This window comes from Acomys minous (genome assembly GCF_964271855.1).
Source record: "Acomys minous genome assembly, chromosome: 2".
Lineage (NCBI taxonomy): Eukaryota > Metazoa > Chordata > Mammalia > Rodentia > Muridae > Acomys > Acomys minous.
Window position 1 is genome coordinate 53,170,253 of NC_140484.1, and position 277,763 is coordinate 53,448,015.

At 49.8% G+C, this 277,763-nt stretch overlaps 14 protein-coding genes and 1 long non-coding RNA gene across 32 annotated transcripts; 6 read left to right on the top strand and 9 right to left on the bottom strand.

Annotated features, from left to right (window-relative positions):
* The first annotated feature begins 1,168 nt into the window (after positions 1 to 1,168).
* LOC311592069 (cytochrome c oxidase subunit NDUFA4-like) lies at positions 1,169 to 1,541 on the top strand. The gene has a single exon (XM_084772024.1). The coding sequence runs from the start codon at positions 1,206 to 1,208 to the stop codon at positions 1,452 to 1,454; it is 249 nt and encodes an 82-aa protein (XP_084628150.1). The 5' UTR covers positions 1,169 to 1,205; the 3' UTR covers positions 1,455 to 1,541.
* Positions 1,542 to 11,364: 9,823 nt separating this feature from the next.
* On the top strand, positions 11,365 to 16,797 carry NDUFV1 (NADH:ubiquinone oxidoreductase core subunit V1). Its single transcript, XM_084800696.1, has 10 exons — positions 11,365 to 11,557; positions 12,476 to 12,558; positions 12,637 to 12,807; positions 14,060 to 14,243; positions 14,511 to 14,700; positions 15,440 to 15,652; positions 15,809 to 15,975; positions 16,179 to 16,260; positions 16,391 to 16,536; positions 16,640 to 16,797. Exons 1-10 carry the CDS (start codon positions 11,486 to 11,488, stop codon positions 16,724 to 16,726), a joined length of 1,395 nt encoding a protein of 464 aa, XP_084656822.1. The 5' UTR covers positions 11,365 to 11,485; the 3' UTR covers positions 16,727 to 16,797.
* A 327-nt stretch (positions 16,798 to 17,124) lies between these two features.
* Positions 17,125 to 22,327, bottom strand: LOC311592563 (double C2-like domain-containing protein gamma). 2 transcript variants are annotated; one of them, XM_084773119.1, is made up of 12 exons: positions 22,172 to 22,327; positions 21,241 to 21,330; positions 20,800 to 21,103; positions 20,572 to 20,651; positions 20,429 to 20,500; positions 20,169 to 20,278; positions 19,953 to 20,088; positions 19,779 to 19,832; positions 18,187 to 18,344; positions 18,014 to 18,095; positions 17,613 to 17,709; positions 17,125 to 17,541 (listed from the first exon to the last, which is right to left on the bottom strand). In XM_084773119.1, the coding sequence occupies exons 3-12, from the start codon at positions 21,041 to 21,043 to the stop codon at positions 17,411 to 17,413; spliced, it is 1,164 nt and encodes a 387-aa protein (XP_084629245.1). In that variant the 5' UTR covers positions 21,044 to 21,103; positions 21,241 to 21,330; positions 22,172 to 22,327; the 3' UTR covers positions 17,125 to 17,410. The 2 variants fall into 2 exon arrangements, with proteins under 2 accessions (XP_084629245.1, XP_084629244.1); XM_084773118.1 differs by lacking the exon at positions 22,172 to 22,327 and having other exon boundaries at positions 21,241 to 21,892.
* An 86-nt stretch (positions 22,328 to 22,413) lies between these two features.
* On the bottom strand, positions 22,414 to 24,131 carry NUDT8 (nudix hydrolase 8). Of its 2 annotated transcripts, XM_084773120.1 has the most exons (4): positions 23,669 to 24,126; positions 23,178 to 23,310; positions 22,811 to 22,888; positions 22,414 to 22,723 (listed from the first exon to the last, which is right to left on the bottom strand). In XM_084773120.1, exons 1-4 carry the CDS (start codon positions 23,860 to 23,862, stop codon positions 22,496 to 22,498), a joined length of 633 nt encoding a protein of 210 aa, XP_084629246.1. In that variant the 5' UTR covers positions 23,863 to 24,126; the 3' UTR covers positions 22,414 to 22,495. The 2 variants fall into 2 exon arrangements, with proteins under 2 accessions (XP_084629246.1, XP_084629247.1); XM_084773121.1 differs by lacking the exon at positions 22,811 to 22,888 and having other exon boundaries at positions 23,669 to 24,131.
* Positions 24,132 to 24,613: 482 nt separating this feature from the next.
* On the bottom strand, positions 24,614 to 32,918 carry TBX10 (T-box transcription factor 10). 2 transcript variants are annotated; one of them, XM_084756928.1, is made up of 8 exons: positions 32,616 to 32,918; positions 28,706 to 28,847; positions 27,950 to 28,051; positions 27,493 to 27,664; positions 26,568 to 26,723; positions 26,261 to 26,328; positions 25,958 to 26,052; positions 24,614 to 25,550 (listed from the first exon to the last, which is right to left on the bottom strand). In XM_084756928.1, exons 1-8 carry the CDS (start codon positions 32,620 to 32,622, stop codon positions 25,261 to 25,263), a joined length of 1,032 nt encoding a protein of 343 aa, XP_084613054.1. In that variant the 5' UTR covers positions 32,623 to 32,918; the 3' UTR covers positions 24,614 to 25,260. The 2 variants fall into 2 exon arrangements, with proteins under 2 accessions (XP_084613054.1, XP_084613053.1); XM_084756927.1 differs by having other exon boundaries at positions 28,706 to 28,973.
* A 2,219-nt stretch (positions 32,919 to 35,137) lies between these two features.
* Positions 35,138 to 38,864, bottom strand: ACY3 (aminoacylase 3). 3 transcript variants are annotated; one of them, XM_084772627.1, is made up of 7 exons: positions 38,724 to 38,864; positions 37,773 to 38,140; positions 37,142 to 37,337; positions 36,802 to 36,895; positions 36,520 to 36,627; positions 36,307 to 36,416; positions 35,138 to 35,504 (listed from the first exon to the last, which is right to left on the bottom strand). In XM_084772627.1, exons 2-7 carry the CDS (start codon positions 38,006 to 38,008, stop codon positions 35,289 to 35,291), a joined length of 960 nt encoding a protein of 319 aa, XP_084628753.1. In that variant the 5' UTR covers positions 38,009 to 38,140; positions 38,724 to 38,864; the 3' UTR covers positions 35,138 to 35,288. The 3 variants fall into 3 exon arrangements, with proteins under 3 accessions (XP_084628753.1, XP_084628754.1, XP_084628752.1); XM_084772628.1 differs by having other exon boundaries at positions 37,773 to 38,072; positions 38,724 to 38,857; XM_084772626.1 differs by lacking the exon at positions 38,724 to 38,864 and adding an exon at positions 38,520 to 38,688 and having other exon boundaries at positions 37,773 to 38,072.
* Positions 38,865 to 44,176: 5,312 nt separating this feature from the next.
* On the bottom strand, positions 44,177 to 52,348 carry LOC311592346 (aldehyde dehydrogenase family 3 member B2-like). The gene is given in 11 exon segments (XM_084772625.1): positions 44,177 to 44,695; positions 44,697 to 44,742; positions 44,995 to 45,094; positions 45,585 to 45,751; positions 46,122 to 46,508; positions 46,803 to 46,884; positions 46,995 to 47,080; positions 47,198 to 47,318; positions 47,542 to 47,652; positions 48,033 to 48,195; positions 52,051 to 52,348. Coding segments are annotated over 11 exon segments (1,416 nt in total). The 5' UTR covers positions 52,089 to 52,348; the 3' UTR covers positions 44,177 to 44,580.
* A 3,422-nt stretch (positions 52,349 to 55,770) lies between these two features.
* Positions 55,771 to 67,460, bottom strand: LOC311592345 (aldehyde dehydrogenase family 3 member B3). 2 transcript variants are annotated; one of them, XM_084772623.1, is made up of 10 exons: positions 67,298 to 67,460; positions 61,834 to 61,996; positions 61,222 to 61,332; positions 60,858 to 60,978; positions 60,650 to 60,735; positions 60,458 to 60,539; positions 59,769 to 60,155; positions 59,225 to 59,391; positions 57,606 to 57,705; positions 55,771 to 56,349 (listed from the first exon to the last, which is right to left on the bottom strand). In XM_084772623.1, the coding sequence occupies exons 1-10, from the start codon at positions 67,333 to 67,335 to the stop codon at positions 56,165 to 56,167; spliced, it is 1,440 nt and encodes a 479-aa protein (XP_084628749.1). In that variant the 5' UTR covers positions 67,336 to 67,460; the 3' UTR covers positions 55,771 to 56,164. The 2 variants fall into 2 exon arrangements, with proteins under 2 accessions (XP_084628749.1, XP_084628750.1); XM_084772624.1 differs by lacking the exon at positions 55,771 to 56,349 and adding an exon at positions 56,586 to 56,688.
* A 13,796-nt stretch (positions 67,461 to 81,256) lies between these two features.
* On the bottom strand, positions 81,257 to 91,303 carry UNC93B1 (unc-93 homolog B1, TLR signaling regulator; the record flags this gene model as incomplete). 4 transcript variants are annotated; one of them, XM_084750798.1, is made up of 11 exons in its annotated part: positions 91,144 to 91,303; positions 90,623 to 90,764; positions 90,094 to 90,247; positions 87,299 to 87,460; positions 86,981 to 87,113; positions 86,573 to 86,666; positions 86,213 to 86,337; positions 85,309 to 85,491; positions 84,724 to 84,997; positions 83,328 to 83,446; positions 81,257 to 81,952 (listed from the first exon to the last, which is right to left on the bottom strand). In XM_084750798.1, the coding sequence occupies exons 1-11, from the start codon at positions 91,237 to 91,239 to the stop codon at positions 81,638 to 81,640; spliced, it is 1,797 nt and encodes a 598-aa protein (XP_084606924.1). In that variant the 5' UTR covers positions 91,240 to 91,303. The 4 variants fall into 4 exon arrangements, with proteins under 4 accessions (XP_084606924.1, XP_084606925.1, XP_084606926.1 ...); XM_084750799.1 differs by lacking the exon at positions 91,144 to 91,303 and adding an exon at positions 90,924 to 91,106; XM_084750800.1 differs by lacking the exon at positions 90,623 to 90,764 and having other exon boundaries at positions 91,144 to 91,237.
* ALDH3B1 (aldehyde dehydrogenase 3 family member B1) lies at positions 90,254 to 116,435 on the top strand. Its single transcript, XM_084750866.1, has 10 exons — positions 90,254 to 90,367; positions 104,655 to 104,817; positions 107,496 to 107,606; positions 107,687 to 107,807; positions 108,009 to 108,094; positions 108,858 to 108,939; positions 110,668 to 111,054; positions 111,427 to 111,593; positions 114,794 to 114,893; positions 115,853 to 116,435. Exons 1-10 carry the CDS (start codon positions 90,309 to 90,311, stop codon positions 116,041 to 116,043), a joined length of 1,467 nt encoding a protein of 488 aa, XP_084606992.1. The 5' UTR covers positions 90,254 to 90,308; the 3' UTR covers positions 116,044 to 116,435.
* Positions 116,436 to 117,118: 683 nt separating this feature from the next.
* On the top strand, positions 117,119 to 120,982 carry NDUFS8 (NADH:ubiquinone oxidoreductase core subunit S8). Of its 3 annotated transcripts, none has more exons than XM_084773123.1 (7): positions 117,119 to 117,251; positions 118,190 to 118,247; positions 118,345 to 118,395; positions 118,833 to 118,922; positions 119,009 to 119,181; positions 120,568 to 120,696; positions 120,774 to 120,982. In XM_084773123.1, the coding sequence occupies exons 2-7, from the start codon at positions 118,190 to 118,192 to the stop codon at positions 120,903 to 120,905; spliced, it is 633 nt and encodes a 210-aa protein (XP_084629249.1). In that variant the 5' UTR covers positions 117,119 to 117,251; the 3' UTR covers positions 120,906 to 120,982. The 3 variants fall into 3 exon arrangements, with proteins under 3 accessions (XP_084629249.1, XP_084629250.1, XP_084629251.1); XM_084773124.1 differs by lacking the exon at positions 117,119 to 117,251 and adding an exon at positions 117,276 to 117,497; XM_084773125.1 differs by lacking the exon at positions 117,119 to 117,251 and adding an exon at positions 117,683 to 117,824.
* A 1,559-nt stretch (positions 120,983 to 122,541) lies between these two features.
* TCIRG1 (T cell immune regulator 1, ATPase H+ transporting V0 subunit a3) lies at positions 122,542 to 135,452 on the top strand. Of its 3 annotated transcripts, XM_084750618.1 has the most exons (20): positions 122,542 to 122,656; positions 124,906 to 125,026; positions 125,342 to 125,420; positions 125,917 to 126,140; positions 126,228 to 126,316; positions 126,492 to 126,618; positions 126,704 to 126,786; positions 126,950 to 127,043; positions 127,143 to 127,355; positions 127,756 to 127,900; positions 131,859 to 131,998; positions 132,115 to 132,272; positions 132,348 to 132,438; positions 133,300 to 133,418; positions 133,495 to 133,708; positions 134,333 to 134,461; positions 134,590 to 134,700; positions 134,775 to 134,892; positions 135,056 to 135,233; positions 135,311 to 135,452. In XM_084750618.1, the coding sequence occupies exons 2-20, from the start codon at positions 124,910 to 124,912 to the stop codon at positions 135,387 to 135,389; spliced, it is 2,508 nt and encodes an 835-aa protein (XP_084606744.1). In that variant the 5' UTR covers positions 122,542 to 122,656; positions 124,906 to 124,909; the 3' UTR covers positions 135,390 to 135,452. The 3 variants fall into 3 exon arrangements, with proteins under 3 accessions (XP_084606744.1, XP_084606746.1, XP_084606745.1); XM_084750620.1 differs by lacking the exons at positions 122,542 to 122,656; positions 125,917 to 126,140 and having other exon boundaries at positions 124,905 to 125,030; XM_084750619.1 differs by lacking the exons at positions 122,542 to 122,656; positions 125,917 to 126,140.
* A 1,497-nt stretch (positions 135,453 to 136,949) lies between these two features.
* CHKA (choline kinase alpha) lies at positions 136,950 to 188,347 on the bottom strand. Of its 3 annotated transcripts, XM_084750833.1 has the most exons (13): positions 187,709 to 188,347; positions 171,437 to 171,548; positions 159,290 to 159,319; positions 158,271 to 158,324; positions 151,014 to 151,127; positions 146,636 to 146,769; positions 146,148 to 146,252; positions 145,256 to 145,314; positions 142,259 to 142,346; positions 141,487 to 141,595; positions 139,154 to 139,260; positions 138,590 to 138,671; positions 136,950 to 137,937 (listed from the first exon to the last, which is right to left on the bottom strand). In XM_084750833.1, the coding sequence occupies exons 1-13, from the start codon at positions 188,044 to 188,046 to the stop codon at positions 137,878 to 137,880; spliced, it is 1,392 nt and encodes a 463-aa protein (XP_084606959.1). In that variant the 5' UTR covers positions 188,047 to 188,347; the 3' UTR covers positions 136,950 to 137,877. The 3 variants fall into 3 exon arrangements, with proteins under 3 accessions (XP_084606959.1, XP_084606957.1, XP_084606958.1); XM_084750831.1 differs by lacking the exon at positions 159,290 to 159,319 and having other exon boundaries at positions 187,709 to 188,345; XM_084750832.1 differs by lacking the exons at positions 158,271 to 158,324; positions 159,290 to 159,319 and having other exon boundaries at positions 187,709 to 188,345.
* On the top strand, positions 158,331 to 163,697 carry LOC311579943. 2 transcript variants are annotated; one of them, XR_014773298.1, is made up of 2 exons: positions 158,331 to 162,010; positions 162,281 to 163,697. It is a non-coding gene; the product is annotated as an uncharacterized lncRNA (long non-coding RNA). The 2 variants fall into 2 exon arrangements; XR_014773299.1 differs by having other exon boundaries at positions 162,300 to 163,697.
* A 28,580-nt stretch (positions 188,348 to 216,927) lies between the features above and the next one.
* KMT5B (lysine methyltransferase 5B) lies at positions 216,928 to 268,080 on the bottom strand. 2 transcript variants are annotated; one of them, XM_084750747.1, is made up of 11 exons: positions 267,513 to 268,080; positions 247,110 to 247,342; positions 238,231 to 238,378; positions 233,775 to 233,843; positions 232,347 to 232,512; positions 231,668 to 231,777; positions 230,062 to 230,228; positions 229,803 to 229,822; positions 229,584 to 229,720; positions 227,548 to 227,744; positions 216,928 to 221,066 (listed from the first exon to the last, which is right to left on the bottom strand). In XM_084750747.1, the coding sequence occupies exons 2-11, from the start codon at positions 247,264 to 247,266 to the stop codon at positions 219,589 to 219,591; spliced, it is 2,649 nt and encodes an 882-aa protein (XP_084606873.1). In that variant the 5' UTR covers positions 247,267 to 247,342; positions 267,513 to 268,080; the 3' UTR covers positions 216,928 to 219,588. The 2 variants fall into 2 exon arrangements, with proteins under 2 accessions (XP_084606873.1, XP_084606874.1); XM_084750748.1 differs by lacking the exons at positions 233,775 to 233,843; positions 238,231 to 238,378; positions 247,110 to 247,342; positions 267,513 to 268,080 and having other exon boundaries at positions 232,412 to 232,514.
* Between the last annotated feature and the right edge of the window lie 9,683 nt (positions 268,081 to 277,763).

The following is a 277,763-nucleotide window of genomic DNA, read 5'->3' on the forward strand; positions in this document are numbered from 1 at the left end:
TTGTGGACCTGACTAGCTGTAGTTCCTTGGACCAACTCTGCTCTGCCTTGTCAGGATACCCAGCAGTCCAGTCCAATAACGAACACCAAACAGCAATACAAATCCACAGAAGTGGCGTGATCCAGCTTCGCCAAATCAGCCTGCGTCAGCGGAAGCAGCCAAAAGGCGCCAGGGTACCACAAGAAGTTCTCTGTGAACTTAGGTTTTGGGCTTGACAGTGGGTGCCGTCGCCCAGTGAGCCATCTCAGCAGCCCTGTACTATTCTGTTTGAGACACTGTTTGTCTATGTATCTCACGCTGGGAAGACTCTTAATAAAGATGAGGCAGCAGATGTTTAGAAAATTATGATTTTTAAAAAATCACAGTCTCAGAGGCTGGAGGGGTGCCTCAGTGGTTGAGTGCACAGGCTGCTCTTGCAGAGGACTAGGGTTCAATTCCCGGCACCCTCGTAGTGGCTCAGAACCATCTCTAACTTCAGTCCCAAGGGATCTGGTGCCCTCTTCTGGCCTCCACGGGCACGAGGCATGTGTGTGAGGTGCACAGACATACATACATGCTAGACACCCACACACAGAAAACTAAAACAAAATGAATTCCCTATCCGTTAGGATCACTGCCTACCTCTCTCAGCTACTTTAGCTGTCTGGTTAGGTGGCTCTCTGAAAGGCAGGTACCCCATAATTCCGTGTTGTCATTTTAAGACTCGCCTGACCGTAGCTGGAGCTGTGCCTCAGTGGTGGAGCTGTGCATAGGAGCCACCATAGAGGGACTGGGGCGCTGATCAGCGGTAAAGGGCTTGCATGGCATGTACCAGGCCCTGGGTTCCACCTGCAGGGTTGAAAGGGACCATCTTGACCGTTCTCGGCTCTTTGTTGCTCCTCACATTTTACTATCACAGTCTCAGTTCTGTGGGAAGCGCTGGAGAGCTTTGGGCCAGAGTTTGCCAAGCCACATCTTTGTGCTACTAGTCATCCCGCCAGTCAAAGTCCCGAGCAACCGAAGTACTTGCTGACCCCAGGGGTCATGGACCACATCATGCGAGGAAAAAAAAAAAGCCACAAATACCAGCCAGGGACTCATGACCCAGTGCAGCAACCGAGGCCTCTCCTCCTGGATTTAAGATTTTGTGAAGAGGCAGAAGTGGTTTGGTTTGTGTCCTGCGCCTGTTGTCCTGTCTCCGAGGATGTTAGGCCTCTGCTGCAAACATGTTCCTCCACATCCTCGGACAAGCCAAGAAGCATCCCAGCTTGATCCCTCTCTATGTATTGGTTGGAGGAGGAGGTACTGGAATGGTGCTCTATGTGATGCGCTTGGCATTGTTCAATCCAGATGTCAGCTGGGCCAGGAAGAAGAACCCAGAGCCTTGGGACAAACTGGGTCCCAATGACCAATACAAGTTCTACTCAGTGAACATTGACTGCAGCAAACTGAAGAAAGAAGGTCCTGACTTCTAAACCATGAAGTTCACCATAAAGCGGCTTATAATGAAGGTCTTTCAGAAAGCCATCTGCACAATTTTCCACTCAACCAGGAAATACTTCTCCTCTAAATGCATGAAATCAGTGTTTTGGGGTTTTTTTTTTTCAGTTTATTTACATTGATGAATAAATCTCTGAAACTTGATATGTGTCACTATTTTGGGGGGGGCTTTTTTAAGACAGGGTTTCTCTATGTATCCCTGGCTGTCCTGGACTCACTTTGTAGACCAGGTTGGCCTTGAACTCACAGGGATCCACCTGCCTCTGCCTCCCAAGTGCTGGGGATTAAAGGCATGCGCCACCACACCCAGCTTATGTGTCATTATTTATTTTAAAGATTTATTTATTATTATGTATATAGTGTTCTGCCTGCACGTACAGCTGCAGGCCAGAAGAGGGCATCAGATCACATTATAGATGTTTGTGAGCCACCATGTGGTTGCTGGGAATTGAACTCAGGACCTTTGGAAGAGCAGGCAGTGCTCTTAACCTCTGAGCCATCTCTCCAGCCATCACTATTTTTTTTATTTAAGTAATTTATTCAGATTACATCTCAATTGTTATCCCCTCACTTGTATCTTCCCATTCCCCCCTCCCTCCCTCCCTCTTTTACCCTATTCCCCTCCTCTACATCTGTGGCAGAAGGGGACTCCCCCCACCACACACACACCATATGATAACAGCCTATCAGGTCTCATCCTGGTAGCCTGCTCACCCTTCCTTTGAGTGCCACCAGGCCTCCCCACACCAAGGGGAAGTGGTCAGATGGAGGGCACCAGAGTTCATGTCAGAGTCAGTCCCCGGTCTTCACACAGCTGTGGAGAATGTGCTGTCCATTGGCTAGATCAGAATAGGGATGGATGGAAATCCATATGGGACTTTATAACTAGAATATAGGAAATAAAATACTAGGATTTAAAGAAAAAAAAAAAGATTTTGCTATGAGGGTAAAGTGCCTTTGGGAGGTCCACAGTGACCTCAGGAGGAAGTGCAGGGGAAGCTGAGCAGCTCAGCCTGTGTCTGGCCACAAAGACCCAGCAGGATCTTTTCCTGTCTTCGAGCTCAATGGTCCTCAACCTTCCTAATGTCGTGACCCTTTAATACAGTTCCTCATGGTGTGGTGACCCCCAACCAGAAATTTTTCATTGCTAATTCATAGCTGTAATATTGCTACTGTTGTGAATTGTAACATAAACACCTGGTATGCAGGCTATCTGATATTCCACGCCTGTGCAAGGGTTGATCGAGTCCCTAAAGGGGTCTCAACCCACAGGCTGAGAACTGCTGATTTACAAACTGAGGCAATTCAAAACTTGGATCCTTTGGAGTGGAGTGATTAGGTTCCCATTTCTCACAGTTCCCAAGGGGTACATAGACACCTCCTGCATCTGTCACCCCACACAGCCATCAAGGACACTGGTCAAAAAAAGGGACTAGAGCTTAGTGTAGGAGGACAAAGAGAGAGTGGGCAGGGTGTTAGGGACAACTCAGGATTGGCAGAGGGGACACTGCAGCTAGTCAGCCCAGACCTGCTGGCTGTCTGAACTCAGGCCAGCTGTGAGGACATGGCAGAAGCAGCAGCTGGAGTGAGCTGTACCTCTGACCTGTGACCTGTGACCTGTGACTTGTGACCCATCTCAGCTAAGACCTCAGGGGCTCCCTCCACCTGAGAAAACTGCAGATGATGTCCACTATGACCAGCAGGACAGAAGACAAACAGGGATGGGGACAGTGGGAGGACGCCCAGCCAGGTGCATGCTGGTGCCTGGGACCTGGTGCTGGCTCTCTGCCCACTTCCCTCCTGGAGAGAGGTGTGTTTCAGCTGCACAAAGAACTCTGACATCTGTGCCCATCTGTGCTCTAGTTCATACTATCTAGACTGGAAGTTATGACTAAGTTATGACTTAGCCAGAGCCAAGTGTAATCCCAGAATTTAAGAGGCAGAGGCAGGTATATCTCTATGAGTTCGAGGCCAGCCTGGTCTATGTAATGAGTTCCAGGACATAGTAATACCTTGTCCCAAACCAACCAACCAAGCAACCAAAGAAACAAGCAAAACAACAAAAACTCAAACCAACAACCAACCAACCAAACAAACAAAAGTAACAGCTAGGTGTAGGGAGGTATTCCAGTAATCCCAGCACCCCGAAGGCAGGAAATCATCCTGGGCTACATAGCAAGTTGAGGGCCAGCCTGGGCCCTATGAAACCCTATCACAAAACAGCAAACAGGTCCATATATGCACTGCATGCCAGCTCCTGTGGTAAAACTTTTACAAATGAAAACACGTAATGAATACAACCACACTCGGGCACAGAGAGGTCAAAGAACTTGCTCAAAGCCTAGCTAGGTGGAGGTCAACAGAAGATCTGAGGATTAAACCTGACTGAATTCGGATTCTGCTCTCCGAAGCCGCTTGCAGTGGCAGCGGGGGCCACTTAGGTGACAATAGTTTACATGACTGAAAAATGATTTGGGTAAGGAAGGACCGATTAAGAAGGGAAGTTACTATGGTCTCGGATGCTGGCCACCAAACACCCTTCAGGATAAATCCGTGCTCCTGGAAGTTTCCTAAACATGATCAAGACCCCTCTACCAAGGGGCAGACAGAGTTCAGTTGGCAGGGAGCCTGCCTAACATGCATGAAGCCCTGGGTTCAGTCCCCAGCTCTGCATAAAGTCAGGTCCTGTGGCACATGCCTGGAAACCCAGCAGCCGGGAGATAAAGACGGAAGTCCAAAACCTTCCTTGGTTCTGTAGCTGAGTTTGCGGCCAGGCTAGTCTGCACTGAGCCTGCCTCAGAAACTGAAGGCTTCAACAAGCTTTGTTGTTACTGGTTGTCACAACAATATCAGATTAAAAAGCATTTGGCTCCAGGATGGTGAGCAAGGAGTTTAGTTTCTTCTGTTAAATTCTAAATTTTTTTGGATTATTGAACTCATATGTAAAGTGGAGTTTTTTGGGGTTTTTTGTTTTTTTGTTTTTTTGTTTTTTTAATCACCAGGAAAACAGAGTGCAGAAAAACAAACAGGATTGTGCCAATTAAGTCAGGGTGGTGAAAACACACCTTTTCTCGATTTTTCTTTTTGCAATTTTTGTTTTGAGTCAGAGTTTCATGCAACACAGACCAGCTTCAAACTTGCTACGACATAGCCAAGGCTGATCTTGAACTCCTGATCTTCTTGCATCCACCTCTGCCTTTTGAGTGCAGGGATGAAAGGTGTGAGCCAGGCATGGTGGCGGTGGCGCACGCCTTTAATCCCAGCACTCAGGAGGCAGAGGCAGGCAGATTGTTGTGAGTTCAAGGCCAGCCTGGTCTACAAAGAGAGTTCCAGGACAGCCAGAGCTACACAGAGAAACCCTGTCTTGGAAAGAAGAAGAAGGAGGAGGAGGAGGAGGAGGAGGAGGAGGAGGAGGAGGAGGAGGAGGAAGAAGAAGAAGAAGAAGAAGAAGAAGAAGAAGAAGAAAAGGTGTGAACAACTGGGATTGGTTTATATAGCACTGGAATACATACAATGAAAAAAAGTTATATTTTTAATTTTTGAAATATAAAATTGGTTATGGTATAAAATAAGCATGTCCATTAAAGAAAAGAGAACTTCCACTCGGGCAGGCCCTCATCTCACTGGGCCCAGGATAACGGCTAATCTAGATAGTTAATTGTTGGCTTCGATCTTTTACAAACCTACTTTATTTGGGTTCTTTAATGCCTATACCTCCCTTCCAACCCACCTACCCAAGATAAGAGAAAAGAGAGGTTAATGGGGACAGGAGAAGCAGACCTTTTTAGGCTCAGTTCTTTGGGTGGCTTCCAGCAGATTGGTAAAACAGCAAACCAGAAAATCAGCAAAAGCAATCGCAACCGCAGCAGCTGGAACCAGAACCTTAAAGTGTTCTCTGGAGCTTTTTGAAGTGGAGCGATGGACAGTCAACTGATGTGAAGCAATGCAAAAACCAAAAACCAGGCCTCTGGTTTGGGGCTAATATATATCTCCTTTCAGAGTCCATACCAGAGTTGTTTATTAGCTGGCAAAGACCATGCCCCCACAGGAGGTAGTTTCCCTTTTTAGCAGGAAAACATCACATGCCCTCATGTCTCATACCTGGGATCAAAACAAAAACATGTTTACATCCACTACAGTTGGTCCTGGTGGATGAAGAAAGTTTCCTGGGGATGGTGACATCCACGGGCTTCCTCAAGAGGAGAAATAGGAAGAAAGGGGCCAAAGGGGCTAGCAGATCCCTGTGTGCAAGCTGTGCATACAGGCCTATTGGAGCTTAGAACACTGGACCTGGAGACCTTGCGTTTAGTCCTGAGTCAGTGAGGAGTCATGAAGAATTTCTGGTGGGGGGTGGTGGGGGTGGTGGGGGTGGTGGGGGGGTGGGGGGGTGGGGGGGTGGGGGGGTGGGGGGGGGTGGGGGGGTGGGGGGCGGGTAGACAGGCCTGGGGTTTATGATATTTCTGCTGGCTCTACATTTGCATAGAGTGAATGGCAGTGGCTAAGAAGCAGGATGGGGGTCCTTAGGGGACTTGAAAAATTCCAGGTGGCAGACAAAGAGCCATGGCTATGAGGGAGGGCGTGCGGACATGGAAGCAGGAGCTGGAAGGGACAGCGGGTGTGAAGCATGTGGAACGGCAGGCATCCCTCATGCTTTCTGGTGTCCAGTCAGAAGCCAGATACACAGACAATGACACAGCAGCGTAGCTGGTCTTTGCTACTTCGTGGGTTCTTCTTTTCCCACCTTTTATCCCCACCCCCACCCCGTTTCATGCTCTATCAGTAGATAGGAGAGAAAGAGGGATCAAGGGGAGAGAGAGCCCTGAATCTAATTTCTTTCCTTTTGTTTCTTCTTTGAGCAGGACTACTAGCGAATGGCAACCAACGTCTCTGAACGACCAACAACCACCGACCTTCTGCTCAGGGCATTCAAATTTATGTACCCTCTGAGAAGTTCCCAGAGTTCCAAACCTCACACGACTTCAGAAATTATCTGCAGCTTGCCAAACAATGCTTCTGCTGGAGCACGAGGCAAATCATAGTGAGCTGCTGCAGACAGTCCAAAGCAGCCCCATATCCCTATAACTGGGATTAAAATGAAAGCATGTTCTTATACTATTCCTGTGGGGATTTTTGGTTTTGTTTAGTTTGGTTTTTGGTTTTTCAAGACAAGGTTTCTCTGTATAGCCTTGGCTGTCCTAGACTTGTTCTGTAGACCAGGCTGGCCTCGAACTCACAAAGATCTACCTGCCTCTGCCTCTGGAGTGTTGGGATTAAAGGCGTGCATCACCACCCCTGGCTGTGTTTTTAAAGAAACCAAAATTCCAGAATTCTCACTACACAGGGAGGAAGAGGTTGAGAAATAAGTGAGCACCAGGCCTTGGACACTTCAGAGGAAACTGCTGAGGAAATGACACCAGAGTGGACCTTTAACAAGATTTTTTTTTCATTCCAGGGGTGGTGGCGCGTGCCTTTAATCCCAGCACTCGGGAGGCAGAGGCAGGCAGATCTCTGTGAGATTGAGGCCAGCCTGGTCTACAAAGCGAGTCCAGGACAGCTAAGTCTGCACAGGAAAACCTTGTGTAAAAAAAAAAATGTTTTTTTCTAGGTTAACTTGACCTCAGTCCTCCTGCCTTAGTCTGCCAAGTGTTGGAATTATAGGTGTGAGCCTGCACAATCAGCTCATAAACCTCTGTGTCTCCTTGTTCTTGCTCCTTCTCTCTGTGACAAACACACACCTCTCTACTAGGCTCAAAGGTGGGGCCTTAAGCATGCTAGGCAAGCTAAGTGACATCTCTGGCTGCCTCCTTTAAAACAAAAAAATTTTTTGAGAAAGGGTCTCTTTTATATTTTAAAATTAAGGCAGTAAGATATAAGGTAAGACAAGGTAATAAGGTACCAGATGCCGGATATTATGTTGTAGGGGAATTTATTAAATGAGCATGGGAGGAGAGGGAAAAAGGGAAGGGTACCGAGAGAGAGAGAGAGAGAGAGAGAGAGAGAGAGAGAGAGAGAGAGGCAAGGTAGGACTGTCCTTTTACATAGCCCTGGGCGGGGCCCCGCCCCTGTGGCAGGTAAGCAATGACATCTAGGTAGGTGGACTGAAGAACTCTTAACATCCTACCTTTTCCTGTAGTTAGATAATGATAGATAAAAGTACCAGATATTATGGTATATGGGGCTTTATTAAATAAGCATGGGGGGAGAAAGAAATGGAGGAGACAGAGAAAGAGACAGAGACAGGAAGAGTGAGAAGATGAGAGAGAGGTTAGAGAGAGAGAGGGTGTAGAGAGAGAGAGAGAGAAGAGAGAGAGAGACCATGTGGACAGTCTGTCCTTTTATACGTCCCTGGGCAGGGTCACGCCCCCTGTGGCAGATAAACAATGACATCATAGCTAGGCGGGCTGAAGAACTCTAACAGTCTCGCCTTGTATTCCTGGCTGGGCTGGAGTTCACTACATACATAAGGATAGTTTTGAATGTGTAGCAACCCTGCCTCTGCCTCAGACCTCCTTCTTTACTTGAGGAGCCTGGCAAGCAGGTGAACTGGCAGCTGTACCATGGCTGAGTGGGCCCACTTGGCACCATAGCTACACTGTCTGCCTCTGCAAAAGGAGCTCCTTACCCCTATGCCCTGTGTGTGTGTGGGGGTGCTTAAAGGGTTAACATCCGCTAAGCACTTGGCACTGAGCGTGGGCCCTGTCCTTCATTCTACGTTTCCATCACTTCCATGGCCAGCACCTTGTCCCTGGCACCCCTGCCACTTCGCCCTGTGGCCTGAGTACTCATGATGAGATGGGGGAGGTTGTTGGGGAATACTCTGGCTCCATTTTGCTCCTCCTCCACCCCCCTTATGCCCCAAAATGATCCACAGGCTTAAGTCTGAGCCCCGGATTAGCTATGTAATCCCTAGCTCTACCCAGGCATCTCTTCTCTACCCAGGAAAGAGGGTGGGGGTGGGGCTGGGACTGCCCTGCCATTCTGTGAAATTTTAGCAGGATGTGTGTAGTCCCTGTACAGCAATCGAGGCAGCCTGTCACTCCCTACTCTTTACATATTAAAAATAAAGAAAGAAAAAAAGAAAGAAAGAAAGAAAGAAAAGTAAAGAAGCAATAAAAAGTCAAGTGGTGCAGGGCTGAGGCTCCTGAGCTCCTCAGCTCACCTAGGGATACCCTCCCCTGGGAGCTGCAAAGCCTCTGCCGAGGGGACCATCTCTCAGAGCTGTGTGGGTCCTGCCTGGGATACTTTTCCTCAGAGCTGTAATACCTTCATTGGGGATAACTTCTCCCTCAGAATGGTGTGGTCCCTGGGCTTTCGGGAAGGCTGACACTGTGGATGTTCTTGCTTGCCTCTTTGGGAGCACTGCTGGCTGGAGGCCTGTCAGTAGTGCCAAGCACTCTGGGGAGGGAAGCAGGGATTTGAGTGCAGGGAAGTATTTCAGGGAAGAAATACTCCAGAGGCTCATTTTCACCCCATGGACCTAACACCATCTCGGGCCACTGTCCTACTTTGCTGTCTATTTCAGTGAGAAGCGCCAGGAAAGGCTTCCATTTCCATGTCACAGCCCATCACTGAGGGGAGCGAGCTGACTCAAGGTGGATCCTGGAACAGAAATGAGGGAGGAGCATTACTTACCCGCCTGCTTTCCACCGCGTGCTCAGCTCAGCTTTCTTCTCCTTCTTCCTCTTCCTCTTCCTCCTCCTGTTTTTAAAAAAGAATTGTTTATTTATTATTATGTATGAAATAGCTCTGCTTGCATGTACACCTGCACATCAGAAGAGGACATTAGATCACATTATAGATGGTTGTGAGCCACCATGTGGTTGCTGGGAATTGAACTCAGGTTCTCTAGAGCAGACAGTGATGTTAACCTCTGAGCCATCTCTCCAACCCACTCAGCTTTCTCCTCCTCCTCCTCTTCCTCCTCCTTCTTAAGATTTATTTATTTATTATGTATACACACTCAGCTCTCTTCTTAATACAATGCAGGACTACCTGCCAGGGATGGCTTTACCCACAGGAGGCTGGACCGACCAGTCCGGCTGGTCAGTTATTGGGGGGCCGAGGAGGGTCGCAACCTGTGGATAAAAAAATGGGCACGAGAGAGGCAGGGCTCAGGGAAACCGTAGCTTGTCAAGAGCTGTTTATTGAAGGTAAGGGCAGGCTTTTTAAAACCTGCTTTAGGGAGGGTGGGGGTAAGCGAGGAGGGTAATGGAAAAGTACAGAATCTTCTGGGGTTGAGCCTCGGGAACATCTGCAGGGGGAGGGGTTTTCCTAGTTGAGGCAAAGCAGGATGTCTCTGTGGTTATCTCAGGATCGGATCGCTCTCTTCTCAGGGCTAAGCCGGATGCCTTGCGTGCCTAGTGAGTGGCCAAGCAGGATGTTTGCTGCAGATGCTGAATGGGTGGGGGTCGGCCACAGGCCGTTTGGTCCCTGGCACTGGACCTTCCCACATCAATCATTAATCAAGAAAATGCCCCCATAGACTTGCCAACATGTGATTTAATGGATACTATCCCTTAGTTAAGGGTCCCTCTTTCCAGATGCCTCTAATTGGTGTCAAGTTGACAAAAAAAAAAAATCTAACCTGCACACACTTTGGGGAGTGTGTGAGTGAACAGGCCTGCATTGGTTTCTTACATACTACACTTCTAAGTCAGACATAGTGTTACACACCTGGAACATACTTTGTAGACCAGGCTGGCCTCAAACTCACAGTGATCCACCTGCCTCTCCCTCCCGAGTGCTGGGATTAAAGGCATGTGCCACCACTGTCTGGCTTAAAATTTTTTTATTAATATTTTAGATTTTTTTATGTGTATGAGTGTTTTACCACATGTAGGTATGTGCACCTCATGGATGTCTAATGCTCTCAGAGGTTAGAAGATGGTGTCACATCTCCTGGAACTGGAGTTACAGATGGTTGTGAGCCACCCTGGGTGCTGGGAACCAACCTGAATCCTCTGCAAGAACAGCAAGTCCTTTTACCTGAGCCACCTCTCTGCTGGGTTTCAGATCACACCAAAGTGGACCTGGCCTCCCAGCTCCTGCCAGCATTCCTTGGTCCCTACTTGCTGAAGGGCATGGCTGGCATACCCTCACACCCTGCCCTCTACCCTGAACTTTTCAGCCTAAAGCCTCTCACTCTCTCTCTCTCTCTCTCTCCCTCCCTGTCTCTCTCTCTCTCTCTCTCTCTCTCTCTCTCTCTCTCTCTCTCCTCTCTCTCTCTCTCTCTCTCTCTCTCTCTCTCTCTCTCTCTCTCTCTCTCTCTCTCTCGTTTTTCAAGACAGGGTTTCTCTGTGTATCCCTGGCTGTCCTGGAACTCACTCTGTAGACCAGGCTGGCCTCGAACTCACAGAGATCTGCCTGCCTCTGCCTCTGCTTGGATTAAAAGCATGAGCCACCACTGCCTGACAATGAGACTCTATCTTAAAAGAAAAACAAACAACATTTCTGGTTTTTAGTCCCAAAAGCTGAGTATAATAAGCATTGAGTATGATCAAGAGCCCAAGTGACCAAGTGCCATGACTGGAAGTGAGATCAAGTGCCAAAGGCTGGGTCAGCATTATTACACCAGAACAGGACGATCTGATTCTGAATTAGCCCAACTAAATCTCTCCCCAGCGTCCATTCGTGCATATAGCTGGTGCCCACTAAACGCACAGCCCGTAGAAAGCGGAATGCTTGGGATCCAGCAGAGGGCGACACGCAAGTCTTGTTTATTTCTAAAAGGAAACTGGTCTCCAAGAAAGGAGAGGCTGAGCCAGACGAACTACATTTCCCAGAAGGCCCAGCACTAGAGTAAATGTCCGGTCTCTGTGCCCACCTCTCCCCGTCTAGTGGGCGGGGCCGAGGGCGGAACATAAAGGCGTCCGGGTGCCTGGGCGGGCAGCAGGCTGCGGGTCATGTGACGCGCTTCCTGCGCGCCCTCGGTGCCTTTCTGTCGCGCCGGTCTCACGGCTCCGAATTGTGAAGGTGACAGCGGGAGGTGACCCGCCTGGCTTCCGCGATGCTGGCGGCACGGCATCTTCTCGGCGGGTCGCTTCCTGTACGGGTATCTGTGCGTTTCAACAGCGGCACGGTGAGGCCCGTTTTGGCTCAGGCCTGAGATGTCCGCCCTTGTGTGCGGCCCTTGGGGTTGTGGTTCCCTCTGCAGAGTCCTCCGGGTTGCCTCCGGGTTGCCGCCCGGCTTAAATAAAAGCGGACGGTCCCAACTCAGGACACACGCTCTCCAGTCCATCTTCTGTTTTTTGACGGCCTCGTCCTAGCCTGAGGGTTTGCAGGGTTTGAAGCCTTGCTGGGGTATCAGGGCCATTGCCCCATTTGAAAATGCAGAAAACAGCTTTGGGGAAGCATTCCCCCGCCAGTGGTCTATTTCTTGTAGTGGCCTGGAAGCACATTTGTGGTTTTTTTTGTTTGTCTGTTTGCTTTATTAGAGATAAGGGATCACTATATAGTTTAGTGGCGATCCTCCTATCGCAGCATCCTGGGGGTTCCTGGAACCACAGGCATCCACCTGTGGAAAAGTGCTTTTAAGGAGGTAGGAGTGGCTGTCAGGCCACTTTTTACGAAGTCATGAACCATTCCAGCCCACAGCTCTTCACTTTATCTCGGGAGACCCCACGTCCCTTTTGTATCTCAGCCCCAGCGAAGCAATTCTCTTCCATCAAGGAATACATACAAGCAGTTACAAGCTCCTCCTCTACCCAGGTTTTGCTCTAGTTCAAGAGCCAGACAAACGAATGCTGGGCTTGGGGAAGCAGTGTTGGTGCAACAGCCGAAGTGTGACACGGGCTCAGCAGGAGCCATCTGCTTTCAGCTTTGTGACCTTCCTTTTAGCTTAAGGGTTCAGTTTCCTCCTTTGTTAAATGGCGGAGACCATCCCTGTATCAGTATTGTTACCGGGACGAATTGGGATGAGGCGTGGAATGTTTAGCCCAGTAACTTCCAAACATGGTCCCCAAGCTCTTCTGGGTCTCCTGACCTTCCGTCTCCCCAGACAGCACCCAAGAAAACCTCATTTGGCTCGCTGAAGGATGAAGACCGAATCTTCACCAACCTTTATGGCCGCCATGACTGGAGGTGAGACAGTGCCCTTAGGCTGCTGGGTCCCAGAGCAGGCAGGGTCTTCTCCTTCACCTCCTCTCCTCCGCTGTCCAGGCTGAAAGGTGCTCAGAGTCGGGGCGACTGGTACAAGACAAAGGAGATCCTGCTGAAGGGGCCTGACTGGATCCTGGGTGAGATCAAGACGTCTGGTTTACGGGGTCGTGGAGGTGCTGGCTTCCCCACTGGCCTCAAGTGGAGCTTCATGAATAAGCCCTCGGATGGCAGGTTCGTGGCGAGTACCCTGAGGTGTGGTTACAGGACAGACGAGATGCTGCAGAAGCACTGGATTTTGGGGCGGATTCTGGGAAACTTAACAGGCTGTAAGAGCATAGTCAGAACTTAAGCCTCTCTGTCAGTAGAGACTCAAGATGTTACAATCCGTACAAGATTTTGATTGAGGCGGGCCCTTATTATTCAAATCCCAACTTTGCCTTTTAGTTATTTTGTGCCTGAGTAGGATACGCAGGAATGGAGAAGATAAAGTTGGTTCAGCTTTTGACCTGCAACTTCAGTTGACACTTAGAATGCAAATCCTAAAAGTTAAGCCACTAGGCTGGCATAATGGCGCAGCAGGTAAGGGAGCCTGGTGACCTGAGGTCATCTCCAGGGCCCACGTGGAAGAAAGACAGAACTGACTCCTACAAGTTCTTCCCTGAACTTCACACGTGTTAGGGCACATGTTGCCTCCACCAGTAAATAAATGTAATTAAAAAAATTTTTTTTCGAGACAAAAGTTTCTCTGTGTAACCCTGACTGTTCTGGAACTCTCTGTAGACCAGGATGGCCTTGAACTCAGAGATCTGCCTGCCTCTGCCTCCTGAGTGCTGGGATTAAAAATATGCACCACCACTGCCTGGCCAATTTTTTTTGTTTGTTTGTTTGTTTGTTTGTTTTTCGAGACAGGGTCTCTGTGTGTTAGCCTTGGCTGTCCTGGCCTCGCTTTTTAGACCAGGCTGGCCTCGAACAGCAATCCACCTGCCTCTGCCTCCCAAGTGCTGAGATTAAAGGCATGCGCCTTTTTTTTTTTTTTTTGGAGTTTCGAGACAGGGTCTCTCTGTGTAGCCCTGGCTGTCCTGGACTCCGTTTGTAGACCAGGCTGGCCTTGAACTCACAGAGATCCACCTGTCTCTGCCTCTGCCTCCTGAGGGCTGGGATTAAAGGCGTGTGCCACCACGCCCGGCTTTTTTTTTTTTAAGTCAGCCACTCTACCTCCAGTTGGTCCTCATGACTAAGAACTGCATTGACTCTGAAGGGAAAGCACGGGGAGGGATGTTGGAATCTAGAGATGTTGGAGCGTACCTGGTCAAATACGGAATAGGCAGCGAGTGTCCTGACCCTGGGGATGAGGCAAAGAGAGCCCCAGGCAGGGCAGAGAGGACCTGGGTGTTGAGGTTCTCTGGGTGCACAAGGATTGGAGTTGGGTTAAGAGCTGGGCCCGGGTGGGTCTGTAGCCTGACTGATGTGCAGGCCCCCACAGGCCCAAGTATCTGGTGGTGAATGCTGACGAGGGGGAGCCAGGCACCTGCAAGGACCGGGAGATCATGCGCCATGACCCTCACAAGCTGGTGGAGGGCTGCCTGGTGGGAGGCCGAGCCATGGGGGCCCGAGCTGCCTATATCTACATCCGAGGGGAATTCTACAACGAGGCCTCCAACCTGCAGGTGAGTGTGCTGGCTGTGCGTGTGCACCTTACATGCTCCCTTTCCCAGCACAGCCATTCTTAGATGGCAGCACCAGTCTCTGGTCTAGAAAAATGGGGAAGGGGGGCCCTCCTGCATCCATCAACAACAGGACCTGGCCCCAGAGTTCTTCCTGTGTGCTCCAGAGATCAACTTAGGGAGTCCTTCCAGGGTTCCATGGGCCCTGGATTGGAGGCTGCTCTTGGGGTACGGTGGGTGGGGCTGGGGAGCTCACCCCTTGTCCCACAGGTAGCTATCCGAGAGGCCTACGAAGCAGGCCTGATCGGCAAGAATGCCTGTGGCTCCGACTACGATTTTGATGTGTTCGTGGTGCGCGGGGCTGGGGCCTACATCTGTGGAGAGGAGACGGCGCTCATTGAGTCCATCGAGGGCAAGCAGGGGAAGCCACGCCTGAAGCCGCCCTTCCCAGCAGACGTGGGTAAGACCCTGCCGGGCCCTGCATGAGGCTTCCCCTGAGCTCTGCTCTGTGGGATCCTGGATCTGACCAGGTGCCCTCTGGGTGGTTCTTACAGTATTTCTCCGTGCCTTTTGGAGGGGAGGACAGATTGATGGGGGAAGGCATTAATAACAGTCTCTGTTGGTGTCACCTTCAGCTCTCGGTGGCATCAGACACCCATGTCCCCTCGGGTGGTGTACTTTCTTTCTGTCCTGGGAGCTAGGGTATGGTGGTGATCAGGAAGTAAGCTTCCCGGAGTCTGGGGTGCACTGTGGGCCTAGAGTGATGAGACAAGAGGAGGAGCTGCCACAGGAGCAAAATGTCCTACTGCCAGGAAACATGTCCCACACGCCTCTAACCCCAGCACTCGGGAGGCAGAGGCAGGCACCTCTGAGTTCGAGGCCAGCCTGGTCTGCAGAGTGAGTTCTAGGACAGTCAGAGTTACACAGAGAAACCCTGTCTCAAAAAACAAAACATATGGCCTGGTGTGGTGACACACGCCTTTAATCCCAGCACTCGGGAGGCAGAGGCAGGTGAATCGCTGTGCGTTCCAGGCCAGCCTGGTCTACAAAGTGAGTCCAGGACAGCCAAGGCTACACAGAGAAACCATATCTCAAAAAACCAAATAAATAAATAAATAAAATTTAAATAAAATTAAAAGCCAAAACAAAACATGCTTCCTTTCCTGGGACGCCACCAGTCTCTTGTCATTTCCTTGAAGGAGTGTTTGGATGCCCTACAACTGTGGCCAACGTGGAAACAGTGGCTGTGTCCCCCACCATCTGCCGTCGTGGGGGCACCTGGTTTGCTGGCTTTGGCCGAGAACGCAACTCAGGTACCAAACTGTTCAACATCTCTGGCCACGTCAACCACCCTTGCACTGTGGAGGAAGAGATGTCTGTGCCGCTGAAAGAGCTGATTGAGAAGCACGCTGGTAAGCCTGGGCCAGCCAGGATAGGCAGCGTGCTGTGAGGGCATGGGGGAGCCTCGGACTGGGCTAGACCAGGTGCAGGTGCTGGCATGGGTCCTATCTTAAGCCTAGCAGGTGTGCCAGGCTTAGCCATGACAGTCCTTTTGGGAATTGTCACAGGTGGTGTCACAGGTGGCTGGGACAACCTCCTTGCTGTGATTCCTGGTGGCTCTTCCACGCCACTGATCCCCAAATCTGTGTGTGAGACAGTGCTGATGGACTTCGATGCACTGGTGCAGGCCCAGACAGGCCTGGGCACGGCTGCCGTGATTGTCATGGATCGCTCGGTAATGGCCTTCGTGCCCACAAACCTCCTGCCAGCCTGGTGTTATCCCCTCCCTGGGCCGCTCGAAAATTCTCTTACTAGCTCATGGCTTCCAATTCCTACAGCCTGAGATCCCTGTACAGTGGGAGTGTGGGCTAGAACACTGGGACCCAGGTCACGGTGTTGCAGGTGGCTAAGGTGCCTCCGCTGTTCCTTCCCTCCTAGACTGACATTGTGAAAGCCATCGCTCGCCTCATTGAGTTCTACAAGCATGAGAGCTGTGGCCAGTGTACCCCATGCCGTGAGGGTGAGCTTCCTGGGAAGGCTGGGGTCCAGTTGCTGGGCTGTTCCTAACCTTCCCCATGAGACCTGCACCGCTTCAGTGTTGCCCTCTCCCTGGTGGCACACCTCAGGCCACTCTTGCTGCTCTGCTGTAGGAGTCGACTGGATGAACAAGGTGATGGCCCGCTTTGTGAGGGGCGATGCCCGGCCAGCTGAGATCGACTCCCTCTGGGAGATCAGCAAGCAGATAGAAGGCCACACCATTTGTGCTCTGGGCGATGGGGCCGCTTGGCCAGTACAGGTACACATTGCCCTGCTGTGTGACACTAAGGTGGGTGGCATTGAGAGCCCAGAGCTTTGGGAATTTAGAATTCTGGTTCATTCAGTGCCTCTCTCCTCCCCAGGGTCTGATCCGGCACTTCCGGCCAGAGCTGGAGGATCGGATGCAACGGTTTGCCCAGCAGCACCAGACCTGGCAGGCAGCCTCCTAGCCCGTCCCCAGCCTGCTGATTTCACATCCCTTTGGGAAGCTGGACAATAAACAAGTGCTGCCCACTCTCCAGTCCCAGCTTGTCTTGGACTCTTCTTCTCTCCTACTCTCCCTACCCATGGGTGGGGAGATACTGGGCAAGGGAAGGCTAAGCTTGGCCCACTTTTATGTCTGGGGTACGAGGGGATCAAACTCAGGGCTTTGTGCATGCCAGGTAGGCATGCTGCCACTGAGCTATACCCCAGTCCTGAACTTGACCAGTGGTTCTCAACCTGTGGGTTGCTACCCTTTTGTGTATATGTGTGTGTGTGGTCACATATCAGATCTTTGCCCTAAGATTCCTAACATCAAGAACATTACAGTTACAAAGTAGCAATGAAATGATTTTATGGTTGGGGGTCATCACAACATAAGGAAGACTGAGAAATACTGCCCTAAGGGTTGGGAGACAGGAAATAGGGGCCTGGTCTGCCCTGTGAGGTGAGGGGCTAGAAGCAGCAGACATTCCTAGGCAAAGGACAATCCTGGCTGGCAGAAGCACATGTTTATTTTGCTTTGTGTTCTGGGGTAGCGTGACTGAAAGGAGACAAGAGTGAGCAAAGCAGATGGGGCCAACCCAGAGCTCTTTCTAGATGGAGCAGACATCTTGGCCCCTGAATAGGTTGCAAGCAGGGCCTTGTGCTGGCTACTCGCCGAGTTGGGGGGGCACACTGTCCAGCAGGTGCCACAGTTCCAGCCGGCGGTCACAGCGGCCGAGGCACTCACGCCAGTGGCGCAGGCGTTCCCCACTGGCTCTTCCACTCAGCTGCACCCCACCTGCCGAGGGATGGATCCGTAGCCAGCAGAGGCTCATGAGGTCCCCTCCAGCACCCCGTGTTCCTGCTTACCTATGAAGTCATCAGCCGTGCCCAGGTCATAGTCCCACACAGACACCAGCAGTGCCTTCTGGGCCAGCTCCTCCCGATGACCTGCGTAAAAGAATTCCTGTAATGAAAGGGACAGGAAAGAGGTGAGCTCTCCGCAGCTTAAACAGGCTCAGGCCGGGCGTGGTGGCGCAGCCTTTAATCCCAGCGCTCGGGAGGCAGAGGCAGGTAGATGGCTGTGAGTTCAAGGCCAGCTTGGTCTACAAAGCTAGTCCAGGACAGCCAAGGCTATGCAGAGAAACCCTGTCTCGAAAAACAAACAAACAAAAAAAGAAAAAAGAAAAAAGAAAAGAAACAGGCTCAGGTAGAGCCTAGTTTGCTAAGACAAGACTGTACTTGACTGGGGTCTCCCAGCCGTGACCCACCTCATTGAACTCGGGGTTCAGGGTCTTCCTCCGAACACTGGTCTTATATTTGGATTTCTTCCCAGAACTTGGATGCAGGAAACTGGATGGACAGATGGGCAGGTTAGGCGTGGCCCCGCAGAGCCGAGGACCCTCTCTCACCCTTCACGCCCACCTGCCTGTTTTCTACGCACAGGCGGACAAAGGGGTCCGAGTAGCCATTGGCATCCATGGGAGCAAGGTGGGCACAGCGCAGCACACCCACCAGCAGGCCACCGCGCTCGGAGCTGTAGCACAGGGACAGTAGGATGCGCCCACGTTCCTCTCCAGACACCTCTGCCTCTACCTCTTCCTGCAGGTGCAAGCTGTGGTCAGACCCTGTGCAGTCTGAAGTGTCATCCCCCCGCCCCCCCCCCCCCTCAGGGACCAGGTCCCAGTGTGAGAGCACAAATGACTAGAGAGAAACCAGGCTGTCATGCTTATTTCCCCAGATAGCCATGTTCCTAGTTCCCAGTGATGAGATCTTATAGTGAGGCTCAGAGATCTGTACCCTCCAAAGGCCAAGAAAGGTAAGGAGCTTGCTGCTCAGGTCAGGTCAGGTCAGGTCAGGTAAGGGAGCTGATGGGGAGCGTCACAGCCATGCCAGGGGCTTTCTAACTGGCTGGCCCCATGCAATGGAAGTAGCTCTGGGAGACTGACATCAGGGAGGGACAGCCCACCTCCACGCCTACTGCCCGGCAGAGTGTGTTATAAATGTCCTTTGCCATGCTCTTAGACACTGGAGCCCCCAAGCAAGCCTGGGAAAGCATGCCTTCTCCCCCACCTTTGGGAGACTCAAACATTCTAATCGTTGGCGGTGCTCAGTACCACAGGAGTGCTCTGCCTGCAGTACGTGCCAAGGCACAATTGCACATGGATTCTAGGATTGGTCAGGACCTTTTTAGGTTTGATGGTCACTGTCTCACAGGTTTGGGCTTAGCTAATCAGACGCTGCAGAAACTTGGGTCTCCACTAGGGGGCAGGGCATCTACGCTGCTGCCAGGAGCAGTTGGAGGGCCTGCCTCCTAGCCTTGTAGGTGTCCTTCCTGCCGGGCGATGGGCTTCTGGGCAGGATCTCAGGTGAGGTTGAATAAGTACGGAAGTCATCTTCACTGCCTCCTGAGAGGCAGACACTAGTGGCAGACAAGCAATCTGGAAGCTTCTTTCTACTCCGCACCCCCCCTCCTCCTCCTGCCTCTGGCTACAAGCACCACCTTTCAGACTCTGACTCTAGAGTGCTGGTCTCTACCTACCGATCTGCCTACCTATCAGCTGAGGACTCCGCAGGCCCTTCCTAGTGTTCCTCATCTCCAGGCTGCCCTAGCAAAAGGCTCACCATCGCCCTGCCCAGCCACTTCCGGACCCTAGCAGATCTTTTTTTTGTTGTTTTTTAATTAATGAATTAATTACTTTTTATTGTGTGTACATTGGTGTTTTGCCTGCATGTATGTCCGTGTTGAGGGTGTCAGATCTTGGAATTACAGACAGTTGTGAGCTGCCATGTGGGTGCTGGGAATTGAACCGGGTCCTTTGGAAGAGCAGTCAGTGCTCTTAACTGCTGAGCCATCTCTCTAGCCCCAACCCTAGCAGATCTTGAGGACTCACGGAATTTATGAGAGAGATGGATACAAATTCCACGAAGCCCTTAAGGGCCTGGAGCCCTGCCTAGCTCACCCCTGATCCCAGCCTGGGTAGTCTAGGCCCCTCTGGCTCTATCTGGCTCAGTCAAGCTTTCCTGCCCACCCACCTCCTCATACAGAGACATGCCACGGGCTGCGTCCAGGCTCTTGGGCCTCTTGGTCTGAAAAAGCAGAGAACTTGGTCACGTCAGTAGATATTGTCCAGTTCCCTTCCCCAACTCTCCTCACCACATGGCTCCTGGTCCTATAGACCCAACCTGAGCTTCAGCTGCTCCACTTACCAGCCTCCGCTTCTCCAGGCAGATGTCAAAGCTCCGGGCTCGGTTCGGCACCAGCTTCCTCAGGGGCACCCGTAGCTCCCCTAAGGGTGGTGCTCGCCTCCGGCGCCGCAGCCGGGAGTCCTCACACACGCAGAGCCTGGTGGCCATCCAGGTCAGTCCTGGTTGTACAAGCCCCACCCTCTGTCTCCCTACTGGTGCCCTAAGCTGGGTCCTCACCTCAGGGTCTTCCGTCCAGCATCCTGACGAGTAAAGCCATGATAGGTGAGTGTCTCTTCCCAGACAGGTCCCCTCGTGCCTCGAACAGTGCGGGTCCGAAGCTGGCTGGCCTGGGACCAGGCAGGCAGGTCAGGCACCCTCCTGGCCTCCTGCCCTGCTTCTTGGATCCTAGCAACTGCGATTTGGATTTTGGGGTAGGGGTGAAGGTGGATTAGTGGGTATCCTAAACTGTCCCTGCTATCTGAGGATCTTATCCTCACCTTGCTGGCCCCTGGCAGCAAGTTAGCTTTGATGTAGGTGTCCATAGAGCCTGAGGCTGATGGCTTGAGGCCCTGGAAAGAGAAAGTGGATGTAGAGAGGTCTGTGGCTTGTCCCATCCCAGAAACTCTGCCTCCATCCTCACCTTCGCACGATGGGCCGTGCAGTGCAGGGCGCTGTTGTCCTCATCAAAGAGTAGTGTGAACTCCAGGGTGCCTAGGGCAGCTAAGGTGGCAGGTGCCAGGCACGGTCACCCTTCTCTTGCACCCCCTTGTCCCACATGGCACAGTGCCCCTTGCCTGGCCTCTGCCATGGGCGCTAGAGACCCTGACCCCGTCCTAGAGAGCGTCCCCTCATTGTGTCCTCTACTCACTGCTGTCATCTGAGTCTCCTTCTGGCTCTGAGTTGGGTTGTAGCTGCGGTGCAGAGTGGATGGCTGGGGCCAGCACTGCCTGTGGGTCCGAGGGGCGCAGCACCGGCTCCAGGAAGGGGCAGAAGTGTGGAAAGTAGTCAGAAATGAGGTGGATGGGCCGGATGGGGCCAGGGCTCACATCGATGGCCATATGTTCCTGCATGCTCACCCGCTGCCGCCCACTGGCTGGCCCTGCACACGCCATGGTGGCTCAGACATAGAGACTCGGAGAAACTCCCACCTCCTGAGGTCAACGGGCACACACCTGGCCACCAAGATGGAATAAAGAGGCGTCACCAAGGCTGCCCCTAGGACAGACCAAGGGGTCCTAAGACTAAAAGGGTGGGGTTGGGGGCTGCACCTGAAGGGTCAAGGCTGAAGTCAGCCCTCTGGGATCCTTACCTCTGAGAGATGTGTCACACTGCTTTGCTGCTGCTGCTGCTGCTGCTGCTGCTGCTTCTGGGTGTATGCCTAGGGTGATGGAGCCTGAGACTGAGGTGACACATTGGAGCAAAGTGTGTGACTAAGCAAGGAGGGGCTCAGGAGCCCACGCCTCCCAAGGGCCCTTCCCTAGCACTGGGGGCCCAGCCTTGTCTCCTGCCTCTGCCCCTCTCGTCACACTGTTACATGGAGCTATTTTTACCACCATCATGTGGCCCTGCTGCTGGGTGAGGAGGATGCAGGGCCAGAGGTGATGAAAGGGGTGTGTTGAGGGGGTGGGGTAGGCAGGGAGGAAAAAGGTGAGAAGGGTAGGAGGAATGTGGGGGGACGGAGAGAAAAGTGGAGGGGATGGGGACTGCGGAGGTGTGAAGGGACTGGGGTGGCGCTTCTACAGAAGTGGGTACAGCGGCTGGGAGGGCCCTACATTTTAGTCCCCTTGAGGAAACCAGTTGATGATGCCACACTCCTGCCCTGTCCCCTAGCTGGGAATACAATCCAAGTAGTCATGTCTCTTTGCCTCCCGTATGGTGGCCCCCTCTGTGTGGTGGAGCTGGCATATCACCCCATCTCCATATGGCTCCTTTCCTGCCCTTCCTGGGCAGCGCCTTCTATGTGGGCTGGCCTTCACCCTGGCCATGGTCACTTGGAGGCATTCGCAGCAGGGGACCTTCCTGACAATAGCTGCCCAGCATCCCTTCCCCTTCTGTTCCCAATAGCTTATTGATTTATGAGACAAAGTCTCACTGTGTAACCCAAGTACAAGCTGGCCTTGAATTCTTCATTTTGTCGTCTCTGCCTCTGGAGTGCAGGATTACAGGGATGTACCACATACTTGGTTTCTTTCGCTTTTTAAACATTTACTCTGTATATGTATATGCATATGTAAACATACATGTCCTGACCAGAGGACAGCTTGCAGGAGTTGGTTCTCTCCTTCTGCCACGTGGGTCTCATGCCTTTACTCCCCAGCCCCTATCTTGGTTTGTTTGTTTTAAAACAGGGTCTTTGATTGGCATGGTAGCCCACACTGGCTGGCCAGCAGCCCCAAGAGGTCCACCTATCTGTTACCCCAGTGCTAGAATGTCAGGTGCCGCCACGCGCTGTTCTTCCCTTTCCACACAGAAGATGCCAGAGTAGAGTTGCGAAAGGCTCTTTTAATCAGTTCTGGAGTAACCTGGCCAAATGAAGGCAGAGGCACTAAAAGGCTAAGCAGGTCTCAACCCCTAGGCAGTTTGGGGGCGGCCAGGCAGGGCTGGTAGATGCCAGGGGCCAGCAGCTTCAAGGTGAACTCAGTGATGACAGCTGTGATGCCCCAGATGCGGTGTGGTCCATGCAAGAAGACAGGCAGTGTGTAGCGGAAGTGACCGCCCTGGCAGAAATGGGTATATCCATGATTCTGTGTCTGCAGTAAGTGGGCCAGAGACAACTCAAATACCTTATCCACCTGTGGACAAGAGACAGAGCGGGTGGGTGAAGGGCTGCCTCTGAACCCCCTGGTAGGACAGGCCGGCTCCCAGTACTCCCCTTTCACCTCCGCAGGGTTGGGTCTGAGGCTCTGCAGATCCAGTGGGCCCACGTTGGCAAGCACGGGGACTATGGTTGCCTTCCCCTGCGGTGGGAGGAGGGTGGGCAGTCAGGAGGAGCAAATCTGAGAGGCAGACACTGCTCAGCCATCAGTGGCCTTGGGTAGTCATGGGCAAGCCCTCCCCCTCTCCTGACTCACGGGTCTAAAGTGTTTAGAACCCCCTTCCTACCCTAAAATCTCCCACTTGTCACTCAGGCCCAGATCAATGCAGCCTACCCTGCAAACCTTCCCGGACCCTTGTCCCAAACTGATTAGGGCTGGCTCACCCCTTCACTTGGGGTACAGTGAGTGTGAGAGGGCGACGGTGGCTCACCCGGTCATACACGGGCTGCAGGACACCCCACACGTGCTCCTTGGGCACCTCTAGGCCCAGCTCTTCCTGGGTCTCCCGAAGAGCCGTATGTATTACATCTTGGTCGTTAGGATCACACTTACCACCTGGGAAACTGAACGGGCAGAGGGAGTCATGGGACCGCGGGCCCTCAGGAGGCAATTTACCTCCTTGTGCCCCTAGGGTAAGGGGGGGGGGGGCTAAGGCACTGGAGATGATGCAGGCTAGGGCACGAGGGTCTGGCAGCGGGGTAAGATTATACTGGGGCTCAGACACCCATGGTCTGCCTATGGTGTCCCAGCGGTGCAGTTATTGACCCTGGAGTGTCCTCAATTTCTGCTGAGGGCGAAACCACAGAAGGGGGAGCCCCGGGCCGGCCCTCTCTCTCGAGTAAGGGGCAGAGTCCTGTTTGTGAAGGGGAAAATTCAGAGGCTATGCGGGCTGCAGGTAGTGCGCCGGCACGGCCGGCGTACCTGACTTCCCCCTTGTGCTTCCGGACCAGGCGGCTAGAGCGCAGCGTGTAGAGCAGCGCCGGGACGCCCCGCACCAGGCACAGCGGCACGAGCACTGCGGCCGCCGCGGGCCGCGAGCGTAGCCGGGTAGTGTTCTCCGCTAGCAGCTGCCGGCAGCGCTGCTCGCCCTCGGCCGACAGGCAGTCAAGCAGCATGTCCCAGACGACTGGGACAAAGAGGACGCAGGCCTGGGAGGGAGGGGACGCCACAGCGCGCAGGCTCCGACGCAGGACCGGGGCCTAAGAGGGAGCGGGAAGGGGGCGCTGCGGGGGGGCCCAGGGGGCGGGGCTTTCCGGAGCCGGGTAACGGAGGCCGGCGGGACGGGACCGGCACGGGTGGAGAGCCTCGGAGGCCGACCGGACAGTGGCCGCGGGGGTAGAACCTCAGGGGTGTTTATAGCGCGGCCTGCAGAGGTCAAGCTTCGGAGGCCGTCGGGGCGGGGCATACCGGGGCAGAGCTTAAGGCGGAGTTTGTTGCTATTGGGGGCGGGGCATCTGGGGCGGGGCTTGCTAGGGGTGGGCAGAAGCGGTTTTGTGCGTCTGGAGCAGAGAGCCACCTGAGGGAAAGACCTGGTTTAGAGCTGATGGGAGGTGGGCCAGCTTGATTTGCGTTTCCTTCCGAGGGGCGTGACTTCCCCATCAGTCTGGCCCAGTGGGCTTGGTCTTTGTGTTTCCGGAACGCTTGGGTGACCTGGATTAAGTGGGTCTTGACTTCAGGTTCGGGAGTTGGGATGTCTGGCTGCTGAAGATCTTCTGGGCTCCTTGTCTCTCACCCCTGTGGGTGTCCGTGCTTTTCAGAAAGTCTCACAAGAAGAGCTCCAGGTTGAGCAGAGTCAGAGTCCTCCGGTCCCGGTCCCCGGCCCCCCCCCCCCCCCCCCGGGGCATCCACTCCAAAAGAACGCCTCATCCCACCAGACTCCAGCCCCTATCTACTTGGACTTTTCCCTCCGGCTTCAATCGGCTCTCCAAGTGTACTCTCATCCCTAACCCTGACCTGTATGAGACCTAGCTACCTATCATATTAAACACCCCTCGTTAACCCCTAGCCCTCAGGACCAGCCTTGGAACATAGCGTTTAAATGGATGACGCGTGTCAGCTACACTTTGCAGTGTGACTGTGAACTGAAATCTCACTGAGCCGGTTACGCCCTTATATGTGTTCACAAAATAGGGAACAGACCAGGTTAGCACAGCCTTGCTGGTGACATCATTGTCTTCCTGGGTCCAGTTTTTGGATGCCTACAAAGGTGATGGGGACCGGCTGATCTGGGAGTTCCTGTGGACAGAAGTGCTCCGACTCCTAGTGTCAAGCGGTTTAATGTGGGGGATGGACGATTGAAACAGGATTTAGAGGCGGCACCTTCCAGGCAGGGGGCAGGCAGGACTCAGGGCTTTTGGGTAGGAAGTAGGAAGCCTGATTCCAAGGCTGGCAGGCCTCAGACTGGCGCTGAGGCAGGAGCCACAGCCTCCAGGGCTTCCAGTTGTACTGATCTCCCTAGAGGAGGGTAGGAGTGGCGGGGCACGGGGTTCAAGGGTTTGGGCTGCACTCCGCCATCACTGGGAGTCCTGGCTGGGCCCCAAGCACAAGGCAGAGGAGCGCAGGAGCCCCAGCCCAGCTGGAAGGGTTGGGTCTTGCTGATCTCCGTCAGTGCTGATGTTGGGGAGAGGGTAAGGTGCCAGGCGAGCCCTTGGGATGCCAGCATGGCTTGGGGCTCCAGGATACAGGTTCTGGTAAGGGACGGGCCTGTAGGTGGCAGAGGCCAGCAGGACCTCAGGAGCAGGCAGCAGCTGATGGTGAGACTGAGTAGGGGGTCTGGAGTTGGAAGCTGAGGCCTTGCTGGAGTCTGCGGGAGATAGTGGTTTGAGTGGCCAGCAGATTTCCCCTCACATCCCCAGTCCTGACACCAAGGCCTGCCTTGTCTGTCTTGTCCCTGGCTGCTCCTCTTGGCCCACTTCAGTGTCTGTCCTTGTTATCTTCATCTTTTCTGCCTGGACTTTTCTTCCACACCTTCTCTATTCAACTGACTGCTAGTCCCAAGCTGAGCTTCCAGCCTCCAGTGCCCAGCTCGAAATCTACCACCTCCAGGAAACGCAACAGGCACCCCTGTGCTCCATGCCCTGGCCCTGCCCTGGTCTCTCTGTTTGGGCCTTCCTGCCCAGGTGGGGGTCGGGGTGGGGATGTTGCTGATCATGGGGAAGCCCCCTCCTGGAGGCCTATGTGCCTGCCCTTGTGTTTGGGCTGTGTCCTCACCTTTCTCTCGTTCTGCAGAGCCCTTAAGCAGGCAAGGACCGAGGCTGCTACGACTCCGGGCTGGGAGGCTGAGCAGTGGCCGTGGGGTCACAGGCCTGAAGATAGGGTAAGCAGGAATGGGGTCAGAGGCCAAGGGAGCTGTCCCCCTCCCCCCTAGACATTATGGGGGTTAGATAGCGGGCACAGGGGCAAAGCAGGAGACGTGACCATGAAACGGGTCAGGAGTGAAAGCCTTAGGAATGCCTGGGATGGAGCCAGGGCCCGCGCTGGGTTTAGAGCAAGAAGGCAGGAGTGAGACGGTACCATGAGTCTGGGTCAGTCTCTCTGAAGCCTTTGGCAAAGGGATTGCTGGCAATTTTCAGCTGTGTGATCTACAGAGAGAAGGTATAGTTATGGGCTGGCCTCCAGCCATTGGACCTTAGGGGAAGTCCATACCTAGCTACCCTGTCCCCTGGGAACTCCCAATCAGCAGGACCACCCCCCCCCCCTTGGCCCAGGACCTCCAGAGCCAGCAGGAAGGCTGATGCCCAGGGGGTCAGGAAGAACCTCCAGCCTCAGTTTTCACCCCTCGGAGATGGGCTGGTCCTCGTAGAGCTCTGGTCTGACCCACCCGGTGGTTCTGATAAGCTGTCACAGCTGTGAACTGTGTCTCCGTGAAGACGAAGGACTTGAAGTTTTCCTGGGCATAGCGGGCGCTGTCCTTTCGCGGGTCCACGAAGACCACGTGGAAACGGGGCTGATACCGATGCATGGAGTTGAGGATGATCTGCAGGAGGGTGGAGGCCAAGTGCAGGGGTGGAGCTGGTGCAGCCACCCTCCCGGGGCCCCAGACTCTTCTACCATGGTCCCAACCTGTGTCTTTATCTTCAGAGCTGCCCAGAATCTGACCACCTTTCCCACCCATCACCTTGTGGCCAGCCGTGGTCATCTTTCCCCCGATCTCTTGTCTGGCCTCCCTGTCTCCCAGCCTTCTCCTCCTGCCCACTCTCCACACAGCGGCTGTGGCAGCATACACACACTAGCTCTAAAGTCCTCTGTAGCTCCCACTCATAGAAAGGAGAAGCCCAGGCTCCCACCTCAGGCACCTGGGCCTGTGTGACAGCCGACCGGCCACCCGCCGCCTCCTCACCTCAGCCCCACCAGAATCTCCCTCTTGCCTTCCCTCCTTCTCTCCCTGCTCCCTCTCGTCCCTTGATACTCGATTTGTTCAAATACCACTCCAGCACTGCCAGCTCTAGCTCCAGGCTTTTTCTTTCTTTCTTTTTCTTTCTTCCTTTTTTTTGGGGGGTGGGTGGGTTTCAAGACAGGGTTTCTCTGTATAACAGCTCTGGTTGTCCTGGACCCACTTTGTAGACCAGGCTGGCCTCGAACTCACAACGATCCGCCTGCTTCTGCCTCCCGAGTGCTGGGATCAAAGGTGTGCGCCACCACCACCTGGCTTGCTCCAGGCTTTATCACAATCACAGTCCGCCCTTCCCCCCCCACTGCGACTGGCTCAGCCCCTCCCCACGATGGCCAAGTGGCTTGTGCCTCACGTGGCCATTGTCATCCATCAGGTTGTTGGTCAGCTTGAGTTTGTCAAAGGACACGATCTGCCGCATCCACTGGGCACCCTTGGCTGGCGAGTCAGGGTGGAAGTGCACTCTGCCAGGTGTGGCGGGGTCGGCCTTGCCCGCCACCAGCCAGGCAGAGCTGTGGAAGGCATACCTGGAGGAGTAGAGTGAGGAGTCAAGGGCTGTCCCCACCCTGCTCAGTGCCAAGTCAACAGTAGTGAGGAGGCTGATTCTCACCCTGTCACGATCAGTCGGCCTGCTGGGCAACCTTCGTTTTTTAACTAATTGTGTATGTGTGTGCACACCTCAGCTTGCCTCGGGCTAGCCCATTCCCTCTGTCCTCATTGGCATGGACTCAGAAGGGCTCCACCTCACCCTGTCTGCCCTTGGGGTTCCAGTTCTTGTTCTCAGCACCCTTACTTCCCTGCTGGGCCCAGACCTGTATCTCTTGTCATCCAGTGGGATGAAGTCCATGAGCAGCGCATAGTCAGCCAGTGTGTCCATGCCTAAGATCTTCACCTGGAAGGTTGGGAACATCCGCCTGTGGGAGGGAGGTGCTCAGCCTGGTGGTAGCCCCCACCCCCGTCCAGCCCCCTGCTGCCCATGCCCACACCTGCCCATGCCCACACCTGCCCATGCCCACACCTGCCCATGCCCACACCTGCCCATGCCCACACCTGCCCACACCTGCCCATGCCCACACCTGCCCACACCTACACCTGCCCATGCCCACACCTGCCCATGCCCACACCTGCCCACACCTACACCTGCCCATGCCCACACCTGCCCATGCCCACACCTGCCCACACCTACACCTGCCCATGCCCACACCTGCCCAAGCTCACCCCTGCCCGCTTTGGTGACAGTCATCTCTGTACCCCCACTGTCCATGCCCACCCCTGCCTGCTTTGGTGACAGTCATCTCTGTGCCCCCCACCTCCTGCCCAGCCCCCACTGTTCATGCCCACTCCTGTCCATGCCCATACCTGCCTGCTTTGGTGACAGCCATCTCTTTGTCCCCCACCTCCCGTCCAGCCCTCACTGTCCATGCCCACCCCTGTCATGCCCACCCCTGCCTGCTTTGGTGACAGTCATCTCTGTACCCCCACTGTCCAGGCCCACACCTGTCCACTTTGATGACAGTCATCTCCATGACCCCCACCTCCTGCCCAGCCCCCACTGTCCATGCCCACACCTGCCCGCTTTGGTGACTATCATCTCCGTGCCCAGCTGGTTGAATTCTTCCCACAGTGGCTTCATCTCTAGCTGCACCATCACACTGGACACACGTGGGTTCTTGGGGCCCTGCCCAGTGGACTCTGCCGTGGCTTGGGCTTCTGTGGACATGGTACAGGAACCTGAGGGGAACGGCATCCCCAGCCGGGACTCCCAGCTGCCACTGGTCACAGGCTGGGGGTAGGTCTCTGAGGGAGCAAGTACTCCTAGGCCAGCAGACAGGAAGACTGTGGAGAGAGGATGAAGCCCTGAGCCCTGGCCTTGCCTGCCTGCCTCACTGTCCAGTCAGCGTCATCTGTCAGGCAGTGTCTGTGTGCCTCTTCCTCTGGAAGGCCTCGCTGCCTGCCAGGCTTCTGTTTCCAGTATTGTCAGCCAACATCCACCGCCCCAAATTTAGTTACATTGAACTTGTCTTTTCCCTCTCTCTCTCTCTCTCTCTCTCTCTCTCTCTCCTCTCTCTCTCTCTCTCTCTCTCTCTCTGTCTCTCTCTCTCTCTCTCTCATTCCTTCCTGAGACAAGGTCTCTTGTAGCCCAGGCTAGCCTCAAACTCATGTAGCAGAAGATATCCTTGAACTTCTGATCCCCTTGCCTCCACTTCCCCGGGCCTAGGGTTACAGGCATGTGTCACCCCAACTGTTTGGGTGGGAGTGTTGAGGCATGGTGGTACTTGGTAGCCAAGGCTGGCCACAAGCTAGAGGGAATCCTCCTGCCTCTGATTTTCTTTCTTTCTTTTTTTAAAAATATTATTTATTTATTTATATTTTTCGAGACAGAGTTTCTCTGCGTAACAGAGCCCTGGCTGTCCTAGGCTCGCTTTGTAGACCAGGCTGGCCTAACTCACAGAGATCTACCTGCCTCTGCTTCCTGAGTGCTGGAATTAAAGGCGTGCACCACCACACCCGTCTCTGCCTCTGCTGGCCTCGAACTCACAGCGATCCACCTGCCTCTGCCTCCCAAGTGCTGGGGTTAAAGGCGTGTGCACCACCACACCTGGCACTCTGCCTCTGCTTTTCAAGTGCTGGGATTACAGCCGCTGTACCTAATCTAAGTCTTCCCTCAGTGATCTTGAAGGGTAGAGACAAGGCCGTGGCCAAGTTGTTTCCCCATCTGATAGGGCAGACACACGCATTGCTGAGAACACAGTGTGGCAAACGGAGGCTCTTCATAGGTGACAGGTTTACAGATGGTGTGCAAGTGAGGTGGCAGGAAGTACAGCAGGGGGCTAGCAAAGCTTTGTGCAGCCCCAGCAGCCTAGTGCTGTTTAGGGGGAAGGAGTTCGAAGGTAGATCCCTCAGGTCATCCAAATTCCCTCCCCCAGGTCCTGAAGCCTCAGCTGAGTCTCCAGAAAACCCTTTCAGTTGTGGCTAGAGTACGCATGATGCAAACTTTGCCGTGTTAACCATGTGTAAGCGTACAGCTCATAGCTGTTCAGTCATGGCTATGTACGCCCCCTTCTCTCTCTCTCCCCATGTTATGGACAGTCTCAGCCACAATGTGTAACACAAGCCTTGGCCAAAAGCTTGTAAACTCCCCAGCCTCCCGTTTAAAATAATGATGTTGGGCTATGAGGTGGCTCAGCAGGTAAAGGAACCTACTGCCAAGTCTGAGTACCTGAGTTCAAGTCCCAGGACCGACATGGTGGAAGGAGAGAACGGACTAGTTTGCTTTCTGTTCTGTGATAAACACCATGACTGAAAACACCTTGGGGAAGAAAGGGTTAATTTGGCTGCCTAGGCTCAGTCCACCATTGAGAGGAGTCAGGGCAGGAACTCAAGCAGGAGCCTGGAGGCAGGAAGTGAAGCAGGGCCATGGAAGAACACTGCTCACTGGCTTGCTCCCCATGGCTTGTTGAGCTTGCTTTCTTACAGGACCCAGGACCACCTGCCCAGGGCGTGGCACCTCCCGCCAGTGGGCCACACCTTCCACTTCAGTCATCAATCAGACGGTGTCCTGTAGACGGGCCCCCAGGCCAATCTAATGCAAGCAGTTCCTCAGGTGAGGTTCCCGATTCTGAAATGAAGTTGACAGACAGCCAGCACACAACCAAATAAATAAATATTAACAAAATAATGGCCCGAGGCTGGTAGGTAGGTACCAATCAGTTGGTAGATTGCTTGCCTGGTGTCCACAAAATGCTGGCTTCGGTCCCCAGCACACACAGCATGGTGGTACATGTCTATAATGCCAGCACCTGAGAGGGAGAGGCAGGAGGATCAGAAGTTCAAAGCTCTTCTCAGCTACATAGGGGACTGAGGCCAGACTGGGCTACGGGAGACACTGGTGAGAGAGGGAGAGAGAGACAGAGACAGAGAGAGACAGAGAGAGACAGAGAGACAGAGAGACAGAGAAACAGAGACAGAGAGAGAGACAGAGACAGACAGACAGAGAGAGAGAAACACAGAGAGAGAGAATTTAACAAACAAAGGAAATGGATAAGACTGATTCAAAACTATAGAACAATGGTTCTAGCCTCACTGAGACCTCAGGCTAGTAATCAAGATGGCTGTTGGGACAAGAAAAGAATCTAGACTTGAGGAGTGTGGGTGAAATCACGGAGACATTGGAATCCTAGGGCTCATGGGAATTTAAAACTGTGCCACCTTGCGGAAATCAGAGGTTACTTACAAACTAAGCTCGGAATCACCACAGTGTGCTCGGGGAAACACTGCTTCAATAGCCAAAAGGCAGAAGCAATCAAGTGTCCACGGACAGATGAACACATAAATAAAACATGGCCTACAATGGAATACTATTCACCCTTCAAAGGAAAGGACTTTCTGGTGCAGTGAGGAGGGACTGTGAGGGCATTCTGCTCCACGAGATAGGCCCCAAGCACAAGGCCAGTCTGTCTCATTCTGCTTACACAAGGTAAAACATCTACAGAAGCACAGAAAGTTCAGTGGTGCTCGCCAGGGCCCAGGAGGAGAGCTGTCCAGCGGGGACAAGAGTCTCAGCTTTATAAGATGTAAAAAGATGTAAGTGGACTGTGTTAAGAAGTACACATCCATGAATGTCCTAATGCCACAAGCTATATGCCTAAACATTGTTTTTACAGTTTTATATTATGTATACTCGCCACAATTTAAGGTTTTTGCTGGGCATATAGCTCAGCAATAGAAGGCTTGCCTAGCATGTGTGGGGATTTGTTTTTGATGTCCAGCACTGGATTTTAAGGAATGTTATTTTGAGCCAGATGTGGTGGTACACACCTGTGCTCCCAACGCTTGGAAACTGAAGTCCCTCTTAGCTACAATACTGATTTAAGGTCAGCCTGAGCTACCTGAGACCCCTGTCACAATACAAAAACAAGCCATGGAGAACATTCCAGTAAGGGGCCGAGGATGTGAAGACCCACAGAATTCATTGTGGCCAGGAATTAGGAGACAAATCTCCGTTCCCAACAGTGCTCCCAGGTAAGCGCAGAGCAAAGGTGAAGAGACAGGTGGGAGGGCTGGTGAGGTGACTCAGCAGGTTAAATGGATGCTGTGAAAGCCAGACAACCTGAGTTTCACTTCCAGAGCCAAGATGCAAGGAGAGAACCAACTCCATAAAAATTGTCCTCTGACCCCCACATTTTCCATGGCTACCCTATCTCCACCATGCAGACTGTGCAGGAAAAGACAGATGACTGACTAGAGGTGTCATGTCTAACATGACATCAGGTAGTCATTGCCACTGGACTGCTTACAGAGCATGTGATGACAGGGTGTGTGTGCCATGTCTTCTGCAGTCCTGACTGCCCCCTGACCCACGAGATCCCGGTTGGAGACCTTTGGGAAAGATCGGCAGGATCTGAGGCATAGGGAGCCTTCCCATCCGGTTTCCCAACCCACTTGTGTGGCCACCTCTGTAGCCTGACCCATACCTACCTGCCATGGGGACAGCTGGATCTCAGCTCAAGCCTGCCCGCAGCCTCGCCAGTGAGGGACACTGGGTTGGCTCCTGTGCTCGGCAACACACCTCACTCTCAAGCGTGCACCCGTCCCCGGTTCTCAGCACTCCTGTCCTTGCTTGTCCTCTGTCCACATCTCTGGCCAAGGCTTTTCCTCCTGAGCTGGGCACTTGGTCTGGACGTTCTAAAAGCCGGGCTCTGGGATGTTCAGGGGGCGTCTCCGAACAACCTCTGGCTGTAGTGTCTGGAGCTGGGCCACTGGCTGGGTTTAGCGCTGGGGGCAGGCTCATGCGGAAGGGGGCAGGTGGGAAGGTTGTGACGTCGCAAAGCTCCCCCTCTCCTCTCCCTTCTCCAGCTAAGATTCGTCCCCCCCCCCCCAGCTATTCCTGATCAATGGGCCACAGTGCAGGTGGGGGTGGAGCGTCATCTTGAGGACAGCTTGGTGTCCTCAGGGGCTAGGCTCTGGCTAGATGGAAGGGCTGATGGGAAGCCAGCAGGAGAGGCAGCAAATGAGGGTTAAGTGCAGAGGTGATGCCCTTTTCTCCTAGCCTAAGACCCAGCCTACTGATACTGTTCCCACAAGCCTACATCTTGTCCCTATAAGGGACAAAGCAGGAAACCCAAGAGGCAGGGAGAGCTCCAGACTGGGTGGTAATATATTTAAATCCTCCTGCCAGTCCCGAGGCCTCAGTTTCCCGACTTCAGTGAACAATCTTTCTCCCAGCCTCAGCTGGAGAGCAGGGGCTGTGCCCTTGTGTGATGCCCACCTGTCATCTCCGTTAGGGTAGACGAAGGCAGGCTGAGCACCCGTCCCTTCTACCCACTGGTCCCTCCCCAGCCTTGCCAGGCACCTCCTCCAAGCCAGCTTCCCCATCTGTCCTGAGGGAAACCTAGTCACTGCCCAAAGGTGGGGCACCCCTTGACTAGTGGCCTTTACTAAGTGGCCCACAGAAGTTCAGCTGACCAGGCCACCTCTGCTCATGCTGGGGGGAGTATCCAGGCTTCTTCAGTCTAGTGCTAGGAAGTTAGGTTCATAGAGACCATGGTCTCAGCCGGGGCAAACTTCCAGATGGAGGGGTGTTTTTCTCAGAGTGCGATGCTTGGGGCACAGGCTAGATAACCCCGCCCCTCCCTACCATTGATTCAGTGCACATCAGTCCCCAGTTTCAGCCTGAAGCTGGACACACACCAGCCTTAGTGGCTCTTCCTCTGCCCAGATCCTCAGAAGTGGCCAGCCCACATTCTGTTGGGTCTTGATAGGTAGGTGTGTGTGTGTGTGTGTGTGTGTGTGTGTGTGTGTGTGTGTGTGTCGCACACACCTGCCCTTGATACATGAAATAGGAAATACACACATTAGCATAGACATACTAACTCACACTCATGAACTCAAAGGCTCGCCCATGACAGAACAACAGACGGCTTCTGTGTGTGTGTAGTCTCTCCACACAGCCCGGCACACATGCACACTGTGCAAGGCGAGTCATCCTACACCCCTCCCTAACTGGCCTGCCTTCCTGCCCGAGGCTCCTGCTGGCCCCCACTGCCCTCTCATCCATCTTGCCTGCCAGCTGGTCCCTGGCGCACCCATATCTTTCACACCTTCTCATCTCACAGCTCAATACCAGGCGGCGGCATGGCAGCCGTGGCCGCAGGGAGACGAATGGGCCAGGAAGCCTGCAGAGGCCCAGAGAGCCAGGCTTTGGGAGGACAGAGCTCTGGGCCCCAGGATCCTGACCTTTCCTGGGTTTGCAATGCTGTGCCTGCTCAGCAGGGCACCTGGGTGAGGACTGAGGTGACACCACTAGAACTTTGCACTGGTTCACTCCCTTCATGCGTGTGTGTGTGTGTGTGTGTGTGTGTGTGTGTGTGTGTGTGTGGTGTGGGGGTGGGGGTTGCAGGTAGTAGAGAAGGTGGTGGTGGTGAAGGGACCTTGGCTTCTCTCTTGTCCTTCTGCCCCAACCCAGGTCATCTCCTCCCAGTGCCCTTGCAGCTAGGCACTTGTCCAGGGTGCACCCCGTTTGTATCCTGACCCCCCCAAGTCACCCGGAAATTAGTATCTGGGCCACATAACCAGCTACAAATAGATTACCCCAAAAGAAGACTTGTAGGCCTAGGACTCCTGAGAACATATACATGTTCCGAGGACACTTGGGTAGGCACACACCTGGGCAAGCACAGCTGGGTACACTTACATGAGCACATGTCTGTAGGGGGCTGGGGATCCCCCACTGTGCTCCTGGAAGTCCCTGTCCAAATCATCCCCCATATATAAGATCTCTCTCTCTGCTCTCAGGACGTGTGGCCAAATGTGGGAACAGAGAAGGGTACCACTGGCCCCAGGTCCAAGGTGACGCTGGCTGGCTGGCCCTTCCCCCAGTTTCCCCTTCAGTATGCCCACACGTTCAGTTCCGTGCGTGATCCTGTGGGCCTCTCTCCCCTCCTCCAACCGACCTTCATAATCAGAGAGAGGCAACGCTAGGCGAAGAGCAGGAACCAGAGTTTCGGGGGCACATCCCATTTTATATCATGAGACCGACTGTCTGGCAGGGACACAGTGCCCAGAGCGGGCCAGGGGACTCTGGGCTCGGAACTGTGCCTTGGTACCATTGTTCAGAGAGGGGAGACTGAGGCCAGGCAGGTATGACTTGGGCTACGGAGCCGCGGGAGAGCTGGGGGTCAGCCCCGGCAGGGCAGGCATCGAGACCCGGGACTTCTCAGACTTCAGGAAAGCCACACGCTTCTCGTAGTACGCAGCCTCATTGATGAAGACGGGGTACACAGTGGAGCCCCCCTCGTACAGAACGTCCTCTCCGCTGAACAGCTTGAAGATGGGGTCACCAGGCTTCAGCGGCTCAAAGTCATGGTCCTGGGACAGAAGAGCCAGGGCCAAGGTTGCTTGGGGTCATGACCTCTGTCTCCCTTCCCTTCCATCCTACCCCCCCCGCCACCCCCCCACCCCACCCCCCACCCCGCCAGGGAGGGAGTAACCTCAGCCTTGCCAAGAAGCACTCTTAGAGACCGGGTTAGTTCTGAGAAATGCGTCATCATCGGGTGGTTATGTTAATACAGGAGCATCATGGACGTGTACTATGCAAATTAAGATGGCTAAGGCATCATCAGGAAATACTCTCTCACCAGAATCGTTGCTGTATAGCCTCTTCTTGACCAAATATAGAACATGCTTACACTTTTAAAAGTAAAATCCCTAAAATAACTGTTCTTACATAGCATTTGCAAAGCATATGGGCAGCTCTGGCTTAGGTGTCATATATTATGAGCTCGGAAAATACGAAAACGGCTGCAGAAAAAGGCCGCAGGACTGCACCAGAGACTGCTTAACAGCGACCCCGTGTAGACAGTCAGCTCATAGCCATGGGGCTGCTCACAAATCCATGGAAAAAGATTGTTTGCGTCTCTACGCAGAGGTCCTGTCCCTTCCCTTCTGCTTCTCCAGTCAAAGGAGAACAGCATCCAACGAGGAGCCTCCCTCGCCCGAGTGTGAAGATTTCAGCGACTCCAAAAGCTAGGCCCAAGGGGGCTGTAGGTGCAAGTGTGGACTGGACCAGCCTCCTGTCCAGCTCAGGATTCTGAGGTACTGTATGCTCATGCTCGGTGCGACACGCTCAGGGTACACCCCATTCTGTCCACGCCCTCCCCCCAACACCGACCTGCAGCTGAGGGTGCACAGTGCCAACCAGGCTGCCATCAGAGGAGCGTGGGAAGTCCACACTGCCAGCGCACCTGTAGATGTCCATCTCAAAGGCGGGGAAGGCCGTGCCTGTGTAGAGGCGAGGTGTGAGTGCCTGTCTGTTCCTCTGGTTTCTAGGAGCCAGATGTCTCCCCAGACCTCAGTTTCCCTGCAAAGCTGCTGGAGGTCTCACCTTGGTTGAAGAGCTCGACGAAGTCCAGAATGGATGCTACCAGAGCTCTCATCTGGGTGAGCACGTCAGCCCGCAGCACGCCCTGAGGTTGTGGGCCCATTTCCAGACCTGGGGACCAGGAAGGGACATGTCAGGCAGGTGCCCCAGGCCTAGACACCTATAGGAGAAGTCCCGTCTCTCTGGGTCCTGATTCCACCTCTGAGTGGCTGTTCTACCCCGTCCAAATCCGCCTCTCCATGTGGACTTCGCCCCTCCTGCCCCGCCTCCCGCTCCCCAGCTCACAGATTCCGTTCTTGGACACGGAGTCCATGCTATAGGTTTCTGTCCCAGCTGGGTCGTACAGCAAGAAGCGACAGGGCAGCCCTGGGTTCTGTAGCTGTGGGGTGAGATGGGCCAGTCAGGACCCAGGTCTTCTTGAGAGGGGAAACTGAGGCACCGAGGCTGGGGAGAGCCACGTATAGGAAGCGCAGGGCTCATCCACCCTGCCCTGCATTCCTTCCTCCCTTGGTTGGAAGGTTCCAGAGAGCCTGGAATAACTGCGAGAGGAAGGCCCCTGGGAACAGGGTCCAGGTAGAGGTGGCCCCCTTCCCTGCCCTCCCTCTCCCTGCCCTCTGGGGACCACCTGTAGGTAGTGGCACAGGTACAAGTTGAAGGAAATACAGGAGGCTTCAGAGATGAGGCAGACCCCAATGTTAGCTGTGGTGTTGTGCAGGTCGAGGATAAAGTCAAAAGCCCGGTCTGTGCCTTTGGGACCCAGGAGCTGGTTCAACTCTTGGGCTCTTGTCACCTCATATGGATCATTGGGGGTGGCTGTGGAACTGTGGGGGAAGATGTGGGGGACATCAGTCTCCACCATCTCAATTAGTCTCCTTTTCCTTGAGTAACTTCTCACCCTTGAGAGGGGGTGAGATGCCACCTCCGACAGGAAGCCTTCCCTGAGTACTCTTGGCCAGGTCAGATGATTCATGGAGCCCCCACCCTCAACCCCGCTTTTCCTCTGTGTCCCCAGTAACCTGAGGCTCACGTATTGCTCCTATTCCCCGTGTGTGTCTCACTCCAGCTGGTAAGAGTCTGGTGATGGACCCAGCCTGCAATCAGGACAAACTTCCTGGAAGAGGTGACACTGCTCTGGATCTCTCTAAACTAGACAGTCATTGAGCAAAGGCAGAGGTGCCTTGCTAGTCACAGAGGCAGGTCTGTGGGGGATGTTAGTACCTGGCTGTGAACCAGCCAACCTGGCCAAGGCTACTTACCCAAGAATGGTGAGGGTGAAAGAACGGTTAAGATCCTGGTCCACGTAGCGGCGACAGGCAGCTGTGGCTGCTGGGTTGGCTAGGATTGGCACAGCTGAGAAGCTGGCTCTCCGCAGCTCCTCTGGGGCTTGCAGCCAGTGCTGGGCCAGGTAGATGCCACACATCTCATTTCCATGGGTGCCCCCAGTCACAGCCACACGGTGCAGGGGCTTCCGGGGCACAGGCAGGACGCTCATCCCAATGTGGGGAAGGAGTCCACAAGAGACGCGAAGCCAGACAGGAGGGTGAGTTCCCCAGGCCCTGAAGATTTGGAGGCAGGGGGCTGCTCGAGAAGCAGTAGCTGGGTGGTGGTGTAGGCTGTGTCCCACCTGTACCGGGAAGCCTAGCTCAAGAACACCCGCAGCCAAATTTTTGTCCCACTTGGAACCTCAGTCCCTGGTTCTAGAATATTCTTTGAGGGTGGGTGTGGCTCTCCCACCCCACTTTTGTCTCCGAGGAGACACTTCCCTGATGCTCGCTTTCTTTCTTTTCTTTTTTTTTCTCCCCCCCCCCCCAGGCAAGGTTTCTCTGTGTAGCCTTGGCTGGTCCTAGACTTGCTCTGTAGACCAGGCTGGCCTCGAACTCACAGTGATCCTCCTTCCTCTGCCTCCGGAATCCTGGGATTAAATGTGTGAGCCACCACGCCCAGCTACCCCTGATGCTTTTAGGAGGAAGTTTCTTTCACCTAAACTGAGAAGAGGGACTCACACATTCAGAATGCAGATTGGTTCCACCCCCACAGCGCCGTCACCACAGGAGACCCACATACACATTTTATAGATGGCAAAGCTGATGCCAAGCTTTCCAGGGAGAGAAGACTGTTGCCTCTTAGCTGTGCAGCAAGAGTCTGGGTTGCAGACCACCTATGTCCCCTCCTCTGAACTGCCCGGAAGCCTCGGAGAGGACACTTACCTGCTAGTACGAGTCTGGCTTTCCCTAGGCCACAGGCCTGACGCATCCAGCTCGTGGCTGTATTTACAGGCCTGCAGGCCCCAGGCAGGAAGTTGTTTGTGCCAAGTTGAAGGGTAGCTGGGCTGAGAGCCATGCTGCCAAAGTTCTCGGAAGTTTGCCGGGCCCCACCCCCACTCCCTCAGCCCCACCCACCACAGCCTAATGGGTCCAAGTCACTAGAGCAGTTTCCTATCCTTGTCTGTCCCAGACATGAGGGTAAGTCGCAGAGGCTTTGTTTGACAAAGCTCCAGAGACCTCCAACTGTCCAGCCTGATCACTAGACATCCAGAGCAGCTGCTGACGCTTTGCCTGACAAAGTTCCAAAGATCTCCGGCTGATCATCACTGCCCCTAAATATTATGTATGGTTCAGGTGTAATGGTTTTTAGAAATCTGCTATTTCTCCTAAAACTGTTTTTTTTCTGTTTATTTCTCAGCCCTAAGGAAATTCATAGAGGGAAAACTTTTTCCCATGAGAATGTTGAAAGAAGGCATCTGGCAAAAGGCTTGGGACAATGATAAAGCTTTATTATTATTATTATTATTATTATTATTATTATTATTATTATTATTATATTTATTTAGGTTTTTTGAGACAGGGTTTCTCTGTGTAGCCTTGGCTGTGCTGGAGTTGCTTTGTAGCCCAGCCTGGCCTCAAACTCACAGCAATCTGCCTACCTCTGCCTCTAGAGTGCTGGGATTAAAGGCATGTGCCACCATACCTGGCAACAATGATAGAGTTTTCTGCTCTGACTGTGAGCACCCAAGCAGAAACTGCATGAAAGAAAGTTAAGATCTTGACATAGCAGTCCCTGAATAGATTACTGTTACCTAGAGAAATGTTTCCATAGAATCTGCTTTGCGAGCACTTGAAGGCGGACTTGGAAAATCATACTTTACAGATATTTTACAGTAGAGGACCCCTTGGCAGTTAGTCTAGGCTTGGATAGCACAGCTGTTGGTCTGGGACTGGAAGTGGGTCAAGTGTTTTCTTTAGAGAACATTTTGCTCAAGCTATGTTGCTATAACCATCTTGTAAACACATTGGCTTTAGTCCAGGGAAATTTATGATTAAACTTTCCTGTGGATTATTAAAAAGATAACGAGCAGGTTATGCTGACCATTGCTTAAAAATTGATTGATTCAAGGGTCCACCTCTCTTTTCTCCTCTTCCTGAGGAGTGGCACTTGTCCTCTGCTTCCCCCCGTCTGGAATGGGGACAGTTCCACTACCTGCCTCTGAGGACTCCTGCTGGAAGCTGCACTTAGCCTTGGAAAATTAATTACAGAAATTCCGACCTGGAACAGTGACCCCCAGGCCTCAGAAAGGACAAGGTCTGCCTGGGGGTCCGTCCAGATCCATCCAGTGCTTTCCTTGAGGCTACTAACGGCAGACAGCAGTGAGTAGTGACTTGGTTTTGGCCACACCAGCCCTGTACTTTGGGGGCCACCAGAAAAGGGGTCCTTTTTGCTCGGTCACCTTCCCTCTGTGTCCCCCCCCCCTCTGTCTCTGCAGCGGTGGCCTGTGGGATTCATCTCTTATAGCTCACGGAGGCTTCAAATGAAATTGCAAATGTTTTGCCTGGTCTCTGTGGTGGTCTTCAAGGGCACTGTAGCTGAACCGGCTTTGTTTGCTCTGTTTTGGGAAACAACCCTCAGATCCAGGTTATGGATGTGGAAACTGAGGCTCAGCAGAGGAGCTAAGGGTGCACTGAACACAGGGTCCTGGAAGACAGGCTGTGAGCCTTTCCTCTCCTGCTGCCTGAGGAAGGGCAAAGGAAAAGTTCTGGTCCCCTGATCCAGGGCTGGTCCTCGCACTGAGCTCAGCTGTCCCCTGGCAGAAGCCAAGCTGTTCAGAGGTCGCTGAGGAAAGAGGCGAGGTAGAGGCAGTGAGCCATGCAGCCCACTTAACTGTCCGATGAACTATGTCCGTGGAACCATCTGCACCTGGGCCCTGAGTCAGACCGTGTCCCAGGTTGTCCTCATGTGCTGGAGGAGCAAGACTGTTCCTGCTGTAGGTCCAAGTCTACCAGACAATTTGGGACTTCTGGGTGGCTCCCTCCCTCCTCCCGCCCTCTGAGCTAACCTTCCTCAAAGCCACTTAGATCACACTCTAGCCTGAGCCTGCCCTCCTACCCTCCCTGACCTCGTGGCTCTGGAGAGTCAGTGTGGGGACAGTGGGGCACTGTGGCTTACCTTTGTTCTCACCAGGGCAGCTATCCTTTGGCAGAGAGCTGGAGGCAGTGAAGTGTGTTCCTCAGCACCCTTTCTGTTGTCTAGGGCCTCCGCTGAGGGAGGGCAGGGGCCTTCATAAGGCCTATGCAGAGGGCCCACAATTCCTGGGAGCTGTAGGTGGTGGTGGTGGGGGGGGCTGTTTGTGGGGTGGGGGTCGGGCGGGGGGGTTGAGTCTGCTTCCTAGCCCTGCTCTGCTCCAGCCCAAAGCCTTGCTGTTCACTCTGAAGGCCACCCACCTGCTGGGTCCTGCTGGGCCTCTAAGTAGGAACTGTTTGGCAACTTGGCCGTTTGGGGGTGGGGTGACAGGTTCAAGGCCTTTCCTAACCAGGAGCTGCAGAGCTCCCCGCTATGGCTGGGGCAGTGGTGAGCAATGCCTCACTTCCTCACTGGGACTAGCTTCTCTTGTTTCTGTGGGTTTCTAGAGTGGAAGTGAGTCTGGGAGCTGACGTGGAAGCACAATCCTAGCGTGTTCTCTGTTCTCTCTCTCTCTCTCTCTCTCTCTCTCTCTCTCTCTCTCTCTCTCTCTCTCTCTCTGTGTGTGTGTGTGTGTGTGTGTGTGTGTGTGTGTCTGTGTGTCTGTGTGTCTGTGTGTGTGTGTGTCTGTGTCTGTCTGTGTCTGTCTGTCTCCAGACACAGCTGTGGACAGAGGCTAGGGCAGGTCCAGGGAGTTATTCTCCTGAGCCCCGCTGACAAGCTGTGTGACCTAGAGAAAGGTGGTGCCTTTCCTAGGCCCTGGAACCTGCACAGGGAAATGAGGGTGAGGCAGCTCTGAGCCTGAGACAGCTGTGGGAAGCAGGGTGCAAGAACACTCCAAAGTGAGTAACGGCTAGAGCCCAAGCCAACACCTCTCTAGTTAGAGAAACTGAGGCCCAGAAGGACCAAGCTATCCTCACCCCCAAGTTGTAAATCTTTTTTTGTTTTGTTTTGTTTTTTGCTTTTTTTCAAGACAGTATTTCTCTGTGTTAGCCTTGGCTGGCCTGGACTCAGTTTGTAGATTGTAGACCAGGCTGTCCTCTGACTCACAGCGATCCACCTGCCTCTGCCTCCCAAGTGCTGGGATTAAAGGCTAGCGCTACCACGCCCGGCATCCAAGTTGTAAATCTTGATCCAAGAGGGTCTTGTGGCCTGGAGTCCATACCTGAGGATCATGGACCCAGTGGTTTTGGAGGCCCCAGCCTGACCCTCCCACTCTCCTGACCAGGCTGTGGATCCCTTTGTCACTGGTCAGCTCCTCTGGCCTGCCTGTCACATCTTGATCAAGGTCTGAAGGCCTTGTTCCCTGTGCCTAGTCTGCTGAGCCCTTAGGGAAGTGACACTGGCCACTTTCCTACCAGCGTCTCCAGACTCCTGCCTGTCTGTCCTTGACAATCGAAGTCTCATCTTTCTTCCAGTGACTCCCAAGGTGACATCAGGGGACTCAGCAGGGTGTGTCATGGAGCCCCGCCTCTAGCTTCCTTCTGGGATGGCCCCTCACAGGGCTCGTGGCATCTGCCTGGAGTTTTCCCCCAAGGGCTAGGGGGTGACAGATGGCTTTGTCTTGTCTCTGAAAGAGCTTTGGACACTGTGTGGAAGCTTGCCCTGGCGAGTGAGCCAGGGAAAGAAGAACTTGTCAGGCTGTGCCAGGGACCGGCCCAGAGACCGCATAGTCTCCACCTGAGAAGGAGGGAGGGAAGAGGTCAGAGAGGGCCTGGGAAGACAGAGAAGGTGTGTGGAGGGGAATGGAGCCAGCACTGCAGCCAAGAAAAGAGAGGGCTCAGCTTGGGTAAAAGGTTCAATAATTAGAAGTTTATATTTTGAGCCTTGCTGAGTTATCCTTCCCCGTCCAAATCCAGGACAGCAGGTTAGGACAGCAGCACAGCGCTGGAGCGGGTGCTGATGGGACTGGCCACACCAGAGAAGGTGGTGGCGAGGCACAGCATGCATCAGGACCCCATGTCTGGAGTGTAAATAGGCTCTGGGAGGCCACATCTGGTTGTAAGAAGGACGCAGGTAGGGGCATATATCCGCATGAGACCATAGCAAGGGGCCTCTTACCCTGTATGGCCTGGGCTGGTTAGTTCTTTGACATCTTGACATAAACTAAAGTCATTTGGACTGAGGGGACCTCAATTGAGAAATTGTCTCCATCAGTTTGGCCTGTAGGAAAGTCTGTGGGTCCTCTTCTTGACTAACAAGTGACACAGGGAAGGCCCAGTGCACTGTGGGTACTGCAACCCTTGGGCAGGTGGTCCAGGGATGTGTAAGGAATCAGGCTAAGCAAGCCACGGGGAGCAAGCCAGTAAGCAGTGTTCCTTCATGGTGTTTACTTCAGTTCCTGTTGTCAAATTCCTGTCTTGAGTTCCTGTCCTGACTTCTTTAGTGATGGATTTGCAGAGGTCTATAAACCCTTCCCTCCCAAGTAGCTCTGGTCACTGGATCGTTATCACAGCCTCAGAAAGCAGGACGCTATCTCTCAAGCTGTTGCAGCCTCAGCTCCTGTCAGGCAGTGCCAAGTCTCACCTGACAACACCGTGGCAGAGGGCAGAGCTGTTTCTGGGACAGTGCCTGTGGACCACAGAGAGTTCTTAATGTCCTACAAAGAGATTTTCCATGCCTCGCTTCCCCAGTGTGGCCAGTGAAGCATCCTGCTCAAGCATCTGTTCGTTAGAAAGTCAACACAAGAGGACAGAAGCAAGCTCTGGCTGCCTGCCATGTCCCTAGTACCCAGCCAGAGCTGGCCCTGCCTGGCACCTGAGTTGAATTAATAAGTCACATAGGGGAGGGCCTAGGGGACAGGGAAGGAACAAAGTCACCCCTCAGCTGCCTCCTCTCTCCCTCCCCCCAACTAGCCTTGCACACTTTGAGAAGTGTGTGGGCATCCCTCAAGCCCAGATCCTGGTTGCAAGAACTAGTGATAGTGGCCTAGCCACAGGGCTCCTGGTCAGTCCACAAGTGGCTTCGCTTCCAGGTCTATCCACGACCGTGGGCCCAGCACCTACAGCTAGATTTCACCGTGACGACACGGGAGCCTACCGTCCTACGAACCGAACTGTACTCTGGTCATGTCTGCTGTGTCATGGGGGAATGGAACCTTCTGAAGCCATGAACCCTGAATGAATTCTTCCTCCTGGAACTTGGCTCTGTCAGGTCACTTGACAGAAGCTACAGACAGGTAGCTAAAGACCACACTTCAGACAGATCCCACCGATTAATCTGGTCTTGATTCAAGATCACGTCACTTCAGGTGGGACAGAGCCACCCTCCAGCTGTGGACGGAGCTGTGAGCACCTGCTCTGTCTTCTGGGAGCCTGACTATGATCTGACAAAGTCTTCCTCAGTCACCAGAGCTGCCCAACCTTGGGGAGGGGCTTCTCTGTCAGCTGACTTATCTCAGCAGAGGGTCAGGAGGCTGCAGGGGGCGCTGTGCTATGGGAAGGGACTGGACCAGCCTCCCCCCCATGCCCCCCCCCCCCCCCCCCCCGTCAAGTCCTAGTTCCAGAAGTGAGGTGTTCCTAGGCTGGGCTGGACACCACTGAGGACTTGGAGGCAGCTGAAAGTTCAGGTAGTTCTAGGCGGGGCAGCAGAAGGGAGGAGTTGGGGTGGTGTTCACAGGATGGTGCAGCTCTGGGAGCCCAGGGCCCAGCTTATCAGTTGCTGGTTCCAGGGACCATAAGGCGGGTAGCGGAGGTCATTAAGCTTTTCCATCCCAGGGCTGCTCAGAGGTGTCAAAGGTGAACTTGCCGTGGTACCTGCCCATCCCGCTGTTGCCTGCAAGGACACAGAGAGCGAGAGTGTGAGGACAGCAGCTGTGCAGCCGTCTTTGCCAGCCTAGATAGCAGCCACCTGCTAGGACCAGAAGCCTCAAGCTTTCAAGGGAGCTCAGAGAAAGGCAGGGCAACCAACTAACTGTTTACAGATAAAGTAACTGAGGCCATAAGAGGCTCAGAGCCTAGAACCAGGTGGGGTAGCCAAGAACTTTCTGGGGTCCGGGCTGGATTGGGGAGGGGTTCAGGAACTCACCCACTCCCCCCAGGGGCAAGGCTGGTAGGGTCAGGTAGAGGAAGCCGTCATTGCCTCCAAAACCACCACTGCTGGTGCGTTCCAACATCTGGTTCACCACCTGAAAGAAGTGGAAATGAGCAGAGCCTTCTGCAGTGCCTCTCCCAGCATCTCCTTGCATGGAACAGTCCCTTGTTTTAAGCATCCACTAGGGGGCACATCCTGTACAGTCTATGCCCATAACCAAGACACTGGAGAAGTTATAACTTTATGAGAAAGCGTGAATCCATACTGCAACCAGCCAGGCTCTGCCTATATGGTCCTGGTCAGTGTTGTCCTTCAATCCCAGAGGAGCTTGGCATATGAGGAATTTTTCGGGGCTCAGAAGGGGGAGGGTCTTCCCTAGTTCTTCCAGCAAGTGGAGGCTGCTTGAGCCAGGACAGATAGCTGGCCAGCTGTATACCTGATACCTGGGGTCCCGTCTTCAGGTTTCTTTATGCAGTATTCCGTGGAACCAGTCTGGCTGGTAAAACTTGCAGCATCAGTTTAAAGCCCCAAGCAGGAGGTGTGGTCAATCTGTCCCCTTTGTACCCTTCTCCTGCCAGACCCACCTGGCTGCAGTTGGAAAAGGCATACAACGCCAGTGGCGTCTCCCGCTTGTTAATGAAGTCAATGGCCTCATCCAGGCTCTTCACGGTCACCAGGGGCAGGATGGGCCCGAAGATCTCCTCCTGCATCACAGGCTCTGTCTCCTGCACGTCTACCAGCACGGTGGGTGCTATGGACAAAGGGAGAGCAGCCTCGCTTGTGGTCAGGGCTCAGATGGGAACAAAGCTCTCAAGATCCGACCTCTCAGGACTCCGAGGACTGAGTGAGTGTCCAGGATCCTGATCTCATGGGGCAATGCAAACGAAATGGAAGCTTAAGCCCATAAAATTGGGGGTCTCAGCTCAGTAAGTCAAAAGCTGCGGGGCCTAAGGCTGGAATTGAGGAGCCAGAGTTGTGGCACCAGAATTCACTAAACCAAACAGAATCACTAATCCAAGGATTCCTATTGAAGGCCACAGTCGGGTCCGGCATGGCCCTCCTTGGTACGGGAAGGTGTCAGCCCAGGTGGGCCGTGTCCTGTGATGAGGCAGGGGACTCACCAATGTAACGCTCCCCCTCGTCGCTCTGGCCACCCACGGCCACGCGGCCACAGCCCAGCAATCCCTGCAGACGCTTGAAATGTTTCTGGTTGATGATTCTGCCCAGGTTGGGGGAGGTCTGTGGGTTGTCTCCATAGAAACGCGTGATGGCATTCTGCAGGGCAGGCACCAGCCTCTCCTGCATCTCCTGGCTACACAGGACATAATCGGGGGCCACACAGGTCTGGCCAGCGTTGAAGTAGCGGAACCAGGCCACACGGTTGGCCACGGTCTGGGGGTCGCAGTTGTCATCCACATAGCAGGGGTTCTTGCCCCCTAGCTCCAGGGTGACGGGCGTCAGGTGTTTGGCAGCAGCGGCCATGACGATCTTCCCCACCTGAGGGCTCCCTGAGGTCAAGAGCCACATTCCTCATCTGGTCAACTGGTCTGGCATGAACTTTGGCCTCCTCTCCCCACAGAAACCTTCTCAGCCCAAGTTCTGGGTCGCTCCACCTGCCTCCTAAAGTCTGCCTCCATCCTGACCACCCAGAGGCCACTCTCCAAGATTCTCACCCTCAGGGACACCTCCACCTCTTGATTTGTCCCCTACCCTGGCCTATGGCCTTATCCCCCAATGCCTCCACAGGCATTCCCTGCTGTCCCCCATCCCCAGGATCCTGGCCAGGGCGACCTTCACCTTACCTGTGAAGAAGATATAGTCAAATTTGTGTTTCAGCAGCTGCCCGGTCTCCTCAGGCCCACCCAGCAGCACAGCAAAGCAGCTCTGCAAGGCAGGACAGAGCTCAGGAGGCAGACCCAGGGCAGCGGGACCTCTCCCCTGGCCGGGACAGCGGTGTGGGGATGCCAGGTGCTGCCAGGCCCAGCCATGCCCACCTGGTCCAGATACTGGGGCAGCAGCTCCGCCAGCACCTTCTCTGTGTTCTTGCTTATTTCTGAGGGCTTCAGCACCACGCAGTTACCTGCAGGAGCCAATGAGGAAGCAGAGGCGGGATGCTGGTGCCTGTACCCTCCAGGGAACTCTGGATGCCCTTTTTGGGAAGGACCCTCAGGCTAGGAGGGTGCAAACCCCAACTCACCTGCCGCGATGGCCCCCACTAGGGGAGTGATCATCAAGTTCAAAGGGTAGTTCCAGGGCGCGATGATGAGCACCAGGCCGAAGGGCTCCTTCCGGATGAAGGCTGAGCTCATCTTGGTGAGCTAGGATGCAGGATACAGTCAGCGCCTAGTGAGCAACAGGCCCTGCCCCCACCGCACCATGCACACACATGTGGGTCCTCACCTCTCTGGGTGATGGGGTCTCCAAATGAGAAGACTGGCTTACTTTGGTCTCAAGTGCAAGAAGGGGCCTGCGACAGGTTGCCCCGTGCCCTGCCACCCCACTGCCACCCTCACCCACCCTCACGCAGCCAACGGGGCTCACCAAGTTGGTGGACACAGTCTCATCCTTCATCCAGGTCTGCAGGTTCCTGAGGGCCAGGTCCACCTCATTCTGGCACAGGATGATCTCACTCATGTCTGACTCGAAGGCTGACTGTGAGGTGGGGAGATGGGGTTCAAGGCCGGGCTGGGGTCTACCATGTGGATAGGGCACGAGGCAGTTCCCTTGAGCGTGTGTATGTAAACACAGCGTTAAGGGCAGCGTGGAGGTATAATTCTGGGCTGCCACTGCTTGGCCTTGAGACTTTGGGAAAACAACTTAACACCGAGTGCCTCAGTTTCCCTACTTGTGACTTAAGAACAGCTATCACCCTGGCCTCTCAGGGATGTTCCATGTGTTCTTAAATTTATATTGCATTCTGTGCATAGATCAAGGGTTAAATACACCTGGAGGTTCGCTCCTTCTCAGGTGTACAAGGTCTCACAGAGGCCCAGCTGTGCCATCTAGATGTCTCTAGTGTCCCCAAACAGTACCTTGCCCACGTCCTTTGCCAAGGCATCCTGCAGCAGCTGCTTGTTGTCCTGCAAGAAGCGGCCCAGGCCCTGCAGCTGCGTCATCCGGAACTTAGCAGGCCGAGTCCGACCTGCACTGAAGGCCTCCCGCAGCCTCTGCAGTGTGTTCTCAGAGGGCTCTGTCCTACAGGATGGGGAAGTGTTCAGTGGTAGCTTGTGCCCACTCAACCTTTGGGGAGAGTTTCAGAAGCCCCAGGGCTTGAGGCACCCCCCCCCATCCACACTAGCCACACCCTACTTTCCCATCCTCTCCAAGTCACTACTCCCCCCCCCCAGCCTTGAGTCTCATAGCCTTCCCGTGTGCACATGCGTGTTATTGTATATTTCAAGATTTTTGTTATATGACTCTTTTTCATTGTTTGAAATAAGCAATTTCATAGCTTTTTTTCTTTTACATTTTATTTATTATTGGGTGTGGAGAGAGGGGGCGGGCTGAGCAGATTTACTAGGCCCCTCCCTGCCAGAGTAAGTAGAGGTAAGCAGAGCAGGAGGCACCCTGAGGGAAGACATTCTGACCAACTGAACTGCCTGGGAAGGACACTGCAGTCTAGTGAGCCACCCGAAGGCTGTGCAGTGTACTCTGGGGTTCCCAAGGGTTTGTTTGTTTGTTTTTGTTGTAGTTTGGGTTTTTTGTTTGTTTGTTTGATTGATTGATTGATTGATTTGTTGGTTGGTTGATTTTTTTGGTCTTTCAATACAAGGTTTCTTGCTGGGCATGGTGGCGCACGCCTTGAATCCCAGCACTTGGGAGGCAGAGGCAGAGACAGGCAGATGGAACTCATTGAGTTTGAAGCCAGGCTGGTCTACAAAGCCAGTCCAGGACAGCCAGGGTTACACAGAGAAGCCCTGTCTCAAACAAACAAACAAACAAACAAACAAACAAGAGTCAAAATCCAAAAGCCACTGCAGGCTCTCAGGGGCTTGCCCACATGAGGATTGTGGGGTGACAGAAGACTATGGACACATACTTCTCCCCATGACAGTGTGCTGATTTCCCAGCTAAGGCCTACTCACTCAGGCCCCTCTCCCCCTCCCCATTCAGGTCCCCTCCCCCTCCCCATTCAGGTCCCCTCCCCCTCCCCATTCAGGTCCCCTCCCCCTACTCACTCAGGCCCCTCTCCCCCTCCCCATTCAGGTCCCCTCCCCCTCCCCATTAAGGTCCCCTCCCTCTCCCCATTCAGGTCCCCTCCCCCTCCTCATTCAGGTCCCCTCCCCCTCCTCATTCAGGTCCCCTCCCCCTCCTCATTCAGGTCCCCTCCCCCTCCTCATTCAGGTCCCCTCCCCCTCCCACTCAGGACCCCTCCCCCTCCTCATTCAGGTCCCCTCCCCCTCCTCATTCAGGTCCCCTCCCCCTCCCCATTCAGGCCCCCCTCCTCCTCCTCATTCAGGCCCCCCTCCCCCTCCTCATTCAGGCCCCCCTCCCCCTCCTCATTCAGGTCCCCTCCCCCTCCTCATTCAGGTCCCCTCCCCCTCCTCATTCAGGTCCCCTCCCCCTCCTCATTCAGGCCCCCCTCCCCCTCCTCATTCAGGTCCCCTCCCCCTCCTCATTCAGGTCCCCTCCCCCTCCTCATTCAGGCCCCCTCCCCCTCCTCATTCAGGTCCCCTCCCCCTCCTCATTCAGGTCCCCTCCCCCTCCTCATTCAGGTCCCCTCCCCCTCCTCATTCAGGTCCCCTCCCCCTCCTCATTCAGGTCCCCTCCCCCTCCTCATTCAGGTCCCCTCCCCCTCCTCATTCAGGTCCCCTCCCCCTCCTCATTCAGGTCCCCTCCCCCTCCTCATTCAGGTCCCCTCCCCCTCCTCATTCAGGCCCCCCTCCCCCTCCTCATTCAGGTCCCCTCCCCCTCCTCATTCAGGTCCCCTCCCCCTCCTCATTCAGGTCCCCTCCCCCTCCTCATTCAGGTCCCCTCCCCCTCCTCATTCAGGCCCCCCTCCCCCTCCTCATTCAGGTCCCCTCCCCCTCCTCATTCAGGTCCCCTCCCCCTCCTCATTCAGGTCCCCTCCCCCTCCTCATTCAGGTCCCCTCCCCCTCCTCATTCAGGCCCCCCTCCCCCTCCTCATTCAGGTCCCCTCCCCCTCCTCATTCAGGTCCCCTCCCCCTCCTCATTCAGGCCCCCTCCCCCTCCTCATTCAGGCCCCCCTCCCCCTCCTCATTCAGGTCCCCTCCCCCTCCTCATTCAGGTCCCCTCCCCCTCCTCATTCAGGTCCCCTCCCCCTCCTCATTCAGGTCCCCTCCCCCTCCTCATTCAGGTCCCCTCCCCCTCCTCATTCAGGCCCCCCTCCCCCTCCTCATTCAGGTCCCCTCCCCCTCCTCATTCAGGCCCCCTCCCCCTCCTCATTCAGGCCCCCTCCCCCTCCTCATTCAGGTCCCCCTCCCCCTCCTCACTCAGGTCCCCTCCCCCTCCTCATTCAGGTCCCCTCCCCCTCCTCACTCAGGTCCCCTCCCCCTCCTCATTCAGGTCCCCTCCCCCTCCTCATTCAGGTCCCCCTCCCCTGGGCCTGCAGGAGGAGGCAGCTCACAGCAGTGTTGCTGAGGACTGTCCCTGAGCAGACTCACCTCCTCTCAGGGCTGGATGGGGACCCAGGCCCTCCTTCCTTAAGGCCAGGCCTGAGGAGCCCTCACCTAGACTCCTTCCCAGGAAGACACAGTGCCATTCCCTGCAGGGACTCCTGAAGGCTCTGGTCCCAGCTGGGGCTACCCAGGGGTTCCCTACTCCCTGGACAGCTGGAACCATTGGCCTAGACTTCAAGCCCTAGAGAGCTTTCCAGGTCCCTAGCTGAGAGCTCCTTCTGGGGTATCAGTGTCACCTGGCCTTAGCAGTGCTCCCTGCCTGGGCTCCAGAAGCTCCTGGTCACGTTGGCCTTGCTCTAACACTGCCCATCCTTCCTCCTGCCTTCATGGGGCTGAAGCTGGGATGTACTAAGGCCCCCGGGGCTCCCCACTGTGGGGCAGCCTGCTTCACTCAGCCTGGTTATAATCTATAGGATTACTGTTGCTGACTGACATGTCAGTTACATGGCAGGGGACTGTAATTATACAGGGCCAGCACCCCACAGGCATCTCCAGAGCCAGCATCCTGGCTGTGACTGCAGTGAAGACACAGGGACACTGTGCATTGTGGGTGTGGGGCAGCAGGCCTCGAACTCACAGAGATCTGCCTCCCTGACTGCTGGGATTAAAGGCCTGTGCCACCACGCCCTGCTGTGGCCTGGTACCTCATTCCGTTCATGCAGTGCCGGGGATCAAACAGGCAAGCGCTCTACCATCCCCAGCCCCGTTGCTTTCTTTTTCTTGGCAATAACTCATACTGGGCATTCCAGACTGTGTCTGAATTCTAGAGAGCTGAGGTCGCAGGCATGGGCCACTGTGCCCCATTGGTAATGTGGCTCTTTCAACGTAAAACTGGGTCGGGTATGGTGACGCATGCCTTTATCCCCAGCACTCCAGAGGCAGACGCAAGTGGATCTCTGTGAGTTCAAAACCAGCCTGGTCTACATAGTGAATTCCAGGACAGCCAGGGCTACACAGTGAGACCCTGTCTCAAAAACAAACAAACAAACAAACAAACCCCTTAGCTCCGGCCTTGCCTCCCAAGAAGTCCCCTCCTTTCTGACACCCTGGTCACAGCTCTGGTGTCCCTTGCCAGGTTTCCATCTGTTTATATGGCTGACACCTTCAGCAGCCTGGGGCTCCTCCAGACAGGATGGGGTTTATCCCCAGTCCTGGGGGTCCTGGGTGCTTCCTACCTGTCACAGGAATGTGAGGCTCAGAAGGCCAAAGCAAAAGACCAGGTACCTCAGCCCTCAGCCCCTGGTCCTGTTGTCACCATACCATCCTAGGCTCGTTGACGATCTCTCTTTCTCGCCTCACAGCCCTGCCCTTCACCTATGAATCTATATCCCATTTCCATCACAACAGTCCCCCGGCCCAGGGCCTTTTGTAGTGAGGCCCCTTTGTCCCCAGTACCAGTGACCCTACCTACCCCTGTGAGGGCTCCGAGCCTGTGTCCGCAGCAGACATGCTGGTTCCTGACGCACAGCTCCTCTCTGAGCAGGCTCCTTCTCCCCTGCTGCTCCTTCTAGGTGGGACCTCAGTGGGGCACTGCCTAGGTCCTACCTGGCAGCACAGGGTCTGGTGTTGGAGCTCTAACAGATGGCGGGTGGGGCAGCTGCCTCCTAAATCCCACACCCTCCCTGCTGGGCACAGCTATGGAAACCGGAATGGCAGGCTGGGCAGGCTTCTCTGTGGGTCTGCGTGTTCTGAAGATGAGGACAGGAACTTAACTAGTGAGGAGAAAAGTCATGGGAATGGGAGGTGAACGAACGCAACGCTCACCGGTCCCGACAGCAATACCACCTCCTCCAGGAAGCCTCCGGGGCCTAAGTCATCTCCACCCTCACACTCATGCATAATCAGGGTGTTCCTGTCCAGAGGAGAAATTGGCAGGACTTTTATTTCTACTCTCCTGTAACCAAATGACACATATGGGGCAGAAGAACGGGGCTCTGGCAGTTGTAGCAGGGACTCTACAGGCAGGGGAAGTTGCTCCAAAGGCGGGGAATGTCACTCAGGTCTTTATTTCCTATTTACTGTGAGATCCCAGTCAAGTTACATAACTTCTCTGTGTCTGGGCGTTTTGCCTGCATGTAAGTCTGTGCACCACGTTGCATGGCTGATAACCACAGAGACCAGATGAAGGCATCAGATCCCAGGAACAGGAGTCATAGATACTATGGCATGGCATGTAAGTGCTGGGAACCAAACCCTGGTCCTCTGGAAAAGCAGCCAGCAATGTTAACTGAGCCATTCTCCCCAGCCCCTTAGTATCAAGATTTTTGAGAGTTTCTCCTGGGCATGAGAGGACGCGGTCCCAGCTTCCTACACAGGTCAATGTTTCTGGGGCTGCGGAGCTGGTGGCTCCCAGTGTTTCTGTGAACATTCACCCAGTACTTCCCAGGGCCCCTGACACTGTCTCTCACTGGTGACCAAACCCTGTCCCCTACTCATCCTTGACTCAGACATCAAACACACCCCCAGTTCAGGGTTGCAGAAAGGGCCTCTCTGCCTGCAGGTGTCTGGCATAACCTTTCCTTGTGGCTGGAGCTGGGCCAATGGGAGCCACAGCACACTACAAACCTCTGGCCCCTGAATCTTTGCTAGTTTCAGAGCTCAATGCCCATGTGGCCCCAGGAAAGGACTCAGGATGGTGACTCAGGGGTGGCCTTGCCTGAGAGCAGCAGGGGGTCCCAGAGATGGCTTCTCACCCCAGTTCAGAGGCTATGTGGTGTGTAGGCTACAGGCTGTGTGAAGCCTAACTCGGTAGAGATGCCTCTTAAAGAAAACTAAAGCACAGAGAAACCTGCACAGCTGTGATCCTGACAGCAGTGGGCAGAGTGTGAAATCAGATCATCAGGGTGGGTCCTGTGCCCCTCTCTGTCCTGTGCAGGGCTGTGGGACAATGAGCCAAAGTAGCCGAGAGCTCTGAGCTGTCTTCTCTCACAACACTGAAGACAGACATCCACAACCAAGCTGAGTGTGGTGGCTCACACCGGTAGTCCAGTCCTCACACCTGAGGCAGGAGGATTGCCATGAGTTTGAGGCCAGCCTGGTCTACACAACGAGTTCTAGTTTAGTCAGAGCTATAGAGCAAAATCTGTCTCAGAATTAGAAGAAAAGAAGAAAAAGAAGAGGAAGAAGAGGAAGAGGAGGAAGAGGAGGAAGAGGAAGAGGAGGAAGAGGAGGAGGAGAAGAGCTGCGCAGTTGACTTCGAGGCACCGGTTTCTTTGCAGGGCCGGGTGAGAGTCTCCCAGCTTCAGGTAACTGCCAGCAACCCTTGACCCATAGTCTCATCACTCCGACCTTGTCTCTGTCTTCACACGACCTCTGTCTCAGAACACATCTACTGCCGTCATCCCCCAGCCCTACCCGTCCCCGCCCGTCACAGTGCTGGGAATGGAACCCAGAGCCTCCAGCTCGCTCAGCAAGTGCTCTACTCTGAGCCCCAGTCACCTGCCTCTCTCTCTCTCTTTAATTTTTTTTTTTTTTTGAGACAGGGTTTCTCTGGGTAATCTTGACTGTCCTAGACTCACTTTGTAGACCAGGCTGGCCTCAAACTCACATTGATCTGCCTGCCTCTGCCTCCCGAGTGCTGGGGTTAAAGGCGTGCGCCACCACCACCCAGCCGACCTGCCTCTCTTATAAGGACTTATGTGACTCATGCTGTTACCTACTTGGATGACCTTCTTGCCAAGATCCTTAACTTCATCAGACTTGGAAAGACCTTTTTTAAACACAGAGTCCTTCTACGTGGTGGTGGTGGCGCACACCTGTAACCCCAGCACTCAGGGAGGCAGAGGCAGAGAATTTTTGTGAGGTTGAGGCTAGCCTGGTCTACATAAGTGAGTCCAGGAAAGCCAGGATTACACAGTGAAACCTTGTCTCAAAAACATAATAAAATAATAATAATAATAATAATAATACAGGGTCCTGTAGTGGATGTACCCATGTGTTTGTTTTGATCCTAAGTGTGAGCTAGGTATTGGATGTAAACATGTTTTTTTGTTTTGATCCCAAGAGTGGGATGGGGAACACACTTGTGAGAGATCAGGTGATGTTTATCCACTAGAAGACGAACCACCTGGCGTGGGGGCTGGGTTTTTGCCAGCTGAAACACATCTTAGTCCAGGCTCTGAGAGGAGGCATATATATGAGCCCAAAATGAGAGGCGAGGGCTTTTTGGGTCTTGGTATTGTTTGGCTGTTCATCGATCCACTTCAAGATGCTCCTAGAGAGAACCGCACCAGGGAACGCTTCGGGGCTCTGGGTTCCGGCTGCTGTTCTAGGTTCCAGCAGCAACTTTGGTGGAATTGCTGGTCTGCTGAAATCCTGCCGACTACACCAGGGGAATCACTCCCAGGAACTGAGTCGAAGTGATCTACTTCTCCTGTTCCCATAAACCTCTTTTCTCTCCTGTCTAGGGCAGGTGGGTTGGAAGGGAGGTACAAGCATTAAAGAACCTCAAATAAAGTAGGTTTGGATAAGGTCAAGCCTACAGGGTCCCTTTCACAGGTCCCAGGAGTTAGTAGGTGTTGCTTTCAGGGACCACTATCTCCCTCCCACAGAGAGCAAAGGCCACTCCTTTATCACCCCTGGGGAACATTGGGTCACAGCTTTGTCTCATGGCTCATCTAATCATTCCTCTGTCTTCTCTCAGGACACATCACCCCCCTCCTCCCACAACTTTCTCTTTCAGCAATCCTGGCCTTTCACATGCTTGGCAGATGCTCTACAACTGAACTGCACCCCCAACCTCTTTCTCCCCCTCCCCTGCTTCTCTCTCTCTCTCTCTCTCCTTTGAGACAGGGTTTCTCTGTGTAGCCCTGGCTGTCCTAGACTCACTTTGTAGAGCAGGCTGGCCTCGAACTCACAGCGATCCACCTACCTCTGCCTCCCAAGTGCTGGGATTAAAGGCATGCGCCACCACGCCTGGCCCTCTGCTTCTTATGAGGACATTTATGACTCAACTTAGCACTGTGTGAATGACCCTCTTACCAAGGCCCTTAACTTGTTCAGATATTGAGGTGGACTGACCTCTCTGATCGAGAGCAACAAGAGAATCCTTCCCCCTGTAACTTGCCTCTGTCAGGTCACTTGACAGAAGCTACAGACAGGTAACTAAAGACCACACTTCAGACAGATCCCACCGATTAATCTGGTCTTGATTCAAGATCACATCACTTCAGGTGGGACAGAGCCACCCTCCAGCTGAGGACGGAGCTGTGACTTCTGGGAGCCTGACTATGATCTGACAAAGTCCTCCTCAGTCACCAGAGCTGCCCAACCTTGGGGAGGGGCTTCTTTGTCAGCTGACTTATCTCAGCAGAGGGTCAGGAGGCTGCAGGGGGCGCTGTGCTATGGGAAGGGACTGGACCAGCCCCCCCACCCCCCCATCAAGTCCTGCAGGTCTGTTCAGAAAATGTTCCAGAAGTGAGGTGTTCACAGGCTGGGCTGGATACCACTGAGGACTTGGAGGCAGCTGAAGAAAGTTCAGGTAGTTCTGGGTGCGGCAGCGAGAGGGGAGGAGTCCAGGGTGGTGTTCACAGGATGGTGCAGCTCTGGGAGCCCATGGCCCATCTCAGAAGCTGCTGTTTACAGGCACTATAGGGTGGGTAGCGGAGGTCGTTAAGCTTTTCCATCCCAGGGCAGCTCAGCAGACAGGCACGCTGGTTGGAAAAGGTGTCAAAGGAGAACTTGCCGTGGTACCTGCCCATTCCGCTCCATCCTGTGGGCAGCACAGAGCACAGGGTCAAGCCTTCAGTGGACAGCTAAGGAGATATCACATAGACCTGGCTCTGACAGCCTCTGTTTCCCCATTCGTCCAGTGGGCTACATAAAGCATGCGGGTAAAAGGCTGAGCCCTCAGTTTGCCCTGGTACCAGCTTTCCAGGTGCTGGTAGAGGACAGACAGACAGTGGCTAGTGGATTATATTCTGAAGCCAGGCTGCGGGGGTGGAATTGAGGAGGGGTGAATCCCAGCTTTGCCCTGAATAGCTGTGCCACCTTGTGGAAGTGACTTTGCCTCAGTCTTCTCTTCTGTGACAGTGGCACCCTCCTCCTAGGGCTGTGGTAAAAAAATAAGTGGCTCTTCAGACTCAGAGAGTTCCCAGTGTGTAGGAAAGGAAAAGGACCCAGCCTGGGATGTCCAGGGGGAACAGCTGGGGTGACATAGTGGGCCGTGCAGCCGGGGTATCTGGAGTGAAAGAGGCTAGCAGGTTGTGGAGCCAGTCAGATAAACAGCATGAGTGAGGGCCCAATGGAGTCAGGCTTAGGGACAATGAGAGCCTTGGTGGGTGACATGTTAGGACCAAGCTCAGTCAGTGGCTGCCACAGCATACAGAACTGAGGGGAAAAGAAGGGAGTGCATCCTCTAAGACAGACCAGGAGGGGTCAGGGCCATCTGTCACTCATTCCACTACTGAGAACCCCCAGGTAGAAGGAATGGGATATCCTTTCAGCAATGAATTAGCTCAGAGGGAAAAGGGCTGTCCGAGGTCACATATGGCTGTGGAGCTTGAGGCTTCACACCCCAGGCCTCCTGGAAATGGAGGGGCCCAGGGATGGGCTCCCAGGGACATGGGAAGGCTGAAGGGGCAAGTGTACAGCCCCATCACTGAGTGAAAACATCCACGCCCATGTGGGGGATGGGTGGCTGGGGACACGCCTTGCTTGACAAAAGTCAAGGCGCTTAGTGGCTGGCAGCCAGGGGTGTGTTTTCTGAAAATCCACAAAATGGCCTCTTTGTTCCTCATTGGCACATGCACGTGCCAGCACACCTGGAAGTTTCCACCACAGACTGTGGGGAGGGGGGAGGGAGAGGGGCAGGCTAGAAGGGACACTGTCGGTGGAGAGGGGCTTCCTCGCCTCCCCCCTGCACGGGGCATGGAGAGTAGCTGCGCGTTCTGCAGTTAGTGTAGCGGGATGGGCATGCAGTCCTGGATGGGCTCAGGAGGGCGCAGAGCTCTCTCTGGTGCCACCTACCCACTCCGCCAAAAGGAAGGCTGGACAGGGTCATGTTCATGAAGCCGTCGTTCCCGCAGAAGCTCCCGCTGCTGGTCCGGGCCAGCACCTGCTTGACCACCTAGGAGAGAAAGAGGAACTTTTTTTTTTTTTGGTTTTTCAAGACAGGGTTTCTATGTGTAGTCTTGGCTGGCTGTCCTGGGCTCCATTTGTAGACCAGGCTGGCCTTGAACTCAGAGAGATCCACCTGCCTCTGGCTTCCCAAATGCTGGGATTAAAGGTGTGCTACCACACCCGGCTTGAAAGAGGAGCTTCTAAAGCAGACCTGGATGTCCCTTGTTTCAGTAAGGGCCTGAGGTCCAAGCTGGGTCTGGTAGGGACAGACTCCTGGACCCCTACACTGGGGACATGTTCCCTGCGTATCTGCCTATGTGTGGCCCTGGTAGGGTGTTGGGCCATAATCCCAAGGAGGAGGCATGAGGCTAGAGATAGGCAGACCAGAGGCGTAGTGAGGTACCAGGTGGTCATGGAGGTTTCCCAGGGCGGGGACATGAGGTGGCTGCTGAGTTTTATTATAACAGTTCTTCGGGAGAGAAGGAAGAGAGAGGTGAGTGGCTTTGTGGGACAAGCTAGGGCCGCTGAGGTCAGGTTTGGGTTTAGCAGGGTTCAAAGTCATTCTCAACTTTATAGGGACCTCAACGCCAATCTAGTCTGCAAGAGCCTGCCTCACAAAACAAAGCAACTCGCATGCACATGCGTGTCCACACACACATGAATATGTCCATTCCGTCTTGATAAATGGTTTGGGGAGCCGGGCGTGGTGGCACACGCCTTTAATCCCAGCACTCGGGAGGCAGAGGCAGGCGGATTGCTGTGAGTTCGAGGCCAGCCTGGTCTACAAAGTCTAGGACAGTCAAGGCTACACAGAGAAACCCTGTCTCGAAAAACAAAAAAACAAAACAAAACAAAACAAAAGTTTTGGGTTGGAAACTGCACACTTTTGTGAGGAACCAAGAAAGAAACTGTGGATGTTGCAGAGCCGGCTGAGTCCTAGTGAGATAGGAAGCACAGGCCGCACAGATTGGGGGCGCCCTATCCCCCCCTCCCCCGCCGCGCAGTTAATGGCGATGCCCAAGGTCATTTCCTGATTCTGACCTATGTCGGGGCCCTTGATGGGGGTAACTGAATGTAAGATACGGGGAAATCTACAGCCTTTGTGGCTTATCCATGAACGTATTTTCAAATAAGTGTATTTACAAAAGCACTGTTGAGGGCCTGGGGATGTCACTTGGTGCTTGGTTAGCATGCTTGAGGCTTTCATTTGATTCCTAGGAGCACCTGAAACCAGTTGCGCCATGTACTTCTGTCACCCCAGAAGTATGGGCGTGAAGGCAGGAGATGCAGGAGTTCGAAGCCACCTCAGCTATAGAATGAGCATGAGGCCTGAGTTGCATGAGACTAACAAAAAAACATAAAACCAAGCCAGCCAGGTGTGTGGTCTGGCTAGGATGTGGGAGGGGACCTCAGTGCCTTCAGGGAGGGAGGACAAAAGCAGCCTAAGAAGCCACCATCCCTGAAATTCTGTCTCTCCAGAGGGCCCCTGAGCTCTCCCATAGCTCATTTCTGGAGACTATACCCACCTGGGCGTTGTTGGAATAGGCGTACAGCTCCAGCGGCTTCTCCCGCTTGTTAATGAAGTCAATGGCCTCATCCAGGCTCCTCACGGTCACCAGGGGCAGGATGGGCCCGAAGATCTCCTCCTGCATCACAGGCTCTGTCTCCTGCACGTCCACTAACACTGTGGGGGCTGCAATACACGAGGTAACACAGCCTCACCCATACATGGAGAGAGAGCCCGGCTTCAGGACAGGGTATCTCAGAGTCTGACTTCTGAGGACTCCACACCGTCTCGGATTCTGCCCTTAAGCCATATGGGACAATAGAGGGTAGGGCAGGAATTTAAGCCACAATCTGGACACCTAGCTTGGTGGTTTTGAGCTGTGGAACAGCTGTTTGTCATGGAGGAGTCGCAGACCTCAAGAAGCAGTGTTGGGGGCTCCTAGCCACCGGAAGCTAGAATTCACTGTAAGCTTAGACTTGAGGTCCAGGGTGGGCCCCGCCCCTCAAGTGTAAAAGGGTGTCAGCCCAGGTGGGCCGTGTCCTGTGATGAGGCAGGGGACTCACCAATGTAGCGCTCCCCCTCGTTGCTCTGGCCACCCACGGCCACGCGGCCACAGCCCAGCAATCCCTGCAGACGCTTGAAATGTTTCTGGTTGATGATTCTGCCCAGGTTGGGGGAGGTCTGTGGGTTGTCTCCATAGAAACGCGTGATGGCATTCTGCAGGGCAGGCACCAGCCTCTCCTGCATCTCCTGGCTACACAGGACATAATCAGGGGCCACACAGGTCTGGCCAGCGTTGAAGTAGCGGAACCAGGCCACACGGTTGGCCACGGTCTGGGGGTCGCAGTTGTCATCCACATAGCAGGGGTTCTTGCCCCCCAGCTCCAGGGTGACGGGCGTCAGGTGTTTGGCAGCAGCGGCCATGACGATCTTCCCCACCCGAGGGCTCCCTGAGGACATGGTCAAGAGCCACATTCCTCACCTGGTCAACTGGTCTGGCATGAACTTTGGCCTCCTCTTTTCATAGAGGCCTGTCTCAGCCCAAGTTCTGGGCCGCTCCTCCTACCTCCTAAAGTCTGCCTCCATCCTGACCACCCAGAGGCCACTCTCCAAGATTCTCACCCTCAGGGACACCTCCACCTCTTGATTTGTCCCCTACCCTGGCCTATGGCCTTATCCCCCCAATGCCTCCACAGGCATTCCCTGCTGTCCCCCATCCCCAGGATCCTGGCCAGGGCGACCTTCACCTTACCTGTGAAGAAGATATAGTCAAATTTGTGTTTCAGCAGCTGCCCGGTCTCCTCAGGCCCACCCAGCATCACAGCAAAGCAGCTCTGCAAGGCAGGACAGAGCTCAGGAGGCAGACCCAGGGCAGCGGGACCTCCTCCCTGGCCGGGACAGCGGTGTGGGGATGCCAGGTGCTGCCAGGCCCAGCCATGCCCACCTGGTCCAGATACTGGGGCAGCAGCTCCGCCAGCACCTTCTCTGTGTTCTTGCTTATTTCTGAGGGCTTCAGCACCACGCAGTTCCCTGCAGGAGCCAATGAGGAAGCAGAGGCGGGATGCTGGTGCCTGTACCCTCCAGGGAACTCTGGATGCCCTTTTTGGAAGGACCCTCAGGCTAGGAGGGCAGGGGTCCAAACCCCAACTCACCTGCCGCGATGGCCCCCACTAGGGGAGTGATCATCAAGTTCAAAGGGTAGTTCCAGGGCGCGATGATGAGCACCAGGCCGAAGGGCTCCTTCCGGATGAAGGCTGAGCTCATCTTGGTGAGCTAGGATGCAGGATACAGTCAGCGCCTAATGAGCAACAGGCCCTGCCCCCACCGCACCATGCACACACATGTGGGTCCTCACCTCTCTGGGTGATGGGGTCTCCAAATGAGAAGACCGGTCTCAAGAGCAAGAAGGGGCCTGGGACAGGTTGCCCCGTGCCCTCCCACCCCACTGCCACCCTCACCCACCCTCACCCACCCTCACCCACCCTCACCCACCCTCACGCAGCCAACGGGGCTCACCAAGTTGGTGGACACAGTCTCATCCTTCATCCAGGTCTGCAGGTTCCTGAGGGCCAGGTCCACCTCATTCTGGCACAGGATGATCTCACTCATGTCTGACTCGAAGGCTGACTGTGAGGTGGGGAGATGGGGTTCAAGGCCGGGCTGGGGTCTACCATGTGGATAGGGCACGAGGCAGTTCCCTTGAGCGTGTGTATGTAAACACAGCGTAAGGGCAGCGTGGAGGTCCCATGGGGAATAATTCTGGGCTGCCACTGCTTTGTCTTATATCTTCAGGCAAGTGCCTTAATCCAAGTGTTTCAGTTTTCCTACTTGTGACCTGAGAGCAGCCGTCAAGCTGGCTCTCGGGGACTGTGTGGGGGTGGGGTGTCAGGTGTGTGTGTGTGTGTGTGTGTGTGTGTGTGTGTGTGTGTGTGTGTTCCCAAGTTAACACTGCACTCTGAATACAAGGCAGAGAGTAAATTTGGAGGATACAGTTTGCACACACAGTCACATTGCAGTGTCACTCTCCTTAGGGACAGATCTCAGAAAGGATGTGGGTAGCCTGGGAGGGATAACACAGCACCTCTGCGTCTCCGAGGATATGTACCCCACCCCCGCAGCCCCCAGCACCTTGCTCAGGTCCCCAGCTAGGGCGTCGTGCAGCTGTTTGGTATTGTCCTGTAGGAAGCGGCCCAAGCTCTGCAGCTGTTCAGCCCTGAATCTGGCCAGCTTTGTCTTCCCTGTGTTGAAGGACTCCTTCAGCCTCCGCAGCTTTTCCTCGAAAGGGTCCGCTCTGCAATATGGGGCCGTTAACTGGGTGCCATCCGCTGAAGCTCATGGTCTCCCATGGGAATCTTTTCTGCTCAGTGGTCCCACGGGCCAGGCCCTGCAACGGTGCTGAGTGCTTCCGAACTGTGGGGCATGTGGAGCTTGGGTTTTTGCCTTTTGTTTGGGGTTTCGTTTTTGTTGTTCATTTGTGGGTTGGCTAGACTTTTGAGACATGTCGTTCATGCTGGTCTCCGAAGTATTCTATAGCTTGAGGTGACCTGTGAATTCCTGATCGCCTTGCCTCTACCTCTCACAGAGCTAGGAGTATATGTATGAGCCAGCTCGCAAGGCCGAATGTCATTTTACCTCTGTTGCTGTGTGTCCATGTGTCTTTATGTGTCAGAACAAGGGTGTGTATCCTGACTGAGTCTGTGGATCAGTGTGTCTGTGTGTATCGGCGTATATCGGCGTGTGCGTGCGCGCGTGCCTGTGCCCTTGTTTTTTGTGATGGTCTGAATGAATTCAGGTGTGTGCTTTGCATCTGTGTGGACAGGAGCTGTCTGTGCTGTGACCTGCTCGTAACCCTTCGCAGGAGCAGGGAACAGCCGCCCGCTGCACGCCTTTGGGGCCCTGTTCCCTTCAGCATCTCTATCGTCCCCTGGGCCTCCCTCAGCGGTCATCACCTTCTTCAGTGAAACACAGACACACACCCTTGTGAGCAGCACCCCCTGTGGACAGAGTTCATCTATTGCCAGCATACTCTTGAAGCAGTACTTCCCGTGAACAGGGCTCCTGTCAGAACAGCGCCCCACAGCGGACAGCTACAAAACAGCGCCCTCTGGAGCAGAGCTCCCAATGGGACAGCTGACCAGCTGAAGCCTCAGTCTCTCCTCATCCTTACAATGGGGTAAAAGTATCTGGCAGGATTAACATCACTACCTCCAGTCATATGACCTCTCAGGACAGCGTCCCCTGTGCTTAGACCTCTCAGCATAGGCCCCCACCTCCAAGTGGATAGAGTTTTTAGGACAACAGCCCAGTGGATAGAGCTCCCAGAACAGCGCCGCCTGTGGACAGAAGTCTCACTACAATGCCCCCTGTAGACGGCTCTCAAGACAGTGCCCCCCATGTGGACAGAGGTCTCAGAACAGTGTCCCCTTTGCATAAAGCTCACAGTACAATGTCCCCTTGTGAACTGAACTCTTGGGGGAGCACCCCCTGTGGACAGAACTTTCAGGACAGTGTCCCTGTGGGACATCAGACAGAAAGGCAGAGCCTATTCCTATGGTAGATGCAGGCAGATCTCTGAGTTCGAGGACAGCCTGGTCTACAAAGTGAATTTAGGAGAGCCAGGGCAGCACAGAGAAACTGTGTCGCAAAAACAAGGACAAAGAACAAGAGGCAAAATCCAGCAGCCACTGCAGGCTCTCAGGGGCTGTCCCAGCTGAGGCATACTCATTCAGGTCCCCTCCCCCTCCTCATTCAGGCCCCCTCCCCCTCCTCATTCAGGTCCCCTCCCCCTCCTCATTCAGGTCCCCTTCCCCTCCTCATTCAGGTCCCCCTCCCCCTCCTCATTCAGGTCCCCTTCCCCTCCTCATTCAGGTCCCCTCCCCCTCCTCATTCAGGTCCCCTCCCCTTCCTCATTCAGGTCCCCTCCCCCTCCTCATTCAGGTCCCCTCCCCTTCCTCATTCAGGTCCCCCTCCCCCTCCTCATTCAGGTCCCCTCCCCCTCCTCATTCAGGCCCCCTCCCCCTCCTCATTCAGGTCCCCTCCCCCTCCTCATTCAGGTCCCCTCCCCCTCCTCATTCAGGTCCCCTCCCCCTCCTCATTCAGGCCCCCTCCCCCTCCTCATTCAGGCCCCCTCCCCCTCCTCATTCAGGTCCCCTCCCCCTCCTCATTCAGGTCCCCTCCCCCTCCTCATTCAGGCCCCCTCCCCCTCCTCATTCAGGTCCCCTCCCCCTCCTCATTCAGGTCCCCTCCCCCTCCTCATTCAGGCCCCCTCCCCCTCCTCATTCAGGCCCCCTCCCCCTCCTCATTCAGGTCCCCTCCCCCTCCTCATTCAGGCCCCCTCCCCCTCCTCATTCAGGTCCCCTCCCCCTCCTCATTCAGGTCCCCTTCCCCTCCTCATTCAGGTCCCCCTCCCCCTCCTCATTCAGGTCCCCTTCCCCTCCTCATTCAGGTCCCCTCCCCCTCCTCATTCAGGTCCCCTCCCCTTCCTCATTCAGGTCCCCTCCCCCTCCTCATTCAGGTCCCCTCCCCTTCCTCATTCAGGTCCCCCTCCCCCTCCTCATTCAGGTCCCCTCCCCCTCCTCATTCAGGCCCCCTCCCCCTCCTCATTCAGGTCCCCTCCCCCTCCTCATTCAGGTCCCCTCCCCCTCCTCATTCAGGTCCCCCTCCCCCTCCTCATTCAGGTCCCCCTCCCCCTCCTCATTCAGGTCCCCTCCCCTGGGCCTGCAGGAGGAGGCAGCTCACAGCAGTGTTGCTGAGGACTGTCCCTGAGCAGACTCACCTCCTCTCAGGGCAGGATGGGGACCCAGGCCCTCCTTCCTTAAGGCCAGGCCTGAGGAGCCCTCACCTAGACTCCTTCCCAGGAAGACACAGTGCCATTCCCTGCAGGGACTCCTGAAGGCTCTGGTCCCAGCTGGGACTACCCGGGGGTTCCCCACTCCCTGGACAGCTGGAACCATTGGCCTAGACTCCAAGCCCTAGAGCTTTCCAGGTCCCTAGCTGAGAGCTCCTTCTGGGGTGTCAATGTCACCCGGCCTCAGCAGTGCTCCCTGCCTGGGCTCCAGAAGCTCCTGGTCACGTTGGCCTTGCTCTAACACTGCCCATCCTTCCTCCTGCCTTCATGGGGCTGAAGCTGGGATGTACTAAGGCCCCCGGGGCTCCCCACTGTGGGGCAGCCTGCTTCACTCAGCCTGGTTATAATCTATAGGATTACTGTTGCTGACTGACATGTCAGCTACATGGCAGGGGACTGTAATTATACAGGGCCAGCACCCCACAGGCATCTCCAGAGCCGGCATCCTGGCTGTGACTGCAGTGAAAACACAGGGACACTGCACATTGTGGGTGTGGGGCAGCAGGTGCAAAGGCCTTGTGGTGCAGGTTTTGAGAAATAGAGTGTAGCAGGTCCAGTTGTGTTGATGGGACCAGCTACATGGGGAGCTGGGATGGATTCTGTGAGCCTCAAATACAACATGGAACAAAGCTGGAAGGAAGAGTGATGATTACTCTTCCTGAGTAGGGTACAGTGCCTGTCCGATACTGTTACCCGCCTTGGAAGGGTGAGGAGACTGAGGCCCGGGGAAGCCAGCTGATTTGTCCTACTCACAGTGTCTGCTAAACAATGGGCCTTTGTGGACCCCAGAGGCCTCTTCTCTCACTAACATTATGATCATGTTTCAACATGTAGTCCATGAAGTGTGTGTGTTGAATGTGTATGTACAGGCGCAGGTATACATGTGTGTGTGAAGGCTACAGGCTAACACAGCTTTCTCCAGTGGTCCTCTTTATTTACAGTGAAAGCATCTCTCACTGCCCCAGAGCTCACTGATTTGGCAAAGCAAGCTGGTTAGGCTGGCCCAGGGATCCCTGACTTCTGAGCACTGGGCTAACACATGGGGTGCTACACCTATTAGGCTTTTTCTTGAGTATAGCAGATCTGAACTCCTGCTTCCATACTTGTGTGGCAAGGCATTTACCCAGAGTCATCTCTACAGCCATGTGTGTGGTGTGGACACATGTCTACCTGGTTCTGTAGAAGAATGTTAAGTCAGAACATGGCTGTTCTGGCAAGAGATCACCTCTAAGGTTTATTTGTTTATTTTATGTATATGAGTGCTCTATCTGCATGTACACCTGCATGTCAGAAGAGGGCCATCTATACTCAAGACCTCTAGAAGAACAGACAGTGCTCTTAACCACTGAGCCATCTCTTCAGCCCCAAGAGATCACATCTAAAGACCATCTACGTCTACAGGATCTGGCTGAAATACAAGCCTCTAATCCAGAAGCCAGGAAAACAGATCTGAGTTCAAGGCCAGCCTGGTACAGAGCAAGTATCAAGTAAAGAAAAGCTTACATCCAGGCGTGGTGGTACATGCCTTCAATCCCAAACAGAAGTAAAGTTTGGAGAAGGAAGCACCCATGTCTGAAAGTGATGCCTAACTGAGCGGCAGAAAAGAAGATTTGACAGACTAGAATATGCACAACTCTCATGGGAAGAGCGAGGAAGGGGAGGTTTTACCAGGACAGTAATACAGAGATGGTTGCAGAGAGCGAGAGAGAACTCAGGTGAAGATGGAATGAGCCAGAAAATAAGAAGCCAGAAGATTAGATTGCTGAGTTAGTTTGAAGCCAAGGCAGATTAAATAAATCAGCTGGAGGCTGGATATGGTGGCACACTCCTTAAATTCCAGCAGGAGGCAGAGGCAAGCTGGTTGCTGTGAGTTCGAGGCCAGCCTGGTCTACAAAGTGAGTCCAGGACAGCCAAGGCTACACAGAGAAACCCTGTCTCAAAAAATCAAAAGGAACAAAAAAATCAGCTGGGAGAGGAATTTGAGCCAGAACAGCTGAGTTGAACTAGCCAGCCCAGAGCTCAGAACAGATAAGGGTGAGCTTATTAAGCAGTAAGTCTCAGAGGCTAAAAACATTCTAGGCCTAGGTTAGATTGTATGGAGGGTAGAAGTTTCCAGGACCAGGCCTAGACCAGCAGAAAGAGGCAGAAAGCCTCCCAGACAACAATAGAGCCAGGAGAATAAAAGTTTCTTTTACAAGGTACTGTCTATGTAACCTTAAACTTGCAGCAACCCTCCTGTTTCTGCTCCTAAGTGCTAAGACCGTGCCTTTTATCAACACCTTTCTGTAGCTTCAAGATTTTCTACAATAAGAATGTAATATTGAAGCCAGGCGTGGTAGCACACACCTTTAATCTCAGCACTCAGGAGGCAGAAGCAGGTGGATTGCTGTGAGTTCCAGGCCAGCCTGGTTTACAGACCTAGTCCAGGACAGGCAAGGCTACACAGAGAAATCATGTGCAGTTTGAGGCCAGCCTGGTCTGCAACTGAGTCAAGGATAGCGAAGGCTACACGGAGAAACCCTATCTCAAAACAAAAACAAGAATGAGACAGTTCTGGAACCACAGGAACACCCACACCCACACACACTTCTGCTGCGAGCCCCGGTCCACCTGTCACTCTGCAGTCCCAGGCAACTTGGTGGTCTCAACCCCCGGGCTCCTGGGCCTTCCTCTCTCCTGTGACCCCCACATCCCATTTCCATCAGCCACTGCCCCGAGTCTATGGCCCTGAGTAGGTTCACCTACCCCTGCTCCGGTTCTGGATTTTTGCCTTTGGTGGACATTCTGGCTCCAGCCGTGCGGCGCCTCTCCTACCCGGAAGGCTCCTGCCTCTGCCTCTGCCAATCCCTCTATGAGCCCCTAGACTCCACTCCTACACCCACTCCTGACAGCACAGTGAATCTGCCCTGGTGGGGCAGCTGCTTTTAAACTCCACGCCCTTCCTCTACCTCTTCCCTGGCTCCACCAAGGGGAACTGGAATGACAGGATGGGCAAGCTGCTCTGTGGGCTTCCAAGACATGGAGGGGCAGGCGGGAAGCTAGCTGAAAGGGTAAAAGGACCCCCTGCCCCCACCCCGCAGGGGTCCCAGGACTAACCTTACCAGAGCTATACCAACAGTGCCACCTCCTCCAGGAAGCCCTCACAGGCTAAGTCACCATCTACACCCTCACAGACTTGCACAGCCAGGGTGTCCCTGACTGGATAACAGAGGGACTTTCATTTCCATTTTTCTATGACCAAATGGCACACATGGGGCAGAAGAAGGGGCCCTGACAGTTGTAGAGGAGACCCAGTAGGTGGGGGCGGGGGTACCCCAGGGTGGATGTCACTCATAACTTTATTTCCTATATTCTGCGTGATGCCAAATTGAGTTACTTAACCTCCCTGAGTGTAATTGTGATTGTTTTTGAGAGTCTCTCCTCGGGATGAGAAGATGCCAGCTTCTTACACAAGTCAGTGTTTCTGGGGCTGCGGAGCTGGTGGCTCCCAGTACCTCCCAGGGTTTGAGAGTCCCTGACACTGTCCCTCACTGGTGGCCAGACCCTGTCCCCTACTCATCCCTGACTCAGACATCAAACACACCCCCAGTTCAGGGTTGCAGAGAGAGCCTCTCTACCTGCAGGTGTCTGGTATAACCTTCCCTTGTGGCTGGAGCTGGGCCAATGGGAGCCACAGCACACTACAAACCTCTGGCCCCTGAATCTTTGCTAGTTTCAGAGCTCAATGCCCATGTGGCCCCAGGAAGGGACTCAGGATGGTGACTCAGGGGTGGCCTTGCCTGAGAGCAGCAGGAGGTCCCAGAGATGGCTTCTCACCCCAGTTCAGAAGCTATGTGGTGTGTAGGCTACAGGCTGTGTGAAGCCTAACTCGGTAGAGATGCCTCTTAAAGAAAATTAAAGCAGAGAGAAACCTGCACAGCTGTGATCCTGACAGCAGTGGGCAGAGTGTGAAATCAGATCATCAGGGTGGGTCCTGTGCCCCTCTCTGTCCTGTGCAGGGCTGTGGGACAATGAGCCAAAGTGGCCGAGAGCTCTGAGCTGTCTTCTCTCACAACACTGAAGACAGATATCCACAACCAAGCTGAGTGTGGTGGCTCACACCGGTAGTCCAGTCCTCACACCTGAGGCAGGAGGATTGCCATGAGTTTGAGGCCGGCCTGGTCTACACAATGAGTTCTAGTTTAGTCAGAGCTATAGAGCAAAATCTGTCTCAGAATTAGAAGAAAAGAAGAGGAAGAAGAAAAAGAAGAGGAAGAGGAAGAGGAGGAAGAGGAAGAAGAGGAAGAGGAGGAGGAGAAGAGCTGCGGCAGTTGACTTGCGACCAGTTCCTTTGCAGGGCCAGGTGAGAGTCTCCCAGCTTCAGGTAACTGCCAGCAACCCTTGACTCATAGTCTCATCACTCCGACCTTGTCTGTGTCTTCACATGACCTCTGTCTCAGAACACATCTACTGCCGTCATCACCCAGCCCTACCCGTCCCCGCCCGTCACAGTGCTGGGAATGGAACCCAGAGCCTCCAGCTCGCTCAGCAAGTGCTCTACTCTGAGCCCCAGTCACCTGCCTCTCTCTTATAAGGACTTATGTGACTTAGGCTGTCACCCACCTGGATGGCCCTCTTACCAAGATCCTTAACTTTGTCAGACTTGGAAAGAAAGACCTTTTTAAATACAGAGTCCCGCCAGGCGGTGGTGGCGCACACCTGTAATCCCAGCACTCAGGAGGCAGGGGCAGGCGGATCTCAGTGAGTTTGAGGCTAGCCTGGTCTACAAAGCGAGTCCAGGAAAGCCAGGATTACACAGTGAAACCCTGTCTCCAAAAAAAACCCAACAACAACAACAAATAAATAAATAAATGAATCAATAGATAAATGAATACAGGGTCCCTTTCACAGGTCCCAGTTATTAGTAGGTGTTGTTTTCAGGGACTACTATCTCCCTCCCACGGAGAGCGAACACCACTGCTTTATCACCCCTGGGAAACATTGGGTCACAGCTCTCGGAAAACATACTCGGACGCCCATAGACTGGGTAAGCTGCTTCACCCTGCCTTGACACGCCCACGCCCAGAGGAGGCAAACAGCAGACTGGGAGAGAGGCAGAGAACCAGTCAGGTGAGAAGAGTTGCCCCAGGCCATCAATAAAACACAGCGAAAGGCCAGGGCTTAGTGGCACAAGCCTTTAATCTCAGCACTCTGGGCGCAGAGGCAGGCGGAGGATTGCTATGAGTTCGAGGCCAGCCTGATCTACAAAGTGAGTCTAGGACAGCCAAGGCTACACAGAGAAACCCTGTCTCAAGAAAAAACAACAACAACAACAACAACAAACAAACAAACAAACAAACCACACACAGCAAACAGCCAGGAATATCTTGTCGGCTAGATCGGGGGGTTAGAAATGGACACAGACCACAACCAAAGCCATGGGGACTTCAAACAGGGTCACTATCGGAGTTTCAGTGGCCTTGGATGGGCTGGTCCTGGAGAAGCACAGCTGTAATCCTAGGCTATCCTGGGCTACATGACTTTATCTAACTGAAAGAAGAGTGCAGGGCAAAGGACAGGGAGAAATGGGGGCTGATCAGGTGTCTGCTGAGACTACAGATAGACTGAAAGTTGCTTCTTAGCTCTCAGGTTTTGTGCCCTGGGAGGTTGGGACCCTGAGTCCTGTCTGGATAGAGAGGTCAGCAAGTAGTGCCCAGTGAGACCCAGAGCAGATGCTCAAAGTATGAGTGAGGGGCTCAGGGACAAGGTCAGCAGCAGGGCCTTCAACCTGTCTTGGCCAATGGCATCTTATGGGGAATGAATATAGAAAATGGGCAGCCATGGTAGGCAGTGCGGTGCACACTTTAATCCCAGCTCTCAGGAGGGAGAGGCAGGTGAATCATTGTGAGTTCAGGGCTAGCCTGGTCTATAGAAAGAGCTCCAGGATAGCCAGGACTACTCAAAAAAAACCTTGTCATGAAAAGCCAATAAGAAGAAAGGGAGAGAGAGGGGCAGCCAGGGATCCCACAAGACAAGTGTGGTCAAACTGGACAGATCTGGACATACTCATGTCAATGAGGACAAACAGGCTAGATAGAGCTGGAGGTTGACACTTGGAGTAAGTCAAGGGGACACCTGGCTAGGCTGGCCCTTGGTGGCAGGCATGTTCTGACCCAGCAGGTTCCTGCAGTTGGAAAGCTGTGGTCTCAGAAGGCTCCAGGGTGTGATCCTTGCCCTGTCATGTGCAGGGGTAACAGCTGGGCCAGCTGCTCAACCGGGCCTCATAGTATCCTAGTTGTGAAACCATGATTATCTCTACCTGTTGCAAAATATCCCTTGAAGTCACCTCACACCATGGGGAGAACCACAACCTCCGTGGTTCTGCCATGGACAGTGGCTGGTACCCCGTAGGAGGAGGTAGGGTGTTCCCAGGCACTACAGAGACAAGTTGAGGAAGGCATTACTGCGGAGGATGGATGGGGAGGTGAGCTCCTCCGGGGGCTTCTACACGGAGTGACCAACTACCAAATGGGGTTAGCATGTTAACATGGGTGAGCAGTCAGCCGTGACACTCCAGTGAGATCTGACACGTAGCTGTGAGCTAAATGGTGTCTCCCAAGTTTATACATCGAAGCCCCTAAGCCCCAATGTGACAGTGTTTGGGGGCGACCCCTTGCAGGGATGGTTAGATTAGATCACAAAAATAGGGCTGTCAGGATCTGATGGATTCCCTCGTAAGAGGAGGAACAGAACAGGCTGGGGAGACGGCTCTGTTGATAAAGTGCCGGGCCTGTAAGCTGGAGGATGGGTTCCTGCATCAGAATCCATGTGGGAAAACTAGGTGTGATTTTGCATACTTGTAATCCCAGAGCCCAGGTGGGGCACAGACGGAAGGATCCCTAGGGGCCACTGACCAGCCTGCCTTGTTGAATTCCAGTCTGGTGAGAGTCCCTTGTGTCACAAGTTAGACAGCTCCTGAAGAACGACAGCTGAGATTATCCCCTGGCCTCAGTGCACGCGAACACATGGTGGCGCACACACGTACACAAAAGGAAAGGAAGGAAGAGGAAAAGAGGAAGAGTCACTAGAGGACTTGCTGGCGTTGTCCCTATCTTCCTGGGGACGGGCAGGACACAGTGGAGGGTGTTCACCAGCCAGGAAGCTGGTGCTCACCTGGAATAGCCCGGCTGTTCCCCAAAACCGTGAGAAAAATGTCTGCACACAGATCCAGCAGTGTTTTTGCTGAGCCTTGGGACATGTGAGGCCTGAGAGAGAGAGAGGGTGTCCCACGCCTGAGGGAGGAGAGGGCGTGGAGAAGCTACCGAGTGTCCAGGTCAGGGAGCCTCCTTCGGGGAGAGAAAAACAGCTGTGCCCAGACCTCCTGGTGTCCTGTCCAGGACTCAGTAGGTTGATTGTGGGACCCTTTGGCTTCTTACACCTTGGAATTCCCAGAGGGGGGCCCCTGATACTGTAAGACCCCCTCCCCTGTGCACCCGACATAGCAAGCATAACAGCAGTAACGCTATCTTGCAAGGCAAGACTAGAATAATAGGTTCCCGGGATAAGATAAGGCCTGGGGCTCAGAGGAGAAAGACAAAAGCGTGCTTGTCCTTGTCAAACAAGATATTTATGGTCGGCCATCTGGCCCAGAAAATGGGCAAACTCCCCTGTTCCCATCCGATGGCCGGGCCATAACCTCGCTTCATGTCAAACAAGATATTTATGGACGACCACCTGGCCCAGAGAACGGATAAACTCCCCTGTTCCCAGAGCCCATCTAATGACCGGGCTATAACCTCGCCTCATTTAAATTTACCAATCAGAGCCCTGTAACTATGCTTCTCGCTTCTGTAACCGCGCTTCCCGCCAAACTCCCTATAAAGGACCCCCTAAAGACTCGCTCGGCGCGCCAGCCTCTCCGGAGACTGAAACGCCCGGGTACCCGTCCCCTTATTAATAAAGCCTCTTGCGTGTTGCAACCGAAGCCTTGGTCTCACTGGTTCTTGGTGGGGGTCTCCACATTAAGACCGCCGTGTCGGGGGTCTTACAATACCTGCATTTTCCACCAGGCTCCTGGGTGATCTTGCGCTCTGGATAGACTTTCAAAGCGCCACTATAAACTGTGTCTATGTGCGCACGCCTCTCATCTCAGCATTTTTGGGGGGAGGCAGGGGAAGACATTTGAATCAGGAGTTCAAGGTCATCCTTTGCTACATAGTGAAGTCCAGACCAGCCTGGGTTATATGAGACCATGTCTTCAAACAAACAAACACACACACACACACACACACACAAACAAGCAAAATAGTTATTGTTCCAATCAGGTGGCCTTTCTAAGGATCCAGTGACAGATCTCAGACTTCCTTCTCAGCTACCATTTCAACTCCCCCCCCCCCCCAGAAAGCCCAGTGCCTCAGTCTCTCCCTTTGTTGTGTTTTAAATATAAAATGTCAGCCAGGTGCGATGGCACACGCCTGTAATCCCAGCACTCAGGAGGCAGAGGCAGGTGGATCTCTGTGAGTTCGAGGCCAGCCTGGTCTACAAAGCGAGTCCAGGACAGCCAAGGCTATACAGAAAAACCTTATCTTGAAAAAACAAAAACAGGGGCTGAAGAGATGGCTCCGTGGTTAAGAGCACAGACTGCTCTTCCAGAGGTCCTGAGTTCAATTCCCAGCAACCATATGGTGGCTCACAACCATCTATAATGTGATCTGATGCATACTGTATACAAAATAAATAAGTCTTTAAAAAAAAAAAGAAAAAGAAAAAACAAAAACAAACAAATATAAAATGTCCTCTATAAGTTCATGTTGAAATAAGGCTGCTTGGTCACGTTATATTGTGCAGACCAGCTTTTCAGCGCGCCGTGCTAGAAGACTCCTTGTTACAAACACTTTCTTACTCCATTTCAAGGGTGGAGGCTGTTCCCGCTCACCAGAGTGGCCCCACAAATACCACCAATTTCCCAGCACTACCCATACAGAACCTAGGCTGATAAATGATTTATTGCACTGAAGTAGGAATAGTATTGCCCCATACATTTGTCAGGGTAAATTTAAACTGTTGTGGCACATGACATGATAAAATCATTTCAGTCAAAACACGGCCAAGAACTTACCAGACAAACTAGACCAAGGAAAGGGCAGAACTCCCTTGCCTGCGCCCCATAAAGTGGTAGACATGGAACACAACAGCCATGGGACAGCCCCACCAACTCGTCATCTGACACTCAGGTTATGTAGCAAGAGTGACCACACAGAACACCCAGCTGCCTCTGGGGCTTCAGCTTGGCTCCGTCCTGTGTTGACGAAGCCCACTCAATGGCCACGTGCTGTCCATCTGGTTGACCTTGGAGCTGGCCCTGCCAGTCCTGCTCTGGGCTTCTGACTCTGATGCAGGCTACATCTTTGCTCTCCTTTTCCCGGGATCCCTCTCTCTCCTAGCCCCACCTATCTCCTGCCCTGCCCAGGTGGGATGGCTTTTTATTAAGCAAAAGGTAGGTCAGACAGCAAGCAGTAATTTGTATCAAAATACGTCAGACCATCTCCCAACATCTCCCCTTTTCTGTCTAAATTAAAAAGGCCATTTTTAAAAATACACAGTAAGTACAATTATGAAAAATTATAAAAACCAACAGGTAAGACTTACACACATAATTTTTAATCAAAATGTATTTGGCAAACTTGTAGAAAATATTATCTATTTTATCTTGGTAAATCTAAAGTTTCGAACCCAAATCAACATCTATTAAAGCTCAAATCTATCAACCTAAAAGTTTTTATCTAGACTTAAAAGTATCTTTTTAATTTTTAAACAACTAAGCTTAATTTTAAAATGAACTATCTGGTTTTTCGCCCCATCAGAGACTTAAGAAGGAATACATTTAGCTACCTGAGTAAAAGGTGAGCAGCTTCCAAATGAAAAAACGGCAGAGGCAGTTTACTGCCTGAACAGACATACCCAAAACTCTCTATAACATTGGAGCATTATCTTTAGCCCTTTGGCTCAGTATATCTGACAGAAATCTTTGTGAGGCAGGAACCATTGAGGACTTGCTTACCCTGTCTTGCCAGAGTTGCCTGTTGCCTGTTGCCACTGACTCTGCCTGTATCCAAGCTTGTCTATTTTAGGCAGAATTCTGTCTTTGGGAGAAACGAGAACATTTTTGTCCGTTTTCTCACCCTCAAAGTCATTTCCACAAGGAGGTTCTTCAATGCTCATTATTTTCTTTAGGGAGGCTGGACTTAACCTGTCTTATTGTCAAAGAATCTTTAAAATAATAAAAATATTTTTAAATGTCATATTCTGTAGGCCTCTGAGGTTTTTGAAGATCTTATCTAACTATTTTATCATATCTATCTATAGAATCATCTGTTAAACCTAGTGTTAGACTCCAATCGCTGGAGTCTATCCCTGGAAGTCCGATTGAGAGCCAGAGTTCAGAGTTGATGCAAAAGCAAAGGAATTTTATTGGGCCGAGAGTCGGGGTCCATCAAACTCCAGGGAGATGGAAAGACCCTGTTCCATAATGGTGGAGGGTTTAAATACCCTTACAGAGGGGTGGAGAGATGGCTCAGTGGTTAAGAGCACTGCCTGCTCTTCCAAAGGACCTGGGTTCAATTCCCAGCACCCACATAGCAGCTCACAACTGTCTGTAACTCCAAGATCTGACACCCTCACACCAACACACAAAAATTAAAATTAAATAAAAATATTTTTTTAAAAAGAAGTCTTTTTTTTGGGGTTTTGTTGTTGTTGTTTTGAAACAGGGTTTTTCTGTGTAGCCTTGGCTTTCCTGCACTCGCTTTGTAGACCAGGCTGGCCTTGCTCTCAGCGATCCACCTGCCTCTGCCTCCTGAGTGCTGGGATTAAAGGCGTCGTGTGCCACCACGCCCAGCAAGAAGTCATTTTTTTTTTAAATAAAAAAAAAAATACCCTTACAGAAGTAAAACTTAGTACAAACATGATTGGTTAGTTGACCTTTAAAATTATTGGTTACTAGTTATTTTATGCTTGAGGGGGCAAGAGCTCCACTTGGGACATCATGTGTTGTCAGGTGCTTGGGACAGGTATGAAGGTGTGGTTTTTCTCAGAAAGAATAGAACAGCCTTGAGGCCATCTTGGAAAGCACCAAGTGGCCAGGGTTGAAAAACAACTTTTCTGTCTCTTCATTAGCATGTATATTCCTATACTTGACAAGACCATGAATTGATCAACAGTTGACTTGTATTACTTAACTATCTTAAACAGTTTACAATAACATTATCAGACTATTGGAAGTAAACTATGCATTAATTGAGGTGTATGTATACAATACTTCATACTAGAGTAGAAATATAATGTGTGCCGAACAACACCAAATTTGAATTCCGTTTCAACGTATCAAAAAAATTTTTTAAGGTTTTTTTTTTTTTTTTTTTTTTGGTTTTTCAAGACAGGGTTTCTCTGTGTAGCCTTGGCTGTCCTGGACTCATTTTGTAGACCAGGCTGGCCTCGAACTCAGTGATCCACCTGCCTCTGCCTCCCGAGTGCTGGGACTAAAGGTGTGCGCCACCACGCCCCACTAAGTTTTTTTTAAAGATTTATTTATTACATATACAGTGTTCTGCCTGCATGTACACCTGCAGGCCAGAAGAGGGCACCAGATCTCATTATAGATAGTTGTGAGCCACCATGGGGTTGCGGGGAATTGAACTCAGGACCTCTGGAAGAGCAGCCAGTGCTCTTAACCGCTGAGCCATCTCTCCAGCCCCCCAATGTATCAAAATTTAACCTACTTTGTATCAATATACAAAATTCTATATCAATGAATCAAAATTAACCCTATTTGTACCAATTAAGGCCTCAAGTTGAGTAGATTCAATAATCTACCTTTTGTTCTGTCATCCCTACAAATTATCTATAAGCCCAGCTAACAATCAACCAAGACACAGACACTTGTTATATTTTAAAATAGCCTTAGTTTACCTGGGGCAGGGCAGACATCAATCCTCTAAACTACCTCCCATAGTGGGGCAGGCATGGGATCCAGGCCCCAATCCCATGCCATCTGCTTCTAATAACTTCTATCAAGTTACCTCCCATCCATAATCCCAAATACTTGCTAACGTTCTTCATCTGGGCCGGATTCTCCACCCACACAGGCCATGTGCTTCTCCTCCAGCTAACCCATGGCGGCCTTCCTCTCTTCCCTTCAGGTCTCTCTCCTTTCTCGTCTTGGTGGTCCTTTCTTCTTCCTTTTCCCAGGATCCCTCTCTCTCCTAGCCCCACCTATCGCCTGCCCTGCCCAGGTGGGATGGCTTTTTATTAGGCAAAAGGTGGGTCAGACGGCAATCAGTGATTAACATCAAAATACGTCAGACCATCCCCCAACAACTCACTGCGGGTGCTGGCTGGTTTCGCCAGCTGGACACAAGCTAGAGGTAGCCGGAAGGAGGGAAACTCAGTGGAGGAAATGCCTACAGAAGATTCAGCTCTAAGGCATTTTCTCAGTTAGCGGTTGGTGTGGTGGAGGGTCCCATTCATTGTGGGTGGGGCCATCTTGGACTCTATAAGATAGCAGGCTGAGCAAGCCTTGGGGAGCAAGCCAGGAAGCAAACCCTCCATGGCCTCTGCGTCGTCAGCTCCTGCCTCTGGGTTCCTGCCCTGCTTGAGTTCCTGTCCTGACTTCATTTGATGTTGAACAGTGGTCTGGAAGTGTACGGAGAATAAACCCTTCCCTCCCAGCAACAGCTACCCTAACTAAAGTGCTTTGCCCAGGTTTTGAGATCCCCCAGAAAGAACCAGAAGACTCGAAGCCGCTGTAAACACAGAGGACTATTTAATAATTCAGCCCAAGCTGGTTCGCGCCTGACCCCAAATCAAAGGTCTTGGGAAGTGACCCAGACCCTGACCTGGGAATGTTTTTATAAGTTCCTCACCCCACCCCACCCCCGCAGGGCCCCCTAAGCAGGGGGGTCCTAATTAACATAAGGGGGTCTAATGTCCAAAAAAGGCACCAAGACCACTCATAGCTTAATTTAATTGTCTTTGTTCTCTTTGTTCGCCATTTGCTCAGAGAAGTGTCTGTTTCTTAGTAATCCCATCTTGGGGGTATTGGGGGGGCGGGTCAGTTGTTATCAGATAACACTATCTCTGGTTGCAGCTGTGAGCTTGAATCAATTTCTCTCTCTCTCTCTCTCTCTCTCTCTCTCTCTCTCTCTCTCTCTCTCTCCTACCTTTTAAGCTTGTTTCTTCAAAGAACTTTGTGAACCTTAGACAGGCCATTTGTAGTGCCATCTGGCATTAGCTCAGGAGGGAATGCTCTCCCCCGGCTCGGCTCTTTCTCTCAACAGTACTAGGTAAACCAGGCTGGTCTCAGTTTCCCAGAGATCATCCTGTTTCTACTGTAAGTGCAGAGATTAAAGTCGCTCATCACCATATCCAGCATCCTCTCATGCTATCAGTAAGTTAGTTTGCATTCCTTCCAGCCCACTTGTAAATGCTGCTGTAGCCTCTTGAACACTTATTAATTCACAGACTCATGAATATACGTCTATGTAGGTACAGTTGCTATGTGCTGTGTGATATGAATTAATGTTAGCAATTAAGACTGGAGTAGCATCTGCATTTGCCTCAGTCAGGCTACCAAGGTAGGCAGGATTGTCTTGGAGGCTGCCATCATTAAGACTGCTGAACTGTGTGAATTTATGCTTGTGCAATCAATTCTGACCCAATTGAAAGACACAAATGTGGGACTGGAGCGATGGCTCAGCAGTTAAGAGCGCTACCTGCTTTCCCAGAGAACCTGGGCTCAATTTGCTGCACCCATATGGCAGCTGTCTGTAGCTCCAGGGGATCTGACGCCCTCACACAGACGTACATGGAGGCAAAACACCAATGCATATAAAATAAGATAATTAAAAAAAAAAAGAAGGACACAAATGTGTTCATCTGTGTTTTTATCATAGGGCAGCCATAAAACTCATGTATCTGAACACCTGGTGGCCCTGCACTTGGGGACAGACTTGGAGGCTTGAACCCCTCTCCCTGACCCGCCCACTGTTCCCTGAGCTTCCTGATGGTGTGATCAGTCAGCTTCATGCTCCGCCACCATGATCTCCTTACCTGTTGCCATGTCGCTCACCATGGTGAATTGTGCCCCACATGAACTATAAGCCCAAAACAAGCCCTTTCTCCCTCCAGTGGTCTCTGTCAGGATATTTTATCACAGCAACAGAGAAAAAGCTAATATATCATTTATATAAGGTGGAGAGAAAAGAAAACAAGGCTCTAATCTCCTGACGTTACTGAGTCCTTATGAAATCAGGAGAGGTTGCTGGACGTGGTGGTGCACGCCTTTAATCCCAGCACTTAGGAGGCAGAGGCAGGGGGATCTCTGTGAGTTCAAGGCCAGCCTGGTCTACAAAGCAATTCTAGGACAGCCAGAGAGACCCTGTCTCAAAAAACAAAAACAAAACAACAGCATCAACAACAACAAAACCAAGTAAGAAAGAAAGAAACCAGGAGAAGTTCTTCTAGAAGCTTTAAAGCATCATTCCTGGTGAGAGAGGCCTGTAGTGTAGAGAAGGTCATCAAGGTCTGTGCCTTTGTCTCCAGACTACAGACCCAACAAAATGCAGCTGAGATGTGGAAACGTGTGATGTAAGATGGTGGCTGAGGGTCTGAGGTCTCTGGGCAGACAGTAGGAAGAGCTGTGACATAAGAAGCAATTTATTATCTTGGCCAGGCAGACAGCACGCACCTTTATTCCCAGCACCTGGGAGGCAGAGGCAGGTGGATCTCTGAATGTGAGGCCAGCCTGGTCTACATAGTGAGTTCCAAGACAGGTAGAGCTGCTCTGGATCAAAAAAATAAAAATAAAAAATAAAAAATGAAGAAGGGGGCTGGAACAATGGCTCAGAGGTTAAGAGCACTGTCTGTTCTTCCGAAGGCCCTGAGTTCAATTCCTAGCAACCACATGGTGGCTCACAACCATCTGTAATGAGATCTGGTGCCCTCTTCTGGTAGGCACATGTACATGCAGGCAGAACATTGTATACATAATAAATAAATCTTTTTTAAAAAAAAATACCTTGACAGCCGGATGCGGTGGCACACGCACTTGGGAGGCAGAGGCTGGTGGATTGCTGTGAGTTTGAGGCCAGCCTGATCTATAAAGTAAGTCCAAAACAGCCAAGGTTACACAGAGAAACCCTGTTTCCAAAAAAAAAAAATGCCTTGACATACATCTTTTAAAAATAAATAAATACATCTTTTTAAAAATAAATCTTAAACAAATATTTAAAAATAGCACTAAATAATCATAGATATGCTCTCCAGCTTTGCCAGTTAGTGGCACTGGCCTTACCTGAGTAGACCTTTCTCACTTTCTCCCTCTCTTTCTTTCTTTCATTTTTGTGACAGTCTCACTAGGTAGCCCAGGCTGACCTCTCCCAAATGCTGTGATTCCAGGTGGCCGTCGTAGCTCTATGGGTTAGCTTTGCTGTGTCAGTGTATGTGTAGTCATTCTCCTAGAACCCTGCCACCAGGATGTCACAACACCTGCCTCCACCGAGTGTTCTTGTGTGCTGTTTGTTTTGGGTGTTTGTTTTGGGACAGAGTGCGAGTCAGCTTTAAACTTGTTTCCTGGGTGACTAGATGTGGCTTCAGGCTCGGCATGCAACACAGACTGGCCTCAAACCCTGGCAATCCTCCATCTGCCTACCTCAGCTTCCCCAGGAATGGGAGACCACACCCACACCGAACTCACCGAGCACAGGCCTGTTGCCAAGTTTGCCTTGCAACAAGTGTGACTGTTTCTGGTCTGCTTGTTACCAAGTGTGTACAAGGCACACTGCTTTCCCCAAACCATAGAAAATGTAACAGTATCCTGCTGTGCCTCTCAGAGCTCCCTCCAGGACCATGGGATGTCTGAGGGTCTAACGATTCTCCTATGCAGACACATCCCACAAAGAAAAGACCTAGGCTCCAATGGTCACAGAGCCGGGCTCCAAGGATGGCTAGAGGATAGTGGAGATGGAGGGGAAGAGAGATGGAGGCCTGTGGCATGGAGGGAGGACCCTGGAGAGCTTGGTGTGGAGCTCTGAGATAGGGACAGGGGTGTGGTCTTCAGCCCAGGGCCAGGAGTCTTTAAGGAGAGGAAAAGGCCCAGCCCTAGCAGAGAGCCTGCCAGAACACGGCTGGGACAGCCACTCAGGGCTCTTCACAATGGGTCTCAGTCTCCTTTGATGGAGTGAGTGATGGAGGTGAAGAAAGGCTGTGGACAGAGCCAGGGGATCTGGCTCCCTCTGTGCTTCTGGGTACCCTAAGTGAGGCTGTCAAAAAAAAAGGGCAGTGACCAGGTTCATCCATGGTGAGTAAATAAAGGCAGTCCCTGAGCACCATGGGCAGATACACTTGAGGAGTAAAAAGGCTGGGGTGGGTGATGGATGGGCTGGCACAGGCCACATGGAGGGAGAGTGACCTCTAGCACCTGTCCTGTTCTCTAAGCTCAGGAGAGACTCTGTCCTCTGCTGAGGTCTCTGCAAACCATTTCTGTGACCCTACCTCCTGGGTGGGTGGGGTGCAGCCAATAGGCTGTACTTCCTGGAGAAGACATGGGTCTTGGTGGGCTTTGAGGGGATGCTTCCTCTGAGGTAACCGAGCCCTCTCCACAACCAGCCAAGGATTCTGCTCTGTGGGGAGAAACCTGAATGGGTTGACAGAAACACAACCTAGACCCTCTCCAGAAAAGGTAAAACTCTTTATTATTATTTTTTTTTTAAAAAGTCCCCCTGCTCTGAGGTGGGGGAGCCCCTGGGCAAGAAATAGAAACTGCAGTCAAAAGCTGTCGTAAGACAGAGCGTGACCTGAGGTGTGGCGTGCAGGAGGGGATCGCACTGATTTCGGCAGAGGCATACCCCTTGAGTAGGAACAGGGGTCCTGGAGGGGGACCCTCATCTCCCTGGAGGAAGTTCCAGGTGACCCCAGCCTCTGAGAGGGGAAAAAATATCCTTCTGGCAGATGGCACATGACTCAGGAGGGATCTTCAACCTGAGACACAGTAAACTGAGGCTGGGAAGCTGGAAAGTTGAGTCTGAGGGTCAGGCTGGCCACCCTGGTCCCTTACTGCTCCTCGGGCCCATCACCACCCAGAGCCTGCTCATAGGGACAGGGCCTGCGGCAGGGGCCAGCTGGCTCCTCACCCTGGGACCCCGGCTGTGCGTCTTCCTCCTCCGCACAGTCCCTCTGGCCCTGCTCGGCCTCCGCCTCACTCTCATCCGAGTTGTCCTCCTCCAGGTAGCGGTAGCCACGCACTTTGTGCTGTGGCTTCGGAATGCGCGGCTGTCTCGGGACCAGTCCCTGCTGCAACTTCTGCTCCATCCACAGGTATGAGGTTGCTGCTGCCACCAGGGTCACCAGCAACACTGCTAGCTTGACCTGGGATCAAGGGAAAGGAGAGACGCCGTGCTCCTTCTTCTGGGGCCTTCCTCCTCCTCTACCAGGAGCCTCCTGGCTCTCCCTTCTGCAGTCCCCTCACCCAGGCCGATTCTGAGGACAAGGCTCAAATCCCCACACTGACTTGGAAGTCCCTATATTTCCAGCAGGACTCAGTTTCACAACCAAAATGGGGCCCAATCCCTTTGTCTCAGAGAAAACACGAAAGTCTAAAAGCAGGTCTGGCTCCCCCGGACCATAGTTGAATTATTCCCTGGCCCGATAGGACACAGGTGTGCATAGAGGCACACGCCTATAATCCCATCACTTGGGAAGGGGGGAGGGCTAGTCTAAGAGTTCAAGGTTAGCTGGGGCTACATTTTAAGACTATGTCTGGGGGGTGGAGATACACACACACACACACACACACACACACACAAATACAGGCCAGGCAGTGGTGGCGCACGCCTTTAATCCCAGCACTCGGGAGGCAGAGGCAGGAGGATCTCTGTGAGTTCAAAGCCAGCCTGGTCTACAAAGCAAGTCCAGGACAGTCAAGGCTACACAGAGAAACTTTGTCTCGAAAAACAAAAACAAAACCAAAACAACAACAAAAAACCCACAAAGAAAACAAACAAAACAAAACCCCAAACAAACACATTTCTATTTGCATTCCGATTCCTTGTTATTTCAATTCATTTCATTTTCTAAAAATTGTTGCACAAAGCTGAGCCTGTTAGTGCACTCCCATCATCTCGGCCCACAGAAGGCTGAGGTTGATCTTGGATATCTTTGAGACCATGACCCAAAGACGGACAAAGGGAACAAAAACATATGACAAAGACCCGCTAAAATGACGTGCTGGGCTTGGGAGTAGACCAAGAGTTTAAGGTACAGTTGATGGGTAGTGAGAATGGCCCTGAGGCCCATCTCCAGCACAGTGGGAAACAAAACAAAAGCTGGGCGTGGTGGCACACGCCTCTAATCCCAGCACTCGGGAGGCAGAGGCAGGTGGATCTCTGTGAGTTCGAGGCCAGCCTGGACTACATAGTAAATTCCAGAGCAGCCAGAGCCACATAGTGTGACCGTGTCTCAAAACAACATAAAAACAGAGGAGCTCATTCCTACAGAGCCCCTGGGTGTCCAGAAGTCTAGAAACAGATGGTCAAACAACCCACAGTTCAGCTGGGTGTGCCCACAGGGACCAAGGCTAGCAGGTGAAGCAGTAAGTGGGGTGATAGGCTAGGGTTTACCCTATGGACTAAGTGGTCCTTGGCTAAGTGTCTGGCCTTTGGAAAGTGGTGCCTTTTAGGAGGCTGTAAAATCAGGGTCTGTTAGCCAGTGAGGCAGGGGACACCCGAACCCCACCCATCCTCACCTTCATGGGTAAGCTGGAGCCCAGGTACACAACGAAGATGGCCACGGCCTGCCACCAGTGATAGATAGTGAAGATGAAGTCCTGCCTCTCTTTGTCCTCATATAGGATGCCCAGGAGTGCTGCAGGCAGAAAGGGCAAGACTGGTAAGGAAGGAGTACCACCGGAGCTGTGTGCCGAGCCTTGCCTGGCCCCTAGTGGAGATTTTGGTTACTACACTGTCAAGACGCGCCTAGAGGTGCGAGATCCCCCTTCACCGAGCCCTGCCTTTGACCACGCCCCCACACGCCCAAGCAATGTCCCAAGCGTTCAGTTGCTGTTTCTCGAGAGAACTCCTTTCAGCAAACAACTTTCCACAAGTCAAGCCTAGAATGAAGTGGGAGGGGGCTATTTTCCTGAGGGATCGTCACGAGGTGGTAGAGAAACAGCGCTGGGCAGACAGGGAAATGAGATGCCAGTGCTCAGGATCAGGGTGGGGGGTGGGAGGGTACTCAGGGATCAAACTACTTACTATAAGGTTGAAGCCAGCCTGAGCTATATAGTGAGCTATGTACCTACCCTGGGCTACAGTGTAAGGTTCTGTCTTAAAAAATATTGAGTGGGCTGGAGAGATGGCTCGGTGGTAACACTGTCTGCTCTTCCAAAGGACCAGGGTTCAATTCCCAGCACCCACATGGCAGTTCACAACTGTCTGTAATTCCAGTTCCAAGGGATCTGATACCCCCACACCAATGCACAATATATATATATATATATATATATATATATATATATATTTGAAGAAGAAGGAAATGTTTGAGTGTAGTGGTACATGCCTTTAATTCTAGCACTAGGGAGGCAGAAACACGTAAATTTCTATGGGTTCAAGGCCAGTCTGGGACCTATATGATGAATCCCAGGCCAGCTGAGGCTATATAGTGAGACCCTGAGAAAAAGAAACAGAAAAGAAAGAGTCCAGTTCTGTACCTACACCTTGGAGTACAGACAAGCACCTGCCACTCTTCCCCTCCCTGGGCCCTGGATTCCAGGATCTGCTTCCTGTGGCATGGAAATTATGCCAACATAATCCTTGACTGTTGGTGTGTCTCCACACCGAGCCCTCGCACACCCTGTGTGTCCACAAGATTTCGCACGTATTCCCCTCAGTGTGATGCCCACTGAGCATCACAGAACTCCTACATCCTTCCAGAATGTCCATGGGACGTCCCCGACCATCTCTACACTGTCCACAGAATTCTTTCCACCCCAGGTTATGCCAAGCAATCTCCACCTACCTCTACTATGTCCACAGAACGCCAGGGCAGATCCCCATAGGATGTTTACAGCCCTTGAACCACCTAGAGGTGGCCACTGCCTGCCCGCCACCCCCAGACATGCCAGTTCCTAAGGCTGTACTCACTGCTAAGTCCGGTCTTGTTGAGGGCACTGCCCACACCCCAGAGGGCAGCCACGAAGTAAAGGATCCAGCTGTGCTGGAGGACCCGAGGCGCCGGGGCCCAGAAAAAGAGGCTAAGAGTGAGCAGCAGGTGCAGCCCTGCCCCAGCCACGAGGGGCACAGAGCGAGGCAGCCACAGTCCCAGCAGCCCCAGGACCGAGGCCGCTGAGGCACCCAGGCTGTAAGCTATGAGCAGGTAGGCCAGCCGCTCCAGCCCCACGGAGCACACGCCGTAGCCCTAAGGAGAAGAGCAAGAGGAAGACGATTGGTCCAGGCCCTTCCCATCCCAGAAGCCAGTTTAGGCCACCCCTTGTCCTCTTATGGATCTCCTGGTGCTAACTCCCTTTAAGGCTGGTAGAAAGGGCGGAAGCATCGCCATTCTAACTACAGAAAGTGGAAAGCGATTTGTTCAGGGTGAAGGCAATGGGGATGAGAGATGCAAGAGAAAGAGGGAATGGGATAATCCAGGTTACACTTGTACCATACTTAGGCACGTATATGCTGTGCAACTGAAATTCAAGTTTAGCAAGACGTCTTGTCTGTACTTACCAGGGCGAAACCAGTGCAGGCAAAGAGCACCTCAAAGCCGCTATAGATAAAGAAGGGCACCAAGTGGCGTAAGCGGAAGTCACGCACATGTTTGAAGGGCAGCTGGAAGATGTTGCCCCAGCCCACGCTACGCAGATCGATCTCCTCCGTGGGTCGGTAAGCGGCTCCACACAGGCCCAGCACCTGCAGACGGGAGCTGTGAAGGGACCATCAGCCAGGCATCCCGCCCTGGACACACCCACAGGTCTCAGCCCGAGACACCCCACACACACCCACACGCCCACAATCCGATGCCACTGGGAAGGCAGAGGCAGGAGGTTATCATTGTGTTCTAGGACAGCCTGGTCTACATAGTACCAGGACAGCCAGGGCTACAAAGAGAGATCCTGTCTCAAAAACCAAAACAAAAGGGAAAAGAAGAAAGAAAGAAAAGGGCTGTAGTCCCGAGGCCCCGCCCCCAAACATACCTACAAGCCTCATCTGAATTTGCGGCACCCCCTCAAGGCTTCAGCCCAAGGCTCCACCCAGACACACCCAGAGGCCCCGCCCCGCTTTTCCGCACGCCCTTAGCCCTGCCTAAAGCCTAAAGCCTAAAGCCACACAAGCCACACCTCCCTGCTCGGGTCCTGCCCTCAGTCCTGAGTGACATTTGCCAGCCCACGATCCTGGGTGGTGTTCCTAGTCCCCTCAAAGATCACAACCATCGCTACAAGACGGGCGCCCCCTCTGTCCTTTTTCCTCTGGATCCCAACTCAGCCTCGGTCTATGGGGAACCAGAATTCAGTCCTGATTCTTTACTGAAGCCCCTGGCTTGCTACCCGGACCAAGCCCACATACAAGCAAGCGCTTACAGGTAGAGAACCCCTCGCTCCCACCACCTCCTCACCACCAACCCGAGCCTCACCAGCAGCATGGCCAAGAAGGCCACCGCCATGAGCACGCTCTCTACAACAATGAGGTTTCGGCTGCGAGGTAGGGTCCGTAGAACCGTCTTGTTGAAGCCAGTCAGGATGCCATAGCTCTTAGTGCCTAGGAAGGTGGTGGAGACACAATCAGGGTATACAGCAGCCAGGCCACAGTGGAAGTGGGATGTAGGGACAGGGAAAGATTCTCCCAGCAATCTCCTTTGGAATGGCGTTTTGTGAAGGGGGCACCATCCACCTCCCACCTCCACGCACCACGCAGCCCTGAAAGCTGAAAAGGAGAGGCTTTCTGAAGAGGGAAGCAGGCTTTGGAGGTCCTGCCCCTCCCCCCCAGGACTGACCGCAGCTCTTCACGTTGAACAGTGTGTGGTTCAGGTCATACAGGTAGTTGTCAAGGAAGTAAATCATGGGCAGCTGGGCGCATGCGAAGCTCAACTGTGGGCCGGAGGGCAGTTGGGATCAGAGCCCAGGGACAGAACCAAACAGGAGGTAAGATCTAGGGAGGGAGGGGACTGGACATGGCCTCTGGTGGGGGGTGCAGCAGCTCTCCCATCCCCTAGGGACAGCCCAGTAGCGGTGATGGGGTGCTCGCGGCAGAACTGCCTCCTGATCACAGTGGACAGGGAGGAGGTCTCCATCTCCACAGGGAAGTAAGGTTTGGCTCGGGAGGGCTGGACTAGGCTGTAATGTGTGGAATCTAGAATACCCCGCCAGCCCCCGCCTCCCCCGGGGTTTCCTGTAGCACTCACATGGAAGAAGCTATAGAAGATCGCCTGGAAAACCAAGAGATAGGGTGCATGGGAGCCGCGTGGAGGTCGCTGCTGAGGCCCCTGCTCGTCCTGCTCCTTATAGTGGGAGTATTCGTAGTACTTCTGGGACATCCTGCAGTACAGAGCGTGAGGGCTTTTCCCCACCCTGCCTTCCACCACACTTGTCCTTCCTGCAACCATAGCTATCGGCTAGCCTGTTTCAGTGGGGGAAACTGAGGCCCAGCAGAGTAAAAGGCTAGCCTGGGGGTCCCCAGCTACCAGTTCTCCAGCATCCAGTCCATTGCCCGCCAGGCTTACCTGGTGATATAGTTGCCCATGGAGGCCCAGAGAGGCACTATGGCCATGCCAAGAGCCACAGCAGAGGGCACCAGCGTGTAGTAGCGTTCCCAATAGTTGGTAGAGACAAAGAGGGCATAGATGCCCACAGCTAAGAACATCATCCACTTGGTACCAAAAAACCTGTACAGAGGGAGAGACATTGGTACTGAGGGCTGGGGATTGCTGTGGCCTGAAACCCTCAGGGCCTCAGGTCCTAGTCCCTAAGGCTGTGGGAAGTCAGGGGACTTCCTTGGCCTGGGAGTCAGGGGCGCAACGATGCAGTCAGAGAGATGCAGACTGGCAGAGTGGCCTGTGCTCACAGCAGCGGCATGGCCCAGGCGTCTCACAGTCATTGTAGGGATACACAACAAGAGGACAGGCCAGGGAAGAGCACTCATGCAGTAAAGCACTTGCTGAACAGGCATGGGGACCTGTGTTTGACCCCCAGCACCACTGTGAAATGCCAGGTACACTGGCACGCACTTGTAATCCCAGCACGGGGAAGTGGGGGCAGCAGATCACTGGGACTCACTGGCCAGCCAGCCCAGTCTAAGTGACAAGCCTTGGGACCTAGTGAGAGAGCCTGTCTCAAAAAAAACAAAAAACAAAAACAAAACAAGATGGACCTCTACATATGCCTACACACACACACACACACACACACACACACACACATTAAATAAATAAATATGATTTTTAAAAAAAGGTAAGGGCAGGAGAGATGTCTCAGATTAAGAGCACTAGAGCACTGGCTGTCCTTCCAAAGGACCCAGTCCAATTCCCAGGACCCACATGGTGGCTCACAACTGGCTGTAACTCCAGTTTCAAAGGATCCAACACCTCTTCAGGCCTCCAGGAGCACTAAGCATACACACGGCCTGGGATATATGAGATCCTATTTATAAGTAAATAAAGTCAATATATGACAGACGCTTTAGCATTAGTGCTATAGCCCGGTGGTAAAGCACTTGCCTGGAATGTATAATGTCCTGGGCTCGATCGCCAACAGTTGAAAAGGAAAACGAACAAAGAGGCATGCACAGCTAGTGGGTATGAAGGCTACACGGCCCTTTGACAAAGTGGCATGGCGATTTGCTGGGAGACAAGCATATGGCTTTCAGCCAGGTCTCTAACCTGCTGACTACCACCTTCCCCTCTGTCGAAGCTGAAAGACTGCTTCATGCCTAAGGTAAGAGCGGCCATCCTGGCTGTACGATGGAAGAAAAGAAGGGCTCACTGCTAAGTGTCAAGAGGTATAAAGCTGGCCAGCCTGATAACACGTCAGTAGTCCCAGCACTCAGGAGGCTGAACCAGCAGAATTCTGAGAGTCAGCTGGCGCTACTGGGTAAGACTCTGTGTGCAGGCTAGTTCACACACACACACACACACACACACACAAAAAAAAAAAAAAAAAAAAAAACAAAACAAAAAAAAACAAAACTAGAATCATTTGGGAAGAAGGAATCTCCATTGAAAAAAATGCCCCCAACAGATGAGCCTGTAAAGAAGCCTATGATGCATGTTCTAGATTGCCTCTTGATGTGGGAGGGCTCAGCTCACTTAGGTGAGGTCAGCCCTGGGCTGGTGGTCCTGGGTTCTATAAGAAAGCTGGCTCAGCAAGCCACGGGAGCAAGCCAGTAAGCAGCACCCTTCCGTGGCCTCTGCATCAGCTCCTGTTTCTCCATCTTCCCGCCTGGTTGAGCTCCTGCCCTGACGTCCCTGGATGAGGGACCACAAGCTATAACGCGAGACAAACCCTTCCTCCCCAAGCTGCGTTTGCTCACTGCTTCATCACAGCAACAGAAATCCTAAGACCCCTGTCTCCAAACAAACAAGCAAAGAGCCATAAAAACCTTTCAGAGTCCTTAAGCCTAGGGAAGGCACTGTGGAGAATTTATCTAGGAAACAGCTTTGGTTTGGTTTGGTTTTCGAGACAGACATGGTTTCACTGTGTAGTCTTGCCTATCCTGGAACTCTACAGACAAGAGATCTCTCACGGAGATGGGCCTGCCTCTGCCTCCCGAGTGCTGGGACTAAAGGTGTATGCCACCACACTTGTTGAGGAGACAGCTCTTACTTAACTTCAAAAAGAAGGCAGGGAAGCCTGGATGGTGTGCACATCTGTAATCCCTACGCTTGGGAGTCAATGGCAGGAGGAGCATCACAAGCTTGAGGCTAGCCTGGTCTACATAGTGAGTGTCAGGCCAGCCAGAGCTACGTATTGAAACTTTGTCTTAAAAAAAAAAAAAAAAGGAACTAGAACCCGTTCACCCTATGTACCCATTCAGGAGTCTCAGCAGGCCATGGGGGATTTGTGCAGCCGCCAGGAGGTCGGACCATAAATGCACTGGAGCTTCGTGAAGACTCCAAATTGAGCCTCTGCCTAGCTAAAGCCCTTTCTGTGAGAACTGCCTTTCAACACAGTCATGGCTCACTGGGCTGAGGACCTGTGCTGTGCTGGGAACTTCACAGCTCCAGCCCAGGAAGTCACAATGTGCCTGGTAGAAGGATGTCACCAAGCTAGAGCCTGCACGAAACCGAATGTGCAGCGGGGCGGGCAGGCGGGGAGGGGGCTGGGGGCTAGGGGGGGGGGGTAGCTCTCGGTTCCTCTTCTAGTAGGGATTTCCCCTTTTCCTTCTCACTCTCCCAGGCAAGCAAGGCCTCTCTGCAGTTCCAGGTCCCCTCCCTCCAAAACACCAGGGCAGCCTCATGGTTCAGCAGCCTCTGCACCGGAGAAAGTCGGGGGAGGGTGGTGGGGACGGCAGCTTTGGCACCTGATGAGCACAGGTGTGTAGAGCAGGGCAGCGATGGGGGTCACGTTGATACCCATCAGCATCTTGCTGTCGATGTCCGGCAGCCCCATGTTGCCGTACTTCACCTCCCTGTAGGTCTCGTCATAGTGCAGGATCAGTTGCATCTGCAGAAGGCCTGGGGACAGGGGGCATCGTGGAGGGCTCTAAGCAACCCAGCTCAAAGCAACCGGAGGCCCATGTGGCAAGGCTGGCAGGGCGCCGAGTCACCTATGCGACCCTTTCCTCTGCTCATCAGGTAGGGAGGAAAAATTACTATTCCCACCCACCCGCCTAGTCGCTGGCCTGCAGGACACCCTCGTCCCCCCAGCCCCACCCCCTAAGCGTCCTCTCTGTCCTAAGCGCACTCCATGGCTACAGCAGCTCTGACCCGGGAAGTGAAAGGGGAAGGAGGCCAGCTGGCCGCAAGGTTTCTCTTTCCCAGCTCGGGAGTGGAAGGGGGGGAGGGAATGGGGGTGGCGGAGAGACAGCAGGGTTCGTAAGTCCGCCCTACCCAGGTAGACGCCGTAAGTGAGCGTGCCTCCCGCGCTGGCCGCCAGCACGTTCTTGATCACGCCGAGGCGCTTGCGGCGGTAGTAGCGCCGCTCCTCCTCCTCCTCGTTGTAGTTGGGGTACGCGCCCACCAGCTCGTCCAGCTGCGAGCAGATCACTAATCACACCCTGACGCCCCGGTCCTCCTGCCCCCACTTCGCCTCCCAGGAGTCTGGGTTCCCCACCCAGGGTCCTAGTCCCTATCCCAGGGTTCGCGCACCCTATCCCGGGTGTCTACCATCGTAGGGGCCCGATCCCCTTACCCAGAGTCCAGGCCCCTCTTCTCAAGATCCGTGTTCCCCACGCCCGGCTCCAGTTTTCCCTTATCCGGAGGTGTGTCCCCACTCTGAGGCCCCGTCCCCCGTCTGGAGTCTCCATCCCTCATTCCAGGATCTGCGGCTCCCATGCCAGGGTCGCTTCCCCTCCCAGGTGCCCTGAGAGGCAATGGGACCGGTGTCCCATTGTATTTCCCGCCCTGCTCACCGGAGCCTCTGGCCCATCGGGAACTCCGAGCCGGTCTTCATCCCCTTGAGGGCCTGCGGTCCCTGCCACAGGGTAGAGCGGCGGCTCCGCCTCCATGGCCAGACAGACACCTAGTGCTACCAGCGCTGTTCTGGACAGCGGCAGGTTGGGACTTCCTTCATCAGAGACCGCCCCGTCCAGTAGGCCCCACCCCGTGGACTGCCTCCTTACAGAAGTAGTGTGTGTGTGGGGTGTGTGTGTGTGTGTGTGTGTGTGTGTGTGTGTGTGTGTGTGTGTATGATGTGTAGGTGTAGTGTGATGTGTATGGTGCATGTGGTGCAGTGTGTGTAGTTTTTGTGATTGTGTACGTGTATATATGTGTGTGTGGTTTATGTATGAGTCGTGGGGGGGTATATGTATGTGTGCGCAGTGTGTAGTATGTGGGTTTTGTGTATATATGTGTGTGTTTATGTGTGTGGTGTGTAATGTGTAGTGTATGTAGTATGTATGTGTGTTGTGTGTGCATGTGTTATGTGTGTATGGTGTGTGTAGTGTGTGTGTGGTGTAGTATGTAGTGTGTGGTTTGTATGGGTTGTTTTTTTGTGTGTATGTGTGTGTATAGTGTATATGTGTGGCATATGTATGTGTACGTGTGTGATATGTGTACTGTGGTGTGTGTGTGGTGTGTGTGTGTGATATGTGTACTGTGGTGTGTGTGTGTGTGTGTGTGTGTGTGTGTGTGTGTGTGTGTGTGTGTGTATGCTGCTGCAATTGGTATGCATCTTGGAACCCAGCCTCGGGAGATACTAGTTCCAGTCTTAAGTCAGCCACTGCATGGCTTTGTGACATAAACCAATTCAAGGCTGGGCGGTGGTGGCACACACCTTTAGCACTTGGGAACCAGAGACAGACAGCTCTCTGTGAGTTTGAAGCCAGCCTAGTATATAGAGTGAGTTCCAGGTCAGCCAGGATTACACAGAGAAACCCTGTCTCAAAAGACAAAAGACAAAAATAAATAATAAAAAGAGACCAATTCCATCTCTTCATCCCTCCGTTTACTCGCACATAAAACATAGACACTTTCTGTCTTGAAGGTGGCACATGACTTTAATCCCAGCACTTGGGAGACAGAGGCAGGTGGATCTCTGTGAGTTCGAGGCCAGCCTGGTCTACAAAGCAAGTCCAGGACAGTTAAGGCTACACAGAGAAACCCTATCCCACAAACAAAAACAAACAAACAAACACACACACACACACTTTACAGGACTCCCTGGGATGGAGTCTTTTTTGTAGCCCTCAACTATCAGAACATGAAGCCATCCTGGTCAGAGATATGAAACCGCTGTTTCCGATCTGGTTTCTGTGACTTTATTGTCTTCAAAGCTGGCTGCTTGTCAAGTACCCCTCACGGAGAATATCACTAAGTATATAACTAAAAACAAACAGGTGAGTGGATAGGGGCAGAAGCATGGGGACAGGCTGAATTTGCAAAGGCTTCAGGTTTTTGAGTGGCAGGATTTTCTCCAGGTGACAGAGGGCACTGCTCTGAACCAAGGACAAAGGTGGGTTCCTGCAGCTTGGTGCCTACAGCTCTATGGAAGGAGCAAGAGTCGGGGTGGGGATGTAGCTCAGTTGGTCAGGTGCTCCCTACCATGAGCAGAGCTCTGGGTCAGTCCCCAGCACTAGGTAACTGGCTGTGGCTGTGAGTACCAACAAACCCAAGATAGAAGAAGTGGGAAAAAGCCGGGCGTGGTGGTGCACGCTTTTAATCCTAGCACTCGGGAGTCAGAGGCAGGTGGATCTCTGTGAGTTCGAGGCCAGCCTGGTCTACAAAGCAAGTCCAGGACAGTTAAGGCTACACAGAGAAACCCTATCCCACAAACAAAAACAAACAAACAAACACACACACACACACACTTTACAGGACTCCCTGGGATGGAGTCTTTTTTGTAGCCCTCAACTATCAGAACATGAAGCCATCCTGGTCAGAGATATGAAACCGCTGTTTCCGATCTGGTTTCTGTGACTTTATTGTCTTCAAAGCTGGCTGCTTGTCAAGTACCCCTCACGGAGAATATCACTAAGTATATAACTAAAAACAAACAGGTGAGTGGATAGGGGCAGAAGCATGGGGACAGGCTGAATTTGCAAAGGCTTCAGGTTTTTGAGTGGCAGGATTTTCTCCAGGTGACAGAGGGCACTGCTCTGAACCAAGGACAAAGGTGGGTTCCTGCAGCTTGGTGCCTACAGCTCTATGGAAGGAGCAAGAGTCGGGGTGGGGATGTAGCTCAGTTGGTCAGGTGCTCCCTACCATGAGCAGAGCTCTGGGTCAGTCCCCAGCACTAGGTAACTGGCTGTGGCTGTGAGTACCAACAAACCCAAGATAGAAGAAGTGGGAAAAAGCCGGGCGTGGTGGTGCACGCTTTTAATCCTAGCACTCGGGAGTCAGAGGCAGGTGGATCTCTCTGAGTTCGAAGCCAGCCTGGTCTACAAAGAAAGTCCAGGACAGCCAGCCAGGACTACAAGAGAAACCCTGTCTTGAAAAAAACAAAAAACAAAAACAGGCAAACAAACACAAAACAAAACAAAACAAAAAGCAGCAGAAGAAGTGGAAAAAAGAGAATCAGGGTTAAAGGTCATCCTGCTACATCTTGAGTTTGAAATCAGAATTGATTACAATATGAGACACTGTCTTTAAAAGAAGGAAGAAGAAGAAGAAGAAGAAGAAGAAGAAGAAGAAGAAGAAGAAGAAGAAGAAGAAGAAGAAGAAGGAGTAGTGCCAGAGGTGTGGGACATGGAGGACACAGGACAGTGGGCACACAGTGGGCACACAGTGGGCACACAGTGGGCACACAGTGGGCACACAGTGGGCACACAGTGGGCACACAGTGGGCACTAGGAAGCCTGGAGCTGAGTGGCTGCAGCCAGAGTGGACACCAGTGCGATAATGAAGTCCATGTGGTGGCCATGGTGAGCCTCGGGGTGAGTGATCACAGTGCTGGGAATGGCGTGGACTTTGACACACCAAGAGGATGCAGTCCTATAGAATTAAGAGTGCAAGTGTGAGGTAGAGTGAAAACATAGCAGCTGAGATGGATGTGTATTGCAGGGAGTAGGCTCAGAGGGCAGGGAGTGGAAAAGGCAGTGTGTGTGTGTGTGTGTGTGTGTGTGTGTGTTTGCACTTGGTGTATAGTGTGTGTGTATGTATGTGTGTGTTTGCACTTGGTGTATAGTGTGTGTGTGTGTGTGTGTGTGTGTGTGTGTGTGTGTGTGTGTGTGTGTCCTCAGTCATATTGGCAGAGGTCCCTGTGTGCCAGGGAAGAGGCCAGGACCATGTTGCTAAAATCTGTGTCCTCCTCTTAGTCAGCCACTGATTTAAGGATGGAAATGAGACATGGCTCAGCCAGTGGAGATGCTTCCTGCCAAATCTGAGTTCAATCCTGGAGCACCAAAGAGTACAAGAGAATGACTTCTATGGGTCATCTCCTGACCTCCACAACATGATGTGGCACTCATACACTCGAGCACACACATGCACGCACACACACACACACACACACACACACACACACACACACACCACTCTACACATGTACACACACATACACACATGCATACATGCCACACATGTACACACACATACCACTATACACATTAACACACACTCCATACCATACACATGTACGTGCATGTGTGTGCACACACACACACTCAGGTGGATTGTGAAACATCTGTCAGAGAGCTTTAGGCTGATAGAGGTCGTCTAAGTGGGTGCCCAGTGTGACCTGCAGAACAGAGAACTTGGCAATTCTGTCCCTGCCACCTCTAGTCAGGCCATGACAGCTTGAGGTGACACCCCAGTACTGGCATCATCAGTACTATACCCCACATGCTTTCCAATGCCTTCTCTACAATAACATTTCATGTTTTTGTTTTTGTTTTTGTTTTGCGGGGGGGATTTCAAGACAGAGTTTCTCTGTGTAGCCCTGGTTGTCCTGGAACGCAATCTGTAGAGCAAGCAGGCTGGCCTCGAACTCACAGAGATCCACTTGCCTCTGCCTCCCGAGTGCGCCACGATGCCCAGCCCATTTTATGTTTTTAAATTCTCTTTATGACAGTAATTGATGTCCCTCACAGGAAGAAAAAGAGAAAGTGGACTGTGGCAGCTCAGACCCATAAGCCCAGCACTCAGGAGGCTGACACAGAGGCACAGGCTCCAAATATGAGTCCAGCCTGGGCTACAAAATGAGATCTTGTCTCAAAAACCCCAGCCTCACAGGTGGTGCTGATGTTCAGGCCAGTCCCAAACCAAATGACTCAAGGGCCACCCAGTTCCTCCTAGCAAGTGGCCAGGAAACAAAGCTGCCGCTGTCTACACATGGTCCAAGGAGAGAGGACCTCCCTGAGGGAGGAGGACTCCACACATTCAGAAAATGCCGTGGGTGGGGGTAGGCTGAGGTAGTGTGAATCTCCATGTGTCTTCACCAGGCTGGAGGCTGATTGGCTGCCTCTCTCTGGGCCTGCAGTCTCAGCTGGATGCCTGGGTATAGTGTGAGGACTGTGGCCTACCAGCTTTACTGAGGGCAAGTGACTGGCAATCCCTGCTCACTGATGCCAAGGGGTCTTGGCACTTAGCGAGTGCCAAGAGCACCCCACTTACACCTCTTTTTTTGTGCCTGGTGTTGAGGACAAAGCTCAAGGCACCACTTCCTCAGAAGGGCAGGCAAGAGGCCAGCTCCACACAGCCATCTCCTGCTGTGTTCCAGGAGTCTTAACAGGCTCTTTCCAGAGGGATGTTGCTCTATGCTTCCTGAGCCTGCAACGCAGGTAGGTGACAGGTGAGGCCAGAGACCCCATCAGGGCTACGTGACCTGGTAGGTCTTATTTGCAGATGAGGGGCTCTCAGGCTCAGACTGCATTCCTCAGCCCATCTGTACCTGTCTCCCTTCCCCCAGGGGACCGCCATAAGGACAGTGAGGGCTTCTGGCCTGTCTCCAGCTTTGGAAGTCCCCACTGCATGGCGTGGTCTCCAAGGCACCACCTACTCTGGGCTCCTTTTGACAAGGACATGAATTCCAGGCCCCATTCCCAGGAGGGGACGAGGAACAAGGAAAGGACGAGGGGGCACACTGCCCCCCAGGTTCCCTTCCGGGGGAGCACTCTAGTTTGTCTTCTGCTGTGATCAAACAGCTTAGCGGAGGGAAGGGGTTTATTCGGCTCATAATCCCAGGGAAGTCACTGAGGGAAGTCAAGGCAGGACGAAGGCAAGGACTTGAGGGTCTGACCAAGGTACTCACATCACAGCCAAAGGCCAGCAGGAACAAATCGTGAGGACGCTGCTCACTTGGCTCACGTGTGCGCAGGCTCATGCTCAGCCAGCTTTTTTTTCTTTTTGTTTGTTTGTTTTCTGAGACAGGGTTTCTATGTGTAGCCTTGACTGTCCTAGACTCACGTTGTAGACCAGGCTGGCCTCGAACCCACAGCGATTCTCTTGCCTCTGCCTCCCAAGTGCTGGGATTAAGGGCATGTGCCACCATGTCTGGCTCAGCCAGCTTTCTTTGTTTTGTTTTGTTTTGTTTTCCAAGACAGGACAGCTTTCTTATATAGCCTAGGACCACCTGTCCAGAGAATGCTGCCTCCCACAACAGGCTGGCCCTCCTATGCCAATTAACAGTCAAGGCAGCCCTCCACAGCCACAGGTGAGTGTGGCCTAGGCATTTCTCCTCTCAAGTGACTCTAAGCTGTACCGTGCTGACAATGATTTGACTACATCCCAGGCCCCTGGACCACCTTAGGTGCCTTGCCCTAGAAATTTGGACTTCCTGTGGGGCTCATTGGAGGCCGTTCCTGAGTTGAGACAAATATAACCCCTGAACTCTTAGGGAAGTCCCTGACAGCCTGCTCTCAGAGGCTCTCGGAATCCCCTAACACCTCTCCTTCTTATTAGGATCTCTCCCAGATGAGCCCCTTATTTGCTGTGTGGCTCCAGACCAGTGGCTGACCCTCTCTGGGCCTGATTTCTGGCAGAGAGCTACAAGCTCAGCCTTACATGACAGCCGCTCTGCCTGTGCGTCTGTCTGGCTCAGTTCCAGACACTAGCACAGCAGAGCTGTCACATGCTGATCCACGTGACAAGCGGCGGCTGGGGGCTCCATCCCACGCGGAAGACAAGGCCCTCAGTGGCCCCTCAGCCCTACACATACCCCAACTAGCTGAATCCTGCAGGTCTGTCAGCAGGGCGTGGGCCTGAAGGCCTCTCTTGCCCTCCCAGGTAGGCTGGGGAGCTGGGTGAGGTGGCGAAGAGCGTCTCCCAAGTGCAAGGTCGGCGCAGAGGCCCTGGCCAGCAAGCCTCCAGGCTGGCCCAGGGCACCTGCGGGGAAAGACACTGAGCAGTGGCCCAGGGCAAAGATACAAAGGCCGTCTCTCTCATGTAATCCAATCGCCAGCCTGTCTGCCCCCTGTAGCTGCTCCGGATCATCCCTCTTTGTTTCAGCTCCCACAGGTGCCCCTGGAATGGAGCCAGACTCAGCTCTGCACCTGCAGAGGAGCAGGACCCCAGGGGCCACCTCAGCCACACACGACATCATGATGGCTGTCCTGAGGGTGGCAGGCAGAGGGGATGTCTTTGGGGAGACAGCACATTGACAGTTGTAGCTCTACCACGCACATGCTATGTGGCCAAGGCTTGTCCCCGCACAGGGCTCAATTTTTCTCATTGTAAAACGTGAGGTTTGGGGGTGACAGGTCTGTGGGTGGGCTGCAGCAGGAGGTAGACAAAGGGTCATAGGCCGGCAGAAGCCTGGGACACAGCCGGCAGAAGGCCTTGTCTTGAGACTCTTTCTGGACCCTGCGTCTGACCTCTTTTTTTTTTTTTAAACAGATGAGGAAACTGAGGCTCAGAGTAGGTAAGGCTGGGTGGCGGTGCACAGCTTGTCTCTGGGTCCCACCTTCACACCGAAATACCGAGGCTCTCCTCCTAGGGCTGCAAACACTCCCACCTCAGCCTCCCACCCGCCCGCCCGTCCACTTTCCCCCACTCTATGCTCAGAACTGCTGTGTGACTCTGGACTGAACTGGGTCGCCCTTCACTGGGCCCTGCCTCCTGTTCTGTGGTCTGAGAGAATTATCTCTAGGCCTCTATGAGGTAGATGTTGTGGTAAATTTGCAGCTTGCAGCTTCCACCTGGCCTGGAGCCAAGGTCAGGCACTAGGCCAAGGCGGCCCCGCCCCAGGGGCAGGCGCTGTCGGACCTTGCATAAAGGCAGGGTGCCAGGCGGAGCCGGGACAGCCAGGAAGAAAGGCAGCTTGGTGAGGCCTCAGGTACCGTATCCCGGGGAGATGGGAGTGGAGCTGTTACTGATCTGTCCCGGCTACTCTGGGGTGCTGGGCTCCCTAACTTATCTGGCAACTGGCGGCTTCACACAGAGGCAGCCTGTGTCTTCTAGGCTCCATCTGCCTGCAGCCTGAGGAGAAAAAGGGAGGAATAGACTGAGGGGGAGGGTGGAGAAACTCGGAGTGCAGGGCCCAGCTGGCCTGCGAGTCTGCACTGGGCTCCCCAGACCTTTCTCCTCCTTGGGGACCCAACATCCTATGAGGGGGGTTGAGGGACATGGCTGCCACAGGAGAGAACATGGCCTCTGAGCCTTGAAGATCCATTCAGGCACTAGCCGTCTCCAAGGCACTAACTACCAGGCTGCCAGAGGACAGTCCAAGGATCATAAGAAAGACTCTTCCTCAGCAATAGACTTTGTCAGAGCCCAGTGAAAGAGAGCCAGGCACCCGCCATGCCTGGGGAGGGATCTTGTGGTTCCAATGACTTCATACTCTGGCCAACTTATCTAGGGGGAGGGCAGGCAGGCTCAGCCCCCGGGCCTAGAAGTGTCTTATCTCAGCTCCCTGGGACCCATGGAAGGGAGAAGCTGCTACCCAGAGCTCTGGATAATCTCCTGGAACCCAGGGCCAAAGCCACACATAGGCCATACATAGGCCACACATAAACCACACATAGACCACACATTGCCCACACATAGGCCACACATAGGCCACACATTGGCCACACATAGACCACACATAGACCACACATTGCCCACACATAGGCCACACATTGGCCACACATAGACCACACATAGACCACACATTGCCCACACATTGCCCACACATAGGCCACACATTGGCCACACATAGACCACACATAGACCACACATTGCCCACACATAGGCCACACATAGGCCACACATAGACCACACATAGACCACGCATTGGCCACACATAGGCCACACATTGGCCACACATAGGCCACACATAACCCATACATAGGAGGTTAGAGCAGGAGCTCCTTCAGGTTCAGGGCCTGGGGGGCCATATGCTCCCATCTCTGGCAGTCCTGAGTGAAGTCTCCATGGCCTGAGACCACACCTTCACTCCCTGTCACCCAGATCCCAACCCTCCTACATCTCTGGTTGACACCCTTGCCTGTCCTGGCCCCCATGCTGGATTAAGGTTGCCTTGGGCCCTCATCCTGGAGCTGTCCTCTTCCAGTCCGCCAGGTACCGTCCACCACTCCCTGGAGCCCTCATGGCTAAGTGCTTCTGGGGGCTGGGCCTGGACCAAGCCTTTCTAAACCTCTGCCTTTGAGTTATCCAGCAGCAAGCACATATAGGTGCCACCGAGAACTGACTCATTTTACCAATTAAAAAAAAAGTGAGCCGAAGAGCCCAAGAGACCCCCCACCTCAGGCCCTCTAGCCAGTAAATGAGCTGCTGGGACTTGTGCCCTGGTCACTGAGCCCTTCATCATGGGGGCCTTGTGGTGTAGATGAAGAAACTGAGGAAGGAAGGATGACTGGGCAGAGCGTTCCTCCGCAGGAACCTTGTGGGGCAGGAAGAGAGCAGGCATGCTTCGAAGGAACAGTCCATCAGCTGAACCCTTCCAAGGGTGCAGGGCAGGGCCTTTGCATGGCAGCTAATCCCCTGGGCAGTGGAGTGCTGGGCTGACTGCTCACTCCTTCGCCATTTTCTCCAGTTTTCAGGATCACCTTGCAGTCCTGGGCCTCCACAGCAAGCGCCTGTGCTGGCTCCACCCCCACCCCTGTCTACCACAGTAGGACCTGTTTGTTGGTTGGGGCAGAGTCTCCCATAGCCCAGGCTGTTCTCAAGTTCACTATGTAGCGATGACCTTGAACTCTTTGACCTTGAACTACTTCTGCTTCCCAAAGAGTGAAATTCAGTCCTTCACACAGACTACATCTCTAGTCCCTAGTCAATATTTGTATTTTTTTGTATGCTTTTACAAAACATTTGTTCATAGCTGGGTGAGAGGCAGAGGCAGGTGGATCTCTGAGTTTGAGACCAGCCTGGTCTACAGAGTAAGTTCCAAGACAGCCAGTGCTACACAGAGAAACCCTGTTTCAAACAAAACAACAACAAAATGTTTGTTGATGTGAGGGTGGCGCATGTGGAGGTCAGAGGACAGTGTGTTGGTCCTCCCCTTCCTCCCTCATGTGGGCTCCAGAGAGCAAACTCGGCGGTCAGGCTTAGGCAGCAAGCGCCTTTAGCCTCTATGCCATCTTGCCAGCCCATGATTTTGTTTTCTTGACTAGGGTTTCATGTAGCCTTGGTTCATATAGAATTTGCTAGAACTCATAGAATTCCTCTTGCCTCTGCCTCTCTTCTGTGGAGATTACAGGTGATGCCCACCATGTCAGACTGATGGCTGCATTTAGACGGATTCCTCAGGCCCACAGTCCTACTTGGACCCCAGGGAAACACAAATGACATAGCAACTCCCACCCTACCCTTCAGGGAGAGCCCAGCCCTGGCTCTAAGCAGCTGGGCCAAGGGCTTGGACGGAACAGCCTGGTGAGGATCAGTAGGAATGGCAGAATTGGGGAGGGAGACCCCAAAGGGCTAGCTCATGGCTACTTGATGGCTCACTGGGCTTTTCTCTTCCCTGGGTGGGCAAGGATTGCCCTTCCGGTCCTGACTCTGCAGCTCACAAGTGTTGCTTTTTCCCAAGGACCGTCTGTTGCTCAGGACCCGCTGTTCTCTTACACCAGGAATGGGGAGTGTGAAGCAGGCGGCGTTCTGTGCCTCAGGACCGAGGTTTTTCCAATGTGAAGGAGCTGCGTGTCCTCAGGCTAGCTCCTGCCCTCTCTGTGCCCTGGTCTTCCTTTCCTTCCGTGGAGTGAAGAACAGTCCCCTTGCTGTTGTAGTGTTTGACTGACCCAGGGAGGGATGACTACGGGGGGTGGGGCGTGGGGGGTGGGGGATGGGCACAGCCCTATGGAGTTACGCAGGAATCCCCAGCTGTGTGCCCAAGATGGCTTCCCAGTTCCTCTGTGATGTCTTAGTCTAAGCCTCCTGATCCCAGGTGGCAGATAGCCTTGGCTCTTCGGCATGTTCAGGTCCAGCCTGGGCTCCCTAGCCCCTGGTAGGAGCACCCTTAGGTTTCAGTCTACAGTGACCAACCCCCAGGGGGCATCGTGGGCCAGGTGGGTAGTCCTGCAGGAGAGATGTACATCCTGCGGCCATGGCCAGTTGGCACTAGCGTTGCTAGGAGCACTTCTAGAATGTTCTGCACAGACCCCACCCACAGAGCTCCCTGCCCACAGTGTTTGGTAACATGCTTGACATTTTTGTGGGCTCTGAAGAGCCTCCAGTGAGCAGAGCACTGGGGAGGAAGTGACTGTTGGTGGTGTCGTGGTTTTTTTTTTTGTTAGTTTGTTTGCTTTCTTTTCTCATTATGCGTGTCCTGGGTTCACGGTGTGGGGTTGCATATGTGTGCGTATGGAGGCCTGAGGTTGATGTTGGGAGCCTTTCTCTGCAGCTTTGAGAGAGAGTCTCTCAGGCAGACGCAGGGCTTGCCAATATGAGCTGTCTCATTAGCCAGCTTGCTCCAGAAATCCTGTCTCTTCTTTCGCCTGGACTTATAGGAGCTCACGTGCCCACTAGCATTTACTTAGATCTGGAAACCTGAACTCTGGTCTTCTTGCTTACACAGCAAGAGCTTTAAATACAGAGCGTCTCCCCAACTCTCTCTGCTCATGGCCACTGGCCTCCCCTGTGTTTCCTGGGAACAGCGACAAGCAGTTTGTACGGTAGTCTGTCTGTGCTGAGATCTTCCAGCAGACTGGAGCTTCATCTCCTGTAATGGCAGGGAAACTGAGGCAGGGCAGAGAGGCTTTGCCCAGGCTCTTGTAGTCCTGGCTGTCCTGGACCTGCTTTGTAGATGAGGTTGGCCTGGAACTCACAGAGATCCGCCCGCCTCTGCCTCCCAAGTGCTGGGATTAAAGGTGTGAGCCACCACACTCGGCTCCCAGGGGTCTCACATCAGGTAGAGCCCCAGAGACACACTGGTAACGCTATGGGGACAGAGGTGGTGCTGGCCTCCAATCTCAGTTTGTCTTGCTGGAACAGGAGGCCTGATGTGGGGGCGGGGCAGGGCAGGGGGTCAGCACTGGCCCCTCAGCATAAGATCTAGGGTTGTTTATGGCTCCAGATCACCGATCTCTACATACCTGGAGGTTCCAAAGGCCTCCAGGTAGCTAAGTGATAGTAGCACAGCACCGATGCCCATGCAGGGCCCAGAAGCAGACAGTAAGGCCCCCATCTTCACAAAACTTGTCAGCTAAGGCGGGTCTAGTGTTGTGTGCCCATAAACCCAGCACCATGATTAAAAACAAAAGAAAACAAAACAAAAACAAAAACAAAAAAACAGATAAAAGCAGGAGGAAGCCGGGCTTGGTAGTGCACACCTTTAATCCCAGCACTTGGGAAGCAGAGGCAGGCAGATCACTGTGAGTTCAAGGCCAGCCTGGTCTACAAAGGGAGTCCAGGACAGCTAAGGCTACACAGAGAAACCCTGTCTCGAAACCTGCCCCCCACCCCAAAAAAAAAAGGCAGGAGGACGGGAGTTCAAGGCTGTCTCAGCTACATAGATACATAGAGAGTTTAAGGGCAGCTTGTCTCTCATTCAAACAAAACAGAACAAAACAAAACATCCAGGGCTAGTGAGATGACTCAGCACATAAAGTCCCTGCCACACAAGCGTGAGGGCCCACAGGAGTGCCACTGGGTGAGACAGCTGCCTGGAACTCCATAGCCGGAAGGTGGAGACGGTGGCTCCCCCAGAGCAAGCTGTCTAGCTGCACTTTAAAACTTTATTTTTATTATGTGTATGTGTGAGCGCGGTTTCCTGCCCAGACTAGAGGTGTCAGATCCCCTGGAGCTGGAGTTACAGGTGGATGTGAGCAGCCTGATGTGGGTACTGGAAGAGCAGCCACGTACTCTCAGCTGCTCAGTCATCTCTCCAGCCCCAGGACTGGTCTTATCTGTGAACTCTGGGTTCAGCTGAGAGATGCTGACTCGATTAGGTGGAGAAGGATTGAGGAACACTAGCACCGGCCTTGGGCCTCCACACGCATGGACACGGGAACACACAGACACACATGCATGCGCGTCACACAGAGGCACGTGCAAACAAAAGCTAAAAAGCACAAACACAACAAACAACAACAACAAAAAGTCCCCATCCCTCCAGCAACTATCTTTCTGTTCCTGGGAAGTTTGGTACCCTCAGTCCCAAGAAGAGCTAAATAGGCAAAGTGGGGTTGGCCTCCTGGTCCCGTCCCCCCCCCCCCCCCCGCCACCCGTGAGAGGGGACAATAAAAGGATGCAGGCAGAGGGTAACTAAGCATCCATCCTATGCTGACACTCTGTACAGTGCCAAGCAGACCTGCGGGGCTATTGGGAGTAGATAGGGCAGGAGTGGAGTGGTTCACTGAGAGCTGAAGCCAGATTGGGAATGAGGAAAGTGTCCCCAACGGGTCCTTGATACCAGGCCAAGGAGTGAATGCGTCACAGGGCTCCTTGATGAGGCTCATGTAAACAGGCATGGGCCCAGGGGAGTAGCAGGCCTGGCCCTGTCTGCCAGTCCTGGTTGGTGACTGCCCGTCACCTCTCCTGGCTCTTGTCCCCAGCCATCACCTTCTCCTGTGTTCCAGCTGGCATCACGGCTGAGGTGGGCTGGAGGGCCTCCGGGAAGCTCGCAAGAGTGTCACAAAGGTCTAGAAAACCCTCTGCCCAAGATCCCCCAAGGTCTCTGAGCTGCCACAAGCCAGCTTGGCTCCTCTTGGGCAGCGCCTCTGAACCGTGGTAGCTGTGGTGGTATCCCTCTCTGTACCCAGTTCCTGCCCACTCTACCCAGGCCAGGAGGGTGCAGGGTAGCCCCTGGGAGGGCACTAGAACAGGAGGGGCCTTGGGTCAGAGCTAATCCTCACTGAAGAAGCAGAACCTGTCCCCAGCTTGTCCCTGTCCTGTAGTCTCCTATAAGTCCGCCTGGCGGAAGGAGACACGCCTCTTGCCTTTGGCCATGTCCCATAAGGACAGAGTCTCAAAGGCCACTCTTGTCGCCAATGGGATTCTCCAAGGGAGATAGACCCCAGGATGACTCTCTGAACCATTGGGAGTGGGCAGGGGAGTGTCACAAAGGTGAGGGCAGCCCCAGCCACCTGATTCACACAGCACTGTCCTGCAGGATGGACACATTTGAAGACAAGCTGCGGCAGCTGCGGGAGGCCTTCAACACTGGACGGACGCGTCCCGCTGAGTTCCGGGCTGCACAGCTGCAAGGCCTGGGCCACTTCCTGCGTGACAACAAACAGCAGCTGCAGGAGGCGCTGGCGCAGGACCTACGCAAGGTGGCGTGGAACAGGGACAGTGGGGTAGGGGGGTGTGTGCCCCTGGGGTCAGCAAGGGTGGTACAGCTGGGACAGGGGTCATAGCTCAGCGACACCCTCCAGGGAGAGGAGTTAAAAGCTCAGGGGCCCCAAGCTCCTTTTGTGAGTCACAGCTGCTGTTGCCCCCTCCCCCCTCCATCTGTCGGTATGTGCTTGGTACTGGTACCAGGCTAGACTCTGGGGACACGGAGAGAGCAAAATAAAGTCCCTGTGTCTACAGAGATGACTTTGCAGGGGCTGTGGCGGTGACAAAATGACAGCAAACCCATCCTATGCATCCTGCCTGGTAACAGCACGTGAGGTGCAGACATTCCACTGTTACGTCAGCAGGGCCCAGACCATGATGCTGTTTGTTTATTTGTTTGTTTTTAATTTATTTATTCTTGGTTTTTCGAGATAGGGTTCCTCTGTGTAACAGCTCTGGCTGTCCTGGAACTTGCTCTATAGACCAGGCTGGCCTCAAACTTACAGAGATCCCCCTGCCTCTGCCTCCCGAGTGCTGGGATTAAAGACTTGTGCCACGGTCACCCGGCTGGATGCTGGTTTTTATGTGTGTGGGGGGGGATGTCAAAGAGGGCTTTTCTTTTCTTCCTCCTTTCTTTTTTTTATTTTGTGGGTTTGTGTGTGTGTGTGTGTGTGTGTGTGTGTGTGTGTGTGTGTTGTTTTGGTTTTGGTTTTGAGACAAGGTTTCTCTGTGTAGCCCTGACTATCCTGGACTTACTTTGTAGATCAAGCTGGCCTTGAACTCACCTGCCTCTGCTTTCCCAGTGCTGGGATTAAAGGCGCACACCACCATGCCCAGCTCAAAGAAAGCTTTTCTAAGAAAAGGGGGGAGGGGAGGGCCAGAACAGAGACAGGAAGGAAGACGAGGAAAGAGCTGCATGGACACTGGAGGAAGAAAACCAGCAGCATGTGCAAAGGTCCTGAGGCAGGAGAGTTTGGAGTGTCAGTAACTGAGGAGCTGCAGAAGCCAGAGTGGTTGCAGGGAGTGAGAGAGACAGAGAGATGGAAGAGAAGGCCTGAGGAAGTGGGCCACGCCCCCGAGGACTCCGGTCTCACTGTGGACCTCATAGTCTCCGTACCACGGAGGCTCTGGGGTTCCCTCCCAGTTCCAGCAGCAGCCACGGTGGGTCCCCAGTCCTGGGATTGTCCCAGTGAGTCCCTCTTCCCTTTATCCCCTATTGCTGTCCTAGAGACTGCCCCCCCCCCTCACACACACACAGCCAGTCTGGTGGCTCTACAGGGACGGACTCTGCAGCCCCGCCCAGCACCCAGGAGACCCGACTTTTCCCCTTCAGCTCAGGTTCCATCTCTGCTTTCTCATCCTCACCTTACAAAGGATGCAGCAGCCCAGAAAATTCAGTCAGGTGCCTCCCTCTCATCCATTCAGCTGACTCACTGTCCCCACCCTTGGCAGGCAGGAGGCATCTGCCCAGCGCTGTGGCCATTCTCTCATGGACCCTCAGCACTCCTCCTGCTGGGCACTCACAGCCACTTAGCCCCAGAGAGGGGCTCAGAGGAGGCAGTTTCTTGCCCAAAGACACACAGCCAGGAAAAGCAGGGTCTGAGGAGGGGCCTCACTGTAAGTGCCCTGCTCTCCGGAGGTCACTGTGCCCACTGGGTGCAAACTGACTTCTAAGCCCACTCAAACCTCCCTAGGGACCATGGGAGCCACCAGGCTTGCTGTGAGCTGTGCATGACAAAGCTCAGCTACTAGGAGACACGGTGCCTTGGGGTTGCACAGGATGCCCGCCTGGCTTTGGATGGAATATCCCCTTTCATGGTCTGAACCGCTGCCACTCCAGGCCTTTATCTTCTGCCACCAGGGGCACTTGGTAGTGTCCCTCTGGGCTGTGCCCCACTCTCTGTACTCCGTGCTGTGCAGAAGCAGAGCAAGCCGGCCAGCCACGGGGCCTCTGCACCTGCTAGGATCTCGTCCCACCGCATCAGCCAGGAGAGCTCAGCGGCCACAACTGAGCCCACCCCTAGCATCCCTGGCCCTCTAGCCTGGGTCCCCCCTACAGTTCAGGGCAGAGCGCACAGCTTGCAGAAGTCAGGATCATGGCTCTATTTATTTATTTATTTTTGAGATAGGTTCTCATGTAGCCCAAGCTGGCTCCAAGTGTATTAAGAAGCCGAGGATGACCTTGAATTCTTGATCCTCCTGCTCCTGCCTCCTTGGTGCTAGGTGTATGACATTGTGCTAGGTGTATGTCATCGTGCCCCGTTTATATGGTGCTGCGGATGGAACCCAGGGCTCTGTGTATGCTAGACAAGCTCCCTACCAGTTGTGTCACATCCCTGGCCCCAGGTCCCATTGATTTTGTCTTTTTACTCCTGCCCTGGGCACTTGGTAGCGTCTCCTCAGACTGTTGGAAATAAGATCATTGACTGAAGAGAATCGTGCCTCGTGTCCCACTCTCTGTGCACTGTGCTACGCAGAAGCAGAGCAAGCCGGCCAGCCACAGGGCCTCTGCACCTGCCCAGGGCTCCCAGGAGTGGGTGAATGAATGAATGGGTGGATGAAAGGATAAAGAGGTGCAGGACCTTTGGGAAGGAAGCTCCCACCCCACACTCCAGCTATTTGCTGCTCTTGGGGCCCCCAGGACTCAGCCCTTAACCCTCGTTCCTTTCTGTAGTCAGCCTTTGAGTCGGAGGTGTCTGAGATTGCCATCAGCCAGGCTGAGGTGGACCTGGCCCTCAGGAACCTGCGGTCTTGGATGAAGGATGAGAAAGTGCCCAAGAACCTGGTAGGTTGGGGGAGGGGTGGCAGCTGAGCTTTGGTCCCTAGTGTGGCTCCACGGAGCCTTACTGCACTCCTCTGGCCCAGGCCACCCAGCTGGACTCAGCCTTCATCCGGAAGGAGCCCTTCGGCCTGGTGCTCATCATCGTGCCCTGGAATTACCCTTTGAACCTGACACTGGTGCCACTGGTGGGGGCCATCGCTGCAGGTGAGGAGACCTTCCCTCGGCTCCTCACTCACTGGGGAGCTCAGGGCTTCATAGGAGCCCAGAAAAGGAAGAGCTGGCATCCTGTTCACTGGCCAGGGCCTACTCATCATTTCTATGTGATTTCTCATGTGAGGGTGGGTGTGGCCAGCATATACCTTGCATGGCTACCCTCTCCTAGCATTCCCTCTGTGCTGACCGCAGGGAACTGTGTGGTACTCAAGCCCTCAGAGACCAGCAAGGCCACTGAGAAGATCCTGGCTGAGGTTCTGCCCCGCTATCTGGACCAGGTAAGCAGGGACAGTTGAGGCCTAGGGCTGGGCAGGGGACACATCCAGCCTCAGAAGGGCCTGTAGTGTGAGGGAGTGTGTATGACAGTGTGTGTGCTTGTTCATGTGTGTGTGTGCACATCACACATATGTTTGTGTGTACGTGGAGGCCACAGGTAAACGTCTGGTGGTGTTCCTCTGGAGATGTTCACTGTTTTTTTGAGACAAGGTCTCTCACTGGCTCCTGAGGTTGGAAGAACTTGGCTTGACTAGTAAGCGAGTGAGCCTCTGCGGTGTCTTTCTCCATTGCCCCAGCGCCGGGATTACGAGTGCCTGCCCCCACACCTGGCCTTTCAGTGGGTGTTCGGGACCGAACTCAGATCCTCATGCTCACACAGCAAGCACTTTACCTACTCTCTCTCCAGCTCTTGTCTCTATTGCTTTGGGCAGGGCTTCAAAACTCATAGTGATCCTCCTGCCTCAGCCTCCTGAGTGCTGAGTTAAAGGAAGGCGTTTCTGTGCTTGCCTAGGGGGACCTCTCCTGAGTTACATGGCCTTGGCTACCTTACTTCCTCTCACCCCCGTCTCCTTTCTAGGATTTAGCTAGCTGGCCCTAGCTTCACTGTGGCTCTAGCTCTGCAGTGCTCAGCCATCCCCTGACCCGGGAAGCTCTCAAGGATCGTCCGAGCCTGGGTGAAGCAAAGTGGGTGGGCTCCAGGCAGGGTGGGCCACCTCTGCCCTGGGAAGCTGGGTCTGAGGACCTTTTTCTCCCCCCCCCCCACAGAGCTGCTTTGCCGTGGTGCTGGGGGGGCCTCAGGAAACCGAGCAGTTGCTGGAACACAGGTTCGACTACATCTTCTTCACAGGTGAGGTTTGGGGGTGGCTCCATCTCCAGAGCCGTAGAGAGAAGGACAGAACCCCATGTCCGCATCCACCTGCCACCTCCCTCACCTCAACCTCACAAGTCAAAAGCCTGCCCAGGCCCAGCTTCTAGTGTGTAAGGCCCTGACAGCCGACCCCATGGCCTTCCTTCACCCTTGACAGGTAAAAGGCTGGATCTAGGGTTGCCCAGCAGGCCAGGTTAGGACTTGCACCAAGCTCTTAGTGAGACTAGCTCCCAGAGGTCACCTGCCATTATATTAGCATGTCCCAGGTCCCAGATGTCTGTTTCGAGGGACCAGGATGAAGTTTCTGGAAGATATAAAAGGTGGAGGAGGTCGTGGGCAGGGCTTCCGGGGCCAGAGCCTAAGCTGGCTGGTTTGTGACTCGCCTGTGGTTACAACAGGGCAGAGGCGGGCTTCGGCACTTTCTCTAGACTTTGCTCCAAGCCTAGGAAGAGCCGGGCTGGGGACAGGAAAGGCTGCTGGAGCGAAGGTAGATTGGTCTTCCCCTGCGGAGAAAAGCCTTTGGTACAGCCTCATAAGTAGGGCAAGGCACAAGGCAGGGAGTGTCACCTCTACACCCTCAGCCCTGGTGGCCCTTAGGTTTGGGTCCCCAGGGCCAGGTGCAGAGGCAAAGCAAGGTCCAAGGCCAGCTTCCAAGTTAGGTTGCAACGAACCCGCCTGAGATCTCCCTGCAAGGTCCCATAACTGATCCAGCCTTGCTCGTCTGCACAGCACAGGTCTGCCCAGAACCAGCAGTCCTTTCCAGCACATGGTCCTTAGTGTTCATCCAGCCCTCCTCCCTCAGTCACGACATCTTTGCTGAGTACAAAGACTGCATGCCGGAGGCTGTCTGTACAGGAGTCTTATCTATTTGAGGTGCTGAGAACCAAACTCAAAGCTTCACACATGCTGGCCAGATGCTCTCCACAGAGAGGAGCTCTCAGCCCTGCGTGTCACTGTTGCTCTTGTTTGGGTTTGGCTTGTTTCTCCCTAACAAGGCCTCACGTAATCCTGGCTGGCCTCGAATTCACCGCACAGCTGAGGGTGACCTTGTACTCCTGATACTGTTACCTCTGAGTACAGGGATTACAGGAGTGTACCACCATGGCTGCCTCAGCCACTGTTTGAGATAGGATCTCATACTCTGGCCCACACTGGCATTGAACTTGGAGTGATCTTCTACTTGTTTCCTGAGCACTGAGATCACAGGCAAGTGTCCCTGTCCCCAAAGTGTCTCTGCAAAGTTTGAAACTGAGGAGAGCAGACAGTAAACAAGGAATGGAAAAAATAACAACAAAGAAGCATTGTGGTGTGGCCCGGAAGGTTTGGGACAGCCTGGAGGACCAACAGAAGAGGGAAGGAGAGGGCTGGGGAGGGGCCTGTGGACTAGGACGTCAGGGAGGGAGCATCTGAGGTGGAGAGGAGGGACCTGAGCATCAGTCAGGCTGAACTGGCTCTGGCCTTAGAGGACAAGGCAGAAGATGTCAGAGCTCCTGGAAGATGGAGAGGCGGGTTGGTCCTACGGTGGATCAGGGAGTAAGCTGCAAGGCGGGCCAGAGATAGAAGCAGCAAGGGGGTCATAGAGTCCAACTTACTGCTCTAGTGCAGAAGAAACTCCTCCTTTGGAGCCCCCGTTCAGGGACCCAGGTTGAGCCCATCCACCCAGGCAATTGACTCATGGCCCACCCCAGGCCCTTTCCATGTCCCCAGGGAATGCTTATGTAGGCAAGATCGTCATGGCCGCTGCTGCCAAACACCTGACGCCCATCACCCTGGAGCTGGGGGGCAAGAACCCCTGCTATGTGGATGACAACTGCGACCCTCAGACCGTGGCCAACCGTGTGGCCTGGTTCCGCTACTTCAACGCTGGCCAGACCTGTGTGGCCCCCGATTATGTACTGTGTAGCCAGGAGATGCAGGAGAGGCTGGTGCCTGCCCTGCAGAATGCCATCACGCGTTTCTATGGAGACAACCCACAGACCTCCCCCAGCCTGGGCAGAATCATCAACCAGAAACATTTCAAGCGTCTGCAGGGATTGCTGGGCTGTGGCCGCGTGGCCATCGGTGGCCAGAGCGATGAGAGTGACCTGTACATTGGTGAGTCCCCCGCTAGCCTGAGCTGAGACCTTTCCACGCTGGACAGCAGGTCTCAGCCTATGTCTGAATCCCCTCCGTAACTCTGGAGGCTGGCCTGAGCACACAGCTCCGGGTGCCTAGCGTCACAGCATCATTATCACTGTGGCTCCTCAAACTCAGGACCCGCTGAGCTGTGACCCCACTCCAGAGGTTCAGAGTCAGAGTGTGGCTTAAGCTTCTGTTGTTCTGTGAGACTCCAGACCCCAAGCCTGAAATCCTAGGAAGTCAGCCCTTGGCTTCCCTGTGTGAGGAGCAGGCTCTGTCCTTATTGGAGGCCCTCTCCCTGGACATGTCTTCCCTATGGGTGAGGCTGTGCTACCTCCTGTATTGCAGCCCCCACAGTGTTAGTGGACGTGCAGGAGACAGAGCCTGTGATGCAGGAGGAGATCTTCGGGCCCATCCTGCCCCTGGTGACCGTGAGGAGCCTGGATGAAGCCATTGAATTCATGAACCGGCGGGAGAAGCCGCTTGCGCTGTACGCCTTCTCTAAGAGAAGCCAGGTGGGATTGAGTACCGGAAGTGGGCTGTGGGAGGGGTGGCGACAGAGAGGGCACAGTCTCTCAGGGTAGTTACAGGACGTTAGGCATGCAGGTCTCCCGGCTTTGTCCCTGTCCTCTCTCCCAAAACTCAAACCCTACCTCAGCCAAACTTACTTGGATGCCATCACACCTGGCCAAACTAATTTTTGAGATAAGGCCTCATGTAGCCTAGGCTAGCCTTAAACTATGTAGTCGAGGATGATCTGAATCTGATCTTCCTGACTCCACCTCCCAAGTGTCAGAGTTCTAAGCATACGCCATGACACCTGTTATATTTCTGGGGAACCAAACCCAAGGCTTTTTGCACACTGGACAAAACCTACCAAACTAGGCCAGAGACACGGCTCAGCACTAAAGAGTACTAGTTGCTCTTGCACAGCACCCACCTAGTGGGTCATCAACCTTCCAAAACTCCAGTTCCAGCGGATCTGACGACCTCCTCTCACTTCCTCAGGCACCGAGCACATACATGGTATACATACATACAGGCAGGCAAAGTATAAACATACAATAAATACATCATTAAAGATTAAAAACAAAGAAACAACAACAAACCAAACAAGTAAGGGGATAGGTGAAGTAGCTCAGCCGGTAAAGATGCCACAAGGCCGGATGACCTGAATCCAGTCTCCAAGAATCCTATGGTGAAAGAACATACTCCACAAGTTTTTCTCCAAAGTCTTCACGTGAGCTGTGACTAGTATAAACACACACACACACACACACACACACAGAGTAAAAAAAAAAAAAACCCAGCCAGACACCTTTAATCTCATCACTTGAGAGGCAGAGGCAGACAGATTTCTGTGAGTTCAAGGCCAGCCTGGTCTACAAAGTGAGTCCAGGACAGCCAGGGCTACACAGAGAAACCTTGTCTCAAAACACACACACACACACACACACTTACATACCCAGCTGTTACCATTTTTTAAATAAAATATTTTATTCTAGAGTAACTTCAGATATACAAAAAGCCACAAAGGCAGTAGACTTCCTGTGAACTCCACACCCAGTTCCCCCACGAAGGACCCTGACACCTGCCAAAACCAGGAAAGTCCAGCAGGCACTGATATAACTGCCCCTCCATCCTGCATGAACTCAGCCTTAGCCTGGAGTGCAGCCAGGTCTCTACAACACCCTGTTTCCTGGTTTCTCACAACTATGTATCAGGGGATGGGATTTCTAGAGAGAAAGCCTCTGGGGCACCACAGAGCCACATGTATCTAGGAAGTTAAAGCTTACTTGAGCAAGACCATGTGTGCTAGAAGGCTCAGCTGAGAGCTGTTCTATCCTGTCTGGAGCATCTGAGCACGCCTTGATGCTGGCCCCCGAGGGAGGCAGTGTGCTGGGACTCTCTCCATGGAGCGGGCAGCTACTATGTTACTGCAGAGACGTTCTAGAGCCCAGGAGAACAGACTGTTTAGGGTGGGCTCTTGTGCATGGTTTTGGCTTAACATTTTTTTATTACATTTGCATATATTTGTGTGTACATGTAGAGACTGGAAACAGCTTGAAGCAGTCGGCTCTCTCCTTCTACCTTATGGATCCTGGGCATCAATCTTAGGTCATCGGTCTTGGTGACAAGTGCCTTTACCTACTGAAACACAGCACTGGCCCAAGCTTTAAAAAATTTTTTTGCCGGGCGTGGTGGCAGAGCTATATAGAGCGTGGTGGACAGCCAGGGCTATACAGAGAGACCCTGTCTCGAAAAAAAAAAATTATTCTTACACTTATTTACTGTGTGTGTGCCTTCGGCTTTACATGTCATGGCGTTTGTGTGGTGGTCAGAGGACAATCTGAGGACATCAGCGCTCTCCTTTCAGCGTGTGTATTCAGGGATGAAATCAAGTTGTCAGGCTTGGCAGCAAGCACCTTCACCTACTGAGCCTGCTAGCTCATCAGCCCCCACCCCATTTTTTTTTCTCAAGACAGGGTTTCTCTGAGCAGCCCTGGCTGTCCTGGAACTTATTATGGAGACCAGGCTGGCCTTGAACTCACAGTGATCCACCTGCCTCTGCCTCCGGAGTGCTGCCACCACATCTGGCTTCATCAGCTTTTTTTTTTTTCTGAGACAGGGTCTCAAATAGCTCAGGCTAGCCTCCAACTCCTACGTAGCTGAGGATGATCTTAAACCCCTGGGCCTCCAGCTCCACTGGTGTGATTACTTAAGTCACACACCACTGTACCCAACACAGTGTCTGACTATACAAGTCCTGGCTCTGTGGCCACTCCTTCCCTTGTTCTACACAAGTGAGGAACTGTCTCAGACTTGTCTTTGAATTCGGCCATTCCACTGCGGAACCTTTAGAAAACACAACACAGCCCTTTTGGCAGTGAAGGCCAACTGCCCCTCACTCTCCTGGACCCAGCCCTGGTTGGAAGCCAGGCTGTCTCATCCTCTCGTGTGACTCTTGTTCTATTTATTTATTTATTTATTTATGTTCAGGTGCATTGGTGTTTTGTATGTGTGAGGGTGTCCAATCCCCTAGAACCGGAGTTATAGACAGCTGTGATCTGCCATGTGGGTGCTAGAAAATGAATTCAGGTCCTCTGAAAGAGCAGCTAGTACTCTTAACCACTGAGCTACCTCTCCAGGCCCGTGGCTCTTGTTCCCGGCAGACTCGGGCTGAGGCAACACTGCACCCTGGTGGGATTGATCCACTTCACCAGCTGAGGCCCAACTCAGTGCTCTCATCAGAGGGCCAAGTGGTAGCATTAAATCAAGTGAGGCAAACCCATCTCCTTTCCCTTCAGCTTTTCAGGAACCTGCAAACGGGAGAGAAACCCTTCAGGAAGTCAGGCAAGGCTGAGCTCAAGCTGCTAAGCCCCAGCCTGACCTTCGTGGCCCAAACTCGCTCTACAAAGCTCCCCCTATCCCTAACTGTCTCACGTATACTAAGACTCAGCAGCCACCTCATCCCCCTCCCCTGGGGAAGCCTCCTTGACTAAAACTTGGGACCTCACTATGCCTCTACTCTGCCTGCCCCTAAGTGATGCCAGGTCTCATGACTTCTCCTTGGGCTTGTGTCCCCAACACCCTGCCAGGGACACATACAGGCAGACATATAGAGAATATGTCTGTGAGTCTGTCCCATTAGGCCCATCTTGGACCTCAGGCCCTTACTGAAACAAGGTACATCCAGGTGTGCTTTCTCTCCCAGGTGGTCAAGCAGGTGCTGGCCCGGACCAGCAGCGGAGGCTTCTGTGGGAACGACGGCTTCATGCACATGACCCTGGCCAGCCTTCCTTTTGGAGGAGTGGGTAGGTGGCACCAGAGAGAGCTCTGCACCCTCTGTGTCCATCCAGCTACACTAATTGCAGAACACGCAGCCACTCTCAATGCCCCGTGCAGGGGTAGCACCAAATGATGCTCCTTCAACCTTTCCAGGTCCCTGCAAAGCCAGCTCTGGCGATGCCCCACCCCATACACACCTGCAGCCCTCACAGCTGTATCCCAGCAAGAGCCACATGCATGTGACCCAGGCAGCCACTTCTCCTTTAGGCCCTACTTCCTCACTGAAAGTGCCCCTGTCCTTCCACCTGCTCATACTCAGCACCAGAGTGAGTGACAGCATCACCCTGGTCTTCGAAGGATCCCTGCTCCCATGCCTCCCTCTTAGTCTGTTGGCAGCTACTGAGCCTGGCCCTGCCGTGTTACCCACCTCCAAGGCTGAGTTGTCCCCAAGCCTAAGACCTGCCCCACCTCTTCCCCACCCACACCCTATCTGGCTGACTCCACCTTCCTCTGGTTTCACTCATTTCAACAAGGCAGCTTCATTACTCCCAACGCCATCCAGGCCATGTCCCCTGGACTTTCTGGGCTGAGTCCCTGTTCCTTCCTAGACAGCAGGAACTACACAGGTTTGAAGATATCTGCCACAAACTTAAGAGAGGGTGCCACTCTCACAGAGGAGACGCCTGAGGCACTCACTTGCCCAAAGGGACATGCCTGTTCAGGCCAGGGCTGGGATTCAACTTTGGGCAGCCTGGTCCCAGAATGCACGCCCTTGACCTCTGTTTGCCTGTCCTGCACGATACCTGGTAAACTGGTCTGGGGCAGGCTCGGTGTTCGCCCTTCTAGCCATAACGTCTTGTGATTAGCCCAATCAACAGCCAGGGAGACAGAGGGTCAGATAGCCCGGCTGTCAGAGCCAAGTCTATGGGATGTCCCCTCAACTGGCTCTTAAAGAGCTAAGCCTCATTTTCCATGCCGCTCACAGGAACCAGCGGGATGGGCAGGTACCACGGCAAGTTCTCCTTCGATACCTTTTCCAACCAGCGTGCCTGCCTGCTGCGAAGCCCCGGGATGGAGAAAATCAATGACTTACGCTACCCGCCCTACTCCAGGCGCAACCTCAGGGTGCTGCTGGTGGCCATGGAGGAAAGAAGCTGCAGCTGCACGCTGCTCTGAGCAGGGGTGCGGGCGCCACAGGAACCCTCCCAGGAACACATCTGCCGGGGGCCCAGGCCACAGTGCACCCTGCTCAGCCTTTCTTGGTGCAGGCCTCCTCCCTCCTGTGGTTTCCCTTTTTGGACCTGTGACTGTTCTGAACGGGATAGGCCGAGTGTAGGGGTGTGGGAAGGGGAGCAGTGACCCATCTGTCCCCTCCAGCGCTAGCCATGCGATCAGGGAGAAAACAGCACTTCTGGAGAGTGTGGCAGGAAAGCAGTGATATCTGGAACAGGCCACATTGTGTGACCAGGCATGTCTGGGGCCTCTGAGCTTCGGTTTTGTATCTGCACGACAGAGATGAATTAACAGGCTATGGTCACAGGGGGTATTAAACTAGGAGGGCTGACCCCAAGCTACGGGTGGCTTGTCTTTTTTGGCGTGGAGGTGCTGCCTCCGTGGTAAGCCCAAGACCCGCCCCCCCACCCCCCCCACCCCCCACCCCCCGGCCGCCCAGCTACTCCTCTCCCCTCAGCTCTGCACATGATATTCCCATCATGCCTCATCAGTCTACTCAAGGGTGAAACCCTGCAACCAGTGGAGCCTCATGCTTCCAGCCACTCAACTGCTAAAAGCCAAATTTTTGACATCCATTCTCCATGCCCGGCCAGGTCTTTGACTAAATCAGCATGTTCTTCCTGGCCTGCCAGACTCCTCACCGCCAGCTTAGACACCACTTCCTAAAGGAAGCCTTCCCTGACCACTTCAGACATGGCTCCCTAGCCCCAGGGCAGACTTAACGGAAGTCCTGCTACCTGAGCAGTTAAGAGGCCCAGATGCACTAACGCACAAAACAGCAGCCTCCACCTTTACAGTAATGAAACGAAGCCCACAGCTCCGCCCCGCCCCGCCCACTGAGCTGTCTCAGCGTCCCAAACCGCACCCAGGAAGTCCCGCCTTCAGCAGCTCGGAAGTCTCGCGTAGGACCATCTCCGATACAAAATGGCAGCTCCCTACATAACTTCAAGCGCCTGTTCCTATCAGCCAATCAGAGAAAAATATAATTCTGGACCCGCCTCCCGCAACACTACATACCAATCAGAACACAGAAAGAAAGGGCACCGCGGAAAAAGGCGTGCGTAGCTTGCCCAATGGCAGCCTCCCGAAGTTAGGCTCCGCCTTCTGGCTGACCCGCACCTGAGCCAGGGAAGGAGCCGCTGCGCTTCAAGGTGGGTATCCAGGGAAAGGCGCCCAAGACAGGGCTTGGGTGGCGCGACGACCGGGTCGAACGGGGTGTCACCGCTGACCTCGTGAAGTCTTGGGATCCATCGGGTCGGCTCGAGACCCTCGGCCTCTGTGTCCGTCCTGCGACCTGCAGGCCGAGACGCTCGCATCCTCAGGCGCATGCGCTGCCTCGCCGGATGCCTTCTGCATTCATAGGGTCAGAGGTCAAGGGGAAGGTCTGAGAGAAAGTGGTAGGTTGGGCTCCAGGATCGCCTGGGGTCACTGGTCAAGAATTGGCAGACCCGCTAGAGGTCAAAGGTCATAGGAGGGGCTCTTTGGAGCGTTGGTGATGTGCCAGGCTCTTGGCCAGCACCCTAATTTTCGGGACAATTCCCCACCCCACCCCACCCCACACACACACACACAGACTATATCAGAAGTTAAGCCTGAGGCCAGGGCACATCACTTGCCCAAGGTCATCATTTGCCCGGGCTGAGGAGAGAGCCAGGAGATCCTTGTGTTGGGGAGAGGAACTTGCCCGCGAGGATTATTTTTAAACCTCTAAGGGTTTTCTGCAGGTGACTTCTGGGTTCCTGGCCTGTCCGACACTGCTGGGTAACTTTGGGACAGTCACTCATCCTGGCAGGATGACAGGGCTTGTGACATGAAGTCTGGCTTGGAGTTAACTCAATAACACTGTGGTTGGTGGTCGGGGTGTTTTGGGGTGAACCGAGGATGAATAAGAGAGGGGGAAATGGATTAAATAGGCTGCGCAGGAGCTGCAGTAGAAGGAACTTGGGGTGCCCAGGGACTGAGTCAGTAGAGTGGGGTCAGCTTGAGGGTTGGGGTGCTGGTCTCAGTGGGCTGGTGTGTGAGTAGGGACATGAGATGGGGGTCCCCAGGGGGCCAGTTTTAGACCCTTCACTTTCCCTCTATGTTCCAGATGTACCGCCTGCCCTCATCCGTGCTGCCACGGGCCGTGGCCCAGGCCATGCGCACAGGTAGGACCGGCCTTTCCTGGGTGGTGTGTGTGTGTGGGGGGGGCGAAGCTTCCTGCTCTGAAGTCACAGCGGCAGAGTGTCACCTCTCTCCTTGCAGGACATCTTAATGGCCAAAGCCTCCATAGCAGCGCAGTGACAGCAACCTACAGTGAGTACCAGATGGCGTCTTGACTTGAGCTGTCCTGGTCGTGGTTACACCGGAGGCCAGGGAGGTTGCTTTGCTGGGGGAATCTCTGTGAGCTTTAGTTTCCACTCTCAAGACGAAGGTCGTGCTCAAGAGCGAGTGTGACTCCCAGGCATTGAAGGAGGGAGGCGTGTGAGGAGGAGGAGGAGCTGCTAGGTCCTGCGCCCCTTTATCAGGACCCACGAGGGGGACCCAAGGACCCTCACTGCCTGAACTTGAAAAGCTTTGCTTGGGGGTGATTTGGGTTACCTGGGCAGAAGGAGAACCAGCGAGGCGTCCCAAGGCTGCAGGCCGCCTTCCCTGTGCCCTTACTAAGAGCCCGCCTGCTCCTCCTAGGGCTTAGAGTTAGGCCTCAGTTCCCAGAGCCGGCTTCCTTATCCAACCGCCATGCCTTCCTATAGAGTACGTGAATGTATCTGAGTTTGAGATGGACATGAAGTCCGTGACTGACCGTGCAGCTCGGACCCTGCTGTGGACGGAACTCTTCCGAGGTGGGTGCCAGTGGGGAGGGGCGGAAGTTTGGTATGGACGTGCTAGGGAGGAGAACAGCCCCTAACCAGCTCTGTGTTATTCACAGGACTGGGCATGACCCTGAGCTACCTCTTTCGGGAACCTGCCACCATCAACTACCCATTTGAGAAAGGCCCACTGAGTCCACGCTTCCGTGGGGAGCACGCGCTGCGCCGCTACCCATCCGGGGAGGAGCGCTGCATCGCTTGCAAGCTCTGTGAGGCTGTCTGTCCTGCACAGGTGAGTCTGGCCCTCTAACTGCTGGGCCCGAAATCCAACCCCTGCCTTCCTATACGCCCCCAGGGAAGTCTCTTTCTTTTCCATGTAGCACCAGCTGGCCTGGAACTCGCTGTGTAGACGAGGCTAGCCTTGCACTCACAGAAACCTGCATGCTTCTGCCTCTGGAATGCTAAGATAAAAGCACGTGCTGCCACACACCTGACAAAAGTGCTTTCCTCGCTTGATCTAACCCTGACCCTTTGAGTAGGACAGTGAGTCCTTGATGTCCAAGTGCTGAGTCAGGAAGCTGGGGGGGGGGGGGAGTGGTGCGCAGTCTCCATCCTAAGCAGGCCGTGTGGTACACCCATATTCCAACCTAGGAGTCAGTAGATCATGTGGCAGTCTTGTCTGTGTGCGCGTCCTGCAGTGAAGACTTGCAGCCAGGGAGCCTGGGTTTTGATTGTGCTGGTGGGCGCTGCGTGGAATGCCTGCCTGCAGTTGGGCTGTTTGTGGAAACAGGAAGAGGCAGTGTCGCTTTGCTGTTCCCAGCAGGATCCCCAGCAGCTTCAGACTTAAGATGTACCCAGTGACACTACCTAGCTGTGTAGACCAGGCTGGTCTTGAACTCATGTGCATGCCCACCACCCAGCCCCGGGAGAGATTTTATTCCCACTTTTATAAACACAAAAAGATGTGCCTCAGACAGGTGTGGTGCTACACACCTTTATTCCCAATACTTGGGAGGCAGAGGCAGGCAGCTCTCCATGAGTTCAAGGCCAGCCTGGTATGCAGAGGCAGTTCCTGGTCTACAGCGTAGCCAGAGCTACACAGAGAAACCCTGCTCAAAACAAAACAAAACCCAACAAAAAGATGTGACTCTACTGTGAGTTCTGAGCATGGCACTAGGGAGTGTCAATTTCCTAAAGGTCCTCCTGACCTGTACTTCCCAGGCTGTGCCTTCTTGCTCTTGGCTGGCATACAGCTTTCCTCCAGAGACAAACTTAAGGATATACTTTCAAATTTGGTCTGTGTCCCTCCTTACTGTGTGACTTCGGAGAGTCCTTCAACCTTTCTGAGTCTTAGTTTTCTCCAACAAATGGGGATTGTTAGGTTGTTCAGTATGACATGACAGTCACTGGGCACTTACTATCCCAGGGACCCTCTTATGGCCACAGCTTTTCAGAGAGCAAAATAGATCATAGCCTTTTCCTTGTGAGACAGAAGGGTCACCTGGGCAAGTGCTGAGCAAAAACCCAGCCGAGGCTAATGGGGCCATGTTGAGTGGTGGCCCCTCTGGCGGGCTGAGGAAGTGGGCATCCACACAGACGCCCAGGGGCCAGACGGAGCTGTGAAGGGCAGACCCAGGACCGGGAGGTGTCTGCCAGTGACCTGTGGCCACTCCCTCAGGCCATCACCATCGAGGCTGAGCCAAGAGCTGACGGCAGCCGTCGGACTACACGCTATGACATCGACATGACCAAGTGTATCTACTGTGGCTTCTGCCAGGAGGCCTGCCCTGTTGATGCCATTGTAGAGGTGAGTGGGTCCCGGCGAGGCGGCTGGCACAGGCTCCCGGGAAGGGTCTGCCCTGCTGACCGTCCACGCTCTTGCAGGGCCCTAACTTTGAGTTCTCCACTGAGACGCATGAGGAGTTGCTGTACAACAAGGAGAAGCTACTCAACAATGGCGACAAGTGGGAGGCCGAGATCGCTGCCAACATCCAAGCCGACTACCTGTACCGGTGACCTGGCCACTGTTGGCCCTGGCCACCTGCCTCAGCCTTGTGATCCCTGTGGCCCATAAAGAAACTATGATCCCACAACTGCCTGTTGCGTTGTTCCATTTCTAGGGCAGAGCCCACCCCATGCAGCCAGGGCCCTCTGGCTTCCTCGGGCCAGAGCAGGTGTGCATGGAGCTCTGGCCTGGTCCCCTCAGTGGGTTCCAGTGCCCACTTAAGGTCTAGCAGAGCCAGACCCCCGTCATCCTCTGCAGTTCACAGGCCGGCCACAGTACCCAGAGCCATGTTACACTGGGCTTCTTCCCACAGCATGGCAGTGCAGCTCACCACTGGCCTGTTGTCCCCATGGTGTTGGGTGTCTGAGAGGCGGGGCCCAGATCTTCTGTCTACTCAAAGCTCCGTGGTTCACACTTACTTGGACTTGGAGCCTTCCCAGGCGTCAGGCCAGAGTCAGGAGCCCCAGGAGGAGCTGGGTAGAGCACTCAGTGAGTGGTATTCCTATCCTGAGAACGCACAGAAAAGCTCAGTGTGGTCACATGGCGGTTACCCGTTGCTGGGGACAGTCAGTGGACCTCAGAGGGCTCACTGGCCAGCCAGTCTCATCAAAATGGCGAGTTTCAGGTTCATCGAGAGACCATCTCAAAAGACTAAGGCAGTGGGCAGCTGAGAAAAGACAGCCCACTGTCAACCTCAGGCTTCTGCGTGTGAGTGCACGGGGAGTGCCTGCACACGCGCACACACACCTCAGGAAGGCCAGGGTGTCCTTTGGGGAACAGGAAACTTACTATGGGGTGACAGTCACGAGGGAATGACCTAGGTCCTGCTGCCTCTGAGCTGGCCTCGCCTCTTGCTACACACATCCCGTTTCCCCAGTAAGTTCCCCACTGCTGTGTGGCCCCTCAGCTTCCCAGTTGGCAGCCCAGCCAGGCTGTGCCATTCTCACTCATGAGGCTGGCTGCTGGCTTGGTTCTCATGGTCTAAGGTACACTTCTACCTCAGCAGCCATGACAGCTTTCTGGCCCTGGCTGTTCCCCTGCACTGAAGAGCACTCACTGGCCTGTGCCCTCAAGTGCGCTTGTGTGAGGGTCCTTCTCACACAAGTCAGAGCAGCCCTGTGTGTTTTCTGAGGGTGCCCACCTTGACTGACTCAGTTTCCAGGCTGCCCTAGGCTTCCATTCTATAGTGCACACACACACACCAAGGCCCTTGTTTACTGAATGAGGTCCAAGGATCACCAGAACTGAGGGGCCCCTTGCTCCACTGGTCCCCAGTGGTACAGTCTAGCCTGTCCAAAGTACAGGCAGCTGAATGGTCCTGAATCCCATGGGACTCGGGAGGGAGGGCCAGGTGCTCCTGGAAAGCCTTCAGGCCCCTGGGAGTCAAGTTCCTCAGCCTGTCTGCCCCAGCCTTCCTGGGACAGCCTGAGCTGCGTGAGGCGGGGTGGCAAAATCTTGGACAACAGCGCAGCAGCCTCCTATGTACTAGGCTGGGGAAGATGAAGGTGGCCCATCTCCAAGGTCTTATCCCTCTCCCGTTGTCCGTTATCTCCCGATTCTGGGACACCCAGAACCATCTTAGCTGCCGCCCTCCCCGCCTCACCACTCCTCCCCGCCGGCCCAAACTCGGCGGGGGCGGGACGGGGCGGAGAGTGGGCGTGTCGGCGCAGGCCACGCCCGACCCTGCCTTTCGGAGCTCGAGCAAGTTTCGCCGCCAGGCGGGCTCAGATCCTAAGTCCGAGCTGAGCGAGAGCCCACCTGGGTGAGTGTCCTGGTAGGCTGCAGAGCCTCAGCCCTGCCCATCACCCGCTTCCTCTGAGGGGCAGGGGTCCGTGGTCCCCGACCGACTCCGGGTGGAAGCGGCTCTGAGACCACGCGCCCGTGTCAGGCCTTCTGGGGTGCAGGCAGGCCTCGAGGAGAGCTAGGAGGATGGCTTGCTAGCTCCAGGCAACTTTGGGGCCCACCTCACCAAGCCTGAGCCCAGGGGCCCGGCAAGCTTGGAGGGAGGGACCCATTGTACAGACGAGGAAACGGAGGCCATCCAACTAGGAAGTGGCGTGCTCGAGGCGGATTTCTGCCCCTCTCCTCATTCCGACATCCTCCAAAGGGTGTGGGGGGGGGCTGGAAGAAGAGGGAAGGAAGGACCAAGAAAGAGGGTGCAGGAGTGAGGCAGAACCTCGGGGAGTGGGGGAGGGAGGTAAGGCTAGAACACAAGCGGTATGTGTGGGAATTGCTGTGAGATATCCTGAGACAGGACCTATTAACAAAATCACAGTGACTGGTGTGGGTGTCAGCAGGGGGCATGAGTGTATTTTCATTTGTCTTATATCTACTTTTTTTTTGGTTTTGGTTTTGGTTTTGGTTTTTCGAGACCGGGTCTCTCTGTGTTAGCCTTGGCTGTCCTGGACTCACTTTGTAGACCAGGCTGGCCTCGAACTCACAGCGATCCGCCCGCCTCTGCCTCCCGAGTGCTGGGATTAAAGGCGTGCGCCACCACGCCCGGCTTCATTTGTCTTATATCTAAATGGCTGTGGTCTCCTGGCTGGGGCAGCCAGATGTTGGTGATGGTGCTGGGACTGGCCAGGACATGCCAGGTCAGAGCAGTGTCCCTCCTATGGTCTGGGACAGACCCCTCTCTGCTTTGATCCCAGCTGGCCATGTGACCTTAGACTCGACCTGACTCAACCCAAGTTGACCTACCTATAAACTAAGGCTGGGTGCTGGTGGTGTGGGTCTTAATCCCAGCTCGAGGGAGGCAGAGACAGTCGAGTCTAGGCCAAGGCTACACCTCCTTACTCACATCTTATGGGTTTTGTTTTTTTGTTTTTTGTTTTGTTTTTGTTGTTGTTGTTTTGTTTTTTGGTTGTTGTTGTTGTTGTTGTTTTTGTTTTTTGTTGGTTTTTTTTTTTTTTGGCCACCGTTCTTATTCAATCAAAGAGGAAATACAGGCACAGAGAGGGCAAGTGACTTATCCAGTGTCACACAGCGGATCACAGTCTGAGCAGGACTCTAGAGACTTGGTCCCTGGCCCTCTGCTCTGTGACCAGAGCCATGCCTTGGGGTGATGGCACCCAGCCCTTCATACCCACCCTTGCCTGTGCAGGGCCTGGCTCTAACGAAAGCCTCTAATTCTTTCCTTTCTCAGGCAGGGGAACAAGCAGACTGTGGTTTCCTCTTAAGAAAACCAGGCCTCAGGAGGAAGTGGCCTGTGGGACAGGCCCAGACAACTGGGCCCATTAGCATCTGAAGTTCTCCTCAGTGACATGCCCTCACTTGTGTCTCCTAGGGCCCAACAACGTTTAAGGGAACTGTGTCCCACCAGGACCCTGGTCCTAAGAGTAATAGCTACAGATCTGACAGGGGCCTAGGGAGAGTGTTGGCTTTGACATCTGCACTACAGCCCTCTCTAGAGCCATCAGGAAGAATCTGTGCCTGCTGGAGTTGGAGCAAGGCCACTAGGCCTTCCCGCCTGTTTCATAGTTTCACTTTCACTAGGTTCAACACCAGCCCCACAGGCAGTGCTGGCAAGCCAGCGAGCCAAAGGCAACCCCCAGCCAATCCTCCTTTTCAGGTTTTTCACCCCAGGCACCTAGAGGACATTCCACCTCCCACCCCTCTGATAGTGTAGGAGAACAGGCTAGACAGCTCCGCGGCACTTGGTGTCAGTGTCACAGCCTTAGCACTGGAGCCTATGGTCCCAGGAATAAACTGCCTCTCAAGTGAGGGCAGGCATAGAAGTGTGCTGTGCGGCAAAACAATGGGCAGAGCCCGTGTTTCTGGGAGCTCCTAGGCTAGCCTGGGCCACAGAGATATAGAAGGCTAGCTTAGAGACAGCCCACAGTAGGCTGTGGTGGGTCACTGGCCTGTTTTGTACTCTGTCACGCGGTTGGCTTTTTGTTGACCTCGCTACCCTTTTCTGGGCCTCAGTTTTCCCACCTGCTCAGTGAATGGGAGCAGGCGTGTGTACCTGCCTGGAGCTGGCTCCTGACCAACCTTTTTGCCTGCCCTAAGGGTCATGGGGTCCATGTTCCGGAGTGAAGAGGTGGCCTTGGTCCAGCTCCTGCTCCCCACAGCGGCTGCCTACACCTGTGTGAGCCAGCTAGGCGAGCTGGGCATCGTGGAGTTCAGAGACGTGAGTGAGTGGGGTGGGACAGAGTCCCGGGTGAGTGACCCACATCCGGAAGGGCCCTTGTGGTGACCGCTGTTGCCCTGCAGGAGCGTCCCAGCTCTTCCTTCCAGCACGGCGGCTCTTCCCGTGCCTACTCATGCCCTCCCTGGCATGGGGGAGGGGGAAGCTAAGTCTGCTCCAGCCAGTCATCTTCTGACTAATTGGGCACCCAGCAACTTTTTGGAGGAGGCACCTCAGGCCTGGACCCCAGAGCCGTTACCTCCTGGTCCCCTCCCCCACCCCCACCAGAGACTCTAACCCTCTGTGTGTCCCCCACAGCTCAACGCCTCTGTGAGTGCCTTCCAGAGACGCTTTGTGGTGGATGTCCGGCGCTGTGAGGAGCTGGAGAAGACCTTCAGTAAGTTGGACCCAGACCCACACATCCCAGCCTGGCTTCCCAGAGGGAGCGCTGGGCAAGCTCAGGCTGAAAGGAAGTGCCCCAGGTACTCAGGTGGAAGGCAGGGAAGGGAGGTACAGGCAGAGCTACTGGGTCCGCAGGATGTCCTTGGCTCTGGGTGGGTGGAGCAGAGAGCCTAAGGCTTGGAGTGTGATCTACCACTCAGAGCTCAGGGTCCTGTGGACATCAGGAAACCAGAGGCATGGGCTGGGATAGGCAGAAGCTGGCGTCCAGGGTTAGTAATCCCCTTCTTAGGCCAGAGATGAGGGCAGAACAGTGGGAGCAGAGCTTCCGGGACAGCAAGTTTGCCTGGGATTTGCGGGGAGTTCAGACTAAGTGGACTAGTAATGGCATTTGATGTGCATTTGGGCTCTCTCTGCATGCCTGCAGCCCTTAGCTGGCATAGCTGTATGTGGCTTCCCCTGAGCCCCCCTCCCCCGCCCCTTTCTATGTCTAGCCTTCCTGCGGGAAGAAGTGCACCGGGCTGGCCTGACACTGCCCCCACCCGAGGGGACATTGCCAGCACCACCTCCCCGAGACCTGCTGCGCATCCAGGAGGAGACTGACCGCCTGGCCCAGGAACTTCGGGATGTTCGAGGCAACCAGCAGGCGCTGCGAGCCCAGCTGCACCAGCTCCAGCTCAACTCAGCTGTGCTGGGGCAGAGCCACGGCCCCACCCCGGTCAGTCCCAGCCAAGGCATGGCCGGGGCAGGAGACAGATATGCCAAACCCAACCTAGGCTGGGCTCACCACGTCTCTCCTACCCAGATGGCAGCTGCCCACGCTGAGGGACCCTCCTCTGAGAGAACACCCCTGCTTCCAGCCACTGGGGGGCCACATGCAGACCTGAAGGTCAAGTGAGTGGGGGCAGTACGTCTTTTCTTAGCAGCCTTAATGCATTGGACAGAGAAGGGGACCGGATGGCCTCTGAATCCCTGTATGTGGGGGGGGGGGGGCCAGGTCTCCCACGGGTGCTTCCTGCTGAGGTGGGTGGAGTGGGAGGCTGCAGCCCCCCTCCAGCCCTGTTGGCAGTTTCGTGGCAGGTGCCATCGAGCCCTACAAGGCTGCTGCCCTGGAGCGCCTGCTCTGGAGAGCCTGCAGAGGCTTCCTCATTGCCAGCTTTAGGGAGACCGAGGGGCAGCTGAAGGACCCAGTGACGGTGAGCTGGCAGGGGACAGGGCTTGGTGGGGGGCGGTTTGGGAGGAGCCAGGGAGGCAGGGACTAATTGAATTTGGCTTTCTCAGGGTGAGCCTGTGACTTGGATGACCTTTGTCATCTCCTACTGGGGTGAGCAGATCGGACAGAAGATTCGAAAGATCACAGACTGGTGAGCACGGTCACTCATCCTCTGCAGGTGTCCAGCCTCCAGTGGCCACTTCAGGCTCCCAGATAGATATTGCTGGCTCTGTGCGCCCCAGGCCCCTGCTAACGCCTTCACCAGATTTGCCCTTCCCCCAGCTCTGACCCTCAACACCCATTCTTTCCCGTAGCTTCCACTGTCATGTCTTCCCGTATCTAGAACAGGAGGAAGCGCGGCTTGGGGCCTTGCACCAGCTACAGCAGCAGAGCCAGGAGCTTCAAGAGGTGAGAGCCCACATGACCACACACACACACACACACACACACACACACACACACACACGCTAGCTCAAAGGTCCTTCTGATGACCTTTTTTGGCTTCAGGTCCTGGGGGAAACTGAAAGGTTCCTGAGCCAGGTGTTGGGCCGGGTGCAGCAGCTGCTGCCCCCAGGGCAGGTGCAGATCCGAAAGATGAAGGCTGTGTACTTGGCCCTCAACCAGTGCAGTGTGAGCTCCACACACAAGTGCCTCATCGCAGAGGTCTGGTGTGCTACTCGGGACCTGCCCACCCTACAACAGGCGCTGCAGGATGGCTCAGTGAGTGCACAGGCTGCCAGAGGCCTGCTCCCTGCCTGCCTTCCCTATTGCTTTCTGTCTCACCTCAAGCTTCCGGGGACCTCATCTGTGCCCTGGGATTGGGGGTGGGTACCATTTCTAGAAGCCTCTCCCTCCAGGACATTACCTAGATGGTAACCTTCCCTCCTTTGACCTCCCAGTTTCACCAAGCCACATGAAGCAATTATAAAGTTGAACTTCCAGGGCCGTGGCTATGTTCCCTGAGCCTGTTAGGAGCCTCAGGCCCCTTTACCAGTGGGTACAGTGGTAGTGCACATGGGGACATTGAAGCACAGGCCTGATAGTGCAGGGCTGGGCCTGGGAGGGGCCCCAGGGTTTTTGACAGCCCCAACATCAGCTTCTGTCTCTCTGCCCACCCCAGAGTGAGGCAGGAGTGAGTGCTGTTGCTCACCGCATCCCCTGCCGGGACATGCCACCAACCCTCATCAGGACCAACCGCTTCACCGCCAGCTTCCAGGGCATTGTGGATGCCTATGGTGTGGGACGCTACCAGGAGGTCAACCCTGGTGAGAGCCACGGCACCCTCAGTGGGGGCCAGCCCTCCTATTCTCTGTTGGGGTGCGGATAGGAGCTGGGCCCACCCCGTCCTTTTGCAGCAGAGGCATACTCCCCAATTTGATCTCTCTAGGAAGGCTCCCGGGTGCCCTAGTCGCGGTTAAGACTTTACACTTGTCTCTCCTGTTAAATCCACAGGGAGCCCTAGGGAGCAGTCCAGGAAACAGATTTGGGAGTGGGTTAAAGTTCAGCTTGATTGCTTTGATAAGTTTCTTAGCTTCAGTGGGTCATGGTTTCATGGTCTGTAAAATGAGAATACTAGCTCAACCTCAAAGAGGGCTGAGGAAGGCTGGTGGCTATCAGAGTGGCCCCTGGACCAGGCCGGTGCAGGCCTATAATCCTAGCAGGAGGCAGGAGCTGGACACAGGACAATGGAGGATGCAGAGCTATCCTCAGCTCCATAGGAAGGTCAAGGCTCAGTGGGTAAGGGCTTGCGGTAAGTGTGAGGACCTGAGGCTGAGTGCAGGTGTGCACGTGCGTAATCCCAGGCCTCCCGTGGTGAGACGGAAGCCCCGGCGGGCAGGAGAAGCCTCAGAAGTGGGCTGGCTAGCCTGAAATGTCTGTCCAGGCTGGTGCTCTTGGAGAGAACCCAAAAAGGGATGGAGCTGTGAGGAGAAGCAGGCAGAGAGGGGTGCCCTCCCCCCAGCCACCTAGTGCAGGCTTGGCTTCCAGCATGGTTGCTGCGACGCACCCTCTCTGGGGAGGAGCCTTCATCATAGGTGAGAGGCAGGATCAGTCTGGCGCTGTGTAGACACAGGCCACAGGGTCCCAGGCTTTCTCTGCCTCAGAATCCTGGGCTTGGTCTGGGGGCTTGCCAGGGCAGGTAAAGTAGTCATGATGGTGGCTGCCCCCTTGGCCAGCCTTCAAAGCAGGGGCCTCAGGGAAGGGGGTTATTTGCTAGAACCATTGCAGTAAAGCACTGTGGGTGTGCAGAAGGTGGCAGAGATGGCTGGGCGCGGTGCAGATGCTGGAGTCGGAAGCAGAAGGAGCAGGGTCCAAGGCCAGCCTTGGCTACATGGTGAAAGGACCTGTATCAGCTCAGGACACCCCAAGCCCAAGTTCTCCACACAAAGGAGAGATTTATTTGCCCCAAAGAGACAGAGGGCAGGGAATAAGACACAAGATGGGAGATAGAGGACTACGGGGGGGGGGGGGGGCAGAAGGGAGGGAGAGGGGGAAGAAGTATTTGGTGAGGGGCAGCAACAAAGGGCCGTCTCTGGATAGAAAGGAGCAAATGGCAGTTTTTTTGTTTTTTTTTGTTTTTGTTTTTTTTTTGTTTTTGTTTTTCGAGACAGGGTTTCTCTGTGTAGCCTTGGCTGTCCTGGACTCACTTTGTAGACCAGGCTGGCCTCGAACTCACAGCGATCCGCCTGCCTCTGCCTCCCGAGTGCTGGGATTAAAGGCGTGGGCCACCATGCCTGGCTGCAAATGGCAGTTTATAAAAGGGGAAACCCTGTGTTAGGATGAGGTGTTTAATTTTAATTGGATGTATCAATTAGGTGAGGCAAAGGGGGCTTTTGATTGCTGGACTTCAATACTTTGATAGCTGAACCTATCAGTGGTCAGTCTCAGGAGGAGGAGGTAGCCAAATAAAGGAATAGACCTTGGTGGCCAGCTCTAGGAATGTGATCTAACAGTGTTTAGCAAGGCAGAGGGAATGGGCTGAAGAGTAAGGCCTACCAGAGCCATGTTTGCCATGCTCAGGCTGGCTCAAGTCTAGCCTGGGCTACTAGATGCTGTCTAAACATGGCAAACTAGCAGAGGTTAAGGTGTCAGCTGTGCGAGAAAATCTGTTCTGAGTCTTTCTCCTGGGCTGTGGACAGCTGTCATGGCCATGTGGTCTTCTCCCTTCTCTGTGTGCAAAATAAATGCCCCCCCTTTTCTGTATAAAGACACTGAACACAGGGTTAAAGTCCACTCTCTATGGGGCCGAGCAGTGCAGCTCCTGGAGGGGCCACAGTCACCCCATAAGATTAAGTGGCCATCTTGGCCTCCTGGAGCTTGCGGAGTGCCCACCAGGACCCACCATGTCATTTGTGAAGCTTTTGTTTCTTCCCCGCTTCCTTTTGGGTTTTCTTTTTTCTTTTTTTTTTTGGGGGGGGCATTGTTTTTTTGTTTTGTTTTGTTTTTTGTTGTTGTCGTTGTTGCTGTTTTTAGATGGGTCTCATTTATCGTAGGCTGGTCTCAAACTCTGGCTAAGGATGACCTTGAACTTCTGATCTTCCTTTGAGCTCCACCTCCCAGGTCCTGGGATCACAGGAGTAGACCATCAGGCCTGTCTATGCAGTGCTAGGGGAGGGGTGTGCCCACGGCTCCATGCATGCTAGCTAACTCCCTGCTAACTGAGCTAAATCTCCAGCTCCTTTTTTGCTTGTGTTTTGTTTTTTTTTTTTTTTTGAGATAGGCTTTCTCTGTATAGAACTTGCTTTGTAGATCAGGCTGGCCTCGAACTCACAGAGCTCTTCTGTCTGCCTCTGCCTCCCTTGTGCTGGGATTAAAGGCCTGTGCCACCCTGCCATGTAGGCATACTCTGTCTGCATGTACGCCTACATTCCAGAAGAGGGCACCAGATTTCTTTACAGATGATAGTGAGCCACCATGTGCTTGCTGGGAATTGAACTCAGGACCTCTGGAAGAGCAAACTGTTCTCTTAGCGGCTGAACCATCTTTCCAGCCCTGTTTTGCATTTTGAGACAGGGATTTTTTAGGTCTTGGCCTTTTGAGACAGGGTTTGTCTGTGTGCCCCTGCCTGTCCTGGAACTCACTGTAGAGATCAGGCTAGCCCCAGACTCAGTTATCCACCTGCCTCTGGCTCCCAAGTGCTGGGACTAAAGGTGTGCGCCACCACACCTGGCTTGAGACAGGGTCTTGCACTGCGGCTCAGGTTGGCCTTGAGCTCGTGGCAATCCTGCTTTGGCTTCCTGAGTACTAGAATTACAGGTTGAGCCATCGCGTCCAGCTTATAGATGTTAAAACAATCAGGGCCAGAGAGATGGTTACTGAGTAAAGGCTTGCCAATAAGTCTTGACAATCTGAGGTCAGTTTCCAGGATCCACAAAGGAGAAGTGATGCCTACAAGTTATCTTCTGACCTCCACACATGCATGCCTTCCCCACAATAAGTTAGCATAGGAACAAATGTTATTAAAAAACAAAAACAAAAACAAAAAACCAGGGGCCAGAGAGATGGCTCAGCAGTTAAAAGTCCTGCCTGTTCTTCCAGAGGTCCTGAGTTCAATTCCCAGCACCCACATGGTGGCTCACAATCATCTGTAATAGGATCTGATGCCCTTTTCTGGTGTGCACAAAGACAGCGTACTCATATAAATAAATCTGAATTTAAAAAGATGCTTTAAAAAAGTCCATGTAAGATCTCCAAAGCCCAAGTACATTCAGCAGTGCATGGCTGGAATTCCAATGGGGGTGGAGCCGGGCAGCTCCTTCTTGGTGAAGTTCCAGGCTTCTGGGGGATGGCACCCACTGTTCTCTGACCCATAGGCACACGCACACACAGAGCAATAGCAGGCAGGAGGATCGCTTCAGGAGTTCAAGACCATCCTGGACAACTCAGCAGCAGCTCTATCTTAAGTAACTGACAGTACCTAGAACTGCTAAACCTATGTCCACAGCCTGTCACCTGCCAGGCCTGCCCACAACACTCATTTGTAATAACCCTGTGAGGTGGCAGTGATACCTGCATCTTACAGGTGGAGAAACAGGTGCAGGGAGCTTAAGTAGCAAGGCCAAGATGGTACAGATTGACAGCTGCGGGCTCTGGAATGTCAGCAAGTGGTCCCTGCTTCACAGATGCTCTCTTGGCTGGTCCTGGAGGGGCGGGGCGAGGTCAGACAAGGAAGCAGATACCCAGCCCCCAGGAGCACCTGCCTGACTGTGTCCTGTCTGCCTACAGCTCCCTACACCATCATCACATTCCCCTTTCTCTTTGCTGTGATGTTCGGTGACGTTGGTCACGGACTGCTCATGTTTCTCTTTGCCCTGGCCATGGTCCTCGCTGAGGACCGGCCAGCTGTGAAGGCCGCGCAGAACGAGGTACGAACCACCAAACACCTGGCAGGGGTAGGGCCTAGGGCCCCAGGGTTGAACAGCCTCTCATCACACCATCCTGCCCCCCCCTGCACCCTCCCCCGCCCCCCCCCCCCCTCCAGATCTGGCAGACCTTCTTTGGGGGTCGTTATCTGCTCCTGCTCATGGGTCTGTTCTCCATCTACACTGGCTTCATCTACAATGAGTGCTTCAGCCGTGCCGCCACCATTTTCCCCTCAGGCTGGAGCGTGGCTGCCATGGCCAACCAGTCAGGCTGGAGGTAGTACTTACATCCTTACTCACCCAGAGCCCCTGGTCCACTGTGCAGCTCTGATGTTACCTGTTATCACTGCAGTGACAAGTACCTGTCCCAGCACCCCGTGCTCACCCTGAACCCCAACATCACTGGTGTCTTCCTGGGCCCTTATCCCTTTGGCATTGACCCGGTAAGTAGGCCACACTGGTGCGTATGAATGATGGAGGCAGTGTGTATGGGGGGGTGGTGCTGGCTAGGGCCCCAGAGCTCCCGCTGTTCATTATCCTCCCTTGGCAATTGGCACTGAGCACTTTCTGGGTGCCAGGCCCTGTGCTAGAGCCAGTGTGAAGCTTGGCACACAAGCAGAGAGGCCTACAAAAGATAGTATCCAGACTGAGTGTAGTGGTACGCACTACACCCAAGTAATTCAAACACGTGGGAGGTGGGAGGCGGGAGGTGGGAGGATCAGAGTTCAAATTCATCCTCAGCTGCATTTGAGTTCAAGGCTTACCTGGGTTATATAAAACCCCGTCTCAAAACAAACCAACCAGCTGGGTGGTGATGGTGGTGGCGGCGGCGGCACACGCCTTTAATCCCAGCACTCCGGAGGCAGAGGCATGTGGATCTCTGTGAGTTCAAGGTCAGCCTGGTCTACAAAAGGAGTCTAGGACAGCCAAGGCTGTACTGAAAAGCCAACCAACCAAGCAATCAACCAAAACCCAGAACAGAATAGCAGCTCAGTATGTGTGAAGTGCCTGGTCCATGTGAGTCCTATAGACATCTCTTAGCATCACCATATTACACAGGTGAGGAGAGTGAAGCCTAGGCTCGGGTGTCTGAAGTACCCTGCTGGCAAGAACCAGCCATGGTCACCTGACCTTACCTGCGAGAGCAGCTGCTCACTTCGTTCTGCTGTCCCTTAGAACTAGTGACTAGGGTGTTGTGATTGGGTTTGTCAGGGAGCAAGAAGGTGCTAAGAGAGACGGAGGGTAGGGTACTGGCAAAACAGACCGTGGTGTCGCTAAAGCGCTCACCTCTCCCACCAACCCAGATCTGGAGCCTGGCCACCAACCACCTGAGCTTCCTCAACTCCTTCAAGATGAAGATGTCTGTCATCCTCGGTGTCACCCACATGGCTTTTGGGGTGTTCCTCAGCATCTTCAACCACCTGTGAGCCCAGGGCTGCCAATGGGTGGGGGCAGCGTCCTCATGGAGCCAGAGTGCTCTGACCTGTCTGTTCCCACAGGCACTTTGGCCAGGCGCACCGGCTTCTGCTGGAGACCCTGCCTGAGCTCATCTTCCTGCTGGGCCTCTTCGGCTACCTTGTCTTCCTCATTGTCTACAAGTGGCTCCAGGCCTGGGCTGCCAGCCCCTCCTCAGCCCCTAGTATCCTCATCCACTTTATCAATATGTTCCTCTTCTCGCAGAGTCCTACCAACCCTTCGCTCTTCCACAGGCAGGTAGGCCAGAACGCGGCTCAGACCCTTTCCCTGGGGACCCTCCTCTTCAGTCACTGAGCCACCAGAGAAATGGGTTGTGGGCCAGGATCCCTGCAGAGGCAATGGATTAAAGCTTGGAGCAGAGAGGGGTCCCACAGCAGGTGTTGGGAACCTGAAGTCCTTTTTTTTTTTTTTTTTTGGTTTTTCAAGACAGGGTTTCTCTGTGTAGCCTTGGCTGTCCTGGACTCGCTTTGTAGACCAGGCTGGCCTCGAACTCACAGCTATACGCCTGCCTCTGTCTCCCGAGTGCTGGGATTAAAGGCGTGCGCCACCACGCCCGGCTCCTTTTTTTTTTTTTTTAATTATGAATACAATGTTCTGCCTGCTTGTACACCTGCAAGTCAGAAGAGGGCACCAGATCTCATTATAGATGGTTGTGAGCCACCATGTGGTTGCTGGGAATCGAACTCAGAACCTTCGGAAGAACAGCCAGTGCTCTTAACTTCTGAGCCCCAGAAGTCCTTTCTTAGAGGACCTTGATAGTGTCCCCTGGGAAGGGACTGCAGCTCTATATGATCAATATGACCACATCAAGTGACTCATTACGTGCACTGTGCATGGTTGCCTTGCCCTCCTTGCCCACAGGAAGCGGTACAGTATGTGCTGGTGGTCCTGGCTTTGGCTACAGTTCCTGTCCTGCTGCTGGGCACGCCCTTGTATCTGCTGCGTAAGCAGCGCCGCAGAAACACTCTGAGAAGACCAGCAGGCCCACAGGTAAGGAGGACTACAGGAAGGGAGGGCTGCATGGGAGGTGACCCTTGCTTCCCGGCAGGCTCCATGCTGCTGGGTGGGTGGCAAAGGCTGCTCCCTGGGCTGGAGCTGTTGATGCTACCTGTTTTCAGGGTAAGGACAGTGACAAGCTTCTGGCCTCCCATGATGCTTCCACCTCGGAGAACAGCTGGAGTCCTGATGAGGAGAAGGCTGGGAGCCCCGGGGATGACGAGGAAGCTGAGGTAGGTGGTGCAGTACTTTCTTGAGGGAGGGCTGTCAGGCCTGGCTGTGGTCTCATGACCTCTTAACCATGCAGTTCGTCCCCTCTGAGATCTTCATGCACCAGGCCATCCACACCATCGAATTCTGCCTGGGCTGCATCTCGAACACAGCCTCCTACTTGCGTCTCTGGGCCCTGAGCCTGGCCCATGCTCGTGAGTGATCTTTCCCTCAGGGGCCTCAGTATCTTACCCTGTCAAACACAGAGGTGACCCACCAGCTCTAGGGGCAAAGAGGGTTCAAGGGTGCTGGGGGGTGGGGGTAGTCTGACAGTCATTCTTCCACCCTTGGCTTCACTGGCCCCTTGTTTGTGTGCAGAACTGTCTGAGGTCCTGTGGGCCATGGTGATGCGCATAGGCCTGGGCATGAGCCGAGACATTGGCGTGGCAGCTGTGGTGCTGGTCCCTGTGTTTGCTGCCTTTGCTGTGATGACTGTGGCTATCTTGCTAGTGATGGAGGGGCTCTCAGCCTTCCTGCATGCCCTGCGGTTACACTGGTGAGCACCCCGGTGGTGAGCCTGGGCATGGACAGAATGTGTGTAGTTCCTCTCACCAGCCCCTTTCTCGCACCCAGGGTGGAATTCCAGAACAAGTTCTATTCAGGTACCGGCTACAGGCTCAGTCCCTTCACCTTCATTGTGGACAATGAATAGCACCCACAGCGACCCCTGCCACTCTAAAGCAGGAAAGGAATAAACAGCTGGCTGGCCCAGGAACTCTGCATTGGTCCTTTCTGGGGTACCAGGGCTGGGTTGACACTATAGTGGTCAGAGCTATGGGTTTGGATATGCCGTCGACTTAGATCACCCTTCAGCAGAGGGTGGGAGGCAGTGGTCTAGGATCTAAGCCTTTAGAAGTTGCTGTTGAGAACCCATAAACACATCTGTAGACTCCAGGGATGAGGCCTAGCTCTAGGGCCAAGAAGGGACACCCTAGTTGGATGGCAGTGGATTCCAACCAGGTGGGAGGAGTGAACCTCCCATTTTTGGAGGTGTGCAAACTGGCTTTGACTTCAGGTCCTCTTCCCTCCATGCTTGGTTGAGGTTGGAGCAGCCTCTTCCATCCCTCTAGCTGGAATACACAGCCAGCGCATGTCAGAGACCCAAGTTTTCCAGCCAGGTTATAAAGCACTTCTTGCAGCTGAAGGCCTGAACAACAAAGGCTGCTTTGAGGCCAGAGCTATTCTGGGCACAGCGAGCCACAGTGGCCCCGGCCAAGCTGCTGGGAGGTGTGGACTCTGAATGCAGGGTTGGGAATGCTAGGGTCTTTCGGGTAGTTTCACATGCTTGGCCGACTAAGTAAAGGCAAACAACAGAGCAGGACAGATGAGTGTGGAGGGTCCCCAGGAGACTTTAGCAGATCTGCCCTAGCTGACACTTGCCTGCCTGGACTGGCTCCAGTTGCTATGGGAATGGCATTCAGTAGCACCAACCAGCACTGTCCTGGCCAAGATGGATCTGATCCCAGCTCATTTGAGCAGGAAATAACTAAGCAGGGCAGTTAGAACTGGAAAGGCTCACCAGGACCGTGAAGGACTTTCCTGTGAAGAACAGGAAACAGCAGGCAGGGGAGGCAGGAATCTGGGAAAGGTATTGTAGAAGACTGGGCTGGAGAGATGGCTCAGTGGTTCCGAGCCTGTACTGCTCTTGCAGAGGAGCTGGGTTTGGTTCCCAGCACCTGCACTGAGCAGCCTGTGATTCCAGGTGCGGGGCATTTGGCCTCCTGGGGTGTTCTTGTCCATGTACCTCTCCCAGCCACAAAATTAAAAATAATGAAAAGCAGGAGGAGCCATCAAGCAGACAGTGAAGGAGCCTGTTATCTGAGGATCATTAGGCCAGCTCAGAGTCAGCTGGAGTGAGGCCATTGTGAGAAAGGGCCAGAACAGGCAGCCATCGTCACTTTCATCCTATGCTTCAGCACAGAGATACCATGTAAAACACGCAGTGTTCTTGCTGAAGCTTCCTTGGTCAGAGCAACATGAACAGCTGCAGCTCCCACTGCTGCTGTCTGGGCCTCACACCTGGGGAAGCAACAGAGTGAGGCATGTCAAGAAGGGTGGCAAATCCCAGGCACCTTTGCTCTCTGGAGCCATGGAGACCAGTGGACGTGGTGTCGCAGAGAATGAGGTGTGCCAAGGAGGATACCCACCCCGGCACTAGTCACATGGCTTTCCCATGTGTGTGCTGATGGAAAGCAAGGTGATAGCCTAAGGATGGGTTTCAAGTTGTTTATTTATCTGTATAATACAGTCGATGGTAGCAGAAATATGTGCACAAAACAATTCAGAATTCAGAGTAAAAAAAGAAAAATCTAAGTTTATTCCATTGGGTATTTAATGTACATGGATTTCACAGCTCTAGTCTACCTGTACCCCAGCACCCCACATACAGCTGCTGTCTCCCAGTGACATCAGGTGGGAAGCAGCTTTGCAGGGCCCTGGGCAGAAGCCCAAGTTCCAGGCCAGGCAGAGGGAAGGCAAGAAGGGGTGAGGAAGCTGGCTCCACTGCTCCTCTCCAGGGAAGTTGGAGCTGTAAAGCACACCCAAGTAGGAGACACTGCAGTTATGTGGCCAGCCATTGATGCTGGCTGCAGCTACTGTATGCAGATGCACACCACAGTCAAGTGTATCCTGCTCCTCCAGGAACAGCTGCCTGCCCATCCACAGACCCCTCGATAGGCTCAACCTGCTGAGCCATTTCACAGTATGTCTGCTCACTCACCCTTCAGAAGTGTCTGTAACACAGTCACCTACAAAGCCTGTCACAGATGTGTTGCAGCACATTAATGTCCTAAATCAGCACTTGGAGTACCACATGGCACTGCTCTATCCGGCTGAGGCAGTAATGGCTGAAAGCTGTAGCCATGCAGCCAAAAGGCCTCCAGGTTAGGCGGGTTCTGAGCTATTGCACTATCATACTATATTTCTGCTTCCAATCATGGTTCAGAGTCCTAGTGAGAGCGTAAACAAAGATGAAAGAAATGTTACTCCACTTTAATATAGTCTGTAGTATCATAAACATCGGTGCTCAGTAGTGAGACGTCCAGGCCTTCTGCCCAGGGCAGTGGTCACAGCAGCACTCCACCAAGGGCCTGATGCAGCAGCCTCCTGTAGTCCAGTGGTGACGAGTGGAGTCAGCCCCTTCACACTCCAAGCTTCCTCTTCTGGTCAAAGTAGGCGTCAAACCTGGCTTGGGCATATTCCTGGGAGAGAGCAAACACAAGCAGCTCACTATGTAGCCAGGCTGAGCTGACCTGGAGAATGCTACTGTGGCACACCATGCCAGCAAAGCCCACATCTGTATCCCTGGTGCCATCCTTGCTTTGAGATCTGTTCTATCTTACAGTATCATCTGATCAAATCAGACTTTAAAACTTGCTTGAAATATCCCAATTTCCTGTCTTTGCCTGATGACATAATTATCAAACCTTCTACCTATCGTAGAGTGGGTGGGACCCATCACAAAAAAAAGAGTCTATGTCAAGGACAAGGAAAGCTAGTGTCAGAGCCTGGCTCACAACAATGGTGCCAGCCTCTAACCTGAAGCTGGGTATTATAGACTTGGAGTATGGAGTGGTAACATGCCTTATAGCAGGGAGGTGACACCTTTCAGTGTCCCTTGTGTTAAAATGGGCTGCAGTGGAGCTGACTGACAAAAGTCTAGAGTTCTTTCTGCCTCACACAGACCCCACTAGCATGTGGCTAAAGGTGACCAGCAGCACTTACGGCCCTGGGGTGAGGCAACTGTAACATCAAGAAGGGCTTCCAGAGAAACTGCCCCAGTGCCACCAGGTCACCAAATGCCCAAACCAATGGGTCACACACCACAGCTTCCTTGCAGTTGAGGAAACATACCATGTACCCGAATTCAATGGATGAAATCTTGGCCTGTACAATTGACCAAAGTCCCCAGAAGAAATGGGAGGCAAGGGCAAATCTGTAACCACAGAAATGAGAAGCACATCAGCCATGTGAGGTCAGTCAGAGAACTACAGACATCATCGTGTACCCCAGCCATGTTACCAGTATCTTTCTCAGGCAGTAAGTGCTGCCTTGGTCCTTTTATGGGACTGTGTGTGAAAGGACTGGACTCTCCCTGTCTCTGGCCCGTCATGGGAATACTTGTGTGAATACAACCAGCTGCCTGGCAGGGCACATAAGACACTGGGTAGCTATGCTCTGCTTTGAGAGTATACAGAACCACCAGCTGGCAACAGCTCTTGAAAACCTGCCCTATGCACTGGGCAGGAAGCTGCTCCCTAAGCAGGAGGCTTTCTGCAGCTCCTGCTTAAGTTCAGATAATAGCAGGTGAGTGGCAGAGCATGTCATCACCTCCAGCCTCTCCGTGCAAAGAGAAGCACCACACAACACTGGCCAGCAGCTGGTTACACTCGCCAACACGAGCAAGGAAAAGCTTACCTGTTGACTTCAAGCAGCATGTCTTCTTTTGTAGCACACTGCTCTTCACTGCTGAGGCTTTCAAAATCATTTTGGAATGTAGTCAAGTAACTGGAAATAAAATGGAGCTTAAAAAAGAATTAACTGTGTTAGGATGGATGACTGTTAAAAGCAAACCCTGCCAACAGCTGCATGCCTGTCACACATGCTGCCAATGCCTCTGTGACACCAGAATGGTGTCTGACTCTGACGTTAATGATATCTATCCCTTAGCTTCCTTCAAGTGGGCTGAACACAAGGGTCTCCATGAACATCACAAAATAACACAGTTCAAGGGAACTAGAGAGAGTAGCCCTGGCTTCTCTTGGAAAGGACCCAGATCTGGTTCCCAGCACCCACAAGGTGGCTTACAACCTTCTCAAACTCTAGTCCCAGGGTATCCAATGCCCTCTTTGGTCTCTGCAGGCACTCTATGCATGTAGTGAACAGAATTCATGTAGACAAAACACCTTTTCACATAAAAATTCAAAACAAGAACTCCAGAAGGCCACACACTTTATTTATACAGCATTCTGCCCCCATGTGCATGGATGCCAGAAGAGGGCACCAGATCACATTATAGATGGTTGTGAGCCACCATGTGGTTGCTGGGAATTGAACTCAGGACCTTTGGAAGAACACACAGTGCTCTTAACCTGAACCATCTCTCTGGCCCCGAGGGCCACACACTTTAAAGTACCTACAATGAATTAAAGAGAAAAAAAAAAAGGGGGGGGGGGGCGGGCGCCAGGCGTGATGGCACACACCTTTAATCCCAGCACTTGCGAGGCAGAGGAAGACGGATCCCCGAGAGTTCCAGGCCATCCTGGTCTACAAAACGAGTTCAGGGCAGCCAAGGCTACACAGAGAAACCTTGTCTTAAAAAAAAAAAAAAAAAGCACAGCTGGGCGTGGTGGTGCACATATTTAGTCCCAGGCAAACCCTGTCTCAAAAAAACAAAAACAAAACAAAACAAAAAGAGAGAGAGAGAGAGAGAAAAAAAAAGAAAAAAGAAAGAAGAAGAAGAAGAAGAAGAAGAAGAAGAAGAAGAAGAAGAAGAAGAAGAAGAAGAAGAAGAAGAAGAAGAAGAAGAAGAAGAAAAGCAGCACTGGGCCAGGCATGGTGGCACACACCTGTAATCCCAGTTCTCGGAAGGCAGAGGCTGGTGGACTTTGAGGCCAGCCTGGTCTACAAAGTAAGTGCAGAACAGCCAAGGATACACAAAGAAACCCTATCTCAAAAAAAAAAAACCAAACAAACAAAAAACCATTCTATTACTCAGAGGTAGTGAATGACAGAGCCCTACAAAGAGAGTGTTTGACAGAGCCCCACACTCATTTATTTGAGGATCAAATCCAAGGCTCTGTATATGTTGGTCAAACTTTCTCCTACTGAGAGAGACATCCCACATCCCTGGCATCATTTCAAAGGGGAGAGAGAGAGAGAGAGAGAGAGAGAGAGAGAGAGAGAACACTAACTAACTAGTCCTTAAGCTTGCACACTGCTGTACAGTTTCAGTGCTGTCTTTTACCACCACAGTCTGCCTCAGCTGACCCCCCCTCTCAGCTATTCCAACAGATCTGAACCCTGGTGCCATTCACTCCATGGGTCCAATTTCTCTTCCACCAAGCCTAGACCCAGTGCCCTCACCTGTGCCCTGCTCTTCACTCCAAGCAGACCACCTACTGCTATGCCTCCTGCTCCTCACATAAGCTGGCTGCCTTTGGACACATTCAAGCTTATCCCTGACAGCCTTAAACTGTGACCAGAAGAGAGTGATGACACTTCCTGGCACCTTAGCAATCTCCCATTTGAAAGGCCAGCCTTGAAATGGAGTCTGCTTCCTGAAACTTCTTCATGGGCTCATGGCTCCACAAGGCCTCAAAAGATGCACCCTGACTCTGCAGCCGTCGCTTGCTCACACCTGTCCTCACAGGCAGCGTCTGAGCCACCGTCCTGCAGCTGTGAAATGCTGTCCTGCTCACTCCCTGCTTTCACTTAGGTAGTGTTTCACTTTCACTCAGGAGGCAGAAGCAGGTGGATTTCTGAGTTCAAGGGCAGCCTCGTCAACATAGGTGGTTCAGGATAGCAAGGGCTACACAGAAAAACTATGTCTCACAAACAATACAAAATTTAAAAAAAAAGTGAAAAAGGAGCAGCATGTAAGCTGAGTGGTGGCTGTGAGTTTCAGGACAGTCAGGGCTACACATTGAAACCCTGTCTCAAAACCAAAAACAAACCAAAGCATGCCATTCTAACAGTGTACAGCTAGCTTACACATAAAGCTGACTTATCAGTACAAATGAGACTCCTACCTGCTGTTTCCGGGTAGGATACTTCTGAAAGTTTGCTCTGAAGAAAGGGTACTTTTCATAGGTATAATCATACATCCACTCACAGAAATGGTTTCCAATGTCAAATCCCCTGAGAGAGAGGATAACGGAGGCAAAGAGTGAGGCACACTGCAGGAGCTGCAGGCTCCCCGAGCAGAAAGGACAAAAGCCGAATGGGGGGCTGGGGAGATGGCTCACTGCTCAAGAGCACATGCTGCTCCTGCAACGGACCCCTGCGAGGGAGCTCACAATTGCCTCATAACTTCAGTTCCAAGGGATCTGATAGGCTCTTTTGGCCCCTGATGTGCCCTCAGCACTAGATGCACATACATACACATAAAACATATACTAAAAGCTGAATGAACCTTAAGTGGGATTCTCTGGTCCCCAAGTTAGGCTTCTGGAGCAGACAAGAGTATGGCATCTTTTATGTCATAGAAAGCCATTTAGGTTGCCATCAGAACCATAGCAAACTGAGGCGGGGAAAGGTGCTACCTGAATACTACTTGGGCACTTGAGCACAGTGCTTCATGTCAGGAGAACCATCTTGGCAGCTCAGAGGAAGAGCCAGACTGCTTTTGAGTGCTTGCTCCAACTGCATGGTAAGGCCTATACTGACCTGTATGGGGCAAATACCTTCTTTTCTGGTGGTGGTGGGTACTTTTTCCTAAGTCGTTTACACCTGTAATTGCTTTATATTACAATAATATGAAGTACTATACTCTGAAATCAGCATTTGACTGCAACACATTACCTGTAATTGTAACTGCTGTATTCAAAGTCAATGAGCATCAGCTTCTGCTTTTCAGAATTCTCCCGGCCTTCCAACAATAAGATATTACCTACAAAAGGATTGGGTGACAAGACGTTTTATAACACAAGGCTCCAATCTTTGGGCAGCAGAGTTGATTCTAGCCCTGAATGATTTCAGATTTGATCCAAAAGTCATCACAGGGGCAGATAAAAGTTTTGTCATGGCAGTCTGGCAGGGAGACTCCAGGACCAGCTGTTCCCAGTCCCTGCCCTCCTAGGCAGTCTGAACACTACAGAACATAACCAAATCTCAACTACTGTCTGGGGAAGTACTTTCCAAAAACTTTACATAGTGTGCACCTGAGTGCATTTGGTCTCCTTACCTCAATCTCCTGGAGCCTTGGGACTGGGCTACTGTTATCAGCTGGCCAATTAAGGCCCAAGTGGCTTGTCCCTGCATGCCGTTCCAACCCAAGAAGTCCACAGACAATGGCCCTTTGACATTTCCTCTAGCATTGAATATAGGCAAGTGGGTGATTGCCAGACCTAGAACCCTACATTAATATGTTCAGAAGCTCAAGAGTCGGTGGGAGGGCCTGGAGCTCCATCCTTTGTTCAACTCGGTCCATTCTCCCTCTCCCAGGGTTTCTAATGGAGGTAGTTACTATGCTTTGCAGCATACTCCTGTTGCTTCCAATGACAATGAAAAAAAACGAGAGCAGGAGTGAGACACCCAAAAGTATACAATAAAATAAATGCAAGCCATCATTTCTATCCTTTCTACAGTTGGCCATCACTCAGACAACTGATCTGGTCCAGAGCCCTCTGGTGATGATATGCACACTTCATTACCATAGAACCAGAAGGCTATGGTGAACAGGCAAAGCTGCTGCTGAAATTTCTATACTTTGTCCTAGTTGGCAAGCAATAATCAGCTAATCAGAAAAGTTCTTTGACTCCAATTAAGGGCTGATTGATGAGAAGTCTTCATAAGAAACCAATCTAGGCTGGGCACACCTTTAATCCCAGCACCCCAGCATGCGGGAGGCAGAGGCAGATGGATCTCTGTGAGTTCGAGGTTAGTCTGGTCTACAAAAAGAGTTCCAGGACAGGACATCCAGGGCTATTCAGAGAAACCCTGTCTCAAAATACCAAAAAAAAAAAAAAAAAAAAAAAAAAAAAAAACAACAACAACAACAAAAAAAAAACCAAACTAAACAAAAAAACCTCTACTAACCTAGAGCTAAAAATGTAGAGGTATGGGCTGGGCGTGGTATCGCACACCTTTAATCCCAGCAGGCAGGCGGATCGCTGTGAATTCAAAGCCAGCCTGGTCTACAAAGTGAGTCTAAGGCAGCCAAGGCTACATAGAGAGACCTTGTCTTGAAAAACAAAACCAAAAACAAAACAATAACAAAAACAAAACAAACAAACAAACACACACACACAAAACCAACCAACCAACAAACAAAAAAAGTAGAGGTATAATTCCTTAAGTTCAAGATCTGAGAGCCAGCTTGGGCAACAGAACAAAATGCTACCTTGAAAACAGAATAGTTGAACTGTGGTGGTTTTAATATCTTTAATTCCAACACTTGGGAGGCAGAAGCAGATGAATCTCTGAGTTTGCTGACATCCAGGGCTACATAGTATAAGACTCTACTGTTGGGGGATGGTTTGGTTGCTGCCCAAATAAGCAGGCTCACATACCCCAAAATGTTTGTAACCTTGCCTAAGAACTTATTCCTGGGACTGAAAAGATGGCTCAGAGGTTAAGAGCACTGGCTGCTCTTCCAGGTCTTGAGTTCAATTCCCAGCAACCACATGGTGGCTCACAACTATCCATAATGAGATCTGGTGCCCTCTTCTGGTGTTCTGGCATGCAGGCTCAGAAGCGGGAAGAATGCTGTATAATTAATAAACAAATCTTTAAAAAAACAAAAAAAAAACCCACTCCTGTTTGATCAATAAAAAGCCAACACACCTGGGCAGGGCAAATGGAATAGATGTGGCTAAAGTTCCTGGGCTTTTTGGGAGAGAGACCAGAAAAGGAGAAAGGAAACGAGACGAGACGAGATGAGATGAAGAGGGGAAAGGAGGCCACTCCACAGGTTAGGTGGGGGAGAAACACATGGCCAGAGTGGATGAGCATTAGCAAGTATTTGGGACTGTGGATGGGAGGTAGTTCCATAGAAATTATTAGAAGCAGATGGCATGGGATTGGGACAGGGTATGGGATGCCTGCCCCAATATAGAAGTCAGTTTAGGGGATTATTATCGGCCCTGCCCCAGATGAATCAAGGCTATTTTAAAATATAACAGGTGTCTGTATTTCATTATTGCTAATGGATTAGAAAATACCGCCATAATAATAATAATTATAGGGCTAGGCTGGGCGTGGTGGTGCGTGCCTTTAATCCCAGCACTTGGGAGGCAGAAGCTGGCAGATCACTGTGAGTAGCCAGCCTGGTCTACAAAGTGAGTCCAGGCCAGCCAAGGCTACACAGAGAAACTCTTTCTAGAAAAACACATACACTAAATAAATAAATAAATAAATAAATAAATAAATAAATAAATAAAAAATACAACTAGACGAGTAAAAAACAGTAAAATTCAGTGACAGCAGCAACATACTTTACTGTAATTTTTCTTAAGTAAAGCAGTCTGAGTGTGTAGTGCTGTGTGTGCATATTTTGTGGGAAGGTGGTTTGAGGGAGTTGCACAGCGCTCACATGATCTGGATCTTCTGCTCTTGAGGCTAATCAAGTAGCAATATCTACCATAGGAGTTACATATCAATAGGTACATGTGGCTTCACCCCAATTTCCAGTTTAGAGACAATCTTTTCAGATCTTTCTAATGTATAGATTTTAATATTATAAACATAATGAACATACTCTCGTTTTTTGAGAACTTGCTTTTCTAACCATAATGCAGATGTTTCCCGTGAAGGTGTTTAGTATAAAGTTCATCTTTAGCATGGCATGGCAATCCTTACCTTCTTGACAGTCATTATGACAAAATACAACTGGAGATCTAGTGTACTGCAGCAATGATCTGGAAAAGGAAAGCCTCACTGTTACCTATGTAATTCAGTAAACACAGGCATGCTCTCGTGTGGCCAACGCAGAGCCTGCCTGCATCCTAACACAGTGTACTCATTCATATTCAGAAAACCATGTGTCTCTGCACAGAACCTACTCAGCCTCCCCACACTGCAAGCTCTTCCCCTCTGCACTACTGCACTGGCCATGCTGTCCTGGCATGCACAACTGCTCCTCGGGAGCCTGCTCCTGACTAGAAATGATGACCCTGGAGTGGTTTCCTTTGCGGCACGTATCAGAACTAGACAAGTGCTTTCTGTCATTAAAGGTCTTGGCACTATTTCCAACTGGCACAGCACACATGCCTGCACCCAGCCTCACCAGAAACCAATCTCGCGGTGCTTAGGTTTAGCCCACCATCTCCCTGGCCCACTATCTCCACCCACCACTCCTGCTCTTGGTAAAACCTCACTTGACCATCTCACAAAGTGGAGTTCTAGGACAGCCAGCAATATAAAGAGAAATCCTAAGCTGGGCGTGGTGGCGCACGCCTTTAATCCCAGCACTCGGGAGGCAGAGGCAGGTGGATCGCTGTGAGTTCGAGGCCAGCCTGGTCTACAAAGTGAGTCCAGGACAGCCAAGGCTACACAGAGAAACCCTGTCTCAAAAAACCATAAAAAAAAACCAAAAACAAAAAAAAAAGAGAAATCCTGCCTCAGGAGGAGAAAAGACAGACTCCCAGTTTCAAACCATCCTGTTCACCAGGACTTGCTATGGAGAGACTATTTACTCAGTAGATGAGGAGCTTACTACACCTCAGGGCAGGGGACAACAAGCTACACTCACCTCAGATTCTCAAGCTCCAGAGGCAGGTTGTAAGTGAGGATCTTCTGCAGTTGCTGAACTCTGGCCTCCCCGATGAATTTAAGTCTTAGCACTTGATTCAGGTATCTGCCACAGGAAGGACAAAGACCAGTGCTAAGCTTAACAGGTATATTCTCAGCTCTCTCTCAAGCACCCAACTCCAGCCAATCCCAGTCCCAAGGAAGCCCTGTAGTCTCCAGGAAAGAGGGAGGGAATGGTTGGACCTATAATACTGAGGGAAGCTGGCTTTCCACCCACCCACCTGATAGCAATTTTGCAAACAAGTCTTCATTCTTGGTCCAGGAATTGATTGATCATGCAAGAAAGACTTATTCATGAGACATACATCACAAGTGAAGGCACGCACACCAATGAACCAAAGGGCCTCTGACCACCCTGGCAGATGAACGGAAGCACCCACTTCTGTTACTGCCAAAGACACCAGGGTAAGAGGGATGGAGAACACTTACTTTTCCATTGTTCCAAAAAGCCATTTTGGTTCCTTATTGAATGGCATTTTCATACCATGAAATGTGGCCATTTTTTCAGCTATTTCTGCAGAAATATCTGGTAAATGTAACTCTTCAGTGTCCAGTCGCCGGCTCTGGAATGGAAAAGGGATTCAGGAACTGTTATTTACACATGCGATTTGACAATTGTTTGCTTTTTTTTAGTTTTGTGTGCATTGATGTTTTGCCTCCGTGTCTGTGGGAGAGTGCTAGATCTCCTGTAACTGGAGCTATAGACAGTTATGAGCTGCCTGCCATTTTGGTGCTGGGAACTGAACCCTGCTCCTCTGGAAGAGTGCTCAGTGTTCGTAACAGCTGAGCCATCTCTCCAGCTCCACATTCTGACAATGTATTAAGACCCTACTCAACCAGTGAAAAATTTTTCCTAAGCCAGGCACATGCCTTTAAATCCAGTAACAGCAGGCAATCTGTAAGTTCAAGGTAGACCCTGTGTTCCAAAAAGTAAAGACACAGCATCCCCACAGGTAATGATCCATAGTACTTGTACATGTGTACATTGAGAGGGGTGTACAGGGAGAAACAGATCTATTTCCTTAAGGACCCAAGGAAGCCCCTCCTTTAATGAACTAGAAACACCACTCATGTGACATGTGATTGCATGTCTTCAACTACAGTGGTGTCTTCACTTGTCAAAACAGCCTGTCTTTAGGAGTTCCCAGCTCAACACCTTCCTATCAGAGAGCCCTAGGTTCAAAACGGCTGCCAACTGCTCCTGCTGTGTCCTTAGCATGAGGGTTGGCACGGAGTAGGCATCAGTGCAACACACTAGGCAAAAAGGTGGACATGGAGGCCAAATCCCAGCCAGCAGACACTATGCTATCCCCATCCCCAGTGTAGCCTGAGGCCTGGATCATCCCATCCTGACAGCCCTTCACAGAGTGTGTAAGGAATCCTGAGGTCTGGGAAATCCCCTTGGCTACTCCTCACAAGCTACACCCCGCAGGACTCATGGTGAGGTTTCCCTAAAGGTACAAAGCAGCAGGCACAGGGCAGGATGGAGTTCTGCCAGTCAGAAATCCTGCTCAAATTCTTGCTTCAAAGATATTCAGGCTCTTCCTCAATGCTGGAATACTCTCCACAGCATTCTCAACAAGCTATGCTGTTACACGGACAGGGAATCACCTTCCACTAACCAGATACTCAGGACTTCTTTCTGCAGACAGCTCACTCAGCTTTCAAAAATGCCGGTATAGATACATAACACTTAGCAAAGGGAGTATGTTCCTTACGCCACTGCACCATACAGTGTACTTTACAAAGCTAGGTAGTTTAAGCCTATCATACACCTAAACCATGTGCTTTAATCTTTTGCTCCTAAGGCCTCAAGGAAGAAAATAGCAGAAGATTAAATCAAGCACAATGAAAATGATGCAACCAAGAGACTTGGGGCTACTACTGTGAAGCTGCCACCAGACTGACACAAAACACAACACATTCATTACAGGAAACTTTGCTTTCTCTAAGACAGCATCTCACTGTCTAGCCTGGAACTTACTATCCTACTTTTGCTTCCTGAGTGCTGGGATTAAAGACCTGCAATACTATGCCCAGCCTTCTTGCTTGTTTTTAGACAGGGCCTCAACTGTGTACCCCAGGATGGCCACAGATTTAAGGGGATCCTTTTGTCTCAGCCTGTTAGGATCACAGGTGTGAGCCATCAGTCTGGCTTAACAATTTTTTTCCCATGTAGAAAGAATACTCAGCTGGGGGTGGTGGCATGTGCACTGCTGTGAGTTCAAGGCCAGCCTGGTCTACAAAGCAAGTCCAGGACAGCCAAGGCTTCACAGAGAAACTTTGTCTCAACAAACAATCAAACAACAACAAAACACACAAAAGAACACACTCATAATATAATAAAAAGTACAGCATGTAAGTATATAAGCAAGGAACCCAGTCATTTATTATCAAGTATTATGTACTATATAACCATACATGCTATATATTTTTGCTTTTGGTGAGATACATGATTTTTTAATTTTGATGACTATGCCTATATAGGAAAGAAAGAGGCTAAGATATAAACTATAAAACACATAGGCTCTCCTCCCTCCCCCCCTCTCTCTAACAGGGTCTCATGTAGCCCAGGTCCTCTGCTACAACTTACCAAGTGCCAGCATTAAGGTGTAGACCATGGCTGTCTACCTATCTAATTTATTTATTAACAGAGCCTTATCTAGCTTGAGACTTCCTATATAGATCTATATATCTCCAATTCAGAGATCTGACTGCCACTACCCACCAGGTGCTGGGATTAAAGGAGTGCTCCAGCTTACCCTGCATGTCCTGAGGAATTCCTGATGTTGCCGGGTTCAGAGCAAGGGCTTTACTCTAGTGCAATGATTTGAGTCCCAAGAGTTCTCTGTATCCTTTTGTGTCTATGGATAACTGTGGTCCTTGGAACTGACTTATATGGTTGGTCAAGCTGATCCATGTTTCACAATCACCTCTCCATTTGGAGACTCAACTAAAGATATCTGGGGCTCGAGAGGTTGTTCAGGTTAAGAGCACTGGCTGTTCTTCGTATCGTGAGTTCAACTCCCAGCAACCACATGGTGGCTCATAGCCATCTATAATGAGATCTGGTGCCCTCTTTTGGCCTGCTGGCTCACACACAGGCAGAATACTGTATAAATAATAAATAAAATATTTTAAAAATTCCCATCTGAGTTGAGCAGTGATGATATGCACCTTCAATCCCAGCACTTTGGGAGGAAGAGGAAGGCACCAGCTGGAACCATTGCTAATCATGGACAGACGGTGCCCCAAAAATACAAACATATGACTAGCAATCATAGAAATGCACATTAAAACATCTTAGAGTTGCAGGGATGGTACAGTGGTTAGAGCAGCCCCTTGAAGAGGAATGGGGCTCAGTTCACAGGACCTACCTGACAGCTCCCAGCCATCTATAAACTCCAGGTCAGGAGAGCCAACTCTCTTCTGACCTGGGGGCATGCACATGTTATGCATACATATATGCAGGCAGACAAAGCACTCATACACATAAAAATCAATTTTTTTTAACACTTAGAAATTTCATCTTGCCCCAATAAGAATACACAGCATCAAAAAACAAACCCAGGACCAGGCGGTGGTGGCGCGTGCCTGTAATCACAGCACTTGGGAGGCAGAGGCAGAGGCAGGTGGACCTCCGTGAGTTAGAAGCCAGCCTGGACCACAGAGGGAGTTCTAGGACAGCCAGAATTGTTATACAGAGAAACCCTGTTCCTCCCCCCCTCCCCAAAAAGAAACAAACCTAGCTGGGCGTGGTGATGCACGCCTTTAATCCCAGCACTCAGGGAGTCAGAGATAGGTGGATTGCTATGAGTTCCAGGACTACCTGGTCTATAAAGTGAGTCAGGACAGCCAGGGCTACTCAGAGAAACCCTCCCAAAACAGAACGAAACAAAACAAATAGCAACAAAAAAGCAAGCAAACAAACAAACAAACAAAATAACAGTGGGAAACAGAAACAAGAGGGAAGATGATGAAAACAAGAAGAAATAAGGGGCTGCAGCATGAATGCTGCCCCAAAAGCTGAGAATAAAGTAAAGGGGGAAATGTGTGGCTACAGAATGGTGAGGGTGAGTGTGTGTGTACATGCACCTATTTGTTGTTGTTGTTAAAGGTTTATTTTTATGTGTGCAGTTGTTTTGCCTACATGTCTGTACCACATGCATGCCTGGTGTCCACAGAGGCCAGAAGAGAAAGTCAGATCTCTTGGAATGGAGTTACAGACAGTTGTAAGCTGCCATGTGGGTGCTGGAAATTAAACCTGGGTTCTCTGGAAGAGCAGCCAGTGACCTTAACTGCTGGGCCATCTCTCCAGCCTCTCGCATATAATTTTAATTTGTATTACTGTATCTATGTATGACAGAAAGGTTGCTACATACTTTTAGTGCTAGGCACACTAGGTACGCATTCTACCATTTCAGCTACATTTTTTGTCTTACTTTACTTATGACCCCCTTTATTTACACGATTCACATTAATTTTTTTAAAGTCCTATTTGCTTTATTTTCTGTGTATGAGTGTTTTATCTGCATGTGCAGCTGTGTACCATGTGCATGTCCTGGTGCCCACAGAGCTCAGAAGAGGGCATCGGATGGCCTAGAACTTTAATTACAGATGGCTGTGAGGCAGTATTAAGAACTGAGCCTGGATTTTCACAACAACAACAACAACAACAACAACAACTACTCGGTGGCTGAGGATCTCCCATTTAACATTCCCCACATAGTGCTTCAAATGACAAGATTTCAGTCTTTTGCGACAATGGAAGCTAATCCATCTCCTGTTGTGGGTCCCATAATCTTACCGGGATAAACTGCTCCAGTCGGCCTTGGGGAAAGATGCCATAGAGTTTTGGCCCAAGTGACCTCTCTGCAAGAATGGCAAACATGACACTCTCCAGAACCATCGCCTCGGCCCCCTAGAACAGACAGCAACAGATCAGTTGTTAGAGTACTCTCCTAGGCAGGCGGTGCTTCCTGAGGAACAGGCTCCTCTAGGCTACTCTTTGGCATGAGCAAAGATTCTCTCTCCTGCCCACCCCCTTCCCTTTCTTCCCCAACCACAACACACACACACACACACACACACACACACACACACCTTGTACAGGATTCTAGTTCACAGAATTATACTATATAAGTGATGTCTAAAATTCAATTTAGGTTACTAGTTCCAAAAATACAAATTTCTCTCCAAAAACAAAAATATCTATAGCCCAATATATTACATATTAATACTCTGTAGAAAATGCAAAAAAAGACAAACAAAAAATTGGTACCCTACCAAAAAAGTTGTGGCAACACTTTTTGTTTTTGAGAAGTCTCAGTAGCCCAGGCTGGCCATGAATTGTGTGACAGGTAATTCTCTTGTCTCTGCTGAGAATACAGGTATGTGCCACAATGTTCACTTTATTTGGTATAGGGGACTCAACCTAGGGCTTCTAGTAAACGTTGCAAGAACTCTACACCAATTGGGACTAAATCCCCAGCCCCAATCTGTACAGTCCCAAGTGCCTGTGGTTATCCCTAGGTTGCTGTCGTGCTAACTGCATCTTAGGGAGACATTAGTGGACTATCCAACTGGCTGTCCTGGACTTGCTTTGTAAACCAGGCTGGCCTCGAACTCACAGAGATCTGCCTACTGGGATTAAAGGTGTGAGTCATCACGCCCAGTAACCTTTTTTTTTTTTGCAGGGGGGGGGGGTTGGGGGGGTTGGGGGGGGTTTGAGACAGGGTCTCTCTGTGTTAGCCATGGCTGTCCTGGACTCGCTTTGTAGACCAGGCTGGCCTCGAACTCACAGCGATCCACCTGCCTCTGCCTCCCGAGTGCTGGGATTAAAGGCATGCGCCACCATACCTGGGCTTTTGGTTTTTTTTGTTTTGTTTTTGTTGTTGTTTTTTAATTGAGACAGCGTCTCAGTAGGTAGCCCTGCATGCTATGAACCCACAGGAGGAACCTAGCCAACATGTCAGTGAGCTTGAATGCTCCAAAGGCCTCCTGCCTAGTCTGTGGGTACCAGGTTTTGAGTTTCAATTCTTGTCTCTACTCATTTCTCTATATGGCCATTATGCTCTTCTTTAGATTTATTTAGTGTGTATGAGTGTTGGTATAATTATATGCGCACGGTGTGTGTGCTTGGTGCCTGAGGAAGTCAGAAGGCATTGGATCCCTTGGAAGAGGAGTTTTGGATGGTTTGAGCCACTGTGTGGATACCAGGAACCAGACCTGGGTCCTCGGCAAGACCAACAAGCGCTCTTTGCCACTAAGACATAGCTCTAGCCTCCTCCCACCATTTTCTATCTTTAATTCTAATAACTCATAGCTCTATAATAACTATGCCTTCAAAACCCATCCTTTTTTCCCAGTTCATATTCATTCCTCGGTCCCACTGAAAACAGCGAGTTAGCGCATGTGTTGTCATCTGTGAAGAGTAGCAGGCGGAAGGGGCCCTGACTCTTTCACAGAGGAACTCTCATTTATTGTCTTAAGTCCTAGCTCAGATTCCATCTCAAATTTCAAAAACTATTTTCTATGTGCAGGCAGTTACATGCCAAAGGGGGCATGTGGAGTCAGTGGACACCTCTTGGGAGTCAGTTCTCCTGCTGCCTTATATGGGGTCTGGAGATCAAACTCAGATGGCCAGACTTGCATGTTAGAGCCTCTATCTATGAGTGTTTGGCCCCAATCCCACATCAATAGGTAGGTGTGTGTGTGTGTGTGTGTGTGTGTGTGAGAGAGAGAGAGAGAGAGAGAGAGAGAGAGAGAGAGAGAGAGAGAGAGAGAGAGAGAGAGAGAGAGACTCCTTCCCTCTTATTCCCAGCTTTCAGGTGATTTTGATCACCCTTTAGTTTTTTTGTTTGTTTTGTTTTGTTTGGACAGGGCTTTCTCTGTGTAACAGCTGTGGTGTCCTGAACTCACTCTCTAGTCTAGGCTGGCCTTGAACTAACTCATGGAGATCCACCTGCCTCGGTCTCACGAGTGCTGGGATTACAGGTGTGGGCCACCACACCCAGCTGTTTAAGACAAAGTCTTACTTGTAGCCCAGGCTGGCCTGGAACTCACTGTGTGCTGGGATTAGAGGCAGATGCCACCACGCCCAGCTTTTGTTTTGTTTCCCACTGTGCTGGAGATGGGCCTCAGGCCCATTCTCACTACCCATCAACTGTACCTTAAGCTCTTGGTCTGCTCCCAACCCCAGCACGTCATTTTAGTAGGTCCTTGTCATACGTTTTTGGTTGGGTTTTTTGTTTTGTTTTTCAAGGCAGGGTCTCTCTATGTTAGCTTTGGCTGTCCTAGACTCACTGTAGACCAGGCTGGCCTCAAACTCACAGAGATCCGCCTGCCTCTGCCTCCCAAGTGCTGAGATTAAAGGCTTGTGCCACCACATCCGGCTGGACTTTTGGTTAGTTTTTAAGACAAAATTTTTGCATTATGGTCCAGGCTACTCCTAAATCTGAATCCCTCTGGACCCCTGCATTGGCTTCCCCAGTGCTGGATTGCAGGCCTCATGTTTGCTTTGAAGTTCAGTAAGTTCATCAGCACCTGTCCATGTGCATGGCAACACCGTCACTGGGACCTGGGTCAATACTCTATCTAGACTGCTGCAGAGTCCAGAGAGACATGGTTCCCAGCACAGACATAAGCATTTCTATGCCCCTGATGCTCTCCCTGGTAGCTATGAGAAGCAAGTGAGCAGTGGCAGAACAAACAGGCTTGGTCCTTAGCCTACCCATCCATGCCATCATCTGGTTCAGTCCCAGACGAGTGCAACTTTTGTACAGAAACAAATACCTCAACCATTTATTATTTCAGAAATAAAAACTCATTCATTCATCCATTCAAAACACAGAATGCTTGGTATATATCTAGCACTGTGATAAATATCAGGGAACTAAAGAGTAAGCCCCATTAGGCGCCATTTGTGTAAAACTCACATAGAAAAACAGGAAGTAACTGTAAAAAGCTGTTTGCATGACATAACATGGCTGTTGCACTCATGAGTTCACAGCAGCTGTGATTTTCTACATTAAGACCTGCACAATACCAATGAGTCAACATTGGGGGGGGGGGGGTACACAGTGGTTACAGAGTAGCACTTCCAGCTAAGTGGTTATTAGCAGTTATTGGTGGTTAATGGTTTCCGGGAAAGGGAGAGTCAATTTTTCCCAAGTATGATGTAGCTCTGGCTGGTGCCCATGTTCTAATGGATGGCTCACATCCATGTGCATGCTGGAGGCACTAACTGGACTGGACTCTATGAGTTTGTTTTCTTTTTTAATGACATGTTGGTTGGGGTCTGAAGAAATGGAAGGGACTAAAGGGTTAATATGATCAAGATACATTATCTAGGGAGTGGAGAGATGGCTCCAAGGTTAAGAGCACTTGCTGCTATCGCAGAGGATGTCGGTTTGATTCCCAGCACCCATGATGACTTACAATCATACTTAACTCCAGTTTCAGGAGATTCAACACACTCTTTTGACATGCCCATGCAAACAAATCACCCATAGACATAAATAATTTTTAAAGTGTTTTTTAAAATTTATTTATTATGTATGCAGTATTCTGCTTGCATGGACACCTGCACACCAGAAGAGGGCACCAGATCTCATCATAGATGGTCTGAGCCACAATGTGGTTGCTAGGAATTGAACTCAGGACCTTTGGAAGAAGTCAGTGTTCTTAACCTCTGAGACCTCTCTCCAGCCCCCAAAAGAAGTTTTATTTTTTAAGATACATTATATATGTGCATGAGTGCTGAGCCCACTGAAGAGTTGCCAAGAACAAGGCCCACCCTCCCGACCTGAAGAAATGTATGGACAAGAAGTTCTCATTGAAGTTAAATGGTGGCAGCCATGGACAAGGAACACTGCAGGGCTCTGACCCCTTCATGAAGCTGGTGATTGATGAGTGTGTGGAGCTGGCAGCGACTGGGCAACAGAATAACACTGGAGGGTGTCATGTGAGGAAAGAGCAGGCAGCATCATGTCAGAAGCCTTGGAAAGAGTCTAAACAATGTTCAACAGAGGCGCCCATAGCCCTCCCCAAAGAGCCTGTGTGACTGTGATGAGAACTCGGTCATATACATTTTCATATGAAACTTTCTGCTAAATAATCTTTTGTGATACTAAAGAAAAATTTTATAAAGGAACAAAAAATACTTCCTAAAATTAGTATTTACCCAACAATACAACCATATATTAAACACATCAACACTCTCACAATTTTACAATGATCCCTGATAGTTTTTTTTCTACTCCATTTCATTTAGAAAGCAAACTGGGTATAATATGCACACCCTAGATTAAGAGTCTAGACAACATAGTGAAACTTTTAAAAAAAAGTATTTATTATGTATGCAGTATTCTGCTTGCAGGCCAGAAGAGGGCACCAGATCACATTATAGATGGTTGTGAGCCACCATGTGGTTGCTGGGAATTGAACGCAGGACCTTTGGAATTAGTCAGTGTTCTTAACCTCTCAGACTTCTCTCCAGGCCCCAAAACTTTGTTTTTTTAAAAATCCAAAAAACCAAAAGCTCTAACATTTCACATAACCTACTAATTGCAAACAAGTGATTCAAATCTGCCATGGAAGAAAGAGAACCAGGGAGAAGAGGAGGCAAAATAGCTGCCTTTGTAGAAGGAGCTACAGATGCTACTGAGGTTCTAAACTGGAGGAAAACAAAGTAGCCACTGCACTTGGCAATGTACAAATTGTTGGTGATAAAAACATGAGCTTCAGTGGAGTGACAGGGACAAGTATTAGATAGGAAACAATGACAGAAGAGATCCCTAGATAGGTGAAGCAAACAAATTTGGACTTTTCATTTTATCCATTATGGTTCACTTCTGGACAGCCAAGGCTACACAGAGAAACTGTCTCAAAAAACAAAAGAACCAAACCAAAACAACAACCAAACAAAAGAGAAATAGAAATTTTATCAGGAACAGTAGCAGAGACGGAATTGAGGTGGAAATGCCCGGCTCCCTGGAGAAGGAATGGAGGATGATGACAATAAGCCGAGACGTTAAATCCAAAGAGGAAAAGGTAGGCATGCTGAATGCAAGAGAAAAGGTTCCCTGCACAGGGATAGCAGATGGAAAAGACACACAAAGAACAGGGCCGGGAGCAGATGTCAGATGGGAAGCCAAAGAATGAGTTCTGTACTGCATGCCTAGGGTGGGGAAAGGGAAGCTGGAAGAGAAAGCAGAAACCTGAAATAGACTTTAGAATCCAAAAGCAAACTAAGAGTAATTCAGCAGGCTGCCGGGCCGTCAGCACTACTACAGTGCAGCACCAGCTCTCAACTGTGTTATTTCTCTAGAGTTCAGCAGCTCAGGGCTGTGGGGTCCAGCATAATGAAGGCAAGTATGGAGGTGGCTAGGTTCAACCCTGTAGGGGTTAAAGGTAAGCATGGAAGGGCCAAGTGGAAGACAGAATGTATGGAGGGGAAGGCCTTAGAAGCAAGCACAGTTGGTCCATACATGAGGACGGATGGAAAACAAGGAGGTGACAATGCCTGGACTACAGATCTCCAAGAAACCAAAGGAAGCTAGGAGGTTAGCGGATGTGGACTGCTGAAACTACAAATGACAAAGAGGGTTCCTACTACCTTCTGGAGGCAGTCAGGGCGCAGGTATGGGGAGGCTATCAGAAGGAATGATCGGAAATGTTCAAGAGGGATGCAGTATAGAACAGAGTATCTGGGCCACAAAGTGATGACAGGAGCTGGAAGGGACTCCAACAGGTTTTATAGATCCCTGGCATAATGCGTGCAAGAAGCAGATAGCCCAAAGACCACGGTGAAGCGTGTGGGCAGGGATTTCTGTTGGCAAATGTTTGGCTGCAATACAGGAGGAGAAGCAGGAAGACAACAACCCCCACCTGTGAGTGGCTGGGTTGAAAATGTCCTTGCCTACAAGAGGCATGAAAGAAGATCTTAAGGGGAAGGCAAGGCTCTGGAGCAATAGTCAGAAGAGAAGGACAATTATTACTTTTGCATTTATGTATGCATGTTTTATAAGTATGTGCATGCACATGTAGAGGTCAGAGGACAACTTGTGAGTTTGTTCTTTCCTTCCACCACGTGGGTTCTGGCGATAAAACACAGGTGGCGAGACTTGATAACAAGTACCTTTACCTGCTAAGTCATCTCACCAAGCAGGTGAGGTGTTAAAGAAACATATTGAGAAATGGAAACCGACTCTTCTTCCACACCTGTGTGCACACCAACTCCAAAGATCACAGGTAAAGTCAGATTCCTTGTGAAGCTGGCCCTGAGAAGGAAGGGGAGGGGCTGCTGGGATTGGTTGTCTTTGAGGATGGTAGTGAAACCCAAGGGAGGAACATACAAGAGTGTCAAGCAGGATACTTCTGGGTCAGGAGGCTCTGCTACAGTGATGCAGAGAACGCAAGAAACGTGACAGAGAAAGCAAGAAACACCAGCTCCCAGTTCAGAGGCTTCTGGGGTGGTCAGCTGGCCATGTCACATTGGCCATGCTGTGTACACCAGCACCCTTCCCTATAAGCCTGAGGTACTAGAGAATGCGCACAAGGTGCCTACCCTCCACTGCTCATTTCACATCTAGCGTCTCAAGTTCCCTTGAATGCATATATCTCAGTGTAGTTATCCCAGTTCCATAATCTGTGAAGAAGCCTTTCCAACCTGGCTACCAAAGCCACGATAAGCACTGCCACTTCCTCAAGGGGAAGAGTGCCAGTGAAACAAGCAGGCAGTGATCTGCTTCCTGATGATGGTGAGACACTGCCGGAGAAGCCAGGTACCTCCACAGGAGTATCAGAGATTATTTCCTGAGCCTGTATCTCTCAGTATCTCAAACACTGCTTAGAAATTGCCACCACAGACAAATTAACTCCTCAGGAGTTAGGAAGCCCCTTACGGCTCAGGCTCAGTGAGCTGGTCTAGAGCTCTTCTTCTGAGAAAGATCAAAGACCAGAAGTTTCCAAGGGCAGATCAGGCCTGCCAAACCACAATGCAGTGAGGCTGGGCACCACCAATTTACAGCTCATGCAGATGAGAAGGGACTCAGTTACTTACTTGAAATTCATTTTCATTCTGAGCTTGTTCGGATCCCTCTTTATTACAGGACCTCTATGAATGAGAAAAAGCAAACACTTCCGGTGAGATGGAGCACACTGAGCAGACACTAACTTTGCAACCACAGAACAGGTGTTCACAAAACACCTCAGCTCTTTAACAGGGCTTTTGGCCCCCCAGGTGACCGGCGTAGTCTAAAGGCACCCGCAGTCTCCAGCACTTGTGCCAACACCTTCAAAGTGCTTCATCTTTTTACAGGGAAAGGGATGTGCTGCTTGAGACTAAATAGCTGTGCCTCTTGTGGCTGTCCCCCATGTACCTTTCACAATTTCATTGTTAGAGGAAAGTCACTAGAGAGTGCTCTCTTCCAATCGGGCCGTCTAAAGCTCTGCCTGAATTAGCTATGTGGTTCTCTCAAGCGAACCTGCAAAACAGGAATGTCAACAGGCCTGTGGAGGGCTGCAGGCAGCAGAGAATGTGGACAAAGAGGAAAGCACTAAGCAGGTGGGAAAGCTAGGGTGAGCTCCGCACACCTGCCACTTGCCCAGACTAGCCTTTCGCTCCAACCAGTCGAAGTTCAAAATCAACTGTTCCTCTAGCCAACAGAGGGCCGCATTTAACAAAGCTTCAGGGTCAGCTGATAACTGATGTATTAGGAGCTACTTTTACATTACTTTCCTCAATGAAATTGCAAATTACTGGCAACCACTCTTCTAACGGTAACACCCTGGGTCATCGACTGGCATTAAGAGCTGGGCTACTTCTTACAGGTCACTTATTTCCAAGCCACCCCCACCCCAAGTGCTTTAAAACCAAAATACTGGCTTAGTAAAGGGAAGGGAAAAATAAAATCAGAAATTTAAGGGTTGTGTCAAAATTGTACACTCAGCTGCCTTCAAAACTGAATCTTACAATTACATCAGGTTTACTTGAGCCAAACAGAAAGGAATCCTGTAAAGGAAACCTCCATAAAAGACTTTTAAGCTAACAAATTCTTGAACATCCCATAAAAAACATACCTTGCCATTCCACAGCTTTATCAAAAACACCTGTACCAAGGGTGGAAAGTGTGGACAGGAAAAAAAAATGCCACGTTAAGCAACACCGGCTACTCTAGCAGCATTCAAAACACCTTGTGATTTAAAGCAACCGCTCTCACCATCATATACCAAATAACATTCCAACATATCTTAATGTGTTTGGTATAGAAAAGTGCATTTAACTTACTTCTCTATAAAAGCAGACAAAATAAACATCCATGTTCATAAAGCTATCTGCAAAAAGTCTCCTAACACTTGTACTTACACATATGCAATAGTAAACATAACATGCGGGTGAGTACATCTGAAACAGGGCAGTCATTACAAACAGGGTGTGATATTTTCTTTTGTGTAGTCTGTATTTCTCTGATGAAAATCTAGATGTTACAGGTTAAATCCCGTTACAATAATGGTACAAAAGCATCATATAATAATAACCCAGCCCTTTGCTGACAGTGTGTCAACTTGAGGTGAGAGTGACTCAGGTGTCAGAAAGCTTTACTGTGCCTTCTGCCCAGAGCACTCTGCTGCTGGTGCCATTGTTTTGGACTCTACACAGCAGTCTATCTCAAGGGGTCTACGGGTTTTTAATCAATGAAGGGCTTCACTTTTTACTGTTTGTGTTCCTCCAATGCACAAAGAAATTTCCTGGTGTTTTTTTGCTGTGGCTGGTGTGGGCAAGCAAGCACTGCACTGTGTTGCACATGGCAAACATGCTCAAGAAGTCACCTAGTGCCTCAGAACTGACTAGCTGCTCACGATTCAGGATGGGAGAACTGGTTGCATAAGAATCAGGAGACCAGGGCTGGAGAGATGGCTCAGCAGTTAAGAGCACTGGCTGTTCTTCCAGAGGTCCTGAGTTCAATTCCCAGCAACCACATGGTAGCTCACAACCTGTAATGGGATTTGATGCCCTCTTCTGTCATACATGCAAGTAGAACACTCATACAAATAAATATTTAAAAAAAAAAAAAAAAAAAAAAAAAGGAATCCAAATGGGGCTAAATGTCTCTTTAAAGGTCTTTGTGCTTTTTTTTTTTTCCCCTTCAAGGAAGGTTACTAACAAAACAAGTTCTATGGTCTGATAATTCATACTAACTCTGTAGAAAGTAATTAACTTGCACATCCTACGAAATTTGCTGTAACGGGATTTGACCTGTACAAACCCTCAATGACTACGGTTATTCCTATGCTACTGCTAGAACTGTAACTTAGGGAATAGTTAACAGGGTGTTAGCTAACAGAAGTCCTTTCCCTGTCTAATGGTGCTCTCCAAAGCAAGTCATTTTACCTAAAAACAAACTGCCTGGTCCAAGGACCACTCTTTTTTAACATATTGCTACAAGAGGTGGGCATAAATTCCATTGCTTCTTTTCCAACATTCACCCGCCCCATCCCGTTCCAAATGGAACCTATGATTTATCATGAGAGCACCATCGCAAAGGCAAGATGGACTTCTGCAGTCCCATATTCTGTTTCCTCAGTACAGAATGAGTTTGTACCCAGGAGAAAAAACAGGAAATCTCAAAGCAGAAAGACAGATGGCCATGAACTCATTTACAGTCAAACACACCTCCTAAGGTGCACCAAGCAGACACCTACTCTGTGTGAGAATCTCAAAGACTGTCAAGAATCAGGAAGCAAATTAGGATTTTAGATTCTGTACTAATTTACTTTAGCAGCACAATTTTATTTAAGGCAGGTGCTAAAATACACTTTATGAACATTTAGCACAACTTTATATTTTCCTCCAACTAACATGAAAATTAAAATTATCTTTCAAGTTAAAACACTAACTTAAAATTTAGTATTAGGTATTTTATTATCTATGTGTGTATGCTGGACGCCAGAAAACAATCTTTCTTTGGAACTGAGTCTCTCCTTCCACTGTGGGTTCCAGAGATTCAACACAGGCTATCCGGCTGGCATGGCAAATGCTTTTATTCATTGACCCTATTTAATATCTATACTTATGGTTTTAAATGTTTTATTATTATTCTGCTCTTGTTTTTAATGATGCAAATAAATGTGCTTGGGTGTGGACTTGAACTATTGAGGCTAGAAGGTGTTGGATTCTCCTGGAATTATATTTGACTGTGAGCCATCATGTGAGTGCTAGGAACTGAACCTGGGTTCTTTGTACACACAGTAAGTGGTCTTATCTACTGAGCCATCTCTCCTGTCCCTGCATAGATTTTTTTAAATTGACTTACTTTTAAATTTAGAATATAAAGCCAGGAGTGGTGGCGCACGCCTTTAATCCCAGCACTCGGGAGGCAGAGGCAGGCAGATTGCTGTGAGTTCGAGGCCAGCCTGGACTACAAAATGAGTCCAGGACAGCCAAGGCTACACAGAGAAACCCTGTCTCGAAAAACTAAAAAATAAATAAATAAATTAATTAATTAATTAATTAAGAATATAAATTCTGCCTACTAAGATAAGAAAAGAGAGGACTTCCATTTTCACTTCATGTCTCTCTACTACTTAGAAGCTACTTGTAAACAAGTACCACACTTGATGCCAGGCTTCAAATGTTTTTTGTTTGTTTGTTTGTTTCCCCCTAACACAAATCAAATTAAGGCTTTATGGGCTTGGTTTACTTTCTTTTAATGAGATTTATTGTATGAACATGGAGAGAAGGGAGAAGAGTTACCCCAGAGAGAAACAGAGAGACAAAAGAAAGAGGGAAGAGAGGGAGAGGTAAGAAGAGAGGGAAGAGAGGGAGAGGGAGGAAGAGAGGGAGAGGGAGGAAGAGAGGGAAGAGAGGGAGAGGGAGGAAGAGAGGGAGAGGGAGGAAGAGAGGGAAGAGAGGGAGAGGGAGGAAGAGAGGGAGAGGGAGGAAGAGAGGGAAGAGAGGGAGAGGGAGGAAGAGAGGGAAGAGAGGGAGAGGGAGGAAGAGAGGGAGAGGGAGGAAGAGAGGGAAGAGAGGGAGAGGGAGGAAGAGAGGGAGAGGGAGGAAGAGAGGGAGAGGGAGGAAGAGAGGGAAGAGAGGGAGAGGGAGGAAGAGAGGGAGGAAGAGAGGGAAGAGAGAGAGGTAGAAGAGAAGGAAGAGCTATTTTGGGTTTTTACTAGTTTGTTTTTTCAGACAGGGTTTCTCTGTGTATCCCTAGCTAACCTGGATTCAGTTTGTAGACCAGGCTGGCCTCTCACCGAGATCCACCTGCCTTTGCCTCCCTAAGTGCTAGGATTACAGGGCATGCATGATTGTACCCAGCTTGTTTGTTTGTTTTGCCAAGCAAACAAATTTAAGAAAAAGTGATGAAGAACTCTTAGAGAACAGGAGCGTTCCCAGGGAGAAATTAAGATTTTTCTTTGTTTGTGTGCTTGTTCCCCCCCCCCCCCAGGGCTGAGCATGCTTTGCAAATTCTCTTCCAGGCTGGCCTGGAACTCAAGAGATCCACCTCCTCTGCCTCCGGAGTACTGGGATTAAAGGTGTGCGCCACCACACCTGGTTCATATATTTTTTGTTTTGTTTTAAATTTTATTTATTTTATATACAAGTGCTCTATCTGCATGTACACTTGCAGAGTACATCAAGTAAAGATGGTTGTGAGCCACCTATGTGTGGTTGCTGGGAATTAAACTCAGGACCTCTTGAAAGAGCAGACAATACTCTTAACTGCTGAGCCATCTCTCTAGCCCCTTGGTTTTATATTTTAAATCAGATTATGAAAGTAATAAATTACGGAGTACTGATCTTCAGAAGATTCTATTCCAGGGCCTTGGTAAGAAAATGGAAAAATGTTCGGTAGTTCATGCCTATAATCCTAGCACCCAGGCAGATCTCAAGTTCCTGAGTTCAAGGCCTACCTGGACTACATAGTGAGTTCCAGGTCAGCCAGCGCTACACAGTGAGCTGACTACAAACACACAAAGGGGTATAGAACAGCTAAGACAATGTTGGAGCATAGGGTGAGAGACCATTTGATTAAATTTGCTACTGTTCAACTTTAGGTTTAAAAGCCTACTTTAGGGTTGGAGCTCAGTGGCAGAACCTTCATGTAGCACAGGTGAGGCCTTTGGCTCAATCCCTAGCACTCACATACACACATTGGTATCTACTTTTAGTTACCTATTGTTCCATATTAGACAAGTTTCTGTCTCTAAGCTCACTGAATTTTTATTTTTAAATGTATTTATTTATTATGCATACAGTGTTCTGCTTGCATATACTCCTGCAGGCCAGGAGCAAGAGCAGACAATAAAGAGGGCACCAGATCTCACTATAGATGGTTGTGAGCCACCATGTGGTTACTGGAAATTGAACTCAGGACCTTTGGAAGAGCAGCCAGCGCTCTTAACCTCTGAACCATCTCTCCAGCCCCTTAGCCAGTTCTTAATAAAAGACTCCTCAAATAGTTAATGAGAAAAATGGGTTTGACTGAACTCTAACAACAGAGGCTCATCTGTGAGGTCAAACCCAGTATCACATTGGTGTGTCCGGAGTCTAGGCAAAGGAGGGTTTGTGGAGAAGACTAAATTAGTGAAAGACATAGAGAAGGTGATGTGAAGTGACAGATAGGTCTTTGGAACAATTACAGTGTCTTCCTTTTTAAATTGTGTGTGTGTGTCTATGTATGGGTACAGGCACACATGTAAAGGCGTTCACAGGGCCAGGTGTTGGAGGCCTTGGAGCTGGAGTTACAGACAGTTATGAGCAGCCAAGTGCTCTTAACCATTGAGCCACGTCTCCAGACCCCACTGCCTCTTAAACAACCTCTCTATAAAATATAAACTGTAGCCTTTTTAAATGGCCTGGGACCTATGAAGAGTTAAGAAAGAATAACTGACAAGCGGTGGTGGTATATGCCTTTAATCCCAGCACTTGGGAGGCAGAGGCAGGCAGATCTCTGGGTTCATCTCTGAGCTCGAAGCCAGCCTGGTTCCAGGACAGCCAGCCAGGGCTATGTAGAAAATCCTGTCTTGAAAAAACTAAAAAAAGGGAGGAAGAAAGGAAGGGAGGGCGGGAGGAAGGAAGGAAAGAAGGCATGCAGGAAGGCTGACAGACAGATCTGACTAAACAGTCTGTTCAGTTTGGGGAAAAACGCCAACAGCCCATGCAGGAATAAGCAGAAACTGAGCATCCCAGGGTCTGTAGTCTATAGGATCCCAGGAGACAAGAGAGGAACTGTGTCCTGCTAAGTGCCAGAAGCCTTGATACTGTTTGGCTCTGGAGTGGCTTAGGCTTCACTGCTGTGTAGCCCAGGCCTACATTTGAACTTGAAGACTTGTAGGCTCCGCCCAGCTGGCCAAGCACTCTAAATTCTAGGTGACTCAGTTGTTGTTGTTGTTTGGGGTTTTTTGTTTTGTTTGTTTTTGAGAGATGATCTTAATATGTTCCTAGCTGGTCTGGAACTCAGATCTTCCTGCCACTTGTCTCCTGAATGCTAAGATTAAAGGCCTATACCATTGTGTCTAGCAAGAGACATTTTAACATGAAAGGCAGCATATGTTGTGTGTGACCCCTAGCTGCCGCAATCCTGCTCCGTCCCTGCTACTAATGAATGCTATTGTTCCATCTCAGGCGAGGCTAGAAAAACAAAAACAAACACAAACTAGGAAGACAAAAAATTGAGGCTCTCAAAAAGCCATGAGATTCAACTAACGTGTTTTTACTCTTATTTGTTATTGCTGTGTACATGTAGGTGCTCACAATCCATGGCCGCCCTGTGCAGAGGACATTTCACCAAGCTAGCTAGGGGACGCTTTTACCCACTGATCTGCTTGCTGGCCCTCAATGTTTTGTATCATATGTACTTCTCAGTATTACTATGGGCCATAGCCTTCTCCTCCTTGTTTCAATGGTGGAAAAATTTTTTTAATTGTTTGTTGTTTTTTCCAGCACTGTGAAAATACTTTACATACGGAACAGGTTACAAACTCTCAATGCAATGGTTTAAAGTGCAGATTATATAATTACCTTGTGGAACCTAAACAAGTCATTTCTATGACTATATCTTATTATCATCTAGTCCAGCTTCCTGGACATTGGTTATCTTTAATATGGGTTATTTAGAGAATGTGGGTAGCAGATTAGAGCCTCTGAGAGGCCTTGGGAACATGCACCAATAACTGACCTAAGACTTCTTGCATTTTCCAAGATTGCAAGAAACTTTTTCCCAAGAGTGTCTCCCTTTCTGGTCTGGCATACTGAAGGTTTCACACGGGAACTGGCACCCAGCGCTGAGGGTGAAAAAGAGAGTCTATGCCTAATTTTTGCCCTACCTCTCAATAGGTATGTGTGCATGACGTGCTGGCGTTGAAGGAAGAAACTGAGTACTTCAACTGCATTCTCAAAATGAAGCCACAAATTTTGAAGTTTAATCAATGTTTGTCATTTTCTACTGAGGAAACAGAAGATAGGGGTCTGGTTTGCCTTGGACCAAAAAAAAAAAAAAAGCAAAAAGAAAAGATATTTCAATATATAACATTCTGAAATTGTAATCACTGCACCTCTTTAAACACAGCACAAATTGTAGCTGGTGCTACTTAACAAGCATTACAATTTTCTTTTTAAAAAGCATTTCTTGAATCCAAAAACTAAAGAAAGAAATGAAAGCTGTAGAGAATGCTCCAACTTCAGAGATCTCATACTATACCGTGAATCGTGTCTGTCACCTGGAAACCAGAGTGCTCCAGGCACGATCGCATGGACAAGCCTGCAGCAGAGAACACATGCACACAGCTAAAGTGGTACATTACCCCCCACACCCTTCACTCCCCCAACACATTCCTTCCCAGAGAGGGGTGGGCTGTGGCCACGTCATCATTCCAGAGACCAGATCTGCATTGGCTTTGTGCTAAAATCCCAATCATTTACAACCAGCAAGACAAAACCACTTTGAATAGGCCAAAATTAGACACATCAGTCTATGGTTTGTTTAGTTACCAAAAGGCACCAAAGCAGGTATTAAAGGACAATGGATAGTGATTTGGCAACAACATCTGGAGAGCATTAACTAAGAAATGCTAGGCAGGCCCAAAGGGTGGGTGCCCATGATGGGAGGTGCCCACATGGGAGTGTTTCACTTCTGAGAAGGAGGTTCCAGCTGCCTCAGAAACAGATGTAATTATCCTGTTCTCAAAGCACAGGGATCTTTGTAAAGCAAAGTTAGCCAAACAACTTGAACTCATAATGACATTAATGTGACAAGGAAAAGATGGTAGTTCCCAGGCCTCAATGCCAGGGCCTGGCTCTGCACCAGGCAAATCAGTTTTAAGTCACTGCACTAAACATGACCTGAGTCTCTCACAGAAATATTCATGGCAACTGATTACTCAGCACCCAGTAGTTCTACACTGATTATTTACAAGCTTTTCTTTATTTCACTGTAATTTAATTTTTAAGCTGTAGTTAAGAGAAAACATTTTGTTTCATCTGAACTCAAAAGCGACAGTGTTCCAAATAGTAATCTTTGGATTAATGATACATATCTGCGTTGTGCCTTGATACCTTTAATTATATTATAGTTAGTATTCAAACAAGCAGTAATATTAGCCTTCTGTTATTCAAAACCAAAATAAAACATTTTTTTTTCAGGCAGTACTCGAAGGAGGTCTTTATAGACACTCATGTCTGGGCTATCCACAGTGGGGAGACCAGTCTCACTGCTCATGCAAAGGACCTGGCCTAATAGTTACAGTTCTGACACAGGCAGGCCAAGCCCTCCTCTGAGCCTTCTGCCACATGGACAATACATACTGACATTTGTGTCTTCCACACTTCATGAGAAGTAATTAACTGGTTCTTTGTAATCAGCTAAGCCTGCTACTTTGCTAAGATGCTGCAGAGCTCATGCTCCTTCCCAGTACCAGAAAGAAAACCCACGACTTCCGTTGATATCTGACTCTAGAGTCTAAGCTCTCATCTAATAATTATATAGCCAAAGTGGAAAAGGCTGAACTGTTTGCTTTTCAAATGTTCTACTAAGCTACTTTAGTTCAGTTATTTTATACTTGAGCTTGGCTTTCATTACCTATCCACTTATTAAAAACAGACTCTTCATTAAGATGGAAGCAAGATTATGTAAAAGCCACTACATCCTGCTGCCATGTTGAAAACAGCCCAGTATGCTCATGTTTCACAAGTTTGCTACAAATACTGCACAGTGTGCTCTTGGTCTCATCTTGTGCTCATATTTTCAGATGAAACTTTCCTTACCCTTTTAAACACAGGACTTTTACATAAGCCCCTAAAACCAACACAGATCCTAACAGAACCTGCAGACACAGTTGGGAAGTTTGCTTATGTCTCATCTAATAGAGGATGAGGGGAAGAGGAAGAGACAATGTCTGGGGGACACGAACTGTGGCCTTAACCCAGTCAGTGGTTACCTTGCTTTTCTGGTACAAACCCTTAACTGCACCAAAGAGCAGTCACTTCACTGCCACTATAGAAATAAAGTACATTAGCATCTCAAAATACCAGGAGAAGTGAAAAGACTAAGAAGCAGCTAGTTATTTTTAACCAAACCATTTTTCAAATAGTCATTGATCAAAGAATGGACTTAAGAAATATTTCCACTTAGTATCTGATTATCAGAAGAAAGTCAAAACGCTTTAAACAAGTATGGGGAAAGGGAAAGGAAGGACATATTAAATTAAATCAGTCCTACAACTAAGCAAAACATTGGAAAAAATCTGAAAAATAAGTAAGTCTATCAATATGTGTGGTAGTCTTCAACTAACATTCTTTAAGGAAAGAGGAAGGTGTGATCCCTTCAAGGCATAGCACTTACATAGCTGACCGGGGAGATACTTCATTTGTGTCTGGATAAACATACAAAAGATGTGGGCTACCATAAAAAGAAGAAAAACAGAAATTTTGAATTCTATTATTATTTACATTTTCCTTTAGTGCAGAGGTTTACTAAAGCAATGGGATTTATTATTTACTAAAGTAATGACACTCCAATTTCTCAGCTCCATAAGAGAATGACAGTTTACTATTAATTTTGGTAATGCTGTTATTGTGATAACAACAAAGCCCTAACCATAGACCTTAAAGAATTCCTTCCATGATAGCTAAACTCATTCCAAAAAGCCATAATTTAAAATTCCAGATGAGAAAAACAAAAACAAAAATTTTAAACTGTGCTGAAAATGTCTGTGAAGAATTAAAACCCATGGTACAGCAGTGTCACAGTGCTTTGGAAGCTCAACTTCACTCTTCTGGGCTTGGCTATCACCTGTGTGTTCCTCAGTTTCTTTTCTACTGTTTCTCCCACTACAGCCATTTTTCAGCATGCCCAAATTTGATTTCTCTCATTATGTTCTCAGTATCACAACAGCAATATCCCTGCTAGACCCTATAGAGTCTGAGACACACACCTGCACCCCCAACAAAAAAAATGTAATTTGAAGCTGTAAGTTCATGGCTTTACTACTTAAGCTTCAATGGAAAAACTGCACTTAAGCTAATTATATGAAAATAAAAATTCCCATCTATGGCCCAGCGGTGGTGGTGCACGCCTTTAATCCCAGCACTTGGGAGGTAGAGGCAGGTGGATTCCTGTGAGTTTGGGGCCAACCTGGTCTACAAAGCCAAGTCCAGGACAGCCAAGGCTGAGAAACCTTGTCTTGAAGGAAAAACAAAAAACAGGGGCTGGAGAGATGGCTCAGAGGTTAAGAGCACTGGCTGTTCTTCCAAAGGTCCTGAGTTCAATTCCCAGCAACCACATGGTAGCTCACAACCACCTATGATGTGATCTGGTGCCTTCTTCCGGCCTGCAGGCACACATGCAGGCAGAATACTATATATATAATAAATAAATATATATAGAAAAACAAAACAAACAAAAATTCCCATCTATGAAACAAATGAATAATTTTTTTTCCATCAAAAAGTGCTTTATTGTCTATTTCATCAAATGTGAGACTATTTGGAATGTGCTTATTTGCACATAAGGGCTTTTCTACTGAGAGGTTGGCAAGCATAGCCTCTATCTCCTTTAGGGGATATGGCTTCAGGAATGGAAGATGATTTCACATTTTCCTAATTAAAATAAAATTAAAATTAAAATAACTGGATAAGTGTTCCTCTCTCCAAATTTGAATTGTCTGATTGTAAGATATATTCTAGTCTACTAGATGGTAAGAGTTAATTCTCTCTTAAACAGCTTTAACTATTCTGCTTTTTAAACTTTTTTATTACATTTAATTTACTGTCTGTGTATTGTTGCATATGTGCTAAAACACAGAGGTCAGAGGACAATTTCCAGGACTTGGTTCTCTCAGGCCTATAATCCCATTATTCAGGAGGCCAAGATAAGAGCACTGCTGTGAGTTTGGGGCTAGCCTGCTTCGGCTACAGTGTGGATAGAATGTCTCAAAAAAGAAAATGAATGTTTTACTGTAACACATGGAAGAATATACTGTGAGCACTTAAAATGCTTCTACTGGGGCTAAAGAGATGACTCAGTGGTTGCTTTTCCAGAGAACTTGGGTTCAATTCCTAGCACCCATGACAGCTCACAACATGCCTAAAAACTCCAGTTTCAGAGGATCTGCTCCCCTCTTTGCTCTCCTTGGACACTCACCACACACATGCAGGCAATGTGCTCATACACATAAAATAATATTTAAAAAGAAGAAAAAAGGAAATTGCTTCTACTTAAGCTTTGTGTAGAAATGACAGATTTGTTACTCAGATTATAGTCTTCAAAAAGTACTGCTTAAATAGAAAACGCTAAAGCAGATCAAGAGTGGAACACCTTAGACTTTGACACTCAAAGGGAAAACAATTAAGACTGATTCATTAAATGTGCCTAAAGACACTTATTATTTCAAAAATTTGCCTTAAAATCTTACTTTGGGACTAGAGAGATGACTAGTGATTGAGAGCACCTGTGATCTTCTAGAGAACCAGAGTTCGATTCCCAACACCTCCATGGTAGGTAGCTCACCTGCATGTCTATAACTCCAGACCCAGGGGATCTGGTGTCCTCCTCTGACCTCCAAGGGAACCAGGCATACATGTGATGCACAGACACATGCATGCAGAACATCCATACATATAAAATAGATTTAAAGACAAGGGGGAAACAAACAAACAAACAAACAAACAAAAACAAGACTGCAGTTTGGCAGCAGGCCTTGTTGTTTCTGCCTGTACTCACAGAATTCAGGAAGCAGAAACAGGAGGATCAAGTCTAAAGCCAGTCTGGATTAATATAGAGGCTAGAGTGAAATCTGGCCTAAAGAATCTAAAATAGGGGCTGGAGAAATGGTTCAGTGGTTAAGAGCACCATCTGCTCTTTCAGAGGTCCTGAGTTCAATTCCCAGCAACCACATAGTGGCTCACAGCCATCTATAATGAAATCTGACTCTCTCTTCTGCAGATAAAGCACTCATAAACAATAAATAAATAAATCTTTTTTTAAATCCAAAATAAACAAACTACAAAGATTATGAATCTAACAAAATTCAGAGCTTTAAAGAACTCTCAGAGAAATATTAACAAATTCACCCATTCACCTGCACTCAGGTTACACTTTGTCAATTATAGCCTTCTTTAAAACTCTCAACTCAAGCAGCATGTTAATGCACACACTTTCAGGAAGAGCAGCTGCTCTTGCAAAGGACCTGAGTGAAATTCCCAGCACCTACACAGTAGCTCACAACCTTTTCTAACTCCAGTCCTAGGGGATCTGATGCCCTTTTCTGGCCTCCACAGGCAGGGCATGCACATAGTACACAAACACAAGCAGGAAAACAATCATAAAATTAAAATTTTCAAATAAAAAATTTTAAATAGAAATTTTTAAGTAAACTACAAATTTCAAATAAAAACTGTACACACAGAATAAAATATTGCTGATTAGTCTAAAATACCTTCTCCATGTTAGAGTTCATCACTTAAGAATGAGCTGCCAAGTTCAATGTAGACATTACTATCAAGTCAGGCAAACCTTATACTTCTCTCGATTTCTGGTTTACTATTTAATATTAGATTAAAAACAACAAGTAACAGATTGTAAACAATAAGCCAAGTGTGCAGCCCAATTAAATAAAAGCAGTAAGTATCTTTAGTACATGTCTATAGTATTTAAGATCTCTTTGCAGGTATTTTATGAAAGAGTGAAAATGTCAGTGACCCACCCCCTCCCAGGTGAACCCTGAACTCACCATCTTTAAAATCGCCCCATACAGCCGCAAGAGCACTTTCCGAGGCTCATCGCCAACACTGGCTATGGAGTCTGGCAAGGAACACTGGAACAGCATGTTACTGAGACCACCCCTGTAAGAAAATACACAGAAGGAAAAGCTCAGTCATTCTTCCTGGGTGAATACAGACAAACTATCAGATGATTTAACTGTGCTTATCTGAGTATTGGTGTGTTCTCTCTGGGTATTTTACAACGCTGACCATGAACTCCCATTTTCCAACAAATTCCACAAGTCCAATCACCCTCATGGACCGTAAAAGTGTGAAAGAGCAAGGAAGAAAATCCTCAGCATTAAGAATGGCAATGTTGCCGGGCGTGGTGGTGCACGCCTATAATCCCAGCACTTGGGAGGTAGAGGCAGGCGATCGCTGTGAGTTCGAGGCCAGCCTGGTATACAAAGCGGGTCCAGGACAGCCAAGGCTACACAGAGAAGCCCTGTCTCGAAAAACAAAAAACAAAAAACAAAAAAACAAAAAAACAAAAAAACAAAAGAATGGTAATGTTCCACGTCCCCTGGATGGGGAGACCTGGTGGCACGCAGAGGAAGGACATCAGGCTACCCAGAAGAGACTTGATGACCTATGAGCACATACAGGGGGAGGAAGTCCCCCTCAGTCACAGTCAAAGGGGAGGGGAGTAAGGGGAAAATGGGAGGGAGGGAAGAATGGGAGGATACAAGGGAGGAGATAACCATTGAGATGTAATATGAATAAATTAATTTTTTAAAAAGCTGGGAAATATAAAAAATAAATAAATAAATAAAAAATGAAGAGCCGGGCGTGGTGGCGCATGCCTTTAATCCCAGCACTAGGGAGGCAGAGGCAGGTGGATCGCTGTGAGTTCGAGGCCAGCCTGTTCTACAAAGTGAATCCAGGACAGCCAAGGCTAACACAAAGAGACCCTGTCTCGAAAAACCAGAAAGCAAGAAAGCAAGAAAGAAAGGCAACGTTAGCCAGGCAGTGGTGGTATACGCCTTTAATCCCAGCACTCAGGAGGCAGAGGCAGGTGGATCGCTGTGAGTTCGAGGCAGCCTAGTCTACAAAGCCAGTCCAGGACAGCCAAGTCTACATAGAGAGACCCTGTCTCGGAAAAAAATAAAAAAAACAAAACAAACAAACAAACCAAAAAATAAATATATAAATAAAAGCAAGTCCAGAATAGTCAAGGCTAAACAGAGAAACCCTGTCTTGAAAAAAAAAAAAAGAAAGAAAGAAAGAAAAAAGAATGGCAATGTTCAGATGCCTCCCTGAAAACCAGTATTTTTGACCTACTAGTTCTATTATATTATCTTGATCATTATCAAAATCTTGGGACAATTTTTTTTCCTCCATAGTAGGGTACTTGCCACTGAGCATATGTGGAAGTCAGAAGACAACCTGACAACACGTAGCTCTCTCCTTCTATGATATGGGTCTTAGGGAATCACTCATGTTAACAGGCTCATAGGTAAGTGACCTTGCCTACTGAGTGTTCCCTGCTCTTGGGAAAATCTTAAGACTTCTCCAGGGCTTTTCAACTTGGTGTGTGATTCTACAACCTATCTATTTTATGATAAGGTTATTATAAATCCTGAAACCATTTTAACTAAATTTTTTTTAATTATTTGTTTATTATATATACAGTGCTCATCAGATCATATTATATATGGTTGTGAGCCACCATGTGGTTGCTGGGAATTGAACTCAGGATCTCTGGAAGAGCAGTAGGTGCTCTTAACCACTGAGCCATCTCTCCAGCCCCACCATTTTAATAACTAAATCTTTAAAAACAAAAACAAAGCCATGTGTGGTGGCGCATGCCTTTAATCCCAGCACTCAGGAGGCAGAGGCAGGAGGGATCTCTATGAGTTGGAGGCCAGCCTGGTCTACAAAGCAAGTCCAGGACAGCCAAGACTACACAGAGAAACCCTGCCTCGGAAGAAAAACAAAAACAAAAAACAAAAAAACAAAAAACAAAAACGGGCTGGAGAGATGGCTTAGAGGTCCTGAGTTCAATTCCCAGCAACGACATCATGGCTCACAACCATCTATAATGAGATTTGGGGCCCTCTTTCAGTGTACATGCAGGCAAAACACTATGTATGATAAATAAATAAATAAATCTTTATTTAAAAACAAAACCAAACAAAAAACCCTTCTAGCAGGGCTGAAGAGATGGCTCAGATGTTAAGATGCCTGCTCTCCCAAAGGTCTTGAGTTTAATTCCCAACAACCACATGGTGGCTTACAACCATTTATAATGAGATCTGGTGCCCTCTTCTGGCATGTAGGAGTAATGCAGGCAGAACACTCTATACATAATAAATAAATAAATCTTAAAAAACAAAACCTAACAAAAACCTAACAGTGCACTGTGGCGCACACCTGCAATCCCAGCATGGATCCCAGGCAGATCTGTGTGAGTTTGAGACCAGCCTGGTCTACAAAGCCCAGGCTGTCTCAGAAACAAAACAAAAAACCAAACAAAAGTCTAAGTACTCCTATACACTATACAACTGTACTCAGTATGGGCTTTTGTCTGGTGGTTTGGTTAGGTTTCTGATGACAGGGTTTCATGTATGCCAGGCTGGTCTCAAGCTCACTTCACTATGTAGCCAAGGTTGGCTCCGAACTCCTGATCCTCCTGCTAAGACAACTCCCATCTCCCAAAACCCCAGGGATTATAGGCAGTGGGCGCACGTCTGGCTGAAGTTTTTCAACAGGCTGCTAAAAAACAATCCTCAATGTCTAGGAATGACATCAAGAGTATAGTTTTACTCCCAGATGACAAGGCTGTTAGTTACTGTTCTTGTTTAAAAGCCCAGAAAGAGCTGGGCATGGTGGCGCACACCTTTAATCCCTGCACTCGGGAGGCAGCGGCAGGCAGATCGCTGAGAGTTCGAGGCCAGCCTGGTCTACAGAGTGAGTTCCAGGACAGCCAAGGCTACGCAGAGAAACCCTGCCTTGAAAAACAAAACAAAACAAAAGGCCCAAAAAGAAGTCAGCAGGAAGAAGAGGAGGAACAAGCGGCTTTCCTCTTCCTAAACTACACGTGGGTAGTTCCTCCCTCTGCGGGCCTATCGCAATTTTCAGCCATAAGTAGCCACAGCCAACAGGGGCTTCAGACTATGAAGCAGAAGGCAAGGCCTCATCTTTCTTCCAGTCACATACTCTCCAGAGCTTAGTCAAGTAAACGCCAGCACAAACAGATGAGCTACTGTTCTAAATTGTGGGACTTGACTCCAAGTTTGTCTCCATATTCCCGCAGGAGGCAGGCATGCTAGCATGGCCAGACAAGCCTACAACTCACACATCCTTGGTCTGCTGTGTTACCTGGGGTCTTGCTTGTCCAACAGGAAGCAATGAATAAGCTGTCTGTTACAGTTTGATGTCAGTCAAACGAATGAAACAGGGTGATACACCAGTGGCCTAAGAACTATAAAAAACTAACCAGGAAAAAACAGCAACAACAACACAATGACCAACGAGTCAATCCTATGACTGGTACTATTTATCAAGGACTTCAAGGACTTGAAAGAATTTGAAGCCACGCCAGGCGTGGCAGCACACCCCTTTAATCCCAGCACACAGGAGGCAGAGGCAAGCAGATCACTGGGAGTTTGAGGCTAGCCTGGTCTACAAAGTGAGTCCAGGACAGCCAAGGCAACCCAGAGGAACCCTGTCTCAAAAAAAAAAAAAAAAAAAAAAAAAAAAAAAAAAAAAAAAAAAAAAAAAGAATTTGAAGCCACAAACTTATCATCTTGTATAGCATTTTATAATAAACATGAGTTACAATTCAGCATAGCAAACACAAAATACTCAAGCTAAAAACAGAAACAACACAACCACCAGAGGAGACAGCAAACAGCAGAGGCAGGTACATCTGAGTTCTAGGTCAGCCAAGGGTAATGAGACATAATAATTTGAGCTAGATAGATTTGTAGCTACTGGGGTTTTGTTTGTTTGTTTTGTTTTGTTGGGTACCATCCCCAGCACCAAAAATATAAAATTTGAAATCTGAACATATGGGGCTGGAGGAATGGCTCAGCTGTTAAGAGCACTGACTGTTCTTCCAAAAGACCTGGGTTCAATTCCCAGCGCCCACATGGCAGCTCACAACTGTCTGTAACTCCAGGATCCATCCACCGTCACACATACAGACAAAACACCAGTAAAATAAAAATGCATGCTAATGACTCAAGGACTTTGCTGACTTGGAGTCATTGTCAACATAAAATATCACTGTAGCTTTTGGGGGAAAGGGATAAGATACACAGAAATTCATTGAAATGCTTTTAATTCTTATAATAATCTTGCTTTTTCCTACTTCATACTTTCTCTTTAAAAATACAGGGCATGGTGGCACTGCCTTTAGTCCCAGTGTTAGGTCTTCAGGTGGTACATATATCCAGAAATAAGCTTATGCTGGACTACGGGAAAATTTCTAGTGGTTAGATTCTAGTGCCAACATTCCTCCAGAACCTGTGAAACAGGTTCCTGTTCCCCAAAAGAAATCATTTCCCTTGCCTCTGGCAGAACCCACATAAAAGCCAGAAAGGTAATTAATACTTAACTGTAACCCCAGTGTGCCTCTGTCAAGATGTGGGGCAGAGACAGGAGAATGCCCAGAATGGGCCAGCTAGCCTAGTATATGCAGTGAAAAAAACCTTGCCTCAAACAAAGGCAATACGTGCTATGGAATATGCCTGCCATAGGTGGGGGTGGGGAGACTGGTTAAAGTGTTTATATGGCTCTCCACTGAGTGGTTACATAGCAAACCCCATGCTGGCCTCCAGGCTCCTTCAGTCCCCACTCACAAGCACCTGGTATGCATTTCAAAGTGGAAGCCAGCAACCTGGCCCTTCTCATGTCCTCCCCACTCTAAGACTCCCTCCACCTCAGGGCTTCCTTCCTCCTTGTACTCATCCTCCTTATAACCGTCCATTTGTTCAACCTGTGTGCTTTTCACTCCTCACTAAGATAGCCTTGACCATATCCAGTCTGCTTTTTTGTTTCGCTCTCTCTGCTGGCCAGGCTCTCCTGGCCAGGCGTGGTGGCACACACCTTTAATCCTAGCACACACCTTTAATCCTAGCACTCTGGAGGTAGAGGCAGGCGGATCCCTGTGAGTTCAAGGCCAGCCTGGTCTATGAAGCGAGTCTAGGACAGTCAAGGCTAACACAAACAAACCCTGTCTCCAAAAAATTAAAAACAAAAAACAAAAAACCCTAGGGGCTGGAAAGATGGCTCAGAGGTTAAGAACACTGGCTGCTCTTCCAGGTCTTGAGTTCAATTCTCAGCAACCACATGGTGGCTCACAACTATCTACAATGAGATCTGGTGCCATCTTCTGGTTTGCAGGTGTACATGCAGGCTGAGCACTGTATACATAACGAATTACTTTTTTAAAAATCTTCTCCCTAATTATAGAAAGGCCATGTTGGCAGTTTCTTTACTGACCCCCTTGCATATAGCCAGCACTCAGGAAGTTGAGGCAGGTAGGTATCTTTGAGTTCCAGGCCAGCCAGGTCTCTCCCACCCACCACCCACCCACACACACACAGGAGACACTGGGAACTAGGCTCTTTCCTCCAGTCACACAGTATTTGATACACTCTGGATATTTCTCAAGACTTTTGGTCCAGATCTCTCTCTTTCTCTTTGAGTTCGAGGCCAGCCTACAAAGCAACTCCAGGACAGCCAAGGATACACAGAGAAACCCTGTCTCAAAAAAACCAAAAAAAGAAAAATAAAAAAGAAAATGAAAAACCAAATGTTACCAGGTGTGGCAGTGCAGGCACGCCTTTAATCCCAGCACTTGGGGGGCAGAGGCAGGCAGATCTCTGTGTATTCCAGGCCAGCCTGGTCTACAAAGGAAGTTCTAGGACAGTGAAACCCTGTCTTGAAAAGAAAAAAAAAAACCAAAAAACAAAAAACAAAAAACAAAATGTTGCCAGGCATGGGACCTAGGACTTTAATTCCAGCACTCAAAGAGGCAGCACTCAGGAGGCAGAGGCCTGCCTACATCAAGCTCCAGGATGGCTATATAAGTGAGTCCCTGGTTTTTCATTTATCTAAGTCTATAAGGACTAAGTGCACTCTCCTGGCTTCTCCCAGCATTCCACTTTAAAGAACTAGAGTTGCAGCTGGGCAGTGGTAGCACATGTCTTGAATCTAAGCAGTCAAGAGGCAGAGGCAGGCAGATCTCTGAGTCCATCCTAGTCTATAAAGCAAGTCCCGGGACAGCCAGAAAACCTACCACAAAAACAAAAACATGAAAAAGAAACCCAGGAGTTGGCTTGCTTGTTTCCTTCTCTCGACTTGTCCTTCTCAAGACTTCAGGAAAGTTGAGCAAGATGACGCAAGCCTGTAATCCCAGCACAGGTAGGCGGATCACTGTGAGTTCAAGGCCAGCCAGGTCTACAAAGTGAGTCCAGGACAGCCAGGGCTATTAAACAGAGAAACCCTGTCTCAGGGAGGAAAAAAGAATAAGAAAATACCTCAGGTGCCAGGTGATGGTGGCACACGCCTTTAATCCCAGCACTTGGGAGGCAGAGGCAGGCAGATTACTGTGAGTTGAAGACCAACCTGGTCTACAAAGTGAGTCCAGGACAGTCAAGGCTACACAGAGAAACCCTGTCTTGAAAAACAAAAAGAAAAGACTTCAGGAGAGAAGGAGAAAAGTCAGCCTGCAACCTGCAGAAGGTAAAGACGTGTCTTCTGATAACCGCCCCCCCCCCCCAAGACAGGGTCTCTCTGTGTATAGCTTTGACTGTCCTGGACTCACCTTGTAGACCAGGCTGGCCTCCAACGCACAGCGATCCACCTGCCTCTGCATCTGCAGTATTGGGATTAAAAGCATGAGCCACCACACCCGGCTGCCTTCTGATTTCAAAGGCAATGAATGTCAGCTTACCAAGAGGACTACACAGTTATCTAGGAGACCTAGAAGTGGGGCCTGATTCCCCACCACCACAGCAACAAACCCCCCAGCTGAAACATGGAAAAACAAAAAACCCCAAGATGGTCATGTCCTTGGCATCTTTAAACAAATACTGTCCTTCTGTCTCACCTTCAGGGTGAGACACCACAGCATTGGTCTTAAATCATTGCTCCCTCTACAGCAAGCATTCTGTAGGAACAGGATGTCTGTCACCTTTGTGCCAAAGGACAGAAAAGTCAAACACAGCCAGCTTCTCAAACCTTGGCAGCCTATTCACCCTCCTGACCAACCACTGGACACTCTCAGGTCAGGCTGGCTATGAAAACTTCTTTTTGAGTTTGGCTGAAAGTTCACATAGATGGATATGTGTCTTCAACATATAAAAGGAAGTCAAATCTGAAGTAACACTGGCATCAAACTTTCACAATCCTAAGAGTAAACCCATGACTTATTTAGTCTATATGACCTAATATATGATCTACATTACAAGACTGTGGGAAAGATTAAGCTTTGTCACAGGTGGAAGCAATCTTGGCGGGCTTTACCCTTGGGGCACACCATGAATACCTTGTGAGAGACTGTTTGGAGCCTTCCTGGGCTTGGAATTCAGGAAGCCTACCTGGGAACCCCACCGTGGCTATTGTTTTCCTAATTGACCCTCGAAGGGAGGAGGAGACCGCCCTTTGCATGTGACTGGGAAGAGGGTGAGAGAAAAACAACAGGTTGAGAGAAGGCGAGAGAAGAGCGTGGAGAGAGAGGAAGGGACCGGACCAGCTCGTGGGACTGAGACACCTAAGGACTCGTCCTGCCGAACGGATTCCAGGAGGTTTTAATCTTCTGTCCCTTTAACCTTTTTTTTCCTTCTTGTATATGCTAGTTGGGTTGTATAATAAAGTTTAATTGTTAATAAACAGAGCCAAGACAAGACCCTTGAGCTCCTGGAAGTTGACATGCATGTGATGATAACTATGCATTTTTTGGGCAAGTGGCACAAGACTTTAATCCTAGCACTTGGGAGGCAGAGGCAGGAGGATCTCTTGTGAGCTCAAGGCCAGCCAGGTCTATACAGTGAGTTATAGACCAGCCAGGGACTTAGAGTGAAACCCTTTACCAAGAAAAAACAACAACAACAACCCTAACAAAGCAATACTAAACAAACGACTAATTAGAAAAGTCTCAAATGGGTTTACAGCCAGGAATAACAGTATTCAGTTAAAATCCTGGTCCTTGGGAGAGGATAAAGGAGAAAGACTGCAAATGTAAAGCCAGTCTGACCTGTTAGAAGTCTCAAAACAAAATTTGCAAAAATTGTGTGGTGCCACATCCCTTTAATCCCAGCACTTTGGAGGCAGAGGCTGGTTGATCTCTATGTGTTTGCGTCTAGTCTAGTCTATATAGTAAGTTTTTGGCCAGTCAAGCCTACACAGAGAAGACAGACTAACTCCGGGCAACACCCAGCCTACCTCAAAGAAGATGAGCATCAAGGAACCTCCTTATGGAGATGGCCTCAAATGTAGCAAACCAGCCACTGGGCAAAATGTCCTCATTTCTACCACAGACAGAATTCTGCCTTAAAAGGGCCAAACTCTGACAAGACAGGGTAATTACGTCCTCAATAGTTCCTGCCTCAAAAATGTCTGTCAGATATATTGGGCCAGAAGGTTGAAGATTATACAGTGATCCGCCTGCCTCTACCTCCCAAGTGCTGGGAATAAAGGTGTCTGCTACCACGCCCAGCTTAAGATGTTTTTAGGTCTAGATAGATGTTTTACTTAAGCTGATAGAGATGAGATATGATAGATATTGATTTATACTCAGGATTTTTTGTTTTTTGAGACAGGGTCTCTCTGTGTACAGCCTGGACTCACACGCTGTACAGCCACGCTGGCCTCAAACTCACAGTGAGGTGGTTGCACACATAGGTGCAGCTGGCTTGTCCTTGGGCTAGAGAGTATTTGTGGTGTCTACCAGCTAGGGGCAAATTAAAAAATGAGTGATGTTGAGAAAGGCAAGAAGATTTTTGTTCAAAAGTGCACCCAGTGCCACACTGTGGAAAAGGGAGACAAGCTTAGAATGGACCAGATCTCCATGGACTGTTTGGGCGGAAGATAGGTGAGGCCACTGGATTCTCCTCACAGACGCCAACAAGAACAAAGGTAAGGTGGGGGGGGGGGCTGTTGTTAAACCACAGCACAGAGTGCAGGCTTATCTGGATGTGTACACTTAACCACTGCATCCCTTTCTGTTTAGGCATCACCTGGGGAGAAGGTACCCTGATGGAGTATTTGGAGAATCCCAAAAAGTACATCCCTGGAACAAAAATGATCTTCGCTGGAATTAAGAAGAAGGGAGAGAGGGAAGACTAATGTCTCATCTTAAAAAGGCTACCAATGAGTAATTTCACTGCCTTATTTATTACAAAACAATTGACTCATGGCTTTTACTGTATACCATAACTTAATTCATACCCCCAAATTCAGATCATGAGTGGCTAACAATGTTTTTGTTGAACAGTGGATATAATCTTTTTAAAAATAACAATCCAGTTGCATACATACTATCACTGTTCTCCCTTCAAGACTAGACTTAATTAGTAATGCTCTACTTTCCACAAAGATGGGGCATCACCTCAAACCTATTAAGTAGTTTTATACTTGCATTTATATAACTGGGCATATGAATATGTGTAAACACTGGGAAAATTCTTATTACCGTCTCAGAAAAAAGGTTCACCTATGTTTAAGTTTGTGTTCACTGGCCTGTTACAGGCAGTGGCTAAACGGCAGGAAGCAACTGTTTTTCGTTTTTTTGTTTTTTTTTAAAGACTTATTTATTATGTATATAGTGCTCTGCCTGCAAATACACCTGCAGGCCAGAAGAGAGCTTTAGATCACATTATAAATGGTTGTGAGCCACCATGTGGCTACTGGGAATTGAACTCAGGACCTCTGGAAGAGCAGAATGCTCTTAACCGCTGAGCCATCTCTCCAGCCCCTGAAGCAACTACTCTTAAGGATGCCGATTTAATTACAATTCCCTATGTCAAGGACACTGCCTTTTACCACTAAAAGACACTTATGCAGTTTGTGTATGATATCAAATAAAGAGTATTTAACACGTTTAGAAAAAAAAACCTCAAAGTGATCCACTTGCCTCTGCTTCCTGAGTACATTCAGAATTTTATTTTTTGTTTTTTTGAGACAGGGTTTCTCTAGTAGTCTTGGCTGTCTGGATTCTTTTTGTAGACCAGGCTGGCCTTGAACTCACAGTGATCTGTCTGCATCTGCCTCCCAAGTGCTGGGATTAAAGGCATGTGCCACCACCGCCCAGCCCACATTCAGAATTTAAGACTCACCAAGAAAGGAAAGATGTTTTCTTCAAGACTGCCAAATACAAATAGCCAAAACACTATGAATGTAACATATATATAATTCCTGATAGTTTCGTGGTTCTTCTTGCTGTAGTTTACTGCATATATGTGTAATCATATAAATGTATATGTAAAAGCAAAATTTAATAAGAAAATGGTAAAATAGAAAAGTCTATATAGAGAAATCTGTCAAAAACAATTCATGGAGATAGATAGATCCCTCTCTTTGCAGTTTTTATGTATTTTTCCTTCCCTCAAACTGGAAGAACAACATATTCTCTAGCCTGGCTCAATTCTCAACTTTCCTATCTCTATTCAGAATAAAAGTTCCCTTCTGCTAGGCAGTGGTGGTGCACATGCCTTTAATCCCAACACTCGGGAGGCAGATGCAGGTAGATCTCTGAGTTCAAGGCCAGCCTGTTCTACAAAGTGAGTCCAGGACAGCCAAGGCTACACAGGGAAACCTTGTCCCGAAAAACAAAAACAAAACCAAACAAAAAAAGTTCCCTTATAATTCACCTACTTCAGTTGACAGTAGTGTCCTTGTCCCACTTACCCAGGCTCAAAATCATCTCTATTTCCAAAGTAACCCTCTTGCTACCTCCCGAACTCTCCCCTCGAGCATCTTAGCATGAGTCCTCCCCTGCTGCCCCTGTAGTGAACTCCCCTTAGCCTCTCTCCCTCCCCCTAAGACAAACTGACTCCTAAAATATCAACTTCAGGCCACTGTCCTTAGTATCCCCCAAAGCAGCCTACCACCTGGGCTGGGGGAAATGGCTCAATTGGTAAAGTGCTTGCTGTACTAGCATAAGGACCTGAGTTCTGATCCTCAGCACTCATGTACATATAAAACAGCAGTGTGCACATATAATCCCTGGGGAGGTGGAGACAGGACCCCTTGGGCTTGCTGACTAGCTAGTCTAGGCAGATTAGTGAGCTCCATGTTCATTAAAAGACCTTTAAAAAGTAGGGTGTGGAGCTGGAGAGATGACATAGTGGTTAAGAGCTCTTCAACAGGACGTGGGTTCAATTCCCAGCACCTACATGGCAGCTTACAACTGTCTGTAACTCCAGTTCCAGAGGATCTGACACCCTCACACAGATATATACAGACAAAAACACCAATGCATATAAAAGAAAAATTAATAAATCTTTTTTTTTAAGGGTGGAAGAAAGCTGGGCATGGTGGCACATGCCTTTAATCCCAGCACTGGGGAGGCAGAGGCAGGCGAATCTACAAATTGAGTCCGGGATAGCCAAGGCTAAACAGAGAAATCTTGTCTCAGGCATTTAAAAAAGTGTTCTCTCTCCTCTCCCTCTGTATACATGTGTATGCTTGTGTGTGTGTGTGTGTGTGTGTGTGTGTGAGCGCGCGTGCGCGCACACACTCATACACTTTTCTATCTCTCCCCATAAGAGGGTTTGCCCTGGCCCTGGCCCCAGCCCTGTTAGAACTGCTTCCAATAAACCCGCATTTATATACTTTGGGAAAAAAAAAAAAAGTGAGCCGGGCATGGTGGCGCACGCCTTTAATCCCAGCACTCGGGAGGCAGAGGCAGGCGGATCGCTGTGAGTTCGAGGCCAGCCTGGACTACAAAAGCGAGTCTAGGTCAGCCAAGGCTACACAGAGAAACCCTGTCTCGAAAAACAAAACAAAACAAAACAAAAGTGGAAAGTGATTAAAGACAATGCAAGATATTGACTTCTGTGCCCTACATAGACACATGCACATTGATTTTAAAAACTAAACCAAAGGGCTGGAGAGATGGTCCGTGGTTAAGAGCACTAGCTGCTCTTCCAAAGGTCCTGAGTTCAATTCTCAGCAACCACATGGTGGCTCACAACCATCTATAATGTGATCTGATGCCCTCTTCTGGCATACAGGAAGAATACTGTATACATACATAATAAATCTTAAAGAAAAGAAAAGTAGCCAGGTGTGGTGGTGTATGCCTTTAATAATCCCAGCACTTGGGAGGCAGAGGCAGGCAGATCTCTGTGAGTTCGAGGCCAGCCTGGTCTACAAAGCAAGTCCAGGATGGCCAAGACTGCACAGAGAGACCATGTTGCGAACCCCCCCCAACAAAAAATAATAATAATTAAAATTTTTTAATCTGTAATATTCAGATTTCCAGTTTCCAGTATGATAAACAGGAGCCCTCAATGAAAAACAAAACAAAAAACTCTTCTTAGATTTATCAGTGAAGTGAGGTTACAGGCAGGCTGCTCCCAAAAGGTAGACAGGATGGAAGAAGAAAAGAAACCCAAACAGCACCTAGTACAGGACAGGAAACCTCTTAACTGACAAAGTGTGAACAACTCACAGCTTAAAACTTCAGGGATGTAAAGCTATGCAAGCATGAACCAATAACCCCAACACTCGGGGGCCTGGGCTACACAGCAAGCAAGCAGAGGGAGGAGAGGCACTTCAGCCCTGCTCTAGTCACTGCCCTGCCCGCGACAACTTAGAGATGTTCAAAACTATTTGTTAACCCTTTAAAAAAAAAAAAAGGTTTATTTATTTACTATGTATAGTGTTCTGTCTGCACATACACAGGCACGCCAGAAGAGGTCGTCAGACCACATTATAGATGGTTATAAGCTACCATATGGTTGCTGGGAATTGAACTCAGGACCTTTGGAAGGTTCTTAACCTCTGAGCCATCTCTCCAGCCCCCTCAAAACTATTTTTAAAGAGGAAGTCTTGAGAGAGTGATGAGTTGGGTTAACAGCACCTACTGTTCTTGCAGAGGATACCAGTTCAGTTTTCAGCACCACAGTAGGTAGCTCACAACTCCTGGTAACTCCAGCTCCAGAGGATCCAACAATCTTTCTTGACTCTGTGGGCTTCTGCAAGCAAGCACATTGGTGTACGTACATACACCACTAAAAATATACCTTCACTGGGCAGTCAAGTGCTCCCAGCACTCAGGAGACAGAAGCAGATGTATCTCTGAGGCCAAGGCCAGAAGAAAATGGGCTTGTTGCGATCACGGTCAGTAACAGCCTCTTGACTCCCATGTCTGAATTCCATGGCAGGAGCATGACCCTACTGGAGGTCCACAAGCAAGGCAGCTCTGCCAAGCCTGAGCTAGAGTGAGGTTCTGCCCACCACATCCCCAATAACAACAATAAAAAAGACTGAAAAGCAAGCAAGCCAACTTGAGCAGAAGTTAGAGGCCACCCTTCAATGAGACCATACATATCCTAAAAACAGGAAACCCTCTCTAGGAATCAGTCTTACTGAAATTAGAAACGAGCCCACAGCCGGTTAAATACATGTCAAGGTCTGTAGCTCTTAAGTCCTGGGGAACAAATATAGATGGGGGAGGGGTTCTTTCTAGTTCTCCTTGAAGGAGGAATTTTAGAAGCAGTCGTCAGGGGAAGAGCTGCCAAGCAGAGGGTAGGAGCAAAGAAAGGCCTGGTACTGAAACACAAAGATCATTCATAAGCACTGGGCCGGCCCAAAGGCTCAGCCGCTGTAGCTGGGGGAAGGGGCAATTTTAAGAGTAACAGAACAGCCCTTCTCAAAGGGAGACTGGAACCCAAGTTTAGACCTTGCAAACAAGTTTAGGTCTTATTTCCTAGCTACAAAAGCCACAGAAGCAACAGATGACATTTGAGAAACACCTGGCAACAGGATAGAGAACTAGATAGATAGAGGGTAGAAAAAATGGCTTAGATCCCCTGGAGCCTCCTGTTACCATGTGACTAAGCAAAGACAGGTAGTTCTGGGCTTAGAGACCACAGTAGTGAGAGACTTCTGGCGAATAGGGTTAAAAATACAGTTGGAACTAAGAGCGTGACTGCTGTTACAGCAAAGACAGAGGTACATTCTGAAGTGGGGCGGAACCAAAAGGCTAAGGCGGGCACAGGCTGAATGGGCTGAGTTGAAGCAATGTGACGAATAAACCGGACCCAGCAAAAGCTACACCCAGGCCACTAACTCAAAACTAGTGCGTAGCTGGTCTTAGCTACTTTGTGAGCTCCCCATTTTACCCCCTACCACTAGATAGAGAAAGAAGGATAGAGGGAAGAGAGAGATTTGTGAATCTAATTTCTTTCTTCCTTGAGCACAACTACTAACCACAACCAATCCCATGAATGACCAACATCCAACAACCCCACCTATAGGGCTCTATTGTTTATACACCCTCTGAAAAATTCCTAGAATACCAAAGGTCACACACTCCCAGAAACTCTGCAGCAGGCAAAACCACGCCTCTGCTAGAACAGAAGTGAAACCATAGTCAGCAGCTGCAGGCAGTCTGAAGCAGCCCCATATCCCACACCAGGGATCAAAATGAAAACATATTCTTTTAGTATTTCTGTGGGTTTTTTGGGTTTGTTTTGTTTTGAGATAAGGTTTCTCTGTGTAGCCTTGGCTGTTCTCGGGACTCCCTTTGTAGATCAACTCACAGCAATCCACCTGCCTCTGCCTCCCAAGCGCAGGGATTAAACATGTTCACCACCATGACCAGTTTATTTCTATGTTTTTTTTGTTTTTGTTTTTCGAGACAGGGTTTCTCTGTGTTGCCTTGGCTGTCCTGGACTCAGTTTGTAGAGTAGGCTGGCCTTGAACTCACAGAGATCCGCCTGCCTCTGCCTCCCAAATGCTGGGATTAAAGGCATGCGCCATCATGCCCAGCTTCAAACGGGTTTTTAAAGGTCAAACAAAAGGACCAATACTCAATGCCAAGCACTTGTGGAAAAAATGGCATGGTATTAAGTCTGAATATATAAAAACCGATATTTTTCTAATCTAAGATGAAATATATTTAAACCTAAAAGGAGTGAGAAACATCAGGCATAGTGGCACACCTTTGATTCCAACACTGGGGAGGCAGAGCACCAGATCTCTGTGAGTCTGAGACCAGCCTGGTCTACAAAGTGAGTTACAGGACACCCAGAGGTACATAGTGAGGGTGTGGGGGAGAGGAAGGGGGATGGAGTGAGGAACCAGGCCTAGTGGGGCACATCTGTGATCCAGCAAGTTGGGAGGCAAGATCATCACTGGCTCAAGACCAGGTTCTAATACCTAGGAAGTTCATGACCACTCTGCCTACGAGAGACTCATCTTTCTTTTGTTTTGTTTTGTTTTGCTTTGTTTTTGAGAGAGGGTTTCTATGTGTTATCTTGGTTGTCCTGGACTCACTTTGTAGACCAAGCTGGCCTTGAACTCACAGCGATCCACCTGCCTCTGCTGGGATTAAAGGCATGTGCCACCATGCACGGCAGAGGCTCGTCTTCCAAAGGAGGAGGAATTCTTTCTACTTCATGCTTATTTTTGGAGCCACACCTCCAGGCGCTGGCCAGTAACACAGGTACACGAAGACTAAAGAGCCTCAGAAAGAGAAAAGCGAATGGCTGCCACCTTCCATCAACACACGCGGATCATGGCTTCTCTCCTTCTCTCTCTCTTGGAGACAAGGCGTCTCATCTCACCATTGCACCTCTGGCTGTCCTGAAGCCAATTATGTAGGCTAAACTCGCCTGGAACTCACAGAGACCCGCCTGCCTCTGCCTCCTGAGTGCCAAAGGGGTAGTATTTCTGGTGGGGGAGGGCGTTGTGATCAAATTACAGACAACAAGGAAAAGTAACCCGGCGACTTATTCCCCCCCCCATTTCTTTTCTAAAGCCCAGCCACAGCATCCCTTTTTAATTCAAGGCCCTCGTAGGGAAGCGACTTCCTAGACACGTCCATTTTGAGCTTTAGTACAGAACGTACTTGTATGACTGCACAGTATTGTTCTCCCGCAAGGGACGGGAGGCATCCCAGCCAGCACACATTTTCCGAAAGCACGCCCGCAGGCGGCCTGCCGCGCGCTCCCGGCGCAGTAGTGCTCCGGACTCCCGGCGCCTCGGCGCTCACCTCTATCCCAGCCGCCGCCCCGCCCCCCCTCCACCCCGCCCTCCCGCGCGGCGCCGCAGCCACCGACCTGATGACACTGATGTGGAACTGATCCTCGCGAAGGCCCCTCCAGGCTCCCGGGAGGAACTCCTTGCACCACAGGTAGGCCCTGCGCCGCGTCCGGGGCTCCGGTTGTTCGTCCGCTAGCGGCGGCGATGCCGGCGGAGGCAGCGGCAGGGGCGGCGGCGGCGGAGGGGGCAGCGCGAGAGGTTGGGACCGGCCACCGAGGTGCTTGGGCTCCAGCTCGCCTGCGGCGTCGCGCTGCTGCCCCACGCCTGGCGCCGGGGCAGCATTACCACCGCAGTTCAGCAGCAGCCCGAGCGGCGACGGCTCGGCCTCGCCCCCGGTGCAGAACTTGGTTTTCATGCTGGACAAGCGGCCGAGAAGGCGCGGGCGGCCACAGCGCGAGAGGACGCCGCTCAGGGTCCAGCTGGATGCCCGCCTCTGGGGGGCCGGGCGCGGGGGAATGGCTCGCCGGCTTCTCTGACCTGGCCGGGCGGCGGTTGTGGGAGCGCGAGGGGAGGCGGCGGAGACGGGAGAGGAGGCAGCAATGGACTCCAGGCAGCGGTGACGAGAGGAGAGCGCGGGAGGCTGACGGCGGGCGACTGCTCGAGTGGGCCGCGGCGCTCGCTCCTTTACAGCGCCGCACGCGGAGCGCCCAGCGTCACCGCCCGCCCCCGCGCTCGCCGCTGATTGGACGCCACGGCGCATCACAACCGCCACCGCCCTCGCCACGCCGCTTTCCCATTGGCTGCGGCGCCGCTCCTCCCCGCCTCAGGCGGTGAGCCCACGGTGAGGGTGGGGCGGGCGCACCAGGGGCGGGGCCTTGTTGTAAGGGTCCTGGGGGTCCCGGAAAGACCAGCCATCTCGGCTGCGGGCGCTCACAAGGCGGCGCTTTCGTGGACTCAGGCCTCTCAGGGCATGAGAGGGGAGGCCTCTGCAGCTTTGGCGGACCCTAGAGTAGACCTTGAGAGGGAAACTTTCCTTAGAAGCCCCCGCTCCTGAAAGCGTTGACTTCAAAGGCCCCGGGGGGCTTTGCAGGGGCTGGGAGGAAATTGGTGTCTAGAGGCTGGCTGCTCTTTTCGCGTGACCTTGGGGCAAGGCAGCTCCAGAAGAAGCTCCGTGGGTGTGTTTTTACAACATTTCCCAAGCTCTGTTCGAGAAGCATCCACACCAGATACAACTCCCGGCCAGAGGCATTGCTTTCCGCGGTTCCAATATCAAGAGACTGGGTCAAGGCCACACGCCACGCTTGCCAGCTGCCTGCACTCTCTCCTCCCGGAGAACCCTCCCTGTTCGAGTTTACAGCCTCAGTTTCCCTGTCCGTGGTGCTGAGGATGTCAGGCAGAGTCACCTGATGTCTTCCCAGCAGCCTGGCCTCTGCAGCTGCCGGGATTTCTGGCCAAAGGTGCTTGCTTCGCGATTCCTGCCTTTGTGGACCCCCCTCCCCCTCTTCTCCAGGCTGTCAGTCGCGTGACCATGACTAATATACCTTTGCCCTAGGGCATGGAAGGGGGCCAAGGTCCCTTCGACGTATGCCCACACGTTGCCTGCCTAATACATTTTTTCTTTTTGAGACAGGGTTTCTCTGTGTAGCCCTGGCTACCCTGGACTCTCTTTGTAGACCAGGCTGGCCTCGAACTCGCAGAGATCCTCCTGCCTTTGCCTCCTGAGTGCTGGGCCTTGCCTAATTCTTTGGTCTCATCATTCAGTCCTTCCAGGAAGTAATTGGGGTACAGAGAATATAAAACTACGGGTCTGTGTTCAGGGCATAATTGTGAAGAAAGATTACCCCAGTTGCCAAAGACATAGGAAATCCAGACCCAGCATGCAGAAAATGGCTTCTTTGTGTGGGTTCACAGCCTGCTGGAATAAAAAACTCCTCAAAAAGAGTGAGTGCTTATCTAAACATACTCTCTCGGAAAAATGATCGTATTGAACAAAAGACTCTGGAGCTGGTGCCATGTGCCTTTAATCCCAGCACTTGAGAGGCAGAGGCAGGCAGATATGTCTGTGAGTTCAAGACCAGCCTGGTCTGTACAGAGTTCCAGGTCAGCCAGAGTTACATAGTGAGACCTGCCTACGGGGAGGGGGGGTGGGGGGAGGGAATGCAAATGCAAATGAAAGGAGACTTAGGCAGGATCCTGTCGAGCTCGTCCTGGAGATGAACTCAAGAGAAGTTGGAGGAGGAGGGGAAAAAAAGGAGACCTGCCTGGCCTGGCTTGGGGTGGGAGTTCCACTGGATGCTAGAAAAGCTAAGAAAATCAAGGTCTGCATTCAAGAAGGCCTTTAGATAAGGGAGCCAAGGACTTTGAAAGCCAGCCCATGTGGAGGTGGAGCCTTGTCGCTGGCCGCCCAGGTGACTGGCCCTTTGTCCTCATACCAGTCCCCATAATCTCAGAGGAATGTGGGAAAGCTGGCTGAGGAGAAGCTGCCCCAGAAACGAGAGAGCTCTGTAATTTGAAGTAACTTTCTCTCTAGCCTCTGTTGGTTTACACTACATGAAGCCACAGGGCGCCTTCCTGGGAGCACAGCATTACTGCACAGGCAGTAAGACGGTCCCCCAGTAACAGGATTGGAAAGGTTCCAGGTACCCAAAAGCTCAAAAAGGAAGTGAACTTGGGGTGTGAGATAGATAGGAGGGCTGTGGCCTTCATGGGGCTGAGATGACACAGGCTAGACACCAGCACAATTCCAGGCTACTGAAAGCATCTTTCCCCCTCTAGGAACTTAAGTCCTTGGTGCCAATATAAGGAAAATCAGTGGACAGTTCTCAGTAGTCAAAGAATAACAATGCTGTAAGGTCATTTTTGTGGCACAGGCCTGGAATTCCAGCACATGGGAAGCAGAGGCAGTGTTCAAGGACAGCTCATGACCTTGAGGCCTGAGCGGGATGGGCTTGTGCACTGTGTATTCAGATGATAATTCCTGTATTCAGAGATCTGGTCACAGGATGTGGGCTTTGTCATTTCTATGAAGAATCTCCTGTCTCAATGTTGTGTAAAAATTGTTCTCCATCATCTCTGATTGGTTAATAAAGAGCTGATCAGCCTATAGCTGGGCAAGAAAGGACAGGAGGCGGGACTTCTGTTCCCAGTCAGAAGGTCTCAGGAGGAAGACAAGAAGACAGAGCAGAGGGAGAGGTGTGGTGGCCATGAGGAGTTCACCATGAGGACAGACAGATGGAGCGGAAGCAGCCACTGCTAGACTGAGGTGGCAAGCAGCATGGGTCACACGGCTGGGAAGTAGCCAGGGTTAGAATCAGGTTATAATAGATCAATATCTGCCCAGCTATAGTGCTTAAAGCTTATTAATAAATGTAATAGGTCTCTGTGTCATTATTTGGGCTCTGGATCAGAAAATAGGGGAAAACCCTACGATGTATACTATTTTTCTACAGAGACCAGCCTGGGTAAAGTGAGACCATGTGTCAAAACAAACAAAAAGAAGGGCTGTGTAATTTACATATAGTCTGTCTGGAAGTGATGACATGGGTAGGCATGTCACTCTAAAGCTTGGTAGACTGAGGATGATTCTCTCTAGTGTGAGGCCAGTCTGGCCCACATACAAAATCTAGCCAGAATAAAGCTGTCTGGAACACACACACACATGGTGGAGGAAACTTAATGACATGTATGAAATTGTCTTAATGGAACTTGTCACTTTGATGACTAGCTTTAGAAATTAAGAAAGAGAGCTGGGCGTGTAGCGCACACCTTTAATCCCAGCACTCGGGAGGCAGAGGCAGGTGGGGCAGTGTGAGTTGGAGGCCAGCCTGGTCTACAGTGCTGAGTCCAGGACAGCCAAGGCTACACAGAGAAACCTTGTCTCGAAAAACAAACAAAAGAAAAAGAAAGAAACTAAGAAAGAGGCCAGCTAATGGTGGTACATGTCTTTAATCCCAATACTCAGAAAGAAGAGGCAGACAAATTTGAGTGCAAGGGCTGCTTGGTCTACAAAGCGAGTTCCAGGATGGTCAGCGCTACTCAAAGAACACCTGTCTCTTGCCAGGGGTAGTGTTGAACGCCTTTAATCCCACCATTCGGGAAGCAGAGGCAGGCAGATCTCTGTGGGTTCCAGGCCAGCCTAGTCTACAAAGTGAGTCGAGGACAGCCAAGGCTACACACAGAGAAACCCAGTCTCAGGAAAAATAAATAGAGATGATGCTGGAGAGATGCCTCAGTGGCAAAAGCATGCTTACTCTTGTAGAGGAGGTTCAATTCCCAGTTCCCAAATGACAGTTTACAACAAGCGTCTTTAACTCAGTTCTAGGAGATCTGGTGCCGCCTTCTGCTCTCTGAAGGCACCAGACATAAACCAAATACACTTACTACGTGGCAAAGCACTCATACACAGAAAATAAAAATGAATTCAAGCCGGGCGTGGTGATGCACGCCTCTAACCCCAGCACTCAGGAGGCAGAGGCAGGTGGATCTCTAAATTCCAGCCCAGTCTGGTGTACAAAGTGAGTCCAGGACAGCCAAAGATACCCTGAAAAACCCCCGTCTCAAAAAAACAAAAAAAGTCAAGGGCTAGAGAAATGTCTCAGTGGTTAAGAGTGCTGGCTGCTCTTCCAAAGGTCCTGGGTTCAAGTCCCAGTGCCCACATGGCAGTTCACAACTATCTGTAACTCCAGTTCCAAGGAGTTTCAGTTCCAACACCTAATACAGACATACATGCAGGCCAAACACCAGTGCACATGAAATTAAAAATAAATTATTGAAAAAAATAAGTGAATAAATTCAAAAGTAAAAACATTTTTAAGCCAGTTGGAGGTGGCACAGACCTACTATGCCAGTACTAGGTAAGCAGAGGCAGGTGGATCTCTGTAAGTTTGAGACCAGCTTGGTATACCGTGAGAATACCAGGACATCTAGGACTACACAGAGAAGCCTTGTTTCAAAAACATTTTTTTAATTATTCAATTAAAGAAAAACACAACTCTGCAATTCCGCTTTGAAATCTGTATTTACTAGACCAAGGAATTAAGCTCAGAATAGTTAATTATTTCTCAGGGCTTGGAGATTGCTCTGTAGGTAAAATGCTTGTTGAAAAAGAATGAAGACAGGAGTTCCACCCCAAAAATATACATTAAAAAGAAAAAGAAACAAAACAAAACAGCCAGGTGGTAATGGTTCACATCTTTAATCCCATCACTCTGGAGACAAAAGCAGGCAGAACTCTGTGAGTTCAGGGACAGCCTGGTCGACAAAGTGAGTCTAGGACAGCCAGAGCTACACAGAAAAACCCTGTCTCAAAAAAAAAAAATGGCTGGAGAGATGGCTCAGTGGTTAAGAGCACTATCTGCTCTTCCAGAGGTCCTGAGTTCAATTCCCAGCAACCATCTGTAATGTGATCTAATGCCCTCTTCCTCTGGCATATATGCAAATAGAGCACTCATATACAGTAAATATATAAAATATTTTTTAAAAAAAAGTCGGTCAGTGGTGGCACAGGACTTTAATCCAAGGAGGACAAGTCTGGAGGCAGATGCAGGCCGGTCAAGAAAGAGTTCCAGAATAGCCAGGGCTATGTAGAGAGGCCCTGCCTCAAAAGACAAACAATAAAAACAATAATAATTTAAAAACAAGGGGCTGAAGAGATGGCTCAGAGGGTAAGAGTACTGACTGCTCTTCCAAAGGTCATGAGTTCAATTCCCAGCAACCACATGTTGGCTCACAACCATCTGTAACAAAATCTGTACACATAATAAACAAATAAATCTTAAAAAAAAAAAAAAGACACATAGCTTAAAAAAAAAAAAAACAAAGTTACTGTCTCAAAAAACAAAAACAAAAAACAAAGTTACCTCCAAGACAGCCAGGAGTCTGTTACACAGAGAAACCTTGTCTTGAAAACACACAAAAACCCACAACCAGCAAGAACAACAAACAACAGTTACCAGAAGCCAGGAGCACTATCATGCGGCTGTAATCCCTGGCACTTAGGAGGTGGAGGCAGAAAGGTCATGGATTCAAGGCCAACCGTGGTACTATCAAGTCTGAGGTCATCCTGGGCTACATAGGATGTCACAAAACCACAGACACAGGGGTGAGCAGGGTGGCTCAACAGCCAGCAACTGTACTGCCTCCAAGCCTAAAACCTGAGTCCCACCCCCTAGGGTGCACATGGTGGAAGGGAAGTTCAATCCCAACAGGTTGTCCCCTGACCCGCATAAACACACCATGGCACACACATGCCTCTCCCACAGTAAACAAGTACACATACATATTTAGTTAAAAGGGAGAAGTTCTCAGCCGGGCGTGGTGGCGCACGCCTTTAATCCCAGCACTCGGGAGGCAGAGGCAGGTGGATCGCTGTGAGTTCGAGGCCAGCCTGGTCTACAAAGTGAGTCCAGGACAGCCAAGGCTACACAGAGAAACCCTGTCTCGAAAAACCAAAAAAAAAAAAAAAAAAAAAGGAGAAGTTCTCAAATGGAAACTTTCCCATGCATAAAATAGCCCATTGCCACATCAGCCGTAATTGACAAGAAGCGGAAAGAACCTAAGAGCCCAGCTCATACAGGGACTAGACCGTTCAAGGGTGTTAAGCTCTGTAGGAACAAGGCAGAGGCCCGCTTTGCACCCATTTCTGTAGCTTCTCTGGACCCACCACTGGGCTTGGCAGGGTAGGCACAAGGAAGCAGAACCCTAATCTAGATGGGCAAACCGCACACCCGGCCCCTTCTCCTCGTCCAAGCTTGCTGTGGATCATCTTGGCTTCCCACCAGACTGGAGCCGCTGAGAAAGCAAAGGCGCCCTAATGTTTGTCAACACGTGCTAAATGAATATAGCAGTGAATTTGTTTGTCTGCGCCTCAGTTTCCTCAGCTGTGAAATGGGTGACTAGATCCCCTAGGTACTCGGGGTGATCCCAGAGGACTGAGGAGAGGGACACCTGCCAAACGCGTGGTGTACAGGAAACAGCTATTCTGTGGCCTACCTCGTGCTGCTTGCTGGTGCAGCCTCCACCTAAGGCCAGTGTTCCAAGATGAATAATGAATACACTTGTAGCATCTGTGGCCAAGGGAGACAATGTGTAAGAAGAGAAGTGGACAGTGTGCAGCACAGCGTGCTGTCTGCTTGCCGCCGTGTCCATGTCTGCTCACAAGTGACCAGGGCTTGGCAAAAGCTGCACTACACAGGCTCTGGTTCTGAGAAGTGGTTGGTCAAACTACGCAACCTTTTCTTTTAGGACAAAAGGACCAAAGAAGTGTTTGCAGGACCACAATGGGTCCTGAATTCTAAAGACTGTGTAGAAAGTGGTTGATGGGCCTGGCGGGGATGCATCTCTGTGCCGTCTCTCACAGTTCTGTGGCTGCTGCTTTGTCCCACGCTGAGGGACAGACAGGAGTTCTTGCTGTCTTTGGGAAGACCAGAACGCTTTCGAACACACGGAGTCTGCCCAAGGGCCTTTCCTCCACCAGCAGCTCCACCTGCAAGGCCTATTCCCCAAGAAGGATTTCAGGGGGGTGGGACTATGTCTCAGAGTTAGTGTTTGCCTAGTCCAGCAGTCATAGGCCCGGTGTTCGATTCCTAGCACAGCGCCACCCACCACACACCAAGAGGAAGAAGAAGAACAAGAAGGAGGAGGAGGAGGAGATGGAGGATAGGCAGAGGTAATGGCTCCGTCAGCAAAGTGGTACCCGTGAGGAGAACTTACTTTGGATCAATAGAACCCATTTAAAAGGCTAGGTACAAGGCAAACCAGTAGACAGTTCCAGCCAGTGCTGCAAAGATGGAAGGGAAGATGCCTGGGCCTTGCAACCCAGCCAGCCTAGGTAAATTGGTAAGCTCCCCTGTTCACCAACAGCCCGTATCTGAAAAAGATAAAGTGGAAAGTGACTGAGGTAGACAGCCAATGCTGTTCTCTGGTCTACACACACACACACACACACACACACACACACACACACACACACACACACACACCTTTCCTCAAAGAAAACCAGAAAGGGTCTCTGGGAGTCTGCCTCTAGCAACAGTTTTGTTCCCCAACAAGGGAAAGTTGAGTCTATTTGGCACTTGTCTCCCAGACCACAAATGCATCTCCTTGAGGAGTGAAACTTGCCCAAGGCCAGCAGATCCTAGCGCCCCACCAGGACTCCTTCAAGGACCCTTGTCTTTCTATCCTGCGTTTCTGGCCCAGGAAGCCATAGAGACTTGGCACAGGGGATTCCCCAGAGGGTCAGAGGCCTGGCCAGGCTACCAGGTTCACACAAGACCAGGCAGCACTCCAGTACTGAGCCCTCAAATATTGATGAGAACACAGAGAGGCCAACAGGCTGGAACACCATATGCTCAGGATTGGGTTACAGCGGCAGCCAACAGAATGACAGGAAGCAGGACTCTTTGCTGGGCGTTCAGGTTGCACACCAGTGGCTCCTGAGGCTTTCTGAGCCCAACTATGATTTTATTTGTCATCTTTTTGCCATACACACACACACACACACACACACACACACACACACACACACACACACACACAGAGCTGGGTCTAAGGGCCAAAGAGCTCAGAGAATGCAGGTGACAGATGCCCAGAAGTCTAGTGGATGGGACAGACACTCCTCTTACACCTCATTTGCACGGATCACAAGCTTAGTGTTTTATAGTTAAATCTGTCATTGGAGGCCATATTCCCATGAGCTGTGTGGCTTCTGACAAGGAAGCCTGTCCACCAGGCCTCTCCTTGCCTGGGATTCCCTGGCAATTCCTTGCTGATGGGTGGATAAGACCCTCCGTCTTGCAACCGTGCTGCAGCTTGTGTCTACTGACTGTTAGGGTTACAAGCATGGTATTCTCAGTCACATGTTCTCAGTGCCAGGTGGGAAACATTTGTTCCTACTTTGTAGGCTATTGGAAACATACCCTGAAAGGACTGGGGTGGGGTGGGGGGGTACAAGCAAAGCTACACAGAGAAACCTTGTCTCGAAAAACCAAAAAAAAAAAAAAAAACCTGGGGCATTCTAGAAGAGATTAAACTAAGCGAATCAAACCTCCTTTGTTTCATTTTATTTTGATACAATGTCTCCTGTATCCTGGGCTGCTCTTGTATTCATTACACAGCCATGGCTGACCTTTGACCCCTAGTCCTCCTTCATCCTTCATCTTGCAGGCATGAGCTGAGTGGTGGTGACTGGCGCAGGCCTTTAATCCCAGCACGGGGGAGGCAGAGGCAGGCGGATCTCTCAGCTCAAGGCCAGCCTGATCTACAGAGTGAGTTCCAGGACAGCCAGGACTGCACAGAGAAACCTTCCACAGAGGTGGAGACTGTGTGTTGTGATGTGGTAGTCTTGAAGTTTTACAGGATGGAAAAGGGAAAACTGGAGGATGGAAGGTTCCATCTAGAGATCTTCGTTTTTATATACTGTTTAAGTTTTTGTTTGTTTGTTTCGTTGGTTGGTTGGTTGGTTGGTTTTGGAGACAGGGTTTCCCTGTGTAGCTTTGGCTGTTCTGGACTCACTTTGTAGACCAGGCTGGCCTCAAACTCACAGAGATCCACCTGCCTATACCTTCCAGAGTGCTGGGATTACAGGCATGCGCCGCAGTGCCCGGCTTACATTTGAGTCTGGGGTCTTCCTTTTTAGCAATGTTCAAACCCTTACACAGTCAGCCATGATCCCTACCGATCCTTCAGCCTGGTAGCCTTGAGATGGCCCTCCCACTGCAGAAGGGCCCCCTGTACAGATAGGTAAGCTGAGGCTTAGGGTAAGCAGGAGGCAGTGATTGCTTACCCAGGATGCCATGGCCCAACCTAGATACATGTCCTTTCTCTGTAACAGGGCTAGACAGTGCAGAAGTTCCTCTGTCTTATATTTTTTTGTTTTTGTTTTTTGTTTTTTGTTTTTTTCCGAGACAGGGTCTCTCTGTGTATCCTTGACTGTCCTGGACTCACTTTGTAGTCCAGGCTGGCCGCAAACTCACAGAGATCCGCCTGCCTCTGCCTCCCCAGCGCTGGGATTAAAGGCGTGAGCCACCACACCCACCACGCCCGGCATCCACCTTATATTCTTGCTAAGGCCATTTTATGTTTAACTAGAATTTTATCTCCTTGATGGAGAATCCCATGGAAAATTACCCAACTGAATTCCAGGAACCCAAGATCAGGCTGGCCTAGCTAACTTATATGCACTTCTATTAGAACTGCCTGTATGTGGGGAACCCCCTCCAGTTACCAAGATGCCAGGAAGTGGTTTTTACCTTCAAAAACTCTGTGCTCTGGACACTGGCTCTAGCTACAACTGGGTCCCTGAAGACTTAGGTGTAGTACTAGCCAGCCTGAAAAAAGACTTTGAATTGGCTATAGATTGTGTCTGTCTCTAGTGAACTACCCTGTAACATGCCAAGGACACTTGTCATCGTTAGTTTGGATGTGGAGAGACTTTTAACTGACCCAAGTCCTGTCCTCAAAAACTACTAGAGACATACAAGGAAGCAGGCAAAAGAGTCAGCAGTGCCATTCCCCCGACACTGTGTGATCTTGGCCAGTCCCCAGGCGTCTTTGACAATAGGACAGAAAGGGGAGGATGGGCACAGGAAATGGGGGAAGGGAAGAGGAGGCGATTTTGGAAAATGTGCCTGGTTTGGGACTAACATCCCCACCCCCCAGCCTCCTAGCTTCTACCGCCCCCCACCCCTCCACCCCCATTTTCATGGTCAGGGCTAAATTCCAAAGCCAGCTGGATGGCGGGGAGAAGGAATCCGGTCCAACTGGATTGCAGACTTCCTGCCTGCCATGGAAACCTGCGGATGCTGTGGGCGTGGCTCCAGCTGTGTGCGGAATCTCGGTGAAGGGTAGAGTCAAATCCAGTAGTTTGGGGAGCCATCTGGGGGCGGGACTAACAACACAGCGTTTTCTGTTAGAGCGTACGTTCACAGTGCTAAAGAGGTCAGCAGCCCCGGATGGAACCGGAGCGAAGGGGTGTCTGCCCACCAGCAGCTTGTTAGAGTCTAGGAGGTGTATCTCTGTAGTAGAGTGCTTGTCTAGTGCTAGTGCGCGCATGTGATCCCGAGTTTGATACCAAGTACCAGTGAGTGTGGGGAAGGGAGGACCTAAGGGAAGAGTTGTTGGTCCTGAAGGGCTCACCTCACGGAAGGGTACCAGCCCACTATCTCAATGGACTAGCAGATACAGGTGGCGGGTACATCTTCAGGACCAAGAGCTGTTAGGCTTTCCCTAAATCTTCCCCTTCCTAGGCGGCCTAGGCAACTACAAGATGAAGAAGAGAATGAGCATCCTGGAGTCACCTCATGGAGGAGAGGTACCCGGCCAGCAGCACCTGCAGAGAGGATTCTGGGTGAGCCAAAGCAGACTGAAGAAGTCTGTGGCATTCAGACCTGGGGCTCCTTGTGACAATGGTCCGTCCACCGACACAGGATTCTTTCCTCTGTCACAGCCTCCTGGCAAATCTGACCCATGGTGAGCTGGCTCCTTTTTCCTCTGTCTTCTCAACTGTTGAGGAGAGGAGACAGAAATGGACCAGGCCCTGTGTGCACAGCAGGGAGAAGTCCTTATTTGTCTGCCCAAGAATGCTAAAAGGAGCCCCTGGGTCCAAATCTCCTGCTATGGGAGCACCCTCCCTGGAAGCTTTAAGCAAAGATGCGGTTGAAACTCTGCTCCGGACACCACTGGTCACTTTTGGTGTACAGCTTTGGACTTGGGTGAAAATTAGTTTATGTGAGTTAATCCATCTGGGCCTGTCAGTCACCTAGCTAGGAAACCACACCTCAGGAAGGCTGAGCCCCCCTGAAGCAATGCTAAGGAAATGTTAAGAATAACCCTGTAGTAAGGTCATGGGCTGCCGCTTCCCAGAAGCCTCACCGTCCTGCCTTTTCTTCCTTCTAGTCTCTTCTCAAAGTCTAAGCGTGCTTCTCCCTATGCTTTGAGCTTCCTCATTCCACCCCCAACCCACATCCCCAGTCACGTGGTTGCTTATGAACAGCATGATTTACTCTCTTCCTCTTTGCCATCTTCTTCCGCCATGCAGCTGCCAAGAGCCACAGCTTGCCTGCCTGCCCCGGTATTTCTCTCTCAAACACTAGTAAACTTCTCCGTGACTGTCTGCCCAAGGCCATTTCTAAATTTTTTTTTTTTGTCAGTAAGACTGAGAATCCAAAAGAGAACCCTTGAGAATGTGCTACAGGCAGTTAAAACTAGTTAGAGTTGGCTGTTTTGTTTGTGGGTCAGGGCCTCACCGTGTAACTCCAGCTGGCCGTTGACTCACAGAGCCCCACGTGTGCCGCGACGCCTGGCACTGGTTTTACCTAGTTTTCATAATGGGAAACTAGGTGTGCTTCCTACACTAGCCTTGTTGCTACACACGATGTTTTAGTCAGCTTGCTGTCACGGGACAAAATACCAGAGATTTAAACCTTTCAAGGAGGAGCAGTAGGTCCTGAGGGGAAAGCACCCACACCTATAGGCGCTACATCTTGCCCTAGCCTTTTTCTCTGCTTCCCAGTTGCCATGGTATAAACAGCTCTGTGCCTCCTTTCCCAAACTACTGAACCCCCTGAAACCATGAAGCACTTTTTTTTCTTTTTTCTTTTTACTTTATTATTATTATTATTTTGTTTTTTTGAGACAGAGCTTCACCATGTAGCCTTGGCTGTCCTGGACTCGCTTTGTAGGCCAGGCTGGCCTCGAACTCACAGCAATCCTCCTGCTTCTGCCTCCCAAGTGCTGGGATTAAAAGTGTGTGCCACCACTGCCCGGCTAAAAACCACTTTTCAAGTTAAAAAGGAAACACGAGCTTCTTCTTCCTCGGGAAAACACCAAATGGCGGATGATGCAGGTGCAGTGGGAGGAGCCGGGGCCCAGGATTAGAGGGACAAGGAGGCTTCTGCAGAGGATGCAGGTGGCAGTGGTCAAGGACAAGGTAAAGCCAAAGACAAGGAGTGGGTCCCGTCCCGTCACCAAGCTAGGCCACCTGCTTAAGGACATGGAGATCAAGTCTTTGGAGGAGCCCTACCTGTTCTCCCTGCCCATTAAGGAATCTGAGATATTGACTTTTTCCTGGGAGCATCCCTAAGGTTCTCAAGATCATGCCAGTAGAGCAGACACGGGCTGGCCAGCAGACCAGGTCCAAGGCTTTTGTCGATGTTGAGGACTACAACAGTCATGTTGGTCATGGTGTCAGGTGCCCCAAGGAGGTGGCCTCTGCTGACCAAGGGGTCATCATCTTGGCCAAGCTTTCTATCTTGGCAAGCCATACACTGTTCCATGCAAGGTGACAGGCCGCTGTGGCTCTGTTTTGGTGTATCTCATCCCTGTCCCCAGAGGCACTGGCATTGTCTCTGCTACTGTGCCCAAGAAGCTACTGATGATGGCCAGCATTGATGACTGCTACGCATCAGCTAGGGGCTGCACTGCCACTCTGGGCAACTTTGTCAAAGCCACTTTTGATGCCAACTCCAAGACCTACAGCTACCTGAGACCCGACCTCTGAAAAGAAACTGTGTTCACCAAACCTTCTTAGCAGGAATTCACTGAGCATCTTGGGAAAACCCACACCAGAGTCTCTGTTTAGAGGACCCAGGCTCCAGCTGTGGCTACCACATAGACGTTTTTATACCCCCCCCCCAAAAAAAAGTGAATTAACTTTGTTTAAAAAAAAAAAGCTGGGCGGTGGAGGTGCATGATTAAGGCAGGCAAATTGCTGTGATTGCTGTGAGTTAGAGGCCGGCCTGGTCTACAAAGTGAGTCCAGGAGAGCCAAGGTTACATAGAGAAACCTGTCTCAAAAAAAAAAAAAAATCGAGGCTCCGCATGACGGTGCACTCCTTTCATTCTTGCACTTAGGAAGCAGGAACAGGTGGAAATCGGTGAGTTCCAGGTCAGCCCAGGCTATGTGAGATCCAGTCTCACAACCCAAACCAAACCTAAACCAGCAAAGATCCAGGCTCTTCAGAGACACTGCTCTGAGCATTGTGCTGGGAACAGCTGCCATCCAAACCACAGCAGCAGGAATGTGGACCGCCACATCTGTGGCACCAGGAAGAGCTTCCCTTCCTCTAGGTCCTGATTCCATCAGGAATAGAGGGAACAGGGAACAGGTCTCTGTTGCCGTTAGAGTTTGGTGGTGAACTGTCTCCCAGAGGGTACGTGCAGAGCCTTTGGTCTCCACCTCTGGCACAGTCTTGCAAAGTGGGGGAAGTAGGCGGTGAGGGCTGTGTGGAGGAAGTAGGCCGCTGGGGTTGTCGTCCTTAGGGGCTTTATCTTGCCCTGCCCTTCTGTCCGTCCCAAACCCCGGGAGCTCTCTCCCTCTCTCTTCTGTCTCTCTCTCCTCCCTGGCTCCCATAAAGTGAGAGACTGTGTCCCCAACACCCTTCTGTCTTCAGAAACAACAGAGCTGAGGAAAACGGAAGTCTCTGAAACCGTGAGCCAAATAAGCCTTCCCTCCTTTGCCTGGCTCTTTGGTTTAGTTGAAATGACCAAACTCTGACTAGTACAGGCCCTTTCTCTCCCCCAGCCAGCACAGTGGAGAATTCCACACCACAGAAAGGGCATGAGAAGTGGGGCAGCCAAACAAAACAGTTGAGGCTCCTAGCCAGAGCTTTGTGGTCATTTGACCATCAGAGCAGGGCTGTGTGCTGACCAGTCAGTAGGCACTGGGCCCTGTGCTCAGCTCGCCGTACACATTAAGCACCAATCCTCACTTTGCCCTTCGGGAAGGGCAGGTTGTCATGCCAATTTTTCAAATCAGCTGACAGATACAGAAGAATTTGGCCACCTGTCCAGGACACCAAGGGTCAGAGATGGGGTACAGCATGTCGTAGTACACAAGGAGACACTCACATGCCAGGTTGACGGAGGACACTTTATAGACCTTGTAGAGCCAGGCACTTTCGCAGCTGTCTCTGTGGCTGCCTGGTGTTGTAGGGCCCGGAAGCAGTGAACCACATTTCCTAGTACCGTCTGCAATACTGTTCTGGTTATAGGCTGTTCACCACAGGCGCTTGCCTAATCTCTGGAAGGCTGGGGACAGGTGATGGTGGGGGCAGGTGGGGGACTTTCCAGATGTGACACTGTACCTATGACCTCTGGCAGGGTAGATCTTCCTGTAGGTCATAGCCCTAAATGATCAGAGGTCTTTTGAAAGATTCTGGGTTTAGGGTTCAAGTGGACACTGAGAAGGATTGTCCTTTAAAAAAAATTAAGTCCCAGCAACCACATGGTGGCTCACAACCATCTATAATGTGATCTGATGCCCTTTTCTGCAGATAAAGCACTCATATATAATAAATAAAATAAACAAATCTTAAAAAAAAAAAAGAAAGAAAGAAAAGGCCATAAAAAAGGTGGGTGTGGTGGCACACGCCTTTAATCCCAGCGCTCATGAGGCAGAAGCAGGTGGATCTCTGTGAGTTTGAGGCCAGCCTGAACTACAAAGTGAGTCCAGGACAGCAAGGTCTGTTACAAACAGAAACCCCATCTCGAAAAACAAGAAGCAAACAAAACAGAAAACATTAAGAAAAAAATCAGGTTTTTATTTATTTTTATTTTCTACCTGCATGTTTGTATGGACGATGTAGCACAAGAGTGCCTGGTGTCTGCGAGGCCGGGAGGAGGGTGTCAGAGCTCCTGGACCTGGAGACACAGGTGATTGTGAGCCACCACGTAGGTGCAGGGAGTTGAACACAGGTTTTCTGTAAGAGCAGCCAGTGTTCTTAACCAGGGAGTCAACCCCGCCCCCAGCCCTGAATTGTCCTTCTTATTAGATCTGTATCATAACTAGTAATAAATATTAACATCGGGGCTGGAGAGATGGCTCAGTGTTAAGAGCACTGTCTCCTCTTCCAAAGGACCCAGGATCATTCCCAGCACCCACATGGCAGCTCACAACTGTCTGTAATTCCAGTTCCAAGACATCTGACACCCTTACCCCCACACCAATGCACATAAAATAAAATTAAATAAATTATTATTATTTTTTTTAAAGCCAGGCGTGGTGGCACACGCCTTTAATCCCAGCACTCAGGAGGCAGAGACAGGTGAATCGCTGTGAGTTCGAGGCCAGCCTGGTCTACAAAGCAAGTCCAGGACAGCCAAGGCTAACACCCTGTCTCAAAAAACCAATAAATAAATAAATAAATAAATAAATAAATAAATAAATATTAACATCATAGGCAGGCAGGCAGCAGCATGGCAGGTGAGGTGCAGAGGGACGAAGTCTGTGTGGCAGACCATGTGGCTCCCTTCTTCAGGGCTCCAGAGAAATAGGGGAAGGCAAGGAGGTTGAAAAGTTTCCTTTTTGGCCCACAGTTGGCTGTTGCTAGGGTAACCAGGGGCATTCCTTGAAGAATGTCAGAGGACAGCTTAAACCAAGGATCCATGGGCCAGGAAGAGAAAAACTTCTTTAGCCCTGAATCCTACATTACTGTCAATGGTACCAAGTGTTATCATGGTTCAACTCAAATGGAGGGGCTTTACAAATGCCACCTTGGTTCCTGGCTCTGTTGAACGCCCCCCTCCTTCTATGAGGGAATGTCAATGTGCCCCCGCCTGTGCACCTCACCCATGCCTTGCCAGGGCCATAGCCCACAGCTGACAAAGCTTTGGGACAGGGCAGTGCCTGGCTCTGAGCAACACAGCCAGCCAGTATCCAGCCTGGCCTATGGCTGATCTTGAGCTTCTGAGTCCCATCCCTGGGGCTGGCTGCGAATCCAGAGGAAGGGGTTCCTCGGTGGTGGTGTTCAAGGCACGATGCCAAGAAACCAAAGACTGGATCGGAGATAACCCTGCTGCCTCAGAACCCCCACTAAAATCCCATGACTTGACTGCATCTGATTAGCCCATCCTGGTCATCTGCTCAGCCCCGTGCCAGTCATGGTGCCTAACAAATGCCTTCCCCATGCCAACTGGCCAGCCCAGGTGTAAAGCCAAATACACGGCAAGGCCCCTCTGCCTCAAACCGCACCGAGGAGAATGATGAGGTGTTTTTTTCCAGAGAAGGGGAGTGGAGCCCTGGAGGCAGGACCCCAAAGGGAAGTCAGGGTGGAAGCCACACACCCTTCCTCAACCTGATCATTGTGGTCACCCTGTTCTTTAGCATCTCTGGAGCTGAGTCCAAGAGACAGAAAGAAGTGTTGTCCTCCTGAGAAACTTCCCTGGCCGCCTGTCTCTCCTGCCTCGACCAGCAAAGCAGATGCCAGACACAGTGCTGAAAATTGTCTCATTAATTCAGAAGCAGACACAGCTGAAGACACCGAGGTGTGCAAAAGCAAAACTGACAGCCCAGGACTGGCTGCAGCTCCTCGGTGTATCAGGCCAGTGCCTGAGGGCTTGGATGCAGTCCACAGCACTAAAATGGAGTAAGATAATACCCATTACAGGCCGGAGCCTGGGTAGATGGCTCAGTTAGATAAAGTGCTTACCAAACAAGTATGAGGCCTTCTGTTCAGATCTCTAGAATCCCATAAAAAGCTGGGTGTGTTGTTGCATCCCGCAGGTTTACAATGTCAGCATGGGGGAGGGGAGAGGTGGGTTAATCCCAGGAGGTCACAAGACATCTGGCCCCACTGAATGCGGGAGCTCCAGGTTCAGTGAGAGATCATGCCTCAACATGTAAGGTGGAGGGACTGGAGACCCGGAGCAATGGTTAAGAGCATTTGTTCTCAGTTCGGTTCCCACATGGTACCTCACAGCCATACGTAACTCCAGTTCCAAGGAATCTGAGGACCTTTTTTTTTTTTTGGTTTTTTGAGACAGGGTTTCTCTGTGTACCCTTGGCTGACTGTCCTGGACTCACTTTGTAGACCAGGCTGGCCTCGAACTCACAGAGATCCGCCTGCCTCTGCCTCCTGAGTGCTGGGACTAAAGGTGTGCGCCACCACGCCCGGCAAATCTGAGGACCTTGTCTGGCCTCTTAGCACCGTACACACACGGTGCACAAACACACATGTAGGTAAGATGTCCATACAAATAAAAATAAATAAATAAATCGTAGAAAAAGCTAAAAAGCCCAGGTGTGGTGGTGGCACATGCCTTTAATCCCAGTACTTGGGAGGCAGAGGCAAGTGGATCCGTTCGAGGTCAGCATGGTCTACAAAGCGAGCCTAGGACAGCCAAGGATATACAGAGAAACCCTGTCTCGAAAAACCAAAAGAGAAAAAGCTAAAAAGATAGAGAGTGACGGAAGAAGACACCAAGGATCAACCAGTGTGCTCAGATCCACACACCTCTGCTCAGGAGTACCCACCGACACCCGCCGACAGCCTCGGCAAAGTGTGGCTTTACAGTCAGAAGCCGGGATGGTGAGAAACCAGTCCTTGGCAGTTCCTGAGGCCAAGTCCAAAGTCAGACTGTGTAACTGGGTTCCCATCGTCGGTCCAGCAGACACAGAGGCCTTCAGAAGTCATGTGGCAACCCCATTCTGCACCCCCATTGCATCCTAGTTACCTAGTAACCTAGTTACCCCAGGCCCATGACCTGGTGCCTGCCGCGCTCCCTGCAGCTTGGCCGATGCAGAACCATGCTCCCAGCTTCTGCTTCAGGGAGACGATCCAGGCTAAGGGTAGAGAGCAGGTTCTCCTCCGACAGCGCTGCCCCAGCTTGCTGCATGCCCTCCCTCCCTTGCCCTCAGTCAAGGTTCCCTCTCTCCATTTATTGGTTATAAACAGAGGCAGGCCCAGAAGGTTCCCTATACTTGGATGATGCTGGGTTGGAAGCTGTGAATGTCCCACGAGAGGGGCATCTTTATGTCTGCCGAGAGGTGGGTAAGCAGAGGCCAGGGTATCCCACATCGTCCTGCTGTGCCCTCTCAGGCCCCAGGCCTGTGCCAGTGGCAGGGTGACATGAGAAGGTTACACCCAGGGTCCAGCACAGAGCAAACTGCAGGCCCCTTTCAGCCTCTCCTTTGCTGGGATTCACTAGGCTGCAAGGAGTTCTGGGTCCAGACCTCACCCAGTATGGCTTTCTGCGCCACTGCTTTCCCAGGACAGAGAGGCAATGGCAGATGCAGAGCTCTTAACCTCAGGTCTTTCTAAACCCTGCGAGGCTCTGGTGCTGAGACACAGCGGGGGTAGCTGGGATTTCCTTCTTCAGTGAACGTACCTTGACCCAAGCTTACCAACCTGGGTAGGCTTCCCTAGGCCCAGTCTAAGCCAAGCGCAAAGGACTCTGTGCATCTTGTGATATCAGAACTGAGTGGAGAGCCAGGCAGTGGTGGCTCATGCCTTTAATCCTAGCCCTCGAGGCCAGCCTAGTCTATAAAATGAGTCCAGGACAACCAAGGCTACACAGAGAAATCCTGTCTCGAAAAACTAAAACAAAACAAAACAAAAAAAAGAGGTCTGAGGTGTGGGAAGACATGGTTCAGAAATGATACTGTGGCCAGGTGGTGGTGGCACACGCCTTTAATCCCAACACCAGGGAGGCAGAGGCAGGTAGATCCCTGTGAGTTCGAGGCCAGCCTGGTCTACAGTGTGAGTCCAGGACAGCCAAAGCTATACAGAGAAACCCTGTCTCGAAAAAACAAACAAACAAACAAATAAAACCAGAAATAATACTGTGAAAGTCCACGTCAGAGAAAAAAAGCTCTTTGTGACTGGGTGGCCTCAGGGCTGTGTTTCACGCTTACCTCCACCTGCACCACACTTCAACCCCCAACCTGTCAGGGTCGTACAGAGCTCCTTGGACCTCGGGCCTGCCCCAGGCCTCTCAAGTACCTACAGCCTTGTAGGCTGAGTGACTGGGTCTTGTCCCATTTGGGAGCTCAGGTTCCTTCTTCTAGGATTAAAGAGAAGGAGCCCACAAGAAGCCCTGTGAGCTCTGAGCCACATGTTCTACAAGGCAAGGGCTGGCTCATGTCCCTGTCACCACCACAAAGTCCTTGCTGCAGCTCCAGGGGCTACAGGGAGTTGAATATTAACTCTTCGGGTGGGTGGCCCCAGGTAAGCAAACATAGCTGTCACATGTCAACAGCGGCTTCCTCCTGCTGACCTGGCCACTTGCCTGGTACTGCCTGCCGCGCTGGCATAGGGTGGGGGTGGGGGGGTGCGGTCAGTCTGCCAGATAGGAAAGAAAAAGTACTGCCTGGGTCCAAGCCCAGCCACTTCCGTCCCCCTTGGCGAGCCGCTCACCTGGCCCTCACTGCTCTCACCTACTGTGATGGCTAGGAGAGGGTAGAGTCAGGGGCTAGAGAGGCTTCTAGGTTCAGCCCTTCACCCAAAGTGGCCTCCTGAGTCACTTTACCCTGGGTCAGGCAGTGGCAGAACCAAGTTCCCTTGGCTGGTGGCCCTGAGGCTGGAGCTAGATTCTCTGTGAAACCAAAGAATAGGTACAGGAATTAGGTCACAGGAAATCCCAAAGGCTGTGTGACCGCTTAGCCTGTCTGTGGCTGAAAAGGCCAAACGCGGGCATTTGATCCTCTGGAACTGAAGTCCTAGGAGGTTCCAGATGGTCTCTGGACTCTGTAAGACACTTAAGCAATTTTTAAAAACATTCTATATACAGTGATCACTATTTCTTTTTTTGCTTGTTTTGTTTCATTTTGTTTTTTAAGACAAGGTTTCTCTGTTTAGCCATGGCTGTCCTGGACTCGCTTTGTAGACTACGCTGGCCTCAAACTCACAGCGATCCACCTGCCTCTGCCTCCCAAGTGCTGGGATTAAAGGCGTGCGCCACCACACCCAGCTAAGATATGAACCATTTTATTAAGCCGTATGTGGATTTTGGGGATCCAGACTCAGGCCCCAATTCTTGCTAGGCAAGTGTGTTATCCCCTGAGCCATCTCTACAGCCCTTCTGTTTTATGTCACCTCAGTGAGTGGGCTTTGCCATCACAGGCCTCTCACAGGCAGTGTTAGCAACTCTTGGAAAGGCATGTGCCTCTAGGATGCCTGACGAGGCTTCTCGCCTTCAGTCTGTCACCCTACCCAGTCTCCCTCCACAGGGCCCCAGGTTGGGCTCCACCTGCTGACCTTCTCTCCTGAACACAGTTAATCCTTATCTCAGGGACTTTGCACACGTCTCCTGCACCTCTGTGCTGGCCCTGGGCTGCTGGTGTTCCAGGGGGTGGCAGATAAAGAAGGGTCCCACCTCTTAGGGCAGCTGCAGCTGTGGCCTCCCAAGAGATGCCAAAGGCACCCAGTGTGCTCCCTCCCACTTTTCAGGTTTCTCAGTGTGTTTCACTGATGGGCGTGGGTCACTCTGCTTATCTGTGTGCTGACCTTTCGACAAGCTGCCCCTGGCCCCATTTGAGCTGGTGGAAGGCAAGTGGAAAGCAGTGATTGTTTTTCTTTTTTTGTTTGTTTGTTTATTTAATGTATATGAGTGCTCTATCTGCATCTACACCTGCGCACCGGAAGAGGGCTTTAGAAGGTATAGATGGTTGTGAGCTACCATGTGGTTGCTGGGAATTGAACTCAGGACCTCTGGAAGAACAGTCAGTGCTCTTAACCGCTGAGCCAACTCACCAGCCCCTTGTTTTTGGTTTTCCGAGACAGGGTTTCTCTGTGTAGCCTTGGCTGACCTGGACTCACTCTGTAGACCAGGCTGGCTTTGAATTCACAGTGATCCGCCTGCCTCTGCCTCCCGAGTGCTGGGATTAAAGGAGTGGGCCACCACCACGCACGGCTGATTCTTTTCTTTTGAAATCATTTTTATTTTGAAATTCACTTACAAAGTAGCAAGTTTTCATGTGTCTGTGTGTCGCCTTCATAAAACTTGGTTTTGGTTCGTTCTCAGCTGTCCTCACAAGACCTGTCCCTGCTTTGCCCAATGTATGCTTCTCCTGTTTCCCCTTTACTACAGGTGGTTGAGGCCTGCGCAGGATGCCTCTAGGTTCTCGACCTCTTGTCTGAGAATGAAATGAGGCACTGGGAGATGGCTCATTGCTTAAAACGCTCGCCTCTTAAAGAACCCACAGAATGCCAGGTGAGAAGGTGGAGCCAGGGAACACCCCACCCCCACTTCATATGTTGTGTAGTGTAGCAGTTTCCTCAGAGATCAAACCCTCCATCTGAAAAGGAAGCTCCTTAAGACAGTTTGTTCTAGCCGGGCGTGGTGGCGCACGCCTTTAATCCCCGCACTCGGGAGGCAGAGGCAGGCGGATCGCTGTGAGTTGGAGGCCAGCCTGGTCTACAAAGCGAGTCCAGGACAGCCAAGGCTACACAGAGAAACCCTGTCTCAAAAAACCAAAAAAAAAAAAAAAAAAAAAGACAGTTTGTTCTAAAGGGAGAGGGAGTATTCCATCCTTAGCAAAGCTCTTTAAGCTCAGGAGGTAAATATCTTAAAAGCTTCAGGCACTTGGGAGGCAGAGGCAGGCTCATTGCTGTGAGTTCGAGGCCAGCCTGGTTTACAAAGCGAGTCCAGGACAGTCATGGCTACACAGAGAAACCCTGTCTCAAAAAAACCAAAGGTGGGGGGGGAGACCTTCAGAAAAGCTGACATGGAAGTGTCCACCTTTAATCTCAGTACTCCAGAGGTAGAGGCAGGCAGTTTTCTGTGAGTTCAAGGCTAGCCTGGTTTATTTACAAAGTTCCAGGCCAGCCAAAGCGGCATAGTGAGACCATGTCTCAAAACAGCAATTAAACAACAACCAACCAACTTCAGGAAGTCCCTGAAACTGATCAGCCCCTCCGGGCACTTCCCAGGCAGTGAGGACTGCTGAGACACACTCTCAGACTAGCCTAGCTACCTGGGAGAGACCCAGCCACCCGGAGTGGGTGCTTGCTCTCCAAACTGTTGAGCTGCCTGCGGGCTGTGCAGTGAGCTGCAGGTTTTGTGCCTTCATGAGCTGTCACCCATGCTGGGGTACACTCTGCTGATAGAGCTGTCTTTGAGGCATTTCTGCTCCTCTAGGTAACCCCTCACCCATACTCCTTTGAATAACCCCAATAAAGCTACTGGTTTACCAGGGTGGACTTGATTGTATCCTTACTTTGGTCCTGTTGTCAGTTCCCTGTCTGGGGTGAATAAATATTTTGCTCACATCTTCTCAGGAATGATGACACATGACATCAGACTAGCTAAATATGTGAGCCCTGGATTTGATTGAGAGCCTCTGACTAAGTTGATAAGGCGGAAGAGCAGTGAAGGGTGGTTCCTCACATCAACCTCAGGTCTACATGCTATGCCCAAATTTTGAGAGACTCCCGGAACAGACCACCCAAGAGCCAAATCCAAATGCAGTGGTGAGGAAGTCTGTGCACTGACACAGCAGATGCTGTGAAGTGGCCTCAAGTCTCAATTGAGAGGGATTTGTATAGATTTTGGACAATGAAATGGCTTTTTTGTTTGTTTTTGGTTTTGTTTTTTTTTTTGAGACAGGGTCTCTCTGTGTTAGCCTTGGCTGTCCTGGACTTGCTTTGTAGACTAGGCTGGCCTTGAACTCACAGCGATCCACCTGCCCCTGCCTCCCGAGTGCTGGATTAAAGGCGTGCGCCACCATGCCTGGCTGACAAAGAAATGGCTTTTACGGTATATGAGTGGATGATATTTGGGCTGAAAAGCTGCAGGTAGGGAGTTACAAGCCTTGGCATTTCATAGTTGAATAATAGGTGTAGGGGCAAGTTGGTCTATAGAAAAAAACTGGTTGAAGCAGTCATGGAGGCATTAGGAACTTTGGCCTGGCTTCTCCTAATTGGTTGTTGCTATGTGCCAGACCACCTGCTGGTCAGCTTGACCAGCAGAGAGTATATTTGGACTTTCCCAAGGTGAGCTGATTGTATTGCTAGGGAATATTTTTCTGTTTAGACTAGTTTGTGGTTTTTTGGAATCTAGGTTCAGCCCTTGGCCAGATTTAACACAAAATGGAGTTTCTTTTTCAAAATGGAGTTTGTTTGGTCCTTACATACACACATAAAACTGGAAAAAGAAGAAAATAGAAGCCTGTACTGGGTGAGTGGTAGTGGCGCACGCCTTTAATCCTAGCACTCTGGAAGCAGAGACAGGCAGATCTCTGTGAGTTCCAGGACAGCCAGAGCTGTTAAACAGAAACCCTGTCTTAAAAACCAAAAAACAAAACAAAACAAAAACAAAAACAAAAAAACAAAAAAAAAAGAAAGAAAGAAAAAAAAAAGCCTGCACTGTTTGCAAAGTCATGTGGAAACTTGACTTAAGCTATAGAAGATGCCAGAACTTATTGTGAAGGAACAGTGACCACGTGAGTAAAGACACTCAAGGGCCTCAGTTATTTTTAAGGACTTCCTTTTTATGAGTTTCAAGAGGAGGAGTTTAGTAACTAGAGACATAATTTGGATGGCTCTTCATTTTTTTCTCCTTCAATACAGGGTTTCTCAGTGTAGCCATGGCTGTCCTGGAATCGCTTTGTAGAGCAGGCTGGCCTCACACTCACAGCAATCCACCTGCCTCTGCCTCCTGAGTGCTGGGATTAAAGGAGTGCGCCACCACTGCCCGGCTTGGCTTTTCATTTTGATTGACAGGCTTCTACCTCATAGATAGATCTTTGTTCACTGCATATGTCCCTTCCCATAATGCATCTGATTTTAATCATATGCACACCTAATTATGCATAGGCATCACCTGATAAATAAGGGGCTCTCCTTAAAAGTCCACTTAGAGAGCCGGGCGTGGTGGCGCACGCCTTTAATCCCAGCACTCAGGAGGCAGAGGCAGGTGGATCGATGTGAGTTCGAGGCCAGCCTGGTCTACAAAGCGAGTCCAGGACAGCCAAGGCTACACAGAGAAACCCTGTCTCGGAAAAAAAAAAAAAGTCCACTTAGAGGGCACTCTACTCTGGCTGGCTAGGCTTGTGTAGGCAGCCAGAGGCAGGCCAAGGAAACAAGTATCCTTATTCAGCAGAGACTTAATGGCTAATACTACCTTTCTTGACCCAGGCCAGAGGCATTGATGTGCAGCAGGTCTCCCTAGTCATCAATTATGACCTTCCCACCAACAGGGAAAACTACATCCACAGAATTGGCCGAGGTGGTAGGTTTGGCCGTAAGGGTGTGGCTATTAACACAGTGACAGAACACAAGAGGACTCTTCAAGACATTGAGACTTTCTACAACACCTCCATTGAAGAGATGCCCCTCAATGTTGCTGACCTCATTTGAGGGGCTGTTCTGCTACCTGGCCCGAGCCAGAGTTCAATCCTTGGGGGCTGAGGAACAGCTTGAGGGGGGAGGGACGGGAGCCAAGGGATGGACATCTTGGTTTTTTTTTTTTCCTCTCTCTTTGAATAAATGTCACTTTTTGAGGCCAAAAAAAAAAAAAAAGAAAGAAAAAGAAAAAAAAGGAAAAAAAAGTCTACTTAGACAGGTTCTGTTATTTGAATACACATCCAAACCAGTTTAGGCTAGATTGGCCTTATATTCTATCTGGATATATATGGAGTATGTCTGAATAAAAACTGTCAGGCTGATAGCTGGGCATTGTGGCTCATGCCTTTAACCTCAGCATTCGGGAGGTAAGAGGTAAGCAGATCACTGTGAGTTCGAGGCCAGCCTGGTCTACAAAGCAAGTCCAGGACAGCCAAGGCTATACAAAGAAACCCTGTCTTGAAAAACCAAAATCAAAACACAAAAACAAACAAACAAACAAACAAACAAAAAAACTGTGTGGTAGTGTGGTGGCTCATACCTTTAATCCTAGCATTTGGGAGGCAGAGGTAGGCAGATGGCTTTGAGTCTGAGGCCAGCATGGTCTACAAAGCAAGTCCAGGACAGCCAGGACTACACAGAGAAACCCTATCTTGACATTAAAAAAAACAAGAAGAAGAAGAAGAAAAGAAAGAGAAACTGTCTATGTTTGATTGTCATTAAGGCAGTGGTTCTCAACCTTTGGTTGATGACCCCATAACCCCTTTGGGGTCACATGCTACAAATGATAGTTATGAAGTAGCAATGAAAACAATACTACCTTTCTTGACCCAGGCCAGACAGGTTGGGTGTCACCAGAACATGAGGAACTGTATTTTTTATTTTATTTATTTATTTATTCATTATTTTTTATTTTTGGTTTTTCGAGACAGGGTCTCTCTGTGTAGCTTGGCTGTCCTGGAGTCGCTTTGTAGACCAGGCTGGCCTGGAACTCACAGTGATCTGCTTGCCTCTGCCTCCCGAGTGCTGGGAGATGAAATTTCTAAGTGTTGAAAAAAAAATGTTTAGGATTTTTATGTGTGTGAGTGCTTTGCCTGCCTGCATGTATGTATGCACAACATGTGCATGTCCTCAGGTCAGAAGAGAGTTGGCTCTTCCAAACTGGAGTTTATAGATGGCTGGGAGCTGTCAGGTAGGTCCTGTGAACTGAGCCCCATTCCTCTGCAAGGGCACCAGCTGCTCTAACCACTGTGCCATCCCTGCAACTCCTCAAAGGTGTTTTAATGTGCATTTCTATGATTGCTAGTCATATGTCTGTCACTTCAAGATTAGCAATGGTCCTATGCTGCCCAAGGCAGAGGGATATTTCTTGAAGTGCCTAGTAGAGGCATGGGGCTCTCTGAATATGGCTTTGGAGCATTGGCTTGGCACTCTCCCCTTGGTGGGCACTTAAACCAGGCACTAGAACATCCCAGTTTAATTGTCTGCTCCATACCTGGGGCCTTCACCCTCACCTGGCACAGACTGGAAGTACCTAGGAAGTCCTCAATGAAGGCCACCTGCCCAACAGACCAATGTCCATCTCCTCAGAACTGTGACCACCTAATGGCCACTAACCTTCTTTCCCCTCAGGCTTCATTGGAACTTAATCACCATCCAAAAATGCAACCCCTGACCCTCTAAGGCTCCTGACCAGCTTCTGGCCCACCTCTTGCTTTTCCTTATCAGTTGCTTGTCTAGAGAGAGCTTGGTGCCTCCAGGCCAGGTGCCTGTTTTCTTCACGTGGCCCACTCAGCTCCTGACTCATTTCTATCTGTCTTATCCTCCCTGCATGTCCCTGATCCTTCTGTCTCCACCTCCAAAGTCCTGGATTAAAGGTGTGCTATTATGATAGCTCAATTTTTTGACACCCTAAACTCTATGCCTTCGACCCCACTTATCTCCTGAGGTCCCTGATGGTCTTAGACTCGCTGATCAGTGCTGCTACCAGCTGGGGCCCCATGGGTGTCTCTGGATGCTGACTGGTACTATTAGTTATGGATAATTATTTAAGGAATTATAATGGGAATCTATAGTTCGCTCAGTATCCCACTGTCCATCCCACATCTCAGTAGGGGTAAAATTATTTTATTTTTTTGGTTTTTTGAGACAGGGTCTCTGTGTTAGCTTTGGCTGTCCTGGACTCAACTTTGTAGACCAGGCTTGCCTTGAACTCACAGTGATTCTCCTGCCTCTGCCTCCCTAGTGCTGGGATTAACGGCCTGTGCCACCATGCCTGCCAGCATAAGGTTATTGTGGAATTCAAAAGCTGATTTCTGTACCCCCCACCATATCTGGTTGCAACCTTGGTCTGAGAATCTCCTGTCTCAATGTTGTATAAACACTGCTCCCCAGTTGTCCTGCTATGTCAATAAAGAGGCTGTCAGCCAATGTCTGAGCAGGTGAGAGAATAGGGCTGGACTTCCTGCCCTCCTGGGGAGGAGTTAAAGGAGGAAGCACTTCAAGTATCTCTGGGCTGTCCACTGGGAGGAAATGAGATTAGTTTACAGGATTAAGAATAGAGAATAACTGCTCAGTCCTTGTGCTGTGAAGCTTATTAAACAAATATAAAAGAGTCTCAATTGTGATAGCCGGGTTAAGGAACTGAGAAACAGTTTTATAAAAACAACTGTAACACATGGTCTCACCTCATCCTCAGATGACCTTGCCTACTGCTTATATGCAGGGCAGAGCTCTTGAGGTGGCTTGGCTTAACCTTTCCCTCTTGGCAATCTCATAAGAGGCCTGTGCTACCCTGGGAAGGTGTGGACCCCTCACTTGCACTTGCCTAATTTATATATTTATTTTTGAAACAGGGTTTCAATGTAGGCCTGGCTGGCCCAGAACTCCCTATATAGACCAAGCTGGAACTGAACTCAGGGATCTGCCTGCTTCTATTTCAAGTGCTGGGATTAAAGGCATATGCTACCATACCCAGCTGTTTTTTATAGATTTACTTATGTATATTGGTGTTTCGCTTAATGTATGTATGTATGTATGTATGTATGTATGTATGTATGTATGTATGTATTTGCACCACATGCCTGCCCAGTGCTCATGGAGGCCAAAAGCAGGTATTGGATCCCGTGGAGCTGGAGTTACTGAAGGTTGTAAACCACCAAGCCGGTGCGGGAAACCTACCCAGGCCCTCTGCTAAGAACAAATGCTCTTAACAACTGAGCCATCTCCCCAGTCCCATGGACTCTTCTAATATCTGCGAGCCAGCAAGACTAGACTTAGTATCTCCATAATTTCTTCACTCTGAGTAACTCTTCTCATCTCCTTCCCTAGCTCTGTGGAAACTTCCAGAGTCCCAGTATTAGTAATCTCCTAGACTTCTCTGCTCTCCTCCACTAGCCTAGATACTCCTAAAGTGCTGCCTAAGGCCACAGAGGACAGATGGCTGTGGGTCCTCAGTGACTCTCAGCTTTAACCTCTCCACTTCAGACATCTAAGAGGTGCTCAACATACTTGAAAAAGATGCCAGTATTACTTTGGCCACGAAGAGCATACCTGTTCCTGTCTCAGACTGGGGCACTTGCCTGTGTGGCCCAGCAAAGCACGGCTTCCTTTCAGCAAAGCAGACCATAGTGGGCCAACTCCATCTGAGCAGGAAACTGGAAGATCTGATAAGGACACAGAGAGTGACTATCTATCTCATGGCATATGGAAAGCCATCTTCTAATCTGACCTCAGAATGGCAGTTTGGGTTATGTATAAGCTTAGTGATCTGGAGGCTGAATATGACAGAGGTGTGTTGAGGGGTGGTTATTCGTGTACCTGGCCCTCGGCTGCTCCACTTTTTGCAATCTATTGCTGGCCAATAGCCACATGATGTGGGACACTGGGGAAGGGGCCTGGAGCCCTCATACTAGACTCAGGCAGTATCCTGTATGGAAGCCTATATACCAGGATGTATACTGGTGAAATTTGTGTGGCACACGTTTTCCAAGCACCTTGGTGCAAGCTGGCAGGCTGTTAAAGCCCAGGGTCATGCTGAGGGCAAAGTCCTCATAGGTCTGGGATTCTGAAAGCAAGCCTTTCTGTGGGAAGGACAGGTCCCTCTACTCTGAGTGAGTGAGGCCGACCACTGGGCACTCATGGCCCCCAGTTACAATGGCTCACTCCAACTCACAAACTGCTTCCTGCGAACCTCTGGTGGAAGACTCACTTCTCAAGATACAGTGAACACTGACCAGATCATTTCAATTTCCGAATTTATTAAAATGATTAACCTCAATACTGCAAGTGCATGTACAAAATATTTGTAAAAAATGTTTTTAATGAAACGTTAAAGAACTTACCTCAAATGCTGAAAAAGTCCTTTTTCATTCTTTCAGTACAAGGAATACATTGTATCTCAAAAGTATTACAACTCAGCAAAACAATTTAAAACAGTAATTTGAAAAATGATTGAAAATTGAATACTTTACATATATTTCTAGGATCATTTCCTAATTCTTACAATTGCCAAAAACTTTACCAATCATTGCATAAGCTCAAGCTGAGAGTTTTATTGAGTGTAACCTCTTCCAGACTGGTCAAGAGTGTGGGCTCCGGCACCCCCACAGTGAAGTTCTACAGCAGATCAAGAACAGTCCGAGGCCCCTGCCTTGAGAAACGGAATTAAGGTTCCCTAGACGGCATCAGCAGCACTGCTGAATGCTTGTGCATACGACTCCTGAGAGGCAGCAACTCCTTAGGATGTCACTGCTCTTAGACCCATGGGAAGGTTGGCCTCCAAAGGCGAGGCCACAACAAAACTAAAATAAACATCATAAATAAGTTACTAGAATTAAGCTTAAAAATGGAGAAAATGGGAAATGTGTTACTTTTTCCTTAAGATTGAAATTCCTGAAATGGCTACTGTTGGTATTCAAAGAAACGGGACGATTTAGTCTCAACAGCGCAAGTGCACACGGGAACGAAGGTGACCTGCTGCCTTGTGCAGGCTCCTAAGCCCACCTTCAGCTTCCAGGAGGTGGCACGTGGCTCACACTCATGCTTGGGGACTCCATGAGGGCTGCGAGAACCATGGAAGGTGCTCTGGGTGCCTTGAGGCAGGAGGCCCTGAGACACAGGGCTGCCTTACTTCACGGCTGTAGCAAAAGCTTGTGTGTGTGTGTGCAGGCACAGTCTCCCCTCCTGCTTCCAAATGAGACAGACACCCAAGGGTCAAAGTGCATGGCAAGGGCAGGACTGCACAAGACCACAGCAGGGATCCTATCATGCACAGAAGCAAAGACATGGAACTCAAGAATCTTACTAACTTCTAATGGAACCTACAGACAACGGTTTTAAGGATGTAAGTGTCCCCAAGCTGAACACTGCTAGGTATCATCAGCAACAGGGAAGCACCGAGTTCTTTGTTGGACCTTTCACTCCCTGCAGGTTCCTTCTGACATGCTGGAACACCGAATCCGATAGCTTGTGACATTTAGGAACACTGTATCTATCTGAAAGGACACCTACACATTTCCCAGTAAATAAACAGACCCACTGGTGTCAGACACCTGCTACAGACTGATATTCTCAAATTCTTTGATTTGTAAAATAATCCAGAGAAACAAACAAGCCTGGTATTGAACATAAAGCAGTAATCAAAAATTGCTCATTAAGTTACTTAAAATTAATTTCTCAAAGTGCTTCAAAAACAAATTAAATCTGACTCCTCTTTTTGTTTGACTGATAATATAATCAAAAAAATCTGATATTTTCATAATAAACTAACATAAGCCAAGAACGTCCACTGATGCAGTGCTTACACTATATATTTATAATTTCCTATTTTATTGGCATGGATATTTCTAAACTTAAAAACCTTCCTGGTAAGTTCTTTTAATTTCTTATGACAAAAATTTCTCACAACACACAAATATTTACAACATATACATTGTTTTCAGCTCTTTACATTGAATCCCAAAGACAAATGTTTGTATAGGTTACCACAGAACAAAAGCTGTGACTCATGTTTTTATTTCATAAACTATTATAAGTTAAAGTGAATAGATTTCTTTTAATATTCCTTGTAGCATTTTACAAGTGCAACAGAAACTTGAAGACCCAAATTAAGATAGCTGGAGTTCATCAGACAAATGTTGCTCGCTGTCGCCACGCTGTTCACAGCAAAGGTTTGAAAAAATAAGCACCAATCATTCTTGCAAAGAACAATTTTATCTAAAAGGATTGAAAAGTGTTAAATACACTGTCTTTAATTTACATGACAAGCAATAAATAAGCTGCTCTGAAAACTCATCCTGCACACCACCAGCCTCGTGAGCTGTCACACAGAAGACTGCATTTTAATTTAATTTTTTTTCTTCAAAGGAATCAATCTGACTTCCAGCCAATGGTCTGCTATGATAACAAAGGCCACGGACAGGACACCTGGGCCGGTAAACAGTGTGAAACCAACACAACTCCAAGGGGGAAACATCTAGCAAATAAACCAAAAGCCAGAGGTCGTTGCTGGTGATACGAGCGGATGCTGGAAACCCTTCCCAAGAGGCTGCTCTGCTCCGCCCTAACTACGGCTTAGTCATCTACGGAAGAGGGTTGGCGCTTGCTCTTATAGGTGACAACATGGTGCAACCACATTAGTGTCAGGTCCTCTGTGGAGAGCTGCTGTCACTCAGAGTTTGCTAGAGCCTCTATCTTACAACAGAGCTTTCCCTCTAACTCGGAATTGCACATAAGAAGGCTATTTAAAAAGTACGATAAAAATTTGCACAAGTCAGACTTGAGAGTCGGATGCTGTACACTTTCTACAGTATTATGCCTAAGGGGAAGAGACACAGAAGTGCTGCGCTGAGAAGCGTGGCTGGGATTTTCACTTTTTAGTTCCCCAGGACGACGAGTGAGCGCTTAAGCATTCAGCCTCAGAGACTGATCTTCTCTTCTCCTTGAGGAAATGTCGATATCTATGGAGTCTTTACCTACAATTAGCCTCAGCCGCTTTGCGGGAGGAAGAGGGATGAAGTCATCATCGAAGTCATCCTCGCAGTCCTCCTCCTCTTCCTCCCCCTCAGAAGATGAAGAGTCGTCCGTGCTGTCCTCCTCATACTGACTGTAGTCATCCACCTCCATCTGGGACTCCAGCAGGGAGAGGGGGTCGCTGCAGCATACCCCATTCTCACGAAGCCCCTCTGCATATGGCCCCCTGCTCTCCTCATCCCGCTTGAGCTGGATCTTGAGCTTGGTAGAGCCGCCACCTGAGCCCGAGCTAACCCCATTACTGAGCTTTGCGACGTAGAGGTTGCTGTCACTTTCATGGTCTTTGCTGAGCTTGATGCTGATTTTTGAGGAGTTCACACCATCACCCTCGTGGTCATTTGTCTTGCTGCTGCTGTCATGCCGCCTGCGAAGTGTCAGCTTGGGGATCCCGGAGCTGTTCTCCAGGATCAGCTGTGCATCGTACCTGGTGACCCGCCGCTTCTTTTTACTTTGTGCAGTTCTGAAGCTATCTTTTGTTGTGAAGCTGTCGGGTGTGACAATGGAGCAGCCAACAGGCGAGGAAGCAGAGTCTGTGTAGCTCACAGGCACCCCGATTGTGCCACTGGGCTCACCCTGGTCAGGATGCGGCCCTGGCAAATCAGGCAGCCCATCTTTCCCAGGGAAGCTGTGCTCTGGACTGCAGTCCTCTGCCTTTGCTGAGTGTTTCATGGGTTTCCCTTGCCGAAATTTCTTTCGTGACGGGAAGGGGTCACTTTTGGAACACTCCTGGGACGCTTCGTCCCCGTGTGCAGCCTCAGGAGCCAGCTCTTCCAGCACCTCTGGGGTTGGCTGCTGGCCACTGTCTGGGCAGGGTTCCAGAATGCCATTTTGATAGCCATCCAAGGGACTTGGTTCAAGCTTGATGTCAGTAGTCTCTTTCAGACCTGTCCTTGTCCTCAAAGAGCGCCGGGTTGTGTAGGCGCAGGGCAAACTGTCGCCCTGCGAGTGAGCACCTCGCCCAGGGTTCTGCCTGTGTTCTCTCGCAGCGTGTCTAGTCAAGCACCCGCTCCCCACTGCAGCATGGACTGGTCCCTCTGGCTCCTTCTCTTTCTTAAGTGGCAAATTTTTATATAGCACGACTTTAGGCTCCTTCAGTACTAAGCTCCCCATCTCGAGCTTCCGTGATGTGCCCTTCTGGTCTAGCCGCTTGCAGTGATTCCTCAGTTTGATCTTGGAAAGTAAAGGCTTTGCCGGCTTTCTCAGTTTCTTTGGTACCCTGGAGTTGTTCATGTGCGCTAGCTTAGGTGAGGTAGAGTTGGGAGCAGCTGGGACTCTTGGCATGGACTGCCTGGTCAGTGTTCTGCTCTTGTTGCTCTTTTTTACACCAACTGAAGATTTTCGGTTAGAAGCTGTAGTAAAGTTTAGAAGAAAAAAAAAAGAGAGAGAGAGAAAATAAAACCAGCTTAGTACTGCAACGTGACATGATTAAACCATCCCCCAAATAAGACCACCAGCCACAAACTGCTGACAACACGCGTACGAGGCAGGCCCTCAGGCACAGCCTCACCAGAACAGCTTCCCTATACTGTCTGTTATATTCCAGGGTCACAGCATGGCGGGGCCATGGCTGGTTTCCCCTGGGTACCTCAGTGTCAGGGTTCACTAATCCAGAGAAAGTACTTTTCTTAGGATTTAAAGGGAAAGTAAATGAGAGTCGGTTTCCACCTTCTTTTTCTATGTCTGTGTCTGTGCTCATCCTGGTGGGCCTGGAACTTGACAGACCAGGCTGGCCCTGAACTCTCAGCAATCCTCTTGCCTGCTAGGACCATAGGTATGTGCTGTAATACCAGTCTCTCTCTCTCTCTCTCTCTCTCTCTCTCTCTCTCTTTTTGGTTTTTCAAGACAGGGTTTCTCCATGTAGCCTTGGCTGTCCTGGCACTTGCTCTGTAGTCCAGGCTGGCCTTGAACTCACAGAGATCTGTCTGCCTCTGCCTCCCAAGTGCTGGGATTAAAGGCCTGCACCACCACTGCCCAGCAATACCAGCTTCTCTTAACTCTTCACTGTTTTAAATTTACCTAAAGTGTGTTCTTAGCCAGTACAGCAACAGAGAGATGAGATGCATTAACCACTGAACTCCAGGAGACACATTCTCTCCAATGGCTTTAAACAGAACAGACTCTAAGAACCATATGTGGTCCTCTCCAATACTCATGCATAAGCAGCACACTATAATGTGCTGCTTGCTCCCCCACCTGTGAGCACAGGAAGCTGCAGCAGGCAGGTATTAGCTGCAGAGACGTAGGGTGAATCCCTGCCGGTAACAACTCCAGAACAGACGGAAAGGCTGCACACCTGCAGGTGACAGCTGAGTGCCTCTCAAGATGCTCTGTGGCCCAAGGTCATGCTGCCATGGCGGTCCGCTCTTGCCCTGCTGTCTTAAATTTTCTCTCTACATTTACTCTAGGCTATCACAACACTGTACATTTGTCAAATTTGTTGTTTTTCGGGACAGGGTTTCTTTCTGTAGCCTTGGCTGTACATACTAGGCTGGCCTGCTTCTGCCTCCAGAATGCTGGGACTAAAGGCACATGCCGCTGCCACCCAGCTCATTAATCAGCTTACCCCCCCCCCCAACAGGGTCTTAGACTTGGCTGTCCCGAACTTGCTTTGTAGACCAGATTGGCCTCCAACTCACAGAGATCCACCTGTCTCTGCCTCCAAGTATTGGGATTAAAGGCGTACGTCACCAGGCTTCAGTTAGTCTATTTTTAATTACTTAATTTTCTCAGTTCTGCAGTTAAAAAACCCAAGAGACTGAATCTCTTATTTGCCATACTTTTTTCAAACATGCCTTCTTCCAGAACTATCTACAAGCAGGTTTTGCAGTCTCTAGCCTTTCATTTTCCCTTTTCCAACCCACTCTTGCTCTGAACATGCAATCGATCCTAGCAATGATTGGATAAATGGTGAGCTCGTCACCACCCCTCTGCAGGCTGGGCTCTGCCCCTCCAGTGGGGTAGCCACCACATGAAACCCAGTGTACACTTTCTAGCCCTTCTCTCTGCTATGGACTAGGCTCTAGTAACCATGTATATCTCCTCTGGGCTAAGAGCACACGTTCCTGCCTTCCTTTGGCCCCGGCAGTCTACCTGAGGTTAATTTTCCAGGTGACTGCTATCTACCTGCCCACTGTTGCCACTATTCAGATGCTCAGTCCCCAAGCCTCAAGCTTTTCCCTCCTGAGCCACAGATCTAGACTGCTAAAACACTGACTGAAGTTGCCCCAGGGCTGACAGGCTGGCGTTGTCCCCTAGAGTTCAGGCAGCTTCTTCCTCAGCTCTCCACCTTGTCAGTAGCAGCCCACCACCCAGGCAGGAAGCTGACCATCCCCAGCTCTTCCTTCCCTAACTGCCTCAATACAGTCACTTGTCTGTCCTGCAGCATCTACCCCCACAGCAGTGTCTGGAATGCACCTTGCTTCAGTTTTACATGCCCCCTACCTCCTGCCTGGACCATGCCTGGAGCTCCCTGTCACATTTCTCCAGAGCCAGAATGACTCATCCTATGTCATGTCACTCTGGAATGTAACCCTTTCAATAAGCCAATGCCCTGAGAATAAAGCCTGAGACCTTCAGCTAAATCACATCCTCCTCTCCATCTGCAAAGCAATAGGCTTTCTGATTAAAGCCGTCCACTTGTGGACATGTGCATGTAAGTCCCTCTGCTGGGGACATGCTTCACCTGGCCAGTTAACCTTTAGAGAGCCTTTTCTGACTGGATATGCGCTCTTTTTTGTTTTTTGTTTTTTTTTCTTTTCAAGACAGTCTCTCTGTAGTCTTTTGTAGACCAGGCTGGCCTAGAACTCAAAAGATCCAACTGTCTCTTCTCACCCCAGTGCTGGGATTACAGGTGAGCACCGCCATGCTGGGCTCCAGTTTGGGCTTCTGACTGGACCCTCCTGGTACCCAAGGCTCTCTTTACTTAGCTGTTAATTTAATCCATCAGCAGAATTCCATCATAACATGATTCTGAGTCGGATTTCTCTCAGACCCTCCTTCCTGTTGGCAGCAGTGCCAAGCACTGACAAAGTGGTTCCTGTGTTTGTGATCCGAACCAAGCACAAATGAACTGCACTCGGCAGCACACAGTTTCAGTAGGAACTGCTCTGATGCGTCTGTCAGGGCACTTAGGTAAGCTCACTGACAGAAACAAGCCAAGAAATGCGACTGAGACTCTTCTAGGGTGCCAGGGCCCAGTCACTATGCAGACACCTAAGCATACTTATGGGGGATGGGGATTCTATGAGGGTATGTCTAGAGGAAGCTGGTGGCCATGACAAACTTGTGAGTCAACCACTTCAAAGTGTACTGAGACTCAGGGTCCAGATATCCACAGAGGCAGGAGTGCCCTGCTGCCCTTGCTGAGTGCTCTTTCTCTTTTTTAATGATCAATACACCTCAGATGCATGCCCTGGGTGTATTTTCCTCCCGACTCTCCCAGAAATCTGATACGTGCTAGACACTGTACAGAAATCCTAAGTGGGTCTAAGCACACCTAATGAAGGAACCAAGATCTCATGGGCTAGTGGATCCCAAAACACCATCTAATGAGAAGTGGGACCTGAACTTGGCTGTGGTCCCAGACCCTGAATTCCTGATCACTGTTATGCTGTCTTATGGCTCAGCTCCAACTCATGAAGCCACTGACTGTGTGGTTGCTCCAAGGTGTCTAGATCTAAACTGTAAAGTAGTATGACATTCGGTGTGTACCATAAAAAAGCATGACAAAAGACAGTGTTGTCTTGAGCGCTTAGGCTGTGCTGGCAATGCATGTGACTCAAGTTTATACTAGGGTCATGTCTAGTTTAGAATCCAGAAAGCCCTAAAAAGCACTTGGAAGTTTCTCATTTATCAGGCACAAGCACATTTGCCTGTTATGACTGGGAAAGGCCACCTGAAAAGAGTGATGGGAAGAGCATAGAAGGATAGGCCTGGCAGGAAAACAAGTCAGCAAGAGGTGGCAGTGTCAGAGTCCACATAAACCCATTCTACTGGCCATGTGTGCTGGGTCCTATGCTGGCTTGTGATAAGGGCAGTGACTGTGCACAGCTTTGGGTGATGCTTGAGTCTTCATGTTTCACACACCTTATCACTAACTATAGGAGATGGTCAAGCCAGTAAAGGCACCAAGGCCTGGAAACCCAGGACCTGCCAAAGGGCGCTGGAGCACAGACCGGAGGACTCTTTTTAGACATGAGATTTCTTGCTGTCTCCACGCCTGTGTGCTAAAGCAGAAAGCCAAGTTGGCACTCTCAGGACATCATCTCTCAGGCCTTTATTAGAGGTTCCCCCCATGCCTAAGGAGCAAAGTTGCCTTGTACACCTGTCAAAGCAGGACCTCTCCCAGATGCCAAACTGCAAGTGAAGGTAGGGGAAAGAGAAGCAGGCAGGGCAACAGCAGACCCTGGCCACACTCCAGGCATGCCCGAAGCCCTGGAGAAATCTCTGGTCCCTGCTAGCTTTTCTCAGCCTCAGTTTCACTCTACTTCCTTTTTCACAGGATAAGGATGAAGCACAAACACCAGAAAAGTACAGACTCAAAGAAAACACGTCAGGATGCAAGTGAGGGCCAACTCCTGTAACCCCAGCACTGCAGAGGGCGAGGCAGGAGCCGAGTTCTGGTCTGAACTATCTAGTAAGACCTTGTCTTTTAAAAAATAACACGTAACAGGTAAATGCACTTGCAGTCAAGCCTGATGACTGAGTTCCATGCCTGAGAAAGACAAGTACTTGTCCTCTGACCTTTACACATGTGCCATGGTCACACTCTCCAGGGACAAAAAAGTAAAAAACAAAAACAAAAAACCCCTACAACTCAAAACAGCTAAAACAAAGGTAAGAACTAGAGACACTCTTACTTAGTGAACATGATTTAATGCACAGTGGTACAGAAAGGGTAAGAGCCACTCTTGTGGCTGTCTTATTGTATTTTTAGATGTCATCAAAATCTTAAGGTAACATGACACCATCTTTTACAGCCAGACAGGAGAGTGGCAAAATGTCACCTAAGCCTTGGCTCCATTTGAGCCCTGGACCATGCCTCCAGGTCAGACAGTAAGCCTTGGCTCCATTTGAGCCCTGGACCATGCCTCCAGGTCAGACAGTAAGCCTTGGCTCCATTTGAGCCCTGGACCATGCCTCCAGGTCAGACAGTAAGCCTTGGCTTACTCTTAACAAAAAGGCATTCTGCATATCCTAAGAGCCCCGCACAAACAGCCACTAGCTGTTTGTGTTCTATTCTAAATGGCCAGACTACAGCTCACAGGTGCTGCGCATGCTCTCTGCCCTTGAGAAAAAGGCATGTCTAGTCAGCTCTGCAGTGACTTTACACTTGTCTTAGAACTGAGGCATAAGCTCCCCAGAAGGGGCCAGAACCACATCTTGTTATTTCTCTAAAAACCACTGGATTTAGCAATAAACATTTCCCATATTGTAACATATTTGCACATACAACCTCCCCAGAAACTATTTGTATTAAGTATTTAAGCTAAGTGGTGTACTGAGTTTATAATGAATATACTAGTGATCAAGTTCACCCACAAAAACACAGGGACTCTCATTCGTAAGAGCCATTCTCTGAGGGAAGTTTTGTGGCTGGCTGTATGGCAGCACACACCCCAGTGTTTCCATGTAATTATTTATGAAAGGGCTTCACAACCTCCAGTATCTTCAAGGAACCAGACTCAAGAAAACAAAGTTCATTACGCTGCCTTTATTAATAGAACCAAAAGTCAACACGGATAAGAGAACTAAAACCTCCTCTTTGTTCACTTTGGGTCTCAGCTAAAAAGCATGAACTTGAGCTACACTATTGCTTTTAGACTAGAGGTTACACCTGGCCTTGGACTTCAAGTAGCAAGTAGATTCAGATGTCCACGCAGTGGCATTTACCATCATGGAGACACTTTCCCCTTTCTTCAAAAGTTTCTGTAAGGGAAAGGCACACCCAAGGGTAGGCTGAAAACACCTGCAGGCATGGAGAAGATCCTGGAACACCCAGCACCTGAGGGGAATCCTAAGTGCTCAGTGATGGACACTAGAGTGCTGAAAAAGATACTCTGTGGGCAACCAAGGCAAACCCTTCTCACAGGCGACTCTGGAAAGAGGCAAGTTAGACAGGAGAACCTGCCGTTGTAGTGGCACCTAGACAACACTGGTGTTACCAGACGAAGGACAGAGCCACAGAGGTCTCAGCATTTCAAGATCCATAGGTGCCGTGCTGTCTTTGGCCTATGTAGTGGTTCTTCTCTTCCTTTTCTCTTTGTTCATTCATCACTACCCCCAATTTCCATGAGATATTCCACCAACATAAAACTGGCAGCTCATAGCTTGCTGCCTCTGTCATGGTAATCACACACCCCACAACAGTCACATCCAAATACTCCTCTGGCACACTTCTGAGCTAGTGAACTAGGTTGATTCACTTCAAAAAATGCTAAGAAGGAGTAAAAAGTCGGAAGCCTTCAAGCCATTACGAACCCTGGGTCTATCCTGTTCCTAGGCTGGCTGTTCCTAGAGACACGGGTACCTGATGAGCCAGCCAAGCTCCTGCAGGGTCTTACACACCTTTACAGCATCACTAATAACCTGAAAATGTTTTTCTCAAACATAATGGTCCTGGAACTTATGCTGAATACTTCAACATCTAATTACCAAGTATTCAAAAGCACATATAGTGGTTGGCCCTGAATTTGGAATGTATACAAACTACTATGGACTAAGATTTCTAGCTGAAGTGCCCTGAGTCCCAGTCTCAATCAGAACTACTGACACATGCTACAGAAGAACTGAGGAGTGCGAGCAGCACCTTAGAGCAAGCTCCTTACTTACTTGCATTGTCTTTTTCCTGAGTGGGGTCTGCGTCAGTGTTAGAGCTGACAGACTGACTGTCTGAATTTTTGCTGCTGTCACCTAACTTTTTAAGCCTATTTAAACGTTTATCTGTTTCTCTGAGTCCGTATTTGCTATTGATAACAGGAGCAGGCGCAGGCAGTCCTACTCTGGATTTAAAAGCACCAGTTCCCCGTCTGAAAGAGAAAACAGCAAAGGTCAAACAAATGGAGCACATTACTTAAGTCAAGCGTGGCTGCTGAGGGTACCTGGCCACCTCAGGTCAAGGGCTGAGATGAACTGATGGGGCCTCCATCATGGTTACATAACCACCAGCTCCGGAGCTCTCAGGGAGATCCAGCATACAGCAATCAGCTACCAGAACCTCTTTTAAAACTAATAACGATGACGACTGTCTCCAATCATTCATTAGCTGCCCATGGATCTGCATCTGTAAATCCACTATGTAGCCAATTCTTGAATTTACAGTATTTCTTTTCTTTTCTTTTTTGGTTTTTCGAGACAGGGTCTCTCTGTATAGTCTTGGCTGCCCTGGACTCGCTTTGTAGACCAGGCTGGCCTTGAACTCACAGCGATTCACCTGCCTCTGCCTCCTGAGTGCTGGGATTAAAGGCATGCGCCACCATGCCCGGCTAGTATTTCTTTTCAAGCAAGCAAAACTAAGACACTACATTACAACCATTTTATGTAGGACTTAGTTTTCTTGCACCATGTCTGTCTCTGATAATAAGGCTGCACTGAGCACATGCTTTGAAAGCTGACACCTCCAAAGAACATTCATGAATGTTCTGTGATTAATGTATGTTTGTATGTGAGTGCATGCATGTGTGTGTGTACACAAGCACACTCACACCAAGAGGTGGCTTGTTTTAGAACTCTCTGTTCGTTACTGTCTATACCTAAGCAATATATCAAGTTTCAAGGGTTTTTTTGTTTTGTTTTGTTTTGCTTTGTTTTTTGAGACAGGGTTTCTCTGTGTAGCCTTGGCTATCTTAGACTTGCTTTGTAGACTAGATTGGCCTTGAACTCAGAGATCCGTCTGCCACTGCCTCCCAAGTGCTGAGATGTGCGCCACCATGCCCAGCCTGCAATATATTAAGTATGATTACAATTATTTATAGTATAATAATCTTTAATATCTGTTAAACTTAATTAAAAAAAAAAAAAGACAGGATTTCATGTATACCAAGAATGACCAGAACTTCTGGTCCTCCTGCCTCACTTTCTGAGTGCTGGGATTACAGGCATATGCCATCACACCAGCCTCTAGTACAGCTCTGAGGTCTAGCCAGGGTTTCCTGTGCTTTAGGCAGCTCTGTATCAACTGAACTACATGCATAGCCCTACCCTAACCTTGGCTGTTGTCACTGTTGTTTGGTGCTGGGGGCTAGGCTTCTTTCATGTTTGTTCTGAGAGCTTGCTATGTAGCCTAGGCTTACCTCGAATTTTTTTTCTAGTGTATCTGCCTCAGCCTCCCAGGGGCTGGGATTATAGGTATAAACTACCATGCCTAGCTTCCCCTAATGTTCTTTGGATATTTTTTCCCTTGGTTGTCATCAGACATACTATTTTATAAGCTGTAAAATAGTTTTGGTCACTTCCAATAAAAAGTTTCAAACAATTCACTATCATGAAAAGAGGGACATTTAAGTGTTCACAGATAACATCACAGTTCTTTTTACTCAGGTCTTATCTTGAGGGCCTGTTGGCAGATTTTTATCTTTCAGGAATTTTCTGGTGAATTATGTACAATGTATGTAGAAACTTACAATCACTGTGTTCTTCCTTTGCACACCCTCAGAGACCACACTTATTATTGTTTTCTAAGCACTTCTGTACTGTGACCCACAAGTAACAGCTGCATCACATCTGATTGTTTTTCACACTGCACTAGTGTTGAGCTACACTGCACGCATGCTAGCTCTACACTCACATGATGGGGGTGGTTGGGCAGGGTCAATATCACAACCACCATGACAGCTACATGAAGCTGACTAGGAAATCTGATCCTTTACCTTTCACAAGTGTAACATTCGCAGAACTCATTATTTTCTCCAAAAAACCCATCTCCATAGTAACAAGAAATTTCTTCTCCAGGTTCAATATCTCTCAGAGCCTTCACACATGCTGTGTCTCGACCAGTTGACACAAACTGAAATAGAAGTAACCTGTTAAGAGTCTCACAGCCAAGGCCGACACAGAACCTAAAGTATTTGGTTTTCTTTTATGCTTACCTTACAGTTAGGTCTGCAATCTGAAAAATGTCCAAAAGAGAAAGTCAATTAACTGCTGATAAGATCTGAAACACGAAGTTACAGAATCTGAAAAGGCTTTTCAGACAACTTCATAATTTCCAACAGTCTTAAGTCACATGGGGCATGTTTAAAAAATCTGAAGATAATTGGCCATTCCAAACTCCCTTGAGTATGGCCAGGCCACACTAGCTGTGGGCAGCCAGCCCACACAGTGCAGACGCCTCAGAAGGCAGCTTACCATGATTTATAAATGCAGCAGGACCGAGCCAGAGTTGAGCACAGTTTTTCCTTGTGGAATACATGACACTGAAGTCGTTTTCTCCGTGTCTAAGTAGCATGTTCTCCTCAATTTCTGAAAGTTCGGCAATACAACCCACCAGTAATTCTATTTTGTCATTTCGTTTCCTATTTAAAATATGTGATAAAAATTACTAGTAATTATAATAAGGCTTCTTTTAATAAAATAAGCCTTCCCACTAAATAGCAGAATCTGAACAGCCTTGGCTCCACATACTTTGCTGACTTGCCCGGAGTCCATTGAGCATCCTCTCTTCCTCTCTCGAGCCCCATGGCCTGGTTTCTTTTCTAACTGATTCCCAGAAGAGAATGGGCGCTCCTCCAGGCCAGGCACTGTGCTACTTGTAACTCTCAACACCCTGCAGTACCTGGATCAGCACTTCACAGGAGGCAGGGGACCAACTACTTGCTGTACAGAATTACACTTGCAAATGGCTCCCACAGTAGTGGGGTCATGAGGCCCAGAACTTTGTCACCATCCAGGAGGGTATACCACTCACTACATTTCCAGGACTCCATGAAGCCAGTGGCTCTTTATTGCAAAATGTAGCCCTTGGGCCCTGGATCTCAGGCTTGCCGTGTACAACAAGGGAGCATGAGAGCCAATGAGCAGCCCAGTCAGAATCTGAGGCAGAGTATCATGTACACCTAGCCCAGTGCCTACCTGGGAATAATGCTCTTTTACACATTCCACTTTTAGGTAACCAACCTCTCAAAATTTTGCTATCAAAATACTGAAGAATCGTAGGAGACTGCCTACTTCTCCTGGGACAAAAGGTAAGGAACAGGTATTATTAACAGGAAAGAGTCACACCTTTTCATCTATGACTTGTAAGCCTCAAAACTGGAGTTTGACTTTACTTTTGAGATACGGCCTCACTGTGTAGCTTGGCTGGCTTGGAACATACTATGCAGATCAGATTGGCCTCTAACTCATAAGGATCTTTTTGTCTCCCAAATACTGGGATTAAAAACCGTCATTATTTTTATTTAAGCTGGCATGCGTGCTTTTTCTGGGGGTGGGGCTGAGGGGGGAGGGCTTTTTTTTTGGAGAGAGGGTTTCTCTCTGTACTATTGGCTGTCCTAGAGTCATTTTGAAGACCAGGATGGCCTCAGGTTCATAGTGATCCACCTGCCTCTGCCTCCCTGAGTACTGGGATTAAAGGAGGGTGGCACCACACCCGGCTGCATGAATGTTTTTAAGCAGGTTAACATACTGAAATATTTCTACTTGTAAACCCACCTCAGGTAGTTAAGACCTGTCAGATTGACCCTGGAAGCAGGTAACAAGTACCCTGGCACCCTCCTTTCAGCAGTCCAGCATGGAGCAGCCATTTAGACTCAACATGCTGTGGCTTAGAGATGGGACCAGGCCACTCAGACTTCTGATTTCACCACCCCTGAATCAACAGGTCAGAGGCCGGCACTGCACTGTTCCTCAGGGGAAGCACTGGCTTGCATTGACTATGGCTTCTTAAGTACTTGAAGGACAATTTTAGAGATCTTTACACAGAAATACCCTGAGTTTTGACTAGTATAATAGTTACCACTCTTTTGTTGCAACTATCTTGGCTCCATTTTGTTCTGAAGAGTATCTATTACAGGGCAATATTTCAAATCCACTGTCAGTCGCAAACATCCGCAAGTAAATAAAGACCTAAAACAGGAAAAAAAGTGGCAATTATTTATTCTGCTAGGCTTTCTCAAAATTATAAAAAAGTATACCACCAACAATGTAAACTCTTGGGTAGTGAAGTGAAAGCTTTTACTTTCGGCGTTCACACATGTAAACACTCAATGCCCTGGTTTTACTGTTCTAGAGGTCCACAATGAACTTCACTCCAGAGGAGCAGCTGGGTCACCTTCCACATTATAAACCTCCACATTTACTGCTTTGATGACAAACTAACTACAGGGATAGGGACTGTCTGAATGGCAGAGCACTTGCCCGGCGTCTGCAAGGCTCTGGGTTCAACCTGCAGCTCTGTAAGCCACTGCCACGTTGTTAGACTTAAAATCTCAGTGTTCACGAATGTTCAGGCTTCCGTTTACTTATAAACCATTTTTTTTTTTTTGGAGATAATATCACATTGCAATCTAGTTGGCCAAAATTCGCTATGTAGCCCAGGCTGGCTTCAAACTTGTGGCAATCTTCCTGCCTCAGTGACCACACCTAGGTCCTACTTATCTGGATACAGTTTAGCAGCATTAATGCACTTAACTTACATGTTCCTTGAATAATTTCTCCTGCATTTTGTTTTTGTTGAGAAAATAATGCCGTGCCCATTCACCTGAAGTCAAACATTTGAAGGCTTTCTCTAAGTGTTCATCTTTCTTAAAGCGTTCAATTACTTCCTTTAGCTCTTCTTGCCTTCCTTTAATAGGCCGAAATCTGAAACAAATCAAGGTAGCAAGTTTAGTAATCTATCACAATTAAAAAAAATTTTAAACTGATTTACTTTATATGCATTATGCATTTGGCCTACATGCATTTATGTGCACGACATGTGTCTGGTGTCCTTGGAGCCACATGAAGATGTCAGATCCCCTGAACTGAGAGGTACAGACACTTGTGAGTGCTGGGAACTGAACCTCAGTCCTCTGCAGAGCAGCCAGTGCTTTTAACCTTTGAGTCATCTCTCTAGTCCATCTGCCACAGTGCTTGAGCTACTGACTCAACTGAATGGATCTTAAGGAAAGACGCTGGTATCAGTCAGTATAGCTATCACAGCAAAAATGTAAAGAAAACAATAATCTTGACAGTTAAATCATTAATTACCACAATAATCACCTGAAAAGATTTTTTCTTTTCGTATGTATGTATGTATGTATGTATGTATGTATGTATGTATGTATGTATGTGTATTTGCATGTGTAGATGCACACATGTGTGCATGTGAAGGATAAAGGTTGATACTAGGTACCTTCCTCCATCCCTTTCCATTTTATATATTCAAGTAGGGCCTTTTGCTGAACCCAGAGCTTGCTGATTTGTGGCTACTGAAGCTAGCCATCTTCCACATCTTGAGTATTGTGATTACTAGCAGGCTGCTACAGGCTTTTGTTTTTAGATGTGGGTTTGAATGCCAGGCAGTGGTGGCGCACACCTTTAATCCCAGCACTCAGGAGACAGAGGCAGGTGGATTATTATGAGTTCGAGGACAGCCTGGTCTACAGAGCAAGTCCAGGATAGCCAAGGCTAACACAGAGAGACCCTGTCCTGAAAAACCAAACCAAACCAAACAAACAAACAAATAAATAAATGTAGGTTCAAAACTCAAGTCCTCCTACTCATATGACAAATTCCTTATCTATCAGTTAAGACCAGCTAGGGCTTCACAGAGAAACCTGTCTCGAAAAACAAAACAACAACAACAACAACAAAAAAAAAACAAACACCCCACCCCACCACTGATGGTCTTCCTAAGGACCCGGGTTCAATTCTTAGCATCTACATGGCAGCTCACAACTGTCTGTACCTCCAGTTCCAGGGTGATCCAACATCCTCTCACAGTCTTACATGCAGGCAAACACCAATGGACATAAAATAAAATAAATTAATGATTAAAAAAAAAAAGGTTCTGTTTCAATGATGTGGTCCCAAGATAGAACCATAGGCTAGTGCCTTGCTTGTTTAAAATGCACACTACCTACCTCACAGGGTTGTTGTGAGAAAAACCGTCAGCTTTTGAAATATGTCTGGAGCTCCTCAAAGGAAAGGCGCTATACAAATGCAAAAGAAACAACAGTAAAGACTATTTGTACAATTGGTAATTGTCACCTCTAAACACTGACTGTAGCACAAATCTTTAAACACCAATATTTAAAATTTTATAAGCTCAAATAGATCCAGAGAATCACCAGGTTGTTAAAACCTTTTCTTCCCATAAAACAACTTTACCACTAATTCACAAAATTTCTTTATATATTCTAATCAAGCATCAAAATCTGAAATGATATAAAGTAATTCATAAATACATATTCATGAGAAGATATACATAAACACATAGCAAAAAAAATATATACAGCTATAATGATGAAAGGCTAAGACTGTCAAGGTAACTTTAGATTGGAAAAATCAAGAAAAGCTTCAGGGAGGGGGCTGGAGAGATGGCTCAGGGGCTAAGAGCACTGGCTGCTCTTCCAAAGGTCCCCACTTCAATTCCCGGCACCCACATGGCAGCTCACAGCTGTGTGTAACTCCTGTTCTTTGGGATCCAACACCCTCACACAGACATACATGCAGTCAAAACACCAATGCACATAGAAATAAATTACAGGGTCTGATGCGGTGGCTCAGTGGTTAAGAGATCTTCCAAAGGTCATCAGTTCAAGTTCCATTATAGATGGTGGTGGCTCACAACCATCTATAATGTGATCTGATGCCCTCTTCTGGCATGTAGGTGTACATTCAGAGAAAGCACTGTATACATAATAAATAAATAAATAAATCTAAAAAAAAAAAAACAAAAACCAACACAAAACAAAAAAAGTAAAATAGAGAAAAGCTTCAAAGGAAAAGTCCCCAAACAAGAATTCTTGCTTTATAAATACCACTTCTTCTTACTTATGTCAGCCCCCCTCCCCTAATCACTTTGGTTTTTTGAGGCAAGGTCTATGTAGTCCTAGATGACCTAGAATCCAATATGTAGCCCAGGCCAGTCTCAACTCAAGAGATTTACCTGCCTCTGTCTCTTGAATGCTGGGATCAAAGAAAGGTGTACGCCATCACATTTGGCTGCCTGCCTGATTCTTTTTATTTTTTTATTTTTGGTTTTTCAAGACAGGGTTTATCTGTTTAACAGTCCTGGCTGTCCTAGACTCATTTTGTAGACCAGGATGGTCTGGAACTCATAGAGATCCACTTGTGTCTGCTTCCTGAATGCTGGGATTAAAGGCGTGTGCCACCTCGCCAGTCAGCTGCCTGATTCTTAGGCCAATTTAGGATACTGTGAACTATCCAAGTCATGCTGCCTAGATGAGGGGGCATTATTATTATTATTATTATTATTATTATTATTATTATTATTATTATTATTATTTAACTGTAAGGGAGTGAATTTCTGCTGGTTTTTAAAATTTATTTATTTACTTTATGTATATGAGTACACTGTCTTCATGCATACCAAGAAGAGGGCACTGGATCCTATAATAGATGGTTGTGAGACACCATGTGGTTGCTGGGAATTGAACTCAGGACCTCTGGATGAGTAGTCAGTGAGTGCTCTTAACCTCTGAGCCATCTTTCCAGCAGAGGGGGCATTATTAAATCATCCATCCATCTTTACCACACTTGCTCTAACTCTCCCTGTCCCCCTGACAGTGTTTCTCTATTATGTAGCTCTGTCTGTCCTAGAATTCAGCCAGTAGACCAGACTGGCCTTCAACTCAAGAGATCCATCTGCCTCTGCCTCCTGAGTGCTGGGATTAAAGGAATTTAGGTTTCATAATTGGTAAGAGGCAATTCAAATGATCCCAGCACATGTACATCTGTGTTTCCCACTTGCTCAGCTCTCATTCTATAGCTCTGGCTCGCTGGTGGGTAAATGCCGGGACACTAAAATCACACATCGGTACTTCAGCCACGTGTGGGCTGCACACCTGTAACATAACACCCCGGAGGCCAAGACAGGAGAACCATGAGAATGAGGCCCACCAGGCTGTACAGCGAGGCCTTGCCTCAAAACCAAAACAAATTTAGAGTTGAAGTGTAAGCATTCCAAACAGAGCTGGCTTTGTAAGTTAGCAAACCATAAAACTGCCACTTCTTTAAAACACATTCCTGAAAGTATAAAGATGGAGAAAGGAGGCAGAAGGAAGAGAAGCAGAGCTACAGTTGCAGCCCAGTGGAAGACTCTTGCATAGCTGATGTGAGGCCCTGGTCTATCCCCAGTACTGGAGGCAAGCAGAGGGAGAGAGACAAGGAGACAAGATTGTGCTTGCAGGGAGCTGCTCAAACTCCTGTGTGAAGAAGCCATCAAAGCCTGGGGCCATGCTGTTGGGGCAGAGTAGCTCTGGCCACTCCCCCAGGATGGCTCAGCTGAGTGGACTAAATGCTGAACTGAAAATCACTGACTTAGGTGCTCCAGCTTCTGTGGGAACAGAACACAGTTAACTCAGGGGTCCTTCCATACAAGAAGGTCACTGAGTATTTTTGGTTTGTTTGTTTGCTTGTTATTGTTTTTGAGACAGGGTTTCTCTGTGTAGCTTTGGCTGTCCTGGACTCACTTTGTAGACCAGGCTAGCCTCGAACTCACAGCGATCCACCTGACCTCTGCCTCCAAAGTGCGGGGATTAAAGGTGTGCGCCACCATGCCTGACTAGGTCATGAGTATTAATGAGATTTACTCCCTCTTCCATTTTTCTTTCTTTAAAATCTCCTCATGATAGGTGAGCACTCCAGTGAGCCACACCCTCTGAACCTCACTTTGTGACCACATGGTTTTAAGTGAGCCTTAGGAAACCTAGGCTAAGACTAAAATACTCTAAATACAGAGCTGGAGCTTGTTAGAAATGCAGAATTCCAGTCTCCATCCATAGGTAGAGAAATACCAGAGGCCTAGGAAGAAACCACAACACTTCCTGCAGTGGACCCAGTGGCAGGTGTAACCCTTCATCTCCAGGGACTGAGCCTGGAGTTCAGAACATTCTTCTTAAGCAACTAAAACTTTTGTTCTGATTCTAGTGGAATAACTTTCTGAAATGTTTTATTTGCTTTTGTATCTCAATATATAAGGCACAATGAATTTAAGATAATTTAAGTAATCTATTTATTTAAAACAACACAAGATGGGGCTGGATAGATGGCTCAAGCAGTTAAGCACTGGCTTCTCTTCCAGAGGTTCTGAGTTCAATTCCCATCAACCACAAGGTGGCTCATGACCATCTATAAAAGAGATCTAGCGCCCTCTTCTGGCACTCATAGATAAATGATAAATAAAAATGTAAAAATAATGAAATAATATAAAGCGAGGCAAAGACACAATTAGAGGGTGATCATCTTCCAGGAAAATGAGTATCCATCTCATTGAGTGGGCGAGGAGGAACTGGACGTAAAGAGTATAAGGAAGGCTGTGGGCTGGTACAGGTGCAGTCTTGCTAACGGCCTCAGCTCCATTCCAGTGTGTATCACTTCAGTTCGGTGAATGACCTGTGGCCACAGGAATCAGGGAATTCCAGAGACACCTTTGTACTGTACTACTTTGAGGTCTTTGTATATAATAGAGCTGGTAAGTGAGAAAAACTATGTCCTGTTTCACGTCTAGAAAGGGACAGATCTCAAAGGGGAAAGGGTACTCAAGGCTTCAAGCCTTCTAGTTCCTGTCTCCCGATATTCGGAGCTCATTACACGTGTCTTTCTAATTCTTTCTGAATGGTCATGGACACAGGGCTACAAGAAGCCTGTGTGTGATGGAGATGAAAATGAATGGGCCCAGAATGTATCTCATTTCTTAAATCCTTAGAGGAACCATTTCCACCAGATAAAAAACCCTTTGCCACAGAAGCAGAGAAAGACTTGTAAAATTATTTTGGTATCTTTTCCAAGAGAGATATGGTTCTCAAGAGGACCAAAGTAAGGAGTCAGAGACCTCAGATCTGAGTCAAAGAAGCAGAGCTGGGCATGGTAGTCCATGCCTGCAGTCCCAGCACTCAGAAGGTAAGGCTCCCCTGACCTCTGACTCCTCACCCCCACCCCCATGTACACACATGACCCCATAACTCCTGAGAGTAAAGATGAGGTATTCTGAGGCTGCTGGAGCAGTTTGCGATCCACAGGGCACCTTAGACTCTAGACAGAGTCCTGCTCATATGTGGAAGATGCAAGTAATAACTGCTGAGTAGCAAAGGTTACACACGAAGGCAAAGTCCCAGTGGCCATTATTTAAGAGTAAGATTCCATAATGAAGCCACGGGGAAGAACTGACCACCAGTGCATGACGGAAAGGTAACTTTTCCAGATTCTCCTGCCCGATTCTCTTAGCTCACAGAAAACTGCTCTGTATCGAACTTTACTGCCATTTATAATTCTGAATATAAGTAAGATTCATCACCTGTTTTCTTAAGTTTGACATCATTACTGGTTCTATGCAGGAGAGAGAATCAAAATTACCTAGTATTCATTTTGTGTGTCTGAAAACCTAAATAGGGATCAAGAACCAAACTGGTTGCTAAGTCGTCGTTCTCACAGAGCTCCTTGGCGGACATTCCAGAGGATGGCACATAGCGACTCTGCCCTTCAAATCCTGAGTTACCATGACCTATGAAAAGCAAAGGAAACGTAACTTGGTGAAAACACTCAATCTCCTTAAAAATCCCCACTGCATCCAAACTGGCATCATCAGCTGGATTTACATCAATCTCTATTAATGATTAAGAAATCAGTATCCCTTATGCAAAACAGAAAGCAAACCAGATGCAGTAAATCAAACCATTGAGAGAATGTGGGTTGTTGACAATATCATCAGGCTTCCTAACAGGGTCCAGGGAGTTGGGAGCTTAAATCTCTCCAGAAACAACAGAGACAGCACACAGAGCCATTCCAGACAGGGCTTGATGAAGGAAAACAAGAGGGGTGCAGAGAGTTATCAGAAAATGCCACAAATTTGGATCCCAGGAACCAAAGAGTTAAGTTGGGCTTCCTGCTTTTGGGCAGCTGAATGACCAATATCCTCTTTATGGGTAATTGAGGACCTGAAGTTAAAAAAACAAAACAAAAACAAAAACAAAACAGAAGCAGGGAATAAAACATAAGAGGCTTATTTCTATTCAACTTCTGCATGAGAGACTTCTCAGGGAGTGAACTGAATGGATACCGTGAGTGGCTGAGTGTCACTGAGGAGAAGCAATGCAGAGAAGGCATCCATAGGAACAAAGCTTCATCAGCACTGGCGAAGGCTAACGGGTACAGTGTGCAGTCTGCTCCTAGAATTAGCACATAATTTACAAAGTGCTGATGACAGTGTAAGTTTAGGCTTTCAAAATCAGCACATGGAGAATGAAACACTGGAAGGTTTAACTATTTCATCCAATCATTCACAAATAAAATATATGGGTCCTTGCCAAGGAGTAGGTACAAGATTTTTTTTTTCCCTTTGGTTTTACAAGACAGGGTTTCTCTGTGTAGCCTAGGCTATTCTGGACCCACTTTGTAGACCAGGCTGGCCTCGAACTCACAGGGATCCACCTGACTCTGCCTCCCGAGTGCTGGGATTAAAGGCGTGTGCCACCATGCCCGGCAAGTATAGGATTTTTGTGCAATCAAAACATTTGCATATAGGCACATGAAAAATTACCTTAGGAGCTGGAGAGATGGCACAGACATTAAGAGTACTGGCTGCTCCTTCAGGACCCAGGTTCAATTCCTAGGACCCATATAGAAGATCACAACTGTCTATAACTCCAGTTCCAGTAGATCTGACTTTTGCTGTTGTTGATGGATTGTTTTTGGGTCTTTTTGTTTTTCACTTTTCGAGACAGGGTTTCTCTGTGTAGCCTTGGCTGTCCTAGACTTGCTTTGTAGACCAGGCTGGCCTCGAACTCACAGTGATCTGCCTGCCTCTGCCTCCTGAGTTCTGGGATTAAAGGTGTGCACCACCACCACCCAACCACCAAGCTTTATTTTGTTTTAATTGGATTTTTGAGACAGTTTTTCTGTGTAACCATGGTGCAGTCCAGGCTGTCCTCAAACTCCACCTGTTCTGCCTCCCAAATTCTGGGATTAAATGCATGCCATAACCTGGCACAGGATCTGACTTCTAAAGGCACCAAACACGTATACTAACATACATACAGGCAAAACAGCCATATACATAAAAATTAAAACAACAAAAAGTTATCTAAATTGTTGCCTGGGTCAAACCTACAGCCTCATGCAAGATAAGCATGGAGTTATACATATTCTTAGCCTGCTGTATTTTCTAAGTTGTGTTGAAATACAAATTCAACCATGCGAAACAGACAATTCAATGGTTAACAGAGTCACAGAATTGATCCCCCATCATCAGCCCCATCTGAACCCAAATGGAGCCTCACTGTCCTCCCGCACTTCTCAGGCAACCACTAACATGCTTTGTCTCTTTCAGTTTGCATCTTCTGACAACCTCACATGGTAGAATGACAGTGTGTGTGGTCCTCTGTGACTGGCCTCTTCAATTGGCACAGCTCCTCATGTTACACTATGTATCAGTCTTTTTGTCCTTATGGCTGAAGAATACTCTTTTTCAGCTGGCAGACAACCCTGAGCTGTTTCCATTTGGGGTCTATTATGGATTATGCTGCCACAAACCTCTGCAAAAATACTGTATGTCCACAAAGTCTTCCCAGTAGGGGGGCCTCATCTCCACTGCAGCTGGGAGTCCAAGCCTCCCACTCCTTGCCGACAGCAGTTTCTACCTGTCATTGTGACTCTAGCTGTCTAGGTGGCGGTGAAGTGGTAGTACCTCAGATTTGACTTGCATTTTGTGCTGGCTCTGTCTACTTAGACCCTTAATCCATTTTATAATTGGGTTTTGTTTTTTACCATGGCTTTTGAGAGATCTTTGTATATTCTGGAGCTAGCCCTTTGTAGACATATGATCTGGAACTAGTTCCCAGACTCTATGGTTGTCTTTTTACTTTTTTTTTTTCTGTTGTTTTGTTTTTCAAGACAAGGTCTCTCTGTGTAGCCTTGGCTGTCCTAGACTTGCTTTGTAGGCCAGGCTGGCCTGGAACTCTCAGTGATCCACCTGCCTCTGCCTCCTGAGTGCTGAGATTAAAGACGTTGTGCTACCTTGCCCGGCTTTTTTTTTTTTTAATTCCCTACTCTTGTCAACAGATCAAAACTGTTCAATGTATTCTGGTTCTCAAATTGATTCCAGCACTACAGATAAACTGAATCATCCTTGTGCTGCCTCAAACTCACCAAGATCGGCCTGCCTCTGCCTCCTGAATGCTGGGATTAAAGGCGTGAGTCACCATCGCCAGGCTAAAAATGTTTTGAAGTTAAGGAACCAGCGTCTCCTAACTTCCTTCCCTGCATTCCCAAACATATTTGCTATTCTGGGTTCCTTGAATTCCTTTATTTTAGGATTTGTCATTTTTTCCAAATATGCCCCTTGGGATCATCACCTCAAGAGCACCGCCATCTGTTGTGTAACCAATGAACAAGCAACATGTTATTCCACCTAGTAGGTCAATATGTTTCAACAATGCTTTTCAGTTTTCAGAAATACATTTAATGCTTTGTAGATACTAACTGCTACTATTCTGCACTAGTAAATGGGATGTTTCTGTTCACAGTGCTTGGACTGAATCTGCAACCTCCTATGCACTAGCCAAATTACTATCATCAGGCTACATCTTCCATTTGTGTTTTTTTCCAAGACAGGGTTTCTCTGTGTAGCCTTGGCTGTCTAGACTCACTTTGTAGACCAGGCTGGCCTCCAATTCACAGAAATGTGCCTGCCTCTGCCTTCTTGAGTGCTGGGATTACAAATGTGTGCCACCACACCTGGCTGAGTTTTCTTTTTATTTTTTGAGCAAGGTTTTTGACATGTAGTCTTGGCATGTAGACTTGGCTGGTCTTGAACTCTTAGCAACCTTCTTGCCTCAGACTTTACAATGCTGAGATTAGTAAATGAAATTTTCTTAAGTCTGTCTTTATGTTTTTGTTTGTTTTCTTTTCTAAGACAGAATCTTGTTATATAGCCCAGGCTGACCTCAAACTTAGGCAATCCTCCTGCCTCACCCTCCCAGCTGCTAAGACTATGTCCAGCTCTGTACTGCATATATATGTTATACATGTGTGCCTGTGTGAGTTTATGTGCACTACATGAGTGTGGCAACATGCCAAGGCCAGAGAGGCTGTTAGATCCGAAGCTTGGGTTTTCTGAAAGAACATTAAGTACTTTTAACTGCTGAGCCATCTCTCAACCCTGCATTTCAGTTTTGATGAATTGAAAAGGTTTCTAAATTCACTCTGCAGCTGCTGTTCAAAGTGAGATAACACTACGTCTAATGTGCTTGTTATGAGTGTCTTCCCTAGGTTTACATAGGATATAAAGGTAAAAAAGGCCACTGTCTTGTTTTGTTGAGACAGGATCTCATACAGTCTAGGATGGCCTCAAACTTACTATGTAGCTGAGGATGACCCTGGGCTATAATCCTCCTTCTATCTCCCAGAGCTGCAATTATAGGCATATGCGACCATTAACTTCATTTCTAGACGGCTCATTCAACAACTGATAGGCCAGAGAAATGGCTCATAAGAAAAGTGCCTGCTGGGCAAGCATAAGGAGCTAAATTCAGATCTCCAACATCCACATGGGAGAGATGGCTCAGCAGATAAAAGCACTGTCTGTTCTTCCACAGGTCCTGAGTTCAATTCCCAGCAACCACATGGTGGCTCACAACCATCTATAGTGAGATCTGGTGCTCTCTTCAGGCATTCAGGCACACATGTGGGGGGAATATTGTATAAATAATAAATAAGTCTTTAAAAAAAAAGTTGCTGGGCCTACCAGCACTTGGGAGGCAGAGGCAGGTAGATCGAAGTGAATTCATGGTCAGCCTGGTCTAAAAGGTGAGTCCAGGACGGCCACAGCTAATACAGAGAAACTCTGTCTTGGGGGTGGGGAGCCATCTACAAAAAAACCCATGAGGGATGGAGAAAGAAGGATCCCTGGAGCTCTTTATTTTTTTTTATTTGTGTATATAAGCACTCTATTTGCATGTATGATTGCATAACAGAAGAAAGTCAGACAGAAGAGGGCATCAGATCTCATTATAGATGGTTGTGAACCACCATGTGGTTGCTGGGAATTGAACTCAGGACCCCTAGATGAACAGCAAGTGCTCTTAACCTCTATGCCATCTCCCCAGACCCCCTGGAGCTTTTTAAGCAGTCAGTTTAGACAAACTGACGAGCTCCAGGTTCAGTATGAGATCCTGTCTCAAAAATTAAGATGGGTGCTTGCCAGCAAGCCTGACAGGTTAACCTGAGTTCTCTAATTGTCTTCTGACATGTTAACACACAGTATTATACAGGTATGACACTGCACATAGATACACCAACACATATATTAAATAAACATTAAATTTTTAAAAAGATGGAAGCCTGTATCCCAGCACTAGGGGAAGGCAGAAGTAGATGGATTTCTCTTAGTTCAAGACGAGCCTACAAATTGAGTCCAGGACAGCCAAGGCCATACAGAGAAAAAATTGAGTCCAGGACAGCTAAGGCCACACATATTAATCATGACTCAAAAAAAGAAAAAACCCCAAAACCCAAAAACATGAAGGCTTGATTTTGGATCCTCTACACCCATGTGAAAGCTGGGCATGATGGTGTGATGTGCCTAGAAGCCCAGCACCAGAGGGAGATGGAGACAGAGAAAGCTCGACCAGAGGCTTGCTGGCCACTCAGTCTAACCAAGAGAGCAATCTCCAGGTTCAGTGAAGGTACTCTGTCTCCAAAGTTTAGAGTGACAGAGGAAGACATGTCAAGCAATGTCCTCTAGACTTACACACCCACATACATACACCTTAAAAAAAAAAAAGGTAGAGAGTAAAGACACCCAACATCTGTACAAACACCTGAATGCATTTGTGCAATCACCTACAGGAACATGTACACACATGTTTACTTTCTTTAGTGCTAGGGAATGAACCACCCCCCACGGCCTTGGAGATGGGATTCTAGGTAAATGCTACTATACAAGTTGGTCTCCATCCTCAGACTGATTTGCCAGTATTTTGTAAAGCCTTGTTTTCATTATATTCAGAAGCAGTATCAGTCTCTACTTTTCTTGTAATGTCTAGTTTTGACATCAGGGGAAAAAAATGAGTTACAAGTATTCCTAAGACTTTCTCAAGCACTGGTATCAACTCTTGAGTCATCTCAGAGAATTGACCAATAAAGCACTCTGGGCCTGAGATTTTCTTTGTGGGTAAGCTCTGTTGATTTTTTTTTTTTAAGATTTATTTATTTATTGTGTATACAGTGTTCTGCCTGTAAGGCAGAAGAGGCCACCAGATTTCATTACAGATGGTTGTGAGCCATCATGTGGTTGCTGAGAATTGAACTCATGACCTTTGGAAGAGTAGTCAGTGCTCTTCACCTCTGAGCCATCTCTCTAGCTCCTGGCTCTGCTGATTTTAAATGACTACTTATTACAAGTTTATTTAGCTCTTCCAGAGGTCCTGAGTTCAACTCCCATCAACTACATGGTGGCTCACAACCATCTGTAATGGGATCTGATGCCCCTTTCTTCAGTCATGCAGATATACATGCAAATAGAATACTCATATACATAAAATACGTCATAAATAAATATTCAAAAAATGTGTATTTGAGCAGGGTATAGTGGCACAGGTCTTTAATCCCAGCACTCAGGAGGCACAGGCAGGCGCATCTCTGTAAATTGGGAGGCCAGCATGGTCTACAAAGAGAGTCCAAGACAGCCAAGGCTACATAGAGAAACATTGTTTCAAAAAACCAAAAAAAACAACAACAAAAAAAAAAAAAAAAAAAAAAAAGGGCTGGAGAGATAGCTCAGTGGTTAAGAGGACAGCCTGCTCTCCCAAAGGTTCCAGAGTTCAATTCCCAGCAACCACATGGTAGCTCATAACCATCTGTAATGTGATATGCAAGCAGAGCACTGTATACATAATACTAAATAAATAAATCTTTAAAAAAAAACTTTCTTTGCGTTCATTTCTCCCAGGCTGGCCTTGAGCTCATAGAGCGCCTCCTTCCTCTGCCTCCCGAGTGCTGGGACTCAGGTGTGCTGTCACTCTCCGCCTCCACACAACAGTGGTTTCTCTTTTGAATTTTTTCTTTGAATCGGCAGTCATTCGTGAGTGTGTACTAATAAAATTTATATTGATTCTATTTTTAAATTTTATTTTATTTTGAATTCTTGAGACAGGTTTGAGTAGCCCTGGCTGTCCTGGAACTCACACTGTAGACCAGGCTGGCCTCCAACTCGCAGAGATCCACCTGCCTCTGCCTCCTGAGTGCTGGGATTAAAGGCGTGCGCCACCACCGCCTGGCTTTATTGGTTCAAATTTTCACTCTATGGTAGACATTTATGACTTCAATCTTTTTAAGTTTGCTTAGATTTGTTAAATGATCATACAATGTATCTCGCAGAAAGTTCCACGTAAACTTGAGAATAATAAATACACTGCTGTTGGAGAATGGAGTGTTCTCCGGATACCCAATTGGTCTGGTTGATGTACAGGGTTTTACAATCCACCCTTCTCCTGTTCACCTCCAGCTTGCTGCACTCGGGACAGAAAGGCACGGGTTTTTATAGTACCACCGTGCCTGCTGCGGCCCCGCCTACTTTCTTTACAATGCTTTCAGCACTTAGCTTTATGTTTCCTGAGCCTGGTTTTACTTTGTTTTTTATTTTTTTGAGACAGTTTCTGTGTCTGGGCCCTGGTTTTAAGTCAAGCTGACCATGGCTTTGCCATGGAGCATTTTGTGTTCCTTCTCCTCTGTCACTGGCTCTCTCTGCACCATTCAATCTGCCCAACAACACTCAGCATGACACTGTCTTCACCACATTGGGTATCCTTCACAATTTAACTAAAACCTTTTACGTTGTGTACAAGAAGGTCAGCAATGGCTAGTTCTCTGACCACAACAATACCCCTGAGAGGGCGCTGTCTTTACACAATGCTGACAGCAGCGTTGGAGCAGCTGGTGTCCAAGTAGAGAGCCAGTTAGTTTTGGGCGCCCTCACATTCTTAATTCCAAGAAGGAATTATGCCCAGTTTTCCACAGAAACATTGATCTGAACCAATCTGCAAAGAATAGAGGCACCTGAGCCCAATGAACAGCATCAACCCCTAAAGCTAAGGAGAAAATGAGCCAGACCCAACACAACTGAGGAACTTCCACAGTGGCTGACTAATGTTAGGAAAAGCAGAAACTTAGATAGTCATCCTTAACACGGGCAGACCACTCAAGGATAGGCTCGCCTAGAGCATTTCATTGTGGAGGGAAACAAGAAACAGGAAGCAATTGTACAACCTTCCCAACCCTCAAAAAAAGTAGCCTTGCTGGGTATGGTGGTGCACGTCTATAATCCCAGTACTTGGGAGACAGAGGTAGGATAATAGTTGTGAGTTCGAGGCCAGCCTGGTCTACAAAGCGAGTCCAGGACAGCCAGGGCTACACAGAGAAACCCTGTCTCGAAAAACAAACAAACAAACAAACAAACAAACAAACAAAGCCTCATCCCCACCAAAAACCAGAGGTTGGAGATCATTTTTCATCATAGGGTCTCTGTCACTCAGCAGTCCACGCAGTCTGAAGAGATGGCAAGGATGGTAAGGGTGTCCTAAGTATCATCACTTTCCCACCCACTCCTCACGCAAAGAGGTGACTGCGTGGTTCAGCTTGCTCCATGAAACATTTATGGAGGTTACAGAAAGGCATTTGTTCATACTTAAATATAAAAAATTCAGCCAGGCATGGTGGCTCACACCAGTAATCTCAGCACTCCGGAGGCAGAGGCAGACAGATCACTGTGAGTTCGAGGCCAGCCTGGTCTACAAAGTGAGTCCAGGACAGCTAAGGCCACACAGAGAAACCCTGTCTCGTGGGGGGGGGGGGGGAGGGAGAAGAGGGGGAGAAAGAAAGAAAAGAAAAGAAATTCAACAGTAGTATGTTTAAAAACTCCTACAGAACAAATCACCTTTTTACAAGTTATGGGTAAAAAGCATCGTAAAGATTACATAAAGCATGAAACTTCAGTTTTACATCTTATACGCTAGGAATCTAAACTACTGCTGTGTTGGTAGTCCCAGGTACTTGGGAGGCTGAAGCAGGGGGACCCCTGCAGCCGAGGAGGAACTCTCTTCGAACCTGGCCGACATAATGGGACACACCCTACCCCTCAAAGACCAAAAAACCCCAGAAAGAACCAAATGAATTTCTGAGGATGAAAAGGCTCTGCTGACTGTCAGCGGGAAGCACGGTGACGGGAAGCATGTACATACATCTGTTGGACCGCCTCTCAATGGCGCCTCTGCCCGTCTTCAGGGTGTCCTTGGAGTGCTGCAGTTTTGGCTGACTCTGGTGGTGGTCATTAGACAGCTTGCCTCCATTCCTCCTGCCATTCACCACCATGTTCTTGGCGTCTCCCAACCACTTCATACCCACAGACGGCCTGACCCAGGAGCATTTAGTCACTTTCTTCAGATAGCTCAGAGAATAATTTCAATGTTCTCTCCTACAGAAACAAAACATGAAAAACAAAACAGGGAGGTAAATATATTGAAGACCATGTCAACAGACTGTAAGAAAGACACACAGATCACTCTTGTCTCCCCCTAAACTTCCCACAGCAGGCCTCGAGCTCCGTTAACACTTCCTTTCCAGTTACCAAGAGCTGAGAACCGCCTCTGCCTGAGCACAGCTGACGAACCCACTGACGTGTTTTGGTATCGCTCTATGAACTGTTAGTAAACTACATGGAATTACCTCCTTTGTCCACAGGAAAGCCTAGGACACAAAACATCAATTTCTATGTGCCCTAAGATTTCTTTGTATGACTTCACAGAGGCTTTAAAAAGACAAAACAAACAAATAAAAAAACCAAGGGAGTGGAGGGATGGCTCAGAGGTCAAGAGTGCCTGTCCTTCCAAAGGTCCTGAGTTCAATTCCCAGCACCCACATGGTGGCTCACAGCCATCTATAATGAGATCTGGTGCCCTCTTCTGACCTGCAGGCAGAACGCTGTAAACATAATAAACAAACAAACAAATGTTTGTTTAACAAACAAACACAAACTAACAAAAAAGCAGGCTGGATGTGTTGGCACACGCCTTCACGCCTGGTCTACAAAGTGAATCTAGGACAGCCAAGGCTACACAGAGAAACACTGTTTTGAAAAACCAAAAAACAAAGCAAAACCACACACCCACAAAACAAACAAACCAAAAAGGCAGGCTCAGCTGAAAGACGCCTGGCTGATGTAGAGGTAACTATCTCTGAAGTACTTCCCTCTGGATGTGTTTCTATTTGAATTCAGGTACTGTTTAACTTTTATGGTCCCTGTCTTTCAGTTCTTATAGATCTTCATTAAACTCAGAGAAAGCTCCTACTTAAATTACATCACGGGTAAGTAAAACTACATCAGACATTAGCTAAATATTATCCAAATAGCAAACAAATAATAAATTTTGCTTAGAGACCCTTTTAATTTTTTAAATTTGCATTCTAATTCTATATTTACTCAACAATAGTTCTTTCACTCTACACAAGCACAATACAACCTTATCTAAAATGCCACCAAGTTATAACTCTAAACAAATTTTATAGTACTGACTGTACAATAAAGGCAAAAAGGCAATGTACACACTGCCAAGGTTAGCCTGCAACATCACCATGAATGGCAGGTGATAATGGGGTGGTGGGAGATTCCATGAGGACCCTGTAGAAGTGGCTCACCAATTTTACAGTAACAGAGACTATAAAACAGTCTCTGGACAAAACAGAACGCTATTTATGAAGACCCTTTCCAAGGCATTTAACCCTAGAAGTTGAAGAGCACTCAGCAGGGACATGGTCAGGCCTACAGAACAGCAGCTTGGTCCCTTTGGCAATGCAGCACAGCAAAAGCAAGGGTACGTGAGCAGTTGTCTGACTGGTTCTAGGTCATCTGTGGAAAACGGCATGCTACCATATGGAGGCTTGCTTGTCCCAGTTGGCTCTGCTACCAAATAGACTCTTAAGAACTGAAAAAAAAGAAAAAAACTGGAAGGGGTACATTTTCTAGCCAAATACTACAGGATACCTCTATGGGCACAGTCATGAACTAAAGTACCTCTGCAGCCAGAACTGTCTTGCAAAGGAAATATCTCTGAGCCACTGTCGTCAAAGCCTACCCTGCTAAGGGAGCCTTCCCCAAAGAGCCTCATTTGGCTAGAGAAAGGACAAAACTGAGGCGGGGATCGTAAGTTACAGAGGTACATATTGATGTTTCTGCTTATCGAGAGGAGTTGGAAGTTGAGCAGCTCCTGAGGTGTCATTATCCAGGAGATGGAGACCTCCTAAGCTCAGGGGACCTGCATTTCGGGGAGCAACACCTCCTCCTCATCCGTGAGGGTGACCTGCACCACATGGTAGGTGGTGGGAGCATTCTCATGGGTGGGCTGAATCGCCGAGGGGGTAGCTGAGGCCAGGGTGCCAACACCATAGCAGCAATATTCTCTTGGCCATTAATTTGTCCTCCATCCACGTATTTCAATGAATTTTCCACTTCATCTGGATTCTTACATTCCATACATTCATAACCTTTGGACAAATGAGGCTGTATGCTCTCTATAGGCATGTCAATCACCTTAATATATATATATATATATATATATATATATATATATATATATATATATATATATATATATATACACACACACATACACACATAAACACATGGGGGTTTTTTGTTTTGCTTTGTTTTTCCAAGACAGAGTTTCTCTGTGCAGCCTTGGCTGTCCTGGACTCTCTTTGTACACCAGGCTGGCCTCAAGCTCACAGAGATCCGCTTGCCTCTGCCTCCCGAGTGCTGGGATTAAAGGTGTGCGTCACCACTGCCCGGCAAGATTTATCATTTTAAAGCATATGTCTCTGTGTGGGTGTGGGTGTATGTGCAGGGTCTGGTGCGCTTAGAGGTCAGAGTGTAAGATCTCAGAAGACAGATGTTATAAGCTGCCTGATGCAGGTGCTGGGAACTGAATGCAGCTCCTCTGCAAGAGCAGTACACGCTCTTCACCACTAACCTATCTCTTCAGCCTGACCTTCGTCTAAAGATCGCTTGCTGATGATCAAATACCACGTATAATGTTTAAGCTTGAGAAGAAAACAGTATATTACTATGTGTTTTGAGTATGTAGTACCCTTGGAAGATGTTGTTAGATCTTCTGGAGCTGGGAACCAAACGCAGGTCCTCTAGAAGAGCCCACAAGATGGCTCAGTAGGCCAAACTGCTTGTCACTAAGGCTGGCAACCTCTCTTTGATCCCCAGAACACATACAGTGAAAGGAGAGAACCAACTCCTGCAAGATGATCTTTCATCTCCACATGAGCACAATTCCACACAACTTCTTCCCTCCCAAATAAATCTTTTAAATTAAAGAACTAATTTTAAAACATATTTATTTTGCCAGGTACAGTGGTGTACACCTGTAATACCAGTACTTGGGAGGAAGAATCAGGCGGATCACTGTGAGTTCAAGGCCAGCTTGGTCTACAAAGTGAGTCCAGGACAGTCAAGGCTACACAGAGAAACCCTGCTTTGAAAAACCAAAACCAACCAACCAAACAAAAAACTTATTTTTATTTTCTGTGTATGGGTGTTTTGCCAGCATGTATGTCTGTGCACCATGTGTGTGCCTGGTGCCCAATTAGGCAGAAGGTGGTGTTAAATCCCCTGGAACTGAGTTATAAACAGTTGGGAGCTACCATGTGGATGCTCTTTGTAAGAGCAGCCAGTGTTCTTAATCACTGAGCCATCTCTCCAGTCCAGAATCTAGTTTTCTTGTCTCCACCCTGAGGTGGGACAACATACATTAATATCTCCTAATCTCTCTCAGCTATTAAAGGAGGCTGTAGTCTAAACCACACTGTAGAAATATGTCCACATTGCCTTGAAACTGAATTAGTTATTGCCAGACCTCTTCAAATCTTTTTTATTAGACACTCACAGTGCTAATGCGTGCGCGCGCGCGCGCACACACACACACACACACACACACAATCACACACACACACACACGATAAGACACACCTGTGCTACCCTGTGACGCCTACTTCTCCTGCTGCTATGCTTTTGGCTCAGCGCTTAACTTAAATTTATTTTTATTTCACATGCATTGGTGTTTTGCCTGCATGTGTGTCTGTGTGAGATTTTTGGATCCCCTGGAATTGGAGTTAGTTTTAAGCTGACATGGGGGTGCTGGGAATTGAAGCCAAGTCCTCTGAAGAGCAGCCAGTGCTCTTAACGCACTGAGACATCTCTCTAGCCCCTGCTCAGTACCTAGTTTATTTTAGTTCTTTTCCCTTAGGGAAAAAGACGGAGAACTTAAAGCACTTTTGGTCCTTCTAAAAATTCCCAAGAAAGTCCCAGGTGACATTCCTCATGAATGTATTTTTAGGAGCCCTAAGTGTGTAACTCTGTAGAGCAAGCAGGATAGGTAGAAATGGCTTGAAAGATTTAATTTTTGTGATGTGTGTGCAAGTGCCCACAGAGGCCAGAAGGGGGCATGAGATCCCTTAGATTTGTGAGTGGACTGACCTGGGTGTTGGGTCAGAACTTGGGTCTGGATACGGCAGCAATTGCTCTATGCAGAATCTTTAAATTTCAACTCAGAAGTCCAACCCACAGGATTCGAAGCAAGAACCCCAGTTTTGTTTTGTTTTTCGAGACAGGGTTTCTCTGTGTAGCCTTGGCTGTCCTGGACTAACTTTGTAGACCAGACTGGCCTTGAACTCACAGTGATCCGCCCGTCTGCCTCTGCCTCTTGAGTGCTGGGATTAAAGGTGTGCACCACCCACCACCCAGTGAAGAACCCAGTTTTAACAAGACTTTTTTTGTGGTGTACAGGTTAGTGTGAGAACCACTGCTCTAATAATTTCTTCACTATTCTGTCTGCCAGGACAACGAGAGAGAGAAGGGGGGGGGAAGGAGGGAGGGAGGGAGGGAGGGAGACAGACACCAATTTTCTTTTTCTTTCTTTCTTTTTTCTTTTCTTTTTTTTTTTTTTTTTTTTTTTGTTTTTGTTTTTTTTTTTTTGGTTTTTCGATACAGGGTTTCTCTGTGTAGTCTTGGCCATCCTGGACTCACTTTGTAGACCAGGCTGGCCTCGAACTCACAGCGATCCGCCTGCCTCTGCCTCCCAAGTGTTGGGATTAAAGGTGTGCGCCACCGTGCCCAGTTTTCTTTTTCTTTTTTTAAGACAGGGTTTCTCTGTGTAGCCCTGGCTGTCTTGGACCTGGCTGGCCTTGAACTCACAGCGATCTGCCTGCCTTTGCCTCCCTGAGTGCCAGGATTAAAGGCGTGTAATACCACTCTCAGCTGAGACTAATTTTCTAAGAAAATTTATGGAACAGAAATTTAACCTAGGAGGCTGGAGATATGGCTCAGAGGATAAAAGCAGAGGCTATTCTCCCAGAGGTCCTGAGTTCAAATCCCAGCAACAATATGGTGCTCATGATGATTATAATGAGATCTGGTGCCCTCTTCTGGCAGGTGAGCATACATGCAGACACAACACTGTAATAAATGAAATAAATTTTTTTTTAACGATTTGTTTATTTATTTACTATGTATACAGTGCTCTGCCTACATGTGTACCTGCACACCAGAAGATGGCAGCAGATCACATTATAGATATTTGTGAGCCACTATATGGTTGGTGGCTTAACCTCTGAGCCATCTTTCCAGTCCAATAAAATCTGAAGAAAAAAGAAAAGAAAAAAAATTTAACTTATAAGAAATTCTACCAAGGACATCGTTTCCTAAGTTTTAGGAAAAGGTCACCAGCAAATCATCCTGGTAACACTGCCTCAGTTGCTACAAGCTGCTCTCACTGCAACGGAAAGTAGGCTAACAACCAAAGAACAACTCCAGCAGGACTGCTACCATGTGGCCAACTGATGCTGCTGTCTGCACAGTTAGGAGGTGTGTGCCAGTCACAGAGTATCACCAACAACGCTGCATCTACAGCTCAGCAGAGGCTCCTGAATGTTGGACTCCAAGGTTTTTGCATAGGCCCTTGCTGTGTAGACAATGCTGGCCCTGAACTTATAGAGATTTTTTCCTGCCTCTGCCTCCCCAGAGCTGGGATTAAAGGCGTGACGGCTTGCTATCTAATTTCATGATATACTGCTAAATCCAACTTTTCTTTGGCTTCAGTTGGTGCTTGTGCTCTGAACTCAGCTCCTCATGCTTGTGTGGCAGGCACTTTACCAACTGATCCATCTCCCCAGCCCACCTGTGGGAAAAACAAACCAGGAAATGATGAATTAGTAATCAAAGCAAAATGAGAATGCTCAGTGCCTAAGAAAGCTTTACTCTAAGCCTGGCAATTTGAGTTCCATCCCCAGAACCCACATAAAGGCATAAGTTGACCTCCACATGTGCATTATGGCACATAATAAATTCAAAAAAACAAAGCCCAGAAAATTCAAATCAAGGGGCTGAAGATATGGCTTTGCATTTAAGAGCCCTTGTTCCTCTTGGAGAGGACCCAGGCTCAACTCCCAGCATCCACATGCTATCTCAGAACTCTGTAACTCAAGTTCTAGGGGGATACAACACCCTCTTGTGACCTCCTCAGGCACAGGCTTGCATATGATGCAGACATGCAGACACAACACTCTTAAACATAAATGAATCTTTAACTGAAAGCAGGAACTACGCAGACACCTGTACAATGGTATTCATAGCAGCATTATTTTAAAAAGAATGTCAGAGAGCTGGGCGCAGTGGCACACTCCTGGAATCCCAGCACTCGGGGAGGCAGAGGCAGGTGGATCGCTGTGAGTTCGAGGCCAGTCTGGTCTACAGGGTGAGTCCAGGACAGCCAGAGCTGCACAGAGAAACCCTGTCTCAAAAAACAAAAACAAAAAAAGAATGTCAGCACCTTGGAGAAAAGAAAAGCGGTGTAAGCAGGCGTGGTGACTTTTTTCTAAGAAAGTTGAGGGAAGAGAGGAAGCTAGCTGTACTCAAAAGTGTACTAGGCAAACATCAGCCTAGAGCAGAAACACCTTCTCAGCCTAGTGTGGCTGTGGCAGACAAGAGGGTAGAGGGCAAGGCAGGGCAGAGAGGTTGAAAGGAGAGTCAACTGAAAGTAGATTTTAGAAGGCACTAGGAGACAGCATTTATTCTTTCAGAAACACAAGAATCAGAGTGGTATCAGCATTTCCTCAGTTTTAAAGGACCATGCTAGCAGGTCACTGTTGTGAAGAGCTCACACACTAAAGGCCTGCACAGGTAGCAAGAAATGGCTGGCTTCCATGAACCTTCTGGAAAGCACTTATGGAGAGACTAACTGAGGACGTGAGACGATGAGGACTCCTAAGTCTGATGAAAGAATCCTGAGGCAGCTGACAAAGACTTCAGGCTTCGGTCATTTCTAGATGCCCACTGGAAACCAAGTGGAGTACAGCAACTGACACAGGCCTGAGAAACAGGCTGCGGATACCACCTAGTGCCCTGTAGCTGATGGTATCTCAAGCCACAGATCCATATTTATATAGGCCTAAGTGTGGATGAAGTAGGCCAAGAGCTGAGAAGACAAGTTAAGATGAAGACAAAGCAGCCCACAAAGGAGCAGGAAGAAGGAGCAAAGAGCAGCCCAGGAACAGCATTTCAAATCACCTTGGGTAGAGGCTGCAGAGATTCAGAAGTCAGGACAGGCCACTAATGACCCTTAGCCCTGCTAAGAAATGAGCATCCTACATAGATGTAGTGTATCTATACATGCACTGAGGAATAGAGTCTGTGATGAAAAAAGATGGCAGGGGACTAGAGATGGCTCAGCGGTTAAGAGTACTGTCTGCTCTTCCAGAGGTCCTGAGTTCAATTCCCAGCAACCACATGGTGGCTCACAACTATCTACTGGAATCTGATGCCCTCTTCTGGCATGCAGGTATACATGCAGGCATACATGGAGCACTCATATATAAAATAAATAAAATTCTTTAAAAAAGAAAAAGAAAAAGAAAAAATGGCAGGACAAAAAGGAAGATTACCAAAAGATGCCAGGAAAGATTTACGCAAATTAAATCTAGAGATTGAGGAATACTAGAAACAGACAGACTAATTTGAGATGGCTTAGGGTCTGAATTAAATTTTAAATTTTTATTTGGGAGGCTAAAGATTTAAATGGCTCAATGCTTAAAAGCACACACTGCTCTCTATTTTTTAGTAATTTTAATTTATTTTATATGTATGTGTGTGCACCTGAGTGTACGTATACACAGCATGTGTCTGTAGAAGCCCTTCGAGGTGAGAAGAGGGAGATGGATCACCTGGAGCCTGAGTCACAGGCAGCTGTAAGCCACCATGTGAGTGCTTGGAACTGAACCCAGGTTCTCTACAGCAGCAGTAAGTGACTGAACAGGAGCCATCTCTCCAATCTCATTTATTTTTATTTTAGCATTTGAGTATTTTGTCTTTATGCCTGTATGTGCATCATGTGTGTGCCTGGTGACCTTGGAGGCCACTAGAAGGGGTTACCCCATTCAATATAGTTTTTTCTAGTTCCATTCATCTATCTGCAAACTTCATAATTTCATTTCCTTATAGCTAGGTAAAATGCCATTTATGCACGTACCACATTTTCATTATCTACTCATGAGTGAGTGGAAACCTAGGCTGATTTCTGTTTCCTAGCTATTGCGAATATGAAGGCAAGTCTCTCTGAGGTAGGATAGAGGGCCCTACCCCTTACCGCTAAAGCTATTTGGACACATCAGTTTTCATCAGAATGACCCTTGACAACCCCTAGCCTATCAGCCTCAGAACTGTAGCCAGAATGCATGCTAGTTCTTAAAGTGTTTCTGGGAGTATTCTACCTGGAGATACTGAAGTGACAGAACATTGTGAGCTGCTACACGGATGCTGAGAAAAAACTTAACTCTGGGGCCATCTACAAAAGCAATGGCACACACCGAGAAAGCAGAGGCAGGTGGATCTTTGTGAGTTCAAGGCCAGCCTGGCCCACAGTGTCCATGACAGCCAAGGCTACATAGAGAAATCTTGTCTTAAAAAAACAAAAACCAGGCAGAAATGGTGGCTCATGCCTTTAATCTCAGCACTCGGGAGGCAGAGGCAGTCGGATCGTTATGAGTTCGAGGCTAGCCTGGTCTTTGAAGCGAGTCCAGGACAGTCAAGCTACACAGAGAAGAGACTCTGTCTGGAAAAACCAAACCAACCAAACCAAACAAACACGCAGTAAATACTCTACATTGCTGAGCCACCTGTCTAGTCCCTGTGTTAAACTTTTTAAAAACTGGTGGACATGGAAATGGATGTCTATAGCTCAGCACTTGAAGTACAGAGGCAGGAGGATCAGTAGTTAAAACACCAGCCTCAAGTACATAACAAGTTTGAGGTCAGTCTGGGCCACAGAAGACCTTGCCTAAAAGGAAAAGGAGGGAGAGGGTAGCGGTGAACCTACTACTGCTAAATGAGCATGTCAAACTGCCTCCTAAATATTTATAGACACAGGTTAATGTTCCACTCAGCCTTGGGCAGAGAAACTTCTCCGCAATATTCAGCACTTAATCCAGAGACTCAGTCAAAGTGCTGAGACTAAAAGCCTACTGAGTGTTTAGGCCAAAATGGGACATCTATATCACGCCCTGCTCTTAGCTCCAAGGAGGACATCAAGGAGGAAGGGGTGGAGAGACTGAGAGTAGGGTGATGGGGAGGATGCTGTGAAATGCTGCCTTCCAGACATAGCATAGCTGCTCATCAACTCATTACAGTTGTGGTAATCTACACAAGAGCACGACAGCAGCACCAGCCAATATTCCAGTAAGCAATACTGCCTGGGTTATGAAGGTAGGGAGGCACAAAAATAAATAAATAAATAGGATGTGTTGGGGGTTGCTGGGAGGAGTGGAGGGAGAAGTTGGGGGGTATGATCAAGATACATCGTTTTTGTGTACGATATTGTCACCATAGATCAATGAAACTCTTATAATAAAGTTAGTTCTCTGGGCTGGAGTGACATGCTCATCTAAGTGGAAGATCATCAAGTGACCCTGCACTCTCTGAAAATGATGCAACTAGGTTCTGAAGAAGCACAGCAGTGATTGCACTAAAGATGGCAGCATCACTCCCGAAAGACTGGTTCACCAGCACTAAGGGAGAAAGAGTCACTGGATTAACAAGTGGGGAAAGGAGGTTCTAGTACCAAGCCTAGGTAAAAGGGGACGGGGGCAGTTTAGGACCAGTATGAAACACTTGGGAAAACTGCTGAAACTAACAAAAAAAATGTAGGGAATTAAGAGGAAGACTAGTTTAGAGGCGTAAGTAAAAAGACCATGAATTTGAGGCCAACTACACAGCGAGGCCTCCCACCTCAAACACAGTACAAAAGAATCTCAGCCTTCAAAAGAACTGAAATAAACATGGAAACTCATAATCATGTCATGTTATCTTATCACTAAGTAGAGAGCTCCCATCCACTACCACAGGCCCTTCCCTCACATGAGAATACTAGAGCTGCATTTAGGGGAGGGGGACTATTTTCTCTTAATGCTATAATGAAAAACACCAGAGCTTTGATAGTTTAACCAGTTTCAGAAGAAAGCATAGCTGTCTCAGTAAATGTACTTGGATCAGAAGTACCTGCCCCGTGCCAAGCAAGAATGGAGACCCCCCCATTACCCCCCAGTCTCTGGATGAAAGCGAAGTAGCGCTGGTCAGTCTCCTGAGTTGACAGTCTTAGTCCATTTAGAGGACTCTGCTTCCAAATGTTTCTAACTTCAAGATGGGAGAGTTTTTTGTTTAATGTTGCACACAAACGACTTTTAAAAAATCTCTGCAGAGAGGGCTGAGGGATGGCTCAGAGGTTAAGGAGACTGGTTGCTCTTAAGAGGACCCAGGCTTGTTTCCTAGCACCCATGTGACAGCTTATAACCACTTGTAACATATAACCCCAGTTCCAGGGCATCTGATGCCTCCACAGGCATGAGGCACACACCATCTGTACAGACACACAAGCTGGCAAATACTCTTGACAGAAAATTACTTTTTTAAAAATTAAAAGTATGCCTCTGAGTGACTGTCAGAAATGTAAACATAATTCCTGTGACATTACCAAGAACTCTTGAACAAAGTTAACATGCTAGTTTTGTCTGTGTGGTTTCTTAGAGAAAACACACAGCAGCAGGGACACAATCCCAAATGGGTGAAAAAGAAAATAAAGGTTAAAAAGCAGATTGCAGGGCCAGTGACATGCTCAACGGGTAAAGATGTGCTTGCCACCACACCTGATGCCCTGAGATCAATCCCCGGGGACCCACACAGTTGTCCTCTGACTTCCACGTGAACATTATAGTATGAATGCACAAATACACACCACAAACACAAGTAAATAAACATTAAAAAATGAAAAAACAGTCTCTATCTTGTTAGAGAATTCTAGAAATCTTTATTGAGAAGAGCAAATAAAACACTTTAAGTGATCCAGCTACAGTTTGGTAGAACAGTAGCTGCTTGTTCTGGGGTCAGTGACAACACTCTACTTGGAATACAGTCAGCTCTGCAACATGAGCGCATACCTGCTTCTGCAGTAAAATTTACAGACACACCAAAAAAAGAAAAATGCTTCCCACCACAGGGCCTTGACCTGGGATGTTGCTGGCCTGCTCTAACCCCTGCAGGTTCAGCTTTCCCACTTGCCATGTCTTGTCTGCTGACTTGGGAACACTGGCTCTTGATACTGAGTGGAAGCTCAAGGTAGTACTTACACTGCTGGAACTTCACAGGGGGCTGGACATATTGCCATCTGTGTCACTCCCCCCATTTTCAAACCCTAAAGCCACAACAAGCCAACTGGTTGTTGAGTTTTTTTCCTCCCGAATATGCTGTACCCACAGACTCAAACCAGTTTCACCAGTGCTATTCCAAGCCCACGCGCAATCAGCACATACCTACTCTCTAAGGAGCCCAATAGCAAATCCTGTGAGCTACCAGAGGCATTTGTGTCCAACATCCCATCCCAAGACTTCAGACAGCTTGATGAGACACATACTCCAGTTGAAAATTTCCAGAAAGGGACCATGGATTTATGGTCAACTCTTGCTTCTGTGACTACATTGTTGGACAACATTTCATTTGAGAAGCCAGGTGACTTGATAGTGGTGTTAGGAGACAAAACAAGCAAAGCATAGATTTTTGTTTCTCTAAACTCACACGATGTCTCTACAGTGAAGCTGTCACAAGTGATAATCAGTGCCTGATCAAATCAAAGAATTAAAGAACAGGTCTCTATATAGTTTTAAGGCAAGATAACACACACACACACACACACACACACACACACACACACACACACACACACACACACACACCAGGCTCCCCTTTCCATTTCCCTTACCTAGCTTCTGTAAAGCTAAGCTCACGCGCACCTGTTCTGCCAATCAATAGCTCTCCCAGGTGCTCTCAGATGTCATACCCTCATCTGGACCCAAGGGAACTAGGCCTGAGGCCAAGAATACCTCTATACAGAAACTAAACTACCACCTTTTCAGGAGATTTTGAAAACTACTAATTGTGGTAAGTTGGCTAGTCTGATTTACTCTGAAGAAGGGAAACGGCTGCAATGTTTGTTAGGTTCTACCCTCTGGAACTTATGAATGTTACAAAGAAAAGGGTTCTCTGAGGATGCTATTATTAAATTAAATTTAATTAAAGTAAGGGCTTTATGACAAGATTAATCCTGAACCACCTAATTGAGCCCCTAATAACATAAAAATGTCTTTCAACAAGAGACGGAGCAGAGGCTAAGGCTAGCCCCTCATCACACCCAAGTGATACCACACACCACTCTTGCTTTAAGCCACCAAGAACCTGGTGGTCTGTTCTAGCAGCCACAGGAAACTACTACAAAGACCATGACAAAGTCCACCCAGGTAGAAACTTGTAGTCACTGGACTAGAAGCATACAGAATCCCACGACAATCAAGACTGTCCTTATAGAACCAACATATTGAAAACATCTTTAAAGTGATTTCCCTGTAACTACAGGTGTGAGACACAGGTACAGACTTACATGGGTTCAGAAAATACAGCTGGCTTCTCAACTACACATCTAGGTACTAAAGTGATATGTGCTAAGCCACATAACAACAACTCCTTAGAAGTGTTATGGCTAACATTCTATTTTATGCAAAGTCTATTTAGATAGAAATTTTGATTTAGCAAAACATTAAAGCAATAAAGCCGCTCTGTGGTAAGTTCTAACCAGGCACTTATGGTATTTGGCGGTGGGTCTATAGTGGGGCCTGGAATATACAGTCCTCTCCAAATGCTTCCGCAGAGAATGTGCCAACTGACAGTTCCTTCTACCTCCACCTTTGGGCACTTGACCATGGCTTTTATGTAAGAGAAGCTATAACTCCAACAGCCTCAGTAGGTATTTTTAAAAATAAAGGTTTTAGTTATGCCACTGTAAGGAAACTCCACAAAACCAAACACCAACTACAAGGTCAACAAAACAAAACAAAACAAAGGCTGTCTCCATCTTCCCACTTGATCAGGGCTCACTCAATAGCAACACCCAGGACAACCAAGGACCAAGACAACCAGTGTTTCCTCTGCTGTCCTTCCAGCCACTCTTCTAGAAATAGATGCCATGTACTGCTGTAAACCTGTAAGTACAGCCCATACCTCCAAACAGTACTCAACTCCTGACATAAATACAGGTAAAAATCAAAGAAGAGGCTCAGCTGGGCACACTGGCCCATGCCTATAATCCAAGCTATTTGGGAGGCTGAGGCAGGGCCACCTAGGGTTTGAGGCCAGCCTGGACTACTTAGTGAGATGCTCTCAAAAAATAAGTTAAAAACCCAAACAAACTTAAGTAGCAAGTTATTTGACTAAAGTAATTCACTTCCAACAAAGTACCACATCCAATGATACAAGACACCAACAAGACAAAAATACTCTGTTTTGCCACAGGAAGTTCAATGTCAAGGAAGGGAGGAGACAAGGATGGACAAGACACACAGGCACTAGACAGGACAGCAGTGCCTCACACAGCAAGACCCCTCCTGCAGCGAGTGAACAGGCCTGCGTGGCTAAATATCGAGCTTAATGCCCAGCACTCAGCCATTACCTCCAGGTGAAAGTGAAGACCTAAGTGGGGTTGTCCTGGCACAACAGAAGCCATCTCCTAACTAGTGTTCTGGGTGCTCCACACTGTGCCATCACCATGACTCAAGAGCTGTGCCAAGAACTGGGCAGCACATCATCTGTCCACGCATAGCCCTGTAACACGTACACAATGCTACCACTGTACAGACAACAAGGCCAGAAGAATTAGGCGAAAAATAAGCCAAGGTCAGATTGGAAACTGTATAATCTTAGTACCATACAAAAAAGCAATACAGTGTCAATGCAAACAAAACTTTGGATATATTTGCCCCATGTGTGAAGATTCTGTAAGAGAACGGCAGTCACGGAGTTTAGAGCAGTGTGGGAAGGACAACCACATATGCAGGCATCGAAATAATCACAACCTGGTAAGAACTACAGAGATGTGAAAACTCAAAAGCTACACCAGGAGATTTTAATCAGGAAAACATAAGAATGATCATGGGAAGGAAGGCACTCTGAATATTTACTTCTATTCAGCAAACCTTTTAAGAGCCAGCTAACTTTGAACTTTCTAGAACCCTGATTAAGGCTGCTTCGGCTTCTTTCTCAAAGGAGAGAGGTTTCCTATGGCCTCTCTAGCCCCAGACTCCACAAGTTCACTGACTGAAAGGTCAAGGACCCTTTGTTCTCAGTGTATGTGTACACACACACACATACACACACACACACACACACACACACACGATGCAACATAAGCATTGCTTTGATAACAGAAGCACTCTGCGGACATCACTGAGTCATTAAAACACATCAGATACTTCATCTTGTCCTACAGATCAGATGAAATGATTCGCTCTGCAGACCTGGGATCCACTCACTCCACAAACACAGCAAAAGCCTGCCGGGAGCCTTCAGGCACTGTTCGTGGTGCTGGAATGGCTGTTGTGGCCATGGAACACTAGAGGGACCACGAGAGCCTCCACTTTGAGAAAAAAAAAAATCATATGAAGCCACTGCAACTCCTGTTGCTAACCCACTGTGCAGGTATCTCAATTAAAAAAAACCCTGGACTGTAGAGCCTCTTATGACACTTTAAAAGGCATAATACCATATGCAGCCTGAAGAAGAGGCAGGTAAACAAACTGGAGATGTTATGTGTGACTGAAGTGGTTCTTTGCAATGGGAAAGCATGGGAAGATGAAGTAGAAGTTAGGACTAGATGTAATGCCTACTTGCTCTGCAGAAGCAAAGACCTGGGCCTGTCAGTGACAGCAGAGACTGCAACACAGCTACTGACTCTTGCACCCAAAGTCCTCTGAGCACCTCCTATAACATCACAACTTCTACACAACCCTAGAGCTTGTCCCATCACCACACCAGCCAGCCCCATCGCAGGGCCTGAAGCCAGAGGCAGCAGATGCTGTCCCTAGGCACCATGGGAAGAAAATGGCAAAGTAAAATGTCACTTAAGAGGCTCACTGACTGTGGGCAGCATCTTTCCACCTCTGTGACACTATTTAAGACAATGAAGGCTGATACTCGGCTGTAAATGATTTCGGGTACCTGAGAACTCAGCTACTCTAACTTTCTGGCCTGAACAATACCAATATGGAAAGTCTGTTCCCCCAAAAAAAATTAAAAAGGAAAAAATACAGGTCTGGAGATGGCTCAAAGGTTAAGAGTACTGCCTGCTCTTCCAAAGATTCTGAGTTCAAGTCCCAGAAACCACATGGTGGCTCCATGACCATCTATAGTGAGATCTGGTGCCCTCTTCGAGTGTGCATATGTACACGCAGGCAGATCATTGTATACATAATAAGTAAATCTTTTTCTTTAAAAAAAAAAAGAAAGAAAAAATATATATTATCACTAGAAGTTAATACAGATTTATAAAAATAGGCTAGGGTGATTCTTTTTTGTTTTTGTTTTTGTAGATGGGTTCTCTGTATAGCCTTGGCTATTCTGGACTCATGTTGTAGACCAGGCTGGCCTTGAACTCACAGCAATCCACCTTCCTCTGCCTCCCAAGTGCTGGGATTAAGTGCCACCATGCCCAGCTGTGATTCTTAATTGTATAGATGAAGTCTCTATAATGTTCTTTTAAAACAATAAAATCCTACAATGCATTTAAAATATGCACATAGCTAAAAATTGGGGACTAAGACAGTTATATTTAAAACTGAAAAATGTTTGTTTGTTTTTTTGTTTTTAAAGTTTCTTTTGTGTAGCCCTAGCTGTCCTAGTATTTACTCTGTAGACCAGGCTGACATAAAATTCAAATCTGCCTGCCTCTGCCTCTCAAGTGCTGGAATTCAAGGTATGTGCCACCACCTCTAGGCTTGGCTTTGGCTTTTTAGACAGGATTTTACCATGTAATCCAGGCTGACTTTCAACTTGAAAGCCTATCTCTAGAGGGCTAGGATTATAGGTACAGCCACCATGTTCAAACACTTTGGAAAAGAATTTGACTAGGAAAAAGTAGATTTCAGCTCATATTAATAGGCAAAAAAATAGTTAGATACTGATCAGGCACCTTTTCTCTCATTGGTACTTCTAACCTTTAGGAAGCACCCAGTGACTTGGGAATGGAAATTACAATGAGACCTACTATAAAAACTTTTCTGTAACAATTTCCTGTTAGAGTAGAAGGAAGAATGCAGATGTGGAAGATGGATTTTACATGAGGCTGTTAAACAGGACCCACATGCCAGTTAAAAATTCCTGACTTGGGGGCTGGAGAGATGGCTCAGAGGTTAAGAGCACCGATTGCTCTTCCAAAGGTCATGAGTTCAATTCCCAGCAACCACATGGTGGCTCACAACCATCTATAATGAGATCTGGTGTCCTCTTCTGGTTTGCAGGCAGGATATTGTATACATAATAAAGAAATCTTTAAAAAAAAAAAATTCCTGACTTGCTCACTAGGAACCCTTGCCTGCATACAAAGTTTATGAAATTCAGCCATTTAAACCTGCTAAACTTGGGGGCTAGAAAGATAGCTCAGTGGTTATGAGCACTTGTTAGTCTTGCAAAATACCCAAGTTCTACTCCAAGATCCCACACAATGGCTCCTAACCACCTGTAATTCCAGTTCTAAGGGACTGGATGTCCTCTTTGATCTCTGGGGCAGGGATGGGGGTGGGATATCAGGCGCACATATCCAGGGAAAATAACTCACACACATAACTTAAAAATATACATTAAAGCCGGGCAGTGGTGGCACACACCTTGAATCCTAGCATTTGAGAGGCAGAGCCAGGTAGATCTCCGTGAGTTCGAGGACAGCCTGGTCTACAGAGCGAGTTCCAGGACAAGCAGAGCTGTTACACAGAGAAACCCTATCTTGAAAAAAAAGCCAAAAAACAAAAAAACAAAACCCCAAAACAAAAAGTATACTTTAAAACCTGCAGGGGTTTTAATTCACACTTCAAACTTACGAGCCTTCTTTTTTTAAATGATCTTTTTATTATTTTTAATTATGTGTATGTGTGTGCATATGTGCACATGAGTACACGTGCTCTTAGAGGCTAGAAGTATCAGATCCCCTGGGGCTGATGTTACAGGTGGTTCTGAGCGACCTGATATGGGTGCCAGGAACTGAACTCAGGCGCTCTGGAAGAGCAGAACTCACTGAGCCGTCTCTGCAGCCTGATGTTTTAAGATTTCAAAACTGGTAACTTATCCAAGAAAGAAGTCAATTTGCAAATGCTGCACTGAAGTCAATCAGCTAGTCAGAAGTTTTACCTTGCAGTTACTTTGATTTTTGAGATTTTGTTTATTTGTTTATTTTGGGTTTTTTTTTCGGGGGGTTGTTGTTTTTGAGACAGGGTTTCTTTGTGTAACAGCTCTGGCTGTCCTGGAACGTGCTTTGTAGTTCAGGCTAGTCTCGAACTCACGGAGATCCATCTGCCTCTGCCTCTCAAGTGCTGGGATGTTTTTTGAGTCTTAATACAACTAAATCCACTTTCTTAACTGACATGCCAGTAAAATAAGTGTTTTATCTACTCCTAAAACAAAGAGGTAACTAAAAAGAAGGCAGAAAAAGTAAAGGTTACACATACACATAAATACCTAAGATATAACTACCCTATGCTGTGTCTTCCTGCAATTACTCAATACATGCTAGGCAGCCAATACTGTGACCCCACAGAGGGATGACAACACATGGGCCGTTGTTTTTACAAGAATGCTCTAGAGCCTACAATGTCCTAGACCTTCTGACCAGAGAGAAAGGCTTTGGTGAGTACAGAGAAGGTAAAGTTCACAAATGACAGACAAAAACACAACATAATGGAATCATGGTGATTCATCTGAGAGCATGTGCTCTGCAAGCCTCTGAAAAAGTACTCCTGAAGACAAGGAGCCTCTCAGACACAATACACAACCCTGCCATATACGCCAGCCACACAGCTGAGCCCTATAAACCTACAAGTTGATAGCTATGTAGGAAAAAGCATTATTTGGGGTAAGATCCAAGGATGACGCAAAGGGAAACAGACTGCCCCCTCCGCCTATAAAACAGCTGCTCAAGCACACACACATCCAGGCCACTCCCCTCTCATCTGCACACATTCCTGCAACCTAGCTTTGCCAGGCATGGTACACTGGTATCTTCTACAAGTGTGGAAAGCTCAAAGGAGTGTCCCGTGTCACCACAGTGGGTGACACACCATCAAGAGAGCACTTGGGAGAGAAAGGAAAGAGAGAATCTTTGTAAATGATTTTTGAAAAAGCTGGGTTTCAATCCCAGCGAAGGACGGAGGCCTATTTTCCTGCTGAGGTATGAGTACTCTGAAGGGAAGAGCTTTGTTTCTAAAATAGCAGTGCTAACACTTTCAATGTAACTGACTAGATACATTCTGAAAAACTACAAACAGGCTTGATAAATTGGAGATTAACAAATTCTCTCTCTCAGGAAGTGACTGCTGCGCACCTGGCCTGAGGTGAACCAGATGAATGTTAGCACTAAGATTCAACAGGCTCACAAGAAAACAAGGGATGTGCAAGGCACAGCCAATCCACACAGCACAAGGAATCATGCTGTGTGCGCCAGCAGCAGCCTGCATTCTCCAGGGGCTTTTCTGAAGATGGGTGCACGCTGGGACAAGAGACAGGATATGGGAACGCCAGAGACTGGGTAGCCAAAAGAGACAGGAATCTAAAACAAGTGAGCCTGGGAGAGGGAGTAGACCTCCAATGTCAGAAAGGGTACAGGCTTAAAAATTGTTTCCCCACGGGCATTAAGACATTTGCAGACTTTTAACTCTGAGCCATAGGGAGCTCCTAGTGAGGGGCTCGGTCAAACCTGCATCCACACAGTAAATGTGTCTTTGGCAATTCACTCTTCAGGCATGAACTTCACCCACAAATCATCTGTGATCGTTTCACGAAAAGACAACAAAAAACAAAAAAGTTCTTCCTTGCCTCTGAACGGGCTTAGGTTTTGTCTACGAATTACCAATACCTCCGGACGTTGCTGTCAATTTTTAAAGGGGGCGGGGAGAGGGCGGGGGAAAGTTGCAGGGGGAAGGGAGCTACTTCAAGCTACTCTGTGTCAAAACAGTTTTAAGTCTAGAAAGCAAGTTTTTAAAAAAAAATTTTTTTAAAGCCCATCAGTCCAGGTAGTTCATCTTGCCCACTCTGGAGAGAAGGTTCTCTCAGAGTGAACTCCATCAGGAAGTTCAAGATGAACCTCAGGTCTCCCTCTCGTTTCCCCACTCCCTGGTCCGACGAGCAGGTGACAGAACGGGTGACGCCAATGCCTCAGCGCCGGGCCCGTAAGTGCAGCGGGCCCGGCAACGCCGAGGGACAGACGGCACCGAGGGGGAGGGCGCGTACCGGAGAGCGACAGGCTCGCTGGAGCGACAGGAAACCCGGCTCGGGCCAAAACAAAAACAACCGAAAGTTCGGCGCGCCGGCGCGAGCAGATTGGGCGAGACGCTTCACGGCCGCCCATTGGAGAAGAAGGAAAACACAGTCCCCCAATCCCGAGCGGCCGAGCAGCTCCCCTCGTGCTGCCGCGACCCGGCCCCCGCCGACCGACCGAGCGACCGCTACCGCTCCCTTCCGGCCGCCGCCACCACTGCAGGCCGCCGCGCTCGCTCGCCTGGCCGCCCCGGTCCCGCAGCCCCGCCCCGCGGCCCGGTCCCCGCACGCACGCACGCACGCACGCACGCACGCACGCCCTCCGCGGCTCACCGCCAGCACGGTCCGTCTTCCAGCACCGGGCCCATCCAAGAGCCCCACCACCGGGCCCCCGGAGGCGCCCGGCTACACTTTTCTGTCCCTCTAGAAAAATTAATCACCAAAAAATATTCTCCTCCCTCGGTATCCCCCCCCCCGCAAAAAATTGGAGAGTAAAATCCAATATGGCGGCACGGACGTAGCACCGCCCGCTGCCTCCGCTGACGGGAGGGGGGAGATAAAGGAGTCCGCGTCCGCCGAGCGTACCCCCTCCAACCCTGCCGCCGCGGCCGCCACCGCGGCCCGCGCCCAGCCCCGGTCCCCGAGCCCTGGCTCGCAGCGCTGGGCCACCCTCCGCCTCACAGACCTCGGGCCTCACCTCTGCCTCGCGCGCAGCCGCGGGACCTGAGAGGCATCCGCCGGCTTCGGGGCTTCGCGTCCTGCGTTCTCGCACAGCGCCGGGTGCCGCCTCCGGTCCCCGGGCGTCCTCACCTCATAGCCCCCGAGCCTCGCTGCCGCGCCGCAGACGCGTCGCCACCCCCGGTGAGCCACCCGGACACCGCCCGGGCTCGGTGGAAGGACACGAAAAGGAGTCCGCGGGCTGACGGCGGAGGGACACCACGCCGGCCCCGAGCGTGCGCGCTCCTTTGCCCCGCGCCAGCGGCCGCGATGGCTTCGACGGAATTGTGCGGGAGGAGGCGGAGAGACGCCAGAGAGAATGAAGTTCCCCGCCGCGGCACCCGACGGCGGAGGCACAAGAGCGATTTTCCAAGAGAAGGAGCCGCGTCGTTGCCGTCGCTGAGCCTCAAGGCGGAGGGATCGCAGCGAGCGTCGTTCGAAGATCCCTCCGCCCGGCTGCCCTTTAAATCTCGGTGGAGGCGGCGTCGCCGCGCGCCCGGCGGGCGCCACCTAGTTCACTAGCCGCTCGCCGCCCTGCGGGGTCGGCACCCGCCCCCGTCCCGCGCGCACCTGCACCTACCAGGGACAGCTCCCGAGGCGCGATTTTAGTGTACAGCTGCCGGTGCACGACGCTCCGGGACCGCTGTGTCTCCGGGCTGCACCGAGGGGAGGCGGCCGGGGATGGCGAGTTTCTTTGTTGTGGGGATGGGTGTCGTTGGGAGCAGAAACACTCTTCAAAACCATGTGAGCCACCGGAGCGTTACCACGCGGGAGGCCGGGAGGCAGCGTGCCTTGGGTTCCCGTGCTGTCACCGGCCTCTCCTTGAGCACCTACTGAGTGCCAACCTTTGCGCGACGCGGCCACTCCCCGCCCCTCCTCGGTATCCACGGGCGCGAAGAAGGCGGTTTGGTCCTCGGGGAGCTTGGGGCGGAAGATCCGGAGTGGCTTGCACCCACGCCTGGGGTATGGCGAAGCCCCACCCCTTGGATCTTGCAGTCGGATTAGGGGTGCCACGCAACAATAACAAGGGTCACATCCTTGTCCCTAACCAGACGTCATTCCCAGCGATCTGGTGCATTACTTTATTTACTTCGGGATAATCCCCAGAGGTCAAGAGCCTTGTGAATCCAAGTTTACACATAGGGAAATTGAGGCAGGGACTGGTTAGGTGACTTTTCAACTGGTCATGGCTGGAGCCAGAGCCTCTTATACACCACTCTGCGAAAAACGCAGGCTTTAAATTAGTAAAGCTGGTGGTTAGGACGTGAAGGAGACGTTTGAGGTTGTCACACAAAGAGAAACAAGCACCTGAGTGAGGTGGAGAGTGTTAGGGAAAGGAACCAAAATGTTCTGGCGATGGAAGGAAGGAAGGAGAGTGCAGCTCCAGCGACGCGTCGGACAGCACAGGCAGCTGAGGCGATTCTTGGGGAGCCCCAGCCTTCCTTGGTTCCTCTGCAAAAACCACCTCCACCCTGTGGGCACACACATCCCCTACCACAGGAGGCATTTTCTAGAGGATGGCTCAACAGGGGACGTGGCCCTAAAGCCCAGCTAATACCAACTTACTTCATTGTGATCTCTTGTGGTACATGATGCTTATTATCCCCTTCCACAGATGGGAAACAGACACCGTAACCTGCTGAGGACACATAGCTGGGAGGGTGTGGTTCTACAAAACTAGATCTCCTGTACTGACCTCAGCTGTGTGACCTGTATCCTCACTCTACAGACCGCCTTGGGAATGGGGCAGTGGGCATAGCCTGACCAGCCACAGAGGAAGCAGGGCTTGACAGGTCCAGTCACCTGTGCCTGCCCTTTCACTCCAGTCACCTGTGACATCAGATCTGTCATGCCATGTTCCCTTTTTACCAGCCATGTTCCCTTTCTACCAACACAGCTAACGATTCCTTTGATCTTAGTTGTTTTGGTTTTTCTGGTTTCCTACTAAACGCCCTGTACCCCCACCCCAAGACTTCAGTAGGGTTTGGCTCCAAATACATGCCTGAGGTTGCTTCTGTCACCTTTGACACTGAATGCCAAGGAGGTGAGCGCACATGGAACAGCAGCTACCTCCCATAGACACCCACAGCCCTAAGACCTGACTTTCAGAGGTGTACGGCTCAGATTCCAAGTCCAGCCAAACTTCAGCAACTCTTGGCCCCAATCCTCCTGTCTTCACCACGCCAAACCTTCCGGCTCACACAAGCTCCCAGCTCTGTATGACCCTAACCTTCCAAGATGCCAGCATTTCCATATATTCACTGCCAAATGCCAGGCCAAGTGTTGGGGGCGTTGCCTTCCAAGGGAGTGGGTATAGAAGACGTGTGAGAGGGCACAGCACAGCTTTTCAGCCTCTCCAGTGTGGGGCTGTCCCTTCAAGCCCCCAACATCTGCTGACATCCCATGACAGCTGAAAGACCTAGAGAGAGTAAAGTTGTTGCTAAAATGAGGCTGGGCTCGGGACTTTTGTTGAGCCACATTGAACGCTTGAGGCTTTCAGAGGTCTTGATCTGTGGAGGTCTGGCTGAGCTGGCTCCTGCCACAGCTGGGAGCCGCCCTCCTAGGGGAAGCTGGAAATTAGACTTCCCTGCAGTGAGAGGCCAGCTAAGAGGCTCCTTCTGGCAGCTGGCAAGGAGTTGGGGTCAGGAAATAGAAGGCTAGGCACCTGCTGAGCCCCACATGACAGAAGCCTCAGCATTTTCAGTGTGAAGCTTATGTGCGCCCTATGGTGGGAGAACCGGCCACAGAGCCCAGCCCCCACATACACACACACACCCCGCCCCAGCCCGGCTGGACTTTGAGGGCTTCACAACCCTAAAGAAAGGCTGAGTTGGCGGAAGGGTCTTAGTCTGCCCTGGCAGACACACCCACAAGCTGACAGGAGCCACAGCCCAATACTGGCAGGTCCCCTTAATAAACAGCACCCTTACTGGGGTACTGACTGAGCCCATAAAGTCAGTTCCTGTGGCCCCAACAGGCTGGCCCAGTAGCATTTTAGTCACCCAGCCTGGTCCCCGTGTCCCATGCTACCTCTTCCCCAGATGTCAGCTTCACTGGTTCCCTGTTGCCTGCCAGCGGGTTGCTCACTGGACCCTGCAGCTGAGTCCCTGCAGATGGGGGTGACCCTGGAATTTCAAGTTGGGTGAGTCACTTGTCAGCTTCTACTTGTAAAGTAGTTTGGGCGTTTGGACTCTTGCTTGCACCTCTCCAGCCGCTTCCCCCAACACACACAAGACTGCTCTGCTGAAATCGGGTGTCTGAAACTGGTGGGAAATGGGGGTAGATTCGGGCATTCTGGGAACCCTCCGGTGTCCGGCTTCCTGGTCATGGCCCCTGGGGTGCCCCATCTGAGACACTTCTGTAGCTCAGTTCTAGCACGGTGGTTTCTCCCTCCCTCGTGCTTGCGGTGGCACAGATCCCCAGTGGCCTGGCGTCCTTACCTCTTTGGCTTGATATTCTATTAGTTGATATTCTTTGTGAACCCTTAGTCTGCTCCACAAAGGGGGCCTCTCTTCTTCTCTGCTGCCTCTACAGCTTTCAGAGCTGCCTCTGGAGGGCCAGAGTCGCTCCAAGCGTAAGTGCTCACTGACCCCTCTCCCCTCTCCAGGGATTTAAGGTTATTCAGTTGATGCTGTTTCTTTTTCATGCCCATAAGCTTAGAACCAATGTACAACATGGAGCTTTTGTTCAGAGCACCCACCTGGAATAATCAGACACCAAGCTAAGGGTTCTGTGGCTAAAAGATGTCACTCTTAGACTTCCCACACCCGGCATTTTTTACTCCACTCAACTAAATCCAAATCTTCTGAAATTACTTGTATTTCTCATAATAATTTACAAAAAAAAATTTTTTTTTTTTTGCTTTTTGACACAGGGTTTCTCTGTGTGTAGCCCTGGCTGTCCTAGACTCACTTTGTAGACCAGGCTGGCCTCGAACTCACAGTGATTTGCCTCCCAAGTGCTGGGATTAAAGGCATGTGCCACCACGCCTAGCTACAAATTTATTTTCAATAAGATCTTCTTTTTTTCCTTTTTCATATACACACACACCTAGAAATAAGCACAACAGGACTCTCTTTTTTTTTTTAAGATGTATTTATTTATTATTATGTATACAGAGCTCTGCCTACATGTACACCTGCAGGCCAGAGGAGGGTATCAGATCACATTATAGATGGGTGTGAGCCACCATGTGGTTGCTGGGATTTGAACTCAGGACCTCTGGAAGAGCAGTCAGTGCTCTTAACCGCTGAGCCATCGCTCCAGCCCCACAACAGGACTCTCCATCCTTATTTTATTGCTGTAACAAACTTCCTGTGGCTAATTGGCTAGGTCATTAATATGAATAGGAATTCAATATTAGACTCACAGTTCTGGAGTTTGACAAATCTGAGACCATGATGTTAACATTTGGTGTCTGCCTACTGGATGGCTCTTCACATACTAAGACAGAACCACAAGTCTTTGCTCTTTTTTTTTTTTTTTTTAAGCAATTTTCAAAAAAGGTTTACTTAATGTATATGAGTGCTGTATCTGCATGTACACCTGCAGGCCAGAAGAGGGCACCAAATCACATGATAGATGGTTATGAGCCACCGTGTGGTTGTAGGTGGTGCTCTTAACCTCTGAGCCATCTCTCCTCGCCCCCGCCCGCCCTGTCCTTTTTCTTTCTTTCTTTCTTTCTTTTTTTTTTTTTTATTAAGATTTATTTATATGAACTTCTATGGGTGTGTGCATGTGAGAATGCGCCATTGGAGGCCAGAAGAAGACATCAGATCCTCTGGAGCTCGAGTTAACAGGCGGTGGTGAAGCCACCTGACATGAGTGACGGGAACTGAACTTGGGTCCTCTGAAAAGTGTATGTGACCTTTAACCACTCAGCCATCTCTCCAGCCACTCTGTTCTACCCTTTATAAAGCTCCTCCTGGCCTGGGGAAATGCTCCGTCAGCACAATGCTCGCTGTCAATTATGCGGACCCAAGTTTTTAACCTATGGACCTATGTGAAAAGGCCAGGAGCGATGATGAGCTTGCAACCCCAGGACTGGGCAGGCTGGCACAGGGAGTGCCTGGAGCTAACTGGCCGGCCTAGACTGCTTAACAAGTGTCAGGCCCCCGTGAGAGACCCTGCCTCAAAAAGCAAGAGTGAGGCTAGACAGATGGCTCAGTGGTTAAGAGCAGCTGGTGCCCAGGACCCACGTGACAGTGTACAGCCATTGGCAACTCCAGTCCTAGAGGCCCTGATGCCCCTTTAGGACAGTGAGGACACTATACACACGTGGTGCATAGACACATGTGCAAAGAAAGCACCCAAAAACATAAAAAGAAATGTTTTAAAAAAAAATATGGGCATGGTGGCACAGGCCTTTATTCCAACCCATGGGAGGCAGAGGCAGGTGGATCTCTGTGAGTTCAAAGCTAGCCTAGTCTATGTGATGAGTTGCTGGACAGCCAGAGCTACATAGAGAGACCCAGTCTTTAAAAACAACAACAACAAAACAAAACAAAAGGGAGACAATTCCTGAGGAATGACACCTGAGGTTGTCCAGTGTCCTCTACATGCGCAAACATATGCATGCACATGCACACACAAAACCACTCATGTCGTCATAGAGTCCTACTGCCGTGGCCTCCTCTTACCCTAACTCTGTCCCAAGTCCCCGCCTCCAAATACAATCAAAGTGTGATGCTGAGAATTAAGCTCTAACTCATATACTCAGGGAGGTAACCTGTCATAGTTTAGTTGACATAGACCTAGACACGCCTGGGAAGGGGACGCCCAGCTGAGGGATTGTCTCCATCACATTGGCCTGTAGGGTCACCAGGCAGTGGTGGCCCACACCTTTAATTACAGTACATGGGAGGCAGAGATGGGTGAATCTCTGAGTTCCAGACCAGCCTGGTCTACAGAGTGAGTTCCAGGACAGTCAGGGTTACACAGACAAACCCTGTCTCAGAAAAGCAAAAACAAAAACAAATAAACAAAGTGCACATTGGCCCGTGGACATGTCTGTAAGGGCATTTTCTTTATTAATAATTGCTGTAGGAAGTACCAGCCCACTGTGTGAGTAGTGTCTCCGCTGGGCAGGTAGGCATGGGCTGTGTAAGGAAGCTAAGGCAGGCTGAGTGACGGTGGTGGCAGGGACAGCTGTGTATGCCTTTGATCTCGGCGCTCAGGACGGCAGGTGAATCTTGAGTTCAAGGCCAGCCTGGTTTACAAAGCGAGTTCCAGGACAGCCAGAGCTACACAGAGAAACCCTGGCTTGAAAAGCCAAAAGGAACAGAAGAACTAGAAAGCTGAGCAGGCCTGGGCGCAAGCCCAAAGGAGCATCTCTGCGTGCTTTCAGCATCCCTCTCTGCGTGCTTTCAGCATCCCTGCCTGGAAGTGTAAGACAGGTAAGTACTTTCTCACCCAAGTTGTCTTGGTCGGTGTTTTATCACAGCAACAGAAGACACCTCACAGAGACCAACAGAGCTAAATGTGGGGCTCACACTTGTAACCCCAACACTTAAGAGGCTGAGGCAGGAGGGTTGCCATCAGTCCTCGTCCACACTACAGTGTGACAACTGTCCCAAAAGAGCCAGCCAACCCAACCAAATGCAAAATAAGCGGAGTTTTGACTTTGTAATTTGTTCATGCTTTGTTTTATTTATGACTGTGATGTGTGTGTGTGTGTGTGTGTGTGTGTGTGTGTGTATGCGCTTACATGTGCACGCTTGTGCAATGAGCATCAGAGGATGGTGTGAATGCCATGGCACACATGCGGGGAGGTCAGAGAACGACCTGAGGAGTCTGTTTTCTCCACTGTGTAGCTCCCAAGAATGGAGCTCAGACCTGCTTTTCCACCTGAGCGACCTCACCAGTCATCTTGAAGCTTCCCTTCAGTTGGGATTTCTGACCTTTCCTTGTGATCAGATCAAGGTCAGGACTCTCTGGCCAGAAGGTCCCAGAAGTGATGTCTTCAGGCAGCATCTTGGCAGGCGGCAAAGGGCCTCAGCTGGATCCTTCCCGGGGAGGGGCTCTCAGGGCTCTTCATGATGCAATCTCCCTTGGAAAGTCACGTATTTCCCACCTTAGGTTTCAGGAGCTTGGAACTTGGGAACATATAGTGTTTCATTTCTGGTGCTATTTGTTGTTTGTTTGTTTACATATTTGTTTATTTATCTTACTTTATGTTTTTGAGACAGGGTCTCATTATGTAAACCAGGCTGGCCTAGAACTCACACGAGTCTGGCTGCTTCTGCCTTCCAAGCACTGGAACTAAAGGTGGGTGTCAGCACAGCCAGAGGCAACGAATTCATATCGTGCACGTGTGGTCTGCAATGCTGTCAGAGCTGGGTCTCCAGGTTTGCGCTGCTGTAAGGTGGTACAGGTATTAAAAGATGAGGTATTAATGTTATTCCTTTGAAGGGGATAGAAGACTTTTCCTCTGTTTTACTTTTCTGCCACGCAGTGAGTGAGGTTTTGCTCTACCAAGTACTCTTGGCCTTAGCTGGGCATGGTGCCGCACCCCTATAATCCTACTACTCAGGAGGCAGAGGCAGGTGGGTCTCTGTAAGTTCGAGGCCAGCCTGGTCTACAGAGCAAGTCCCAGGACAGTCAGAGCTACACAGAGAAACCCTGTCTTGAAAAACCAAAAGCCAGGTACTTCTGGCCTTGCTGCTGAGTCACCAGACCCAAAGGCAACACAGGAACCAAAGGACTGAAACCTGTAAAACTGAGCCAGAGATACCTTTTCTCTTGGATTGGCTCAGGTGTTTTGTTATAGTAACAGAAAGCTAAATACTCTTTCTCTCTCTCCCTCTCCGTCTCTCTCTCCCTCAGTCCTCGTTTATTTTCATTGTAGGTCACTTTCTCTTTGCTTTCTATCTCCTTTTCCTTGATTCATCTCTCTCTAATCTCTCTCTCCCCTTCCCTCCCCTCCCCTCCCCTCTCTCTGCTAGTATCTTACTAGATAGTCTAGGCTGCCTTTAAACATGTACTTCTCCTGCCCTAGCCTTCCTATGTTACATCCTATAGATTACAGACATGTAGTACTATTCTTGAGGTTTTTTTTTTTTTTTTGTAGTTTTATTTATTTTAGCTGGAAATTGTAAAGAATCCAAATGCCATTCAACAAAAAGAATAAATAAACCATTTGTGGTCTACCAAAAGGCTAGAATGACACTCAGACACAAAGGAATGAGCTGCTATTACAAACATTGTGGGCAAATATGAAAAGTACCATGTTGACAAAGAGAAGCCATGAGCCACAGTTTAAAAAAAAAAAAAAGGTTTGATTTAAACTACATAGTGTCCTAAAACTAAAATCCTAATCTGTAGGAAGACCTGGAGAGTTATTTGTCAGACAGAAGCATCTCTGGGGACAGTTACGCAGGAGAGCATGTTGGAAAATTCTAAAGTTGAAACCTAAATTTTATGTGAATTATGTACTCAAAATAGAGCGTGAAAGCTGGGAAAATATAACTAATTGAGCTTGGCTCCCACTCAATAAAAGCATCGCCAGTCTTTCCGTGGAGTGTCTTTGACCCAGGGAGCTTTGCAGTATAGTTTCCTCTTTAGCATTTCCTGTCTTTATGCCCAGAACTGCCCCAGGTTAACAAGCCAACTCCAGGTTCAAGGGGAAACCTGAAGATTCTTGTTCCTTTCGCCAAGGTACTGTTGGTGCCGGTTATTACTGAGGGAGATTTAGGAAGGAGGGACGCCATTCTAGAACCGTCTACAAACACTTGAGACTTCCCTAAGGTGCCTCCCTGCTGCTGCATGGACTGGGAGTTCCAGCCTTTTGTGAAGTAAGCTTGGTAATCTCTGCCCAGTGTGACATTGCCCCTTGCTGATGCTGTCCTCATAGGAGTATTTTGGGCAGCTGCTTGTCTCAGTAAATTCCAAGGAGTGGTTACTCCTCAACCAAAAGTTGACATGATTTCCCAGATCATATTCCGAGAGGTCTTGGCCCTGCACACCCAGTGGAGATGACTTTTCTCAGGTGGGGAGTCAAGAGCTGGCTCTCCAGGGCAGAGCTTGGGCCACCTTCTCTACTCCATGGTCAATTTCATTTGTTAACTTTACTGGGCCCAGGGTGCCAAGATAGCTGGATAAACAGTTTCCTGGTGTGTGTGGACAATGTTTCTAGAAGAGACGAGCCATCCAGTCAGTGGGCATAGAACAACAGTGACCTTCCCCAGGCCAGAGGACACGATCTACCCCATGGAGGGCGCAGATGGGACGCTAGGTCACGTTTAGGACAGTCTGGTATTTGGATTGCTCCATTTTAGGGGCTGGAGAGATGCCTGTGTGCTCCCTGCTCTTTCAGAGGACCGGAGTACAATTCCCAACACCTGTGTGAGGTGGCTTACAACTGCCTGTGACCCTGGCTCCAGGGGGTCTGACACTCTCCTCTGGCCTCTGAGGCCAGAATAAATGTGTCCACAGACATACACATATACACACCAATAAAAAGAAAAGAAAGAAGGAAAACCCAAACCATGTGCTAGCTTGGCTTGGTACCAGCAGAGGTTTCAGGCACCCACTTTAGGTCCTGGGTTAGACCCTCTGTAGACAGGCAGGAACTGCTGGGCCTGAGATAGACTGAACGTAAGCAAGAGAGGAACTGCTGGTTGCCGTAGAGTGGGGAAAAAAATCTCTGCACTTGGTTTGAGTATGCCCTCCTCTTTCTTTGCTTCTTTCTTTTATTTTGTATGTGTGGTGTATGCACATCTACGTGTCTGAGAGGAGAGGTCTTACCTCATATGCGCGCTGTGTGCTGCAGGTGCAGGCACAGCAGTGCAGCGGCGGCTGCACAAGACATGAGTATTCAAAACCTCAAAGCCCTGAGTGACATACCTCCTCATCCCAAACAGTTCCAGCAACTCCTAACCAAGTTTTCAAATATCTGAGTCTGTAAGAGTTGGTCTGGGGCTGGAGAGATGGCTCAGTGGTTAAGAGCACTGTCTGCTCTTCCAAAGGTCCTGAGTTCAATTCCAGCAACCACATGGTGGCTCTCAACCACCTGTAATGTGATCTGGTGCCCTCTTCTGGCCTGCAGGTGTACACATGCAGGCAGAGCACTGTATACATAATGATAGATAAATAAATCTTAGGGGAAAAAAAATGGAGTTGCTTTCATTCAACTATGGCAGCCGTCCACTGGGTTGGCCCTGGAATCAATTACAGACATCTCTTGTAAGAGCATTTCTATATGGATTAGACTGAGGGAGGATGACCCTCCACT

Coding starts and splice junctions, on each gene's coding strand:
- LOC311592069 (XM_084772024.1), top strand. CDS start 1,206: ATGTTCCTCCACATCCTCGGACAAGCCAAGAAGCATCCCAGCTTGATC.
- NDUFV1 (XM_084800696.1), top strand. CDS start 11,486: ATGCTGGCGGCACGGCATCTTCTCGGCGGGTCGCTTCCTGTACGGGTA. Junction 11,558..12,475: donor TGCGTTTCAACAGCGGCACG/GTGAGGCCCGTT, acceptor CCGTCTCCCCAG/ACAGCACCCAAGAAAACCTC. Junction 12,559..12,636: donor TATGGCCGCCATGACTGGAG/GTGAGACAGTGC, acceptor TCCGCTGTCCAG/GCTGAAAGGTGCTCAGAGTC.
- LOC311592563 (XM_084773119.1), bottom strand. CDS start 21,043: ATGGCGTGTGCAGGGCCAGCCAGTGGGCGGCAGCGGGTGAGCATGCAG. Junction 20,652..20,799: donor AGGAGACTCAGATGACAGCA/GTGAGTAGAGGA, acceptor CTGCCACCTTAG/CTGCCCTAGGCACCCTGGAG. Junction 18,345..19,778: donor GCATGTCTCTGTATGAGGAG/GTGGGTGGGCAG, acceptor TTGCACCTGCAG/GAAGAGGTAGAGGCAGAGGT.
- NUDT8 (XM_084773120.1), bottom strand. CDS start 23,862: ATGCTGCTTGACTGCCTGTCGGCCGAGGGCGAGCAGCGCTGCCGGCAG. Junction 22,889..23,177: donor TGCAGCCCGTGTATGACCGG/GTGAGCCACCGT, acceptor CTCCCACCGCAG/GGGAAGGCAACCATAGTCCC. Junction 22,724..22,810: donor TCAGACCCAACCCTGCGGAG/GTGAAAGGGGAG, acceptor TCTTGTCCACAG/GTGGATAAGGTATTTGAGTT.
- TBX10 (XM_084756927.1), bottom strand. Junction 27,665..27,949: donor CTGGATGACAAGAGATACAG/GTCTGGGCCCAG, acceptor CTACTCCTCCAG/GTATGCCTTCCACAGCTCTG. Junction 26,329..26,567: donor CAGCTTATCAGAACCACCGG/GTGGGTCAGACC, acceptor TTCTCTCTGTAG/ATCACACAGCTGAAAATTGC.
- ACY3 (XM_084772626.1), bottom strand. CDS start 38,584: ATGTGTATGTGGGTCTCCTGTGGTGACGGCGCTGTGGGGGTGGAACCA. Junction 37,338..37,772: donor TTCACCCTCACCATTCTTGG/GTAAGTAGCCTT, acceptor CTTCCCCCACAG/TTCCACAGCCACCCCCAATG. Junction 36,628..36,801: donor CGTGTCCAAGAACGGAATCT/GTGAGCTGGGGA, acceptor CCTGGTCCCCAG/GTCTGGAAATGGGCCCACAA.
- LOC311592345 (XM_084772623.1), bottom strand. CDS start 67,335: ATGTCCACCAAAGGCAAAAATCCAGAACCGGAGCAGGG. Junction 61,997..67,297: donor AATCCAGAACCGGAGCAGGG/GTAGGTGAACCT, acceptor CCCATATTGCAG/AGCGGACCCTTTCGAGGAAA. Junction 61,333..61,833: donor TAGCTGGGGACCTGAGCAAG/GTGCTGGGGGCT, acceptor CCCACCTCACAG/TCAGCCTTCGAGTCAGACAT.
- ALDH3B1 (XM_084750866.1), top strand. CDS start 90,309: ATGTGGCAAGGCTGGCAGGGCGCCGAGTCACCTATGCGACCCTTTCCT. Junction 104,818..107,495: donor TGGCGCAGGACCTACGCAAG/GTGGCGTGGAAC, acceptor TCCTTTCTGTAG/TCAGCCTTTGAGTCGGAGGT. Junction 107,808..108,008: donor GGTGGGGGCCATCGCTGCAG/GTGAGGAGACCT, acceptor TGCTGACCGCAG/GGAACTGTGTGGTACTCAAG.
- NDUFS8 (XM_084773123.1), top strand. CDS start 118,190: ATGTACCGCCTGCCCTCATCCGTGCTGCCACGGGCCGTGGCCCAGGCC. Junction 118,923..119,008: donor GTGGACGGAACTCTTCCGAG/GTGGGTGCCAGT, acceptor TGTTATTCACAG/GACTGGGCATGACCCTGAGC. Junction 120,697..120,773: donor CTGTTGATGCCATTGTAGAG/GTGAGTGGGTCC, acceptor ACGCTCTTGCAG/GGCCCTAACTTTGAGTTCTC.
- TCIRG1 (XM_084750618.1), top strand. CDS start 124,910: ATGGGGTCCATGTTCCGGAGTGAAGAGGTGGCCTTGGTCCAGCTCCTG. Junction 126,787..126,949: donor ATTCGAAAGATCACAGACTG/GTGAGCACGGTC, acceptor TCTTTCCCGTAG/CTTCCACTGTCATGTCTTCC. Junction 134,893..135,055: donor CCTGAGCCTGGCCCATGCTC/GTGAGTGATCTT, acceptor GTTTGTGTGCAG/AACTGTCTGAGGTCCTGTGG.
- CHKA (XM_084750833.1), bottom strand. CDS start 188,046: ATGAAAACCAAGTTCTGCACCGGGGGCGAGGCCGAGCCGTCGCCGCTC. Junction 146,770..151,013: donor GACTGGAGCAGTTTATCCCG/GTAAGATTATGG, acceptor TTTCCATTCCAG/AGCCGGCGACTGGACACTGA. Junction 138,672..139,153: donor ATGCTGCTTGAAGTCAACAG/GTAAGCTTTTCC, acceptor CTGTGGTTACAG/ATTTGCCCTTGCCTCCCATT.
- KMT5B (XM_084750747.1), bottom strand. CDS start 247,266: ATGAAGTGGTTGGGAGACGCCAAGAACATGGTGGTGAATGGCAGGAGG. Junction 233,844..238,230: donor ACACACAAAATGAATACTAG/GTAATTTTGATT, acceptor GCATTTGTATAG/CGCCTTTCCTTTGAGGAGCT. Junction 227,745..229,583: donor GAATGTTACACTTGTGAAAG/GTAAAGGATCAG, acceptor TTTCTCTTTCAG/ACGGGGAACTGGTGCTTTTA.